Source organism: Bos indicus, chromosome X (genome assembly GCF_029378745.1).
Source record: "Bos indicus isolate NIAB-ARS_2022 breed Sahiwal x Tharparkar chromosome X, NIAB-ARS_B.indTharparkar_mat_pri_1.0, whole genome shotgun sequence".
Taxonomy (NCBI): Eukaryota; Metazoa; Chordata; class Mammalia; order Artiodactyla; family Bovidae; genus Bos; species Bos indicus.
Genome location: NC_091789.1, coordinates 102,299,472 through 102,544,302, shown reverse-complemented (window position 1 = coordinate 102,544,302; position 244,831 = coordinate 102,299,472). Strand labels below are relative to the sequence as shown.

Here is a 244,831-nt window from a genome sequence, read left to right as displayed (position 1 = left end):
GAGAATGGAGAATATATGTATGTACAAAAACTGTTGGGCAGTACTTTATGGTTTATAAAACATGTCATTTTGTAGCCGTGTTATGGTTGTCCTAGTTTTACAGATGAGGAAACAGACTCAGATAAGCCTTCTAGGTTGTCTTGGACCTGGCGTACTCTCACTTACCAGCTCCCTTCTTGGTGAGCCATCGTGTGCAAGGAAAAGCAAGTTATGTATTCTGTGAGCTTTAAATCCTTACAACAACCCTTTGAGGCAGTGTCTCTCAAACTTGTCTACATATTAGAATCTTAAAGATTTAAAAGCCTAGACCACTTCCTCAGATCAAATTATAATCTCTAGTAGTGGGAAATGCTCTGAGAATATACTGTTTTATCCTATTTTACAGATAAAGAAATGGAGGACCAATAAGATGAGTTAATTTCTCCAAGGTTGCAGATAGAAGTAATAGAGCCAGGATATGAACAATCTAGGCAATTGTTCATTAGGCAATCTAGTTCATGAGCCTCTGCTCTTAATCACTACACTATATTTCTTCCCTGCTATTTCCACCAAGGGCCTGAGGAAGGATAGACATGCACTGGAAAAAGGAAATACATTTGATTCTTTGTATCTTTGGAATCTACATCCTCTGATTCAATCAACTGTGGATCAAAAATATTTGAAACAATTCTGGAAAGTTCCAAAAAGCTAACCTTGAATTTTCTGCATCTTGGCAACTATTTACATAGCATTTACATTGTTTTAAGCATTATAAATAATCTAGAGATGATTTAAACTATACAGGAGGATGTGCATAGATTATATGCAAATACTGCACCATTTTATAAAAGGGACTTGAGCATGCACTGCTTTTGATATCTGCAAGGTACCTGTAACCAATCCCCTATGGATACTGAGGGATGACTGTACTTGCACACCTTCAGTTCTAAGGCATCAAATAGAAAAGACAGAGGAACCAGAGATCAAATTGCCAACATCCACTGGATCATTGAAAAAGCAAGAGTTCCAGAAAAACATCTATTTCTGCTTTATTGACTATGCCAAAGCCTTTCACTGTGTGGATCACAATAAATTGTGGAAAATTCTGAAAGAGATGGGAATACCATACCACCTGACCTGCCCCTTGAGAAACCTATATCCAGGTCAGGAAGCAACAGTTAGAACTGGCCATCGAACAACAGACTGGTTCCAAATAGGAAAAGGAGTACGTCAAGGCTGTACATTGTCACCCTGCTTATTTAACTTACATGCAGAGTACATCATGAGAAACGCTGGGCTGGAAGAAGCACAAGCTGGAATCAAGATTGCCGGGAGAAATATCAATAACCTCAGATATGCAGATGACACCACCCTTATGGCAGAAAGTGAAGAGGAACAAAAAAGCCTCTTGATGAAAGTGAAAGAGGAGAGTGAAAAAGTTGTCTTAAAGCTCAACATTTAGAAAACGAAGATCATGGCATCTGGTCCCATCACTTCATGGGAAATAGATGGGGAAACAGTGTCAGACTTTATTTTTTTGGGCTCCAAAATCACTGCAGATGGTGACTGCAGCCATGAAATTAAAAGATGCTTACTCCTTGGAAGGAAAGTTATGACCCACCTAGATAGCATATTCAAAAGCAGAGACATTACTTTGCCAACAAAGGTCCATCTAGTCAAGGCTATGGTTTTTCCTGTGGTCATGTATGGATGTGAGAGTTGGACTGTGAAGAAAGCTGAGTGCCAAAGAATTGATGCTTTTGAACTGTGGTGTTGGAGAAGACTCTTGAGAGTCCCTTGGACTGCAAGGATCCAACCAGTCCATCCTAAAGGAGATCAGTCCTTGGTGTTCATTGGAAGGACTGATGCTGAAGCTGAAACTCCAGTACTTTGGCCACCTCATGCAAAGAGTTGACTCATTCGAAAAGACTCTGATGCTGGGAGAGATTTGGGGTGGGAGGAGAAGGAGACAACAGAGGATGAGATGGCTGGATGGCATCACCGACTTGATGGACATGAGTTTGGGTAAACTCCGGGAATTTGTGATAGACAGGGAGGCCTGGCGTGCTGCGATTCATGGGGTTGCAGAGAGTCAAACACGACTGATCTGAACTGAACTGAGGTTCCCTCCAGCTTCAACCAGAGGGTGCCTGTTTCTGTGTGTATGTTGGGCTATATATGTGCAAATATGGGAGACAAGTGGTCTTATGTTTCCAGGAAGATGCATGTGGCAGGCAAGATAATGGCCCCCCGCAAAGATGAATATATTACCTTATGTGGCAAAAAGGGACTTGGCGATGGTGGTGTGATTAAGTTAAGGAGTTTAAGTTTGGGAGATGATTCTAGATTATCCAGGTGGGCCCAATGTAATTACAAGGGTCTTTAAAAGATCAAAGAGGGTCAGAGAAACAATTGAAGATGCAGTGTTGATGGCTTTGCAGATGAAGAGGACACAAGCCAAGGAATACAGGTGGCCTCTAAAAACTGGGAAAGGCAAGGAAGCAGATTCTCCCCCCAGAACCTCCAGAAGGAACACAGTCCTGCTAACTCTTAAGCTCAATGAAACCCAATTAAAACAAACAGTAAAAAATGGAAATCATCCATACATGAATATGATACCAAAACCAGGAACCATGTGAGGAGGAGAGTACAAACGCAGGAAATGGGAACTGAATTTGAAATGAAGAGACCAGCAACTTAAAGCAACTATATAGATAGATAGATAGATAGATAGTGAAGTCACTCAGTCGTGTCCAACTCTTTGCAACCCCATGGATAGTAGCCAACCAGGCTCCTCTGTCCATGGGATTTTCCAGGGAAGAATACTGGAGTGGGTTGCAATTTCCTTCTCCAGGGGATCTTCCCGACCCAGGGATCGAACCCAGGTCTCCTGCATTGTAGGCAGATGCTTTACTGTCTGAGCCACCAGGGATATATATATATACATACATACATATATATATATATATATATATATGTGTGTGTGTGTGTGTGTGTGTGTGTGTGTGTGTGAAAGTGAAGTCGCTCAGTCATGCCCAACTCTGCGACCCCATGGATAGTAGCCTGCACCAAGCTCCTCTGTTCATGGGATTTTCAAGGCAAGAGTACTGGAGTGGATTGCCATTTCCTTCTCCAGGGAATCTTCCCAATCCAGGGATTGAACCCAGGTCTCTCACATTGTGGACAGACACTTTACCGTCTGAGCCACCAGGGAAGCATATATATATATATAACTGCTATATCAAAACTTCATAGGAAATGGAACCCCCCCCCCCAAAGACTACAATAGATATACACACATGAAAGAAAAAGTAACACAAATACAACACCAAAGATGAGCCAAAAGAGAACAAAACAGGAAGAGAAGAAAAAATGACCTACAAAAACAAACCCTAAACATTTACTGAAATGAAAATAGATGTTGATTTGAAGTGAACTTAAATATTGATATTTATGCTAAATTTAAATGAATTTCATGCTTCAAAAAAGATTCAGACTGACAGAATATATATAAAAAACAAGACCTGTATAAGACACCCACTTCAGATCTAGGAACACATACACTCTGAAAGTAAGAGAATGCAAAAAGATATCCCATGCAAATAGAAATCAAAAGAAAGCTGGAGTAGCAATATTCATATCAGACAAAATAGACTTTAAGATAAAGACTGTTGTTACAAGAGACAAGGAAAGTACGTACGTAGTGATCAAGATATCAATGAAAGAAGAGGGCATAAGAATTATAAATAAATATGTATCCAACACAAGAGCTCCTCAATATATAAGGCAAATCCTAGCAGCCATAATAGGGGAAATTGGCAGTAATACAACAATAATGGGACATTTTAACACTCCACTGACACCAATGAACAAATCATCCAGAAAGAAAATTAATAAGAAAAGACAACCTTGTATGACACATTAGACCAGAGAGACAATTGATATTTATAGGACATTCCATCTGAAAGCAGCAGAATATACTTTCTTCATGAAAGTGCATGTGGAACATTCTCCAGGATAGGTCTCATCTTGGGTAACATATCATGCCTTGGTAAGTTAATTAATTAATTTACTTTTGGCTGTGCTAGGGCTTCTTTGCTGTGCATGGGTTTGTTCTAGTTGTGGCAAGCAGCAGGTCCTCTAGTTTCAGTGTGTGGGCTTCTCGTTGCAGTGGCTTCTCTTGTTGCAGAGCACAAGTTCTAGGCAAGCAGGCTTAGTAGTTTTGGTGGTGCATGGGTTTAGTTGCTCCATGGCATGTGGGATCTTCATGGACCAGGGAACAAACCTGTATCCCCTGCATTGGCAGGTGGATTCTTAACCACTGGACCAACAGGGAAGTTGAAGCACTGGTAAATGTAAGGAAATTGGAATCATATCAAGCATCTTTTCTGACTAGTGTCCTCAGGGATTAGTAATCAATTACAGGGGAAAAAAAGAGGTAAAAAACAAAAGTTCAAGGAGGCCAAACAATAGGTTATTGAACAACCAATGGATCACTGAAGAAATCAAAGAGGAAATTTAAAAATACCTAGAGACATATGACAACCAAAACATTATGATCCAAAACATATGGGAAACAGCAAAAGCAATTCTAAGAAGTTTATAGAAATACAATCTTACCTCAGGAAACAATAAAAATTTCAAATAAAAAAAGCTAACTTTATACCTAAAGCAACTGGATATAGAGAAACAAACAAACCCAAAGTTAGAAGAAAAGAAAACACACATATCAGAGCAGAAACAAAGAAAGCAGAGACAAAGAAAACAAAAGCTAAGATACATGAAACTAAAAGCTGACTCTTTGAGAAGTTAAACAAAATTGATAAACCTTTAGCCAGACTCATCAAGAAAAAAAGGGAGAAAACTCAAATGAGTAAAATTAAAATGAAAAAGTTACAGCTGACACCACAGAAACCAAAGGATCACAAGAGACTACTACAAGGCCAAACAACCTAGAAGAAATGGAGAAATTCTTAGAAAGGTACAAACTTCCAAGACTGAACCAGAAAAAAATTGAATATATAAAACAGACCGTTTACAAGCACTGAAATTGAAAGTGTGAGAAAAAAACTTCCAACCAGCAAAAGTCCAGGAGCAGATGGCTTCACAAGTGAATTCTATCAATCACTTAGAGAAGGATTAACTCCAACCCTTCTGAAACTCTTCCAAATAATTGCAGAAAAAGGAACACCCCCCAAGCTCATTCTATGAGGCTACCTCACCCGGATATGAAAACCAGACCCAGATATTAAAAAAATTACAGGCTAATATCACTGATGAATGGGTGCGACCATCCTCAGCAAAATACTGGTAATCCTAGTCCAATAAGATATTAAAGGGTCACACTCCATGATCAAGTGAGAATCATCCCAGGGATGCAAGGATTCTTCAATATACTCAAATCAATGTGATGCACTACCTTATCAAATTTAAAAACCATGTGATTTTCTCAATAGGCGTAGAAAAAGACTTTTGAGAAAATTCAACATCGATTTATGATAAAACTCTCCAGAAAGTAGGCACATAGAAGGAATCTTCCTCAACATTATAAAGGCTATATATGACAAATCTATGGTCTTCCCAGGTGGTGCAGTGGTAAAGAATCTGCCTGTCACTGCAGGAGATGCAAGATACTCGGGTTTGATCCCTGGGTTGGGAAGATCCACTGGAGAAGGAAATGACCCACTCCAGTATTCTTGCCTGGAAAATTCCATGGACAGAGGAGCCTGGCATGCTACAGTTCATAGCGTTGCAAAGATTTAGATTCAAGTGAGGATATACATACACAGGATAAACCCACAGGTAACATTATTCTCTATGATAAAAAAACCGAAAGCATTTCCTGTAAGATCAGGAATAAGATAAGCATGTCCACTCTTGCCACTTTTGTTCAACATAGTTTTTGAAGTTCTAGCCATGGGAATCAGAGAAGAAATAAAAGGAATCCAAACTGAAAAAGAAGCGAAATTGTTGCTGTTGGCAGATGACATGATACTATATTTAGAAAATCCAGACATGCCACCTGAAAACTACTAGAGCTCATTAATGACCTTAGTAAAGCAATAGCACACAAAATTAAAAGACAGAAATTTCTTGCATTCCTATACACTAGCGATGACAGATCAGAAAGACAAATTAAGGAAACAATCCTATTATCATCACATCAAAAAAGAATAAAATACCAAGGAATAAACCTACCTATGTGCCGGGGACCAGCCCCAGCTGATCCAGGGTATTCGAAGGAGAGACGGCCTAGGCGACTATTTATATGCTAATTAGAGATATAGAGAACAATAGAATGAGGATAGCTCAGTAGGAAAATTCAGTGGAGAAAAGAAGCTGAGTAGCTTGGTTTACGCGGGAGACCAATAAAACTTCAAGACAAGAAGTTTGCACCACTTACGTAGGCCGCAGGCGCCCTCTCGAATAGCGGAAGGTGTCTCACCCTAGACTCTTTCTCGAGTGGGTCTTAGAAGCCCAGGCATGATTAGTAAGCGTGGTGGGTTCCGCGCTCCAGATGGAGACTCAGCTGGAAGTTAAAGGGAAGAATGACATGGGGAGACCAAGCGCTGGTAAACAAGGCCCGTAGCTTTATTTTTAACAGGGGCTTTTATACCCTAAGTTACACATAGAGGATAATAGGGGATGCAAAGTCAGCAGTCTTTGGTTCTTATCAAAAACCAAGGTTTCTTTCCTGCAAATGTATCGTATACAAATGGTTTAGGTGATTTACATCATCTTCTGGCCAGAAGGCCTACTAACATTTTATGACTCTTGACAAGGACTTATCAACAAAGACTTATTTTCTCTAAGAGTAATTATTTCAAGGTTTGGCACCATCTTCCAAAGATAAAATTGCATTCCTATAGGGCGGATGTGTAATGGGTTTACAACAAAGAAAGAATTTATTACCTTAAGGGTCTAAAGTTACTAACACCAAGGCCACTACTTATTTTTTCTACATGCCCACTATTAATTAATACATATTCAAGGATACAATTCAGGGGATGTGAAAACTTGGCAACAAGCATTGACTCATCAATGAAATCCTTTACTAGTTTATTCTGACAGTTTTTAACTCTCTGAGAGGCTCTAAGCTATTTGAATATCTTAAGCTTCCCGTGCCTCTGGAGGCTAGGAGACTGTAAACAATCGTATGCATAGCTGCAGGAGTCCGGGTAAACTTGTCAGGCGAGTTAGAGAGCCATCTGAGGGGTTTGGATTTAAACACTCCTAATTGCCCAGGAACTTTATTAATTGGAGCTGTAAGTTAACTCTTTGACAGAAAGAGAGAGAGATGGTGGTAGGGGACAGCCCCTAGTAAAGTCAGAGGTGAGAGCACAAAGCAATAAAGTAGGCAGACTCTGGTTTTTGGGGGGAAAATGCTCGAGAATATCCGGGGGGACTCCTGAGGCTCGATCCCGCCTTTGCGTATGCCGAGCCTCCTTCCTCATGACCTTTGTCACGAGTGGAATGCCTCACCGGCTCCCCGCACCTATGGAGATCAAAGTCCTGTACTCCAAAAACTATAAGATATTGATGAAAGAAATAAAAGATGACACAAACAGATGGAGAGATATAACATGTTCTTTAATGGGAAGAATCAATATTAACAAAATGATTATACTATCCAAAGCAGTCTACAGATTAAATGCAATCCCTATCAAATTAAGAATGGCATTTCCCCCAGAATTAGAAGAAAAAGTTTACAGCTTGTCTGCCCTCTGGTGGATGAGGATAAAAGGTTGTGTAAGCTTCCTGATGGGAGGATTGGCTGTGGGGAAAACTGAGTCTTGCTCTGGTGGGCAGGGCCATGCTCAGTTCAGTCGCTCAGTTGTGTCCAACTTTTTGTGGCCCCATGGACTGCGGCACACCAGGCTTCCCTGTCCATCACCAACTCCTGGAGCTTGCTCAAACTCATGTCCATCAAGTTAGAGACACCATCCAACCATCTCACCCTGTCACCCCCTTATCCTCTTGCCTTCAATCTTTCCCAGCATCAGGGTCTTTTCCAATGAGTCAGTTCTTCGCATCAGGTGGCCAAAGTAGGGGAGCTTCAGCTTCAGCATGAGTCCTTCAGTGAATATTCAGGAAAGGTTTCCTTGACCAGTGACTGGTTTGATTTCCTTGCTGTCCAAGGGACTCTCAGCCATACTCAGAAAATCTTTAATCCAATTTTCTGCTGATGGGTGGGGCTGTGCTCCCTCCCTGCTAGTTGTTTCACCTGAGGGAACCTAGTCGTGAAGCATAATGTATGTTCTTAGTCACACTTTGAAACCTCATAGACTGTAGCCAAATTTCCCTGTTACTCCAGGTGTTTCTTGACTTCCTACTTTTGCATTCCAGTCCCCAATAATGAAAAGGACATCTTTTTTGGGTGTTAGTTCTAAAAGGTCTTGTAGGTCTTCATATAACCATTCAAATTCAGCTTCTTCAGCATTACTGGTTGGGGCATAGGCTTGGATTACTGTGATATTGAATGGTTTGCCTTGGAAATGAACAGAGATCATTCTGTCATTTTTGAGATTGCATCCAAGTACTGTGTTTGGGACTCTTTTGTTGACCATGATGGCTACTCCATTTCTTTTAAAGGGTTCCTGCTCACAGTAGTGGATGTAATGGTCATCTGAGTTAAATTCACCCATTCCAGTCCATTTTAGTTCACTGATTCCTAGAATGTCGACCTTCACTCTTGCCATCTCCTGTTTGACCACTTCCAATTTAGCTTCATTCATGGACCTAACATTCCAAGTTCCTGACCTCCCTCTTGAGAAATTTGTATGCAGGTCAGGAAGCAACAGTTAGAACTGGACATGGAACAACAGACTGGTTCCAAATAGGAAAAGGAGTACATCAAGGCTGTATATTGTCACCCTGCTTATTTAATTTATATGCAGAGTACATCATGAGAAACGCTGGGCTAGAAGAAGCACAAGCTGGAGTGAAGATTGCCAGGAAAAATATCAATAACCTCAGATATGCAGATGACACCACATTTATGGCAGAACGTGAAGAGGAACTAAAAAGCCTCTTGATAAAGGTGAAAGATGAGAGTGAAAAACTTGGCTTACTCAACATTCAGAAAACGGAGATCATGGCATCCTGTCCCATCACTTCATGGGAAATAGATGGGGAAACAGTGGAAACAGTGTCAGACTTTATTTTTGGGGGGCTCCAAAATCACTGCAGATTGTGACTGCAGCCATGAAATTAAAAGACACTTACTCCTTGGAAGGAAAGTTATGACCAACCTAGATAGTATATTGAAAAGCAGAGACATTACTTTGCCAACAAAGGTCCGTCTAGTCAAGGCTATGGTTTTTCCAGTGGTCATGTATGGATGTGAGAGTTGGACTGTGAAGAAAGCTGAGCGCTGAAGAATTGATGCTTTTGAACTGTGGTGTTGGGGAAGACTCTTGAGAGTCCCTTGGACTGCAAGGAGATCCAATCAGTCCATTCTGAAGGAGATCAGCCCTGGGATTTCTTTGGAAGGAATGATGCTAAAGCTGAAACTCCAGTACTTTGGCCACCTCATGCAAAGAGTTGACTCATTGGAAAAGACTGTGATGCTGGGAGGGATTGGGGGCAGGAGGAGAAGGGACGACAGAGGATGAGATGGCTGGATGGCATCACTGACTCGACGGACGTGAGCCTGAGTGAACTCCGGGAGTTGGTGATGGACAGGGAGGCCTGGTGTGCTGTGATTCATGGGGACGCAAAGAGTCGGACACGACTGAGTGACTGACCTGAACTGAACTGGTGCAATATTGCTCTTTACAGCATCGGACCTTGCTTCTCTCATTAGTCACATCCACAGCTGGGTATTGTTTTTGCTTTGGCTCCATCCCTTCATTCTTTCTGGAGTTATTTCTCCACTGATCTCCAGTAGCATACTGGGCACCTACCGACCTAGGGAGTTCCTCTTTCAGTATCCTATCATTTTGCCTTTTCATACTATTCATGGGGTTCTCAAGGCAAAAATACTGAAGTGGTTTGCCATTCACTTTTCCAATGGACCACATTCTGTCAGACCTCTCCACCATGACCCGCCCGTCTAGAGTGGCCCCACAGGGCATGGTTTAATTTCATTGAGTTACACAATGCTGTGGTCTGTGTGATTAGATTGACTAGTTTTCTGTGATTATGGTTTCAGTGCGTCTGCCCTCTGATGCTCTGTCACAACACCTACCATCTTACTTGGGTTTCTCTTACCTTGGACGTGGGGTATCTCTGCACAGCTGCTCCAGCAAAATGCAGCCGCTGCTCCTTACTTTGGACGAGGGGTATCTCTTCACCACCGCCCCTCCTGACCTTGAACATTGGAGTAGCTCCTCTTGGCCATACTGCGCCTGTGCAGCCACCGCTCCTTGGACATGTGGTAACAGGCAAATTTGGCCTGGGAATACAGAAAGAAGCAGGGCAAAGGCTAATAGAGTTTTGCCAAGAGAATGCACTGGTCATAGCAAAAACCCTCTTCCAACAACACAAGAGAAGACTCTACACATGGACATCACCAGATGCTCAACACCAAAATCAGATTGATTATATTCTTTGCAGCCAAAGATGGAGAAGCTCTATACAGTCAGCAAAAACAAGACCGGGAGCTGACTGTGGCTCAGATCATGAACTCCTTATTGCCAAACTCAGACGTAAATTGAAGAAAGTAGGGAAAACCACTAGACAATTCAGGTATGACCTAAAGCAAATCCCCTATGATTATACAGTGGAAGTGAGAAATAGATTTAAGGGCCTAGACTTGATAGATAGAGTGCCTGATGAACTATGGGTGGAGGTTTGTGACATTGTACAGGAGACAGGAATGAAGACCATCCCCATGGAAAAGAAATGAAAAAAAGCAAAATGGCTGTCTGAGGAGGCCTTACAAATAGCTGTGAAAAGAAGAGAAGCGAAAAGCAAAGGAGAAAAGGAAAGATATAAGCATCTGAATGCAGAGTCCCAAAGAATAGCAAGAAGAGATAAGAAAGCCTTCCTCAGTGATCAATGCAAAGCAATAGCGGAAAACACCAGAATGGGAAAGACTAAGATCTCTTCAAGAAAATTAGAGATACCAAGGGAAGATATCATGCAAAGATGGGCTCAGTAAAGGACAGAAATTGTATGGACCCAGCAAAAGCAGAATATATTAAGAAGAGATGGCAAGAATACACAGAAGAACTATAAAAAAGATCTTCACGACCAAGATAGTTTCAGTGGTGTGATCACTGACCTAGAGCCAGATATCCTGGAATGTGAAGTCAAGTGGGCCTTAGAAAGCATCACTATGAACAAAGCTAGTGGACGTGATGGAATTCCAGTTGAGCTATTTCAAATCCTGAAAGACGATGCTGTGAAAGTGCTGCACTCAATATGCCAGCAAGTTTGGAAAACTCAGCAGTGGCCACAGGATTGGAAAAGGTCAGTTTTCATTCCAATCCCAAAGAAAGGCAATGCCAAAGAATGCTCAAACTACCACACAATTGCACTCATCTCACACACTAGTAAAGTAATGCTCAAAATTCTCCAAGCCAGGCTTCAGCAATACGTGAACCGTGAACTTCCAGATGGTCAAGCTTGTTTTAGGAAAGTCAGAGGAACCAGAGATCAAATTGCCAACATCCGCTGGATCATTGAAAAAGCAAGAGTTCCGGAAAAACATCTATGTCTTCTTTATTGACTATGCCAAAGCCTTTGACTGTGTGGATCACAATAACCTGTGGAAAATTCTGAAAGGGATGGGAATACCATACCACCTGACCTGCCTCTTGAGAAACCTATATCCAGGTCAGGAAGCAACAGTTAGAACTGGCCATCGAACAACAGACTGGTTCCAAATAGGAAAAGGAGTACATCAAGGCTGTACATTGTCACCCTGCTTATTTAACTTACATGCAGAGTACATCATGAGAAACGCTGGACTGGAAGAAGCACAAGCTGGAATCAAGATTGCCAGGAGAAATATCAATAACCTCAGATATGCAGATAACACCACCCTTATGGCAGAAAGTGAAGAGGAACTAAAAAGCCTCTTGAAAGTGAAAGAAGAGAGTGAAAAAGTTGTCTTAAAGCTCAACATTTAGAAAACGAAGATCATGGCATCTGGTCCCATCACTTCATGGGAAATAGATGGGAAACAGTGGAAACTGTGTCAGACTTTATTTTGGGGGGCTCCAAAATCACTGCAGATGGTGACTGCAGCCATGAAATTAAAAGACACTTACTCCTTGGAAGGAAAGTTATGCCCAACCGAGATAGCATATTCAAAAGCAAAGACATTACTTCGCCAACAAAGGTCCATCTAGTCAAGGCTATGGTTTTTCCAGTGGTCATGTATGGATGTGAGAGTTGGACTGTGAAGAAAGCTGAGCACCAAAGAGTTTATGCTTTTAAACTGTGGTGTTGGAGAAGACTCTTGAGAGTCCCTTGGGCTGCAAGGAGATCCAACCAGTCCATTCTAAAGGAGATCAGTCCTTGGTGTTCTTTGGAAGGAGTGATGCTAAAGCTGAAACTCCAGTACTTTGGCCACCTCGTGCAAAGAGTTGACTCATTGGAAAAGACTCTGATGCTGGGAGGGATTGGGGGCAGGAGGAGAAGGGGACGACAGAGGATGAGATGGCTGGATGGCATCACCGACTCGATGGAGATAAGTTTCTGTGAACTCCGGGAGTTGGTGATGAACAGAGGGCCTGGCGTGCTGCAATTCATGGAGTCACAAAGAGTCGGACACAACTGAGCGACTGAACTGACTGACGGACTAGACTGTAGCCTGTCAGGCTCCTCTGTCCATGGGGATTCTCCAGGCAAGAATACTGGAGTGGATTGCCATGCCCTCCTCCAGGGTATCTTCCCAAACCACGGGTCGAACCCAGGTTTCTTGCATTGAAGAATTCTTTACCAACTGAGCCACCAGGGAAACCCAGGTAGGGCTAATGTCCTCCAAAATGACTTATGCCAGCGTGTGCTTCCCAGGACTACTGCTGCCAGGGCTCCTGTCCCCGAGGCAGGCCTCTGCTACCCCACGCCTCTGCAGGAGACCCTCAAACACTCACAAGAAGGCCTGATTCTGTATCCTGTGGGGTTGCTGCTCCTTTCTTTTGGGTCCTGGTGTACACAAGGTTTTGTCTGTGCCCTCCAAGTGTGAAGTCTCTTTTTCCTCTAATCCTGTCGAGGTCCTAATCAAATCCCACTGGCCTTCAAAGTCAGATTCCTTGGAGATTCCCAATCCCTTTTTCAGATTCCCAGCCTAGGAAGCCTGTTGTGGGGCCTAGAAACTTTACAATAGTGCAAGAACTTCTTTGGCATTATTCTCCAGTTTTTGAGTATCCCACTCGGTTGGTATGGGATTTGATTTTATCATGACTATTCCCCTCCTACAATCTCACTGTGGCTTTTCCTTTGTCCTCGTATGTGGTGTGTCTCTCTTTTTTTTTTTTTTTTGGTGGGTTCTAGCATCCTCCTATTGATGGTTTTTCAGCAGCTTGTTGTGATTTTTGTGATCTTGCAGGAAATGAGTCCACGTCCTTTTACCTAGCCATTTTGAACCTTCTCTTCAAAAATTTTACAGTTTGTATGGAAACAGAAAAGACCACAAATAGAGCAAGGTTGAGAAAGAAAAGTAGAGCTGAATAAATCAGGCTTCCTGACTTCAGGCTATACTACAAAGCTGCAGTCATCAAGACAGTATGGTACTGGAACAAAAACAGAAATATAGATCAATGGAACAGGATAGAAAATCCAGGGACAGGCCCACACACCTAATATACAACAAAGGAGGCAGGAATAAACAGTGGACTGTCTCTTCAATAAGTGGTGCTGGGAAAACTGGACAGTTACATGTAAAAGAATGAAATTAGAACACACTCTAACACCATGCACAAAAATAAATTCAAGATGAGGTACTAAATATAAGTCTGGATACTATAAAACTCTTGGAGGAAAACATAGGGAGAATGTTGGCTGACATAAATTGAAGCAAGATCGTTTTTGATCCACCCTATAGAGTAATAAAATAAATAAATGGGACTTAATTAAAATCTTTTGCATAGCAAAGGAAATCATAAAAAAAAAATGAAAAGACAAGCTTCAGAATGGGAGAAAATGTTTGGAAAGAAAGCAACTGACAATTGATTAATTTCCAAAATATACAAACAGCTTATGCAGCCCAATATAAAAAATAAACAACCCAATCAAAAAATGCACAGAAGTTCTAAATAGACATTTCACCAAAGATGACATACAGATGGTCAATAAGCACGTGAAAAGATGATCATCATGCATTATTAGAGAAATGCGAATCAAAACTACAATGAGGTATCATCTCACACTGGTCAGACTAACTATCCTCAAAAATCTATAAACAACACATGCTGAACAGAGTGTGAGGAAAAGGGAACCCTTTTACAGTGTTGGTGGGAATGTAATTGGTATAGCCATTATTGACAACAGTATGGAGGTTTCTTAAAAAATAAAAATAGAGTTACCATCTGATCCAGAAATATCACTGCTGGACATATTTCTGGAGAAAACCATAATTTGAAAAGATACATGCCCTCCAATGTTCATTGCAGCACTACAATAGCCAGGACATGGAAGCAACCTAAATGTCTATCAACAGAGGAATGGATAAAGAAGGTGTGGTACATATATACAATAGAATATTACTCAACCAGTAAAAGGAATGAAATAATGCCATCTGCAGCAACATGGGTGGATCTAGTTGATTGAAATTGTTGGATGGATAGGTTAATGCTTTATTATAAAATTTGACAAATTTCAATAATTATTTCTTCAAATATTTTTCTTTCTCTTTTCTCTCCTTTCATTTGGTACTTTCATTATTATAGTTTGGTGGTTTAATGGTGTCCAATATTTTTCTGAGACTGTTTTTTTTCCATTCTTTATTTTTCTCTGTTCTTTGGATTGCATAACATCTATCAGTTTATTTTCAAGTTTACTTACTCTTCATTGCCAGTTCATATCTATTATATGCATCTATATTTAATTTTGGGAAAATGTACATAACATAAAACTTAACTATTATAACAGTTTTTAACACACAGTTCAGTTGTATCAAGTACATGTACAGTGTGGTAAATCCATCACCACTATATATCTCTAGAAAATGTTCATTGTCTCAAACTGAAACCCCATAACCATTAAGCAATAGCTCCCCAGTATCCTCTCCTCTTAACCCTGGTAACCCCTGTTCTACCCTATATTTTTGTGAGTTTGACTTTTCTAGATACTTCATATGAGTGGAATCATGCAATATTTGTATTTTTGTGTTGGCTTATTTCTCTTATCATGTCTTCAAGATTCAACCATGTTGTACCATGTATCAGAATTTCATTTCTTTTAAGGCTAAATAAGATTTCATTGCATGCATATACCACATTTTGTTTAAACATTTATATATTGAATAACATTTGTATTGTTTCCACCTTTTGGCTTTTTTGAATAATGTTGTGAAGATGAGCACATAAATATCTGTTCAAATCTCTGCTTTCAATTATTTTGGTTATATACTCAGAAATGAATCTGATATATTGTATGGTACTGTATGTTTACTTTTTTGAGGAATAACTATATTGTTTTTCACAGAACCTGTAAATTACTGTTATTTTAACCTTAGAATTTTCATTTTTCATTTCATTTTATTGATGTTCTGATTTTCATGAGACATTGTCATTATTTTTTTACTTCATTTTTATTGTAATTTTTCTTACTGTAATAAAATTCACTTACCAGAAATGTCATCCTTTTAAGATGCATAATTCAATGGATTTTATTATATTCACAAGGTAATGCAAGCATTACCACTATCTAATTCTGGAACATTTTCATAATCCCCAAAGGAAACCTCAGACCTATTAGCAGTCTCTCTCCACTTCTCTCCTTATGCTGCCACAAATCCCTGAAACCGCTAACCTGTTTTCTGTCTTTATAGATTTGCCTATTCTAGATAGTTTACATAAATGAAATTATATATGATGTTTTGTATCTGGCTTCATTCATTTAGGACAATCTTTTCAAGGTTCATACAAATTTTTACATGAATCCTATTTTACTCTTTGGATGAATGAATAGTCCATTTTTACTCTTTGAATGAATGGACTATTCATAAAATTTAAATTTATCTAAAAAATTTATCTAAATGATTAAATTTATCTAATGATTAATTAATGGAAATTTGAGTTTTTAAATACTTTTTGATATTATAAATAATGCTAATATCACTATTCATGTACAAGATTTTGTATGTACATATATTTTTTTTTCTCTTGGAGTGGAATTACTGGATCATATGGCATGTTTACATTTTGAGGAGAATTCCTCAGAATTTTCCATATGTGAGATCAAATCATTTGCAGGCAGAGATAGTTTTACTTCTTACTATTTAAACTGAATAAATTTTATTCATTTTAATGGTCTAATTTCTCTGGATAGAACCTCCAGCAAAATGCTAAACTGAAGTGACAAGAGCTGACTTCCTTGTCTTGTTACTAATTTTAGTGTCAATGCTTTCAGTTTCATGATGAAGTATGATATTAGCTGTTATTGTTATTTTTTATAGATGCCTGAGGAAATCCACTTCTATTCCTAGTGTGTTGCATGTTTTTTTTTTATTTATAATGAAAGGAATTTTGAAAAATGTTATATTTGAATCTATTAAGAGGATCATGTGATTTGTTTCTTTGTTCTATTAATACTGTGCATTACATTGATTGATTTTCATATGGTGAGTCAGCCTTGTATTACTGAGATAAATCTCACTTACTTGTGGTATGTAAATTCTTTTTATATGTTGATGGTTCTGTCTGCTAGTATTTTGTTGAGAAAATTTTTATCTATAATAAGAAAGGATATTTATCCCTAGCTTTCTTTCCTTGTGATTTTTTTTGTCTGATTTTGCTATCATTGTAAGGCTGGCCTCATAGAATGAGTTGGGGGACTGTGGCCTCCTTAGTTTTTTGGAAGAGCTTGTGAATGGCACCAGGTTTAGGAATCTAGGACTCTAGGATGTACAAGACTGACAGGCACAATTTACTAGTAAATCCACATTAACTGTTTAAATATTGAAACACTTCAATGCCAGTAAGTAAATGGTCATGGTCTTTATTCTTCCTAACATTTCCCTGTCCACTCTAGTCTCTCTTTCAGGACTTCTTAGACTTTCCCACAATCAGCAACTAAAAGATTTACACCTGGACTAACAGGCGAGTTTTCATAACCTTGCTCCAGTTCTATGATCAGTTTGCTTCCTGATAGGTTGCTGCCTTGGCCCTTTACAATTTCTAATTATATAATAACCATCCTCCAAATCTGAAGACATTCCAAGTAGGGACATAGAGGCAGGAGTCCAGTGTGGGCCAATGGGGGGAAGGTAACTGTGATTCAGATATGTCCAATTTGCTCATAATTCACTTTAATAACATGCTAAGGCTAAGTAACAGTCCCAATAATATCTGAGGTCATTGATCCAACACCTTCAGTCCAGGCTGGGATTTGCTTAAGAACAGGACACACACACCAATGTTCATAGCAACATTGATTACAATAGCTAAAAGGTGAAAACAGGCCAAGCATCTATCAACAGATGAATGGATAAACAAAATGTGGTGTATACATAGAATATAATATTATTCAGTCATAAAAACAAATGAAGTTCTGATATGTGCTACAATATGAATGAATCTTGAAAATACTGTGGTGATAAAAGTCAAACAGAAAGGGAAACATATTATATGATTCCACTTATATGACATATTTAGAACAGGTAAATTAATACAGACAAAAAAGTAGAATAGAGTTTACCAGAGGCTGAGGGTAAAGGAGAATGAAGAGTTATTGCCTAATTATAGGGTTTCAGTTTGGGGTAATGGACAGTAGTGATTGTTATATACATTGAGAATGTACTTGATTCGAATATTTAGCAATGGTCACAATGGTAAAATTTATATTATATTTTATACTATACATAATTTATCACAATAAAATGACTTTTTAAAGAAGAATGGGGGGAGAGTGGCCAAGATTGTGAAGTAGGGAAACCCTGAGCTCACCTCCTCACATGGTTATCCCCAAACTACAACTGTTTACAGAGAAACTATTGACCAGAAAAACATAAAGATGAGCAGGAAAGGTCTTTTACAACTAAAAATATAAAGAAGGAATCATAATGAGATGGGTAAGAGGGACTGAGATGTGACAAAGTCAAGACACATACCTCAGAGTTGGCAACTCACAATTAGGAGGATAATTACAGTCTCAGTTTCTCCCTAGGGAACGAGCGGTCTGAGTCCCTCATTGGGCTCTCTAGTCCAGGTGTCTTGCACTAAAAAGATGAATCTCTCATATGTTTTGATTTGAAGGTCAATGAAACTTACTTTGGGGATAGTGAGAGGGCTGTGGAAAAGAGAGACTCCATTCTTAAAGAGTGTATATAGAATGTCACACAATCCAGGACTCAGAGAAGCAGTGACTTGAAAGAAGCCTCAGTCAGACCCACTTAGTGATCTTGGAGAGCCTTCTGGGAACAGGATATAACTGGAGCTCATGCTCGGAACATAGACACTGCTGGCAGTAATTTTTGAGAGCTTGTTCTACAACGTGTATTCTTGTGCTGGCAGGCAGTATTTTAGAATCCTCCATTTATCTTAGTGCCAGGGCCTGACTTCACCCATCAGCCTTTCCTCACCAGTATCGGTATGCCTCAGACCAAGCACTGAGTGGAGATGCAGTTCCACCCACTAAGAGGCCTGATGCCTTTGTACCATCTGTATTCACAACATCCCTGGGCCACAGCCTTATCCACCATAAGGGTCAGAACCAAGCTGTGCATACCAGTGCACCAGCAGTAGCCCTGGGACACTCAGGCCACAAGAGTTGGAGATCCTTGGACCCAGCTCTGCCTACCAAGGAGCTAGCATTAGTCCTAGGATCTGGCCTCATGCACCACTGGGTGGGCACCAGCTTCAAGATCCCCTGGGATTCAGCTCCACCCATCAATGAATTTACATCAGTTCTGGGACTTCTGGACCCTGCAAAGTCCCTCCTGGACTCCAGAAACCTCATGACCTGGCTCCATTCACCATAGAGCCAGCGGTAGCCTCAGGACACAGCCCACTCACCATTAGGTGGGCACCACCCCCAAGCCATCCATGGGCCCTGGTCCTTATTTATTGCAGGCCAACACAAACTCTGGCATACCATGGGGCCCTCAGCCAATCACTCTGAGATCCAGCCCCACCAGGGAACTTACACCAGCTTTGGGACACCCTACATCCTGCAGCCAGTTGTGACAGGCTGGCACTAGATCATGGACCCCTATTCCCACAAACGCCCCAGTCCAGAAATTGGATCAACCATCAGTGGACCAGCATTAGCTTCAAGAGCCTCTAGGGCTCTGCATTCAGTGGCCTTGTGACACCCTTCCCCACACACAAGTGATAAGCAGCCTTTATATAAGGTGAGGCTTAGCAACCAACCAGAGTAGCCATGCCCACCAGACTACTCACAGTAGTCTACTCACTACAACAGAAGGACTCATGAAGACCAAATAGGGGACACTCCTAAAGAACATAGTTCTGGTGACTGGGGCAGGGGGACTGGGGGGTATGCTACTGGGATGCATAGGCAGTCTCCTACAAAAAACCACTTGTCTATGTATAGAACAAATGAACATAGTAGGAAGTCACAAAAATGAGATTCTGAGAGACTGGTTTACCAAGGAGGATTTGGATAGGCACAGAAGAAGAGAAAAAATAAATCGTACAACAGAGAGATAGAATAATACTTGAAGAACGTATATTATTCAAGAATAATACTTGAAGACTATTGGCCAGTGGTTTGCTACTTTCCTATGAGATATGTACAGAAATGGAAGTAAGCAGTTAGAAACTTTTCTAGCACCTTGACACTGCCCTGACATCCAAGCTTGTAGTCAGTGGACTTTTCTCATTGGACAAGTCATAGACTAGTTAGGGTACCATCAGACTTAATGGACAGGGTCATGTGTGGCACAAGCTGCATGCCAGGAATATATACTAGGTCTACATCACAACATATTAACACTTTCACGCTTGTGATCAACTATAACCCAACAGTGTATAAAACTCAGAAATCATTTCTTTCTTCAAGAGGCAAATTGTATACTAGAGAATTGTTGAAATCAGTGACTGATAAAAGATGGAAGAGTAGTTTGAAAATAATAGGATGACTTGCTTCACTTTGGATAAAAGGTTTAAATAAATATCCTGAGCTTGTGAAAACTGCTTTAAAAAGCTAATCTTCCTTTCCTATTGACATAGCCTCTGCAAGAATGGTTTCTCTACTATGAGTTTTACCAAATCAAAACCTAAAACACTTTAGGTAGACATTATGCCTTATGAGTAACATGTCATTAGCCCTGTAATTTTTGTAATTTTTTTCTTTTTTTTTTTTTTCCTATGCTATGTTTATTATTGTTTACTGAAATGTCATTTTGTCTGTTGAATCTAATAATAAGAAGTTTGGACTTATATTAAAAAAAAAAAAAAAAACTTGTCTAAGGTAAGAAAACATAACCAACCTACAAAATACATAAAAATAAAACCAGTAAATTGGGAAAAAATGAGATGATAGGGAAATATATTAAAAATGAAGGAAGAAGATAAAACCCTAGGAGAACTAATTTAAGTAGAGATAAGCAATCTAACCAAAAAACAGTTCAAAGTAATGGTTGTAAAGATGTTCAAAGACCTTTGGAGAAGATTTAATAAAGAGTGAGAAATTGAACTTTTTAGTAAAGAGTCAGAAAATAACCAGAGTTGAAGGTATATAACTGAATAGTTGAAATAAAAGGTATGTAGATTAGATGATACAGAGGAACAGATAACCAAACTGGAAGACAAAGTAGTGGAAATCACTGAAGCCGAATAGAAAAAAAAAAAAAAAGGAAAGACATGAGAACTGTTCAATAGACCACTGGGAAAACATAAGGCATATTAACATTCATCTCAAAAGTGTCTCCGAAGGAGAAAAGTGAGAGAAATGTACAGAGAACATATTTGAAGGTATAATAGCTGAAAACTTTCTTAACTTGGGAAAGGAAACAGACACCCAGATCATCTAAGAAACACAAAGGCTCCCAAACAGGATTAACACCAAGACATATTGTCTTTAAAATGGCAAAATTTAAGGAAATAATATTAAAAAACGAGGTAAATGTAACAAATTACATACTGTTCATGGGGTGCTCGAGGCAAAAATATTGAAGTGGTTTGCCATTCCTTTCTCCAGTGGACACATTTTGTCAAAACTCTCCATCATGACCCTCTGTTTTGGGTGGCCCTACATGGCATGGCTCATAGTTTCACTGAGTTAAACAAGGCTGTGATTCAAGTGGTCAGTTTGGTTAGTTTTCTATAATTATGGTTTCCATTCTGTTTTCCCTCTGATGGATAAGAATAAGAGGCCTGTGGAAGCTTCCTGATGGGAGGAACTTGCTGTGGGGGAATCTGGGTCTTGCTCTGATGGGTGTGGCCATGCTCATTAAATCTTTAATCCAACTTTCTGCTGATGAGTGGGGCTGTTTCCTCCCTGTAGTTTGGCCTGAGGCCATACTATGGTAGGGGTAAAAAGCAAGAGAATTCCAGAAAAACATTTACTTTTGCTTAATCAACTATGCTTAAGCATTTGACTGTGTGGATCACAACAAACTGTGGAAAATTCTTCAAGAGATGGGAATACCAGACCACCTTACCTGCCTCCTATGAAATCTGTATGCAGTTCAAGAAGCAACAGTTAGAACCAGACATGGAACAATGGGCTGGTTCCAAATTAGGAAAGGAGTATGCCAAGGCTGTATATTGTCAGCTTGATTATTTCACTTATATGCAGAGTACCTCATGAGAAACGCTGGGATGGATGAAGCACAAGCTGGAATCAAGATTGCCAGGAGAAATATCAATAACCTCAGATATGCAGATGACACCACCCTTATGCCAGAAAGTGAAGAGGAACTACAAAGCCTCTTGATGAAAGTGAAAGAGAAGAGTGAAAACATTGGCTTAAAGCTCAACATTCAGAAAGTGACGGTCATAGCGTCCTGTTTCATCATTTCATGGCAAATAGATGGGGAAACAGTGACGGACTTTATTTTCTTGGGCTCCAAAATCACTGTAGATGGTGACTGCAGCCATGAAATTAAAAGACACTTGCTCCTTGGGAAAAAAAACCTATGACTAACCTAGACAGTATATTAAAAAACAGAGACATTACTTTACCAACAAAGGTTTGTCTAGTCAAAACTATGGTTTATTGTTGGCCCATAAAGAAAGCTGAGCACTGAAGAATTGATGCTTTTGAACTGTAGTGTTGGAGAAGACTCTTTGTTGTTTGTTTTTTGACATAGAAATCATATTACTTGTATTTATACATGTATTGGGCTTCCCAGGTGACACTAGTGGTAAAGTTGGCCTACAATGCAGGAGATGCGGGTTCAATCCCTGAGCTGGGAAGAACCCCTGGAGTGGGCAATGACAACTCACTCCAGTATTGTTTCCTGAAAAATTCCATGGACAGAGGAGCCTGCTGGGCCACAGTTCATGTGGTCCCAGAGTCAAACATTATTGAATCTGCACAAACACAATGCATACAAGTATTGACCATTTCTGGGCCCTTCATTCCTTTTAGGAGATCTGGATTTCCCTTTGGCACTGTTTATATTCTGACTGAAAAACTTCCTTAATATTTCTTGTAGTGAAGTCTATTGTTGAGGGATTCTTTGACTTTTGAATATCTGAAAGTCTTTACTTCACATTTCATTTGGAAGATATTTTTGAGGAGTATTGAAATCTAGGTGTACAATTTTTTTTTGAATCCTTTAAAGATGTTGCTCCACTGTCTTCTGGTTTGCATTGTTTCTATCTAGAAATCCACTGTAAGGTTTACCTTTAGTCCTCTGTACATAACAATTTCTTTTCTCTCTTTGACTGCTATTAATATTTTCTCTTTATCACTGCTTTTGACCAATGAATCATAATGTAGCTTTTAATTGTTATTTTATCCATGATTTTTGTGTTTGAGATTTATTGGATTTTTGAATCTGTGGATTTATGTAGTTCTTATTAAATTTGAGGCTTCCCTGGTGACATAAAAGGCAAAGAATCTTCCTGCAATGTGAGAAACCCAGGTTCATGCCCTGGGTTGGGAAGATCCTGTGGAGAAAGAAGCAGTTACCCACTCTAGTATCCTTGCCTGGAGAATTCCATGGACTGAAGTGGCTAGGGGGCCACAGTCCATGGGGTTTCAAAGAGTCAGAAACAACTGAGCATCTAACACTACTACATTTGTGGAAAATGTGGCCATTATTTCTTTAAATAGTATTTTATATTCTCTTTCTATTTTCTATTTATCCTATCGTACTTTCTGAGAATTTCAGTTATTTATATGTTAGGTGTTGACAGTTTTTTCAAAGCCAACTGATATTCTGTGTATATGTTTTTCAATTCCTTTTTTCCCATTAAAATTAATTTATTTATTTTAACTGGAAGCTAATAACTTTACAATATCATTGTGGTTTTTGCTATACATTGACATGAATCAGACATGGGTGCAAATGTGTCCCCTAATCCTGAAACACCCTCCCACCTCCTTTTCCACTCCATCCTTCTGGGTTGTCCCAGAGTACTAGCTTTGAGTGCCATGCTTCATGCATCAAACTTTGCACTGGTCAGCTATTTTTCATATGGTAATACACATGCTTTAATGTTATTCTCTCAAATCGTCCCAGCCTCGCCTTCTCCCACAGAGTCCAAAAGTCTGTTAATTACATCTGTGTCTCTTTTGCTGCCTTGCATATAGGGTCAGCATTACTATCTTTCTAAATTCCATATATATGTGTTAATATACTGTATTAATGTTTCTCTTTCTGAGTTACTTCATTCTGTATATTAGGTTCCAGTTTCATCCACCTCATTAGAACTTATTCAATGCATTATTTTTTTATAGATGAGTATATATACTATGTACTATGTATATATGCACTATGTATATATACCACAACTTTCTTACCATTTATCTGCTGATGGACATCTATGTTGCTTTCATGACCCAGCACTGTAAACAGCGTTTCAATGAACATTGGGGTACATGTGTCTTTTTCAATTCTGGTTTCCTTGGTGTGTATGTCCAGAAGTGGGACTGCTGGGTCATATGGCAGTTCTATTTCCAGTTTTTTAAGTAATCTCCACACTGCTATCCATAATGGCTGTACTTCTTTGCATTCCTACCAACAGTGTAAGAGGGTTACGTTTTCTCCACACCCTCTCCAGCATTTACTGTTTGTAGACTTTTTGATAGCAGCAATTCTGACTGGCATGAAATGATACCTCACTGTGGTTTTGATTTGCATTTCTCTGATAATGAAGGATGTTGAGCATCACTTCATGTGTTTGTTAGCCATCTGTAGGTCTCTGGAGAAATGTCTGTTTAGTTCTTTGCCCCATTTTTCTGGTATTGGGCTGAATGTGCTGCTTGTTTATTTTGGAGATTAGTTCTTTGTCAGTTGCTCATTTGCAATTATTTTCTCCCATTCTGAAGTCTGCCTTTTCTCTTTGCTTATGGTTTCTTTGTTGTGCAAAAGCTTTTACATTTAATTAGGTCCCATTTGTTTATTTTTGCTTTTATTTCCATTACTCTGGGAGGTGGGTCATAGAGGATGTTGCTGTGATTTATGTCAGAGAGTGTTCTGCCTATGTTTTCCTCTAGGAGTTTTATAGTTTCTGGTCTTACATTTAGATATTTAATCTATTTTGAGTTTACTTTTGTGTATGGTGTTAGAAAGTGTTCAAGTTTCATTCTTTTGCAAGTGGTTGACCAGTTTCCCCAGCACCACTTGTTAAAGAGATTGTCTTTTCTCCATGGCATATTCTTGCCTCCTTTGTCAAAGATAAGGTGTCCATAGGTGCGTGGATTAATTTCTGGGCTTTCTGTTTTGTTCCATTTATCTATATTTCTGTCTTTGTGCCAGTACCATACTATCTTGATGACTGTGGCTTTGTAGTATAGTCTGAAGTCAGGCAGGTTGATTCCTCCAGTTCCATTCTTCTCTCTCAAGATTGCTTTGGCTGTTTGAGGTTTTTTGTATTTCCATACAAATTGTGAAATTATTTTTTCTAGCTCTGTGAAAAATACCATTGGTAGCTTAATAGGGATTGCATTGAATCTATAGATTGCTTTGTGTAGTATACTCATTTTCACTATATTGATTCTTCCGATCCATGAACATAATATATTTCTCCATCTATTTGAGTCATCTTTAATTTCTTTCATCAGTGTTTTATAGTTTTCTTTAATAAGTCTTTTGTTTATTTAGGCAAATTTATTCCTAAGTATTTTATTCTTTGTCTTGCAATGGTGAATAGCACTGTTTCCTTAATTTCTCTTTTTGTTTTTTCATTGTTAATGTATAGGAATGCAAGGGATTTCTGTGTGTTAATTTTATATCCTGAAATTTTACTATATTCCTTGATTAGCTCTAGAAATTTTTTACTGATATCTTTCTGGTATTCTACGTAGAGGATCATGTCATTTGCAAATGGTGTGAGCTTTATTTTGTCTTTTCCAATCTGGATTCCTTTCATTTCTTTCTTTTTTTTTTTTCCTCTCTGATTGCTGTGGCTAAAACTTCCAAAACTATGTTGAATAGTGGTGAGAGTGGGCACACTTGTCTTATTCCTGATTTTAGAGGAAATGCTTTCAATTTTTCACCATTGAGGATAATGTTTGCTGTGGACTTGTAATATATGGCCTTTATTATGTTGAGGTATGTTCTTTCTATGCCTGCTTTCTGTAGGGTTTATATAATAAATGGATGTTGAATTTTGTTAAAGGCTTTCTCTGCATCTATTGAGATAATCATATGGTTTTTATCTTTCAGTTTGTTAATATTAATTGATTTTCAAATATTGAATAATCCTTGCATCCCTGGGATTGAGTCCACTTGGTCATGATGTATGACCTTTTTAATATGTTGTTGGATTCTGTTTGCTAGAATTTTGTCTAGGATTTTTGCATCTATGTCCATCAGTGATATTGGCCTGTTGTTTTCTTTTTTTGTGGCATCTTTGTCCGGTTTTAGAATGAGGGTAATGTTGGCCTCATAGAATGAGTTTGAGGGTTTAACTTCCTCTGCAATTTTCTGGAAGAGTTTGAGTAGATTAGCTGGGTGTTCCATGGATGGAGGAGCCTGGTGGGCTGCAGTCCATGGGGTCACTAAGAGTCGGACATGACTGAGCGACTTCCCTTTCACTTTTCAGTTTTATGCATTGGAGAAGGAAATGGCAACCCACTCCAGTGTTCTTGCCTGGAGAATCCCAGGGACAGGGGAGCCTGGTGGGCTGCCATCTATGGGGTCACACAGAGTCGGACACGATTGAAGCGACTTAGCAGCAGCAGAAGCAGCAGCTGGGTGTTAGCCCTTCTCTAAATTTTTGAATGAATTCACCTGTGAAAACATCTGGTTCTGGGCTTTTTTTTTTTTTTTTTGGAAGATTTTTGATTAGTTTCGATTTCTATGCTTCTTAGGGATCTGTTAAGATTTTCCTTTTCTTCTTGGTTCAGTTTTGGATGGTTATACTTTTCTAAGAATTTGTCTATTTCTTCCAAGTTGTTCATTTTATTGGCATATGATTGCTCATAGTAGTCTCTTATGATCTTTTGTGTTTCTGTGTTGTCTGTTGTTATTTCTCCATTTTCATTTCTAATTTTATTGATTTGTTTCTTCTCCCATTTTTTTCTTGAGGCTGGCTACAGATTTGTCTACTTTATTTATCTTCTCAAAGATTCAGCTTTTAGTTTTGATAATTCTTTCTATAGTTTCCTTCATTTCTTTCTCACTTATTTAGGCTCTATTTTTTATGATTTACTTCCTTCTACTAACTATTGGGTTCTTCTGTTCTTCTTTATCTAGTTGCTTTAGGTGTAAAGTTAGGCTGTTTATTTGATGTTTCTCTTGTTTCTTGAGGTAGGCTTGAATTGCTATGAACCTCCCTCTTAGCACTGCTTTTTTTTTTCTTTTTTTTTAAATTTTATTTTATTTTTAAACTTTACAAATTGTATTAGTTTTGCCAAATATCAAAATGAATCCACCACAGGTATACATGTGTTCCCCATCCTGAACCCTCCTCCCTCTTCCCTCCCCATACCATCCCTCTGGGTCGTCCCAGTGCACTAGCCCCAAGCATCCAGTATCGTGCATCGAACCTGGACTGGCAACTCATTTCATACATGATATTATACATGTTTCAATGCCATTCTCCCAAATCTTCCCACCCTCTCCCTCTCCCACAGAGTCCATAAGACTGTTCTATACATCAGTGTCTCTTTTGCTGTCTCATACACAGGGTTTGGGTTATTGTGTTTTCATTTTCATTTGTTTCTATGCATATTTTTGTTTCCTTTTTGATTTCTTCCATGATCTATTGGCTATTCAGAAGTGTGCTGTTTAACCTCCATATGTTTTAAAAAAATTTTTTTTCCTGAATGTCAATTAGTTGACATCTAATCTTACTGCATTGTGATCAGAAAAGATGCCTGAAATGATTTCAATTTTTAAAAATTCACCAGGGCTAGATTTATGGCTCAGGATGTAATCTATCCTGAAGAATGTTCTGTGTGCACTTGAGAAAAAGCTGAAATCCATTTTTTGGGGGTGTAATAATGCCGGCTGTGATGAACCTCACAGAAGCATGGCCAAGAGGAGCTACCTACCCCACGTCTGAGGTCAGGGGCGGCAGCCGAGAGGAGCTACCCAACGCCTGAGGTCAGTGACGGTGGTGCAGAGGAGCAACCCCACGTCCAAGGAGCAGTGGCTGCACGGACGCAGGTGGGCCAAGAGGAGCCACTCCACATTCAAGGTCAGGAGGGGCAGCAGTGAGGAGATACCCCTCGTCCAAGGTAAGGAGCAGTGGCTGCACTTTGCTGGAGCAGCCATGAAGAAATACACCATATCCAAGGTAAGAGAAACCCAAGTAAGATGGTAAGTGTTGTGAGAGGGCATCAGAGGGCAGACACACTGAAACCATAATCACAGAAAACTAGTCAATCTAATCACACAGACCACAGTCTGATCTAACTCAATGAAACTAAGCCATGCCATGTGGTGCCACTCAAGATGGGTGGGTCATGGTGGAGAGGTCTGACAGAACATGGTCCACTGGAGAAGGGAATGACAAACCACTTCAGTATTTTTGCCTTGAGAACCCCATGAACAGTATGAAAAGGCAAAATGATAGTACACTGAAAGAGGAACTCCCCAGGTCAGTAGGTGCCCAATATGCTACTGGAGATCAATGGAGAAATAACTCCAGAAAGAATGAAGGGATGGAGCCAAAGGAAAAACAATACCCAGTTGTGGATGTGACTGATGAGAGAAGCAAGATCCAATGCTGTAAAGAGCAATATTGCATAGGAACCTGGAATGTTAAGTCCATGAATGAGTGCAAATTGGAAGTGATCAAACAGGGGATGGCAAGGGTGAACATTGACATTCTAGGAATCAGCGAACTCAAATGGACTGTAATGGGTGAATTTAACTCAGATAACCATTATATCTACTACTGTGGGCAGGAATCCCTTAGAAGAAATGGAGTAGCCATCATGGTCAACAAAAAAGTCGAAAATGCAGTACTTGGATGCAATCTCAAAAATGGCAGATGATCTCTGTTCGTTTCCAAGGCAAACCATTCAATATCACAGTAATCCAAGTCTATGCCCCAACCAGTAATACTGAAGAAGATGAAGTTGAATGGTTCTATGAAGATCTCCAAGACCTTTTAGAACTAACACCCAAAAAAGATGTCCTTTTCATTGTAGGGGACTGGAATGCAAACGTAGGAAGTCATGAAACACCTGGAGTAACAGGCAAATTTGGCCTTGGAACATCAAATGAAGCAGGGCAAAGGCTAATAGAGTTTTGCCAAGGGAACGCACTGGTCATAGCAAACACCCTCTTCCAACAACACAAGAGAAGACTCTACACATGGACATCACCAGATGCTCAACACCAAAATCAGATTGATTATATTCTTTGCAGCCAAAGATGGAGAAGCTCTATAGAGTCAGCAAAACCAAGACTGAGAGCTGACTGTGGCTCAGGTCATGAATTTCGTATTGCCAAATTCAGACGTAAATTGAAGAAAGTAGGGAAAACCACTAGACCATTCAGGTATGACCTAAATCAAATCCCTTATGATTATACAGTGGAAGTGAGAAATAGATTTAAGGGACAAAATCTTATAGATAGACTGCCTGATGAACTATGGACGGAGGTTCATGAAATTGTACAGGAGACAGGGGTCAAGACCATCACCATGGAAAAGAAGTGCAAAAAAGCAAAATGGCTGTTTGGGGAGGCCTTACAAATAGCTGTGAAAAGAAGAGAAGTGAAAAGCAAAGGAGAAAAGGAAAGACATAAGCATCTGAATGCAGAGTTCCAAAGAATAGCAAGAAGAGATAAGAAAGCCTTCCTCAGAAATCAATGCAAAGAAATATAGGAAACAACAGAATGGGAAAGACTAAAGATCTCTTCAAGAAAATTAGAGATACCAAGGGAACATTTCATGCAAAGATGGGCTCAAAAAAGGAGAGAAATTCTATGGACCTAAAAGAAGTAGAAGATATTAAGAAGAGGTGGCAAGAATACACAGAAGAAGTGCACAAGAAAGATCTTCATGACTAAGATAATCACGATGGTGTGATCACTCACCTAGAGCCAGACATCCTGGAGTGGGAAGTCAAGTGGGGATTAGAAAGCATCACTACGAACAAAGCTAGTGGAGGTGATGGAATTCCAGTTGAGCTATTTCAAATCCTGAAAGATGATGCTGTGAAATGCTACACTCAATATGCCAGCAAATTTGGAAAACTCAGCAGTGGCCACAGGACTGGAAAACGTCAGTTTTCATTCCAATCCCAAAGAAAGGCAGTGCCAAAGAATGCACAAACTACCGCACAGTTGCACTCATCTCACACGCTAGTAAAGTACTGCTCAAAATTCTCCAAGCCATGCTTCAGCAATACATGAACCATGAACTTCCTGATGTTCAAGAAGGTTTTAGAAAAGGCAGAGGAACCAGAGATCAAATTGCCAACATCCGCTGGATCATCAAAAAAGCAAGAGAGTTCCAGAAAAACATCTATGTCTGCTTTATTGACTATGCCAAAGCCTTTGACTGTGTGGATCACAATAACCTGTGGGAAATTCTGAAAGAGATGGGAATACTAGACCACCTGACCTGCCTCTTGAGAAACCTGTATGCAGGTCAGGAAGCAACAGTTAGAACTGGACATGGAACAACAGACTGGTTCCAAATAGGAAAAGGAGTACGTCAAGGCTGTATATTGTCACCCTGCTTATTTAACTTCTATGCAGAGTACATCATGAGAAACGCTGGGCTGGAAGAAGCACAGGCTGGAATCAAGATTGCCAGGAGAAATATCAGTATCCTCAGATATGCAGATGACAGTACCCTTATGGCAGAAAGTGAAGAGGAACTAAAAAGCCTCTTGATGAAGGTGAAAGAGGAGAGTGAAAAAGTTGGCTTAAAGCTCAACATTCAGAAAACTAAGATCATGGCATCTGGCCCCATCACTTCATGGGAACTAGATGGGGAAACAGTGGAAACAGTGTCAGACTTTATTTTTTGGGGGGCTCCAAAATCACTACGGATGGTGACTGCAGCCATGAAATTAAAAGACGCTTACTCCTTGGAAGGAAAGTTATGACCAACCTAGATAGCATATTGAAAAGCAGAGATATTACTTTGCCAGCAGAGGTCCGTCTAGTCAAGGCTATGGTTTTTCCAGTGGTCATGTATGGATGTGAGAGTTGGACTGTGAAGAAAGCTGAGTGCCGAAGAATTGATGCTTTTAAACTGTGGTGTTGGAGAAGACTCTTGAGAGTCCCTTGGGCTGCAAGGAGACCCAACCAGTCCATTCTAAAGGAGATCAGTCCTTGGTGTTCTTTGGAAGGAGTGATGCTAAAGCTGAAATTCCAGTACTTTGGCCACCTCATGCGAAGAGTTGACTCATTGGAAAAACTCTGATGCTGGGTGGGATTGGGGGCAGGAGGAGAAGGGGACAACAGAGGATGAGATGGCTGGATGGCATTACAGACTCGATGTACGTGATTTTGAGTGAGCTCCGGGAGTTGGTGATGCACAGGGAGGCCTGGCGTGCTGCAATTCATGGGGTCGAAAAGAGTTAGACACCACTGAGAGACTGAACTGAACTGAACTGAATACCCTATAGATATCAGTGAATACTAACTCGTCCACTGTATCACTTAAAGCTTGCGTTTTCTTGCTCATTTTCTGTTTGGTTGATCTTCCCATAGGTATGAGTGGAGTATTAAAGTCCCCCCACTGTTACTGTGTTACTGCTTACTTCCCCTTTCATACTTGTTAGCATTTGGCAATGGCAACCCACTCCAGTACTCTTGCCTGGAACATCCCATGGACGGAGGAGCCTGGTAGGTTGCAGTCCATGGGGTGGCTAAGAGTTGGACACGACTGAGCGACTTCGCTTTCACTTTTCACTTTCATGCATTGGAGAAGGAAATGGCAACCCACTCCACTGATCTTGCCTTGAGAATCCCAGGGACGGGGGAGCCTGGTAGGCTGCCATCTATGGGATCGCACAGAGTCGGACATGACTGAAGCGACTTAGCAGCAGCAGAAACATTTGCCTTTGTCTTACATATTGTTGTTGCCTAGTTGCTAAGTCACTTCAGTCATATATATATATATATATATATATATATATATATATATATATATATATATATATATTGTTTTATCTTCTTCTTGGATTGATCCTTGGATCATTATGTAGTATCCTTCCTTGTTTCTTTTCAAAGTCTTTATTTCAAAGTTTATTTTATCTGACATGAGTATTGCTACTCCTTCTTTCTTTTGGTCTTCATTTTCATGAAATATCTATTTCCTGGCCTTCACTTTCAGTCTGTATGTGTCCCTAGGTTTCAAGTGGGTCTCTTGTAGACAGCATATATAAGCGTCTTATTTTTGCATCTATTTGGCCAGTCTTTGTCTTTTGGTTGGACCATTTTACCCATTTAAATTTGAGGTAATTATTAATAAGTATGATCTCATTACCATTTACTTTGTTGGTTTGGGTTAGTTTTTATAAACCTTTTCTGTGTTTCTTGTCTAGAAAAGATCTTTAAGCATTTGTTGAAGAGCTTGTTTGGTGGTGCTGAATTCTCTCAATTTTTACTTCTCTGTAATATTTTTGATTTCTTCTTCATATCTGAATGAGATTCTTGTTGAGTAGAGTTTTCTTGGTTGTAGTTTCTTCTCTTTCATCACTTTAACAATGTCCTGACATTCCCTCCTTGTCTGAAGTGATTCTACTAAAGATCAGCTGTTATCCATATGCCGATCTCCTAGTGTGTTATTTGTTGCTTTTCCCTTGGTACTTTTAATATTTGCTCTTTGCATTTAATTTTTGTTATTTTGATTAACATGTGACTTGGGGTGTTTTACCTTGAGTTTATCCTGTTTGCAACTCTCTGGGATTCTTGGACTTGGATAGCTATTTCCCTTCCTCATTTTAGGGAAGTTTAGGACTATTATCCCCTCAAGTATTTTCTCATGCCCTTTCTTTTTGTCTTCTTCCTCTGGGACACCTATGATTCGAATGTTGTGGCATTTAACATTGTCTCAGAGATCTCTGATGTTTTCCTCATTTTTTTTTTTGAACCTTCTTATTTTTTTTCCCTCTCTGCTTCATTTATTTCCACTATTCTATCTTCCACCTCACTTATCCTCCATTCTGCCTCAGTTATTATATTGTTGGTTTCCTCCAGAGTGCTTCTCATCTCAGCTATTACATTATTCATTATTGATTTGTTCTTCTTTATTTCTTATAGGTCCTTGTTAAACATTTCTTGCATCTTCTCAATCCTTGTCTCTAGTCTATTTATCTGTAACTCCATTTTGTTTTAAAAATTTTGAATCATCTTTATTATCATTATTGTGAATTCCTTTCCAGGTAGACTCCCTATCTCCTCCTCTTTTGTTTCGATTAGTGGGTTTTTATCATGTTCCTTCACCTGCTGAATATTTGTCTCTCCTTTCATTTTGTTTAGATTGCTGTGTTTGGGGTGCCCTTTTTGCAGGCTGGAAGTTCATGGTTCCTTTTAATTGTGGATGGGGTTGGACCAGTGGCTTGTCAAGGTTTCCTGGTTGTGGGAGCTTGCATCTATCTGTGTTTTGGTGGGTGAAGCTGAGTCTCTTCTCTATGGAGTGCAATGAAGTGTCCAGTAGTGAGTTTTGGGATGTCTATAGGTTTGGCATGGCTTTGGGCAGCCCGTCTTTTAATGTTCAGAGTTGTGTTCCTCTTTTGCTGGAGAAATAGCGTGGTGTGTCTTGCACTCGATCTTGTTGGCTCTTGCATGGAGCTTGGTTTCAGTGTAGGTATGAGGAATTTTGGATGAACCCTTGTCTATTATTTTTCCCTGGAGCCATGAGTTCTCTGACGTTCTAATGTTCTGGAGTTAAGCCTCCTCCCTCTGGCTTTCAGTTCTTCTCTTACAGTAGCCTCAAGACTTCTCCATCCATACAGCACAGAAAATAGAATCCTTAGGTTAATGATGAAACAATTTTCCACATCCAGGAACACTCAAAGAGATTCACAGTTATATAGAGAAAAGAAGAGGGAGGAAGGAGACATATGTGACCAGGAGGAGAAAAGGAAGTTAAACGGGGAGAGAGCAACCTCGCCCATAATAAAATCCTTAAGTGGTCTTTTTATCTAGGCTCACTTGTTCATTTGTGCTGTGGGGAGGGAGGGACACTGCAAACAAATACCACTGGCATGTGTGGGGAGTGTTCACTGTGGATGGACCACACTGGGTTTGCTGCAACCCAAGGTGTGTGTACTTCCCAAGTCCACACTGCTGAGGCTTCAGGGTGCTCTGCAAGGGCACTGTTCCAAGTGTACCTTAGCTTTTGTGCATTTCCCAGGTCTAAGTCGCTCATGTTCTCATGTGCTCCACACGGGCACAGACCCAGATGAGCTGTGCATTTTGTCCCCTCCCAGGTCCAAGTAGCTCAAATGAGTGGGTGCTTGGTGAACACAGTGTCTCAGATAGGACATGCATCTTATGCACCTCCCTGGTTCCAGCCATTTGGTTTCCCTGGTGTCCCATGAGAGCACAGTCCCAGGTATGCTGAGTGTCTCCTCTGGGGAGCTGATCTCAGTCTGTGACACTCCTGGCAGATGTGAACCCTCCTTGATTCCAGGAGGATGTGGTTAGCAACTGAGAGCCTACTCACAGTTTGGTGGAAGATGCGATCTCTGGGTCTGAGATTGTAGTAGCCCCTTGCCTTCTGGCTCTGGCTGTCACATATCTGCCTCTCTGTCTCCAGGGAGGGAGGGCCCTATATGGCAGCTGACTTGCTCTATTTTGGCACTCGCTCAATGCTTTGTTCTGTGAGCATGCCAGGTGTCACCAGGCAGCATTAGAGCCTTTCATGAGAAAGGTCTTCTTCTTCTTCTTTTTTTTTTGGTCTCTCTGGCAAACCCACGGTTTGGGTTGCTATTTCACATTAGCTCCCTCAGATTGTTCTCAGGGCATTCAGGCCCATCCTTACTATAAGGACCAATGGTGCAGCCCATGCCTTCCTGCCCAGTTCCCACTTGCTGGTAGCAGACACAAGCCAATTCTGTGCCACTTCTCCATCTCCACCTCATCTTATTCCTCCACCATCTTGGGACCACCCCTGAGAGTAAATATTTTAAGTTCTCATGATAAAAAATAAAATTAACTATAGGCTTCCCCAATGGCTCAGCAGTTTAGAATCCACCTGCAATGCATTCCATGGTTCATTCCATGGATTGGGAAGATCTCCTGGAGAAGGAAATGGCAACCCTCTCTAGTATCCTTGCCTGGGAAATCCAATGGACAGAGGAGTCTATGAGGTTGCAAAAGAGTCAGACACAACTTAGCAACTAAACAATAACAAATAGGTGTAATTGTTGTTATCTAGATTTATTTTCATTTTGCAGTTACCAAATGTCAAATCATTGTGTTGCACACTTTAAGCTAATATATTGTTTTGTATCAATTACACCTCAATAAGAAGTTAAATTCATGTAAATTAGATGTAAATCTATATGGATCACTTTGAAGTCCAATCATATATGTGGACGGTGTTCTCTGGGAATTAAAAGTGGTGTTGGTGTGATTATGTGTTTTCAATGAATGGGGTCCTGAGAGGAAAGAACTATACTTGTTTATTTCCTATGCTCATTCCCCATATGTGCTAAGTTGCTTCAGTCGTGTCCAACTCTGTGCGACCCCATAGACGGCAGCCCACCAGGCTCCCCTGTCCCTGGGATTCCCCAGGCAAGAACATGGGAGTGGGTTGCCATTTCCTTCTCCAGTGCATGAAAGTGAAAAGTGAAAGTGAAGTCGCTCAGTCGTGTCTGACTCTTAGCGACCCAATGGACTGCAGCCCATCAGGCTCTTCCGTCCATGGGATTTTCCAGGCAAGAGTACTGGAGTGTGGTGCCATTGCCTTTTCTGATTCCCCATATCAGGTTGGCTAAATTGTTTAACGCAAACTTCATTAATTACTTGAGGATCACAGTGTTAGGCAGCAAATTCCAGAACATGCTTCAGGCCATAATGAATCAATTTCTATTTGACAGATGTGGAGTAGATTAGGAATATGAACTGAGATATAGTTCAGCAGTGTAAAAGGAGGCAGTCTAGAGTGAGAAAGGTAAGTAAGGATCAAATAAAATTGAAGGGAAGAAAGTTGCAATAGCTCTTATAATTTGCTTAGGCAATTGAGGTGACTGTAGTGGGTTTCTCCCCCCCTCATCACTCATCTTAGGGAAAGAATAGGCTGTGAACCTCCGTAAGGGTCTTTGTGGTCATGTGGGGGCTTTGAGTGCTTAGAAGGTCACCACTGGGGAGCAGAGTGGAACAGGGAAAACCATGTATTCAGGCTGTCTTATGATTGGTTCTTTGAGCAGGTGCCTGTGAGCATTCCCTGGGTTGTTCCATCTGCTGCTTTATGTTGAGGAAAGAGGCTTTTTGGCATCTCAGACCCATCTCTGAGGATAAGCTGGACACTGTTTGATCTGATTGGGTAGAAGGGGTGTGATGGCAACATAGGTCTTTGTGTTTGAGTGTTGGCTATTTGATTCCTTGAGGAGAACAACAAGCTGTGATGATAAAAGTGTCACAGAATGAGATCTGCTCTCCAGAGGAGACACTCGGCATACCTGGGACTGTGCTCTCATGGGACACCAGGGAAACCAAGTGGCTGGAACCAGGGAGGTGCATAAGATGCATGTCCTATCTGAGACACTGTGTTCACCAAGCACCCACTCATTTGAGCTACTTGGACTTGGGAGGGGACAAAATGCACAGCTCATCTGGGTCTGTGACCATGTGGAGCACCTGAGAACATGAGCGACTTAAACCTGGGAAATGCACAAAAGCTAAGGTGCGCTTGGAACAGTGCTCTTGCAGAGCAACCTGAAACCTCAGCAGTGTGGACCTGGAAAGTGCACACCACCTTGGGCTGCAGCAAACCCAGTGTAGTCCATCCACAGTGAACATTCCCCACACATGCCAGTGGTATTTGTTTGCAGTGTCCCTCCCTCCCCACGGCACAACTGAACAAGTGAGCCTAGATAAAAAGAGCACTTAAGGATTTGATTATGGGCGAGGTTGCTCTCTCCCCGTTTAACTCTCCCTTTTCTCCTCCTGGTCACATATGTCTCCTTCCTCCCTCTTCTTTTCTCTATATAACTCTGTGAATCTCTTTGAGTGTTCTGGATGTGGCTGTACTACTTTGCATTCCCAACCAACAGTGTAAGAGGTTGTTTGTTTGTTTGTTTGTTTTTTTCTGTACCCTCTCCAGCATTTACTGTTTGTAAACTTTTTGATAGCAGCCATTCTGACCAGCATGGCATGGCACCTCATGGTGGGTTTGATTTGCATTTCTCTGATAATGAGTGATGTTGAGCATCTTTTTATGTGTTTATTACCATCTGTATGTCTTCTTTGGATATATATCTGTTTAGTTCTTTGGCGCATATTTTGATTGGGTCATTTATTTTTCTGGAATTGAGCTGCAGGAGTTGCTTATATATTTTTGATATTAATTCTTTGTCAGTTGCTTCATTTGCTATTAGTTTCTCCAATTCTGAAGGCTGTCTTTTCACCTTGCATAGAGTTTCCTTTGTTGTGCAAAAACTTTTAAGTTCAATTAGGTCCCATTTTTTTTTATTTTTGCTTTTATTTCTATTACTCTGGGAGATGGGTCACAGAGGATCCTGCTATGATTTATGTTAGAGAGTGTTTTGCCTATGTTTTCCTCTAGGAGTTTTATAGTTTCTGTTCTTACATTTAGATCTTTAATCCATTTGGAGTTTATTTTTGTGTATGGTGTTAGAAAGTGTTCAAGTTTCATTCTTTTACAAGTGGTTGACCAGTTTTCCAAGCACCACTTCTTAAAGAGATTGTCTTTTCTTTTCTCCATTGTATATTCTTGCCACCTTTGTCAAAGATAAGGTGTCCATAGGTGCATGGATTTATCTCTGGGCCTTCTATTTTCTTCCATTCATCTATGTTTATGGCTTTGTGCCAGTACCATACTGTCTTGATGACTGTTGCTTTGTAGTAGAGCCTGAAGTTAGGCAGGGTGATTCCTCCAGTTCCATTCTTCTTTCTCAAGATTGCTTTGGCTATTCAAGGTTTTTTGTATTTCCATACAAATTCTGAAATAATTTGTTCTAGTTCTGTGAAAAATACCATTGGTAGCTTGATAGGGATTGCATTGAATCTATAGATTGCTTTGTGTAGTATACTCATTATCACTATATTGATTCTTCCGATCCATGAACATGGTCTATTTCTCCATTTTTTTGTGTTCTCTTTGATTTCTTTCATCAGTGTTTTATAGTTTTATATACATAGGTCTTTTGTTTCTTTGCTGCTGCTGCGTCACTTTAGTTGTGTCTGACTCTGTGCAACCCCATAGACGGCAGCCCACCAGGCTCCCCGGTCCTTGGAATTCTCCAAGCAAGAACACTGGAGTGGGTTGCCATTTCCTTCTCCATATGCAGGTCAGGAAGCAACAGTTAGAACTGGCCGTGGAACAACAGACTGGTTCCAAATAGGAAAAAGAGTATGTCAAGGCTGTATACTGTCACCATGCTTATTTAACGTATATGCAGAGTACATCATGGGAAACGCTGGGCTGGAAGAAGCACAAGCTGGAATCAAGATTGCCAGGAGAAACAATAACCTCAGATATGCAGATGACACCACCCTTATGGCAGAAAGTGAAGAGGAACTAAAAAACCTCTTGATGAAAGTGAAAGAGGAGAGTGAAATGTTTGGCATAAAGCTCAACATTCAGAAAACGAAGATTATGGCATCTGGTCCCATCACTTCATGGGAAATAGATGGGGAAACAGTGGAAACTGTGTCAGACTTTATTTTTTTGGGCTCCAAAATCACTGTAGATGGTGACTGCTGCCATGAAATTAAAAGACGCTTACTCCTTGGAAGGAAAGTTATGATCAACCGAGATAGCATATTCAAAAGCAGAGATATTACTTTGCCAACAAAGGTCCATCTAGTCAAGGCTATGGTTTTTCCAGTGGTCATGTATGGATGTGAGAATTGGACTGTGAAGAAAGCTGAGTGCAGAAGAATTGATGCTTTTGAAGTGTGGTGTTGAAGAAGACTCTTGAGAGTCCCTTGGACTGCAAGGAGATCCAACCAGTCCATTCTGAAGGAGATCAGTCCTGGGTGTTCTTTGGAAGGAATTATGCTGATGCTGAAACTCCAGTGCTTTGGCCACCTCATGCGAAGAGTTGTCTCATTGGAAAAGACTCTGATGCTGGGAGGGATTGGGGGCAGGAGGAGAAGGGGACGACAGAGGATGAGATGGCTGGATGGCATCACCGACTTAATGGACATGAGTTTGAGTAAACTGTGGGAGTTGGTGATGGACAGGGAGGCCTGGCGTGCTGCGATTCATGGGGTTGCAAAGAGTTGGACATGACTGAGCGACTGAATTTAACTGAACTGAACTGAGTCCTAAATATTTTACTCTTTTCATTGCAATGGTGAACGGGATTGTTCCCTTAATTTCTCTTTCTTTTTTCTCATTGTTAGTGTATAGGAATGCAAAGGATTTCTGTTAACTTTATATCCTGCAATTTTACTATATTCATTGATTAGCTCTAGTAATTTTCCGGTGGATTCTTTAGAGTTTTCTATGTAGAGGATCGTGTCATCTGCAAACAGTGAAAGTTTTACTTCTTCTTTTACAGTCTGGATTCCTTTTGTTTCTTTTTCTTCTCAGATTGCTGTGGCTAAAACTTCCAGAACTATGTTGAATAGTAGTGGTGAGAGTGGGCATCTTGTCTTGTTCCTGACTTTAGGGGAAATGCTTTCGATTTTTCACCATCGAGGATAATGTTTGCTGTGGGTTAATCATATATTACTTTTATTAGGTTGAGGTATGTTCCCTCTATTCCTGCTTTCTGGAAGGGTTTTTTTTTTTTTTATCATAAATGGATATTGAATTTTGTTAAAGGCTTTCTCTGTATCTATTGAGATAATCATATGGTTTTTATCTTTCAATTTGTTAATGTGGTGTATCACATTGATTTGAAAATATTGAAGAATCCTTGCATCCCTGGGAAAAAGCCCACTTGGTCATTATGTATGACCCTTTTAATATGTTGTTGGATTCTGTTTGCTAGAATCTTGTTGAGGATTTTTGCATCTATGTTCATCAGTGATATTGACCTGTAGTTTTATTTTTTTGTGGCATCTTTGCCTGGTTTTGGTATTAGGGTGATGCTGGCCTCATAGAGTGAGTTTGGCAGTTTACCTTCTTCTGCAATTTTCGGGAAGAGTTTGAGTAGGATAGGTGTTAACTCTTCTCTAAATTTTTGGTAGAATTCATCTGTGAAACCTTCTGGTCCTGGGCTTTTGTTTGTTGGAAGATTTCTGATTACAGTTTCCATTTTTTGAATGCTGAGCAACTTCCACAAAACAACTTCTGAACCACTGGCAGAGGATACCAGGCACCAAGAAAGGCAGCCCATTCTCTTCAAAAGGAAGTAGGACAAAAGATGAAAGAAAAAAAGAGAGAAAAAAGAGTTAGGGATGGAGACTTGTCCTGGGGAGGGAGTAGTGAAGGAGGAGAAGTTTCCAAACAGCAGGAAACCCTCTCACCAGCAGGTATGTGGGAGCTTTGGAATCTCAGAGGGCAACATAACCAGAAGGGGGAAAAAAAAAAACCCACAGAGTACACACCTAACCAAAACTCTCAGCAGAGAAGTAGCCCAGACACTTGCGTCTGTCACAAGTGAGTAGGGGCTGAAAGGGAGGCACGGGTTGCATGCTTAGAGTAAGGACTGAGCCTGAGTGCCCTGTGGACAATCTGAAGGAGTTAATGTGAGATAGAAACACAAACTGTGGGATAACCAGAAAGAGGAGAGAGAGAGAGAACTTTCCCATGAAAAGCTCTAACTAAGGCACAGCCTGGTCTGCTCACAGGACAAAGGATTGAGTGAATACCAAAGGTGAGCTAGCCAGCTGTGGACCAGCCCATCCTCCCACTGGAGGCAGAGAGGCAGGCCTGTGACAACCAGAGCCAGAAGGCAAGGGACAATCTTGGCCCCACAGATGGCATCCTTCACCAGACTGTGAGCAGGGTCCCAGTTGCTAAGCAAGTCTTCCTAGGATCCTGGATGGGGAGCACATGTACACCAACGGCTGATTCATATCAATGTATGGCAAAAACCACTACAATATTGTAAAATAATTAGCTTCCAATTAAAATAAATTAATTATCAGATCAGATCAGATCAGTCACTCAGTCATGTCCGATAAAAAATAAAAATTAAAAAAGAAAGCAAAAAAATATCTAAACCACCAGGGAAGCCCATAGTTACTTGTAGTAGCTTCTTATTATCTTTTCTATTTCTATGGTGTCCATGGTAGCTTCTCTTATTTCTTTTTTAACTTTACTGACTTGATTCTTCTCTCTTCTTTTATTTATAAGTTTGGCTAAAGTTTTAAGAACCACTATTATTTTTATTGATCTTTGCTATTGTTTTTTTGTCTCTATTTTATTTATTTCTTCTTTGGTCTTTATTATTTCTTCCTACTACTAACATTAGATTTTATTTATTCTTTCTCTGGTTTGTTTAGGGTAAGGTTAGGTTAAACCTAACCTTAAAAAATTGGATTAAAATTTTACCGAGCATGGCCCTGCCCACCAGAGCAAGACCGTTTTACCCATAGCCAGTCCCTCTCACCAGGAAGCTTCCACAAGTCTCTTATCCTCATCCATCATAGGGCAGACAGAATGAAAACCACAATCACAGAAAACAAACCAAACTGATCACATGGATCACAATCTTGTGTAACTCAGTGAAACTATGAGCCATGCTGCTTAGGGCCACCCAAGACAGATGGGTCATGGAGAGTTCTGACAAAATGTGGCCCACTGGAGAAGGGAATGGCAAACCACTTCAGCATTCTAGCCTTGAGAACCTCATGAACAGTATGAAAAGACAAAAAGATATGACACTGAAAGATGAACTCCCCAGGTCAAGTAGGTGTCCAATATGTTACTGGAAAAGAGCAGGAAAATAGCTCCAGAAGGAATGAAGAAGCCAAAGAGGAAACAATTCCCAGTAGTGGATGTGTCTGATGGAGAAAGTTAAGTCCAATGCTATAAAAAATAATATTACATAGGAATCATGAACAATATTGCATAGGAATCTGGAAGTTAGGGCTTCCCCCATAGCTCAGTCGGTAAAGAGTCTGCCTGCAATGCAATGCAGGATACCTGGGTTCAATTTCTAGTCCAGGAAGATCCCCTGGAGAAGGAAATGGCAACCCGTTCCAGTATTTTTGCATGGAAAATCCCGTGAACAAAGGAGCCTTGCAGGCTACAGTCTATGGGGTTGCAAGATTCAGACAGGACTGAGGACTAAGCACAAACTTGAATGTGAAGTCAAGGTAAATTGGAAGTGTTAAAACAGGAGATGACAAGAGTGAGCATCCACATTTAAGGAACCAGTGATCTGGAATGGGTGAATTGAATACATGTGACTATTATATCTGCTATTGTATGCAAGAATCCCTTAGAAGAAATGGAATAGACTCATAGTCAACAAGAGTAAAAAATGCAGTACCTGGGTGCAGCTTCAAAAATGACAGAATGATTTCTGTTCATTTCCAATGCAAACCATTCAATATCACAGTAATCAAAATCTATGCCCCAACCCCTAATGCCAAAGAGATGGCGTGAATGGTTATATGAAGACCTACATGACCTTCTAGAACTAACATAAAAAAATGTCTTTTTTATCATAGAGGACTAGAATGTAAAAGTAGACAGTCAAGAGATACCTGGAGTAACAAGCAAATTTGGTCTTAGAGGACAAAATAAAGCTGGGCAAAGATTATCAGAGTTTTGCCAAGAGAATGCACTAAGCATAGCAATCACTGTCTTCCAACAACACAAAAGAAGACTCTACACATGGACATCACCAGATGGTCAAAACTGAAACAAGACTGATTATATTATTTGTGGTCGAAGATGGAGCAGCTCTATACAGTCAACAAAAACAAGACCAGGAGCTGACTGTAGCTTAGATCATGAACTCCTTATTGCCAAATTCAGACTTAAATTGAAGAAAGTAGGGAAACCACTAGACCATTCAGGTATGACCTAAATCATACCCTTTACAAGTATACAGTGGAAGTGACAAATAGATTCAAGGGATTAGATATGATAGAGTGCCTGAAGAACTAGAGACGAGGTTAATGATACTGTACAGGAAGTGGTGATCAGAACCATCCCCCAAAAAACGAAATGCAAAAAGGCAAAATAGTTGTCTGAGGAGGCCTTACAAAGAGCCGAGGAAAGAAGAGAAGCTAAAGGCAAAGGAGATAAGCAAAGATATACCCATTTAAATGCAGAGTTCCAAAGAATACCAAGGAGAAATAAGAAAGTCTTCCTAAGTGAACAATGCAAAGAAATAGAGGAAAATAATAGAATGTGAAACACTAGAGACCTTTTCAAGAAAATTCGAGATACCAAGGGAACATTTCAGGCAAAGATGGGCACAATAAAGGACAGAAATGGTATGAACCTAATGGAAGCAGAAGAATTTAAGAAGAGGTGGCAAGAATACATGGAAGGACTCTATAAAGGAGATCTTAATAACCTGGATAACCAGGATGGTGTGATCACTCACCTAGAGCCAGAAACCTGGAATGTGAGTCAATGGGCCTTCACTACAACAAAGCTAGTGGAGGTGATGGAATTCCAGCTGAGTTTTTTCAAATCCTAAAGGATGATGTTGTTAAAGTGCTGCACTCAATATACCAGCAAATTTGGAGAACTCAGCAGTGGCAACAGAACGGGAAAAGACCGGTTTTCATTCCAATCCCAAAGAAAGGCAATGCCAAAGAATGCTCAAAGTACTGCACATTGAACTCTTTTCACATGCTAGCAAAGTTTTGTTCAAAATTCTCCAAGCCAGGCTTCAATAGTACATGAACCAAGATATTGCAGATGTTCAAGCTGGATTTAGAAAAGGCAGAGGAACTAGATACCAAATTGCCAACATCTGTTGGATCATAGAAAAGACAAGAGAGTTCCAGAAAAAAAAAAAATCTACTTCTCCTTCATTGACTATGCTAAAGCCTTTGACTATGTGGATCACAACAAACTGTGGAAAATTCTTAAAGAAATGGGAATACTAGACCACCTGACCTGCCTTGTGAGAAACCTGTGTGCAGGTCAAGAAGGAATAGTTAGAACCAAACATGGAACAACAGACTGGTTCCAAATTGGGAAAGGAATACGACAAGGCTATATATTGTCACCCTGGTATTTAACTTAAATGCAGAGTACATCATACGAAATGCCTGCTGGATGAAGCAGAAGCTGGGATCAAAATTGCTGGGACAAATATTAATAACATAAGATATGCAGATGACACTACCCTTATGGCAGAAAGTGAAGAAGAACTAAAGAGCCTCTTGATGAAATTGAAAGAGGAGAGTGAAAAAGCTGGCTTAAAACTCAACATTCAAAAAATGAAGATCATGGCATCTGATCCCATCATTTCATGTCAAATAGATTGGGAGACAATGGAAACAGTGACAGACTTGATTTTCTTGGGGTCCAAAATCACTGTAGATGGTGACTGCAGCCATGAAATTAAAACATGCTTGCTCCTTGGAAGAAAAGCTATGACAAACCTAGACAATATATTAAAAAGCAGAGACATAAATTTGCCACCAAAGGTCTGTATAGTCAAAGCTATGTTTTTTCCAGTAGTCATGTATAGATGTGAGAGTTTGAGCACAAAGAGTTCCGAACCCCAAAGAACTGATGCTTTTGAGCTGTGGTTTTAGAGAAGGCTCTGGAGAGTTCCTTGACTTGCCAGGATATCAAACCAGTCAATCCTAAATGAAATCAGTCCTGAATATTCATTGGAAGGACTGATGCTGAAGCTGAAGATCCAAAACTTTGGCCAGGTGAAGTGAAGAGCTGACTCATTAGAAAAGACCCTGGGGGAGGAGCCAAGATGGCGGAGGAGTAGGACGGGGAGAACACTTTCTCCCCCACAAATTCATCAAAAGAGCATTTAAACGTCGAGTAAATTCCACAAAACAACTTCTGAATGCTGGCAGAGGACATCAGGCACCCAGAAAAGCAACCCAACTCTTCGAAAGGAGGTAGGAAAAAATATTAAAAACAAAAAAAAAAGAGACAAAAGAGGGAGGGACGGAGTTCCGTCCCGGGAAGGGAATCTTAAAAAGAGAGAAGTTTCCAAACATCAGGAAACCTTCTCACTGCCGAATCTGTGCCGAGCTTTGGAAGCACAGAGGGCAACATAACAGGGAGAAAAAATAAATAAACAATTTAAAACTCGCAGATTGCGAGCCCTACGGTAACTCCCCCAGCAGAGAAGCAGCGCAGACGCCTGCATCCGCCATTAGCAAACCGGGGCTGGGCAGGGAGGCGCGGCGTGGGCTGCATCGCTGAGAGTAAGAATCTGGCCTGAATACCCTGAGCGCTATCTGAGCGAAATAATTTGGGCTAGCAAACCAGACTGTGGGATACCTACCACGCGAAAAGCCAGCCCTAACCTAAGACCGCCAGGCCCGCGCACGGAACAAAGGACTGAACAGAGATAGCCGGCTGCAGACCTTCCCCCTCCGGTGACAGGCAGCCAGACCCGGAAGGGGGCAATCGCAGCCCCAGAGAGACATTATATATAAAATTGTAAGCAGGCTTCTTTGCTAACTAAAACTTCTTGGGGGTCTGGACGGTCAACATCTGCCTGAGAAGGTGCGCCGGTTTTACATCCAGATAACCGAGTGGCGGGGAGGCGATAAGTCGCAGCATTGGCGCTCGCCTGGGAAGAGCAAATTGGCGCTCGGACCTGGGAAGAGCACAAAACGCAGGCCCAACTGAGTCTGCGCCTCTGAGGACTACCCGAGTGCCTGAACCTGAGCGGCTTGGACCTGGGAGGTGCATGCAGTCCAGGGCCAGCCTCGGATTGTTCCCGGCGGAACAACCTAGAGTCCGAGCAGTGTGGACAGGGAGGCTACACGCGCTGTGAGCAGGGGCAGACCCAGGGTGGCTGAGGCACTGCGAGCCCACGCCAGTGTTATTTGTTTGCAGCATCCCTCCCTCCCTCCCCACAGCCCGACTGAACAAGTAAGCCTAAAAAAAAAAAAAAAAAAAAAGTGTCCTCCACCGTGCCCTTTGAGTCAGGGCGGAAACCAGATACTGAAGAGACTAGCAAACAGAAGAAGATATAACAGAGGGAAACGCCTTGGAAGCTACAGGCAATAGATCAAAACCCTGTGGTTATTACGGACTACATAGGAAGGGGCCTATAGATCTTGAGAAATATAAATCTGACCAAGGAACTAGCCAAAAATGAACTGAACCCACAACACCCACAAAAAAAAACACAAAAAAGTCCTAGATATATTTTTATTATTTTTACGATCATTCTTTCTTTTTTTTTTTTTTAATTAAAAAAAAAAAAATTTTAAGTCCTCTATTGTTCCTTTAATTTTCACTTTTATAACCTATTACTTTGCAAAAAAAAAAAAAAGACCCTATTTTTTTCTTCTTCAGCAAACTTCATATATATATATATTTTATAATTTTTTGACCTTGTTTTTTTTGTTTGTTTGTTTTTGTTTTTTTTCTTCTTTTCTTTAACATTGTATTTTTGAAATTCCAAACTCTACTCTAGATTTTTAATTTTCGCTTTTTGGTATATCTTATCAATTTTGTACCTATAGTTTTTTTTTATAATTTCTGTGACTTTTTTTTTTTTTTCTTTCTTCTTCTCTGTTTCTTTCTCTTCTTCTTTTATATAACATTGTATATCTGAAATTCCAAACTTTACTCTAGATTTTTAATTTATGCTTTTTGGTATTTGATATCAATTTTGTACCTGTATTTTCTGTATAATTTTTGTGACATTGTTCGTATTTGCTTGTTTGTTTTCTCTCTTTATTTTTCTTCTTCTTCTTTTTTTTTTTTTTTTTTTTTTAACATTGTATTTTTGAAATTCCAAACTCTACTCTAGATTTTTAATTTTTGCTTTCTGGTATTAGTTATCAATTTTGTACCTGTACTTTCTTTATAATTTTCGCGACCTTGTTTGTTTTTGTTTGTTCGTTTTTTCTCTCTTTCTTTTCCTTCTTCTTTTCTTTAACATCGTATTTTTGAAATTCCAAACTCTACTCTAGATTTTTAATTTTCACTTTCTGGTATTAGTTATTAATTTTGTACCTGTACTTTCTTTATAATTTTCGCGACCTTGTTTGTTTTTGTTTGTTCGTTCTTTCTCTCTTTCTTTTCCTTCTTCTTTTCTTTAACATCGTATTTTTGAAATTCCAAACTCTACTCTAGATTTTTAATTTTTGCTTTTATGTATTTGTTACCAATTTTGTACCTTTAAGGACCCAATCTTCAGGACCCATTTTTCACTAGGGAGTGAGATTACTGGCTTGACTGCTCTCTCTCCCTTTGGACCCTCCTTTTTCTCCACCAGGTCGCCTGTGTCTCCTCCCTAACCCCTCTTTACTCTACCCAACTCTGTGAATTTCTGTGTGTTCCAGACGGTGGAGAACACTTAGGGAACTGATTACTGGCTGGATCTGTCTCCCTCCTTTTCATTCCCCCCTTTTATCCTTCTGGCCACCTCTGTTACCTTCCTCCTTCTTCTCTTCTCTGTATAACCCCGTGAACATCTCTGAGTGGTCCAGTTGTGGAGTGCACATAAGGAAGTGACTACTGGCTAGCCCACTCTCTCCATTATTGATTCACCTCATCTCATTTGGGTCACCTCTAACTCCCTCTTCCCTCTTCTCTTCTCCATGTAACCCTGTGAACCTCTCTGAGTGACCCTCACTGTAGAGAAACTTATCATCTTTAATGTAGATGTTTTATCAATGGTGCTGTATAGAAGGAGAAGTTTTGAAACTACTGTAAAAATAAGACCGATAATCGGAAGCAGGAGACTTAAGTCCAAACCCTGACTCCAGGGAACTCCTGACTCCAAGGAACATTCATTCACAGGAGCTCATCAAATGCCTCCATACCGACACTGAAACCAAGCACCACACAAGGGCCAATAAGTTCCAGGGCAAGACATACCAAGCAAATTCTCCAGCAACAAAGGAACACAGCCCTGAGCTTCAAGATACAGGCTGCCCAAAGTCACCCCAAAACTATAGACATCTCATAACTCATTAGTGGACATTTCATTGCACTCCAGAGAGAAGAAATACAGCTCCACCCACCAGAATATCGACACAAGCTTCCCTAACCAGGAAACCTTGACAAGCCACCTGTACAAACCCACACACAGCGAGGAAACACCACAATAAAGAGAACTCCACAAACTGCCAGAATACAGAAAGGACACCCCAAACTCAGCAATTTAAACAAGATGAAGAGACAGAGGAATACTCAGCAGATAAAGGAACAGGATAAATGCCCACCAAACCAAACAAAAGAGGAAGAGATAGGGAATCTACCTGATAAAGAATTCCGAATAATGATAGTGAAATTGATCCAAAATCTTGAAACTAAAATGGAATCACAGATAAATAGCCTGGAGACAAGGATTGAGAAGATGCAAGAAAGGTTTAACAAGGACCTAGAAGAAATAAAAAAGAGTCAATATATAATGAATAATGCAATAAGTGAAATTAAAAACACTCTGGAGGCAACAAATAGTAGAATAACAGAGGCAGAAGACAGGATTAGTGAATTAGAAGATAGAATGGTAGAAATAAATGACTCAGAGAGGATAAAAGAAAAACGAATTAAAAGAAATGAGGACAATCTCAGAGACCTCCAGGACAATATTAAACGCTACAACATTCGAATCATAGGGGTTCCAGAAGAAGAAGACAAAAAGAAAGACCATGAGAAAATACTTGAGGAGATAATAGTGGAAAACTTCCCTAAAATGGGGAAGGAAATAATCACCCAAGTCCAAGAAACCCAGAGAGTACCAAACAGGATAAACCCAAGGAGAAACACCCCAAGACACATATTAATCAAATTAACAAAGATCAAACACAAAGAACAAATATTAAAAGCAGCAAGGGAAAAACAACAAATAACACACAAGGGAATTCCCATAAGGATAACAGCTGATCTTTCAATAGAAACTCTTCAAGCCAGGAGGGAATGGCAAGACATACTTAAAATGATGAAAGAAAATAACCTACAGCCCAGATTATTGTACCCAGCAAGGATCTCATTCAAGTATGAAGGAGAAATCAAAAGCTTTTCAGACAAGCAAAAGCTGAGAGAATTCTGCACCACCAAACCAGCTCTCCAACAAATACTAAAGGATATTCTCTAGACAGGAAACACAAAAACGGTGTATAAACTCGAACCCAAAACAATAAAGTAAATGGCAACGGGAACATACTTATCAGTAATTACCTTAAACGTAAATGGGTTGAATGCCCCAACCAAAAGACAAAGACTGGCTGAATGGATACAAAAACAAGACCCCTACATATGTTGTCTACAAGAGACCCACCTCAAAACAGGGGACACATACAGACTGAAAGTGAAGGGCTGGAAAAAGATTTTTCATGCAAATAGGGACCAAAAGAAAGCAGGAGTAGCAATACTCATATCAGATAAAATAGACTTTAAAACAAAGGCTGTGAAAAGAGACAAAGAAGGTCACTACATAATGATCAAAGGATCAATCCAAGAAGAAGATATAACAATTATAAATATATATGCACCCAACACGGGAGCACCACAGTACGTAAGACAAATGCTAACAAGTATGAAAGGAGAAATTAACAATAACACAATAATAGTGGGAGACTTTAATACCCCACTTACACCTATGGATAGATCAACTAAACAGAAAATTAACAAGGAAACACAAACTTTAAACGATACAATAGACCAGTTAGACCTAATTGATATCTATAGGTCATTTCATCCCAAAACAATGAATTTCACCTTTTTCTCAAGCGCACATGGAACCTTCTCCAGGATAGATCACATCCTGGGCCATAAAGCTAGCCTTAGTAAATTCAAAAAGATAGAAATCATTCCAAGCATTTTTTCTGACCACAATGCAGTAAGATTAGATCTCAATTACAGGAGAAAAACTATTAAAAATTCCAACATATGGAGGCTGAACAACACGCTGCTGAATAACCAACAAATCACAGAAGAAATCAAAAAAGAAATCAAAATTTGCATAGAAACGAATGAAAATGAAAACACAACAACCCAAAACCTGTGGGACACGGTAAAAGCAGTCCTAAGGGGAAAGTTCATAGCAATACAGGCACACCTCAAGAAACAAGAAAAAAGTCAAATAAATAACCTAACTCTACACCTAAAGCAACTAGAAAAGGAAGAAATGAAGAACCCCAGGGTTAGTAGAAGGAAAGAAATCTTAAAAATTAGAGCAGAAATAAATGCAAAAGAAACAAAAGAGACCATAGCAAAAATCAACAAAACCAAAAGCTGGTTCTTTGAAAGGATAAATAAAATTGACAAACCATTAGCCAGACTCATCAAGAAACAAAGGGAGAAAAATCAAATCAACAAAATTAGAAACGAAAATGGAGAGATCACAACAGACAACACAGAAATACAAAGGATCATAAGAGACTACTATCAACAATTATATGCCAATAAAATGGACAACGTGGAAGAAATGGACAAATTCTTAGAAAAGTACAACTTTCCAAAACTGGACCAGGAAGAAATAGAAAATCTTAACAGACCCATCACAAGCATGGAAATTGAAACTGTAATCAAAAATCTTCCAGCAAACAAAAGCCCCGGTCCAGACAGCTTCACAGCTGAATTCTACCAAAAATTTAGAGAAGAGCTAACACCTATCCTGCTCAAACTCTTCCAGAAAATTGCAGAGGAAGGTAAACTTCCAAACTCATTCTATGAGGCCACCATCACCCTAATACCAAAACCTGACAAAGATCCCACAAAAAAAGAAAACTACAGGCCAATATCACTGATGAACATAGATGCAAAAATCCTTAACAAAATTCTAGCAATCAGAATCCAACAACACATTAAAAAGATCATACACCATGATCAAGTGGGCTTTATCCCAGGGATGCAAGGATTCTTCAATATCCGCAAATCAATCAATGTAATACACCACATTAACAAATTGAAAAATAAAAACCATATGATTATCTCAATAGATGCAGAGAAAGCCTTTGACAAAATTCAACATCCATTTATGATAAAAACTCTCCAGAAAGCAGGAATAGAAGGAACATACCTCAACATAATAAAAGCTATATATGACAAACCCACTGCAAACATTATCCTCAATGGTGAAAAATTGAAAGCATTTCCTCTAAAGTCAGGAACAAGACAAGGGTGCCCACTTTCACCATTACTATTCAACATAGTTTTGGAAGTTTTGGCCACAGCAATCAGAGCAGAAAAAGAAATAAAAGGAATCCAAATTGGAAAAGAAGAAGTAAAACTCTCACTATTTGCAGATGACATGATCCTCTACATAGAAAACCCTAAAGAGTCCACCAGAAAATTACTAGAAATAATCAATGACTACAGTAAAGTTGCAGGATATAAAATCAACACACAGAAATCCCTTGCATTCCTATACACTAATAATGAGAAAACAGAAAGAGAAATTAAGGAAACAATTCCATTCACCATTGCAACAGAAAGAATAAAATACTTAGGAATATATCTACCTAAAGAAACTAAAGACCTATATATAGAAAACTATAAAACACTGGTGAAAGAAATCAAAGAGGACACTAATAGATGGAGAAATATACCATGTTCATGGATTGGAAGAATCAATATAGTGAAAATGAGTATACTACCCAAAGCAATTTATAGATTCAACGCAATCCCTATCAAGCTACCAACAGTATTCTTCACAGAGCTAGAACAAATAATTTCACAATTTGTATGGAAATACAAAAAACCTCGAATAGCCAAAGCGATCTTGAGAAAGAAGAATGGAACTGGAGGAATCAACCTACCTGACTTCAGGCTCTACTACAAAGCCACAGTTATCAAGACAGTATGGTACTGGCACAAAGACAGAAATATTGATCAATGGAATAAAATAGAAAGCCCAGAGATAAATCCACGCACATATGGACACCTTATCTTCGACAAAGGAGGCAAGAATATACAATGGATTAAAGACAATCTCTTTAACAAGTGGTGCTGGGAAATCTGGTCAACCACTTGTAAAAGAATGAAACTGGACCACTTTCTAACACCATACACAAAAATAAACTCAAAATGGATTAAAGATCTAAACGTAAGACCAGAAACTATAAAACTCCTAGAGGAGAACATAGGCAAAACACTCTCCGACATACATCACAGCAGGATCCTCTATGACCCACCTCCCAGAATATTGGAAATAAAAGCAAAAATAAACAAATGGGACCTAATTAACCTTAAAAGCTTCTGCACATCAAAGGAAACTATTAGCAAGGTGAAAAGACAGCCTTCAGAATGGGAGAAAATAATAGCAAATGAAGCAACCGACAAACAACTAATCTCAAAAATATACAAGCAACTCCTACAGCTCAACTCCAGAAAAATAAACGACCCAATCAAAAAATGGGCCAAAGAACTAAATAGACATTTCTCCAAAGAAGACATACAGATGGCTAACAAACACATGAAAAGATGCTCAACATCACTCATTATCAGAGAAATGCAAATCAAAACCACTATGAGGTACCATTTCATACCAGTCAGAATGGCTGCGATCCAAAAGTCTACAAATAATAAATGCTGGAGAGGGTGTGGAGAAAAGGGAACCCTCTTACACTGTTGGTGGGAATGCAAACTAGTACAGCCACTATGGAGAACAGTGTGGAGATTCCTTAAAAAACTGGAAATAGAACTGCCTTATGATCCAGCAACCCCACTGCTGGGCATACACACTGAGGAAACCAGAAGGGAAAGAGACACGTGTACCCCAATGTTCATCGCAGCACTGTTTATAATAGCCAAGACATGGAAGCAACCTAGATGTCCATCAGCAGATGAATGGATAAGAAAGCTGTGGTACATATACACAATGGAGTATTACTCAGCCATTAAAAAGAATACATTTGAATCAGTTCTAATGAGGTGGATGAAACTGGAGCCTATTATACAGAGTGAAGTAAGCCAGAAGGAAAAACATAAATACAGTATTCTAACGCATATATATGGAATTTAGAAAGATGGTAACAATAACCCTGTGTACGAGACAGCAAAAGAGACACTGATGTATAGAACAGTCTTATGGACTCTGTGGGAGAGGGAGAGGGTGGGAAGATTTGGGAGAATGACATTGTAACATGTAAAATATCATGTAAGAAACGAGTTGCCAGTCCAGCTTCGATGCACGATACTGGATGCTTGGGGCTGGTGCACTGGGACGACCCAGAGGGATGGTATGGGGAGGGAGGAGGGAGGAGGGTTCAGGATGGGGAACACATGTATACCTGTGGTGGATTCACTTTGATGTTTGGCAAAACTAATACAATTATGTAAAGTTTAAAAATAAAATAAAATTAAAAAAAAAAAAAAAAAGAAAAGACCCTGAAGCTGGGAAAGACTGAAGTCAGGAGGAGAAGTGGATGACTGAAGGTGAGTTAGTTGGATGGAATCACTGACTCAATGGACACAAGTTTGAACAAGCTCCAGGAGATAGTGAAGGACAGGGAAGCCTGGTGTGTTGCAGTCCATGGGGTTTCAAAGACCAGACTCGACTGAGTGACTGAACAACTACAGGGGTTAGGTTGTTTCTTTTAGGGTCAGGTTGTTTCCTGAGTTAAGATTGTATTACTATAATCTTCCCTTTTAGAACTGCTTTTGTTGAATCATATAGGTTTCAGATTGTTGTGATTTCATTTTCATTTTTACCTTGGTATTTTTAAAAAATTTCCTCTTTGATTTCTTTGGTGATCCATTGGTTGTTCAGCAGCATAGTGCTTAGTCTCCACACATTCATGTATGTTATACTCTTTTTCTTTTATTTTTAATCTCATAACACTGTGATCAGAAAAAATGTATAATATGATTTCAATTTTCTTAAATTACTGATATTTGCCTTGTGGTCAAGCATATGGTAAACTCTTGAGAATCTTATGTGTGCTTTTATAAAAAAAAAATGTATTTTGCTGCTTTTGAATGGAATGCTCTATAAGTGTTAATTAAGTCTTTCTGGTCCAATGTGTCATTTAAGGCCTGTGTTTCCTTATTGATTGTCTGGATGATCTGTCCATTGATTAAAGTAGGTTGTTAAAGTCCCCCACTAATATTGTGTGTGTAGGAAGTATCACTATGAGCAAAGCTAGTGGAGGTGATGGAATTCCAATTGAGCTATTTCAAATCCTAAAAGATGATGCTGTGAAAGTGTTGCACTCAATATGCTAGCAAATTTGGAAAACTCATCAGTGGCCACAGTACTGGAAAAAGTCAGTTTTCATTCCAGTCTCAAAGAAAAGCAATGCCAAAGAATGCTCAAACTACCACAAAGTTGCACTCATCTCTCACACATTAGTAAAGTAATGCTCAAAATTCTCCAAGCCAGGCTTCAACAGTACATGAAACATGAACTTCCAGGTATTCAAGCTGGTTTTAGAAAAGGCAGAAGAATCAGAGATCAAATTGCCAACATCCATTGAATTATCAAAAAAGCAAGAGAGTTCCAGAAATACATCTAATTCTGCTTTATTGACTATGCCAAAGTCTTTGAGTGGATCACCACAAACTGTGGAAAATTCTGAAAGAGATGGGAATAGCAGACCACCTGACATGCCTCTTTAGAAACCTGTATGCAGGTCAGGAAGCAACAGTTAGAATTGGACATGGAACAATAGACTGGTTTCAAATAGGAAAAGGAGTATGTCAAGGCTGTACATTGTCACCCTGCTAATTGAACTTATACGCAGAGTATATCATGAGAAACGCTAAGCTGGAGGAAGCACAAGCTGGAATCAAGATAGCTGGGAGAAATGTCAATAACCTCAGATATGCAGATAACACCACTCTTATGGCAGAAATTGAAGAAGAACTAAAGAGCCTCTTGATGACAGTGAAAGAGCAGAGTGAAAATGTTGGCTTAAAGCTCAACATTCAGGAAACTAAGATCATGGCATCTGGTCCCATCACTTCATGGCAAATAGATGTGGAAACAGTGTCAGACTTTATTTTTCTGGGCTCCAAAATCACTGCAGATGGTGACTGCAGCCATGAAATTAAAAGACGCTTACTCTTTGGAAGGAAAGTTATGACCAACCTAGACAGCATATTCAGAGAAGACGATAGCACCCCACTCCAGTACTCTTGCCTGGAAAATCCCATGAGTGGAGGACCCTGGTGGGCTGCAGTCCACGGGGTTGCTAAGAGTCAGACACAACTGAGCGACTTCCCTTTCACTTTTCACTTTCATGCATTGAAGAAGGAAATGGCAACCCACTCCAGTGTTCTTGCCTGGAGAATCCCAGGGACAGGGGAGCCTGGCGGGATGCCGTCTACAGGGTCACACAGAGTTGGACCTGACTGAAGTGACTTAGCAGCAGCAGCAGCAGCAGCAGCAGACAGCATTTATTAAAAAGCAGAGACATTACTTTGCCAACAAAGGTCCATCTAGTCAAGGCTATGTTTTTCCGTTAGTTATGTATGGATGTGAGAGTTGGACTATAAAGAAAACTGACCACGGAATATTTGATGGTTTTCAACTGTGATGTTGGAAAGGACTCTTGAGAGTTCCTTGAACTGTAAGGAGACCCAACCAGTCCATCCTAAAGGAAATCAGTCCTGAATATTCATTGGAAGGACTGATGTTGAAACTGAAACTCCAATACTTTGGCCACCTGATGTGAAGAACTGACTCATTAGGAAAGACACTGATGTTGGGAAAGATTGAAGGCAAGAGGAGAAGGGGATGACAGAGGATGAGATGGTTAGATGGCATCACCTACTCAATGGATCAGAGAAGGCAATGGCACCCCACTCCAGTACTCTTGCCTGGAAAATCCCATGGATGGAGGAGCCTGGTAGGCTGTAGTCCATGGGGTCGTCACTAAGAGTCAGACACGACTGAGCGACTTCACTTTCACTCTTCAGTTTCATGCATTGGAGAAGGAAATGGCAACCCACTCCAGTGTTCTTGCCTGGAGAATCCCAGGGACGGGGGAGCCTGGTGGGCTGCCATCTATGGGGTCGCACAGAGTCGACTCAATGGATATGAGTTTGAGCAATCTCTGGGAGTTGGTGATGGACAGGGAGGCCTGATGTGCTGCAGTCCATGGGGTCACAAAGACTCAGACATGACTGAATATTGTGTTACTGTCAACCTCTTCCTTTATGGCTATTAGTATTTGTTTTATATATTGAGCTGCTTCTGCGTTGTATGCATATATATTTATAACTGCCATAGATTCTTGAATTGATCCCTTGATCATTATGCAGTGTCCTTATTTTTCTGTTATAGCAGCCTTTATTTTAAAGTCTATTTTGTCTGATATGAAGATTGTTACTCCAGCTTTCTCTTGATTTCCTTTTGTATGGAATACCTTTTTCTATCCCCTCCTCCCCTTTATCTATTACCATGAAAGTGAAAGTGAAGTCACTCAGTCGTGTCCGACTCTTTGTGACCCCGTGGACCATAGCCCACCAGGCTCCTCCACCCATGGGATTCTCCAGGCAAGAATACTAGAGTGGGTTGCCATTTCCTTCTCCAGGTGATCTTCCCAACCCAGGGATCAAAGCCAGGTCTCCCGCATTGCAGGCAGAGGCTTTAACCTCTGAGCCACCAGGGAAGCCCATCCATTACCATACTCAGCTATTAAACTCTACTAATTATAGATTGATTTCTCTATTGTTTTCAACAGGTCTCTGGGACATACATTTTTCTGAGAACTAGTCCTATCAAATTCTGGCTCTTTTGAAGAGAGGTGGCTAAGGTCATCGTTTGATGTTTGTTCTGTCAAAACTCTTGTCTAGCACTCTGGAACAGAGCTTGGGGACAATGGCAAGCTTTTTTTCTGAGTGGGTGCTGAGTTCACTGTGATGTTGAATGGCAGTCACCTATGACCCTCTTAGATTGTTGTCCTGCTTGGCATGAGAACTCTACCTTATGAAATGGATAAAGGACATCTACAGTCACAGATCTAGGGCCCAAGCATTCTCAGCACACTGCATTCAAAGTATAGCCTTTGTTCCATGAGAAAAAGATGGATAGATGAATGAAGTCCCATTTCTTGACTCAGTTGGTACTTAGCCTCAGCAACATGTAGCTGGAGACAGGATGAGAAACACTGACATCCTGCTACCCCCAGGAAGACAGCCCTCTTCCTGGGAACTGGGGAGAGAGGGAGCCCTGCTTTTTTGGCTGCAGTTGTATAGTGTAGTCTCCACCTGGTTATGTTGGAAGAGAGAAGGGAGAGACTGGTTGTATAGTCTAGATTTGTCTTTTACAGAGAATTTTTATAGATTTTCTTAAATGAATTTTTAAAAGTTTTCTATGTGCCTTTAGGCTATTTACAGAGATTTTAAATGGTTGCCTTCTCATATTTTTATCAGTTACAATTGGGTGCAAGTTGGTGGAACTCCTCACATTAATATGCTAGAAATCAACCTCTTAAACTTGCCATATATTTTTTCTAATTTAAATAACATGTCTTGTTATCTTTCCATGTGTATATAACTCTACTGCAATATTTATAATAACTGTGCAATACTAATTTTATGGATATCCCATAAACATTTTATATTCTTATATGGATATGGTGGATATGTTTATATCCATAAACATTATGGATAATGTTTACCCAATTCCACACCGGTGTATATTTAGACTTTTTTTTCAAAATTGTTGGTATCAAAATTTGCATTTCAATGAATATTCGATTACATAAGTATATACACTTTCACACATTAATTGTTGTTTTCTTAGGTTAAACTCCAAGAAGAGAAAATAATGAGATGAAATTGCACTTCCTTTTCAGATTATTATGTTAATTCATATATTTTTTTCCTACATAGATTGACCTGAATGTTTGGCTTGGGTTTAAACGAGCTCACTCCTTCATGGATCACAGCCTTGTTCAGGTGAAGGGGATTGCATAAGTCAATGAAGCTATGAACCATGCCAAGAAGGGCCACCCAAGATGGCTAAGTGATAGTGGAGAGTTCTGACAAAGCGTGATCCACTGGAGGAGGGAATGACAAACGACTCTAGTATACTTGCTGTGAGAACCCCAGGAACTGTATAAAAAGGCAAAAGATATGACACAGAAAGATGAACTGCCATGTGTCCAGTATGCTACTGGGGAAGAGCAGAGCACAACTATTAATAGATCCAGAAAGAATGAAGTAAAGTGGAAATGATGCTCACTTGTGGATGTGTCTGGTAATGAAAGCAAAATCCAATGCTGTAAATAAGAATATTGCATAGGAAACTGAAATGTTGGGTCCATGAACCAAGGTAAAGTGGACGTGGTCAAGCAGGAGATGGCAGGAGCAAATATTGATGTCTTAGGAATCAGTGAACCAAACTGTGTAGGAATGGGTGAATTTAATTCAGATAATGGTTATATCTACTACTGTGAGCAAGAATCCCATAGAAGAAAAGAAGTAGCCATCATAATCAACAAAAGAGTCTGAAATGCAGTACTTGTGTGCAATCTCAAAAATGACAGAATGAACCTGGTTCATTTCCAGGACAAACCATTCAACATCACAGTAATCCAAGTCTATGCCCCAACCAGCAATGCTAAAGAAGATGAAGTTTATCAGCTCTATAAAGACCTAGAAGACCTCCTAGAACTAACACCAAAATAGATCTTATTCATCACAGGGAATTAGAACACAAAAGTAGTTAAGTCAAGAGATATCTAGGTAACAGATATGCTTGGCTTTGGAGTACAAAATGAAGCAGGGTAAAGGCTAACAGAATTCTGCCAAAAGAATGCTCTGGTCATAGGAAACAACCCTTTTCAACAACACAGGAAACTTCTTTACAAATGGACATCACCAAATGGTCAGTACTGAAATCAGATTGATTACATTCTTTGTAGCCAAAGATGGAGAAGCTGTTCACATTCGGCAAAAACAAGACCTGGAGCTGACTGTGTCTCAGATCATCAGCTCCTCGTAGCAAAATAAGGCTTAAACTAAAGAAAGCAGGGAAAACCACTAGCCTGTCAGGTATGACTTAAATCAAATCCCCTATGAATATAAAGTGGAAGTGATGAATAGATTCAAGGTATTAGAGCTAGTAAACAGAGTGCCTACAGAACTATGGGCAGAGGTTTGTAATATTGTGTGGGAGGCAGTGAACAAAACCATTCCAAGGAAAAAGAAATACAAGAAGTCAGAGTGGTTGTCTGAGGAGGCCTTTCAAATGGCTGAGGAAAGAAGAGAAAGGTAAAGGTACACCCAACTAAATGCAGAGCTTCAGAAAATAGCAAGGAGAGACAGAAGGCCTTCTTCAAAGAACAATGCAAAGAAATGGAGGAAAACAGCATACTGGGAAAGAGCTCTCAAGAAAATTGGAAATATCAAAGAAATATTTCATCCAAAGATGGGCACAATAAAGGATAGAAATGGTAAAGACCTACTAGAAGCAGAAGAGATCAAGAAGAGATGGCAAGAATAAACAGAAGAACTCTAGAAAAATGATCCTAATGACCTGGATAACCATGATGGTGTGGTCACTCACCCAGAGACAGACATTCTAGAATGTGAAGTAAAGTGGGCCTTAGGAAGCACTGCTGCCAATAAAGGTAGTGAAGGTGATGGAATTCCACCAGAGCTATTTAAAATCCTAAAGGATGATGCTATTAAAGTGCTTCACTCTGCACTATCAGCGAATTTGGAAAACCCAGCAGTGGCCACAGGACTGGAAAAGGTCAATCTTCATCCTAATTTCCAAGAATGGCAGTACTAAGGAATATTCAAACCACAAGACAGTTGCACTCGTCTCCCGTGCTAGTAAGGCTATGCTCAAAATCCATCGAGCTAGGCTTCAGCATTATGTGAACGGAGAACTTCCAGATATTAAAGCTTTTAGACAAGACAGAGGAACTAGAGATCAAATTGCAAACATTTGCTGAATCACGAGAAAACAAGGGAATTCCAGACAAATATCTACCTTCGTTTCATTAACTACACTGAAGCCTTTGATTGTGTGGAGTATGACAAACTGGAAAACACTTAAAGAGATAGGAATACCAGACCATCTTATCTGTCTCCTAAGAAACCAGTATGAGGGTCAAGAAGCAACAGTTAGAACCTTATATGGAACAACTGACTGGTTCAGGATTGAGAAAGGAGTATGAATAGGCTGTTTATTGTCACCCTGTTTACTTAATTTATATGCAGAGCACATCATGCGAAATGCCAGGCTGGATGAGTTACAGGCTGGAACCAAGATTGCCAGGAGAAATATTAACAGCCTCAGATATATGGATGATACCAATCTAATGGGAGAAAGCAAAGAGGAACTAAAGAACCTGTTGATGAAGGAGGAGATTGAAAAAGCCGGCTCAAAACTCAATATTAAAAAAAAAAAAAAACTAAGATCATGACATCCGGTCCTATCACTTCATGGCAAATAGAAGGGGGAAAGGTGGAAGCAGTGACAGATTTCCTTTTCTTGGTCTTTGAAATCACTGTGGATGGTGACTGCAGCCACGAACTTAGAAGATTTCTTCTTGTCAGGAAAAATATGACAAATCTGGACAATGTATTAAAAAGCAAAGACATCACTTTGCCAACAAAAGTCTGTATATTTAAGGCTATCATCTTTCCAGTACTCATGTTCAGATGTAAGAGCTGGACTGTAAAGAAGGCAGAGCAGAATGGATGCTTTTGTACTGTGGTGGTGTAGAAAACTTGTGAGAATCCCTTGGATAGCAAGGAGATCAAACCAGTCAATCTTAAAGAAAATCAACCATGAATATTCATTGGAAGCACTGATGCTGAAGCTGAGGTTCCAGTACTTTGGCCACCTAATGCAAGGAGCCAACTCATCGGAAAATACCCCCATGCTGGAGAAGACTGAAGGCAGAAGGAGAAGAAGGTGACAAAGAAGGTGATTCAGTCCTATTTTTATACTCCCCCCCCCCCAAAAAAAAAGAAGGTGATTCAATGGACATGAACTTGGGCAAACTGGGAGATGGTAAGGGACAGGGAATCCTGGTGTGCTGCAGTCCATGGGGTCATGAAAAGTCAGACACGACTTGGTGACTGAACAACAACAACAAAAATGACTTCAAGTTCTTGATGATGTTGACAAGCAGCCTATGAAGTGTGTTTTCTACAAGGTACTCTACCTTTTATATGCTCTCCTGGTTGATCTCTCAAAATCATTCAGTATTTTCTTAAAAGTGAAGATTACCCATCTCACCCCCAGCTTACCTGTGTTTATGTGTGTGCTAAGTTGCTTCAGTGGTGTCTGACTCTTTGTGACTCTATGAACTGTAGTCTGCCAGCCAGGCTCCTATGTCCAGGCAAGAATACTGGAGTGGGTTGCCATGCCCTCCTCCAGGGAATCTTCCCAACCCAGGGGTCAAACCTGTATCTCTTGAGTCTTCTGCATTGGCAGGTGGGTTCCTTACCAGTAGCGCCACTTGGGAAGTCCCGCTTACCTGTGAGGGGAGTTCAAATAATGTAAAAATAAGTAAAATTTGATTTGAGACATTGGTTAAGGGTTGGAGTCTGGGGTTAGGCAGAGTAGGTTCAAATCACATGTCAAATACTTATTAGCTATGTAATAGTGGGCAAGATCTTAATGTCCTTGTGCTCCAATTTATTCATTCAAAAAAGTAGAGATGATATCTATCTTTCTAACTTTTAAGTAGGTTAGGTGGATTTTATGGACCAATGTAAGTACAGTGAAGGAGAATTGTCTAGTACATAAGAAGTATTCACTAACTGATACATTATTGATTATATTTTTTTCTTAATAAATGAATAGAATGGATCATATTCCAAAAAACATTCGATTTGTTAGAGTGTCTTGTGTTCCAATCCTAAGGAGGTTTGTGAGAGCCTTATTTCACTGAAGTATTTCATTGAAGTATTGTTTGAATTACGTTTTCTTTCTTGTTTTGTTCCTGCTCTGATGTAAAGGAAATCTCTGAATGAAGTGAATTATGAAATCAGTGGCTTTATAATCACTCTTGCTTGTTATTCATAAGACAAGTCACACTCCAGTTTATATGGAGCATTAGCACCTTTCTATAAGTTCTCTAGCCAATTAATTTTCTTTTTATAGTTTTATTTATTTATTTATTTATACTTTACAATATTGTATTGGTTTTGCCATACATCACATGAATCCGCCATGGGTGTACATGTGTTTGCCATCCTGAATCCCCCTCCCACCTCCCTCCCCATCCCATCCCTCTAGGTCATCCCAGTGCACCAGCCCCAAGCACCCTGTGTCATGCATTGAACCTGGACTGGCGATTCATTTCACATGTGATAATTTACATGTTTCAATGCCATTCTCCCATATCATCCCACCCTCGTGCTCTCCCGCAGAGTCCAAAAGACTGTTCTATATATCTATGTCTCTTTTGTGGTCTCTCATACAGGGTTATCATCACCATCTTTCTAAATTCCATATATATGCGTTATTATACTGTATTGGTGTTTTTCTTTCTGGTTTACTTCACTCTGTATAATAGGCTTCAGTTTCACAACTGAGTGACTGAACTGAACTGAAGGAGTTGCTTAAATGCTCAGAGTGGTGTCTAACAGGTAGAAAGCATTCAGCAAAGCTCACTGTCATGCCTTCTCACTCAGCAGAATGGAGAACTCTTGTTGGAGAACTCAGAATAACACATTCAAGGAGGTTCAGGAACGTGCTCCAATACCAAGCTGTGTGCACAGATATTAGATATAAGGTAAGGGTAACCCCTCGAGTGAGATAAGACATTTAATCAAAGCTGTTTTCACTGTGTGCTAGGTCCTGAGAGGAATGCAGGGATGAAAAAAAGCCTTCTGTTGTCCTGAAGCTTTCAGATAGGCCACCAGAGGGAGATGTCAAGAAAGGAGCACCTCTTTGTGATAATTAAGAGGTAGTAGGAGATAAAACTGGAGAAGGCAGTGGCACCCCACTCCAGTACTCTTGCCTGGAAAATCCCATGTATGGAGAAGCCTGGAAGCCTGCAGTCCATGGGGTCGCTAAAAGTCGGACACAACTGAGCGACTTCACTTTCACTTGCATGCACTGGAGAAGGAAATGGCAACCCACTCCCATGTTCTTGCCTGGGGAATCCCAGGGACGGGGGAGCCTGCTGGGCTGCCGTCTATGGGGTTGCACAGAGTCGGACACGACTGAAGTGACTTAGCAGTAGCAGTAGGAGATAAAACAACAGACTGGTTCCAAATAGGAAAAGAAGTACGTCAAGGCTGTATATTGTCACCCTGCTTATTTAATTTATATGCAGAGTACATCATGAGAAATGCTGGACTGGAAGAAACACAAGCTGGAATCAAGATTGCCAGGAGAAATATCAATAACCTCAGATATGCAGATGACACCACTCTTATGGCAGAAAGTGAAGAGGAACTCAAAAGCCTCTTGATGAAAGTGAAAGTGGAGAGTGAAAAAGTTGGCTTAAAGCTCAACATTCAGAAAACGAAGATCATGGCATCCGGTCCCATCACTTCATGGGAAATAGATGGGGAAACAGTGGAAACAGTGTCAGACTTTATTTTTCTGGGCTCCAAAATCACTGCAGATGGTGACTGCTGCCATGAAATTAAAAGACACTTACTCCTTGGAAGGAAAGTTATGACCAACCTAAATAGCATATTCAAAAGCAGAGACATTACTTTGCCAACAAAGTTTCGTCTAGTCAAGGCTATCGTTTTTCCAGTGGTCAGGTATGGATGTGAGAGTTGGACTTCGAAGAAAGCTGAGTGCCGAAGAATTGATGCTTTTGAACTGTGGTGTTGAAGAAGACTCTTGAGAGTCCCTTGGACTTCAAGGAGATCCAATCAGTCCATTCTGAAGGAGATCAGCCCTGGGATTTCTTTGGAAGGAATGATGCTAAAGCTGAAACTCCAGTACTTTGGCCACCTCATGCGAAAAGTTGACTCATTGGAAAAGACTCTGATGCTGGGAGGGATTGGGGATAAGAGGAGAAGGGGACGACAGAGGATGAGATGGCTGGATGGCATCACTGGCTCGATGGACGTGAGTCTCAGTGAACTCCGGGAGTTGGTGATGGACAGGGATTCCTGGTGTGCTGCGATTCATGGGGTCGCAAAGAGTCGGACATGACTGAGTGACAGATCTGATCTGATCTGAGGAGACAAAATTGCAAAACTAAGCTGGGATCAGATTCTAGAGTGGAGATTTATATGTAATGTTAAGTCTGAAATGACCAGTTCTTTGAGAATCAACTTCCAAGTTCAATAAAGGGATTAAATACCCTGGCGAATGACTTTGCCTTCTGAGGAAGCACCTTTGAGTTCCCAGAAGCACAGATTCACCATTTACAGGATGATGTCTGTTTGTGGTCTGCTACTTCCAGAATTTCAGTCAGTCCAGGGCTCATACTGTGATTTCAAATTCAGTCAGATTCTTGGAGAGGAGTCATAGTTCTCAAAAGAAACCCATGCTTTTTTTTTTTTTTCTTTTCCAAGTACAATGGAAAGAAGTTTTCTCTTTCAGGGATTGCCAATCGTTTCCTCCTGATGCAGTTATCTGCTTCATTTGGAGGAATAGGATAGTGTGATAGAATCCCAAAAAGGTTAAGTAATTTGCTTCAGATCACATAAGTAGACAGTTTAGTCAGGATGACAGATTTATAGACAAATAGTTGGAGATGACCTCAAAGATCTGTTCATTCAATCTGCCCACCACACCCATTTAAGCCTTGAATCACTTCTACTGCACCCCACTACAAATGTTTTCTTGTATTTCCTCTATACTTTCAATGAAAGAGAGCTTGCTTCTTTCTGAGACAGACCAATCCATCTCTGAACAACTCTACCATTAGATATTTATTTCTTCTGTTAAGCTAAACTTTATCTCCCTGTGGCTTTCACTCATAGCCCTTAGCTTTATCACCTGGTACCATCCAGAGCCCATCTGCTCCCTCCTCCCCTGATAGTCCTTTAAAGACTTAAAGACAGAGAACATGTCTTCCTAATCTGTTCTCCACAAACTAAATAGATTTTTTTTCCTTCAAAAGTATGTCATGGTTCTTATTAGAAGCCCCTTACCCAGACTGTTTAATCCCTTTTGGACATAATCTGGTTTTCCCATGTTACTACAAAATCTCCTTACACTGAATCCTCTCACACTAAAAATCTATACCTATTAATATTTAGTTTGGTGGGAAGAGATTTTAAAGTAAGGAGACCTAAGTTTTAGCCTCATCTCTATCACTTCATTACTGGGTAATTTCAGGTGGACTCCTTCTCTTCTCTACTCTTCTCCAGTTATACAAACAAACAAAAAGGAATAGACAGTATGAATTGTGAATACTCTCCAAGCTCGAAAATTCCTTGAATCTAAGACAAAAGAGTAGACTCAGATGGAGAATGAAGACCTGGCTTTATGGTAGGAATGCCTGAGCAGAATAACTTTTCTCTTGTGCTCCAGTAAACCCCTTTATCTCCAAGTGGTTTGGAAATATGGAAAATGCTGGCCTGTGACTGTTTCAAAGACCTGGAATCCCAGTCTGTGGGCTTAAAGGCTGGGTGATGGCTAAAAATACAGAGCTGAAACTCCCAGATAAAAAGCCAAAGCAACCTGGAACATTCTAGATGAGGGCCTTCTTGGGCCATTCTAAAGAAGAAAAAGATTTATGGGAATGGATGGGGACTCAAACTGCAGTCTTCCATAGCCCAAAATGCTTATTTATGGGAGCCTAGATCCAGCCCCAGAGCCTTAACATGTCCATTACACGTTAAAATGCTAAGAAATTCAGCCTCCAGGCTTGACCTTTTTGGATGATCAGTTCTACCTCTGGGTTTTTTTTTTTTTTTTTTTTTTTTTTCTGTCTAAGCTCCTGGTATGGTAGAATGGCTCCATTAGAATGGAGCCCTGAGAAACTCCAAATGGCTGAATGCTTTTGCCCAACATGGCATAAAAATACCCCTCTCAGACTTCTGGTCCAGAGAAGATGGCATAGATCAGACAAGATGACATTCTCTCTGCTTTTCCCTCCTAAGGAAAACTACAAGCCCTAGAAATAATGACAAGAGGCAAGAAAGGAGAGCCCTGGAAGGTAGTAAGAAAAGGCTAACTGGTTTGAAACCCTAGACTTCGAGGAATATCCCAGGGGCAGGATGTCTTACACTCATAAACTTGACAACAATACAAATAGACAATTCTTTGAAAGCCACAAGCTACTGAAACTCACCCAAATGAAATAGGTAATCTGAATAGTCTTACAATCATTAAAGACATGTATTAAAATCTTTAGAAAAATAAACTGCTTGGACTAGGATGTTTCACTCAAGAATTCTACCAAACATTTAGACTAGGATGTTTCACTCAAGAATTCTACCAAACATTTACAGTATAATTAACATCAACTCATACTTCCCAATTCCAGGAGTTAGGAGAGGGAAGGACAGCAAGATAGAGGTGGCTATAAAAGGGTAACAGAAGGAATCTATGGTGCTAAAATGGTAATATAATATATCCTTGTGGTGATGGAACAGTTCTGTGACTTAACTGTGGTGTTGGTCACACAAACCTACATGTGATAAAATTATTTGAGGCTGGATACACGTAACACACAGAAACACACACAATGATTACAAATAAAATTGGGAAATAAAAATATGATCTGTGAGTTACATCAATGTCAATATCTTTGTTGTGATATTATCCTATAGTTTTGTAAAATGTTGCCATTAGGAAAAACAGGGAAAAGTCTACAAGGAATCTGTATTATTTCTTACAACTACATGTGAATCCACAATTACCACAATACAAATTTCAAATTAAAAAACTTTCTCCTCCTTGAGCCAATGGAGTAGAACAACAACCATGACCCTGTTCTACTCTGTGCATTGCTTTTCTTCAAAGAGCAATGGAAGTAGCTCAACTGAAAGTGAAATTTAGCCCCTTCTCGTCTCATTGCACGTCTTTGAATAAGCCTCCTTCTGTCCCTTTCTGAGTCCTGTGCTCTCCTTTGATAATAGTAATAACATTTAACATATGCATAACTCTTCATGGTCTACGGAATTCTGTTATCTCATTTGAGCTTCATTCTGAAAGGTCGATAACGTTTTCTTAATGGGTATGAGTAAACTGAAGCTCAGAGAGGTTAAATAACTTGTTCAAGGTCACATAGCTAGTCCGAGGCAGACTAGAAGACAGCTCTTTCTAACTCTGCTGCTTCATCTGCTAAGTCACTTCAGTCGTGTCCGACTCTGTGCAACCCCAAAGACGGCAGCCCACCAGGCTCCCCCATCCCTGGGATTCTTCATTCAAGAACACTGGAGTGGGTTGCCATTTCCTTCTCCGATGAATGAAAGTGAAAGTGAAGTCACTCAGTCGTGTCCGACCCTCAGCGACCCCATGGACTGCAGGCTTCCAGGCTCCTCCGTCCATGGGATTTTCCAGGCAAGAGTACTGGAATGGGTTGCCATTGCCTTCTCTGCTTTCTAACTCTAAAAACTACGTTTTCCCTTCTACACTACACTATCAAGTTTTGTCATGCATCTATACTTTCATTCATTCATCCAACAAACCTTCATTGGGAAGCCTTCTCTATGTCAAGCCTTTTGGTGGGCCACAGAGTTAGGGAGATAAGATATGGACCTTGCTTTTAAAGACCCTACACTCCACTGGGAGGGGCTCCATTCTAAGCAGATTCTTCCTGCCCCTCAGGTTGGGATCTCTTCTGCCCGTGAGGGTTCTGGAGGCTTGAATGCCACCTATACCAAAGTCTCCTTGGGAGTCAGCCCTTGGTACCCCTGCCTGACATGAAAGTCCACCAATGCTGGCCAGGGCTGAGTGCTAAAGTGTAGAGTTGGGAGAACTGATCTGGGGAGAAGAACACTGTTGGCTCTGCTGATACAGCAGGTGGGACCGGAGGTAGGGGATGTGTGGGCCAGGAATGCCCCCTAGAGGAAGCATGATCTGCCTGGAAATTTGCCACTGTGGCAAGGCATAAGGAGGGTAGGGCTCCCACCACTCCCATATGCCAACTTCTGCCTCCACAGACTGGAGGGACTCCACAGACTGGAGGGACTCCCACCAGATTGAGTTGTCACAGTTGGTTACAACTGACTGACAGTTCCTGCTACCACAGGCAACTCATGCATGCCCCAGTCTGAATGAATAAGTGTGCTCCAAGCAGGGGTTGCTTTTTTCCCTCTTGCCTGGGCAGGGAACAAACACCTGAGGGTGGTGCACATTCAGAGGTGGGGTCAAAATCAAAGCTGGGCCCCAGGGGCAGTGAAACTAAGGAAGAACAAAAATATTTCCATGTATCTGCACAAGTCATGGGTCAAATCCCTGAGATCAGCTTGGTAAATCCTGTGTCTGTGGAATACCTGAATAAACCTGACCCTGTTCTACTCTGTGCATTGCTTTTTTTTAAAGAGCAATGGAAGGAGCTCAACTGAAAGTCACGTGATTCTAAATTTAGCTCCTTCCCATCTCACTGAAAGTCTTTGAGTAAGCCTCCTTTTGTTACCACAATTGAGACTGGTCTACCATTTGCAGCAATGAAATTAGGAGACAAATACTTGTAGGAATTGGGCCAGGCCAGTCTAAGCTGACCCCACAGTGTTGACAGCAGCTCCCAAGATCTACCTAGAGGTACTGGAAGGCCTCCTGGGGAGGCAGAGATTGGTTCTTGATCACTATGGGAGCAAGCACACTCTCACCAGAGGCCCCAGGAAAATATTCTTAATTTTTTTTTTGGTTTAATTTTGTTCAGTTATTGGTATTGTTACTTTCATTAACTTTTATCTTTTATTTTTATTATGTTTAATAAATATTTATTTTGTTTATGAATTTATTACTTTAATAAATAATAAGTTGACTATAACTTAAAAAAACATGGGACAAAAATAGGCAAAATTGAGCTTAATTTTAACCGACCACTTCCTACCCATGTCTGGCCATGTCCCTTATTTTTCTTTTTTTTTAATTTATTTATTTTTTATTTTTAATTGTAGGACAATTGCCTTACAAAGTTGTGTTGGTTTCTGCCATACAACAACATGAATCAGCTGTAAGTATTTATAGGTACCCTCGGTCTTGAATCTCTCTCCCACTCTGCACCCTATCCTACCCTTCTAGAGTATCACAGAGCACCAGGTTGAGTTCCCTTTTTATGAAGCAACTTCCTACTACCTGTATTTTACATATGGTAATCTATATGTTTCAATGCTACTCTCCCAATTAATCTCACCCTCTCCTTCCCCCAAATATATTTGTCTCTATTCCTGTCTGGGTCTCTATTCCTGCCCTGAAAATAGATTCATCAGTACACTTTCCTAGATTCTCTCTCTCTCTCTCTCTCTCTCTATCTATATATATATATATATATATATGTATTAATATATAATATTTGTTTTTCTCCTTCTGAATTACTTCACTCTGTATAAGAGGCTCTAGGTTCATTCACCTCACTACAACTGACTCAAATGTGTTCCTTTCTATGGCTACATAACATTCCATTGTATATATGTACCACAGCTTCTTTATCCATCCATCTGTTGATGGACATCTAGGTTGCTTCTATGTCCTAGCTATTGTAAATAGTGTTGTAATGAACATTGGGAGTACATGTGTTTTTTAGAATTTGTTTTTCTCAGGGCATATGCCCAGTAGTAGGATTGCTGGGTCATATGCTAATTTTATTCCTACTTTTTAAGGGATCTCCATACTGTTCTCACTAGTGGCTGTATCAATTTACATTCCCACCAGCAATGGAAGAAGGTTTGCGTTTCTCTACATCCTCTCTAGCATTTATTATTTGTAGATTTTTTGATGATGACCATTCTGACTAGTGTGAAATGATACCTCAATGTAGTTTTAATTTGCATTTCTCTAATAATGAGTGATGTTGAGCATGTTTTTATGTGTTTATTAGCCATCTGTATGTCTTCTTTGTATTATATGAATGTTTGTTTAGGTCCTCTGTCCATTTTTTGATTAGGTTGTTTTTCTGATATTGACCTGCTTGAATAGCTTGTATATTATGTAGATTAATCCTTTGTCAGCTGCTTCATTTGTAATTATTTTCTTCCATTCTGAGGGCTGTCTTCTCATCTTGTTTATAGTTTCCTTTGCTGTGCAAAAGCTTTTAAGCTTGATTAGGTACCATTCATTTCTTTTTGTTTATATTTCCATTATTCTAGGAGATGGGTCAAAGAAGGTCTTGATGCAATTTGTGTCAAAGGGTGTTCTAAGTTTTCCTCTATCAGTTTTATAGTTTTGGGCATTAAATTTAGGTCTTTAATCCTTTCTAATTTATTTTCGTGTTTGGTGTTAGGAAGTGTTCTAATTCCATTCATTTACAGGTAGCTGTTTACTTTTCCTAGCACCAATTATTGAAGAGATTGTCTTTTCTCCATTGTATATTCTTGCATTCTTTTCCAGAGATATGGTACCAATAGATGAATGGTTTTATCTAAGAGTTTTTTTATCTTGTTCCATTGATCTGTTTCTGTACCAATACCATACTGTCTTTATTATTGTATCTTTGTAGTATAGTTTAAAGTCATGGAGGTTAATTCCTGAAGCTCCATATTTCTTTCTCAAGAAAGCTTTGGCTAATTGGGGTCTTTTATGCTTCCATACAAATTGGAATATCTTTGGTTCTAGTTTTGTGAAAATTCCAGTAGTAATTTGACTACTGCATTGACTCTGTGGCTTCCCTGGTGGCTCAGACGGTAAAGCTTGCAATGTGGGAGACCCGGGTTCGATTCCTGGGTTCGGAAGATCCTCTGGAGAAGGAAACGGCAATCCACTCTAGCACTCTTGCATGGAAAATCCCATGGACCGAGGAGCCTGATAGGCTACAGTCCATGGGGTCGCAAAGAGTCGGACACATTGACTCTGTAGATTGCTTTGGGTAGTATCGTCATTTTTAGATTATTGATTCTTCTAATCCAAGAATGTGATATATTTATAGTTTTTGTCTTTGATTTCTTTCATCAGTCTCTTGTAGTTTCCTGCATACAGGTATTTTGTCTCCTTAGATTGGTTTATTTCTATGTATTTTATACTTTTGTGGCAATGGTGAATGGGATTGTTTCCTTGATTTCTATTTTTTTCCCATTTTTATTGTATAGAAAGGCAAGATATTTCTCTGTTTATTTTGTATCCTGTGACTACTAAATCCATTGATTAGATTTAGTAATTTTCTGATGATATCTTAATTTTCAATGTATAATATTGGGATTCCCAGGTTGTCATTGGTAAAGAATATGCCTATCAATGAAGGAGCTGCAGTATATGTGCATTCAATTCCTGGATTGACACGATTCCCTGAAGAAGGAAATGGCAACCCACTCCGGTATTCTTGCCAGGATAATCCCATGGGCAGAAGAGTCTGGTGGGCTACAGTCCACAGGTTCGCAAAGAGTCACACACGACTGAGCAACTAAGCATACACACATGTGCATGCAAAAATTTATAGTATCACATCACCTGAAAACAGTGAGAGTTTTACTTCTTTCCCAATCTGGATTTCTTTTATCTCCTTTTCTTCTCTAGGACAACTAAAGCTATGTTGAATAATAATAATGAGAGTGGGCACCCTTGGCTTGTTCCTGATCTTAGAGGAAATGCTATCAATTTTTTACCATTGAGAATAATGTTTGCTGTGGATTTGTCATATACAGCCTATATTACGATGAGGTAGGTTCCTTCTATACCCATATTCTGAGGAGTTTTTTCATAAATGGATGTTGAATTTTGTCAAAAGCTTTCTCTGCATCCATTCAATGGATTATATGGTGTTTATCTTTCAATTTGTTAATATGGTCCATCACATTGATTGATTTGTATGTATTGAAGAATCATTACATCACTGGGATAAACCTCACTTGATTATGGTGTGAGATCCTTCTAATGCATTGTTGGATTATGTTTGCAAGAATTTTGTTGAGGATTTGCATCTATATTTGTTGGTGATATTGGTATGTAATTTTGTTTTTTGTGCAATCTTTATCTGGTTTTGGTATCAGGGTGATGGCCTCATAGAATGAGTTTTGAAGTGTTCCTTCATCTACAATTTTTTGAAAGAGTCTTAGAAGGATAGGCATTCAGTTTAATTCAGTCACTCAGTCAAGTCTGACTCTTTGCGACCCCATGGACTGCAGCATGCCAGGCTTCCCTGTCCATCACCAACTCCCGAAGCTTACTCAAACTCATATCCATCAAGTCAGTGATACCATCCAACCATCTCACTGTCTGTCAGCCCCTTCTCCTTCTGCTTTCAATCTTTTCCAGCATCAGGGTCTTTTCTAGTGAGTCAGTTCTTTGCATCAGGTGGCCAAATTACTGGAATTTCAGCTTCACCATCAGTCCTTCCAATGAATATTCAGGACTGATTTCCTTTAGAATGGGCTGGTTGGATCTCTTTGCAATCCAAGGGACTCTCAAAATTCTTCTCCAACACCACAGTTCAAGATCATCAATTTTTTGGAACTCAGTTTTTTTTATAGTCCAACTCTCACATCCATACATGACTACTAGAAAAACCAGAGCTTTGACTAGACAGACCTTTGTTGGCAAAGTAATATCTCTGCTTTCTAATATGCTGTCTAGGTTGATCATAGCTTTCCTTCCAAGGAGCAAGCATCTTTTAATTTCATGGCTGCAGTCACCATCTGCAGTGATTTTGGAGCTCTCAAAAATAAAATCTTTCATTGCTTCCATTGTTTCCCCATCTATTTGCCATGAAGTGATTGGATCGGATGCCATGATCTTAGTTTTCTGACAGGCATTAGCTCTTCTCTAAATGTTTGATAGAATTCCCCTGGGAACCCATCTGTCCCTGGGCTATTGTTTTACAGGAGTTTTTTTTTTTTTTTTTTTTAATCACAGTTTCAATTTAAGTGCATGTAATTGACTTGTTCATAATTTCTCTTTCTTCCTGGTTCAATTTTGGGAGATTGAACTTTTCTAAGAATCTATTTTTTTTCATGTTGTCCATTTTATTGTTTTATACTTGGTCAAAATCGTCTCATGATTCTTTGTATTTCTGCATTGTCTGTTGTAAACTCTCATTTTTCATGACCAATTTTATTGATTTGATTCTTCTCCATTTTTTTTTTTCTTGGTAAGTCTGGCTAAAAGTTTGTCAATTTTGTTTATTTTCTCAAAGAACCTGCTTTCAATTTTATTAATCTTTAATATTATTTCCTTCATTTCATTTTAATTTATTTCTGCTCTGATGTTTATGATTTCTTTCATCCTGCTAACTTTTATTTTTTGTTTGTTTGTTTTGTTTTTCTTTTTCCAGTTGTTTTAGGAGTAAAGTTAGGTTGTCTATTTGATGTTTTTCTTGTTTCTTGGGGTAGGATTGTATTGCTATAAACTCCCTCTTAGAACTGCATTTGCTGCATCCCACAGGTTTTGAGTTGTCCTGTTTTCATTGTCATTTTGTTCTAGAAATTTTTTTATTTCCCTTTTGACTTCTTCAGCAAACTGTTAATTATTTAGAAACATAATTTTTTAAATCTCCACGTGTTTGTACAGTGTTTTTCCTATAATTGATATATAGTCTCGTAACATTGTGGTCAGAAATGATGCTTGATATGATTTCATTTTTCTTAAATTTACTGAGGTTTGATTTGTGACCCGTGATGTGGTCTATCCTCGAGAATGTTCCATGTGCATTTGAGCAGAAGGTGTACATGTCTGCATTTGGATGGAATGTCCTGAAGATATCAATTAGAACCATCTGGCCTAATGTGTCATTGAAGGCTTGTGTTTCCTTATTGATTTTATGTTTTGATGATCTGTCCATTGATGTGAGTGAGGTGTGTGAGGTGCTATTATTGTGTTACTGTCAGTTTAGCCTTCTCTCTGTGTTAGTATTTATCTTATGTATTGAGCTGCTCCTATGTTGGGTGCATAGATATCTACAATTGTTATATCTTCCTTTTGGATTGATCCCTTGATTATTATGTAGTGTCCTTCCTTATCTCTTGCAATATTCTTTATTTTAAGGTCTATTTTGTCAGATATGAGGATTGCTACTCTGGATTTCTTTTGATTTCTACTTGCATGAAGTATCTTTTTCCATCCTCTAAGTTTCAGTCTGTATGTGTCTCTAGGTCTGAAGGCACCATATATTTGGGTCTTGTTTTTGCATCCATTAAGCCAGTCTGAATCTTTCGGTTGGAGCATTTAACCCATTTTCATTTAAAGTAATTGTTGATATATATGTTTTTATTGGCATTTTCTTAATTATTTTGGGTTGTTTTTATAAGTCTTTTCCTTCTCTTGTGTTTCCTGTTTAAATAAGTCCCTTTAACATTTGTTGTGATGCTGGTTTGGTAGTACTAAATTTTCTTAACTTTTGCTTCTCTGTAAAGCTTTTGATTTCTCCATGAGTTTTGAATGAGATCCTTGCCAGGTAGAATAATCTTGATTGTAGATTTTTCCTTTTCAATACTTTAAATATATCGTGCCATTCCCTTCTGGCCTGCAGAGTTTCTTCTGAAAGATCAGCTGTTAATTGTATGGGGTTTCCCTTATATGTTACTTGTTGTTTTTCCCTTACTGCCTTTTAATATTCTTTCTTTGTATTTAGTCTTTGTTAGTTTGGTTAGTATGTATCTAGCTGTGTTTCTCCTTGGGTTTATCCTGTATGAGATTGTCTGTGCTTCGTGAAATTGACTGACTGTCTCCTTTCCAATGTTGGAGAAATTTTTGACTATAATCTCTTCAAAATTTTTCTCAAACTCTTCTTTTTATATTCTTCTTCTGGACTCTTATAATTTCAATGGTGGTGCATTTAATATTGTCCCAGAAGTTTCCAAGACTATACTCAGTTACTTCCATTCTTTTTCCTTTATTCTGCTCATCAACAGTTATTTCCATCTTTCTAACTTCCAGCTCATTTATCTGTTCTTCTGCTTCAGATATTATGCTATTGATTCCTTTTAGAGTATTTTTAATTTCAGTGATTGTGTTGTCTCTGTTTGTTTATTCTTTATTTCTTCTAGGTTTTTGTTAAATGTGTTAATTGATTCTTGCATTTTCTCCATTCTGTTTTTGGGGTTTTGGATCATCTTTATAATCATTCCTCTGAATTGTTTTTAAGACAATTTGCTTATTTCTTTTTTTGTTTATTTGGTTTTGTGTTTCTTCCTTCATTTGCACAGAATGTCTCTGCATTTTCTTTTTTATTAACTTACTGTGTTTGAGGTTTCCTTTTCCCAGGCTTTGAGGTTGAATTCCTTTTTCCTTTTGGTTTCTACACTTGGTGGGTAAGGTTGGTCTAATTGTGTAGGCTTCATGTTCAATGTGACTTGTGCTTGTGTTCGGGTGGAAGGACATGAGTTTTTGCTTTTATTTATTTTTTCCTCTGATGGGTGGGGCTTTGTGAGGTGGTAATCCTATCTGCTGACGACTGGATCTGTGTTTTTGTCTTGCTGTTGTTTGGGCAAGGTGTCCTGCACAGATTTCTGCTGGCAGTTGGGGATGCTGGGTCTTATACACAGGTGGAAGTATTTGTGGGAGTTCTTACTGATTCATACTCCCTGGGGTTAGTAATTCTCTGGCAATCTAGTGTCTTGGTGTCAGTGGTCACACTTCAAAGGCTCAGGGCCTAATTTATGGCCAGGGAATACAGATTTCACAGGTTGTTTGTTATCGCATTAAAGGAGATTAAAACAAACACACAAAAGCAAAAAACAAGAATTAAAAGGGGGCGACCCAGACAAATGGCAAATACAAAATAAATCAAATAATAACAAAAATAATGGAATATACACATACACATATAAACCCATAAACAAAACTGAAATAGCCCCCCTCAAGAAAATAAAGTTCAAGAGATTAACCTGGCAAGTAAAGGAAACCAAAAATAATATCAACCTTTTACAACAAAACTAAAGTATAAACTGGAATACAAAACCAAAGCAAGGTGCCAACTGGGGAAGAAAGCAATGAAAACAAAATAAACTAACCAATATGGTGAGAAAAAGAATAGAAAAGCATAGTTAAAAGAGGTAGATAAAGATTTATATATATTAGAGCAACTACAACAGGAAAATAACAATAAGAAAGGCAAACAAAAGAATAAATGTAGTAAAATAATAAAAAATAAACTTTTAAATTTTGTAAAAATAAAAAAAGAAAAGAAAAATATATGCCACAGAACTGCAAAAGGCCGCTGTAGAGGAGAAAGATATAAAATAATTAAAAATTATGATTAAAAAATTATCAGAAGTTTAAATGAATTTAATAGTACTAATAAAATCAACAAATATAGCAACAGTGGGGGGAAAAAGAAAAAATCAAGAAACAACTGCAGAATAAGTCAAAATATAAGAATAATAAATATATTTTTTTGAATCTCAGCTGTCAGTATCTTTTCCCTCTTTGTGAGTCACAGTCCACCTCTCCTCCCTAGGATGCCCTCTGATACTGGACTGGTCTCCAGACCTGCTGTGGTGGCAGCTCAGACTCTAATCTTGTCTTACTCCTGTGTGTTCTTGCCTCCAATGTCCACCTCCAGGTGCCAGAGCCAGTCATTTTCTTTTGTGGGAGCTTTCATTGTCTTTTTATACATCCCATAGGACACAGAGTCAGCCCAGTTGATCATCTGGGTTTAACCTGCCACTTGTATAGCTGGTGGGAAGCATTTGGGTCCTATTCCTTAGCCACACTGTCCCTGTGTTTCAACTGTGGTTTTATCTCCACCTCTGTATGTGAGTCATCCACAGGGCTTTGCTCCTAAGTCTGCCCTGGAGGACCTGGGTCTGCCTCAATGAGGACCCAGGTGGCACAGTTGCTTGGATCACAAGGGCCTCAGCACCACCAGGTACTCAGGAGCCAGCAGCTAGAGCAGCATGAAATGTGATACCCTTGGTTTTTTTTCTAGCTTTTGGCAGCTCTGCCCCAGCAAGTGTTGAGTATAGAGGTGGCACAGCTGCTTGGATCACAGGGACACTGGAAGCACCAAATGTGTAGGGATACTGACTGCCTCAACAGTAGGAGCTATGGCCCAGTCAGAGTCTTTTTCTAGCCTCTGGCAGCTGGTGATTGAGGGGCTCTTTGGCTGGCCCTTCTTTTTTGCTTGGCCTGATCAGGCACTTAAAAGGCCCTCCTGGCTGGAGTCCTTCTCTATTGTTTGGCCCATCAGAGGCTTAAAGGGCCAGCCTGTCTGGGGTCTTTCTCTATTGTTCAGTTGCTGGTGCTGGTATGTGGGAGAGAGAGGCTACAGTGTTGGCTTCCTGCCCTGTACATGACTCAACAGTATCACTTTGCCTTCATGGCTGCCTGGTTTTCCTACACAGTCATTTCCAACCATGATCTCCTCCTTCATGTCCCCTTGGGGCATCTCCCTGCAGCCAACAGCAGACCTCACCCTGGGATTTGCTCTCCAGTCCCTACACTCCAGCTCCCAGCTGCTGTGCTTTCTAGGGGACTTGCATCTCTGTCCACAGTATGTATGATTGTAGCAAAGACTGTCTCTGTGATTCTCATTTCAACAAGACTGTCACTGATCAGCTGCTTCACTGCCCAACAGCCTCAAATGCTTCTCCTCTGCCCCAAATATTTTCCTTGATGTAGGGATCTGACCCCTGCTTCAGTTCCCCCACTCCCCAGGTGCAGGTCCAGTCCTTCTCACTCTCCTTCCACCCCCTCCCCCACACTTCCTTCATCTTACCAAGTTCTTCCTGGTTCTATATATTCATTTCAGGTACTCTTTCCTGCTCCTAGCTGGTGTTCTGCAAGATCTTATGTGTCTGAAGGTGTACTAGTGTTGTATCCATGGAGAGATATGCTCAATATCCATCTATCCTCTGTCATCTCGTTCTCTGGAATACCTTTTTCCATCCTCTCTCTTCTGATCTGTATGTGTCTCTAGGTCTGAAATTAGTCTCTTATAGACAGCATATACATAGGACTTGCTTTTGTATCCACTCAGTCATTCCATATATTTTGGTTGGAATATTTAATTCATTGAATTTAAAAGTAATTAGTGATATGTGTTTCATATTGACATCTTCTTAATTGTTTTGGAGTTGTGTTTGTAGGTGTTTTCCTCCTCCTTCTGTAGCATTTGTTGTAAAACTGGTTTGGTTATGCTGAATTCTCTTAATTTTTGTCTGAAAAGCTTTTGATTTCTTTATTAATTTTGAATGAGATCCTTGCTGGGTAGAGTAATCTTGATTGTAGGTTTTTCCCTTTCAATATTTTAGGGATATCCTGCCACTACCTACTGACCTAGAAATTTTGTGCTGAAAGATCAGGTGTTAATATTGTGATTACCTTGTATGTTAATTGACGTTTCCCCCTTGCTTCTGTTAATGCTTTATGCTTTTAATTTTGATTAGTTTAATTACTATGTGTCTTGGTGTGTCTCTCTTTGGATTTATCCTGTATGGGACTCTGCGCTTCTTAGACTTGATTATTTCCTTTTCCATATTAGGTGGGCTTTTTACTATAATCTCTTCAAAACTTCTCAGACCTTTCTTATTCTCTTCTTCTGAGACTCCTAAAAGTTGAATGTTGGTGTATTTAACATTGTCCCAGGTTTCTCTGAGACTATCCTCAGTTCTTTCCATTGTTTTCCCTTTATTCTGGTTTTCAGAAGTTATTTCCACTAGTCAAAAAGCAAGAGAGTTCCAGAAAAACATCTATTTCTGCTTTATTGACTATGCCAAAGCCTTTGACTGTGTGGATCACAATAAACTGTGGAAAATTCTGAAAGAGATGGGAATACCAGAACACCTGACCTGCCTCTTGACCATCCCCTGCGAAGAGTTGACTCATTGGAAAAGACTCTGATGCTGGGAGGGATTGGGGGCAAGAGGAGAAGGGGACGACAGAGGATGAGATGGCTGGATGGCATCACTGACTCGATGGACGTGAGTCTCAGTGAACTCCGGGAGTTGGTGATGGACAGGGAGGCCTGGCGTGCTGTGATTCATGGGGTCGCAAAGAGTCGGACACGACTGAGTGACTGATCTGATCTGACCTGATCTGATCTTCTTGCTAACATTTATTCTTCTGCCTCAGTTATTCTACTATTGATTCCTTCTCGAGTATTTTTTGTATAGTTCTTCTGTGTGTTCTTGACACATCTTCTTAAAATCTTCTGCTTCTGTTAGGTCCATACCATTTCTGTCTTTTGTTGTGCCTATATTGGCATGATATGTTCCTTTGGTATCTCTAATTTTCTTGAAGAGATCTCTAGTCTTTCCCATTCTGTTGTTTTCCTCTATTTCTTTGCATTGATCACTGAGGAAAGTTTTCTTATCTCTCCTTGCTATTCTTTGGAACTTTGCATTCAGATGGATATATGTTTCCTTTTCCCTTTGTATTTTGCCTCTATTCTTTTCTCAGCTATTTGCAAAGCCTCCTTAGACAATCAATTTGCCTTTTTGCATTTTTTTCCCTTGGGGGTGGTTTTGATCACAGCCTCCTGTACAATGTTGTGAACCTCCATCCATAGTTCTTCAGCCACTCTGTCTATCAGATCTAATCCCTTGAAGCTGTCATTTCCACTGTATAATCATAAGGGATTTGATTTAGGCCATACCTGCCTGAATGGTCTTGTGGTTTTCCCTACTATCTTCAATTTAAGTCTGAATTTTGTAATACAAAGATCATGATCTGAGCCACAGTCAGCTCCCGGTCTTGGTTTTTCTGACTGTATAGAGCTTCTTCATCTTTTGCTGCAAAGAATATGATCAATCTGATTTTGGTATTGACCATCTGGAGATGTCCACGTGTAAAGTCATCTCTTGTGTTGTTGGAAGAGGGTGTTTGCTATAACCAGTGCATTCTCTTGGAAAAACTGTGTAAACCTTTGCCCTGCTTCATTCTGTACTTTAAGGCCAAATTTGCCTGTTACTCCAGGTATCTCTTGACTTCCTACTTTTGCATTTGAGTCCCCATGATGAAAAGGACATCTTTTTTTTGGTGTTAGTTCTAGAACCTCTTGTAAGTCTTCATAGAACTGCTTAACTCAAGCTTCTTTGGTATTGGTGGTTGAAGCATAGAATTGGATTACTGTGATATCAAATGTTTTGCCTTGGAAATGACCAGAGATCATTCTGTAATTTTTGAGATTGCACCCAAGTACTGCATTTTGGACTCTTTTGTTGACCATGAGGGCCACTCCATTTCTTCTAAGGGATTCTTGCCCACGGTAGAAGACATAATGTGCATCCGAATTAAATTCACCCATTCTGGTCCATTTTAATTCACTGATTCCTAAAATGTCAGTGTTCACTCTTGCCATCTCCTGTTTTACCACTTCCAATTTACCTTGATTCATGGACCTAACATTCCAGGTTCCTATGCAATATTAGGCTTCCCACACAATAGTAAAGTAATGCTCAAAATTCTCCAAGCCAGGCTTCAGCAATATGTGAACCGTGAACTTCCTGATGTTCAAGCTGGTTTTAGAAAAGGCAAAGGAACCAGAGATCAAATTGCCAACATCCACTGGATCATGGAAAAAGCAAGAGAGTTCCAGAAAAACATCTATTTCTGCTTTATTGACTATGCCAAAGCCTTTGACTGTGTGGATCACAATAAACTGTGGAAAATTCTGAAAGAGATGGGAATACCAGAACACCTGACCTGCCTCTTGAGAAATTTGTATGTAGGTCAGGAAGCAACAATTAGAACTGGACATGGAACAACAGACTGGTTCCAGATAGGAAAAGGAGTTCGTCAAGGCTTTATATTGTCACCCTGTTTATTTAACTTCTATGCAGAGTACATCATGAGAAACGCTGGACTGGAAGAAGCACAAGCTGGAATCAAGATTGCCGGGAGAAATATCAATAACTTCAAATATGCAAATGACACCACTCTTATGGCAGAAAGTGAAGAGGAACTCAAAAGCCTCTTGATGAAAGTGAAAGTGGAGAGTGAAAAAGTTGGCTTAAAGCTCAACATTCAGAAAACGAAGATCATGGTATCCGGTCCCACCACTTCATGGGAAATAGATGGAGAAACAGTGGAAACAGTGTCAGACTTTATTTTTCTCGGCTTCAAAATCACTACAGATAGTGACTGCAGCCATGAAATTAAAAGACGCTTACTCCTTGGAAGGAAAGTTATGACCATCCTAGATAGCATATTCAAAAGCAGAGACATTACTTTGCCAACAAAGTTTCGTCTAGTCAAGGCTATGGTTTTTTCCTGTGGTCATGTATGGATGTGAGAGTTGGACTGTGAAGAAGGCTGAGCACCGAAGAATTGTTGCTTTTGAACTGTGGTGTTGGAGAAGACTCTTGAGAGTCCCTTGGACTGCAAGGAGATCCAACCTGTCCATTCTGAAGGAGATCAGCCCTGGGATTTCTTTGGAAGAAATGATGCTGACGCTGAAACTCCAGTACTTTGGCCACCTCACGCGAAGAGTTGATTCATTGGAAAAGACCTTGATGCTGGGAGGGATTGGGGGCAGGAGGAGAAGGGGACGACAGAGGATGAGATGGCTGGATGGCATCACTGACTCGATGGACATGAGTCTCAGTGAACTCCGGGAGTTGGTGATGGACAGGAGTCCTGGTGTGCTGCGATTCATGTGGTCACAAAGAGTCGGACATGACTGAGTGACTGATCTGATCTTATTTGATCTGGTGGCTCAGATAGTAAAGCGTCTGCCTGCAATGTGGGAGACCTGTGTTCCATCCCTGGGTTGGGAAGATCCTCTGGAGAAGGAAATGGCGACCCACTCCAGTACTCTTGCCTGGAAAATACCATGGACAGAGGAGCCTGGTAGGCTACAGTCCATAATCAGACATGAGTGAGTGATTTCACTTCACTTCATGCAATATTAGTCTTTACAACATCAGACCTTACTTCCATCACCAGTCACATCCACAACTGGGTGTTGTTTTTGCTTTGGCTCCATCTCTTCATTCTTTCTGGAGTTGTTTCTCCACTCTTCTCCCGTAGCATATTTGGCACCTACTGACCTGGGGAGTTCATCTTTTAGTGCCCTATCTTTTTGCCTTTTCATACTGTTTAAGGGGTTTCTCAAAGCAAAAATACTGAAGTGGTTTGCCATTCCCTTCTCCAGTGGACCACACTTTGCCCAAACTCTCCACCATGGCCAATCCATCTTGAGTGGGCCTACGTGGCATGGCTCATAGTTTCATTGAGTTAGACAAGGCTGTGATCAGTTTGGTTAGCTCTCTGTAATTGTGGTTTTCATTATGTCTGCCCTCTGATGGATAAGGATAAGAGGCTTGTGGAAGTTTCTTGATGGGAGGGACAGGCTGTGGGAAATCTGGGTCTTGCTCTGTGGACGAATCCAGGTCTTGCATGTGTATGTGCACAGACATGTCAGACTCTTTGCAACCCCATGGACTGTAGCCCTCTAGGCTCTTCTCTCCATGGAATTTTCCGGGCAAGAATACTGGAGTGGGTTACCATTTCCTACTTCAGGGGATTTTCCTGACCCAGGGATCAAATTTGCTTCTCCTGCATTGGAAGCAGAATTCTTTACTACTGAGACACCTGGGAAACCCTCCACTTTCTGATACTTAGGGCTAATATTCAGGAAATTCAAAGTTATATCATCTCTTAAATATTGAAGTGTTTCTATACCAGCTGGTAAATAGTCACTACCCTAAGTTCCCTACATATCCCTTACTGCACTAATCCCTCACCTGGAACACCTAATCCTTCCTAGGATATAGCAACTAAAGGGGTAATGTTTCTTGAACCTTGTTTTAACATCACAAACCTATATTTATTCAGATATTTGGGGGGCCATTGCCATACATTTTATTAAATATTTTGAATATTACTCCTATCTGTGCCCAATGTTTTATGATATAACTGACTACTCGTGATCCTGACATGTTCCTAGCTATCTTGCTTCTATAACAGGCCTTAACTTCTCTAAGTTTTTTCATTCAAATATTAGTCTTGGGGTTCAAGATTTTATAGCCTATATAAGAAATTCTAGGGAAGTGAGGGGGTTTGAGAATCTGATGGTCCACATGCTGTCTATAAAAATCATACTATACCCAATTATAAAGCCGTCCAAAGATTATCCAGGTGAGATTTTAGAAAATTAGAAGTCGGCTTTACTATCAGATGGATCAATTTGAGTGTAGACTTTGTTACATACTAACTGTATGACCTTTGATGTGTCACTCAATTTTGTGAATCTTAGTTACCTTGTCTATAAAACTGAGGCAATGTTATTGTAATAGGGTCATTATATGAAACACCTTAACTGGTCCAACAAATATTGAGGTCCTTTTCTGTGGTAGGAATTGCTCCAGCCCTTGCTCCTCAAAGTGTGGTTCATATTGATGTTATTGACATCATGGAACACCAATCTCACCACCTAATCAGAATATTTATTTTTACAAAAATATCAATGGACATTAAAGTTTGAGAAGCACTACTCTAGATAGACCACATTCCTGAAATATACACATATTATGCAATATACAAATATTATCATTTCTAGAGAAAAAATCTGTTTGAAGGAGAAGACATTTTTGATTTTGATCTCCTGGAATTGTAGAGTTAGAATAAAAATGAAGGTCAGAGAGCCCTGAAAAGTAGAAGTCACCATTCAGATGTCTGCTGGGGCTAAGCAGGAGCTACAAGGTAGGTTCTATGTCCCTAAAAGAGAGCAGCTGCACCCAGCTCCAGTCGACTATTGCAAGGTGGAAATGTTAGCCAAGGGATTCTAAACCTTCTGATTTTTCAAGAGAAACTAGAAAGCCAGAGGTTCACACAGAAGGGAACAAATTCTTTCAGGTGGATCCCATTCATTGACTTCTACCTAGAGCTCTCTATTGTCATGATATTCAATGCATGGTCTGTAGACCAGCAGTATCTGTACCACCTAAGAGCTTTTTAGAAATTCTGAAATTTTAGGCCCCATTTCAGACCTTCTGAATCAGAATCCAAATTTAAAGATCACCAGGTGATTTGTACACACAAAAAAGTCTGAGATGCATGATTTAGTTGCTGGGAATATAATAGTATACAAATATTTTGTTCTCATAGATGTTACATACTAGTAGGACAAGATATACAATAGAAATGAAAAATGATTAGTAAACAAGAGTAGTTTCAATGGTGATATATATTATGAAGAAAGTAAAATGTCCAGGATGGCTTCTTTACTTGCATGGATGGTATTTAATCTGGGGCCATAGATAAACTAAAATGACTCAAAATAGGATGGCTAGACACACTGGCATCACAGGTCTCTCTTTTTCTGTGACTTCTCCACATGACTAGCATGGGCCTCTTCATAGCATGGTGATCTTAGGGTTATCAGCCATCTTAACATAGTGGTTAGCTTCACCTAAAATAAGCATTCCAATAGGCCAGTGTGACAACTCATTAGTTAAACAGATACTGAGGAACTACTCTGCAAAGCACTGTCCCATACACTTGTTATAAATATTCTGATACAACCTCACAAGTTACGTAGCATCACTTCTGTCGCATTCTACTAGTTGCAAGGAAGGTATAGGACCATCCCAGATTTAAAGAGATGAGATATACAAGAATAAGAATAATGAAGGAGTGTATTCCTTGGGGAATCATGTTTGGAGAATAACTACCACAAGAGATAATATTTGAGCTGAGACCTGAATGGAGCAAAGTTGCCAACCATGCAAAATTCTGAGCAAAAAGCACTTCAGGTAGAAGAAATTGCCTGCAAAGGCACTGGGACAGAAGCAAGTTTAAAATTTTCAAGAGATGTAAAAAGGACATTGTTATTATAGCAAAGTGTATGAAGGAGAGTGTCATAGAAAACAAAACTGGAGAGGTAGGCAAGAAACATATTATCATAGGTGAGAAGTTCAGAGTTTACATTAATCACAATGGGAAGAATTGGAGTTTTTGAAGCATGCTATGCTAAGTCACTTCAGTCGTGTCCAACTCTGTGTGACCCCATAGACGGCAGCCCACCAGGCTCCCCCGTCCCTGGGATTCTCCAGGCAAGAACACTGGAGTCGGCTGCCATTTCCTTCTCCAATGCAGGAAAGTGAAAAGTGAAAGTGAAGTTGCTCAGTCATGTCCGATTCTTAGCGACCCCATGGACTGCAGCCTACCAGGCTCCTCCGTCCATGGGATTTTCCAGGCAAGAGTACTGGAGTGGGGTGCCACTGCCTTCTCCGTTTTGAAGCATGGAAGTATTAAAAGATAAACTGAGGCATATTACAAACTTTGAGTTTATTTGAGCAAAACTTAGTTGGAATTAGGCAGGACTGGACTGAAAATGGTTAAGAGTGCTCCACCAACAGGAACTAAAGGAAAGACTTTTATAGAGAAGAGGCAGGCATAAGTAAAGAAAAACAGAACTTCGCTATAGTTTAAGCAGTTGCATTACATGACTATTTGCGATGTATTGTCCTTAGGTTTCAGTTTGTTATCCTTGAGGATATCCTTACAGGCTTAGGCTTTGGTCTGTTTACACAGATTCCTAAGTCACTCAAACTACTGCAGTCTAATGGCTTTCTTTCTTTCTTTTTTTTCACTCATTGAGGTTATCTTTTTTCTTTTTAAACTTATATTTAATTGGAGGATAATTGCTTTATAATGCTTTCTTAAAATTAATTTATATTAATTGGACAATTATTAATTTACAATATTTGATGTTTTTTTCCATACATCGACATGAATCAGCCATAGGTGTATTTGTGATTCTCCATCCTGAACCTCCCCCCTCCACCTCCCTCCCCACTCTATCCTTCTGGGTTGTCCCAGAGCACTGGCTTTGAGTGCTTTGCTTCACACATGGAACTTGCACTGGTCATATAATTTACATATGGTAATACACATGTTTCAATGCTATTCTCTCAAATCATCCCACCCTCGCCTTCTCGCACAACCCAAAAGTCTGTTCTTTACATCTGTGCTGTCTCACATATAAGGTCATCATTACTATCATTCTAATTTCCATATATATGTGTTAATATACTGTATTTGTGTTTTTCTTTCTGACTTACTTCACTCTGTAAAATAGGCTCCAGTTTCATCCACCTCATTAGAACTGATTCAAATGCATTCTATTTAATGGCTGAGTAATATTCCGTCGTGTATATGTACCACCGCTTACTTATCCATTCCTGTGTCGATGGACATCTAGGTTGCTTCCATCTCCTGTCTATTGTAAACAGCACTGTGATGAACATTGGGGTATATGTGTCCCTTTCAATTCTGTTTTCCTTGGTGTGTATGCCCAGCAGTGGTATTGCTGTGTCATATGGCAGTTCTATTTCCAGTTTTTTAAGTAATCTCCACACTGTTCTCCATAGTGGCTGTACTAGTTTGCATTTCCACCAACAGTGTACGAGGGTTCCCTTTTATCCACACCCTCTCCAGCATTTATTGTTTGTAGACTTTTTGATACCAGCCATTCTGACTGGCATGAGATGGTACCTCATTGTGGGTTTGATTTGCATTTCTCTGATAATGAATGATGTTGAGCATCTTTTCATATGCTTGTTAGCCATATGTATATCTTCTTTGCAGAAATGTCTGGTTAGTTCTTTGGCCCATTTTTTGATTGGGTCGTTTATTTTTCTGGAATTGAGCTGCAGGAGTTGCTTGTATATTTTAGAGATTAATTCCTTGTCAGTTGATTCATTTGCTATTATTTACTCCCATTCTGAAGCCTATCTTTTCACCTTGCTTATAGTTTCCTTCGTTGTGCAGAAGCTTTTAACTTTAATTAGGTCCAATTTGTTTATTTTTGCTTTTATTTCCATTACTCTGGGAGGTGGGTCATAGAGGATCCTGCTGTGGTTTATGTCAGGAGTGTTTTGTCTGTTTTCCTCTAGCAGTTTTATCATTTCTGGTCTGACATTTATATCTTTAATCCATTTTGAGTTTATTTTTGTGTATGGTGTTAGAAAGTGTTCTAGTTTCATTCTTTTACAGGTGGCTGACCACTTTTCCCAGCACCAGTTGTTAAAGAGATGATTTTTTCTCCATTGTATATTCTTGCTTTCTTTGTCAAAGATAAGGTGTCCATAGGTGTGTGGATTTAATTCTGGGATTTCTATTTTGTTCCATTGATCTATTTTTTTTTTGGTCTTTGTGCCAGTACCATACTGTCTTGATGATTATAGCTTTGTAGTATAGTCTGAAGTCAGGCAGGTTGATTCTTCCAGTTCCATTCTTCTTTTTCAAGATTGCTTTTGCTATTCAAAGTTTTTTGTATTTCCATACAAATTGTGAAGTTATATATTCTAGTTCTCTGAAAAATACAGTTGGTATCTTGATAGGGATTGCATTGAATCTATGGATTGCTTTGGGAGGTATACTCATTTTCACTATATTGATTCTTCCACTCCATGAACATGGTATATATCTCCATCTATTTGTGTCATCTTTGATTTCTTTTATCACTGTTCTATAGTTTTCTTTATATAGGTCTTTTGTTTCTTTAAGTAGATTTATTCCTAAGTATTTTATTCCATGTACCGCAATGGTGAATGGAATTGTTTCCTGAATTCTGCTTTCTGTTTTCTTATTGTTAGTGTATAGGAATGCAAAGGATTTCTTGCCGGGGTCCAGCCCCAGTGGATCCAGGGAATTCGAAGCGGGGACGGTGTCGGCGAGGATCAGGAAACAATTGCTTAATTAAATGTTAATTAAGGATATAAAGAGTAATAGAATGAGGATAGCTCAGTGAGGAAATTCAGTGGAGAGAAGAGGCTGAATAATTCAGCCAGAAGGTAAGAGAAAGAACGACATGGTGAGACCAAGTTTCGGTGAACAAGGCCCGCACTTTATTTTCCAAAGTAGTTTTTATACCTTAAGTTATGCATAGAGGATAATGGGGGAAGGGGTAGAGTCATGCAGTAAGCCAGGCTTTCTTCCTGCAAACTTATCATATGCAAAAGTTTAGGTGATTTGCATCATCTTCTGGCCCGGAGGCCTTTTTCTCTAAAGGTGATTATTCTAAAGTCAGGCGCCAGCCTCCAAAAAGCATTAGATAAAGTTGCATTCCTACAGAGCAAAGGTGTGGTGGGCTATAACAAGAAAAAGAATTAACTCAAGGGTCCCAGGTTACAAACATTAAAGCTAATATTTACACCAATTATATTAATCAATACACTGCCAGGGACACAGCAGGTAAGGGATATGGAGACTTAGCAGCAAACATTGGCCCAACAAGTGAAAAACCCTTCACCAATACAATTTCTAATCAATCTTTTAACTGCTCAAAGGAATCTGTATTTAGACAGTTTAGAACATCTCATGCCTCTCACAATTTGGAGGCTCTGAGCAATCACATGTGGCCGGAAAAACCTATTCAGGCAGGCTAGAGGACTTCCAAGGGAGTTTGTAGGTTGAAACACTGTCACACCCAGGAATTATTAACTGGAGCTGTAAGCTAACCCTTTTTTCAGAGAGGTAGTGGGGGACAGCCCCCCGTAAAGTCAGAGGTGTAGGTGAAAGCACAAAGCAGAAAGTAGGCAGACTCTGGTTTTGGGGGTAGATTGCTCGAGAATTTCCAGGGAGACTCCTGAGGCTTGATCCCACCTTTGCGTATGCCAAGCCTCCTTCCTCATGACCTTTGCCAGGGGCGGAGCTCGCTCCCCGCATCTCCCCCTTTTTTATTTCTTAAAACAGCCAGATGCAGCTCAGTCGCGAGCTTTTGAATGTTCTGCCGAAGAATCCTGACAATACAAGGAAGAATGATTATGAGAAGCAAAATTAGAACTAAAGATATTAGACAGAATGTTTTTTCCAGAAGTAAAGTTAGAGAAGGTGTGAAATAAGTCATTAGCTGCTCCAGTGGCGGTAAAATCCAGTCGAGAGTGTTCCAGGGTCTGTATTTGATTATGAACTTTCCCTAAGTCCAGGCCAATGTCAGAGCTGTTGCAAACACCTGATATATGTTTTTTGATTTTTTCCCATTCATAATCTGTCTCGTTTACCTTTAAAGATGTCACGCATATCCACCGGTAATCAGCGTGGCAAGACAGAGCCATTTTCACTTTTAAAGCCTGTAACTCAGTCCCAATATGCATTATTGCCTCTTCTAAGGCATCTACTCTCATCTCCAATTTTCTATCTATAACTTTCTGTGTTGCTAGAGTTAAAGAAACATTTTTAGACATGGTATCAACATATTGGGCAGTATGCACTTGTTGAGTCAATGATATTGCTGCCACAGTAACAGAAGCAATTGCTGCTATTAAAGCTGATATTCCTAAAATAAGTAAGCCCACAAATCGTCACGATCGCATTAAATCCTGAAGTCTTTGTAATACAGCAAGACTATAGTTATATCAATAAGTGGTTACATCATAAGATAAGGTGGACATTGTAACACTACAAAGGAGCAAACATTATATTGAGGGTTTAAACAAGATGAGAGCATGCATTGTTCACAAGTCACTGCATTGGGTCCACCAGTGAAAAGTCACATGTACATTAAGTTTTCCAGAATCATTGGTAAAGAGAAAAACATAAGGAGAGGGTAGACAAGCCAAAACAGAATAAGTAGAATTATTTTCTGGTTGGAGTTCGCACTGCAGCAGCCCCGTCGGTCTCTCCGGGATCTCGATGTTTATTTTGCCTCCCCTTCAGGCGGGCTCCTCTTTTGTGATCGAAGCAATGGGGGAACTTGATGTCTGGGAGACTGCAACATGGCAAATCAGCCTGTCCCGGATGTAAATTGGAAAATGTGCATCCTGTGGAAAAATACAAGCACATCCTCGACCGCTAGTTAATAATGGGTCAGGACCCTTCCATTGTCCTGTGAGGAGGTCCTTCCATTTAACTAATGGTTTTGCATTTAATTGCTCCAGGCACCAATGACGAAGCATTGCAGTAGTTCCAGCCAGATCAGTGTTTAGAATATTTATTACAAAAAGAGCAAATATTTATTACGAAAAGAGCATGTTGCAAGATTTGATGGGGACAGCTATACTTAAACTCCCCTTCTTTTAGTTTTTGAATTTGGATTTTTATTTTTTATTTTTTTTTTCACTTTTTTATTTTTTATTTTTTTTTATAAATATTTTTATCCACCACAGGTATACATGTGTTCCCCATCCTGAACCCTCCTCCCTCCTCCCTCCCCATACCATCCCTCTGGGTTGTCCCAGTGCACCAGCCCCAAGCATCCAGTATCGTGCATTGAACCTGGACTGGCATCTCGTTTCATACATGATATTTTACATGTTTCAATGCCATTACTCCATATTCATTTCTAATTTTGTTGACTTGATTCTTCTCCCTTTGTTTCTTGAGGAGTCTGGCTAATGTTTTTTCTATTTTATTTATCTTCTCAAAGAACTAGCTTTTAGCTTTGTTGATTTTTGCTATGGTCTCCTTTGTTTATTTCTGCCCTAATTTTTATGATTTCTTTCCTTCTACTAAACCTGGGGTGCTTAATTTCTTCCTTTTCTAGTTGCTTTACATGTAAAGTTAGGTTATTTCTTTGACTTTTCTCTTGTTTCTTGAGGTAAGCTTGTATTGCTTTGAACCTTCCCTTTAGCACTGCTTTTACTCCACCCCATAGATTTTGTGTTGTGTTTTCATTTTCATTCATTTCTATGCATATTTTGGTTTCTTTTTTGACTTTTGTGGTTTGTTGGTTATTCAGAAGCATGTTCTTTAGCCTCCATATGTTTGTATTTTTAATAGTTTTTCCTGTAATTGACATCTAATCTGACCGAAATGTGATCAGAAAAGATGCTTGGAATGACTTCAATGCTTTTTTAATTTACCAAGGCTAGATTTGTGGCCCAGGATGTGATCTATCCTGGAGAAGTTTCCATGTGAACTTTAGAAAAAGATGAAATTCATTGTTTTGGGGTGAAATGTCCTATAGATATCAATTAGATCTAAATGGTCCATTGTATCATTTAAAGTTTGTGTTTCCTTGCTAATTTTCTGTTTAGTTGATCTATCCATAGGTGTGAGTGGGGTATTAAAGTCCTCCACTATTTTTGTGTTACTGATAATTTCCCCTTTTATACTTGTTAGCATTTGCCTTACATATTGAGGTGCTCCTAAGTTGGGTGCATATATATCTATAATTGTTATATCTTCTTCTTGGATTGATCCTTTGATCGTTATGTAGTGTCCTTCTTTGTCTCTTTTCACAAACTTTATTTCAAAGTCTATTTTATCTGATATGAGCGTTGCTACTTCTGCTTTCTTTTGGTCTCCATTTGTGTAAAATATCTTTTTCCAGCCCTTCATTTTCAGTCTGTATGTGTCCCGTTTTGAGGTGGTTCTCTTGTAGATAACATATACAGGGGTCTTGTTTTTGTATCCATTCAGCCAGTCTTTATCTTTTGGCTGGGGCATCAACCCATTTACATTTAAGGTAATTATCGGTAAGTATGATCCCGTTGCCATTTACTTTGTTGTTCTGGGTTCGAGTTTTTAAACCTTTTTTGTATTTCCTGTCTAGAGAAGATCCTTCAGTACTTGTTGAAGAGCTGGTTTGGTGGTGCTGAATTCTCTCAACTTTTGCTTGTCTGTAAAGCTTTTGATTTCTCCTTCATATTTGAATAAGATCCTTGCTGGGTACAGTAATCTGGGTTGTAGGTTTTTCTCTTTCATCACTTTAAGTATGTCCTGCCATTCCTTTCTGGCCTGAAGAGTTTCTATTGAAAGATCAGCTGTTATCCTTATGGGAATCCCCTTGTGTTATTTGTTGCTTTTCCTTTGCTGCTTTTAATATTTGCTCTGTGTTTGATATTCGTTAATTTGATTAATATGTATCTTGAGGTATTTTGCCTTGGGTTTATCCTGTTTGGGACTCTCTAAGTTTCTTGGACTTGGGTGGCTATTTCCTTCTTCATTTTAGGGAAGTTGTCAACTATTATGTCCTCAAGTATTTTCTCATGGCCTTTCTTTTTGTCTTCTTCTTCTGAGACTCCTATGGTTTGAATTTTGGGATGTTTGACATTGTCTCAGAGGTCTCTGATGTTGTCCTCATTTTTTAAAATTCTTTTTTCTTTTTTCCTCTCTGCTTCATTTATTTCTACCATTCTATGTTCCACCTCACTTATCCTATCTTCTGCCTCAGTTATTCTACTCTTGGTTCTGTCCAGAGGGTTTTTTTTTTTTTTTTGATCTCAGTTATTGTATTATTTATTATTGATTGACTCTTTTTTATTTCTTCTAGATCCTTGTTAAACACTTCTTGCATCTTCTCAATCCTTGTCACCAGACTATTTATCTGTAACTCCATTTTGCTTTCAAGATTTTGGATCATTTTTACTATCATTATTTTGAATTCTTTTTCAGGTAAACTCCCTATCTCCTCCTCTTTTGTTTGGTTTGGTAGGCAGTTATCATGTTCCTTTACCTGATGAATATTTCTCTGCCTTTTCATCTTGTTTATATTGCTGTGTTTTGGTGGCCTTTCTGTATGCTGGTTCTTTGTGGTTCCTATTTATTGTGGAGGTTGCTCCCTGTGGGTGGGGTTGGACGAGTGGCTTGTCAAGGTTTCCTGGTTAGGGAAGCTTACGTTGACATTCTGGTGGGAGGAGCTGGATCTCTTCTCTGGAGTGCAGTGAAGTGTCCAGTAGTGGGTTTTGAGGTGTCCATGGGTTTGATGTGACTTTTGGCTGCCTGTACTTTAATGCTCAGGTTTATGTTCCGGCATTGTTGGAGAATTAGCTCGATATGTCTTGCTCTGAAACTTGTTGGTTCTTAAGTGGAGCTTGGTTTCAGTGTAGCTATGGAGCCTTTTGGATGAGCTCTCATCAATTAATGTTACCTGGAGTCAGGAGTATTCTGGAGTTCTCAAGTTTGGGATTTAAGCCTCTTGCCTCTGGATTTCAGTCTTATTTTTACAGTAGCCTTAAGACTTCTCCATCCATACAGCACCTATGATAAAACATCTAGGTTAATGGCAAAAAGATTCTCTACAGTGCGGGACACCCAGAAAGGTTCACAGAGTTACATGGGGAAGAGAAGAGGGAGGAGGGAGATCAAGGTCACCAGGAGGAGAAGACAGGGAATCAAGCAGGGAGAGAGCAATCTAGCCAATAATCAATTCTTTATATGCTCTCCACCATCTGGAACACTCAGAGAGGTTCACGGAGCTACATAGAGAAGAAAAGAGGGAGGAAGGAAATAGAGGTGACCAGGAGGAGAAGAGGGGGAGTCAAAAGGAGAGAAACAGATCTAGCCAGTAATCAGTTCCCTAAGTGTTCTCCACAGCCCAGAACACCCAAAGAGATTCACAGAGTTGTGTAGAGAAGAGAAGGGGGATGGAGGAGATAGAGGTGACCTGGGAGAGAAAAAGGAGAGTCAACAGGGGGAGAGAGCAATCAAGCTAGTAATCACACTCCTACGTAAAAATGGATACTAAAGATTGGATTCTTAAAGGTGCAAAATTGATAACAAAAAACAAAAAGCAAAGATTAAAAATCTAGATTAGAGGTTAGACTCTCAAAAATACTATATTAAAAATACAAAACAAAATCAATCACAAAATTATAAAAAATATATATGTGAAATTTGCTTTAAAAATAGGGTCTTTTTTTGCAAGGTAATAGTAGGTTATAAAAATGAAAATTAAAGGAGTAATAAGGAATTTAAAAATTAAAAAATGATAATAGTAAAATATATCTTAGAATTTCTCTGGAGCTGTTGAGGGCAGTGTGGTGCCAGTTTAGTTTCAGATAGTTCCTTGTTCCAGCTTATACTTCTTCTCAAGGTCTATAGGCCCCTTCTAGTATAGTCAGTGCTAACTGCAGGGTTTTAATCTGTTGCACCTGTCACTTCCAGAGCAGTTCCCTCTTCTTTGTTTATTTTGACTTCCTCTGTTTCCAAGTCTCTTCAGTGTCTAATTTCCGCCCTGACACAAGGGGGCGAAGGTGGTCACTTATTTAGGCTAACTTGTTTAGTTGTACTGTGGGGAGGGAGAAACACTGCAAACAAATATCACTGGCATGTGTGGGGAGTTCTCGCAGTGTCTCGGCCACACTGGGTTTGCCCCACACTCTCAGTATGTGTGCTTTCCCAGTCTACACTGCCCAGGCTTCAGACTGTTCTGCAGCGGAACTGTCTAAAGTGGGCCCTGGGTTGGGTGTACTTCCCAGTCCTAAGCCACTCAGGTTCAGGTTCTCAGGTACCCCACAAAGGCACAGACTCGGTTGGGCCTGCTTTTTGTGCCCTTCCAAGGTCCAAGCAGCTCAGGCGACCAGGTGCTTGGCGAGCACACTCCCAATTTGGTGGTGCATCTTATCACCTCCCCAGTCCCAGGCACTTGGTTTCCTGGGTGCACCACAAGAGCACTGTCTCAGGTATGCCGTGTGTCTCCTTTGGAGGGCTGATCTCTGATTGCCACCATCCTGGTGGATGTCAACTGTCCAGGATCCCAGGAAGACTGGTTAGTAACTGGGAGCCTACTCACAGTTTGGTGGAGGATGCCATCTCTGGGGCCAAGATTGCCTCTCACCTTCTGGCTCTGGCTGCAGCCTGCCTGCCTCTCTGCCTCCAGTGGGGGAAGGGGCTCATCTGCATTCGGCTAGCTCTCCTCTGGTGTTCGCTCAATCCTTTGTTCTGTGAGCAGGCCAGGCTGTTGTGGGAAAGTTCTCTCTCTCTTTTTTTTCTTTTTTCCTCTGGCTATCGCAGTTTGGGTTGCTATCTCACCTTAGCTCCCTCAGATTGTTCTCAGGGCATTCAGGCCTGGTCCCCACCCTAAGTATGCAGCCTAGACCTCCCTGTTCAGCCCCCATTCAGCTCACTGCTGGCAGACTCCAGCGTCTGGGCTACCTCTCCGCTGAGAGTTTCGGCTAGGCGTGTAATCTGTGGGTTTGTTTGTTTGTTTGTTTTTTCCTCCCGGTTATGTTGCCCTTGGAGATTCCAAAACTCTCCACAAACCTGCCGGTGAGAGGGTTTCCTGGTGTTTGGAAACTTCTCCTCTTTCATGACTCCCTCCCCAGACCAGGTCTCTGTCCCTAACTCTTTTGTCTCTCTTTTTATCTTTCATATTTTGTCCTTCCTCCTTTTGAAGAGAATGGGTTGCCTTTCTGGGTGCTTGGTATTCTCTGCCAGGGTTCAGAAGTTGTATTGTGGAATTTGCTCAGCACTCAAATGTTCTTTCCATGAATTTGTGGGGGAGAAAGTGGTCTCCCCGTCCTATTCCTCTGCCATCTTAGGTCCGCCCCCTGATTTGCATTTTTTAAATTTTTTAAATTAAATTTAATTTAATTTAATTTAATTTTTTTCCCCATGCCTTAAGGTAATTTATTTTTTTAATTTTATTTTATTTTTAAACTTTACATAATTGTATTAGTTTTGCCAAATATCAAAATGAATCCATCACAGGTATACATGTGCTCCCCATCCTGAACCCTCCTCCCTCCTCCCTCCCCATACCATCCCTCTGGGTCGTCCCAGTGCACTAGCCCCAAGCATCCAGTATCGTGCATTGAACCTGGACTGGCATCTCGTTTCATACATGATATTTTACATGTTTCAATGCCATTGTCCCAAATCTTCCCATCCTCTCCCTCTCCCACAGAGTCCATAAGACTGTTCCATACATCAGGGTCACTTTTGCTTTCTCATACAAAGGGTTATTGTTATCATCTTTCTAAATTCCATATATCTGCGTTAGTATACTGTATTGGTGTTTTTCCTTCTGGCTTGCTTCACTCTGTATAATAGGCTCCAGTTTCATCCACCTCATTAGAACTGATTCAAATGTATTCTTTTTAATGGCTGAGTAATACTCCATTGTGTATATGTACCACAGCTTTCTTATCCATTCATCTGCTGATGGACATCTAGGTTGCTTCCATGTCCTGGCTATTATAAACAGTGCTGCGATGAACATTGGGGTACACGTGTCTCTTTCCCTTCTGGTTTCCTCAGTGTGTATGCCCAGCAGTGGGATTGCTGGATCATAAGGCAGTTCTATTTCCAGTTTTTAAAGGAATCTCCACACTGTTCTCCATAGTGGCTGTACTAGTTTGCATTCCCACCAACAGTGTAAGAGGGTTCCCTTTTCTCCACACCCTCTCCAGCATTTATTATTTGTAGACTTTTGGATCCCAGCCATTCTGACTGGTGTGAAATGGTACCTCGTAGTGGTCTTGATTTGCATTTCTCTGATAATGAGTGATGTTGAGCATCTTTTCATGTGTTTGTTAGCCATCTGTATGTCTTCTTTGGAGAAATGTCTATTTAGTTCTTTGGCCCATTTTTTGATTGGGTCATTTATTTTTCTGGAGTTGAGCTGGAGGAGTTGCTTGTATGTTTTTGAGATTAGTTGTTTGTCAGTTGCTTCATTTGCTATTATTTTCTCCCATTCTGAAGGCTGTCTTTTCACCTTGCTGATAGTTTCCTTTGATGTGCAGAAGCTTTTAAGAACTCTCCAGAAAGCAGGAATAGAAGGAACATACCTCAACATAATAAAAGCTATATATGACAAACCCACAGCAAACATTATCCTCAATGGTGAAAAACTGAAAGCATTTCCCCTAAAGTCAGGAACAAGACAAGGGTGCCCACTTTCACCATTACTATTCAACATAGTTTTGGAAGTTTTGGCCACAGCAGTCAGAGCAGAAAAAGAAATAAAAGGAATCCAAATTGGAAAAGAAGAAGTAAAAGTCTCACTATTTGCAGATGACATGATCCTCTACATAGAAAACCCTAAAGACTCCACCAGAAAATTACTAGAACTAATCAATGACTATAGTAAAGTTGCAGGATATAAAATCAACACACAGAAATCCCTTGCATTCCTATACACTAATAATGAGAAAACAGAAAGAGAAATTAAGGAAACAATTCCATTCACCATTGCAACAAAAAGAATAAAATACTTAGGAATATATCTCTGTAAAGAAACTAAAGACCTATATATAGAAAACTATAAAACACTGGTGAAAGAAATCAAAGAGGACACTAATAGATGGAGAAATATACCATGTTCATGGATTGGAAGAATCAATATAGTGAAAATGAGTATACTACCCAAAGCAATCTATAGATTCAATGCAATCCCTATCAAGCTACCAACAGTATTCTTCACAGAGCTAGAACAAATAATTTCACAATTTGTATGGAAATACAAAAAACCTCGAATAGCCAAAGCGATCTTGAGAAAGAAGAATAGAACTGGAGGAATCAACCTACCTGACTTCAGGCTCTACTACAAAGCCACAGTTATCAAGACAGTATGGTACTGGCACAAAGACAGAAATATAGATCAATGGAACAAAATAGAAAGCCCAGAGATAAATCCACACACGTATGGACACCTTATCTTTGACAAAGGAGGCAAGAATATACAATGGAGAAAAGACAATCTCTTTAACAAGTGGTGCTGGGAAAACTGGTCAACCACTTGTAAAAGAATGAAACTAGAACACTTTCTAACACCATACACAAAAATAAACTCAAAATGGATTAAAGATCTAAACATAAGACCAGAAACTATAAAACTCCTAGAGAAGAACATAGGCAAAACACTCTCTGACATACATCACAGCAGGATCCTCTATGACCCACCTCCCAGAATATCGGAAATAAAAGCAAAAATAAACAAATGGGACCTAATTTAATTTTATTTTTTAACTTTACAATATTGTATTGGTTTTACCATATATCAACATGAATCCGCCACAGGTATACACGTGCTCCCCATCCTGAACCCTCCTCCCTCCTCCCTCCCCGTACCATCCCTCTGGATTTGCATTTTTAAATAATGAGCAATGATTAGCATCTTTTCATGTGTTTGTTAGCCATCTGTATGTGTTCTTTAGATAAATGTCTGTTTAGGTCTTTTTACTGCTTGTTGATTGGGTTTTTTTTTTTTTTTTCTTTCTGGCATTCAATTGTATGAGCTGCTTGTGTATTTTGGAATTTAATCCTTTGTCAGTTGTTTCATTTGCTATTATTTTCTCCCATTCTGAGGGCTTTTTACCTTTTTTATAAAAGGTAAAAGGGCTTTTTACCTTTTACCTTCCTTGCTGTGAAAAAGCTTTTAAGTTTAATCAGGTCCCACTTGTTTACTTTTGTTTTTATTTCCATTACTCTAGGCGGTGGGTCATAAAGGATTTTGCTTTGATTTATCTCATCGAGTGTTCTGCCTATGTTTTCCTCTAAGAGTTTTATAGTTTCTCATCTTACATTTAGGTCTTTAATGCATTTTGAGCTTATCTTTGTGTATGATATTAGGAAATGTTCCAATTTCATTCTTTTACATGTAGCTGTCCAGTTTTCCCAGCACCATTTATTGAAGAATCTGTCTTTGCCCCATTGTATATTGTTGCCTCCTTTGTCAACAATAAGGCACCCATAGGCACATGGGTTTATTTCTGGGCTTTCTATCTTGTTCCATTGATCTATATTTCTGTTTTTGTGCCAGTGCTATACACTCTTGATGTCTGTGGCTTTGTAGTATAATCTGAATCAGGAAGGTTGATTCTTCCAGCTTCATTCTTCTTTCTCAAGATTGATTTGACTATTCAAGATCTTTTGTGTTTCCATATGAATTGTGAAATATTTTTTCTAATTCTGTGAAAAATGCCATTGGTAATTTTCAGGGATCACATTGAATCTGTAGATTGCCTTTGGTAGCAGAGTCATTTTCAAAATATTGATTCTTCCTACCAAGGAACACTGAATATCTCTCCATCTGTTTACGTCATCTGTGATTTCTTTCATTAGTGTCTTATGATTTTATCTGTACAGTTCTTTTGTCTCCTTAGGTAAGTTTATTCCTAGATATTTAATTCTTTTTGTTGTAATGGTGAATGGGATTCATTCCTTAATTTCTCTTTGTCATTTTTCATTGTTAATATATAGAAATGCAGTTGATTTCTGTGTATTGGTTTTCTATCCTACAACTCTGCTAAATTCACTGATTAGCTCTAATAATTTTCTGATAGCATCTTTAGAGTTTTCTATGTATAATACCATGTCATCTGAAAATAGTGAGAGCTTTACTTCTTCTTTTCTGATATGGATTCTTTTTATTTATTTATTTCTTCTCTGATTGGTGTAGCTAGGACTTTCAGAACTATATTGATTAACAGTGATGAAAGTGGACACCCTTGTCTTGTTCCTGATCTTAGGGGGCACGCTTTCAATTTTTTCACCATTGAGAATAATGTTTTCTGTGGGCTTCTCATACATGGCCTTTAGTATGTTGAGGTAGGTTCCTTCTATGCCCATTTTTGAAGTTTTACTCATAAATAGGTGCTGAATTTTGTCAAAGGCTTTTTCTGCATCTATTGAGATGATCATATGATTTTTATCTTTCAATTTGTTAATATGGTGTATCACATTGTTTGATTTATATATATTGAAGAATCTTTGCATTCCTGGTATAAACTCAACTTGATCATGGTGTATGAGCTTTTTGATGTGTTGCTGAGTTCTATTTGCTAACATTTTTTGAGGATTTTTTCATCTAGGTTCATCAGTGATATTAGCCTGTAGTTTTCTTTTTTCTGTTGTCTTTGTCTGGTTTTGGTTTCAGGGTGATGGTGATATCATAGAATGTGTTTGGAAGTGTTCCTTGTTCAATGACCTTAAGGCATTCTTCTGCTTTTAGATGCTTCTCTTTGATAACTGACTTTTTCTGTTTGTATTTCTTGACCTTAGGCATAGACTTAGGGATCTGCTACTGTTATTCTCTAAATGTTCTTTCTTTTTGTGTCTTGCATCTCTATCACTTTATGTGTGTTTCTGTCTCTAAGAGAGATCTCCCCTCTCTGCTGAGACTCCCACATATCCTCAGGTGGTACCAAGCTATAAACATTTATACATTTCTTATAAATACTTACAAAATACTAAGGTTATTTTTCCAAAAGTCAAATTTTTAAAAATGCAAGATTTGCATTCAGTTAGTAGATAGAGGCTGTATACTAAAGTACTATCCATGCTATCTTGCTTTTAATTTCAGCATTTGGGGCCTCTTACCTCTTGCTTTCACCCCTTGTCCCAGTATGTTATCCCAGGTTAACCTTTATCTTGTCAAGTACAAATTGACACTGGCAATGGGCACTTGCCCTCAACTTCTATAAGGATTAACTGATGTGCTGATGAAGCTCCTGACATTCAATACCCCTGAAAGGAGTTCAGCATGGAGAACAGAAATTGAGGCAGGAAACAGAAGGCCCCCCACCCCCCAGTAAAGCAATTGGAGATTCATTCCTTATGGACCAAAACTCTGAATAGCAGGATAATTATGAGAGGAGGCTAGGCCCTGCTCAGACCACATATTTCTTGTTCTTGACATCAGGAGACCTCCTTGACCACACATACACAGAAAGGCTCTTTGGAAGCCAAAGGGGAATTATGTCAAGGGATGTTCTACCCAGATGCCTTTTCAGTAAAATCCACCCTGGCTAAGAGATGCATGCACACAGATGAGAGGTCCTGATGTGAAATGAAAATTTCTCCTGCCATATTAATAAATAAGAAATGTCATAGCCATCAGCGATTTCTGGTCTCCAAATGTGAATTAGGGCTCCCAAAATTGTGATCCAGCAAATGCTGCCACCACTACCACCTCATGGTGATTGCTGAGGAGCTGGGGTGATGCAAGAAGCAGGGTGAACAAGGAAACAGGTTTGGCCCCAGATAGCTGAGGTGCATATGACAAGAATGAATTTAGTGAGCCCAGACTTGTATCTTCCTATACATAGAATGCTACATTCCTTAACTTGATACTCGATCTTTGATGTTCAGACTGCCTGCCCCCTCTGTTACAAACTAACTTGACTCCCTCTCCTTCCTCTTTGGAGCAGTTTTCTGGGCTCAGAGTCCTAAACATTCCCAACAAATAAAATAACTCTCTAATTTCAGGTTGTGACTATATTTTTTAGTTAACACTGAGATATACCAAATATGGACTGTGACTCAGGCAAATCAAAATGATTGGCCAAATGAAACAAAGAAGATATGCTCCATAGAAGTAATTGAAACTGCTGCAAGGGCACAACTCAGTGACTTTCTCTCACTGAATTCACCCATGTACTTATCCACATGTACTGTACTTTTTTTCCTCTTATTAAGTACTTTACTATCTTCACTACTTTCTATTATAGTGGAAATTCTTTTCTGCAAAGCCAAAGGGCCAGGGCCTTTGTCACTGACCCCTGGTCTAGTGGCTAGGATGTGGTGCTTTCATGGCTGCAACCCAGCCCAATCTCTGGCTGGCAACCCAAGCACCTCTCCAAGCCATTGCAGGCTGAGGCCACAGGAGATCAAATGAGGTACTCTGTGCTCCAGTAAACTGTCAGGATGGGTCTTTCAGCTCAGTTCAGTTGCTCAGTCATGTCCGACTCTTTGCGACCTCATGAATCACAGCATGCCAGGCCTTCCTGTCCATCACCAACTCCCGGAGTTCACTCAGACTCACGTCCATCGAGTCGGTGATGCCATCCAGCCATCTCATCCTCTATTGTCCCCTTTTCCTCCTGCCCCCAATCCCTCCCAGCATCAGAGTCTTTTCCAAAGAGTTTACCCTTTGCATGAGGTGGCCAAAGTACTGGAGTTTCAGCTTTAGCATCATTCCTTCCAAAGAAATTCCAGGGCTGATCTCCTTCAGAATGGATGGGTCTTTAGCTAGTTAGATATTTTCAGGAGCTGAGTTTATGAGCCAGGTTATTGTATCTCCTCATATCTAGAAAAGCACTAAAATTCTTCATGGTGACACTGTTCCTTGGGATTAATAAAGTTTCATGAGACTAGTAGAAACCTTCTGGAAAAATATGTGCTTGTTTGCATGTATTCCCTTTTCACCAAAATCACACATGTACTGACCTTTCCGCCTACCTCTTTGGAGAAGTTTGTCAGAGCTATCTGAGGTACTATCTCCCAGGCTGAAGTCCTCATTTTGCCTCAAATAAAACTTAACTCGCAATTCTCACATTATATGTTTTTTTAATGTTGGCAATATCTTGGTTTAAGCTGCTCCCCCCGCTACTAACACCATCCTCTTTTCATTTCATTGCACCTATGCGAGTATTTGGAGGATTAATTTGAAGTCCTGTGTTCTCCAGAAAGCATTCCAGGATACTGAAAAACATGATTGCAGTTAGCATGGAATCTTAGAATGTCTTTTAACTGGTCATTTAGAATTCAGAGATAGATATCTTTTCAATTCTATCTTAACTTTTATCAAGAGCAGATACACTTCTCTGGTGGTAGTCACATAGTTTTAGCACAACACTTAGATATACATTCTAGTGAACTGTTTTTCCAAATCTAAGCAAATACCTGTTTGACAACAGGTAAAATTACTTGAATCTGGAATGAATGATGTCAGCCCACAAGGTAGACTTTAGCTGGTGAAACAAAAATCAACAAAGCCAAAAGCTGGTTCTTTGAAAGGATAAATAAAATTGACAAACCATTAGCCAGACTCATCAAGAAACAAAAGGAGAAAGTCAGATCAATAAAATTAGAAATGAAAAAAAAAAATTAGAAATGAAAATGGAGAGATCACAACAGACAACACAGAAATACAAAGGATCATAAGAGACTACTATCAGCAATTATATGCCAATAAAATGGACAACATGGAAGAAATGGACAAATTCTTAGAAAAGTACAACTTTCCAAAACTGAACCAGGAAGAAATAGAAAATCTCAACAGACCCATCACAAGCATGGAAATTTAAACTGTAATCAGAAATCTTCCAGCAAACAAAAGCCCAGGTCCAGACAGCTTCACAGCTGAATTCTAAGAAAAATTTAGAGAAGAGCTAACACCTATCCTACTCAAACTTTTTCAGAAAGTTGCAGAGGAAGGTAAACTTCCAAACTCATTCTATGCGGCCACCATCATCCTAATACCAAAACCTGACAAAGATACCACAAAAAAAGAAAACTACAGGCCAATATCACTGATGAACATAGATGCAAAAATCCTTAACAAAAGTCTAGCAATCAGAATCCAACAACACATTAATAAGGTCATACACCATGACCAAGTGGGCTTTATCCCAGGGATGCAAGGATTCTTCAGTATCCACAAATCAATCAATGTAATACACCACATCAACAAATTGAAAAATAAAAGACATATGATGATCTCAATAGATGCAGAGAAAGCCTTTGACAAAATTCAACATCCATTTATGATAAAAACTCTCCAGAAAGCAGGAATAGAAGGAACATACCTCAACATAATAAAAGCTATATATGACAAACTCACAGCAAACATTATCCTCAAGGGTGAAAAATTGAAAGCATTTCCCCTAAAGTCAGGAACAAAACAAGGGTGCCCACTTTCACCACTACTATTCAACATAGTTTTGGAAGTTTTGGCCACAGCAATCAGAGCAGAAAAAGAAATAAAAGGAATCCAAATTGGAAAAGAAGAAGTAAAACTCTCACTGTTTGCAGATGACATGATCCTCTACATAGAAAATCCTAAAGGCTCCACCAGAAAATTACCAGAGCTAATCAATGAATATAATAAAGTTGCAGGATATAAAATCAACACACAGAAATCCCTTGTATTCCTATACACTAATATGAGAAAATAGAAAGAGAAATTAAGGAAACAATTCCATTCACCATTGCAACAAAAAGAATAAAATACTTAGGAATATATCTACCTAAAGAAACTAAAGATATATATATATATATATATATATATATATATATATATATATATATATAACTATAAAACACTGGTGAAAGAAATCAAAGAGGACACTAATAGATAGAGAAATATACCATGTTCATGGATCGGAAGAATCAATATAGTGAAAATGAATATACTACCCAAAGGAATCTATAGATTCAATGCAATCCTTATCAAGCTACCAACGGTATTCTTCACAGAGCTAGAACAAATAATTTCGCAATTTGTATGGAAACACGAAAAACCTAGAATAACCAAAGTAATCTTGAGAAAGAAGAATGGAACTGGAGGAATCAACCTGCCTGACTTCAGGCTCTACTACAAAGCCACAGTCATTAAGACAGTATGGTACTGGCACAAAGACAGAAATATCAATCAATGGAGCAAAGTAGAAAGCCCAGAGATAAATCCACGCACCTATGGACACCTTATCTTTGACGAAGGAGGCAAGAATATACAATGGAGAAAAGACAATCTCTTTAACAAGTGGTGCTGGGAAAACTGGTCAACCACTTGTAAAAGAATGAAACTGGAACACTTTCTAACAGCATACACAAAAATAAACTCAAAATGGATTAAAGATCTAAACATAAGATCAGAAACTATAAAACTCTTAGAGGAGAACATAGGCAAAACACTCTCTGACATAAATCACAGCAGGATCCTCTATGACCCACCTCCCAGAGTAATGGAAATAAAAGCAAAAATAAACAAATGGGATCTAATTAAAATTAAAGGTTCTGTACAACAAAAGAAACTATAAGCAAGGTGAAAAGACAACCTTCAGAATGGGAGAAAATAATAGCAAATGAAGCAACTGACAAACAACTAATCTCAAAAATATACAAACAACTCCTGCAGCTCAATTCCAAAAAAATAAACGACTCAATCAAAAAATGGGCCAAAGAACTAAATAGACATTTCTCCAAAGAAGACATACAGATGGCTAACAAACACACGAAAAGATGCTCAACATCACTCATTATCAGAGAAATGCAAATCTAAACCACAATGAGGTACCATTTCATGCCAGTCAGAACGGCTGTGATCCAAAAGTCTACAGTACTTTGGCCACATCATGCAAAGAGTTGACTTATTGGAAAAGACTCTGACGCTGGGAGGGATTGGGGGCAGGAGGAGAAGGGGACGACAGAGGTTGAGATGGCTGGATGGCATCGCTGACTCGATGGATGTGAGTCTGAGTGAACTCTGGGAGTTGGTGATGGACAGGGAGGCCTGGCATGCTGCTATTCATGGGGTCACAAAGAGTTGGACACGACTTAGCAACTGAACTGAACTGCAAATTCTACAAGCAATAAATGCTGGAGAGGATGTGGAGAAAAGGGAACCCTCTTACACGGTTGGTGGGAATGAAAACTAGTACAGCCACTATGGAGAACAGTGTGGAGATTCCTTAAAAAACTGGAAATAGAACTGCCATACGACCCAGCAATCCCACTGTTGGGCATACACACTGAGGAAACCAGAATTGAAAGAGACACGTGTACCCAATGTTCATTGCCGCACTGTTTATAATAGCCAGGATATGGAAGAAATCTAGATGTCCATCAGCAGATGAATGGATAAGAAAGCTGTGGTACATATACACAGTGGAGTATTACTCAGCCATTAAAAAGGATACATTTGAATCAGTTCTAATGAGGTGGATGAAACTGGAGCCTATTATACAGAGTGAAGCAAGCCAGAAGGAAAAACACCAATACAGTATACTAACACATAAATATGGAATTTAGAAAGATGGTAATGATAACCCTGTATGCAAGACAGCAAAACAGACACAAATGTATAGAGCAGTCTTTTGGACTCTGTGGGAGGTGGAGGCGGGGGATGAATTGGGAGAATGGCATTGAAACATGTATAATATCATATAAGAAACGAATCACCAGTCCAGGTTTGATGCATGATACATGATGCTTGGGGCTGGTGCACTGGGATGACCCAGAGGGATGGTATGGGGAGTGAGGTGGGAGGGGGGTTCAGGATTGGGAACACGTGTACACCCGTGGTGGATTCATGTTGATGTATGGCAAATCCAATATTGTAAAGTAATTAGCCTCTAATTAAAATAAATAAATTTAAAAAAAATCCCCACTAAAAAAAAAATTGAATCAATGGTCAATTAAATAATCAATTGCCTTATCAGGTAATCATCTCATGTTTATCAGAATATTAGCAAATCTGTTACAGTAGGCAGGTAGCTAGATATGAGCAGAGAAAGGGCGTCAGGGGACAGGTAGCAAGAAACCATGCATCTTGTAAACAACAGGGATCCATGGGCAGACAGAAGTAGGAACCTCCATATTGACAAGAAACCATACATTTTGGGTGATAAGTGTCCTAGAAGAAAGTCAGGAATCTCCTGTGTCAGAATGTAATCTGTTGTTCATTATACTCTCATTACAATAAAATTAGCCTTGCAGATAAGAAGTACCTACCAATTGTGCACCAACACAGGGAAGCCTGGTGGGCTACAGTCCATGGGGCACAAAGAGCTGGAAACAACTCAGTGACTGAGCATATACACAGGCTCACACAATCAGCCTACCAAAGAAACCCAGGGCAGCTACTCTCTGTCTGCCTGTTCTCCCTCTGAGAGCATATTTTTGCTTAAATAAATCCTCACTTTACTTTCTTGACTTCACTGTCTGGTCTCTAAGTTATTTCTGTGACAGGGCAAGAACCTAAAATTCACTGGAACAGATTGAGCTATGGTATTGAGTACTATGTGCCAAGTACTGAACTGGGAAATGTCACATACCCTTTTCATATAACTTTCACAACAGCCCTGAGAATAATTTCCCACTTACAGGATGAGATAATCCTTAAGACTTCCATACAAAATCATTGTTACATGCCAGAGCACTTCCCATGGAGGAGGGTCTCACCAAGGATCAATCTTTGATTAGAAATATCCAAAGCAGGGCAGAGTTGAATTTTCTGTATAGTGCCAGAGCTTTGTGCCCTTTTCTACCAAAAGGTCTACAGACTTAGTCAGTGCCTTATTATAAATTAGGACAAAGATAGGTAGGGAATCTTAGGGTAATCTCTTTAATGTGAAATCAGTAAAAGGGCTTGGGTTTTTAACAAAAGTGTTTTATAGTCAATTAGCTACCTATACCTTTATATATAAGAATATATACTATATATATCTATATGCGTGTTAGTCACTCAGTCATGTCTGACTCTGCAACCCCATGGACTGTAGTTCACCAGGATCCTCTGTCCATGGAATTCTCCAGGTAAGAATACTGAAGTGGATTACCATTCCCTTCTCCAGGGGATCTTCCCAACCCAGGGATCGAACCCAGGTCTCCTGCATTACAGGCAGATTCTTTACTCTCTGAGCCACCAGAGAAGAAACCAGCGAGGTCATATACATCTATATTTACATCTATATACATATTTACAGCTATATCTATATAGAGATGAGGATCCTTAAATATGAGGTTCATGTCCTTTGACTCTATATTTTCACTTCTAGGATTCTATCATAAGGAAGTAATCTGACAAAGATGTATGTACCAGAATATTCATTGCTGCAGAGGTTATATTTTTGCCAATTCAGCAGACTGGGGACTGGAGATAGAAATTCAGTTATAAAAAATAAAGTTATTTTTCCTACTTACACACATTTATGGATTTACTGAAATTCATGCTTGAATAAGTACTTGATAGATTTATAAATTGATATATAGATATCTATATCTAGATATCTATAGAGATGAATGTTTATAATGGGCCACGTTAAATGTTCCAGGGAATGTCTAAATAAGTATGATATAGCTATAAGAGATGCTATTTAACCATTAAAAGTCATGACTTTAAAGAATATTTAGTAAGATGGGAAAATGTCACTTTTTTGGTGTTAAGTGAATAAAAGAAGACAAAACACAGTTATGAAGCTTATAATCCCAATTAAGAAAATCAACCATTGCACACACACAGGAAAAAGGTAAAAAATGTCTTTAAAAAGTTAGCTGTGTTTACTTCTTGATTCTAAAATTGTGGATTTTTTTCCTCTGCATATATTTAATTCTCCACACTTTTAAAGTTTTCTATTCTGAACATGTTTTACTTTTATAATAACAAAGAAAAAGTGTTTTGCAAAAAAGAAGGTTTGTATGTGTATGTTTCCTTGGGAGTGGGGATAGAAGAACACCAATGGGAGATAAGGAAAATAAATGGTACTTTCAGCTAGGGGGACAAGGAGCTAGAAGAGAAGGAATGCAGTCAAGGTTAGGATAGCCTATTGAAAGATGGGTTTCGCTATTTAGAAGAATTGTTCTCCTTTGTTGGTGTTCAGAAGGAAATTAGAACCTGAAGTGTCTGTATTGGAAGCAAAAGTTCTGTGTTGATATGTTCTATAATGGTGGGAGTTGGAGGAGAGGGGTCATGTGCAAAGCAGTAGCAGTGGGAAGTAAAGTGAAGGAGTCTCAATTCAACCTTAGAGCAGGAATTTGGTTTTAGTCCTTCCACTCCCACTCCCAATCCCATGGCCCTGCAATAGACCTGACACAGAATAAACTGCTCAGTGTTTCAGTGTTTTTTGACTGGACTTCTGAGTGGCAGAGATCGAGGCCCTTCTACCTAAAGATTTCCATCTAGGCTTTTCTTTTACATCACTGACTTCTTTTGTTTTAAGGGAGCCTGCATCTTTATAAAGGCAAATTCAGTGGCTATCATAATTTATTTTTCAGCTTATTTTTTATTATATAAATATTATATATTTATTATAGACAAATGAAAAAATACAGGTAAGCAAATCCACAGAAGATGTAAAATAAAACTATCTAAATTTCCACCACCGCCACAACCACATAAAGATAACTGTGTAAACATTTCAGTGTACATCCTTCCAGACATTTTTCTCTGTGTATATTTACCCTTATAATTCAATTATGTGTTTTGTAACCATGTCTTTCCACTTAACAATTTAACACAAACCACTTTTCAGGTTATTTTTATTTTGGGATCTTTAAAAAAATTTTTTTTAGCTACTCACATAATATTTTAATGTATTGTTCTTTCAAAAATTTAAGTATATAAAATTTACAGGTAAGATTAATATCTTATTTAATCAGCAGTCCCATCTTATCTTAGTCTTGGTCCCCTCCCCCACCCCTCAGAAATAACCACTATTATCATAGTATGTATATCTTCTTACAGGTGGTTCTCTAAAGATTTATGTGTAAGACATTATTTTGGTGATATACATGGTGTTTATTATCAACATAAGTTGTGACATACTGTACATATTAGTCTGCAATTTACTTTTTTCACTCAAAATCATGACTTCAATATCTAAACACATCTCATTTCATTAAGCTGATGTGTGGTATCATGTAGTAGAGATGCACCATTGTTTATTCAACTATGTCACTTATTGATGTAAGTTTAAGTTGTTTTCAATCTTTCACTGTTACAAACAGCACTGAAATAAATATGCTTGGCAAGACTCCTTGTGCACATGTGTACAAATGTTCCTTTAGGATAGATATGAGGAGAGTAATTAGTATGTCATGGGATGCATAGCCCTCAGCTTCAATAATTAACACATGGCCAAACTTGTTTCATTTATACTCCACTTCCCCATATATATTAGATTATTTTAAAGTGAATTATATAATTTGGATGCCTATTTTAACATTTAGTGTATGTTGAAAAATCCCTTCCAAAATGACTGAACCAATTTAGATTCTCATTAGCAGTGCATGAGATTATTTTCAACAAGTTTGCCAAACTTGAAATTATCAAACTTTATTTTTTGGTGATTAGAAGTAGTATTTTATTATTGTTTTAATTTGCATTTCCCTGATTAGTAGTAAAATTGCCCAATTTCAAGTTATCATATGAAATATCTTTTCATATATTTGTTGGTGTATTTAATGTTGTCCTAGAGGACTCTTGAACTATCATCATTTCTTACATTTTTTTCTTTTTTAAAAATTACTTATTTTTAATTGATTGATGATTGCTTTATAATATTGATTTGATTTCTGTTATACATCAGCATGAATTAACCATCTGTGTACACTCTTTTTTAAAATTCTGTTCCACTGCAGTGATTTCTTCCATTTTGTCTTCCAGCTTGTTCTTCATTTATTTTTATTTTATTTTTTTAGCTATCATTCCTTTTAGGATATTTTTCATTTTAGTTATGGTATTCTGCAACTATCTTTGTTTGTTCCTTATGTCTTCTAGCCCTTTGTTCGGAGAAGGCAATGGCACCCCACTCCAGTACTCTTGCCTGGAGAATTCCATGGATGGAGGAGTCCATTGGGCTGCCATCTACGGGGTCACACAGAGTTGGACACAACTGACACGACTTAGCAGCAGCAGCAGCAGCCCTTTGTTAAACATTTCTCATATCTTCTCAGTCTGTGTATCCATCTTTTTCCAAGATCTTGAATCATCTTTATTATAATCACTCTGAATTCTTTTTCAGGTAGATTGCCTATCTCTACTTCACTTAGATATTCTTCTGGGGTATTATCTTATTCCTTCATCCATAACATATTCCTCTGCTGTCTCATTTTGTCTAACTTTCTGAGTTTTCAGTCCCAAGCTTCAGGATAATAGTTCCTCTTGCATCTGGTGTCTTCACTCCAGTGGATGAGACTGGTCTAAGAGGCTTGTGCAGGCCTCCTGGTTGGGAGGGACTGGTGCCTTCCCATTGGTGAGTGTAACTGGGTCTTTTCCCTCTGGTGGGAAGAGCCATGTCAAGTGGTGTTTAGAGAAAGCTGTGGGCTCAGGAAAACTTTAAGTAGCCTGTCTGATGATGAGTGGGGCTATATCCCTGCCCTGTTGATTGTTTGGCCTGAAGCACCCCAGCACTGGAGCTTAATGTCTAGTGTTAGTTGCTCAGTCATGCCTGACTCTTTGTGACCCCAGGGACTGTAGCCTGCCAGGTTTCTCTGTACATGAGATTCTTCAGGCAAGAATACTGGAGTGGGTTGCCATTTCCTTCTCCAGTGGATCTCCCTGACACAGGGATTGAATCAGGTCTCCTGCATTGCAAGCAGATTCTTTACTATATGAGCCACCAGGGAAGCCCTCAGCACTGGAACCTATAGGCTATTGGGTGGGACCAGGTCTAGGAATCAAAATGGCAGCCTCCAGGATAGCTCATGGCAGCAAGTACTCTCCAGTATCTCTGCCACCAGTGTCCTGGTCCCTTCAGTGAGCCACAGCTATCCCTACTCCCTAGGAAATCCTTCAAGTTCACCATGTAGGTCTGGCCAAGGATTTTACGAAGTCACTACTTTTCCCCTGGGTTTCAGTACACATGAGACATTGTGTGCACTCTCTGAGAGTGGAGTTTCTACTTGCCCAGTCCTGTTGAATTCCTGCTACCAAGCTTCACTGACCTTCAAAACCAAATGCTCTGGAAGCCCTTCCTCTTGATTTCAGACTCCCAGGTTGGGAAGCCTGATGTGGGGCTTAGAACTAATTCCTGTGGGAGAACTTCTGCAATAAGGTTCTTTTCCAGGTTGTGGGTCACCCACCCGGTGGGTATAAGATTTGACTGTTTCACAAATGAACCTCTCCTACCATCTCATTGTGGCTTCTTCTTTGTCTCTGAAAGAAGAATATCATTTTTGGTAGGTTCAAATATTTTTTGCTGAAGGTTGTTTTGCAGGTAGTTGTGATTTTGATGTTTTTGTGAGATAACGTGAGCTCAGGTTTTTCTACTCTACCATCTTGTCCTCAGACCTGGTGTCCCAAACTAGAACAGCACCATCCTGTTGATCATGGGTCTTCATGGGGTGCAGCCAAGACTGATCTTGATACCAAGGTCACAGTCTTGGAGAGGCATCCATCCTCAGGTCCAAGCCATAGCAGCCCCAGCAGATCTTCTATATATTCTATATATTTAACAAACACTTGTTTTTCCCTTTCTGTGAAATATCTATTCAAACCCTTTGTTGATATTTCCATTTGGATTTCTCTTTTTTTAAATCACATTTAAGGTTTATATATAAAACACCACTGAATAAATACTTAATGTGTTAGCATTTTGAATGTTAAGAGACAAGTGAACTTTTCTTAGCATCTGTTGATTCTTTTTTTCAACTATTTCAGCTACTTTTTGAGAGCCTGTTATCTTTCAGTCTCTAGAATATATAATGTTGAACAAAAGAGGACATGGGAGCCTGGTCTTCTGTAGTCCATGGAGTTGCAAAGAGTTGAACAGGACTTAGTGGCTGAACGGCAACAACAAAAGAGATAATTCCTGCCCCCATGAAAATTATGATTAGTTAAATGGGATAGATAAATATTAATTAAATGACCATACATGCACTCATGGTAAGTTGCTTCAGCTGTGTCCGACTTTTTGCAACCCCATGGATCATAGTCTGCCAGGCTCCTCTGTCGATGTGCTTGTGTGCTTAGTTACTCAGTCATGTCTGACTCTTTGAGATCCCATGGACTGTAGTTCACCAGGCTCCTCTGTCCATGGGGATTCTCCAGGCAAGAATACTGGAGTGGGTTGCCATTCCCTTCTCCAGGGGATCTTCACAACCCAGGGATCAAACCCAGGTCTCCTGCATTGCAGGCCGATTCTTTACCATCTGAGCCATGAGGGAAGCTCTGTCTATATATATATTGTTGCTGTTCCCTAAGTCATTGTCTGACTCTTTGCAACCCCATGGACTGCAGCATGCCAGACTTCCCTGTCCTTCACCATCTCCCAGAGTTTGCTCAAATTCATGTCCATTGAGTCAGTGATGCCATCCATCTGTCGTCCCCTTCTCCTCCTGCTTTCAATGTTTCCCAGCATCAGGGTCTTTTCCAATGAGTCAGCTCTTAGCATCAGTTGGCCAAAGTATTGGAGCTTCAGCTTCAGCATCTGTCCTTTCAATAAATATTTAGGGTTGATTTCCTTTAGGATTGACTGGTTTGATTTCTTTGCTTTCCAAGGGACTCTCAAAAGTCTTCTCCATCACAATTCAAAAGTATCAGTTCTTTGGCACTCAGCCTTCTTTATGGTCCAACTCTCATGTCCATACATGACTACTGGAAAAATCATATCTTGACTATATGGACCTTTATATAAATAGTTACAAATAATTATAAGTTCTATGAAAGAAAAGTACCTTGACTAAAAGGATTGAGGAATCCAAGCTGGTGGGCCACTGGATAGGCTGCAATAGAGAAATGATGAGTAGTAGTGCTCCCATTCAAGCAGCCAGGACCAATTGGAAAGGATCTCTCATCCCCTAAAGGCTATTCAGTCTGCTTGAAAAGTATTGCTTTTTGAAATATAGTTAACTATAAAAGCACTGCTGCTGCTGCTAAGTCGTGTCAATTATGTCTGACTCTGTGCGACCCCATGGACTGCAGCCCACCAGGCTCCTCTGTTCATGGGATTCTCCAGGCAAGAACACTGGAGTGGGTTGCCATTGCCTTCTCCGATAAAAGCCCTGGCTGAATAGATAATCTAGCACTTAATTATTAATCTTTGGTCAAAAATGAGGCAAAGACTATCCTCTGTATCCCCAGGACAAGTCCACTACCAAAATCCTTCTAGGAAAACCAGCAGAAATAGATGATAGGTAGATCAAGTATTTTCTGAAGAAACTAGGGAAACTATGAATTCCTACTTGTGGGAATCCAGTAGGACTGTGCACTCCATTATAGCATTATCAACATGAGCAAGACCAATAACAGTAGCAACATCAAAACTCAGAGCAATAGCAAGAATATCCAGATCCATGAAAACAAGTGCAACAATATAAACAAGAACAACATTAATCACATCAACAGGCAGTGTAAGGACAGAGAATAATAAGAACACCTCAGACTTTTTTGTACTTATTCTTTCAAGAAGACAGTAAGATCACGCTTAAGGATGCTTGCCTCTTCTGTATGCTCTGCAGTAAGAAACCACCTTCAGCCTCAAGAAACATGGAATGGAGGACTAAGTGTGGCCCCAGAGTGTGATCCATCAAACTCCAATGATCCATTTGAGGGACACCATCAACTCTGAGAAAAACCACAATCCTGAACAAGAAATACTCCTAACAGTTATATGAGCAAGTCCAAAAAGTTTGGAAAAGTAGTCCATTTTATCTGACCTATGTGCCCACATTTCCACCCTTTTGGTTTACTGAGAAACCCATCTAGGCTTGGGACCTAGGAAAGTCTTCCTAACACACAAAACAGTTTGTGTTATGGTAGGTGGCAGTGGACTAAATAGTTCTTATTTATGAAGTTTTATAACAAAATAGAATGATCTTTAGTTGAATTAACTCATGCCTTTAAAACCCAAAAGCTTAAGAAGCTGATGAATGTAAGACTTCAAATTCTCCAGGACTTATGGCTCTCTGGCTGATGAAAGTTATATGATATGGCTTGAAGTTAGTCTGTGATCAGGGCTTGGCTATAGTGAGCTTGGAGGTTAGGGATGCTCCAGGGGAATGTTTAAACCAGTAGCTACTTCAGGGAAATATTGGGGCCTCAACTGTCTCAGTTTGTCAGTGTACCTCTCAGAGCATGGTGCCCATAAGGGAAAACATTCAGTGGTCTGAGGAGTGTTAAGTAGAACAAGACTGCCACCTCCCTTGTTCTGGACACTGTATTTTTGTAAATACAGCCAAAGCAGCTTTAGTTTTTGGCCACCACATTTCACAATTGATGCACACTGAGCTCACTGTCCACTGAAATCTCAAAGCTGTATTACACATGCTGTTTCTAAACCACGTCTCCTCAGTGGCCCTTAGTGGATAGTGCCAGTAGCACATCAACACATTCATTTGTTTTTATCTCCTCTTTCTCTAGCCTCTGTGGAGACAATTCCCCTCAACCTCCTCCCTGTTGTCACAACACAACAGAAACTTCAGCCAAATTACACATAATTGAATAGGTTACGGTTTTCTATATACCAAATTCCATTTCTGCTGCATCTTCCTCATCACTAGACTTGGAACACAACCTGTTCTCTTGATTGAGACTTGGGACATGTTCAGTTTACTTTCATACCAGTAGTTTGTGTCCAAATTATTTTTTAGGCTCAATTCTTTCTGCAAAAGGCTAAGCTCATATGTTTCTTGCTGATTATATTTGGTTCATTTTCCAAACAGAATCAAATTTGGTCTAATCTGGCCTCTATATGAACAAGTAGAGGATGTGGAGTTGGAAGGAGGATGTGATCTTTGTGAGATATGGCACAGCTTCAGGATGACTGTCCAAAATTCAACTACTCCAGATTTAAAAATAATCAGCTCTTACATATCATTTCATTTAGTCATTATAAGAGTCCAGGAAGATACATGTTGCCACCTGTTTATTGATGAAAAAGCCAAGGTTTAGAGAGATTAAAAGTTGTGTTTAAGAGTTACATAACTAGTTATGAGCAGAGCTGAACACAGAAACTCTCTTAACTAAAAATGCAGGGATCTTCTACCTTTCCATTTGGCTTTATCTAAAAGCTGATGGTATCTCCAACCTATGCTACTCTTGCCATGACTATCCTGTATCTGACTATTTCTGGGGACCTCACAGATGGGGACAAAATATGCCAGTGACAAAATCGCTTGGTACCTTGACCAGACTTGAAGTAGAAAATACAGGAAACTGGATTCATTGCTTGGGTGATGCTGCTGATGAGGTGACCTGGTCATAGTGGTTAAAAGAGGAAGTGGCAGACTACTAAGAAGAACTTCCTTTTCCAGGGACTCATAATGTCATGAGGAAGGCATCAGTGGACAGTGGACACAAAAAATAAAATAAAATCAGTCTCTGCAGATTAGTTTTCTAGGGTTGCCGTAATAACACAGACTGGGTGACTGAAAAAAAAAAAGTTTTTTTCTTACAACTCAGAAAGCTAGAACTTTAAGATGTCAGCAGATTTGTTTTTTCCTGAGGCCTCTCTCTTGGCTTAGAGGTGGCTACCTTCTCACTGTCCTCACATGGTCTTTACTCCACATGTACACATTCCTGGTGTCTCTTTTAGTGTCTAAATTTCCTCTTCTTATAAGGACACCAGTCAGATTGTATTAGGGCCCATATTAATGACCAAATTTTAAGTTAATTGCCTCATTAAAAGCCTTATATGCAAATACAATTATCACATTCTGAGATGGTGTGAGTTCAACATATGAATTTTTGAAGGACACAACTCAGCCCTTGACATTATACTCTGTTTTTCAGAGCTTGGACTGAATCTAGTTCTCCTTTTAGTTTTCAATAAATAGAGAACAGCTACATAAAGTGACACATAAATAGGATATTCTTGAGAAGAAGGATGTGTGGTGAGAGGAGTCGAGATATTGATTGTCATTTAATATCTGTATCTATTACCCCAGGTTCCAAATATTTCACTCCAGGCCTAGAATTTCAAGGTTTCTTGGCAATCCCTCATTGTTCTCTTGCTGGCACAATCTTATTTTCCTTGCTGAACTCTTTTCCCTTTTTTGGCTAATATTTGATCCTTTGAGAAAGTTTGGGCTCTTGGCTTTCTGGAAATAAGTATACAAAATTAAAATTTGGTCTATATTTATAGACCTTTGATCCACAAATGGACATTCTATCTTTAGGCAGTGATAATCATAAATGTGGTAGACATAGATTTCAGATTTTCCAGCATAGTTTAAGATCTAAAACTCTGGTCTTATTGCTCTCATAATTACATGTTCATTTGTTAGACTGTTTGAATCTGCATTCAGAAAATATACTTCAAAGAGTTGCTAAATAAATTTTTGTATTCCCTTCAATAAGTTTCCATTATTTGGGGAGCAGATTCTAAACTCAGCATAACATTCTAGGTCCCCAGTGATGTGGAACTGCACATCTATTCAGTTTCATCTCCTGCCATTCCTCAACATAAATTCTGTCATAAAACCACACAGAATTTTAATCACTCCAAATTACCTGTTTTATATATATGTCTGCACATGTATTTTAGGATGCTTTTCTAGAATGCCTATGATGCCCTTCTTTCTACCACTATCTATAAACTTCCTGCTATCATCTTATTTATCTTTCTAGTCTCATTTAAATTATTTTCTGTGAAACTGCTTCTGCCCTCCTCAGAAAGTTTATCACTCATGTTTTGCCATTGTAGTTTATACATACTAAATTACTTATTATATCATATATACTATAGTATAGCTCATACATATTATATTACATGTAAAAACTATGCTATATATCGTAGTGATGAGCACTTTGGTCTAATTGAGTCAGTTTATTTGGCTATCTTTCTCACTAGACAGGTACCTGACTCAGAGTAAGTACTCATGTGTTTGTTAAATTAGTGAATAAAAAAATATGAAAAGGACATTGCCAAGGATGTGTGTCTCTGCTTTCCCACCCTCCAACATGATCAATATGATTTTTGTGATTAAGATAGTGATATGGAAGTGAGGTAGAACTAGGAATAGCTAAACTTAGGCTTTTAACCTGTTTACCAGTTATGGGATCTGCTCTGATCTAAGCTGTATTACCAGTGTTGGGCCCTAAGAAGACCAATCCAAGTTGTCAGATTAACCTAAACTCCAAAAGGTTGAGAAGAAAGCAGGATGGCCTGACAGATATGTTCCCTGACAGACCAGGTGTCATGCTGAGGGGTTCAGAAAACCTGATTCCTCCTACCTCCATCTCCTGAGGCCCCCAACCCAGGGTCCTTAAAACTCTGAGAAACCAGAATATTGCCACAGTAGTGGGGAAATATTAGCATGGAAATTGCCACACATAGGCTTTGGGGAGGTTAGGGTGGAGGAAGAATGGTACAGAGGGACTGATGCAAAAGCCAACTGCCATTCTTGAGCAACTGAGGAGGTATGGGTTAGAAGTCCAGACTGTTGTTTCTGGGACTTCCTTTTCACAATGACTCTGCAATGAGTAACCGCTGGGGAGGCAGTTACAGAGGCCACCTCAGGCAAAGCCTGGACTAGGGGTGGTGACTGATAAGCCACCCACTTTTGAGTTCCCACCCCATCCTACTTTCCTCTTTCACACCTATTATTACATCAGATCTGACAAAAGTCCTGCAATGTATGCAAGGCAAAGATTATGACCTTTGTTTTACATTTGAGGATGTTGCCATTGGTGTTTATATATACTGTATTACTTATTATATTATACATACTCTAATATAGCTTATACATATTGAATTAATGAGGACCAGAGAAGTGGTCCATTAAGTAGCCTCTTTCCCTATTAAACTGCTAAACTACACTCACCTAGGAGAAGGTGATGGCACCCCACTCCAGTACTCTTGCCTGGAAAATCCCATGGATGGAGGAGCCTGGTGGGCTACAGTCCATGGGGTCACGAGGAGTCAGACACAACTGAGAGACTTCCCTTTCACTTTTCACTTTCATGCATTGGAGAAGGAAATGGCAACCCACTCCAGTGTTCTTGCCTGGAGAATCCCAGGGATGGGGGAGCCTGGTGGGTTGCCATCTATGGGGTCACACAGAGTCAGACATGACTGAAGTGACTTAGCAAGCAAGCACACTCACCTAATGGTTCCTCCATCCAAGACCTTGAGCTCTGCTCTTGCTGGAGCCTTTTGTCTATCCAACTTAATAGCTCTTTGGAATTTCCTGCCTTCAAAATCTCCAATTCAGCATAACCATAACACTAACACCAGTAATGTCAACTTCTTTCATCTTGACTTATGTTGTGTCAGGGACAACAGTCATTTATTCACCAAGTATTATTTGATATCTCCTACCATATGCCAGAAAACACCCTCTTCCAACAACACAAGAGATGGCTCTATACATGGATGTCACCAGGTGGTCAATAGCAAAATCAGATTGATTATATTCTTTGCAGACAAAGATGGAGAAGTTCTATATGGTCAGCAAAAACGACAAGGAGCTGGCTGTGGCTCAGATCATGAACTCCTTATTGCCAAATTCAGACATAAATTGAAGAAAGTAGAGAAAATCACTAGGCCATTTAGGTATGACCTAAATCAAATTCCTTACAATTATACAGTGGAAGTGACAAATACATCCAAGGGATTAAATATGATAGAGTGCCTGAAGAACTATGGACAGAGATTTGTAACATTGTGCAGGAAGCAGTGATCAAAACCATCCCCAAGAAGAAGAAATGCAAAATGACAAAATCGTTGTCTGAGAAAGCTTTACAAGTAGCTGAGGAAAGAAGAGAAATGAAAGACAAAGGAGAAAAGGAAAGATATATCCATCTGAATGCAGAGTTTCAAAGAAGAGCAAGGAGAGATAAGGAAGCCCTCCTAAGTGATCAGTGCAAAGAAATAGAGGAAAACATTAGGATGAGAAAGACTAGAGATCTCCTCAAGAAAATTAGAGATACCAAGAGAATAATTCATGCCATGATGGGCACAATGAAGGGCAGAAATAATATGGACCTAACATAAGCAGAAGATTATAAGAAGGGGTGGCAAGAATAAACAGAAAAACTATACAAAAAAGATCTTAAATACCCAGATAACCATGACATACTTAGAGCCAGACATCCTGGAGTGTGAATTCAAGTGGGCCTTAGAAAGTATCACTATGAACAAAGCTACTGGAGGTGATGGAACTCCAGTTGAGCTATTTCCAATCCTAAAAGATGAGGCTGTTAAAGTGTTTCACTCAATATGCCAGGAAATTTGGAAAACTCAGCAGTGGCCACAAGACTGGAAAAAGTCAGTTTTCTTACAGTTGCCCTCATTTCACATACTAGCAAGATAATGCTTAAAATCCTCCAAGTTAGCCTTCAAAAGGATGTGAACCAAGAACTTCCAGATATTCAAGCTGGACTCAGAAAAGGCAGAGGAACCAGAGATCAAATTGCCAACGTATACTGGATCATAGAAAAAGCAAGAGAATTCCAGAAAAACATCTACTTCTTCATTGACTACATTAAAGCCTTTGACTGTGTGGATCACAACAAACTGTTGAAAATTCTTCAAGAGATGGGAATACCAGACCACCTTACCTGCTTCCTGAGAAAAATGTATGCATGTCAAGAAGTAACAGTTAGAACCGGACATGGAGCAATGGACTGGTTCCAAACTGGGAAAGGAGCACATAAAGGCTGTATATTGTCACCCTGCTTATTTAACTTATTATATGCAGAGTACATTATGTAAAATGCTGGGAAGGATAAAGCACAAGCTGGAGTCAAGACTGCCGGGAGAAATTTCAATAACCTCAGGTATGCAGACAACACCACCCTTATAGCAGAAAGTGAGGAGGAACTAAAGAGCTTCTTGGTTAAAGTGAAAGAAGAGACTGAAAACGCTGTCTTAAAGTTCAACATTCAAAAAACTAAGATAATGGCTTCCAGTCTCATCACTTCATGGCAAATAGACGGGGAAACAATGGAAACAGAGACATACTTTATTTTCTTGGGCTCCAAAATCACTGAAGAAGGTGACTGCAGTCATGAAATTAAAAGATGCTTGCTCCTTTAAGAAAAGCTTTGACCAACCTTGGAGAAGGCAATCGCACCCCAGTCCAGTACTCTTGCCTGGAAAATCCCATGGATGGAGGAGCCTGGTAGACTGCAGTCCATGGGGTTGCGAGGAGTCGGACACGACTGAAGAAACTTAGCAGTAGCATGACCAACCAGGATATTAAAAAGCAGAGACATAACTTAACTGACAAAGGTCCGTCTAGTCAAAGCTATGATTTTTCCAGTAGTCAAGTATGGATGTGAGAGTTGGACCATAAAGAAAGTTGAACGCCAAAGAATTTATGTTTTTGAACTGTGGTGTTGGAGAAGACTCTTGAGAGTCCCTTGGACTGCAAGGAGATCCAACCAGTCCATCCTAAAGGAAATCAGTCCTGAATATTCATTGGAAAGACTGGTGCTGAAGCTGAAGCTCCAATACTTTGGCCACCTGATGTGAAGAATGGACTCATTTGAAAAGACCCTGGTGCTGGGAAAGATTGAAGGCAGGAGAAGGGAACGACAGAGGACGAGATGGTTGGATGGCATCACTCATGCGAAGGACATGAGTTTGAGCAAGCTTCGGGAGTTGGTGATAGACAGGGAAGCCTGACGTTCTTCAGTCTATGGAGTCACAAAGTGTCGGGCACAACTGAGTGACTGAGCTGACTGACATATGCCAGGACTTTCCTGGTGGCTCAGTCAGTAAAGAATCTGCCTGCAATGCTAGAGACCTGGGTTTGATCCCTATGTTGGGAAGATCCTCTGCAAAGGGGTATGGCAAACCACTCCAGTATTGTTGCCTGGAGAATCCTCATGGACAAAGGAGCCTGGTAACATGCAGTCTATGTGGTCACAAATAGTTGGACACAACTGTGTGACTAAGCACACACGCCATATGCCAGGTACTAAGCACTAGTTAATATATTAGTGAATAAAACACAGTTTCCTTTTTATTACAGAGCTTACAGTCACAAAATGCAGTATCCCAAACCAGGGAGGTTATCAACAGTAAGCATGTAAATTGACCAAATATTAAATTATTCCAAATCAGTCACCTAGAGCCAGACATACTGGAGTGTGAAGTCAAGGGGACCTTAGGAAGCATTACTATGAACAAAGCTAGTAGGGGTAATTGAAATCCAGCTGAACTATTTCAAATGCTAAAGATGATGCTGTTAAAGTGCTGCACTCAATATGCCAGCAAATTTGGAAAACAGTGGCCACAGGACTGGAAAAGTCAATTTTCATTTTAATCTCAAAGAAGGGCAATGCCAAAGAATGTTCAAACTACCACACAATTGCACTCATTTCACATGCTAACAAAGTAATGCTTAAAATCCTCCAAGCTAGGCTTCAACACTGTGTGAACCAAGAAATTTCAGATGCACAAGCTGAATTTACAAAAGACAGGGAAACCAGAGATCAAATTTCCAACATCTGTTGGATCATAGAAAAAGCAAGAGAATTCCAGAAAAACATCTACTTCTGCTTCATTGACTATGCTAAAGCCTTTGACTGTGTGGTTCACAACAAACAGTTGAAAATTCTTCAAAAGGTGGGAATCCCAGACTACCTCACCTGCCTCCTGTGAAACCTATATTCAAGTCAAGAAGCAACAGTTAGAGCTGGATATGAAACAATGGACTGGTTCCAAATTTGGAAAGGGATACGTCAAGGCTGTATATTGTCACCCTGCTTATTTAACTTATATGCAGAGTACATCATGCAAAGTGTTGGGCTGGATGAAGCACAGGCTGGAATCAAGATTGCTGGAAGAAATATCAATAACCGCAGATATGCAGATGACCCTACCCTTATGGTAGAAAGTGAAGAGGAACCAAAAAGCCTTTTGATGAAGGTGAAAGAGGAGAGTGGAAAAAGGTGGCTTAAGACTCAACATTCAAAAAACGAATATCATGGCTTCCAGTCCCATCACTTCGTGGAAAATAGATGGGAAACAATGAAAACAGTGAGAGACTTTATTTTGGGGGATCCAAAATCACTGCAGATGGTGATTGCAATCAGGAAATTAAAAGACACTTGCTTCTTGGAAGAAAAGCTATGACAAACATAGACAGTGTATTGAAAAGCAAAGAAATTACTTTGCCTACAAAGGTCCATATAGTCAAAACTATGGTTTTTCCAATAGTCATATATGGATATAAGAGCTGGACCATAAATAAAGTTGAGCACTGAAGAATTGGTGTCTTCAAACTGTGATGCTGATGAAGAGTCTTAAGAGTCTCTTGGACAGCAAGAGTTCAAACTAGTCAATCCGAAAGGCAATCAACTCTGAATATTCATTGGAAGAACTGATGCTGGAGCTGAAGTTCCAATATTTTTTCCACCTCATGTGAAGAGCCCACCCTGATGCTGGGAAAGATTGAAGGCATAAGAAGATGGGGATGACAGAAGATGATATAGTTGGATGGCATCATCCACTCAATGGACATGAATTTGAGCAAACTCAGGGAGATGGTGGTAGAGAGAGAAGGCTGGCATGCTGCAGTCCATGGTGTTGCAAAGAGCTGGACATGAATGAGCAACTGAATAACAACAGCAACAGCAACAACTGTGAAGGAAGGGCTTTCTAAATGGTTCTAGTGGTAAAGAACCCTCCTGTCAATGCAGGAGAGACAGGAGATGCCAGTTTGATCCCTGAGTGGGGAAGATCTCCTGGAGAAGGGCATGGCAAGGCACTCCAGTATTCCTGCCTGGAGAATCAAATGGAAAGAGGAACCATGCAGGCTACAGTCCATAGTGTCAGAAAAAATCAGACAGGAGTGAAGCAATTTAGCATGCATGCAGACACTATGAAGGAAATCAGTAGGATTTTTAAGGTGTGAGAGCAAAAGCATAAGAACAGTTACTTTAGCTTGGATTGGAAGGGAGAACATTCCATGAAGAGGCTATTTCAAGTTAAGACCTTAGAGCCAGAGGTGTATATAGTCCATCTGACTAGGGTTAATAGCCATCTGGAGGCAAAATAATATGCAGGAATGACACTGGATGCAACCCGAGGAATCCCTTTTAAGTGGCACAGAAAGGAACTGGCATTTGCTAAGTGTCTATTATGTGCCAGGCAGGAGCTAATCTCTTTCCCATATGATTTTTTAAAAAATTTTGTTCAGTCTCAGTATTCTCATCTGTATAAAAAGGAAGTGAAGATATTTGTCCTCTAAAGGCTCTTAAAGATTGGAGATATTAACTAGTCCATGATGCCATCTTTTTGTTAGAAAGTGAAGCCTGTGGATATGGATCACTTTTGCCTCAGCTTGTCCGATGGATAAGTACATCATTCTTTAACTCTAGGTCTGATCAACTTGGGCTGAGACAGTCTTATATAAACTAAAATCTAAAAGGGCACTTCAGACTCTTGACACTGCCCAGGAAGAATATGTGCATGGGGGAACTCCAACTTGGATGCAGAGGGAGGAAGTCATCTGTGAGCCCATTTACAGTATGGTTTTACCTTTGGATGATAGCAAAGCTTTTTGTAGCGTCAGATGTTTCCAGGAAGAGAAAAAACTGCAGTTCAATGTTTTGTGTAGATAAAACTTATTCTGGTTGCGGCAGACTTATTGGAAGAAGGTTAGGTATTAAGTCCAAAATCTTAATGCTTTCATGAAAAGAGATCTGATGAAAATTTCAAATCTATTTTCATTTCTTTTCTATAGCTCTCTTTTCTTCTTTCTCCTCCTCTGCTTTTGCCTCCTCCTCCTCCTCCCCCTCATCCTTCTTCTTCTCCTCCTTCCCTCCTCCCCCTCCCCCTCCCCCTCTTCTTCTGTCTGGAAGTCAAATACCCAATTATAACCTCAGTCTCCATTTTACATTAGCACTGGTCCTAATATCTGTCCCAACTCCCAGCTTGAGGGAGAGGATAGAAGAAGATAAAGGAGAAGAGAGAAGAAAAAAGGAAAAAGAAAAAAGGATGAGAAGATGGGAGAGGAATGAGTAGAAATAAAAAAAAAGTAGAGGAGTGCAGGGGAAAGAAGGAGAGGATAACTTCTTCTCTTTGACTAGTATGTCCACCAATTCTGTCTCATCATGAGAATAACTTCAATGAAGCCTAGGGTTTTCCCCATGAAATAGTATTTCATCTTAATAACAATGGGCTTCCCTGGTGGTAAAGAATCTGCCTGCAATACAGGAGACTTGCAGGAGACATAGGTTCATTCCCTGGATCGGGAAGATCCCCTGAAGAAGGAAATGGCAATGCACTCCAGTATTCTTGCCTGGAAAATCCCACAAATACAGGAGACTTCCAGGCTACAGTCCATGGGTCCATGCATTGCAAAAGAGTCAGACATGACTGAGTGACTGAGCAACAAACTTGATAACAATGCAACACTTTGGTTACAAATTTCTCAAATCAATAACCTCAACAGAAATAAAGTACATCTGAAAATTATTTCTTCCAGAGTCCCTTGAACTCACTCCAATTTCTATCATAGGAGAGGGTGTATCTCTTTGTGCATATGAATATGGGCAAAGTGAGATCCTTTTCCTCTTTCCCTCTGCCCAAAGGGAAAATCTCTGCTCCTCTGAGATTTTGCCCAGTAAAATCAGCATGTAATAGATCACAGTAAAATCAGCATGTAATAGATTACATGGAAAAGTCTTTAAGGGGAGAGAGGCCCTCACTAATCCATGTAGGAAAGAACAGTGCCTAACAGAAATCAGAAACCTAACTAAGGTGGAATCTTAAGAAGTCTGAAAAGTGAAAGTTGTTCAGTCGTGTCCTACACTTTGTGACCCCATGGACCCCATTCAGTCCATGGAATTCTCCATACCAGAATGCTAGAGTGGGTATCCTTTCCCTTCTCCATGGGATCTTCCCAACCCTGGGATCAAACCCAGGTCTCCTTCATTGCAGGTGGATTCTTTACCAGCTGAGCTACAAGAGAAGCCCAAAAACTGCTGGAGTGGTTAGCCTATCCCTTTTCCAGCAAATCTTCCCAACTCAGGAATTGAACAGGGGTCTCCTGCATTACAGGTGGATTCTTTACAAACTGAGCTATCAGGGAAGCCCTAAGAGGTCTGATGGGATATTAAAAAGAGGATCAGGGTTACTCATTTCTTTTCTCTGTCCCTTAGACATTACTATGGATAAAATGACCACTTTCAGCTCTTGATTCTGTTTTTTTTTTTTTTTTTTCCCCCCAGTGTTCATACAGAATTTCCACTTACCCCTCTGGGTTATTTCTGCAGATGAGTTAATCTTGTTGACGATGGAAAAAATCAGCTATTTGGGGATTATATTTGCTCTAGAATTAAAAAATATAACAAACAAGCAAACACAAACCCCTTGTTAATACATCCATTCTCTGTGAGTTTGGTTTGCATGAGATAGTTACAGACTATAGTCAGATCAACTCCAGATGTTTTCTCGAAAATGGTGTTTAGAGGTCAGGCAAAACTGAACCTTATGCCCCAAGATGAGAGATCTCTGCTTGAGAAGTGTATGTGGCTGTTCTCTTGCTCTCTGTACATCCCCAGCTTGACCACTGCCTGCTTTACCTACACCCTACTCATATGATTGACCTTCCTATATACTTGCCCCAGGTCCAAGCTAGTGATTATTCTTATCAAAGGGGCAGTGAGGGATGTGCCCCTATTCTAGTTTCCCTGGTAAATGATGAGCGAACCCGACATAAATTCCCCCTATAACTGGCCATCTCTCCTCCCCACTAGGAGTGAGCCTGAGACTCTGACCTGCCTACCTTCCACTCCACATGGTGGGGTGCTGCTCCACCACCTTACTTCAGACATGTAAGATCCTTCATCTATTAAGCCATTAATGTCTCTGTCGTTGACTCTGGGCTCTTTCTTTCGTCTTGAAACTGAACAAGCACAGAGGCTTGTAGGCCTGTGGAGTGTAATCTAACAAGAAGAAAGACCTTATCCTTGGAGAGCATTTTTACCTCATTCTATAATGTCAAGAAACCAATTTATTTATTTTGAAGATAAGGAAAATGGAGCCCAGAGAGGGTAAGAATCTTGCCCAAGTGGGTCAATGACACAGCCAGGATCTAGGTTTAGGTCATAACCTTGTTCTACATAGGCTCTTGTCCTATTACAGTCTATGTCTGCATTCTGTAATCTCTCTCTTACCCTGTAAATAAGAATCAGGAGTTCTGTGAAATCTCAGAAAAGTAATCATTGAGTCAATTGAACCTAGTTACTTTTCTATTAAGTGGCCAAGAGAGAGAAATCTATTTATAGATTTTCTCCTTTTATCTTTATATGATAGATCTTTTCCTTCTCCTCTCCACTAGGGTTTCCTTTTCTTTTGGATTTTAATTTCCTTATCTTCCTTACTTAAGGTGACAGAAATGTAACCCTGATTGTAACTTTGTTCATTTCTTTTCAAATTTTCTATCAGTATGTTCATAGAAAGAAAGTAGAGATTTGCAAGAAAACCCAATAGCTGTACAATTTTATCTTCACCTTGAGCCAGAATATGATTCTAGGTCTTTCATTAAGAGCCTACTGTGTGCTAGGTGTGGAGCCTATGAAAAGAGATAACCCTGCTATCTGAAGAGATTTTTGACTGGGGTAGGATTGGAGTTGGCAACTGAACCTGTGTGGAAAGGATCTTTCAATAGGTATTTTAATCAGATTTAACAAGAATTCACAGAAAGTCTGCTTCATGCAGACTTACCCTAAGGTTCTGGGAATCCCAAAGCAAATAAACCAAGGTCCCTGCCTGATTTCATCCTAGGTATGTTAACAGATAACTTAAATGCAATGTAATCAGGCAATAACTGCAAGATCAAACCAGTCAATCCTAAAGGAAAACAACCATTAATATTCTTTGGAAGGACTGATGCTGAGGTTGAAGCTCCAATACCATGGCCACAAGATGCAAAGAGATTACTCATTGGAAAAAACCCTGATGCTGGGAAAGTTTGAAGGCAAAAGGAAAAGAGGCAGCAGACAAACTCTGGGAGATAATGAAGGACAGGAGAGTCTGGTGTAATGCAGTTCATGGGGTTGCAAAGAGTCAGACATGATTTAGTGACTGAACAAAAATATGTAGTGTAGGACACTTTGTCTATGAAGCTAAGAGTGGTTTCCTAAAGATGATAATTGAGCTGAGCCTGAAGAACAAACACAAGGCCACCTTTCAGGATATATGTGAGGGGGCCAGGAAACTTTCCACATCTATAGAGAGGCATATAGACAGGTCAGAGATGTACTACTAGAGTATAAGGGATGTGATGTTGTAGTTAGAATACAGAATAGGTGGATAAGGATGAAGACATAGGTTGTGGACAAGTTGTGAAGGGTCCTGGCTAACTGGTTGAGTAATTTTCAACTTTCAGCTTCAGGCAATGGAGAGCCACTGATCCTTTTTAAGCACTAGAGTAAAAGACCATCCTGACGATAAATTCCAAACTTTAAAGAGAAACACATCATTGACTGAAAATAAGCATCATATTCATATGTATATTTTCATTTTCATCTTAATCATTAAGAACAAGATTATCCTCCCCCTTAAACAGGCACTATGGGAGCTAACCTCATTACTAGGTAACATTTCCTAAATAGTAACTTATTTTGTGCCTCAAACTGAGGATATAGAAATTATCCAAGAGACTCTTGTCCTTGAGGGAACTCCAGGCTATAATGAGAGAAAGTCAGGGGTATGAAATGTCATGATGAAAAGAAGTGTTCTAATGAGTATTAATAAAAATTTATAATTGTAGTCAAAGATGACTGATCTCTCTATCTCGGATTCCCTTTCATAGGGATGTGGATTCCCTTCAGGATTATTAAAAGGTTTGAGGTATAGGGTCAGGGATATGAGGACTTTGACATTCAGGGGGATATGCTCAGTATTCAATTGAATCTACGGATGTGAGTCTGAGTGAACTCCGGGAGTTGGTGATGGACAGGGAGGCCTGGTGTGCTGCGATTCATGGGGTCACAAAGAGTCGGACATGACTGAGCAACTGAACTGAACTGAATATGGAAGTGGGGGGCGGATATAGAGTGAACAAGCTGTAGACACAAGCACATACACACAGAGAAAGATACAGCACTCAAGAAAACAGTTAACATGTAATAAGGAGCAGGAAAAGAAAAGAATTCATAAAGAAAACCAAAAAGAGTGGTCAGGAAGATAAACAAATCAGAGAAAAGTAGGCACGCCAATTCAACTACTCTCATTGAATACTACTCTGGATTGGGTGCTGTGTTAGGCAGTAGGGAAACAAATGAAGAGGACAGTTCCTGCCATAAGCTATGATCTTCTGGCAGAAAGTTGATTTTTATATCTCATCTGAACCATGCTTGTGTGACTTTGATGACAGAATTCATTTTGAAGAGGGAGGTTAACTTATAAACCACAGGAATTTGAGAAAAAAGGAATGGATGACAGCATCATCAATTGCAGAGACAATGAAGGGAATGGGAGCTGGTAGGGAGGCTTTTGGTTTTGTTGAGAAAGAATTCATGCTAATTTGGTGACATCAGATAACAGGGTCAGTGCAGAGATGGGGACAGAAAAGAAAAAGCTTAAGTTATGGTGAATAAGGAAGAAAAAAAATGAGACAATTTTTAAAAACTACTTAAACTTTGTGTAAAATGAAGAATGATGAGGTGAGCATTTTTTAAAAGTTGACTGTGATCAACATATGAAACACCAAATAGAATGACATCTGAGAAGAGGCCATTGGGTTGGTAAGCTTTGTGTAAGCAGAGCCAGTGGAGTAATGGAAGCAGGTGAAGTGAGAGTGGCCTTAACCTGAGTTCAGAAACCACTTTGTTTGGCTTAGGAGTAAAAGTGGGAGGTTCAAAATGGCATAAGAAGTTGGAGGCTTGCAACACAGGGACACATATTTGGAGGAGAAGTAGGATAAGGGGAGAGGAAGTTGACTTAAACCACAACAGGCATGGTTCAGATGAGATGAGAGGATCAACTTCCTGCCAGTGGAGCATAGCTCATGGCAAGAGAAGTGAGAGAAACTCTATATTTCCAATCCCCTCCCCAAATTTATAAATAATTCTCCCTATACTTTGCAATAAAAATTGTTACTATCCAGCCTGGAGGCAGTGGAAGTTACAGAAGTTACTAAAATGACTCTTTCAAGTGGCATTTGGTATAGAAGAAAGTAAGAGAATTGCTCAGCTGCTACTGAATGACTTGACATGAATCATTTTGAGCACTCTGAATTTCATTTTTCTCATTTGTAGAAAAGGAAGAACAACTCCTACCTTCTAGAATGATTGTGAAGGTTACTTGAGAGGATGTGCATAAAAGCATCCAGCACAGCGCCTGAGACATAACAGCCATTAGCCAACTGTTAGCTCCCTTCCCCCACTTCCTTTGTTTCCCTAGTCCTATCAACACAATGCTGGAGTCTCCAGATGTTGCTCCCCCTTTCTTCTCCCTATTTATACTTAATAGATAATGAAAATATGAGAAAACCTGTGGATGCTGGGAATCCATGCCACAATGTACAAGAGCTGAGGATGTCTTGGATAGAGTCAAACTATCCAGAGGAGCCCACAGAGCACCCCTCAACCTACCTCCTTTACCAAGCACTGAGTCAAACCAGGCAGCTTTCCAAGATGTCTGATAGCATCAGTGGGTCAGAGAAGTGGGCCTAACTAGTAGTTAGAGACTCTTAGGCTTCTGAATAGGTCTTTGCCTGTCAGACAGATGGCATTTGCTTTACACTACTAAAAGTAACAGAAGATCCCCCTACAAGTCTCAGGGAGACTCAGGTTCAGCCTCAGGTTCAGCCTCAAAGGGTCTTAGAGTAAAGTCTCAAAACAGGTCTAGAGAAATCCCCAGCCACATGAAAAATGTCATCCTTCACATTCATAGTATCATTTTACAGTTTAGAAAACTTATTTCACATGTTAGGTTAGGATTTATGTGTATATGTTTGTGTTTAATATAAATATTGTTTATAATAAAATTTTAAATTATATAATAAATACATATAGTAAAGAATACAATATATACACAAAATAATTAATTTTAATGTATATGTGTATATTAAACAAGGACTTCCCAGGGGGCTCAGTGGTAAAAGAATCCTCCTGCCAATGCAGTAGACACAAGAGCTGCCAGTTTGATCCCTGGGTCAGGAAGATCCCCTAGTGGAGGAAATGGCACTCCATTCCAGTATTCTTGCCTGGAGAATCTCCTGGACAGAGGAGTCTGGCAGGCTACAGTCCACAGGGTTGCAAAGAGTCAGATATGACTGAACAGCTGAACACATACACACATATATATTAAATAAACAAAACCCAGAGAACTTTACTTAGTCTAGGTCATCCTCGAGATCTCAGTTTTAGACAGTTTGGAAGGAAGACTTACCTAAACTCATGCAAAATTAGATTTACTATTATTTTCTCTTATAAGGCTCTATATTTATCCTACATAAATCTTGATTTTTTATTGTAAGATTGTTTGGTGAGTGCCTATTTCTCTCACTAGAGCAAGAAATCTGGGAGTGTAGTGTCCTGGTCAATTGTATTATCTTTGATATCTCTATCACTCAGAGCATTTGAAAAATTCATAAATGAGAAAAGAGGGTTCTTGAAAACCATCTGTGCTTAGTTGCTCAGCCATGCCAGACTTTTTGTGACCCTGTGAACTGTAGCCCACCAGGCTCCTCTGTTCATGGGAATTCTCCAAGCAAGAATACTAGAGTGGGTTGCCATGCCCTCCTCCAGGGGATCGTCCCAACCCAGGGATCAAACCCAGGTCTCCAGCATGGCAGGCAGATTCTTTACTGACTGAGCCACCATGAAAGCCCTGAAGATAATCTAGTCTGCCAAATTTATAAACAAGAGCAAAGAAGGGAATTCCCTAAGTTCATACTATAAGCCATGGCATAGTTGAGCCTGGAACTCAGCTCTGCTGCCACTGTGTCCAGGACTTTCTTCAATGAATCTTTAATCTTGATTAATTAAGATCCCAGGTCATTAGGAACCAAGGTCAAGGGATGGTCAAGGCACTCAGTATTTACATGTCACCTCATTTTCAGGCCTATACAACATTAATCATTATTTTTCATTAACAAATATTTATTGAACGTTTACTATAAGCAAAGCACTAGAGTTATAGCTGTGAATAAGTTAAAATCACTGCCCTCCTGGAGTTTGGTAGAAGACACATACAATGAACAAAAACATGAAATGTTAGAAGGAAGGTCAAAAGACAAATGCTAAACTATTGACATTTGCAATTCTTATTACATACAAAGGGAGAAATCTAATATATAAAGAACTCTCAATCACAGGAAAAATAAATCAGCAACTTTATAGAAAAGTGGATATTACAGAGATGGTTCTTGACCTCATGGAACTTGTAATGTACTGGGAGAAACCCCTTTTCTCAAAGGTTAGGGAGAGTGGCTGGACTGCATGGTTTTAAGAGACCAAAGGAGATGGTGAGCTTTGAGTAGCCCTTCTCATGCTTTCTTAGGTGCACAGCTAATAAGAGTCTAAATCTCAGCTCTGTCACTTACTAAATATGTGACTCTAAGGGAAATTGCTTAATTTTTTTGAGCTTCTGTGTCTTCATTTTGTGAACAGGGAATAATTCTAATCCTACAAGTTTATTGAGAGGAGTGATAAAATAGATGTGAGAGTATGAAGTATATAATAAGCACTCAACAATACTTTTTTCCTTTCCATTTCCCACATCTCATTCTGCCTAGAACTGAGAATAGAGGAGCAGTGCCTTTTCTTCCATGAATATTTATCTTCTTTTTCTTCTTAACTTGTAATGTCTGGCCTTGAAGGAATTCTCAGCTATGTCATTCTGCTGAGTCCCATGAAGTACCTATTTATTAGTTTCATTTTGAGATGGGGAAATGCATAGTCAGAAACATTAGTAGTTTACCTACAGCTGTAAAGTGGCAAACTGAAGTTCAAATTCAGGTCTTTGAACTACAAACTCAATGCTCTTGTCACTATAATATAAGGCCTTAGGTGACAATCTTCAATGTCTGCCACCAATCAAGTGCCCACTTTTAGCATCTTTGTTGTCACTTAATCTAACTGTAACACTATTAGCAAGAGACATTTGACCATCTACATTATAACACCTTCTTAGGGGTTAGAAAAGTTCAGGATATTCATTGGAGATTCTGAACTACCTGTTATACTAATTGCTGACACTCCTTAGATAAGCCTGTGGAAACTAACATGCCAATACGGGACAGGAACATTAACGAAAAAAGTTCATTCATCGTGATTATTAGCTGTGGTGTAAGCACAAAGGTTTGGCCTAAATTCTTTTTTTGTCCACAAAAATGCACCATTCTTGCCCTTTGTTTAGTCAGAGGAAACACTAGGAAGATGAAAATGGGGTGAACATGGTTTGCATGCCAAGTCAGTGATACCAGGGGCACCCATCTCAGTCTGAATTTAGAGATTATATATTTTAAAGAAATGCAATTTCATTCCTTCCAAATATATGCAATGGGCTATGACAAGTTTTTCCTCCTTCCTTCCTTCACTGTCCACAACTGTTGCCTATGGGGTTTACCTTTAGGTGAACCATTGTAGGAGTATTTGGCTAGTTTCTTCAGTTAGTTCTGTCATAAATGGAAGCTTCTGAAGAACTCTGATTGGTGGTAAGGTATCATCACAATAATGTAAAGTAATTATTGACCAATTAAATAAATTTTAAAAAGAAGAAGTGAAGAGTACAACCAACTTGCTTTTCTAAGTCTTAAACAACTCTCTAGAACTCCTATCTTATTTACTCTTTTTGACTGCACTGCGTGACTTGTGGAGTCTTAGTTTCCTTTTCAGGCATCGAACCTGCACCCTAGTCAGTGAAAGCATGCAGTCCTAACCACCAAACCACCAGGGAATTCCCATTCACACATATAATTTTTTCTTTCCAAGAAACTAAGCAAAGGTCAGCTCAGACCCTCTAATAGTCATAAATTGGAAATTAATTGAGATTTTTCTGGATATGACTACCCTTGTAGACTGAGATGATAACTGACTTGAGTTTGCTGTTTGTTAACCAGAGCCATATTAAATATTTTTGTATATTGCTTTAAAAATCTAACCCTTCATAAATTGTTGCATAGCCTTTGGGCAAATGACACGACCTCCTTGAACTTCAGCTCTTCATATGTCATATGAGGTTAATTTTAGTATCTTCCTCATAAGGTTGTTGTGAGGATATTGCATAAACTAATACATACAAAGGGCTTTAGACAGTGCCTGGCACTTAGTAAATTTTCTTGGTAAGTACAAGGCCTTTGCCTTGTTTCTCCCAGAACACGTTTGATGAGTTGGACAGGCTTTGGGGCTGCTCTTATTCTAGTATATCTATAGATATTCAAAGATATTCTTGGGCTATATTTACCCTGTTATATCAGTGGTCCCTCCATTCATACAAGCTCACCATGCTCTTTTTTACCTCTGCAATTTTACTTTTGTTCTTCTTTCTGCCTGGAATGTCCTTTTCTGACTATTAATCTTAATTATCTTTCAAGGCTGTTTTTAAATGCTGCCACTTCTGTGAAGTCTCCAAGCAGTTGGAATTAATTTTTCTTTCCACACCCTTGACTCCAGAGTTGCTTGTATTGAAGATGAAAGAGTATTGAACTACCTGCACCTTCTCTGGTTTCTCATGTCTCATTGGATAAATTTCAAACTCTCAACAGTATACAAGGGCTTCTTCAGTTTGATCTCTTTACTTCTCTTACATTGCTTTGAGCTATTCTTTCCTTTCCTTACTCTATTCTAGACCACATCAACCTCCTTATCTTCTTGGAATATGCCACATATTTTCCCACTTTAGAGATTTTACATAAGCTGTTTCTTCTGTCTAGAATAGCTTTTCACAATTATTTGCTTGGCTCATTCCTTCTTATTCTTCAGTCTCATTTCAAAATTTACTTCCTCTGAGGGGTTTTCTCGACCTATCCAAGCCTTGTGGATTAGGTTCCCTGTGTCCTAACTTTCTGAGATTCCCCCTTTCTTGTCATATTTACCTGTAACTATTTGTTCAATGACTATTTTTCACCACATTGAAAGTGCCAAGAAGGGAGGCATCTTATGTGTCTTGTTCTCTGTACTCCGAGTGCCTCACATCATGCCTGATATTAAAAAAAAAAAAAAAAAAATTGTTGAGTGAATGCATCTATTCCAGCCTCGTTTTAGATATGGCTCATAGAGGGAGAGGGTTTTACTCAAAGTCACATAAAGAATCAGTGGCAGAGAAGACTGTAGTCTATGTCTCCTGACTTCAGGTGCAGTGCTCTTTTCCTTATATTCACTCCACTATAGTACTTGTTCTTCGTATTAATCTGGGTCCTAGGATAGGCTGTAAATTCCTTGAGAGCAGGGACTACATCTTGTACTTTTGCTGTCCAATTGTGGTAGCTACTAGCTACATGTGGTGATTGAATATTGTCATGAACTGTAGGTTTAAAATACACACAACATTTTAGAGTGTAGAATACCTCATTAAAACATGTTTTCATTGCTTACTGGTTAGGAAAACGTCTTGGATGCATTGGGTTAAATAAAATATACTATCAAAATTGCTTTCATCTATTTATTTTTTCAAATTTCTAATGTGGTTATTAGAAAATTTTTGGCTTATGTTACATTTCTATTAGATGTATACTACTGCTCTGTTGTGTGTGTGTGTGTGTGTGTGTGTGTGTATATATATATATATATATATATATATATATATATATATATATGTATTTTCCCCTTGGTACCACCTATAGAGCTTCGCAGCTGATAAGTACTCGACACACACATGTTGAATAAACTTGAGCTATAGTTGGTATATTAATTACTGCCATGTTGCTTGTTACTCTCACTGGGTTTTGGGGAACCTCACAGTGAACCATCTGCCCTCAAGCTTATGAGTACATGAAATTCTTCGATCTTGGCCTGAGGGTGCCCTATGCATTGCATCAGTCTTTGGGTTTCCTTTTGCAGGAAGCCCCAGTGCAATCATATACACAACAATCACCAAAGTTGAGGTGGAGTGTGTGGACACTGGCTTCTTGCACAGGAAGTGGCCTTAGCATTGCAATTGTTCCTGGGGCCTTTTCTTGACAGGCTTCCTATAGTGGGTGGGGGTAAATGAGCAGGGAGTTGAACTCAGTGTTGAGAGGGGCTTCTCATTTCTTTTATGGGGGTGAGGTAGGCTAAGGAATGTGGGGATCTTGGGCTCCTTCATTTGATTATGCACTGATGCATTCACTTATTCAACTCACAGTTATAGAGCAACTATTTCATTCTTGGTCCTGTGAAGAAAGGAAGGGATCAGGCACAGTCTCTATTTAGCAGTTTTTGGTCTGGCAAAGAGGCAGGCAAAGCCAGGAGCAATTAATTTTGTCAAGAGTGGGTGGTCACAGAAGGCTTTCCAAGGACAGTAATCATCATTACTTTCTCTATCCATCTTTAAAAATATAGGTTTTTACCTATTTTTTTTATCTTTTTTTTATTTTATTTTATTTTTAAACTTTACATAATTGTATTAGTTTTGCCAAATATCGAAATGAATCTTTATCCTTCTTTTTCTAAGAACCTTTCTAATCACCACCACCTTCTTACTCTCTGCCCTGGAAGAATCATGGCTTTCTCACTCTTCTGATAGCATTTTGTACCTTCATCAAATCACTTGTCTCACACTGTAGAAATATTTATTTCCTTGGATGTATGCCTACATCCCTCTCCTCTTTAGCTTGAGAATTCCTTGATATGATGTGGTGGCTGGTGCTCAAACAAGCTGTGCATGATTTTTCAAAGACATAATTAATCAGTTTCAGAGATGGATCTATAACCCAGGGGCTATAACACAGTATCTAAGACATAAGAATTCTGACTCAAAATTTAGTGTTTTTTATTTTTTCATTTCAACACTGAGTGAATAAATGAATGCATCTACAGTGTGAGACTCTAGCACCTTCTGCCTGCTCCCTTTATCCACCTCACTTCCCCCATATCTTGTCTCATAAGTACAGTCAAGCCAAAGAACATCCAAAGTGAAAGAATTCTATGTCTTTTGGTTGGACAACAGACCTAAAGGAAAAGTCCCTTTTGTGTATTGCTGCAAATTTGGCCCTTCCCAGCATGCTTTGTGTTTATGAGGTAAAAAGAGGCTCTGATTTACTGTAGTTCAGACCTTTTGCACAGTAGGCATGAGTTGTAGATCCTCCTGACTCTAAACACTCTTTTTTCACGGACCTACTATGAAGCTCAAATTTGCCATCATGCAGAGTACATCATATGGAATTACAGGCTGGATGAATCTAAAGCTGAAATCAAGATTGCTGGGAGAAATATCAACAACCTCAGACATGTAGATGATATCACGCTAATATTAGAAAGTGAAGAGGAACCAAAGAGCATCTTGATGAGGGTGAAAGCGGAGAGTGAAAAAGTTGGCTTAAAACTCAACATTCAAAAAACTAACATTATGGCATCCAGTCCTATCACTTCATGGCAAATATAAGGGATAAAAGTGGAAGCAGTGACAGATTTTATTTTCTTAGCCTCCAAAATTACTGTGGATGGTGACTACAACCAGGAAATTAAAAGACATTTTCTCCTTGGAAAGAAAGCTATAACAAACCTAGACAGCATTAAAAAGCAGAGACAACTCTTTGCCAACAAAGGTCTGTATAGTCAAAGCTCTGGTTTTCCCAGTAGTCATGTATGGAAGTGAGAGTTGGACCATAAAGAAGGTTGAATACTGAAGAATTGATGCTTTCAAATTGTGGTGCTGGAGAAGACTCTCTAGAGTCCCTTGGGCATCAAGGAGATCAAACCAGTCAATAGTAAAGAAAATCAACCCTGAATATTCATTGGAAAGGCTGATGCTGAAGCTGACACTCTAATACTTTGACCACCTGATGTGAAGAGCTGACTCCTTGGAAAAGTCTCTGATGGGAAAGAATGAAGGCAAAAGAAGAGGGGGACAGTAGAGGATGAGATGGTTAGATAGCATCACTGACTCAATGGACATGAATCTGAGCAAACTACAAGAGATAGTGAAGGGCAGGAAAGCCTGTCATGCTGCAGTTCATCGGACAGAAAAGAGTCAAACATGAGTTAGCAACTCAGTAACAACAATTGCTACTTTAATTGAAGATGTTGTTTCCAGAGGGTCCCTGTTAAAAATCTAGGAGAGTACCTTAACTGATAAATGAGAAAAAAAAAAATAAAATAAAAGTGGGTAGCTGAAATTACTCAATCTCTAGGATATAAGAAGAGAGGAAGGGTCCCTCCCTAGGACAGTGCTCAAGGGACAACCCTGACTCCACCCCAAGTTTTAGTAAGAAACAACAACAACAACAACAAAAAAGGAACTGAATCTTTCTAGAAGATAGATCTGGGGAAACTAGTCTCAAGGACTAAGTCAATAAATTATTCTGGTAGAAGAAAGTTTTCTACAGAGCAGTGTGAATGTGAGTGAATCCCTATTCAAGCTATCCCCTACAGCCTCTAAGCCCTGCATATGCAGAGAAGACCATAGTGAGAGAGTGGCAGTGATGGAAGGGTTAAAAAGTAACCAGGGAATATTTGAGTTGGAGAGGCCACCAAGATCATCTAGTTCAATCTCTGTTGGCTAAATGGGAAAGTAAGATTAAGGGAGGGAATAGAGCTGACAGATCTGGGAGTAGGACACAAAACTCCTGGCTCCCAGGATGTTTTTTTTTTTTTTTCTCTTGAACCTGAATTTATACTACTGTATGTGTCTTGGATAGATTATTCACTGAGTCTTGAGTACTGCAAAGAGTCCTATTTCTGCTCTATAGACTAAGGACTGAGACTTGGGCATTGCAATCATTGACAGTGATCATGCAAATATAGCCTGAAAGCATAGTAGGAATTGCCTCTATGACATGCCATCTGCCATGTCATCAGGTTTCATGATGTAGTGCCTGCATAATGGGAATTCAGTCTTCCTGGCTGTGAATGGAAACTGCCCAAGGATTGCAAACAACAGGATCTAGGAAATCATTTACTTTCTTATATCTGTCATGTTCCTCATGAATCCTGAAGGTCATAGTTGAATTTAAGGGTCTGGCATTATCTTTTCCTTCTTAAGGTCAATTACTTTCTTTGTAATCAAAATGAGAGAGTAGAAAAAGCCTAATATTTGGAATCAGAAAGACCTGAGCACAAATTCTGCCTTCTCAATTATTTCCCAGTTTTGTTTCTTTAGAAAAGCCACTTTACTTCTATGTGTCTCAGTTTCTTCACCTATAAATAGGAAAAATGATAGTACCATACTAAATGGTTGTTGATTAAATAACACATGTAAAACACGTAATAAAAGCATTATGCAAAACATATAATAAATGCTTTGTAGGTATGACATTTCTTTTTTCATTCTGTCTTAAGTTCCCTAGATGCCAGAATGCAACCTGTGGGCAGAACTGTGCTACCAAGGCCAGCTTCAAAGGTATGTGATCTGTAAAGTTTCACAGGTCTTCATGCTTAAAAAAGACCCCAAATTTAGCTTAATGTTCTGCTGTCACCATCTTGATTTTCTTTTCTTTTTTTTTTTACAAGGATCCCTTCATTTTGTACCTGTAAATTTACTCCTGTAAATTATATTTTGTGCCAATGGACTTAAAATGAATGTTTTAGGAACAGGAAACATTCCGACAGGATGAGAGAACACATGAATTTGGAGTTGACAGAAATAGATTCAAGTTCTATGTATGCCACTATTTTGCTTTTTTATATCAGGCATTTCCTTTTATCCTTGAGAAGATCAGTTTCTAAATTTTGACAATTTTTGTTTGACAATGTCTTAGCTTTGACATTTCAGGACTCTTTCAATAATTCTAAGGAAACCTCTCTGGCCATAGGCAGAACCTAGGGCAGCCAGAGCTCTCTACTTCAACTTTATGAAGCTTGGGGAATTAGTTCCTGGTGGAGTTCAGTGGCAGTGGGCAAGGGCATAGCAGTGGGGACTGTTGCTGCAGTAGGAGACCCTTTCACAACGGCACTGTTTTGTCATTTTGCACTCAGATTTCCGTTGGCTAACCTCAGCCTTATCTTCCTCATTTCTGTTTCCTCTTGAAGACACCAAAGGCCCTTCAAAACATAGGACCTTCCTGCTCAAAGCATAAAGCCCAGTTCCCTTTGACTTCTGCAGGATGGCGCATCACCAGGGAACCTATGCCTCCTACAAGATGAAGGCACCAATTCAGTAACAGGTATAGTATCCACTTGCCCTCTCTGTTTGGGTTCCCAAACTAGGGCAGTGTCTATGGCTACTAAAGGTGGCTTGGATCTACTCATCTCATTCTCTTTGGACACTTATGAATCCTGGATCAAGGGTGGGGGAGAAGAAGGGTCCCATTGGTCCCCTTCTGTCCTGAATCCTAAAATGGTAATAACAGACAGTTTAGGAGACAGTCAAATGGGAGTGGAAAGTTCTCTGGAACCAGAAGTCAGGATATTTGAATAGCAGTTCTGGTTTTGCTGTTTACCCATTATGTATCTTTGAACAAGTCCTTTCTCTATTCTAGGACATATATTTTTGGCCTTTTCTGCAAAAAATGGGAGGGGAAAGATTAGATGAATTGTATCCAGAGACTCTTTTAATTTTTATATTTCTTATTTTGAAGGTTGTCAGCCCTCTGTTGAGAAGGGATGTGAAAGTGATGCTGAGTAAATATCTCTGGGTGAGGCTGAGCAGGGGGTTTAACTATGCCTAAAAAAAAAAAAAAAAAATCCATACTGCTCCCAGTGTGAGGATGCACAACTGGGTCAGTTGCAGGGCAAGTCTTACTACTTGGTATATTAGACCTCCCAGGGCAGGCAGAGAACAGATGATATTTTATGTAGTGTAACAGACCAAGAGAAAAGCTTTCAGTGTCCCTCAATACCGCTCCATGTAGATATCCACCTCTTCTTCCTATGGGTTTGGCTAGCTTTTCTCAGCTAAACTTGCTTTCATTATACTCTATGGGAGAGGCATGGACTAGAACATCAAAAGTGGAAATAAAACCAGTGTAGTTTCAGCTCAACTACTGACTCCATTAATACTGGGACGAAATGGTCTATAAGGCTCTTAAGTTTCATGTACTAAAAAAGAATCTTTAACCTCTTCAAATCTCTCTTCCTTTTTGATGAAGTCAGAAAGGGTGTTCAGAAGGCTGTGGGCACATCCAGTTTATCCAGGTCTTCTCACAAAAGCTGGTAGTCAATAACACTGATAATAGAAGAAAGGCATCAGTACAGTTCTCTCTCTCTGGCCACCCTGAACTCAAACTGTATTAATCAGCTTCCTTGGCTGGCTTCTCCAGGGACCGAGCTAAGGTGTCCGTGAACTCCTATATGAAAGGCTCTGGAAAGGTCACCAGACCCTTTTACAACAATTTTGCCAGGTAAGTTTTCTTGTTACCATTTCCAGGGGAGACAACTGAAGCTCAAAGGACAACTGAAACCTAAGGGAAAACTTTCCCAAAGCCACGGTTGGCTAATCGGTGCCCACAGCAACATTAGAAAAGTCTGTATAAAAGTTTGTCTTTGTTCTAAATCAGACAAAGTTTGTCTGATTCTTTCCACTATGGCCTATCTGGTGATCATGATTGTTGCTTTGGCTGAAAAAGCCACACTTCTGGGTCACTTGGAATGGATTGGATAGGTAGAGAGGGAAATGATTGGATAGGTAGAGAGGCAGAGGGTGGAAAATACTGTTTAGAGCTTTAAGTTTGAAGTTCCTCTCAGATATCAAATTGGAGGAGCATGTCACCCCTTTGAGGCTTCTTGGTGGTGCTAGTGGTAAAGAACCTGCCTGCCAATGCAGGAGACATGAAATGCAGGTTCAAACCATGGGGTGGGATGATCCCCTGGAGGAGGGCATGGCAACCCACTCCAGTATTATTGCCTGGAAAATCCCATGGACAGAGGAGCCTGGTGAGTTACAGTCCACAGGATTGCAAAGAGTCAGATTCAACTGAAGCAACATAGCACGCATGCACACACATCACCCCCTTACCAACATATATTCAACTGAAAGAGTTAAGGTTTATTTATTTTTTACAAAAATACACTCTGCTGCTTCATTGACAGAGAAGTCCCTCTGCCTTGTCTTATCTAGGATAAGGCCTTCTCACCTCATGGGGCAGTTTTATATTCTTTGGAATGTTTGCAATTTTCATGCCAGTATTTAATATAAGCCAGTTACTTTCTCATATATCAACTATCACACTTGGGGAGGGGAAGAATTTGACACAGACAACCCGGAACTTTTAGGAACAGGATTTGGGCATTGCTAAGGGAATTCTCTCAGAAGTTCCAGGCATGCATGATCATGCTCCTGGTAGCTTCTTTATTTTTCACATGACTGCATTGAATGATCCCAGTAACTGACTGCCAAGTCCACTGCCAACAATACTTACACCCATTTTGTGGATGTGGAAAACTAGAGTTCAAAGAGATGGAATGATTTATCCAAGATTTCTCAACTACTTAATAGAAGAGCCAGAATTCATGCCCAAGCTTAGCCTAAAAGCCTTTGTTCACAGTCATAACACTGTAAGAACATAACGTACTGAGTAGCACACATAGCACACATAGCATAGAACACTGTGTGAACTGTGAGAACACTGTGAGAACCATAGGAAGGTGAGACATGGACATTAACTCTGGGACCTGGTCTTTTCCTGCACAGAGAACCTCACTGTAGCTAAGGACCCCTAGAAATGCCATAGCTATAGGACTCAGGCCTGAGAACCCCCCAACTGGGCATTGGGACTTCACCTGCAGTATCAACTGGGCCTTCCACATATACCATAAAGATCCTTCTTCTTGTTAAAAGCCTTATTGCCTATTTCATTCACTTCCTTATTTTGATGATTCACCTAGTCCCTACAGCCTCTGCAGTTTCCCTGGTGCTCAGGGTGTGACTCCTTTCTCTCTCTTTCCCTCCAAGGTCACATCTTCCAGGATGATCTCGCCTCCCCACTGAAGCCCCTGGCCCAGCCTCCTGCAGTGCCATGCTCCGTGTATTTGACAAGCTGAGTTGGACACTCCATGTAGTAGTGTCAGTTTGTCAAATACCCCAAGTGTGGCATATGCCTAGCAGCTCCAGGCCGAGACACTTGAGATACAACAGAAGAGAGACAGTTGGATACAAGAACACTCAGCAAATACCAACTAAATTCTCAGAAGTTATTTTTGGTGACTTTGAGGGAAATAAACCATTATACATGAAGGTGTGGGGGAAAAATGAAGCAGCTCTGCTACACACAGTGGGAGCCCTAGGGGGACACAATAGTCTTGAAAAGGCATTTGGGCATTTTCAAGGGATGTAAACGTTCTTTGATTCATACTTTCTTCCTTCACACTCCCCTCCCAGAGTCACATAGCAAGGACATCAGGACTTAGGAACCCAATTTCTTGACACTTTATCTTGACTTCTAAACACACTCTGACCTTACTTATCTCTCTCCTTTTCCTCATGCTGTTTCTCCTTCTGGGAATACCTTCTTTATTTCTCTCTTCTCAACTAATTCTTTCCCATAATTCCTGGCCCAGCCAAAGTCCAGCATCTCCAAAGACTTGAAAGTTAACTTATATTCTTTCCTGCTTCATTCTTCAACACACTCCTTGCCTGGGTGCTTGTATGTACCCATTTATCTCTTACTGGCCAATGGTACCTTTTGAATTGTTAGTGAACTTATTTCTTTTTTTTTTGGTTTGTCTTGTTTATTATTATTATTTTTTTTAATGGCCGAATTCTCAACAACAACCTTGAAGGAGTTCTTAAACAAATTCAAGCTTTTCTGACACTCAATAATGGATATATTCTAAAGTCATATATTTTGGACAAAGTTTTCTAACAATATTTCAAATATTTCGTAATTTCTTTTTTAAATTTAAATTTATTTATTTTAATTAGAGGCTAATTACTTTACAATATTGTGTTGGTTTTGCCATACATCAACATGAATCCTAAGGGAAGTATTTTTTTAGTTCCCCACTAGATTGTGAACTCCTAGAGAACAATATTCTTTCCGTGATTGCTCTCTCCCCATTCCATCCCTACTCTAACCTCAGCACAGTGCTCTAGTTACAGAAAATACTTAATAAATTCTTATTGATAGAAAAATTTTCCACTAGTACCTTAACTTTGGACCTTTGGGTCAAATGCTACCCAGGAACTTTGTGAAAAACCAATTTTGGTAACTACAATGCTATAGGGTGTGTGAGGTAACTGCCAACATGGAGGGTTTTATCCCTGAGAAATAGGGTCAAGAGTCAGAGGATGAGAGCAAAAAAGTAGACTCAGAGAGCAAGTAAGTTTTGGAATTACTTGATAGCAAAAAGTTATATAGATACTTTATTGGAGGATTTTTCAGAGACTTTAATATTGAAATATTGCTTTGGAAATCTCCGAGAGAGAGCCATAGAGTGAAACATTTCCCATGCTTATCTGATTATGGAATTTTTTTCTGTGGTCCATTTCCTGGGTCTTGAATTTCATGGAACAAAATTTGAGAAACTACCTTAGAGGAACTTTATATTTTTCATCTTTTCTGGAGATCTTGTCTTTTTACCAAACAGCTACTTGCCTAAGACAGGTCCAATGTTATTGCATCATTTTTGTTTACTCTATACTGTATATTTGGACTAGGTCTATACTTAGGACTTTCTTACTGACTTATTTTATATGTAAAAAATTATCAGGTTTTGGACAGAGATGATCTCTGGAAGTTTCCTGCTGTAATATATATATGATCCTAGGTCTGTAATTTTATCTTTTGTGTGACATTTAATCAACTTGTAGCATCCATGTTAACTGGCATCATTAAAATAATTTAAATGTTTGCTTTCAATTTTTTCTACTCTGGAACAATTTATGTAGCAACAAAAAAATGCATACAGGCCCTGGTGATGGAAGTACTCCTTGATTCATTACTTTCATTCCTATAAAACAAAGGGCTCCTTGCTCACTTTTGTGTATAATTTTGACTTTTGTAATCAGTGTATGGGGGGCAGCTGTTGGTTAAATCTGAAATGACCTTGGAGTTGCATTGTAATCAAAAGTGGTGCATATCAGCTTCCATAGAGGGTGAAGAAGTTGATTTGACATGAATTACCTGAGGAAAAGTTGAACTTGCCCAGAGCAGGTCTTCACTGAGGAGAATGATTTAAAAAGTACATTGCATGCACACATATTCAGAAAGATAAACACACACACACACACACACACACACACACACACTCAGACTCCTAGTATCTATTCTGCTTGAGAAGAAAGACTTCCATGCTGTGACCTTTACCCCACATTATAAGAAGGGGTCAGGAGATAAAGATGACCTATGAAAAGTATAACTTTTCCAAAGATGTTATGAATCTAGGAAGTAAAAATCTCTGAGGGTGATGCATCTATAATTTGGAAAGAAGGAGAGCTCTTTATCTGTCGACCCACAGTCCCTGAGACAGAAGAAAGACTCCTTTTTTTATGGTTTCCAATTAACCTGGGTAGAGTCACCCAGGTGGAGCTGGAAGGATGATTAAGAGAAGAATAGAAGGCAGTTGAGTACTCTTTTACCAAAGGTTTATTGTGTTTCAGTGAGCTCACTGCTGAAATGAAGTAAGGATAGCATGGATGCAAGGGAAGAAAAAACAAAAAAGAAAAGGTTCTATCCATACTCCCAGGGCCTCAATCATCTCAACTAGTCTTACTTTAATCACTCTTGGTAGGTACTTGAGAGAGGACCAATATGACCAATGTTGTTATTATGCTTAGATATTTATTGAGCATCAAAAGAATACTAGAGCACTAGGCTCATAGTACAGGAGCAGATCTGAACCCTGGTCTGTTTCATGATAATCTTGATTCAGAGTTATCTGGCACTAGGGAAAGGGAAGTGACCTGAACCTAACTCATCCTCTGAGCTGGCAGAGCTGAGCCTCTCTCTGGTCGTTCAGTGGTAAGAGGACAAAGTTGAGTGGCATCTGGAGGCATGGTGACCAAGTCCTAGTGCTACGGGCACTTTTTTCTGATGTTTGGAGAAAAGCAATGGAAGCTGTAGGCAGGACAACTAGAAGGGTCTAGGGCATGGCCCAGCAGCAGGCTTGCTTGAGGTACATATGGCAACTTCTTAGGCAAAACCAATTACTCTTAGGAACCCCATTGTTGGCAAGGAAGACATGTTGGACTAACCAGGAAGAAACAGCAGGGAAAGGGGCCATGTAGAATTCCTGGGCTGAATAGGCAATTATGTCAATAGACATCACCTCAGTAGGACATTTTTAGCAGACATTCTTGACCTTGGTGGCTAGAAGCTCATAATCCAGGGAATCTGTATGCAGCAGATGAGCATAGTCACTGTTGATCTGGGTGATGATCTGGTACTCCTGGCCCAGGCAAGGCTCGTCAGAGTAGTCATTGCCCAGAGTCTGGGAAGCTGGCTCTTCATCGGAGCAGCCACTTGTGAAGAGGGCCACCCTCATTGTTTCACCAGAGTCACTGGCCTCCCTGGCATGAAACCTGTGGTCCAAGAGCCCACCACCCATGAGAAGAAACTTGAATCTGGTACCTTGGTTTCCCACTTTTCTGCCCCAATTATTGACAACTGACCATCAGGCACCTGCCACCCAAGGATTCTTGGAACAGAGGTCTAATGGACTTGGGTTATTTTGTGTGTTCACTGGGTCAGGACAGTACCACAGGAGGTGCTTCTGAGAGGGAAGAAAGTTGTGCCCTGACCTTGAAGGCCTCTGGGCTTAATATTGGGTCTGTACCAAACCCCCTTGCCTCTATGCCAATAATCAACAAACTTGAGGACAAGGAACAGGTCAGAAGATAGAAGATGAGAAGCTATCTTACCTGGCCACTTCATAGACATGATCTAGAAAAAAAAAAAAAGAAGAATCCAGTCAGAAGTCTCCATAGGGAATGGGTAAGGGCCAAATGCAAGTCCTTGTGAAAATAAAAGGGAAGAAGAGACAGAAAGGGGGAATCACAATATGTCTCAGCCTTCCAACAAATAGAAGCTGTTAGGAAGGTGGGTTGAAATACAGATTTACCTGTTTTTCAACAGATGCAGATTTATCTGGGAAAGGAAGAGGAAGCACACTTGATCACTGTCATCTTTGGCACAGTCTGACTCTGGACATTGGGCTAGAGCTTGGTGTGATGGGGGATGGACACTGGAACTGGATCCACTCTCCACCCAGGAGTCTTGCCAAATATCCTTCAGGGAGTCTTTATGAAAAACTTGGCAGCCATTCAGACCCCAGACAAAAGGGCCTGAATTATCAGTCTGATGCCCGAGACTATAGCTTGAGTCATTCTCAAGTGCATTTATCCCCATCCTGCAACCAGGAAGGATCTTGGAATAAATCACCATTGCCCCCTAGTGTCTGTGGAGAAGAAGTATCTACATTCCACGTAGGCTTAAAAGCTCTCTAAGTGAGTAAGTGAAGTCGCTCAGTTGTGTTCGACTCTTTGCAACCCCATGGACTGTAGCCTACCAGGCTTCTCTGCTCATGAGATTCTCCAGGCAAGAATCCTGGAGTGGGTTGCCATTTCCTTCTCCAGGGCATCTTCCCAACCCAGGGATCAAACCCAGTTCTCCCGCATTGCAGGAAGACACTTTAACCTCTGAGCCACCAGGGAAGCTCTATAGCCTGGTACAAAGATGGATGTACTGCCCTCTAGGTGCTTGTAATCTTTCAGAGATGCAACTGGAAATGTAAGCATTAAACCACAACAAAGCAAAAACAGAATGCTGCAGGTCTTTTGTTTGGTGATAAAGCCTTAAATTTCCATGTCTTACCTCCCTGATTGGCTCTGCAGCTTTCATACTGTAGGATCTTTTTCATTTTTATATGCCTAGTGCATGGTACATAGTAGGTACTCAGAAGCTACATGTTAAATTGAGATGATGCCCTGAGGCTGTCTCCCTTATACAGAGATAGTATGCAGGAATTCTGGAAAGGCAATCTAGGGAGGAAAAAGTATAAAGACATGAGGTGTGTCACCTATTTGCCTGTTTGACTTCAGTGACTTGGAATGAAATTAGGTCTAAGAGAATGGTGGGGGTTGACAAGATAGGCCAGAGCCACATTACAGAGGGCCTTCAATGGGATGCTACATTTTGACCTCTGTCCTCTGAGTCATGGGGAGCCCTGGACTGTTTTTGAAAGGGAAATAATCTAGTATTGTTACAGTTTATACTTAGTCTTATTGAGACTATAATGAATGTTTTCCTTTTAGTACACCTAGGATTTGTGGCAAATTAAGATATCTCCACTTCCAAGTTTAGCTTCACGGATCATAGCCACGGTAATTGGCCAAGACAAGAGTTTTTACTTCAAACCCAGGACAAGGAGAAACCCAAGGCTTCCTCCTCTTTTTGGGTTGGAGAGACCTATGGTAGAAATCAGACTATTAGGGAGTAGGAGCTACTTCAAAGGAAGAGACACATAAATGCTAGTTAAAATGACTAGTGCAAAAGGAATTGAGATGTAGTTAGGCTTTACTTAGAAGTAAACATTAAGAGTCTCTTTTTCTTCTGTTGGCAAACAGATGTTAAATGACCCTGACAACTACAGTGTAATCATGTCACTGCCTGGCTTAAATTTTTTAAGTGATTTTTAATGCAAGGCTTAGAGAAGAAATTCCAAATTCCTTAACCTGTCATCCAAGACTTTCTAGAATCAGGAATGAACTTATCTTTTCCTTTGTATTTCTCTATTGCTTGGCTACATGAATTTTCTCTATTGATGACTCCACTCATATTTATCTTTTACAATTTCACCCCTTTATTCATGTAATTTCTTGTATTTGTAGAATATTGTCCCCTATCAATGGCTTTCATCCTCCAAGGCATGGTCTAAGTCCTGCCTCCTCCTGAAAGCCCTTGATAATTATTCTACCCCTAACTGATTCTCCTATCCTTTGGATCTTTTTAGCATTGATTATCTTCTCCAAGCTTTGAGTTCACAACCTTTATAGCTAGGTATTGTTATTGATAAACTCCATGACTCTACCTTGATTCCATTAATTAAACTGTAAATAACTTGAAGCAATAATTGTTACTTCTCCTTCTCTTGCATCCTCATTAAAAATCCACTATGTAGATGCTGTGCCAGGTTGAGTAAAAAGATTTGTGAATTAACTTTCATATGTTGTACTCTTATTGCATGTCTGTCTCCATGGATTTCCTATCCTCACTTTCAGGATAGGCTGGGGACCCTTTGAAGTGCCTAACATAGTGCTTGATGCAGAGTTTATGCTGGGGTTTCTTTGGAAGGAATGATGCTAAAGCTGAAACTCCAGTACTTTGGCCACCTCATGCGAAGAGTTGACTCATTGGAAAAGACTCTGATGCTGGGAGGGATTGGGGGCAAGAGGAGAAGGGGACGACAGAGGATGAGATGGCTGGATGGCATCACTGACTCGATGGACGTGAGTCTGAGTGAACTCCGGGAGTTGGTGATGGACAGGGAGGCCTGGTGTGCTGCGATTCATGGGGTCACAAAGAGTCGGACACGACTGAGTGACTGATCTGATCTGATCTGTACTGCTGAATGAAAGAATAAGCAAAAGCCACCCATTCATATTCATCACTCACCCTGTTGGGATGTCTTCCTGCAGACCATGATATAAGTCATGGTGATGAACACTATACAGCACAAGGAGATGATGAGAATTATGGCAAAGATAGACAGGCCTTTTCCTAGGGGGCAAAACAAGACCAAGTGGTATCTGGTTGAAAACAGTCCAGAAACAGAGACTCCAAGGATCAGTCTAGACTAGCTCACAGTTCTTTCTTTTCCATCTTCTCCTAACTTATTTAGCTAGCCAGAGAGACAAACAAAACCCTGGATCCATGAAAAAGACTTGAAAGAAGCTAGAGACTCCATGTACATGCAAGTTATTTCAGGTCCACTCATTGATGGCTGATTGGCCTGGACATTTGAACCAGTACTCCATGCTTTCCATGGGGCCAAGACAAGAGGTTTCTCACATTTTCTTAGGAGAAAGTGCTTCCCAGCTTCACAAAAATACTACCGTATTGAGATTATGATCAATTACTTCTCTGTCCAAGTATTCAGGTTTCTTAATCCTCAAAACATATTTCCACTGTCTCCTGGGTTACCTATCTAAATCATGAAGGAAACCCCTGGACTAGGCTTCTGGTCCTGGGTCTGTTATTTATTTGCTGTATGACTGTAGTAGGCAGAATAAGGGTCCTCCAAAGATGCTCATATTCATATCCCCAGTATGTTAGTTTACATTGTAGGGAAGAATTAAGATTGCAGATATATTTAAGATTGTTAATTCATTGACTTTGAAGTGGGGAGATTATCTTGAAATATCTGGGTGGGCTCAATGGAATCTCAAGGGTCTCCCCAAAGTGGAAGAAGGAAACAGAAGAGGGGATGATAGTGAGATATTTGAAGATACTACATTGCTAGTTTTGAAACTGGTGGAAGGCAATCAGAAGCCAAAGAAAGAAGGTAACCTCTAGGAACTGAAAGGAGGACAAAGAAACTGATTATCCCCAGTATCCAAAAATAACACAGCCCAATTATACCTTGATTTTAGCCCAGTATGTCAGACTTCTGATGTCCAGAAGTATAGGATAATACATTTGTGTTATTTTAAAGTGCTAAGTATGGGGTACTTTTTCAGTAGTCCTAGAAGGCTAAATACATAGAAGTCATAGAAGAATAAATACAGTGACTTTAATCAGATTTTTTTACTAATACCTTAGTTTCCCCATAAGTTCAATGAAAATATTGGATGATGTCTAATGCACTTGTAGCTATAATATTCTGAATCTAGGGAGTGAGGTCAGGGGATATGGATGGAGAGGGAAAGGAATCCCAGTGTCCTTAGGATTTACTGCTGCAACTGACTTTGTTTTCTCTAGATCCCAAAATATTATATCTTAGACATCTGGTATTTGTGGTCTTTAGAGCTCTGATTGGAGTTGAGAGAACCTAAGCTATAAAATGATACAGATCAAGGGAAGGTTCCTCATTGGAGAGAGTAAAGTTGTAAAATAATTAATAGAGGATGTAGGGCATAAACTCCAAATCTTAGAGTATCCAGTCTTCCAAAAGTTATTTTCCCATCTTCTCAAATCAACTGTCTTAAGAAGTATCTTCTAGCTCCCCTTCTTCTATGGATATTGCCATAGGAGAGACATGGAACTATGGAAGTCTTCAAGCCAAAAGTGACAACACAGAAATGGAACACAAAACAAGCTTAAGCTGTGACCTGAGACAACCAAGAAACTCTGCAACCAGGAGGGCAGAAGTACAGAGGCATTAAGAAGTCCACCATCAATGACACACAACCAGAGGGTAAGACCAGGAGTGATAGTCATTGAACTATTATGTACTTATCAATCAAAACAGATACCTACTGTAGACCTGGAGTCTTAGAGGTCTCCAGGCATCAACACTTTTGTTGCCGGACCATGGGGGTGGTCTAGAGAGTTCTGAGGGATGGGCCAAGGCAGCCAAGGTGATAATGGGAAACAGTGGTTAAGAGAAACATCTAGCATCAACTAGTATTGTTGATAAAATAAAATGATATAAAATATAAGTATTTCATTGTTTTAATAATCAATGTATTCAAACCACTGCATACCAGCTATTAGCTCCAGGTGAAAACCCAAAGAACTTATATTTGGGGTTTGCATCTCTGAGACTTTGACTTAGGGATCCTTGAAACTTTGAAGGAATCAGAAATCAGCTACAAGCTGCTTGGTGACCTCTGAAGAATAACTCAAGTAATGAAGCCTTGCCACTACCCTTACCTGGTCCAATGCCTGTCTCCCTGGGAGAGATGGCTGAAATCATAGTCCAATTCCAATTCTTACATAGAATGTTTAGGAAGTACATTATCATGCCAAAAGAGAAATAAGAACAAAGATATCACTACCCTTAAACCCATTCTGACTTTGAACATCCCTATATCTGTATCTTTCCCTATCCTTTCTCCATTCTATCCATCTCATCTGTCTCTAGGACCTTTGATCATAGCCTGGAACATAGGAGGTAACAGTTTGCAGAGTAGAATGGCATAGAATAGTGTGTATAGTGGAAACTTTTTGTTGCAAAGTTAAGAGCCAAAAAGGAAGAATAGAAGTGTTAACATTTCCCTTACCTGGTCCAGCACTTGTCTTTCCAATATCACCATCCATTTCAGTTATTCTGCCCCAGGATATATTCACTGTGTATGCTGCTATAACAACAGGATTATTAGGGTCAGAGATCTCTCTTCCAGATAGGAAATTTCAAGATGGAGGGTGGCTACAAAGATTGCAGTTCTTCTATGGGTATCTGTGCTAAGATTTCCAGAATTCCTGGCCATGTCATTGACCACTATTATTGGGTTAGCCAAAAAGTTCATTTGGGTTTTTCCATAATATCTTACAGAAAAACTTGATTGAACTTTTTGGCCAATTCAATACAATAATGTGATAGCTTATTTTATTTTTTTACTGTTGGTGGGAAGAAGGCCCATAGAGGAGAGAAAATATACCTGAAGTCCCATAGCAATTCAGACTAGGAGCAGAGCAGAAGTCAGTTTTCTTTTTCCACTTTTCCTATAGGGTTATTCAAATTCTCTCCTTCTTTTTGCCTCAGACATTTTTACAGAGAAAAAAAAATTATATATATATATATATATATATATATATATATATATATATATGATTCACTTCTTCATGACCCTTAGGTCTTTTTATTTCCATGTCTTTATTACCATGTTCCTTCTGAAGAACCCAGTGACCTCTTATGACCTGTCTAATGGCATTGAGCCTCCTCCCTTGGCTTCCATGACACCATTTCAGACCTTCCCTATTCCCACAGAACCCCAGTAAAACTCACCTTCCAAGGGGGTTTGCATGGTTGGAAGTGACTTAGTCTTGGTCTCAAGTGGCTTTGAGGAATCTGCAAGGAAAAGGGAGTCCATTCAAGGGCCCTGGCACCCCTGAGTGAACAGTTGAATGTTTTAGGAAAAAATGGGAAATAAGTAATGGCCAGTCAGATACTTAATTAATCTGGATGGGGAAAATATTTTGTTTTGACTAACTTCCAGTTGAAATTTAGCTACTTATTCTCTTGAGAGGGTCTTAGAAGTATTACAAAGAAGGTGGCTGTAGTGAGTTAGTAAAGATAATAGAGTAATAACCTCCAAACACTTACTTCTTCACAAAAGCAGTGAAATGACTGACAATTTTTTTTTAACTTTTTTTTCTTTAAGATTTTGGAAAAATAGCCAAAGATTTGAATCAACCCGGGTAGCATTTATGGAAGAAAAACACTCCAATCTTGTTAAGTACAGCAAGTATTGTTGCATTTTAATTTACCCCAGCTTTATTACCCTGTCCCAGGCCAGTAGTAGCCTTGAAAATAAGCCTTGTTCAAGGTGCTAGACTGAACAGAACAGATTTAATTCCCCCCAAAATTGTCATTATTTGACTTCTGTGGCAGTTCCCTGAAAGACCTGATTCAAAAGGCTTATCTTCATTGATCATCTAGTGTTAAAACTCTTGCTAGGGAAGGGGTGTATTTGTCAGACAGATGCCTGGAGCATTAAACAACAACTAAGGTAAACAAGAGACTTGCCAAAAAGCTTTAAAAAAAAAGTAATTAAAAGTTCAGAGACTTTGAAAATCTCTGACACATTCATGAAATCTGGAAAGCCAAGACATGAATAGTATTGTGTGCATGCTCAGGAAAGACATGAGAATGTCATATGTTCTTATCTCTGACTAGCCTTGAGGCTCTGCATTAGCAGGAAATGAAGGCTACAGCATAGTTATAAACTTCCTGGGTAAGCATTGAAAACAGTTAAACAAGCAACAGAACCCTTGGAGTTTTATTGATTCCAACTATTTAAAGAAATATCTGTCCAATAAATATTTGACCACAAAATTGATCAGAGACTTAAGTGGCAATCCATGACAAAGAATAAAAGAGACTACATAGAATTAGCTCAGACAGTTATTGAACAAATAAATAGCAATTAATACAGAAAGCAGCAACAAAAGCAAGCCCTGGAGAGAGACAGAGACTCAGAATTCTAAATTTGTCACACTATATTATTTAAAAAGTCAAATTTTCAACAAAATATGAGACATGCAAAGAAACTAGAAAGTATGGAGCTTCTGGTTAAAGATGGCAGAGTAGAGCACCATCTCCTTCTGCGAGAAAACCAAAATTGAAACTAGCTATTGAACAATCATCAACAGGAGAATGTTGCAACCTACCAAAATAAGACACCCCACATCCAAAGACAAAGAAGCCATAGCAAGATAGGAGGAGGGGTACAATCACAATAAAATCAAATCCCTTTCCCACCGGGTGGGTGACCCACAATCTGGAGAAAAATCATACCAAAGAAGTTTTCCCACTGTTGTTAAGGTTCTGAACCCCATGTCAGGCTCCCCAGCCTGGGGACCCAACAAACAGACTGGGAATATACAGGGAATCTGACCTTGAAGGCCAGCAGTATTTGATCATAGGACTTCCACAGGACTGGGAGAAACAGAAACTCCAGTCTTAGAGGGCACAAACAAAAGCTTGTGTGCACTAAGCCTCAGAGGAAGGGAGCAGTGAGACCACAGGAGACTGAATCAAAACTACTTGCTAGTGTTGGAGGGTCTCCTGTGGAGGCATGTGTCTGCAGGGGATTACCACAGGGATGGGGACACTGGCAACATCAGTCTGGGAAGGTCCCCCTTGGTGTAAATCCTCTTGGGTTGCCATTAGCCAGACCACAGAACCTGTAGACCCAAGGGCTGGGTCACCTCTGGCCAAAAAACTACCAGGAAGGGAGTGCAACACCACTCATCAGCAGATAATTGGATTAAAACTTTACTGAGCAAGGCTCTGCCCACCAGAGCAAGACCCAGTTTTTCCCACCACCAGTCCCTCCCATCAGGAGGCTTACACAAGCCTCTTATAATCCTCCATCAGAGGGCAAACAGAGAAGAGAGAAGAGGCACAGTCTGACGGTGACCAAATTACAGAAAGTTAATCATCATGAAAAAAAATAGAAAGTTATGTCCCAGATGAAGGAACAAGATAAAACCCCAGAAAAACAGCTAAATGAAGTGGAGATAGGCAAACTTTCAGGAAAATAATTCAGAGTAATGATAGTGAAGATGATTCAGGATCTCAGGAAAAGAATGGAGGCAAAGATTGAGAAGATGCAAGAAATGTTTACCAAAGACCTACAAGAACTGAAGAACAAACAGGTGAATAATACACTAGAAGAAATCCATAGCAGAATAACTGAGGCAGAAGAACAGATAACTGACCTGGAGGACAGAAAGGTGAAAATCACTGCAGGAGAACAGAATATAGAGAAAAGAATGAAAAGAAATGAAGATAGACAGACAAAAAAAATAAATAAATAAAAGATATTTGCAATGTCAAGCCATAATGGGAACATGATTAGCCTAATAATATAAAATAATTACATACAACTCAGGGGGGAGGATCAAGCAGAGTGATAAGTGGAAGTACATACATGCACATATTTTCATCTACTCAGCCAGTCTATGTCTTTTGTTTGGTGCATTTAATTCATTTGCATTTAAGTGCAAAACTACAGTTTTCGTGTTTTAGGTTCATTTTCTGTAGATAGATCTTTTCCTTCTTTTGCTTCCTGCTTGGAGAAGTTCCTTTAGCATTTGTTGTAAAGTTGGTTTGGTGGTGATGAACTCTCTTAACTTTTGCTTGTCTGGAAAGCTTTTGATTACTCCATCAAATCTTAAGGAGAGAGTCTTGCTGGGTAGAGTATTCAGTTTTTCCCACCACCAGTCCCTCCCATCAGGAGGCTTGCACAACTGTAAATAATATGTATATATATTTTAGAAAACTTGAACTTTTGCCTAACTAAAAAAATGTGTGAGTTTGATTCCACTTATTTGATTTAGTATGAATAGAATGTTAGATTTGTAATTTAAGAAAATAGATAGGCAAGAAGCAGCAAAGGTTTACTATGTAGCAGAGGGAAATATAGTCAATATCTTATATTACCCTATAATGGAAAATAATTTCAAAGATAATATATGAATATATGCATAACTGAATCACACAAAATTTCTACATTTTGAAATTTAGTATTGTTTACCAGTTTTTCTAAATGTCCTATGGACATCTAATAGCAACATAAGAGATATAAAATTTTAAATACATTTTGTAGGATATAAAATTAATGTAAATGTATATAAATAGAAATCAATTGTATTTAAATTATTGACATCATCAAGATGCTCCTATTCTTATTTTTTTCTGCATTTGATAAAATATTCTCAGAGAAATGTTAATATGTCTCACTATGATTATATATTTTTTCTTTTCCCTTATATTTCTTCTGAGATTTTTGCTTTATGTATTTTTGTTTCTTTTCTGTTAGGTACCTCATGGTTTATGATATCTATCTTTGTGAATTGTACTTATCTTTAAAAATATTCATCTTTGTTTAATTTAAAAATAAATAAATTTATAAATTAAAAAAAATAAACTAGAAAATATAGTCCATAAACTTATTTTAAAAAGCAATGAATAGAAACTTTCTCTGAGGAAGTACAGATACTGGACTCATTAGAAAAAAATACTTTAAATCAACTAAATTTGTTATTAAAAAAAAAAGAAACAAATCAAAGGAAACTATGTCCAAAAAACTAAAATAATGAGGGCAATTCAAACCAAGTTGTTCTGTCACTCAGTTGTGTCTGACTCTTTGTAAACCCATGGGCTGCAGCACACCAAATTTCCCTGTCCTTCACTATCTCCCAGGGTTTGCTCAAATTCATGTCCATTGAGTCAGTGATGCTATCTAACCATCTCATCTGTTGAAATGCTCTTCTTTTCTCTTCAAATTTTCCCCAGCATCAGGGTCTTTTCCAATGAGTTTGCTCTTTGTATCAGATAGCCAAAGTACTAGAGCTTCAGCGTCAGTCCTTCCAATGAATATTCCCATTACTTTAAGAATTTTCCACACTTTGTGGTGATGCACACAGTCAAAGGCTTTAGTGTAGTCAATGAAGCAGAAGTAGATATTTTCATGGAATTCCTTTGCTTTCTCTGTGATCCAACAAATGTTGGCAGTTTGATCTCTGGTTACTCTGCCTTTTCTAAACCCAGCTTGTGCATCTGGATATTATCAATTCAAGTACTGCTGAAGTCTAGCTTGAAGGATTTTGAGCATAACCTTACTAGTATGTGAAATGAGTGCAACTGTATGGTAGTTTGAACATTCTTTGTTATTGCCCTTCTTTGGGATTGGAATGAAAACTGGCCTTTCCTGTCCTGTGGCCACTGCTGAGTTTTCTATATTTGCTGACATATTGAGTGCAGAACTTTTACAGCATCATCTTTTAGGATTTTAAATAACTCAGCTAGAATCCCATCATATTCATTAGCTGTGTCTGTGGTCATGTTCTTAAGGCGACTTGACTTCACACTCCAGAATGTCTGGCTCTAGGTGAGTGACCACACCATCATAGTTATCTGGGTCATTAAGACCTCTTTTGTAGAGTTCTGCCACTTCTTAATTTATTCTGCTTCTGTTAACTTCCTACCGTTTATGTCATATATCATGCCAAACCTTGCAAGAAATGTTCCTTTGATCTCTCTGATTTTCTTGAAGAAATCTTAAGTCTTTCCCATTCTACTGTCATCTTATACTTCTTTGCATTGTTCTTAAGAAGACCTTCTTATGTCTCCGTGCTATTCTCTGGAACTCTGCATTCAGCTGGGTATATCTTTCCCTGTATCCCATGCCTTTCAGTTCTCTTCTTCCCTCAGCTATTTGGAAAGCCTCCTCAGACAAACATTTTGCCTTCTTGCATTTTTTTTTCTTTGGGATAGTTTTGGTTACATCTTCCTGTGCAATGTTACAAACTTCAAACCAAGTAGAAAATGTCAGTAAACAAAAATTATAAAACAGGAAAAAACTAGAAATCCTGGAGATGAAAGATACAACAACTGAACAAAATGCATGCATGCTAAGTTGCTTCAGTCATGTATGATGCTTTGCAATCTTATGGACTGTGGCCTGCCAGGTTCTTCCCTCCATGAGGTTTTCCATGCAAGAATACTGGAGTGGGTAAGCATGCCCTCCTTCAGGGGCTCTTCCTGATCCAGTAATCAAACTGGCATCTCTTATGTTTCCTGCATTAACAGTTGGGTTCTTTACCACTTCTGACATCTGAGAGGCCCCAACTGAAAGAATAAAACCCACTAAAAAGAAGAATTCACTAAAACAGATTTAAACAGGCATAATAAAGAATGAGTAAAACTGGTGTCAATTGAAATTAGCAGATTAGAGAAACAGAAAGGAAAGTGAATGAAGAAAAATGACCAGCACCTCAGAGAACTGCAGGTCATCTTCAAGTGTACCAATATACACATAATGGAAGTTACAGAAGAGGATAGAAAAGCACAAACAAAATATTTTAAAATGCTATGTAATGTCAAAAAATTTTTGACATTTTTATTTTTATTGACATTTTTATTTTTATTACTTTTTTATTCCTGTTTAGTTGTGTCTGACTCTTTGCAATCCCATTGACTGCAGCTCCATCTGACTCTTTGCAACCCCATTGACTTTAGCACACAAGGCTTCCCTGTTCTTCACTATCTCCCTGAGCTTGCTAAAACTCATGTCCATTAAGTCCATGATGTCATCCAAACATCCCATCCTCTGTCAGCCCTTTCTCCTCCTGCTCTCAACCTTTCTCAGCATCAGGGTCTTTTCCAATGAGTCTTCTTGGCCAAAGTATTGGAGCTTCAGCTTCAGCACCAGTCCTTCCAATGAATATTTGGGACGAATTTCCTTTGGGATTGAATGGTTTGATCTCCTTGCTGTTTAAAGAATTCTCAAGAGTCTTTTACAACACAATAGTTCAAAAGCATCAATTCTTCAGTGCTCAGTCTTCTTTATGGTCCAACTCTCATATTTGTACATGACTATTGGAAAGCTTTTTAGCTTTGACTAAAAAGACTTTTGTAGGCAAAGTAATGTCTCTGCTTTTTAATACACTGTTTGGGTTTGTCAGAGCTTTCCTTCAAAGGAGAGAATGTCTTAATTTCATGACAGCAGTCACCATCCACAGTGATTTTGAAGCCTGAGAAAATAAAATCTGTCACTGTTTCCATTGCTTGCCCATCTATTTGCCATGAAGTAGTGGGACTGGATGTCATGATTTTCATTTTTTTTTAAATACTGAGTTTTAAGCTAGCTCTGTCACTCTCCTCTTTAATCTTCATCAAGAGGCTCTTTATTTCCTGTTTGGTTTCTGGCATTAGGGTGATATTGCTTGCATATTTGAGGTTGTTGATATTTCTCCTGGCAATCTTGATTTCAGTTTGTTATTCATCCAGCCTGGCATTTCACATGATGTACTCTGCATAGAAGTTAAATAAATACACATATAATGTGTTAAAATGCAGATACAACACTATACTTACAAAGGTGATACCACTGTAATGGCAGAAAGCAAAGAGGGACTAAAAAGCCTCTTGATGAAGATGAAAGAGAAGAATGAAAAAGCTGGCTTAATACTCATCATTCAAAGAACAAAGATCATGGCATCTGGTCCCATACTTCATGGCAATTAGAAAGGAAAAAAAGAGAAGCAGTTGCAGCTTTCATTTTCTTGGGTTCCAAAATTACTGGTGATGATGACTGCAGCCATGAAATTAAAAGACACTAGCTCCTTGGAAGGAAAGCTATGACAAACCTAGAGAACATATTAAAAAGTAGAGACTCCAGTTTGCCGACAAAGTTCTGTACAGTCAAAACTATTGTTTTTCCCGTAGTCATGTACAAATATGAAAGTTGAACCATAAAGAATGCTGAGCACTGAAAAATTGATGCTTTCAAATTGTGATACTGGAGAAGACTCTTGAGAGTCCCTAGGACTGCAAGGTGATAAAACCAGTCAATCTGAAAGGAAATCAGCTCTGAATATTCATTGGAATGACTGACGCTTAAATTGAAGCTCCAATACTTTGCCCACCCCATGTGAAAAGATGACTCATTGGAAAGACTCAGATGCTGGGAAAGATTGAAGGCAAAAAGAGAAGCGAGTGGCTGAGGGTGAGATGGTTAGATAGCACCACCGATCCGATGGACATGAGTTTGAGCAAACTCCACGTGATAGTGAAGGACCGGGGAGACTGGTATTACGCAGTTCATGGGGTCTCATCGCAAAGGTTCAGACATGACTTAGCAAGTGAACAACAACATAGCACTATTATTTTCCATCTGTCTCCTAAAACAAAAGAAGCAAAAATAAACAAATGGGACCTAATTAAATCCTTTTGTACAGCAAAACAAACAAACAAAAATCAATGAAACAAAAGACTGCTTACTGAATGAGAGAAAATATTTGCAACTAAGAATGATAAAGTGTTAATGCCTAAAATATAGAGAGCTCATATAACTCAATATAACAACAAAAAAATAACTTGATTTGAAAATGGTCAATTCAGTTCAGTCGCTCAGTCAAGTCTGACTCTGTGCAACCTCATAGACTGCAGCAAGCCAGGCCTCCCTGTCAATCACCAATCCCTGGAGTTCACTCAAACTCATGTACTCTGTGTCCGTGATGCCATCCAATCATCTCATCTTCTGTCGTCCCCTTCTCCTTCCACCTTCAATCTCTCCCAGCATCAGGGTCTTTTCATATGAGTCAGTTCTTCACATAAGGTGGCCAAAGGATTGGAGTTTCAGCTTCAGGATCAGTCCTTCCAATGAATATTCAGGACTGATTTCCTATAGGATGGACTGGTTGGAACTCCTTGAAGTCCAAGGGATTCTCAAGAGTCTTCTTCAACATCACAGTTCAAAAGCATCAGTTATTCGGTGATCAGCTCTTTGTAGTCAAACTTCCGTATCCATACATGTCTACTGGAAAAACCGTAGCTTTGACTAGATGGAACTTTGTTGGCAAAGTAATGTCTCTGCTTTTTTTTTTTTTTTTTTGTCTCTGCTTTTTAATATGCTGTCTAGGTTGGTCATAACTTTTCTTCCAAAGAGAAAGTGGGACATATATTCATTTGAATGTAGAGTTCCAAAGAATAGCAGGGAGAGAAAAGAAAGCCTTTCTCAGTGATCAGTTCAAAGAAATAGAGGAAAACAATAGAATGGGAAAGACTAGAGGTCTCTTAAAGATTGCTGGGAGAAATATCAATAGCCTCAGATATGCAGATGACACCACCCTTATGGCAGAAAGTGAAGAGGAATTAAATAGCCTCTTGATGAAAGTGAAAGTGGAGAGTGAAAAAGTTGGCTTAAAGCTCAACATTCAGAAAACGAAGATCATGGCATCCAGTCCCATCACTTCACGGGAAATAGATGGGGAAACAGTGGAAACAGTGTCAGACTTTATTTTTCTGGTCTCCAAAATCACTGCAGATTGTGACTGCAGCCATGAAATTAAAAGACGCTTACTCCTTGGAAGGAAAGTTATGACCAACCTAAATAGCATATTCAAAAGCAGAGACATTACTTGGCCAACAAAGGTTCATCTAGTCAAGGCTATGGTTTTTCCTGTGGTCATGTATGGATGTGAGAGTTGGACTGTGAAGAAGGCTGAGCACCGAAGAATTGATGCTTTTGAACTGTGGTGTTGAAGAAGACTCTTGAGAGTCCCTTGGACTGCAAGGAGATCCAACCAGTCCATTCTGAAGGAGATCAGCCCTGGGATTTCTTTGGAAGGAATGATGCTAAAGCTGAAACTCCAGTACTTTGGCCACCTCATGTGAAGAGTTGACTCATTGGAAAAGACGCTGATGCTGGGAGGGATTGGGGGCAAGAGGAGAAGGGGACGACAGAGGATGAGATGGCTGGATGGCATCACTGACTCGATGGACGTGAGTCTCAGTGAACTCCGGGAGTTGGTGATGGACAGGGAGGCCTGGCGTGCTGCGATTCATGGGGTCGCAAAGAGTCGGACACAACTGAGCGACTGATCTGATCTGATCTGATCTGATGCTTCTTAAGGCCCACTTGACTTCACATTCCAGGATGTCTGGCTGTAGGTGAGTGATCACACCATCGTGATTATCTGGGACGTGAAGATCTTTTTTGTATAGGTGTTGTGTGCCTACTTGCCACCTCTTCTTAATATCTTCTGCTTCTGTTATGTCCATACCATTTCTGTCCTTTTTGTGCCCATCTTTGTATGAAATGTTCCCTTGGTAATGTTAATTTTCTTGAAGAGACCTTTAGTCTTTCCCATTCTATTGTTTTCCTCTATTTCTTTGAACTGATCACTGAGAAAGGCTTTCTTTTCTCTCCCTGCTATTCTTTGGAACTCTACATTCAAATGAGTATATGTCCCATTTTCTCCTTTGCCTTTAACTTCTTTTCACAGCTATTTGTAAGGCCTCCTCAGACAACGGTTTTGCCTTTGTGTATTTCTTTTCCTTGGGGTTGGTCTTGATCACTGCCTCCTGTACAATTTCATGAATCTCCGTCCATAGTTCTTCAGGCACTCCGTCTAACAGATCTAGTCCATTGAACCTATTTGCCACTTCCACTGTATAATCGTAAGGGATTTGATTTAGGTCATAACTGAATGGTCTAATGGCTTTTTCTACTTTCTTCAATGTAAGTCTGAATTTGTCAATAAAGAGTGCATGGTCTTAGCTTTTTTTTTTTTGTCTCTGCTTTTTAATATGCTGTCTAGGTTGGTCATAACTTTTCTTCCAAAGAGAAAGTGTCTTTTAATTTCATGGTTGCAGTCACCATCGGCAGTGATTTTGGAGCCCACAAAAATAAAGTTTCTCACTGTTTCAACTGTTGCAGAATCTGTTTGCCATGAAGTGATGGGACCAGATGCCATGATCTTCGTTTTCTGAATGTTGAGCTTTAAGCCAACTTTTTCACTCTCCTCTTTCACTTTCATCGAAAGGCTCTTAGTCCTTCACTTTCTGCCATATGGGTGGTGCCATCTGCATATCAGAGCTCATTGATATTCTACTGGCAATCTTGACCCCAGCTTGGGCTTCATCCAGCCCAGCGTTTCTCATGATCTACTCTGCATATGTTAAATGAACAGGGTGACAATATACAGCCTTGATGTACTCCTTTCCCGATTTGGAACCAGTCTGTTGTTCCATGTTCTGTTCTAACTGTTGCTTCCTGACCTGCATACAAAATTAACATTACCACCCATATGGCTTTATTTTTGTGGGCTCCAAAATCACTGCCGATGGTGACTGCAACATTTTCTCCTTTGCCTTTAACTTCTTTTCACAGCTATTTGTAAGGCCTCCTCAGACAACGGTTTTGCCTTTGTGTATTTCTTTTCCTTGGGGTTGGTCTTGATCACTGCCTCCTGTACAATTTCATGAATCTCCGTCCATAGTTCTTCAGGCACTCCGTCTAGCAGATCTAGTCCATTGAACCTATTTGCCACTTCCACTGTATAATCGTAAGGGATTTGATTTAGGTCATAACTGAATGGTCTAATGGCTTTTTCTACTTTCTTCAATGTAAGTCTGAATTTGTCAATAAAGAGTGCATGGTCTTAGCCACAGTAAACTCCTGGTCTTATTTTTGCTGACTGTATAGAACTTCTCCATCTTTAGCTGCAAAGAATATAATCAATCTGATTTTGGTATTGACCATCTGGTGATGTCCACTTGTAGAGTCTTCTCTTGTGTTGTTGGAAGAGAGTGTTTGCTATGACCAGTGCATTCTCTTGGCAAAACTCTATTAGCCTTTTCCCTGCTTCATTCTGCCCTCCAAGGCCAAATTTGCCTGTTACTCCAGGTATGTCTTGACTTCCTACTTTTGCATTCCAGTCCCCTATAAAGAAAAGGACATCTTTTTTGGGTATTAGTTCTAGAAGGTCTTGTAAGTCTTCATAGATCCCTTCAACTTCAGCTTCTTCAGCATTACTGGTCAGAGCATAGACTTGGATTTCTGTGACATTGAATGATTTGCCTTGGAAATGAAAAGAGATCGTTCTGTCATTTTTGAGATTGCTTCCAAGTACTGTATTTCAGACTCTTTTGTTGACTATCATCACTACTCCATTTCTTCTAAGGGATTCTTGCCCACAGTAGTAGATATAATGGTCATCTGAGTTAAATTCACCCATTCCAGTCCATTTTAGTTTGCTGATTCTAGGTGAAAAAACAGCTTTCAGAATGGGAGGAAATAATAGGAAATGAAGCAACAGACAAAGAATTAATCTCAAAAATATACAAGCAACTCCTACAGCTCAATTCCAGAAAAACAAAAGACCCAATCAAAAAGTGGGCCGAAGAACTAAACAGACATTTCTCAAGAAAAGACATACAGATGGCTAACAAACACATGAAAAGATGCTCATCACTCATTATCAGATAAATGCAAATAAAAACCACAATGAGGTACCATTTCATGCCAGTCAGAATGGCTGCTATCTTTGGGTTCAAGTCTACAAGCAATAAATTCTGGAGAGGGTGTGGAGAAAAGGGAGCCCTCTTACACTGTTGGTGGGAATGCAAACTAGTACAGCCATTATGGAGAACAGTGAGGAGATTCCTTAAAAAAAAAACTCAAAATAGAACCACCATATGACCCACCAATCCCACTGCTGGCATACACACTGAGGAAACCAGAATCGAAAGCGACTTGTGTACCCCAATGTTCATCACAGCCCTGTTTATAATAGCCAGGACATGGAAGCAACCTAGATGTCCATCAGCAGATGAATGGCTAAGAAAGTTGTGGTACATATACACAATGGAGTATTACTCAGCCATTAAAAAGAATACATTTGAATCAGTTCTAATGAGGTGGATGAAACTGGAGCCTATTATACAGAGTGAAGTAAGCCAGAAGGAAAAACACCAATACAGTATACTAATGCATATATATGGAATTTAGAAAGAAGGTAATGATAACCCTGTATGTGAGACAGCAAAAGAGACACAGATGTATAGAACAGTCTTTTGGACTCTGTGGGAGAGGGTGAGGGTGGGATTATATGGGAGAATGGCATTGAAACATGTAAAATATCATATGTGAAATGAATCGCCAGTCCAGGTTTAATGCATGATACAGGGTGCTCAGGGCTTGTGCACTGGGATGACCCAGAGGGATGGGATGGGGAGGGAGGAGGGAAGAGGTTCAGGATGGGGAACACATGTACACTCATGGAGGATTCAAGTTAATGTATGGCAAAACCAATACAATATTGTAAAGTAAAATAAATAAATTAATTAAATAAAAGAAATGTCAGTGCTCACTCTTGCCATCTCCTGTTTGACCACTGCCAGTTGGCCTTGATTCATGGATCTAACATTCCAAGTTCCTCTGCAATATTGCTCTTTACAGCATCAGACTTTACTTCCATCACCAGTCATATCCACAACTGGGTGCTGTTTTCGCTTTGGCTCCATTTCTTCATTCTTTCTGGAGTTGTTTCTCCACTATTCTCCTGTAGCACATTGGCACCTACCTACTGAGTTAATCTTTCAGTGTCCTGTCTTTTTGCCTTTTCATACTGTTCATGGGTTTCTCAAGGAAAGAATACTAGTGGTTTTCCATTTCAGAAGATCTGAAAGGTCATTTCTTTCCAAAGAAGTGTACAGATGACTAACAGTCCCATGAAAAGTTGCTCAGCATCTTTAATCATCTAAGAAATGGAAATTAGAAGCACAATTTGATATCACTTCACACCTATCAGAATGGGTATTCTCAAGAAGATCACAAATAGCAAGTGTTGATGATGGTATGGAGAAAGGGGCACTGTAGCACACTTTTTAAGGGAATGTAAAAGTGTTACAGCCACTGTGGAAAACTGCATGGATGTTTCTCAAAAAAACTAAAAATAAAACTATCATATGACTCAACAATTCCACTCCTGGGCATTTATTTGAAAAAAAGAAAAATCGCACTCCAATTTTTATTGCAGCACCATTTATGATTGGCAAGATATGGAAAGACCCTAAATGACCATCATCAGATAAATGGATTAAAGAATATGTGAATGGGGAGAGGAAAGGGCAAGAAGGGGTAGATAATTAAGAGTTACAAGCTATTATGTATAAAATGAATAAGCTACAAGGATACATGGTAGAACCCCAAATATATAGCCACTATTTCATAGCAACTGTAAAGGGAGTATAACCTTTAAATTTTGTGAATCACGACATTGTACACCCACCAGAAGCTTAATATTGTACACCAACCATACCACAATAAAATCAATGCAAAAATCCTAAATAAAATATTAGCAACCATAAAAAAAAATCAGTAGCTGATTTCTTATTGAAAACAATGGAGGTCATGAGGCAGAGGGCTTACATATTCAAAGTATGTGCATGCTAAGTTGCTTCAGTTGTGTCCAGTTTTTTGCCATCCTGTGGACAGTAGCTCACCAGGCTTTTCTGTCCATGGGAGTCTACAGGCAGAAATACTGAAGTGGGTTGCAATGCTCTCCTCCAGGAAATCTTCCCAACCCAGAGATCTAACTCTCATCTCTTATGTCTCCTGAATTGGCAGGCAGGTTTTTTTTTTTTTTTTTTACCACTAGTGCCAACTGAGAAGCCCCATTCAAAGTACATATTATATCAATCAATAGTTCTATATTTAGCAAAATTGTCCTTCAAAAATGAAGCAGAATTAAAACATTCCAAGACAATGGGGAGAATGTGTCACCAGCAAATTTGTACTGTGGGAAATCCTGAAGGGATTCTTCAGGGTGAAATGTAAGGACAGTGAATGGTAACTTGAATCAAAGCTAAGAAATAAAGCACAAATAAAGGTAATTTATCTAACTAAACGTAGAAAGAGTATAAATGTATTTTTTGTTGTAACCCCTTTTTTCTATCTGATTTAAAAGACAAATACAGGAGCAATAATTAAAAGCCTATGCTGATATGGTTATAATACATAAAGATGTAATTTGTTATAATAACAGCATAAAGAGGGAGAATGGAATTATCTAGAAAAAAGTTGTATATGCTATTGAAATTAAGTTAGCAAGAATTCAAACTAGATTGTATTAAATTAAGAATTAATAGTAATCCCCATGACAACCACCAAGAAAGTTACAAAATATATATGGGAGAAACAACAAAAGGAATTGCATAGTTCACTATATTATATCTATTTAATACCCAAAACAGAAGTAATGAAGGAATAAAAGAATGAGAAAAGACAAGATATATAGCACATTGGCAAACATAAACCCTATCTTATCAGCACTTACATTAAACATAAACAGATTAAATTATCAAATTTAAAGGCAGAGATTCACAGAATGGATAAGGAACATAATTCAACTAAAAGCTATGTATATTTAGGATTCAAAAGACACAAGTGATTTGTTATTAAAAGAATGAAAAAAATATACCATGTAAACAGTAAACAAAACAGAGCCAGAGTACCTATACTACTATCAAACAAAATATACTTAGCAGCAAAAAATTGTTATTAGAGACAAAGAATCACATTTTATAATTATGAAAGGATCAGTCAATCAATGACACTACAATTATAAACATGTATGCTCTTAACAACAAAGCCCCCCAAAACATGAATCAAACAGTGAGTGCATTTTAAGGAGAAGTAGTTGATTAAAAAGTAACAGCTTGAGATTTAAATACTACATTTTCAACTGTGGATAGAATACCTAGCTGAAAGATCAGCAAGGACATCAAAGACTTGAAAAATACTGTTAACCAATGGACCCAAAGACATGTACAGGACACTCCACAATACAACAGCAGAATACACATCCTGTTTAAGTGCACATGGAACATTATCCAGAATATACCATATATGTTAAGCCATAAAATAAGTCTCAATAAATTTGAAGCAATTGTAATAATGTACCATAATACAATAAAATTAGAAAAAAAATAGCAGAAGGAAATTAGGGAGATGCAAACATATGTAAAAGTCAAACATTTCTAAGTAATCAATGGGTTAAATAAGAAATCATTAAGAAATTAGAAAATACTTGCAAATTATTGAAGATAAAAACACAGCATATCAAAACTTATTGGACACAGTGAAAATAGTATTTTGGTACTACTTAGGTACTATAGCTAATAGTACTTAGCTATAAATACCTACACCAAAAAATTAAAAAAAATTCTGATTAATAACTTAATCTTTCACCTTAAAAAGAAAATTAAAAATAGAAGAGAAAACTAAGCAGAAAATAAGCATATTGAAGAAATCAAATATTTAGCAGAGATAAATGAAACAGAAAATTGAGATAAATGAAATAGAAAATTGAAATAAATAAAATCAACAAAACCAAAGTTTGATTATTGAAAAAGATCAACATAATTGGCAAGCCTTTAGCAAGACCAAACTAAAAAGAAAGAAAGAAGGCTCAAATTATTAAAATCTTTGATGAAAATGGAGACATATCTACTAACTTTATAGAAGTAAAAAGAATGACAAGAGAATACTATGAATAACTGTATGACAATGGATTAACTAAGACACAAACAGTAAATTCCTAGAAATTCACAATCTACTGAAACTGAGTACAGAAGAAATATTAAATCAAAAAAGACAGATTTTTAATGAGTGAAAAGATTGGATTGCTAATCAAACAACTTTATATAAAGTAAAGATTAAGCCCAGGTGTGGTTTCACTGGTGAATTCTATAAACCTCCCCCCCCCCTTTTTTTTTAAATAATGCCAACTCTTCACAAATTCTTTCAAAAAATGGGTATGGTAGCACCTCCTAGCTCAGTATATGAGATCATTTTTATCATTCACTTGGAATTGTATAATGACATAAAAACAAAAGAAAACTAAGAACCAATATTCTTTATGAATATAGATGCAAAACTCCATAACAAAATACTAGCAAACCAAATCTAGCAGCATATTAAAAGGATTCTGTACCATGATCAATTTATCCCAGGAATGCAAGATTGCTTCAGCATTTGAAAATGAGTCAAGATAATACACTCTCTTAATAAAATAAAGAAGGCAAGAAATACACAATCATTTCAATAGACACAGAACATGACTTGACACGATTCAATACCTTTTGATTATAAAAGCACTCAAAAAGCTAGGAATAAGGAAATGTTCTCAACCCAAGCAACATTTACCAAAATAAAGGCATCTGTCATCATATTTAATGTTGAAAGAAAGAATATTTTCTTGTAAGATCACAAAGAAGGCAATGATTCCCATTCTTGCCATGCTTTTTTCACCACTGAACCGTGGGTACTAGCCAGAGAAATTGTGCCAGAATAACAAATAAAAGGCATCTAAATTGGAAAGAAAGGAATAAAATTATTTCTACTTTTAGATGACAAAATCGTATATACAAAAACCTAAAGAATCCACAAAACAATGATTAGAGCAAATAAATGTTTAGCAAAATTGTAGGATATAAGATCAATATACAAATATCAGTTGTACTTCTGTACCCTAGCAATGAACAACCCAAAAATAAAATTAAGGAAAGAATTTTGAAAATAAAAAGGTACCCAAATTGGAAAGGAAGAAGTAAAATTCTCACTATTTGAAAAGAGACATGATACTGTATAAAGATAGTCCTAAAGACCACCAAAAATTTTTAAAATTAATAAATGAATTCAGTAAAATAATAAAATATAAAATCAATATACAGAAATGTGTGGTATTTTTATATAACTCTCAGAAAGATAAGTGAAGAAAATAATCCAATTTATAATTGTATCAAAATTAAAATACTTAGTAATATATTTAGCCAAGATGTTAAAAGACATGTACAATGAAAACTGTAAGACACTGACAAAAGAAATTGAAAACACAACTAAATAAGGAGATACCCCATTTTTCTGGATCAGAAAAATTAATGTTTTTAAAATATCTATACTACTCAAAATAATCTACAGATTAAATACTATCCTTGTCCAAATTCCAATGGTACATTTCAAAGAACTGAAACAATTCTAAAATTTATGTGGGGGGAGGAGCCAAGATGGCGGAGGAGTAGGATGGGGAGAACACTTTCTCCCCCACAAATTCATCAAAAGAGCATTTAAACGTCGAGTAAATTCCACAAAACAACTTCTGAATGCCGGCAGAGGACATCAGGCACCCAGAAAAGCAACCCAACTCTTCGAAAGGAGGTAGGAAAAAATATTAAAAACAACAAAAAAAAAAGAGACAAAAGAGGGAGGGATGGAGTTCCGTCCCGGGAAGGGAATCTTAAAAAGAGAGAAGTTTCCAAACACCAGGAAACCTTCTCACTGCCGAATCTGTGCTGAGCTTTGGAAGCACAGAGGGCAACATAACAGGGAGAAAAAATAAATAAACAATTAAAACTCGCAGATTGCGAGCCCTACGGTAACTCCCCCAGTGGAGAAGCAGCGCAGACGCCTGCATCCACCATTAGCAAGCCGGGGCTGGGCAGGGAGGCGCGGCGTGGGCTGCATCGCTGAGAGTAAGAATCTGGCCTGAATACCCTGAGCGCTATCTGAGCGAAATAATTTGGGCTAGCAAACCAGACTGTGGGATATCTACCACGCGAAAAGCCAGCCCTAACCTAAGACCGCCAGGCCCGCGCACGGAACAAAGGACTGAACAGAGATAGCCGGCTGCAGACCTTCCCCCTCCGGTGACAGGCAGCCAGAGCCGGAAGGGGGCAATCGCAGCCCCAGAGAGACATTATCTATAAAACTGTAAGCAGGCTTCTTTGCTAACTAAAACTTCTTGGGGGTCTGGACGGTCAACATCTGCCTGAGAAGGTGCACCGGTTTTACACCCAGATAACCGAGTGGCGGGGAGGCAATAAGTCGCAGCATTGGCGCTCGCCAAACACCTCATCACCTGAGCTGCTCGGACCTGGGAAGAGCACAAAACGCAGGCCCAACTGAGTCTGCGCCTCTGAGGACTACCCGAGTGCCTGAACCTGAGCGGCTTGGACCTGGGAGGTGCATGCAGCCCAGGGCCGGCCTCGGATTGTTCCCAGCGGAACAACCTCGAGTCCGAGTAGTGTGGACAGGGAGGCTACACGCGCCGTGAGCGGGGGCAGACCCAGGGTGGCTGAGGCACTGAGAGCCCACGCCAGTGTTATTTGTTTGCAGCATCCCTCCCTCCCTCCCCACAGCGCGACTGAACAAGTGAGCCTAAAAAAAAAAAAAAAAGTTTCCCCCACCGTCCCCTTTGTGTCAGGGCGGTAACCAGACACTGAAGAGACCAGCAAACAGAAGAAGCTATAACAGAGGGAAACGCCTTGGAAGCTACAGGCAATAGATCAAAACCCTGTGGTTACTACGAACTACATAGGAAGGGACCTATAGATCTTGAGAAATATAAATCTGACCAAGGAACTAGCCAAAAATGAACTGAACCCACAACACCCACAAAAAAAAAAAAAAAAAAAAGTCCTAGATATATTTTTATTATTTTTACGATCATTCTTTCTTTCTTTCTTTTTTTTTAATTAAAAAATTTTTTTTTAAGTCCTCTATTGTTCCTTTAATTTTCACTTTTATAACCTATTACTTTGCAAAAAAAAAAAAATACCCTATTTTTTTCTTCTTCAGCAAACTTCATATATATATATTTTATAATTTTTTGACCTTGTTTTTTTTTGTTTTTTTTTGTTTTTGTTTTTTTCTTCTTTTCTTTAACATTGTATTTTTGAAATTCCAAACTCTACTCTAGATTTTTAATTTTCGCTTTTTGGTATATGTTATCAATTTTGTACCTATAGTTTTTTTTATATAATTTCTGTGACTTTTTTTTTTCTTCTTCTCTGTTTCTTTCTCTTCTTTTATATAACATTGTATATCTGAAATTTCAAACTTTACTCTAGATTTTTAATTTATGCTTTTTGGTATTTGATATCAATTTTGTACCTGTATTTTCTTTATAATTTTTGTGACATTGTTCGTATTTGTTTGTTTGTTTTCTCTCTTTATTTTTCTTCTTCTTCTTCTTTTTTTTTTTAACATTGTATTTTTGAAATTCCAAACTCTACTCTAGATTTTTAATTTTCGCTTTTTGGTATATGTTATCAATTTTGTACCTATAGTTTTTTTTATATAATTTCTGTGACTTTTTTTTTTCTTCTTCTCTGTTTCTTTCTCTTCTTCTTTTATATAACATTGTATATCTGAAATTTCAAACTTTACTCTAGATTTTTAATTTATGCTTTTTGGTATTTGATATCAATTTTGTACCTGTATTTTCTTTATAATTTTTGTGACATTGTTCGTATTTGTTTGTTTGTTTTCTCTCTTTATTTTTCTTCTTCTTCTTCTTTTTTTTTTTAACATTGTATTTTTGAAATTCCAAACTCTACTCTAGATTTTTAATTTTTGCTTTCTGGTACTAGTTATCAATTTTGTACCTGTACTTTCTTTATAATTTTCGCGACCTTGTTTGTTTTTGTTTGTTCGTTTTTTCTCTCTTTTCCTTCTTCTTTTCTTTAACATCGTATTTTTGAAATTCCAAACTCTACTCTAGATTTTTAATTTTTGCTTTTATGTATTTGTTACCAATTTTGTACCTTTAAGGACCCAATCTTCAGGACCCATTTTTCACTAGGGAGTGAGATTACTGGCTTGACTGCTCTCTCTCCCTTTGGACTCTCCTTTTTCTCCACCAGGTCGCCTGTGTCTCCTCCCTAACCCCTCTCTACTCTACCCAACTCTGAATTTCTGTGTGTTCCAGACGGTGGAGAACACTTAGGGAACTGATTACTGGCTGGATCTGTCTCCCTCCTTTTCATTCCCCCCTTTTATCCTTCTGGCCACCTCTGTTACCTTCCTCTTTCTTCTCTTCTCTGTATAACCCCGTGAACATCTCTGAGTGGTCCAGTTGTGGAGTGCACATAAGGAAGTGACTACTGGCTAGCCCACTCTCTCCACTCTTGATTCACCTCATCTCATTTGGGTTACCTCTAACTCCCTCCTCCCTCTTCTCTTCTCCATGTAACCCTGTGAACCTCTCTGAGTGACCCTCACTGTAGAGAAACTTTTCATCTTTAATGTAGACATTTTATCAATGGTGCTGTATAGAAGGAGAAGTTTTGAAACTACTGTAAAAATAAGACCAATAACCGGAAGCAGGAGACTTAAGTCCAAACCCTGACTCCAGGGAACTCCTGACTCCAAGGAACATTAATTGACAGGAGCTCATCAAATGCCTCCATACCGACACTGAAACCAAGCACCACACAAGGGCCAATAAGTTCCAGGGCAAGACATACCAAGCAAATTCTCCAGCAACAAAGGAACACAGCCCTGAGCTTCAAGATACAGGCTGCCCAAAGTCACCCCAAAACTATAGACATCTCATAACTCATTACTGGACATTTCATTGCACTCCAGAGAGAAGAAATACAGCTCCACCCACCAGAACACCGACACAAGCTTCCCTAACCAGGAAACCTTGACAAGCCACCTGTACAAACCCACACACAGTGAGGAAACGCCACAATAAAGAGAACTCCACAAACTGCCAGAATACAGAAAGGACACCCCAAACTCAGCAATTTAAACAAGATGAAGAGACAGAGGAATACCCAGCAGATAAAGGAACAGAATAAATGCCCACCAAACCAAATAAAAGAGGAAGAGATAGGGAATCTACCTGATAAAGAATTCCGAATAATGATAGTGAATTTGATCCAAAATCTTGAAACTAAAATGGAATCACAGATAAATAGCCTGGAGACAAGGATTGAGAAGATGCAAGAAAGGTTTAACAAGGACCTAGAAGAAATAAAAAAGAGTCAATATATAATGAATAATGCAATAAGTGAAATTAAAAACACTCTGAAGGCAACAAATAGTAGAATAACAGAGGCAGAAGACAGGATTAGTGAATTAGAAGATAGAATGGTAGAAATAAATGAATCAGAGAGGATAAAAGAAAAACGAATTAAAAGAAATGAGGACAATCTCAGAGACCTCCAGGACAATATTAAGCGCTACAACATTCGAATCATAGGGGTTCCAGAAGAAGAAGACAAAAAGAAAGACCATGAGAAAATACTTGAGGAGATAATAGTGGAAAACTTCCCTAAAATGGGGAAGGAAATAATCACCCAAGTACAAGAAACCCAGAGAGTCCCAAACAGGATAAACCCAAGGTGAAACACCCCAAGACACATATTAATCAAATGAACAAAGATCAAACACAAAGAACAAATATTAAAAGCAGCAAGGGAAAAACAACAAATAACACACAAGGGAATTCCCATAAGGATAACAGCTGATCTTTCAATAGAAACTCTTCAAGCCAGGAGGGAATGGCAAGACATACTTAAAGTGATGAAAGAAAATAACCTACAGCCCAGATTATTGTACCCAGCAAGGATCTCATTCAAGTATGAAGGAGAAATCAAAAGCTTTTCAGAGAAGCAAAAGCTGAGAGAATTATGCACCACCAAACCAGCTCTCCAACAAATACTAAAGGATATTCTCTAGACAGGAAACACAAAAACGGTGTATAAACTCGAACCCAAAACAATAAAGTAAATGGCAACGGGATCATACTTATCAGTAATTACCTTAAACGTAAATGGGTTGAATGCCCCAACCAAAAGACAAAGACTGGCTGAATGGATACAAAAACAAGACCCCTACATATGTTGTCTACAAGAGACCCACCTCAAAACAGGGGACACATACAGACTGAAATTGAAGGGCTGGAAAAAGATTTTCCATGCAAATAGGGACCAAAAGAAAGCAGGAGTAGCAATACTCATATCATATAAAATAGACTTTAAAACAAAGGCTGTGAAAAGAGACAAAGATGGTCACTACGTAATGATCAAAGGATCAATCCAAGAAGAAGATATAACAATTATAAATATATATGCACCCAACACGGGAGCACCACAGTATGTAAGACAAATGCTAACAAGTATGAAAGGAGAAATTAACAATAACACAATAATAGTGGGAGACTTTAATACCACACTCACACCTATGGATAGATCAACTAAACAGAAAATTAACAAGGAAACACAAACTTTAAACGATACAATAGACCAGTTAGACCTAATTGATATCTATAGGACATTTCATCCCAAAACAATGAATTTCACCTTTTTCTCAAGCGCACATGGAACCTTCTCCAGGATAGATCACATCCTGGGCCATAAAGCTAGCCTTGGTAAGTTCAAAAAAATAGAAATCATTCCAAGCATTTTTTCTGACCACAGTGCAGTAAGATTAGATCTCAATTACAGGAGAAAAACTATTAAAAATTTCAACATATGGAGGATGAACAACACGCTGCTGAATAACCAACAAATCACAGAAGAAATCAAAAAAGAAATCAAAATTTGCATAGAAACGAATGAAAATGAAAACACAACAACCCAAAACCTGTGGGACACGGTAAAAGCAGTCCTAAGGGGAAAGTTCATAGAAATACAGGCACACCTCAAGAAACAAGAAAAAAGTCAAATAAATAACCTAACTCTACGCCTAAAGCAACTAGAAAAGGAAGAAATGAAGAACCCCAGGGTTAGTAGCAGGAAAGAAATCTTAAAAATTAGAGCAGAAATAAATGCAAAAGAAACAAAAGAGACCATAGCAAAAATCAACAAAGCCAAAAGCTGGTTCTTTGAAAGGATAAATAAAATTGACAAACCATTAGCCAGACTCATCAAGAAACAAAGGGAGAAAAATCAAATCAACAAAATTAGAAACGAAAATGGAGAGATCACAACAGACAACACAGAAATACAAAGGATCATAAGAGACTACTATCAACAATTATATGCCAATAAAATGGACAACGTGGAAGAAATGGACAAATTCTTAGAAAAGTACAACTTTCCAAAACTGGACCAGGAAGAAATAGAAAATCTTAACAGACCCATCACAAGCATGGGAATTGAAACTGTAATCAAAAATCTTCCAGCAAACAAAAGCCCCGGTCCAGACGGCTTCACAGCTGAATTCTACCAAAAATTTAGAGAAGAGCTAACACCTATCCTGCTCAAACTCTTCCAGAAAATTGCAGAGGAAGGTAAACTTCCAAACTCATTCTATGAGGCCACCATCACCCTAATACCAAAACCTGACAAAGATGCCATAAAAAAAGAAAACTACAGGCCAATATCACTGATGAACATAGATGCAAAAATCCTTAACAAAATTCTAGCAATCAGAGTCCAACAACACATTAAAAAGATCATACACCATGATCAAATGGGCTTTATCCCAGGGATGCAAGGATTCTTCAATATCCACAAATCAATCAATGTAATACACCACATTAACAAACTGAAAAATAAAAACCATATGATTTTCTCAATAGATGCAGAGAAAGCCTTTGACAAAATTCAACATCCATTTATGACAAAAACTCTCCAGAAAGCAGGAATAGAAGGAACATACCTCAACATAATAAAAGCTATATATGACAAACCCACAGCAAACATTATCCTCAATGGTGAAAAATTGAAAGCATTTCCTCTAAAGTCAGGAACAAGACAAGGGTGCCCACTTTCACCATTACTATTCAACATAGTTTTGGAAGTTTTGGCCACAGCAATCAGAGCAGAAAAAGAAATAAAAGGAATCCAAATTGGAAAAGAAGAAGTAAAACTCTCACTGTTTGCAGATGACATGATCCTCTACATAGAAAACCCTAAAGATTCCACCAGAAAATTACTAGAAATAATCAATGACTATAGTAAAGTTGCAGGATATAAAATCAACAAACAGAAATCCCTTGCATTCCTATACACTAATAATGAGAAAACAGAAAGAGAAATTAAGGAAACAATTCCATTCACCATTGCAATGGAAAGAATAAAATACTTAGGAATATATCTACCTAAAGAAACTAAAGACCTATATATAGAAAACTATAAAACTCTGGTGAAAGAAATCAAAGAGGACACTAATAGATGGAGAAATATACCATGTTCATGGATTGGAAGAATCAATATAGTGAAAATGAGTATACTACCCAAAGCAATTTATAGATTCAACGCAATCCCTATCAAGCTACCAACAGTATTCTTCACAGAGCTAGAAAAAATAATTTCACAATTTGTATGGAAATACAAAAAACCTCGAATAGCCAAAGCGATCTTGAGAAAGAAGAATGGAACTGGAGGAATCAACCTACCTGACTTCAGGCTCTACTACAAAGCCACAGTTATCAAGACAGTATGGTACTGGCACAAAGACAGAAATATTGATCAATGGAATAAAATAGAAAGCCTAGAGATAAATCCACGCACCTATGGACACCTTATCTTTGACAAAGGAAGCAAGAATATACAATGGATTAAAGACAATCTCTTTAACAAGTGGTGCTGGGAAATCTGGTCAACCACTTGTAAAAGAATGAAACTGGACCACTTTCTAACACCATACACAAAAATAAACTCAAAATGGATTAAAGATCTAAACGTAAGAGCAGAAACTATAAAACTCCTAGAGGAGAACATAGGCAAAACACTCTCCGACATACATCACAACAGGATCCTCTATGACCCACCTCCCAGAATATTGGAAATAAAAGCAAAAATAAACAAATGGGACCTAATTAACCTTAAAAGCTTCTGCACATCAAAGGAAACTATTAGCAAGGTGAAAAGACAGCCTTCAGAATGGGAGAAAATAATAGCAAATGAAGCAACCGACAAACAACTAATCTCAAAAATATACAAGCAACTCCTACAGCTCAACTCCAGAAAAATAAACGACCCAATCAAAAAATGGGCCAAGGACTAAATAGACATTTCTCCAAAGAAGACATACAGATGGCTAACAAACACATGAAAAGATGCTCAACATCACTCATTATCAGAGAAATGCAAATCAAGACCACTATGAGGTACCATTTCACACCAGTCAGAATGGCTGCAATCCAAAAGTCTACAAATAATAAATGCTGGAGAGGGTGTGGAGAAAAGGGAACCCTCTTACACTGTTGGTGGGAATGCAAACTAGTACAGCCACTATGGAGAACAGTGTGGAGATTCCTTTAAAAACTGGAAATAGAACTGCCTTATGATCCAGCAACCCCACTGCTGGGCATACACACTGAGGAAACCAGAAGGGAAAGAGACACGTGTACCCCAATGTTCATCGCAGCACTGTTTATAATCGCCAAGACATGGAAGCAACCTAGATGTCCATCAGCAGATGAATGGATAAGAAAGCTGTGGTACATATACACAATGGAGTATTACTCAGCCATTAAAAAGAATACATTTGAATCAGTTCTAATGAGGTGGATGAAACTGGAGCCTATTATACAGAGTGAAGTAAGCCAGAAGGAAAAACATAAATACAGTATACTAATGCAGATATATGGAATTTAGAAAGATGGTGACAATAACCCTGTGTACGAGACAGCAAAAGACACTGATGTATAGAAGTCTTATGGACTCTGTGGGAGAGGGAGAGGGTGGGAAGATTTGGGAGAATGACATTGAAACATGTAAAATATCATGTAGGAAACGAGTTGCCAGTCCAGGTTCGATGCACGATGCTGGATGCTTGGGGCTGGTGCACTGGGACAGCCCAGAGGGATGGTATGGGGAGGGAGGAGGAAGGAGGGTTCGGGATGGGGAACACATGTATACCTGTGGCGGATTCATTTTGATATTTGGCAAAACTAATACAATTATGTAAAGTTTAAAAATAAAATAAAATTAGAAAAAAAAATTTATGTGGAACCACAAAAAAATGCAGAATAACCTAAAATAATCTTGAGAAAGAAGAATAAAGCTGGAGGCATCATGTTCTCTGATTTTAAACTATACTTCAAAACTATAGTAATCAAAACAGTATGATACTGGCACAAGAACAGACACACAGATCAATGAAACAAAACTGAGAGCCTAGAAATAAGCTCACACTTACATGGACAATTAATTTATGACAAAGGAGCAAAGATGTGAATAGAGAGGAGGAGCAAAGATGTGAAATTGGAGATTTGGAAGTAAGTGATGACTCCAGTTTACAAAGTTATATTGGGGTAAATAAGGAGGGACAGATAATAAAAACTACCTGTTTTAGTAGGTCGGTAGTGGCCACAGCCGAGAGATGGTGTGGCAGATGTAAAGTTTTATTTAATGACACATATGTTGAAATGAAAGTGTTAGTCACTCAGTCGTGTCCAACTCTTTGTAACCCCATGGATTGTAGCCAGCCAGGTTCCTCTGTCCATGGGATTTTCCAGGCAAGAATACTGGAGTGGGTTCCAATGCCCTCTTTCAGGGGATCTTCCCAACCCAGGGATTGAACCCAGGTCTCTCTGTCAGATTCTTTACCATCTGAGCCACTGTGGATGTTATTTACATATATATGTACATTAGGCTTGCATAATACACCCCACTCCAGTACTCTTGCCTGGAAAATCCCATGGACGGAGGAGCCTGGTAAGCTGCAGTCCATGGGGTCGCAAAGAGTCGGACACGACTGAGCGACTTCACTTTCACTTTTCACTTTCCTGCATTGGAGAAGGAAATGGCAGCCCACTCCAGTGTTCTTGCCTGGAGAATCCCAGGGACGGGGGCGGGGGAGCCTCGTGGGCTGCCGTCTCTGGGGTCGCACAGAGTTGGACACGACTGGAGCAACTTAGCAGCATATATATATATATTATATATATGGCTATATATTATATATATATATATATATATATATATATATATATATATATATATTAGGCTTAGGTAGAGGATAATGGATGAAGCATGGAGTTAGAGTAGTTGAGGTTAAGAGCTGAGGTAAAGGATTTTTCTGTGGAGAAAAAGATATATCTTACACTGAGCCAAGAGGGAATGAACAAGGGAATGTCGAAGCAGAGAGGGTGCTTGATAGAGTTCACATCTGATGGTGGGGATCTGGGTCTTCTCAAGTTAAGGAGAAGGTGACCTCATCTTCTGGGAGCAGGGCTGAAACATGAAATAAGTCAGAAATTGTTCTGAATAGCTGCTATAAGGAATAGGACATAGATAAGCAAATTGATTGACAAACAGCATAGGGACAGGCAGTAGATGACACAGAGTATGAAACTAAAGTGGGGCCAATGCATCTCTGTACTTTTTCCAGAATTGGGGAATAACACAGAGTGTGAAGTGTATGTAGGACAGAGATGAATCAGGTGACCAGACTTAAGGAACTATGTTGAGGTGGAAGAGAAGGCAGGTAGAGGAAGCCAAGAGAAAGTAACTTGGATCAGAGAGCAGGAAAGGATGTAACTTCTCTGGGCCTCAATTTCCTTATCCGTCAGTAGAGGTCAGTTGTGAGCACTGCCTAACAGTTTTATTGTCTGTCAACATGGACTGGAAAAGGAATAGGCAGGCTGATTGGTTGTGAGCAAGGTCATGCTCAAATGGGCTAGAAACACACTTATAGAAAGATGAGAATGTTCAACTTGTCTCTTTATGAAGCACACTTTTTTTTTTTTTTGCTTTCTGGCCATGTCTTTCTCTGCTTGACCAGATTGTCATCTCTCAAATAACTGGACCAGTGTCCATAAATTTCTTTCAGGATGAGACTCCCCTTATTCCTTCCTAAACTAACAGACCAAAACTTACAGCACACACATCCTCACTACATCTAAACTTTGGCAAACAAATCCCTTCAGGCCAAACAGGAGTCTCAAACCAATATCAACCACCTAATGGGAAGTAGATGGAGAAACAGTGGAAGCAGTGTCAGATTTTATTTTTTTGGCCTCCAAAATCACTGCAGATGGTGATTGCAGCCAGGAAATTAAAAGATGCTTACTCCTTGCAAGGAAAGTTATGACCAACCTAGATAGCATATTCAAAAGCAGAGACATTACTTTGCCAACAAAGGTCCATCTAGTCAAGGCTATGGTTTTTCCAGTGGTCATGTATGGATGTGAGAGTTGGACTGTGAAGAAAGCGGAGCACCAAAGAATTGATGCTTTTGAACTGTGGTGTTGGAGAAGACTCTTGAGAGTCCCTTGGACTGCAAGGAGATTCAACCATTCCATTCTAAAGATCAGTCCTGGGTGTTCATTGGAAAGTGAAAGTGAACTCGCTCAGTCATGTCTGACTCTTTGCAACCCCATGGACTGTAGCCCACCAGGCTCCTCTGTTCATGGGATTCTCCAGGCAAGAATACTGGAGTGGGTTGCCATTTCCTTCGCCAGGGGCTCTTCCCACCCCAGGGATCGAACCTGGGTCTCCCGCACTGTAGGCAGACGCTTTAACCTCTGAGCTACCAGGGAAACTCATTGGAAGGACTGATGCTAAAGCTGAAACTCCAATATTTTGGCCACCTCATGCGAAGAGTTGACTCATTGGAAAAGACTCTGATGCTGGGAGGAATTGGGGGCAAGAGGAGAAGGGGTCAACAGAGGATGAGATAGCTGGATGGCATCACTGACTCAATGGACATGAGTCTGAGTAAACTCTGGGAATTGGTGATGGACAGGGAGGCCTGGCATGCTGCAGTTCATGGGGTCACAAAGAGTCAGACACGACTGAGCGACTGAACTGAACTGAACCCAAGTGGAAGGAGACAGTTTGCTTACTTTTGTTACACAGAGATATCCTCTGAGGATAATAATTTTCAGGAGACTCTGAGGGTAATCTCCTAAAGGAAGTTAGCCCTCAACTTGTTTTGGGAAATAAAAACCATCTTGGAATAAGTATCTTCCCTTCCAAGGAGATTTCTTTAAGGGCAACAAGATTCATTTGGCCATATCAGTGCTGGGCTGTTCATTTAAATTCCAGTCTACAATCATTATGTACACAGTTTGCAGTGTTTCCAAATAATTCTGTAATAAACATTCAGACCTTGATTAGACTTCAACCAGAATTTGCATTTGGCTTTAGGGAAAAAGAGGGGAGATTTAAAGAAACTGTGCAGAGATCTGGGCTTTATTTCATAAAGCAAAACTGAACAATCAACCAACAAAATAAAAATAACAGCAAAAAAAAAAAAAAAATCGAAGCACAACAAAAACAAACCAATAAAAAGTATCCCAAAGGGTGCCCAGAAACTGGTGTAGGTTCAATCACGAGAGGCAATCAGACATAGTGGGAGAACATGAAACCTGAGTACAAATCCTGCCTTGAACTTCCAAACAGTAAGCCCCTGGACAAGTAGATTTCCCTTTCTGATGTGTAGTTTCTTCTTCTGTAAAATAAGGGTAATGATAGCTATCTCATGAGATAATTGTGAGATTCAATGAGAAAACATGTGCCAACTTCTTGTGCATTGTATATGGCAAAAAAGGGTACTTAGTAACTATTACTTTTCCCTTTACCATCTTCATCTACTTAACCTACAACACGACAGGAAATGTCTCCAGTGTTATTGTGCCAGTCCAGAATTTTTCCTTAGTAATTGAACAACCAAGGACTCCCTCCCCACTCTGCCCAATTGATTTTCTCTGGGATGAGGGCATTATGTTGATATATGTCTCTGGAGCAAGGTAGTCCACTGAGATTCTCATCAAGAAAGAATGTTGCTCACCTTTGACCACAAATTTCACAGTGTGACTGTGCTGCTCAGAGCCTAACCAGCCCTTGACAGTACAGAAATAGGAACCCGAGTCATCTACCACTGCAGACTTCAAAAGTAAGATACTGAAGATTCCTACTTTGATGGGTACTTGGTTGTTAGTCTATTCCTTGTATCAAACATAATTAATGGGGGGAGATCCCCAAGCCTGGCATTGAAGGCTAATCCTCATTCCTTTGGGTACTGTGAAGCCATAGCCACTGCCAGTCATCACTGTGGGTTTAGAAACAGATACTGCAAAGGGAAGACAAAAGAGGAGGCTCTGGGAAGTTACAAGGATATGAAAACACAAGGCTGTCACCCATGTTGAGTCTAGGCTTATAAATATCTCTGCAAAGGGAAAAAAAGGGCTGCTGATGTGGGGAACAAAAGGGAATAAGATGACTTAAATAAAAATAATTTCCTTGGAAAGAATAAGTATCATTTTGTATTATTTGGGGATGTGTGCTATCTGTAGTTTAAAAAATAAACTGACTAAAACAAAGCCCAAACAGCTTTTTTGTTTTGGTTTCGTTTTTCATTTTGCTTTGTTTGCTTGTTTTTGTTCAGATTTTTTGGTTTATCTGAAGTTTTGGATGACCAGGGGTCAGATTTTTGTAAAATTGTCAAGCCAGCTAAGCTTATTTTTACTAATCCATGCATACTCTTCCCCAGAGTTTCTCTGCCAACACTTTTACATTCTCTGATAACCTGATCAGATATACTTATTTTTATGAGTTTTAAGAGAGTCCAAGGGTACAATCAGGCTGTGGGTGCTGGAATTTCTGGAACATGTGAAGGGGTAGAGATTTGAAGGCCAGAAAGCCTTCCCAACATTTATTAAATTCTGCCACGAGAGTGATAACCCTGAGAATATCCTGTTCACTACCTCTGATTAGCACATATAACTGAAGAGAGACTATGTAGAGGTAAACTAAGGTCTCTGGGTTTCTTAGGACTTTCTAGGATTGCAGTCCTTTATTGGGTCTTTGCTTACCAGTACTTTCTTAACGCCCATAGTGACTCACGTTTCTGGACTCGGAGTTCAACGATTTTATCTCTCACAACTTGGTTGCCATCAGGAGTCTGCCAAGTGACTTCACATGTGTAGTGGCTCCGGTCATCCATCTCCAGGGTATTCAGTTGGAGGGACACATCTCCTGGAACCTCATGATTTACATGCAGGCGGCCCCGGTACTTTGCTTGCTGAATATGGTCTCCAGAGGGGTCACGTAGAAAAATGGTGACTGAGTCAGATCCACGTTCTACCAGCCACTTTACTAAGACTTGTGTATACCCTTGCAGAGGACCATAGGTACAGGGAATATTTACATCCCCTTTCCAAGGCCCAGTAACACTCTCAGGCACTTCCAGGATGGGATGTCCTGAAGAGGAGGGAACAGAAGAAGGGAGAAGACACAGATGGTACACTCATCTGAGAGCTAAGATGGCAGTGGCAGGCTTCAAGAGGTTTCTGAGAAACACACCCTTAACTCATACGTTCAGATTTCCCATGGTCTTTTCTTCTCTGCCAGCTCTCTCATCAATCAGAACCAGTCCTTAGAAGGAAAGCCCTAAAGTTTTTTGTTTTTGTTTGTTTGTTTGTTTAGCACTTGTGAGTTTCAAGTTCTTTTCCTATCACTTCCTTGCTTTGAAGTGATCCTGTGTAAGTCAATTTACACCATGTTGGACCTATTTTTTTCATATATTATATAGAAATTCTGAGGGGAATGATCTCTAAGGATCCTACAAACTCTAATATTCTGTAAATCCATGGAAAAAACCTCTTTCAACATTTTCCAAAAGAAGTATGGGAGCAAATGCTGAGCAATTGGGTCTGAGCTATTTTACTGCATGTAATTATGCACTTGGAGAAATGTGGTGGCTTCAGGTTTCAGAAAGAAAAGACTATCTACCCTGCTTATTCCTCACTGCTCCCTGAGAAAGGCTCAGTGATTGGCTCCTTGCACTAAAATTATTTTCTGGAAGGGAAGAAAGAGGCAGGCAAAGGACAATTCTCAGGGTGGAAACTTGTATAAGATGCATTTCTGTTTAGCAAAATCATCAGCTATTGTTAAATGTTGAAAACATGCAATTTGTAAGCTTGATATTTTTTCTGATTTCTATCCTTTCTTTATCTTCCTTTTTGTTTCTCTGAGTTCTCAGCAAAAGTACATTGGAAAATTTCATCCTGAGGAGGAATGGAGAGGAAAATATCTGGAAGGGAAAAGGTTCTGAGTATAATTCTAGAGCTGACTGGTAGGAATGGTGATAGGGCCAAAGGGTGATTATTTCTTGGCTTGCTGAGAAAGGAAACTAAGGGGGAAAAGTTGGGGATGTTGAGAGAGATACCACCTTCCATCAACAATTTCCATCCATAAGCTCATATCTTGAGAATTTTATGTTTTATTTAACTGGAGTCAGGAACCAGGGATTGTATTTAGATATGATTTTATTCTCTCTTAGGAGAGGTAGTTTCAAAGTGTAGAAAGTAAAAGAGTTAGTCGCTCAGTTATATCTGACTCTTTTCAACTCCATGGAGTGTAGCCCACCACAATCCTCTGTCCATAGAATTCTCCAGATAAGGATCCTGGAGTGGGTAGCCATTCCCTTTTCCAGGGGATGCTCCTGACCCAGGGATCAAACCCAAGTCTCCTGCATTGCAGATAGATTCTTTACCATCTGAGCCACCAGGGAAACCCTTATCAAATAAAAGATTTTTATATAGCCTAAGATTCCCAGGCTTTAATCAAACAGATGAAAGATAGAGTGGGGGCATGTGTTCTAGCTCTCAGAATGCATTGCCAAATACCAGGGCTTCTGTCAATGGGAATGCTAAAGTCTAGCCTTTGGCCTGTGCCCTCAACAGAGACTCTAGTACATCTCCTTTACAACCTGCTGGGACCTATCGAGTTATGAACAGGTAATAGGTCATCCCTTGGTTGTAGGGAAACTAGAGAGGACACTTGAGCAACAAGGCAGCTTGGCAGCCAATGTGAAATGTAAGTCAAATTAAGAAATACTCATCACTTTCCTGGAAATTTGGGTAGGGGAAAATCTATTTCAGGAAATTCCCAACACTTGGGGAGACACTTTGCCCATTATGGATCCTTGCAAACCACCAAATGGTGAGGTACTTGGTGCAACAGGGTTTGAAGTACCAGGCAGGGTGGAATTTGGAGGCTTCCAGTATGGCATAGCTAGAAGGGCTTTTAGAATCCACCTAGACACATTCCCTCATGGTACATATGGACAAGCTGAGGCTCAGTGAAAGAAAGATGCTTACTCAAAGTCATACAGAAAGTAAGGGCACAGCCAGGCCTGGAGGACTAGAATGAAGTCTTTCAGATGCCACACTGCCTCCATACTTTTTAACCTGATTAATCTACCAGCCACAACTGAAACCAGAACCTTCTTATCTGGATCTATTTGATATGGTTTAACAGTGGCATCTGGTCCCATCACTTCATGGGAAATAGATGGGGAAACAGTGGAAACAGTGTCAGACTTTATTTTGGGGGGCTCCAAAATCACTGCAGATGGTGACTGCAGCCATGAAATTAAAAGACACTTACTCCTTGGAAGAAAAGTTATGAGCAACCTAGATAGCATATTCAAAAGCAGAGACATTACTTTGCCAACAAAGTCCCATCTAGTCAAGGCTATGGTTTTTTCCAGTGGTCATGTATGGATGTAAGAGTTGGACTGTGAAGAAAGCTGAGCACTGAAGAATTGATGATTTGAACTGTGGTGTTGGAGAAGACTCTTGAGAGTCCCTTGGACTGCAAGGAGATCCAACCAGTCCATTCTGAAGGAGATCAGCCCTGGGATTTCTTTGGAAGGAATGATGCTAAGGCTGAAACTCCAGTACTTTGGCCACCTCATACGAAGAGTTGACTCATTGGAAAAGACTCTGATGCTGGGAGGGATTGGGGGCAGGAGGAGAAGGGGATGACAGAGGATGAGATGGCTGGATGGCATCACTGACTCAATGGACGTGAGTCTGAGTGAACTCCAGGAGTTGGTGATGGACAGGGAAGCCTGGCGTGCTGCGATTCATGGGTTTGCAAAAAGTCAGACACGACTGAGTGACTGAACTGAACTGAACTGAACAGTGCTATCCTAGGACTGGAAAATATCCTCTTGACAGCCTAAAAAATAATTCTCTCATCTGCCAACTGCTTTCTGAGAAATCTTTCCCAGAACTTCAGAGCTTAGCTCTCCTCCCTCAGGAGACTGAATATTATTCAACTATTTCATCCCTTCAGAAGAAAGAAAAGGGCTGGGCATTGACTCAAAGGGCTTTGTTGGAAAGTGTTTTGACTTGAGAAAGAAGGGCTAGTACTGAGGCCCACACTATTCCTGGGACCTGGACTTTAAAAAGTAAAGAGATCTGTGGCTTGTGTGATGATCCTAAGCAAGGAAAGGCCGGGTTTGGGTGGTTATGAGATCCATTATGGGCTCCATTTAAACTTTTCATCCTCATATCATCAAACAGGCAATCACATCTTCTGATGACCCTGAACATCTGTGTCTGGCCTCTCTCCCCCTATTATAATGCCCACTCAATAGAGGATTAGTTTACATAATAGATATTTGAAAAAATTTTATAGTGTTTATAAAATGCAAATGTTAGGATTTATTTTTATTATTTAAACATATGTCTTAAATCGAGAGACTTTTTAGAAGTGAAGCCACAGTCCTCCAGAGCTTTCCACCTGGCAGGGTGTTTTGAGATCAGTCAAACTGATCTCCTCACTATACAAATGAGCTGGGGACACTGAGATTAAGGGAGAAGGAAAGTGTTATCGGCCAGTTTGTTCCCAGTCTCAGGTCTGTGGTGTTAGACTCTCTACACAAATGATAGACCTACTTCTAGGTCTAAATAACCTCCACAGGCTGTGGAGGGAACAACACACACACACACACACACACACACACACACATGTGATTTAAATTTAACATTTGCAAAATGGTCCTCTGAGCTCCAGTCCTGTCTCTTTAATTCCCAACTCAAATCAACTGATTTGGAGAAAGTAGAGAGGTGCACTCTAAAATGTATTAGAGAGTGAAAATATTGGAGTTGTAGAAAGAACAATAATTTTTAGGAGCATTAACTCTGTTGCTGATGCTCTGTGACCTGGAAAAAATTATTTTCCTTCTTTGGTGACTTAATTCAGTGTCTCTTCTAACTCTGAGGTTCTAGAATTTGATGGATGACAGAGCCCCAGGACAAGGTGATTTAATCTGAGTCAGTTATGGAAAGTTGGATTCTTTCTAACAACATAAATAGCACCAAGTTAGCACTCATCTCGTCTCTCCCTCTAAGGATATGGAATAAGCAGGGACGAATCAAGGATCCTTTTACCTTATCGTGAGTTTCACTTAGCTATTACTCAGGCTTAGTTTCTTAAAGGGAGAAGGGAATGGCAACCCAAGGCAGTATTCTTGTCAAGAGAATCCCATGGACAGAGGAGCCCGGAGGGCTGCTGTCCATGGAATCGCAGAGTCGGGAACGACTGAAGCAACTTAGCATGCATTGGAGAGGGAAATGGCAACCCCCTCCAGTATTCTTGCCTGGATAATCCCATGGACTGAGGAGTTTGGCGGGCTGTTGTCCATGGGGTCACACAGAGTCAAGCACAACTGAAGTGACTTAGCATGCATGCATGTATTGGAGAGGAAAATGACAACCCACTCCAGTATCCTGGAGAATCCCAGGTACAGAGGAGTCTGGTGGGCTGCCATCTATGGGGTCACACAGAGTCAGACATGACTGAAGTGTCTTAGCAGCAGCAGCATCAGTTTCCTAAAAGGCTATTTCAGTTCTCAAGGGTATAAATGACGATACAGTAGGATTTCAGAAAATAATGCTGCTATGAGATAGTCAATCCTCTTTTGGTATATAAGTCCAGCATTAAATTGGACAAATTACCCCAGACAAATTGGGCCATGTCCACAGGGAAGTGAGTCATCCTAGGAAATGATAAGAAATCAAGTCTTGTGAAGAACAGTTGAAGGAGCTAAAGCTGTTTAACTTGGAGAAAAGATGAATCAAAGGAACATTGTTTCTGTCCACAGCATTCTAAAGACCTGTCACAACATTGAGAAGATATATTTTTTGTGTCTCCAAGAAACAGGGCTGGGATCCTTTGATAGAAGCCACAAAGGAATTGATTTAGTTCAACACAAGGAAGTTAGGAACCTTTTTAGTGTCCCTGAGATACAACAAATACTAGAAAATAATGTGTATGTTTTACAGGGGAGGATCCTTTCCAGCTTCTACCCAAACTTATCTCCTGGCTTCTTCAATAACCTTCAACCACTTCCCTCCCTTCTGCCCAAAGCTGATAGAATCTGGATCATTGGCTGAGAACAATCACTCATTTAGCAGGAGTAGGCTTTCCTCAGTAGGCATTCAATCCCACCTCTCCCCACTCCCCCATTTTTGCCTGTGCCAAAAGTGGCAGCCAGGCCCCCTTTTGCTACTTTACCATAGATGACCACCAGTAGGTGGCTCAGGAGCAGCAGGCCCAGTAAGAGCCCCATCACAGCCAGAGCCACTTCTGTCCTTTCTTCTAGCCTCCTGATATTAAAAAGATGAACTCCTGATGGCTTCCAGAGTCTGCGCTTGCTTACTTCCCTTTCTTCCTTATATCTCTCACACGGACTCCAAGTCTCATCTAACATTCCCCTTCCTTCCCTATTTCAGTACAAGTCACATGAGCACCCCCTCCCTACCCTGCCTGGGGTTGGAGTTTTAACTGTGAGTGAAGCAATTCTTCCCCTTGCTAAAGTATTGCCTTGACTTTCCCTGGAGCCAATAGGAGTTTCTGGCCTTTGATTTCCCAAGCTGTGTTTATTTTGTGTTTCCTCAACAAGATGAGGTTGAGGAATAACTTTGGGATGAGTGTGCTCCCTCCACTATGGAAGTATTTTCCTTCCTGGTGTGCCCAGGTAGAATAGATCAACTTTGCTGGACTATGCAATATTCAGCAGTCTTACTGTTAACCCGTGTCTATTCAGTCTATGCAAATAAACAAAGGGTTGGAGATGGGTGTCTATGGGCCTCAGAATGCAGGAGATTAAGTTTGTGAAAGATATTTTTATATATCAGTGTTTAAATAATTTGTAAGCCCATGAATAATGCTGTTATGGGGGAATATACCCCCACATCTCCTATAGGGAAAGCTTTCTCTGATAGCTCTGCCTCTTTGGTGGTAAGGGTAAAGTTTCCATTACTGCTCACAAGGAATCTTTTATTTATTTGTTTAGTTGGAAAGTTAGGTCTGGCATTCAGTGTACTTGCCAATTGATTTGACAGTGGTATGCTCTATTAGATTGACCTTTTAAATGGTTTTACACTGATACATACACCTGACCCGTAAGAGTTATATTAAGCCTTATGAGAAGCTTAATTACTTCTCTTCATAAGCCTCAGGGTGACTTTTAAGTCCACCAGAAGTCTAACTCTAGGTTTGGCACTGCTAACAGTTCACTAATCTTTGAAAATATAAACACTTCCAAGAGGAAAAATACACCCAACAAATTCACACTGCAGTGGGTCTCCAAAGAGAGACATCATCTCCTCCACTCCTGTGTGTAACCACCTCTAGTGCCTGTCAAGGAGTGGTTACATACAAATGAGTTGAGGCTGGACAAGGGCTAAGAGGCGACTCTAGCATTTCAGATTCTGCCATTATCACATGGGATTCTCTCAAGTCCCTCTGGCTTCCAAATTCAGTCTCCCTTGTATGGCTGTCCCTTGCTTTTTGGTCACTTCATTTAGTCTACCTCACTGGAACTTTTAGTCATTCTTTCCCATCAGGTCATCACTCAGGGAACCCTGAACTTTGGAAAACCCTCCTTTTGTATTTTCCAACCAACATCCTACTACCATCACCACCATTCACACACACACACACACACACACACACACACCTCTTCACCTAGACAGTCTTTGCCTGATGAAGAGCTGGAACCCCATGCCCCCTTGGACTGGTGTCAATTTCTGTCTGGCCTGGTGATTGCATTATTGAACTGCCTCTTGCCTCTTGTTATGATCTCCTAGATCTGAACATAAATAAAGGTCCTCAAGAGCATGCACAACATTTCTCTGGGGAAGACTTACAGTCCTGAAGTAGGTTCAGTAACTCTGTTGAGAAAGAAGAACATTGAAGGGAAAGTTAGAAATTCCATTGAAGGTGAAGTTAGAAATCCTAGAGACAGACCTGACTCTGCATCTTTCTGAGACTTTAAACAAGTTAAATCTCTCTGTACCTCAACTTCCCCAGTTGTAACATGAGCACCGCTAAACTTGATATTTGTATCTTTTCTGATATTTAAAAATCAAACTATAATATACTTAGAATAACAAGTATAACAATGACAGCTACTATTTCTTAATCATTTGCTTTTCCAGGCACTGTACTAAGCACTTAGTGCAGATTATTTCATTTGGTATCTACAATCTCCTAGGTAGGTATTATGGTATTATTGTACTCACGCTTGTGTCTCTTTTGTCACTCTATTCTTCCTTATGCTATTATTCTTTTTCTTTCTAGAACTTGTCACTACTTGGCAGATTGTACATTTACTGGTTTATTTGTTTGCTGTCTGTCCTCCACTCTAGAATGTAAACACTATGAAGACATGTTTGATACGATATCCCCAGTGCCTAGAACAGTGACTAACATATAATAGATACTCAAAAGATTTTTCATGAATGAATTGCACAAGTCACCATTTTAAAAATGAGACGGAAGCCCAAAATACTGAAATCAGTTACCTGTATAGAGCTACCTAGACAAGATTCAAATGAATATCTGTATATCTCCAAAAATGATATTGTTAAGCACAGTGTGTATGAGTACCTTGGGTTTGACTGAGCTGGAAGGAAGCAGTGGTGCAAAAAGGAAATTCACACAGGTCTTGCTCAAGAACATGCATACATACAAACCCATAAACCCATAAATATCATATACAAACATAGATGAATATACATAAGGACAAATACATATATACATGTGTAAATATGTGTGTGTGCTAAGCTGTTTCATTTGTGGCCAACGCTTTGTGGAACTATGGTCTGTAGCCCACCAAACTTCTCTGTCCATGGGGATTCTCCAGACAAGAATACTGAAGTGGGTTGCCATGCCCTCCTTTAGGGGATCTTCCTGACCCAGGGATCAAACTGGCAACTCTTAGGTTTCCTGCATTGGCAGACAGATTCTTTAGCACTAGTACCACATCAATTCACTTCAGTTCAGTCGCTCAGTCTTGTCCAACTCTTTGAGACCCCATGGATTGCAGCACACCAGACCACCCTGTCTATCACCAACTCCTGGGGTTTACTCAAACTCATGTCCATGAGTTGGTGATGCCATCCAATCATCTCATCTTCTGTCGTCCCTTTCTCCTTCCACCTTCAAACTTTGCCAGCATCAGGGTCTTTTCAAATGAGTCAACTCTTCGCATCAGGTGGCCAAAGTACTGGAGTTTCATCCCTCTCGTGAATGGACTTTCAAATTAATCCCAATTCATTTCACTAAGGTGTTTGATTACTGACTTATGTCAGGTCTGTCTTAGGTTCCTTATATTGATTATGTCCCTTATTTAACCCTTAAACCTTAAGGTTATGAGGAAGGTACTGCTGCTGCTGCTGCTGCTAAGTTGCTTCAGCCGTGTCCGACTCTGTGCGACCCCATAGACAGCAGCCCACCAGGCTCCCCCATCCCTGGGATTCTCCAGGGAAGAACACTGGAGTGGGTTGCCATTTCCTTCTCCAATGCATGAAAGTGGAAAGTGAAAGTGAAGTCGCTCAGTCGTGTCCAACTCTAGGGATCCCATGGACTGCAGCCCACCAGGCTCTTCCGTCCATGGAATTTTCCAGGCAAGAATACTGGAGTGGGGTGCCATTGCCTTCTCCAGAGGAAGATACTAATTTTATTCATATTTTACAGGTGATCAGGGTAATATATCTACATTATGGAATGTAGATGGCTTTCTTGAGGCTTTATACCTAATTTTAATCAGAGTTGGGAATTGAACCTATGCAGTCTGTAGTCAGAGTCCGTATTTTGAGTTACTCCTATCAATACTGTATCTTGTACTATGAGGTTTTTTTTAAGTTTATTTATTTTTAACTGAAAGATAATTGCTTTACAATATTGTGTTGATTTCTGCTGTATTTTAACATGAATCAGGCATAGGTGTACATATGTATCCTCCCTCTTGAATCTATATAATTCTGGGCCCAGCCAAGCTCCTGGTATGTACCAGATGCTTAGTGTCTGATAGGTTTAACAAAATTGAACTTAGAAGGTGCTATAACTAAGAGTTTAAAATATCATAAAGTCATAGCAGAGTGAATAATTAAATTCCCAAAAGATTATGAAAACTTTTGAGCAGAATGTGTTGACATTTGAAATGAACTTTGAAGATGTGATGGATCTTCTATAAGAAGAATTGGGGAGAATGGTGGTTTCTTCAAGCTCAAGTTCAGGGTGGAACAGGGCCACTTTTGCATGGATGGATGACTTCCTCTTAAGCACTTATACCCTTGACTAACATGCTAGATTTTGGCCTTCACATATGAGAAGCTATTTTGCCTTCAGACAGGATTTGACCTATGACACATCAAAAGCTACATAATTGCACACCATGTGATAACATTTCTACTGTGCCAAGCATAAGTTTACATTCCCCAAACACACATCATCTGGAGGATTTTAAGAAAATATCTGTACCCATATTAGTAGGTAGAAACAAATAAGTCATTATTAAAATTTCATTAACAAATAGTACAATATACAGAGTCAGTAGATAGATTTAGTTGTTGCCTAGGACTGGGAGATAGGGTAAGGGATAAGGAGCGACTGCTAATAGGTAAAGTTTTCTTTTGGGAGTTATGAAATATTCTAAAATTGATTAAGATCATGATTATACTACTCGGTGAATATATTAAAATGATTAAATTGTATACTCTGAATACGTAAACTTTATAGTTTGTAAAATATATATCAATAAAGCTGTAAAAAAGTTCATTACAGTTTTGGAGAAATTTTTAAAGGTTTAGGAAAAAATTTATAATCTAATATTAAGCAATGAAGTGTAGTATGAAACTATACATGTTATGATCTTAATTAGATTAAATATATGATGTACTTGCTTATAATACTTCAAAAAAAACTTTAAAGTTTTTTTAAAAATTTTCCCATTTTTCCCAATGATCATATATTTTCTTTAATAATTTCTTTTTGTAATTATATTAAGTGGAAAATAAGCATCAAATATTAATATGTGCTTTTAGTTGGCAGGCTTAAATAAGTTTTCTTTTGTACTTGTTACTCTTCATAATTTTCTGAAATTAAAATACATTATTTTAATAAACAGATTTAAAAAGCATTTTAAAAAACTGTAAGATATCCATTGTATATAATAATATATACCAATAAAAAAAAATTATTTGAGTTACAGCAGCTTTAAAGGTGGAGCCATTGTCACTCTGAACTTTAGAGTTTAAGGTTCTGCTCATATCATTAGAAGTCAGTACAGTAAGTTTTCACCCATTAGTAAACTTAAGAGCTTCAGGCACTAGCAAACCAATAGAAGCTACAGGCTTTAGGTGAGGCCCTTGGGGTTGTGTCATCACCCCCAAGGCCATACCTTTTTTTCAGTAACAAATAGATTAAATTCTAACCCTGTGGGTGCTTAAAGCAGGAGCTTATAAGAGAGCAGCTTGAAGAGTCTTAAAAGCCTTTTGAGTCTCTCATGACAAAACCAGCTTATCAGTCTTGGCCTGCTGAGTTTCAGTTAGAAGTGTATATAAAAGCGAGAGAAGTTCCCCATAATCTGGAATCCAAATACAGCAATAGACTATAAAGTCCAATAATCCTATTAGTAGTCTTGAAGTCATAGGTAGAGGATTATTTAGTATAGGCTTAACTCTAGAAAACATCCTTCAAATCAATGACTGAAAAATATTTGGTTCATTCAGGACTTTCAGACAGTAAAGTATAAGGATTAGGCACTTATTATTCATATATCTTGAACAAGTCTCCACTTAGCATTTGACTTTTTTATAGCCAAAGTAGGAGTGTTGCATGGACTGTTACAGGGAATTAATAGCCCTTGTGCTTTTAAATTTTCAATGATTGGAGAAAGAAATGGCAACCCACTCCAGTATTCATGCCTGGAAAATCCCATGGACCATGGAGCCTAGTGTGCTACAGTCCATGGGATTGCAAAGAGTCGGACATGACTGAGCGACTTCACTTCTTCATATACTCTATACCCAGAGGGATGGTATGGGGAGGGAGGAGGGAGGAGGGTTCGGGATGGGGAACACATGTATACCTGTGGCGGATTCATTTTGATATTTGGCAAAACTAATACAATTATGTAAAGTTTAAAAATAAAATAAAATTGGAAGAATAAAAAAAAAATTTTGTTAACTGATTTTTAAATAAAACTTATGAATAACGCAAAAACAAAACAAAACAAAAAAAAAATTTTCAATGATGAGTTTTAACCCTTCCTAAACCTTGGGCTTTAGTGGATACTGCTTTTGATGTGGAAATAGGTGAGGGTTTTTGAACTTGATAACCACAGGAACAGCATTTTGTGCTCGACCCATAGTTTTTCCATCAGTTGACGCTCTAGGATTTACATTTTGTTCAATTAATGGGAGAAAGAGTAGGCTCCATATTCATGAAGACAGAGGCCTAAACCTTGCTCAGTATATCCCTCCACAGAAGGAGTGAGGGAGACTCTGGCAAGATGAGAAACTCGTGAGAAAACAGCACAGAGTCCAAGTTGCAGCTTAGAGGAAAACTGAAATAATAATGTTTGGCTTATCCAAACAGCCCAATTACGGTAGTGTGTCAGGAGAAAAGTGGACCAGGGGCTTCACTGAGGGCAGAAAAGGTTGCTCCAGTGTCCAAAAGGAAATCGACTGATTGCTTCTTCCCCCACAGTTATTAATACCCAGGGTTCCTCAGGTGTAATTAGGATTGTAGCTTGTGTCCAGACACCCAGCCAGCTTTAGTCCTGATTTCCTTGAGAGTCCGACCCCTGGGGCCTATGCTCAGCTATGTTTTTTCCAGTAGTTATGTATGGATGTGAGAGTTGGACCATAAAGAAAGCTGAGGGCTGAAGAATTGATGGTTTTGAACTGTGGTGTTGGAGAAGACTCTTGAGAGTCCCTTGGACTGCAAGGAGATCCAACCAGTCAATCCTAAAGGAAATCAGTCCTGAATATTCATTGGAAGGACTGATGCTAAAGCTGAAGCTCCAATACTTCGGCCGCCTGATGTGAAGAACTGACTCCTTGGAAAAGACCCTGATGTTGGGAAAGATTGAAGGCAGGAGGAGAAGGTGATGACAAAGGATGAGATGGTCGGTTGGCATCACTGACTCGATCAACATGAGTTTAAGCAAACTTCAGGAGCTGGTGATAGACAGAGAAGCTTGACATGCTGCAATCCATGGGGTTGCAAAATGTTGGACATAACTGAGCAATTGAACTGATATGAACCAATGAGAATTTTAGCAATCGTTAGATGACAAATTCACAAGAAGTAATACATTTGGCTAGCTAACACATGGAAATATGCTAAACCTCACCTGTAATAGACAGAAGATAAAAGCAGTTGTTATTGTCCATTGTTGGTGGAGGTGTGGGGAAAGATGCAGTCTCCCATGAGGATGGCCAGAGTGTAGATGTGTGCCACCATTTTGGAAGACAATATGGGCAATATCTATCAGTATTAAATAAGCATATTTACTGAGCTATTGAATTTTTAAAATTAATTTTAAGACATCATTGTACAGAAACATTTAGACATGATACAATGAAATACAAAAAGGATATTTATTGCATCATTCCTTAAAAAGGGAAAATTAGAAGGAGCAAATCAATATAGAAGTGAATATGTCCATTGATACAAACTATAATTTAGAATTATTTAAATAATTTAATATAATTTAAATAAATTGCAGTTTATCAATATAATAAAGAATACATGAGGAAAGGGGGAGATAAAGATATCTCCACATAGCAGTGTTTAATACTTAATAATGGACACAATGCTTATTTGCTCATATTTACACTTCTAAAGCAAATATCTAGGGATCTAAATTTCAAATAACAAAAGTATACTATTCACACACTCCGCTGAACACAGGGTAGGTAAGGCTCAAGCTAAGAGGTTGGAAGACGATTCAAGGAACCGTAGGAAATGCAGAGACATTTATCCTCTCCTGGCTGGCATGGCAGCCATAACACAGCCTCTTTCCTTGCTGATGCAGCAGCTGTAGCAGCAGTCATAACATAAGCATAATGTAGCTATTGTGTAACCTCACATAACATAACCATGGTGTCACTCTAATGTAGCTCTAATGCAGCAGCAAAACCTTCCCAGATGGTGCCCATATAAGTGTACCACACAAAGTAGCCCATGTATAAGTGTACTGCACAAAGAAGCCCACGACCAAGTGAGTACCTTGTGATGCACGTGTGCAGTGCTATATGTGATCTCAGCTGTTACAAAGTCATTGTTTACAGAACATGGGGCTAGAGGGTGTGAGAATGTGGGGAAAGAGAGCCTGACTGATGCTATCTTGTTAATTTCTCCCCACCTAATAGCTAAAAAAATAATAAAATGAAAGGGGTCCACCTATAGGCACAGATACAGAAAGGTCTACAATATATTTTTAACTGAATAAAGAGCAAATTTTAAAAGAGAATGTATGAGTTCTTTTATGTATTACATATATGTATATACATGGGGGGCAAATTTTAAACTGTAATCTATAGGGTGGATTTACAGGAGACTTTCACTTTATATGAAGGAGGAGGATTGAGTTTTAATCCTAGATATTCTACTTACTAAGGCCTAGGACCTTATGCAAATCACTTCATCTCTCTAAGATCAGTTTTCTCATATGTAATAGAGAGCTAAAATTTGTGCATATTTCATAAGGCTGTGTTGAAGATAAAATGGAAATGCATATAAATGCTCAATAAATATCAGCTATTTCTGCTTTGTATTATTCTGATTTTTAATAATTTCATGCATTGTTGCTGATATCAGAGAAAATGGTGAAGAAAAAAATAGACAACCTACATTCATATAATGGTTTGGTGGCTTTATCAGAGTAGCCAGTAAAGTCAGTAGAAATATAAAATCCTCCCTATGAGGAAGAGTATCTGGTAACCTACAAAAGTGCATACTAGATGGAAAAGCCTTAGATCTATATTCTTAAGGATTATTGGAAACTGAAGTATTTTTACATCATTATCCAAACTCTATCTGTTGTTATTATCACTCTATATGATACAGAGCCTCTTAAATTTAGTATCTTGGTCAGGGTCAAACATAGTGGAACCAGGAATCTAAACCTGTTCTTTGTGCCTCCAAGTTTGTGCTGTTTCATATCATATAACACTGTCCAGATTAGTTCAAGTGGAGAGCAAGTAAACTTTCCCTGGTGTATCCCCTTAGTCCCTTGCACAGCCATCAACTTTCACACACCAAGACTATTTCTTTGCTTTAGGGACTAGAAGGTGGAAGTAGAACTCCCTATGTTCTGTTTTGGGACATTTCTCAACTGAGCCAAGCATGTGTCCTACTAGGTCATGGGCTTTCACTGACCACAGAAGTTGAGAACTCTTGAGCAAATCAGTTTATTCTGTCTCACTGGTTTGAAAGCAAAGCAGAAATAGCAAAAGCTGACAAAGCTCAGCTGGAGCACAGATGTTGAAATGGACAAAAATAACATGCCCTCATGAACATGATCAACAGAAATGTTCTAAACAATTATTTTCCAATGCTTATACTTAATATTTTATCCCTAATCTTAGAGGTAGCAGGTACTCTTCCTTTTTCTTTCCTCTGCTTTTCCAGGTGCCTCATTGTGTTGCTCTCACCCTTTTATCCTTATGGTCAAATTTGTTATTGAGGTTCTGTGTAGCTCACTGTTGGACTCTTAACAGTTTCTCCTCATGGACATAGCTATTTCAAATTTATGTTTAAATCTACAAGAAAAAACTTTTTACTATCTTTTCTCAGTCTGCAAAGCTCCTCACCAATTTCTCCTCCTCATCTGGCTTTTATTATTCAAGTCCTTAAATATAAATTTAATTATTGCACATATTCGAGCAGAAGGCAGGTGTTGGACACTCAGTCATGTCGACTCTTTGCAACCCCATGGACTATAGTCTGCCAAGCTCCTAGGTCCATAGAATTCGCCAGGCAAGAATACTAGAGTGGGTTGCCATTCCCTTTTCCAGGGTATTTTCCCAACCCAGGGATTGAACCAGGATCTCTTTGTCTCCTACATTGACAGGTAGATTCTAAATTTTATTATGTGCTAGAATGTGAACTCCCTGAGGCAGGGATACTGTGTATTATATTTACTGATTTCATAAGTTCCTAAAATAGAAACACTCAGGGTTAATAAATATTTGTTGAGTGAGTAAATGTTTGAATATTCTAAGATCTTGTTCATTCTCTTCCTGGTTCAAACATGAATCAAACCTGTATCTAAAGCATTTATTGTTGTTTAGTCACTAAGTCCGGAGAAGGCAATGGCACCTCAGTCCAGTACTCTTGCCTGGAAAATCCCATGGATGGAGGAGCCTGGTAGGCTGTAGTCCATGGGGTCGCTAAGAGTCAGACACGATTGAGCGACTTCCGTTTCACTTTTCACTTTCATGCATTGGAGAAGGAAATGGCAACCCACTCCAGTGTTCTTGCCTGGAGAATCCCAGGGTCGGGGGAGCCTGGTGGGCTTCTGTCTATGGGGTCACACAGAGTAGGACACGACTGAGGCAACTTAGCAGCAGCAGCAGCAGCAGTCACTAAGTCATGTCTGACTCTTTTGTGATCCCATGTATTGTAGCCTGCCAGATTCCTCTGTTCATGGGATTTCCCAGGCAAGAATACTGGAGTGGCTTGGCATTTCCTTCCTGAGTTGATCTTTCTGACCCAGGAACTGAAACTGGGTCTCTTGCATCTCCTGCATTGGCAAGTGGATTCTTTAGCACTGAGCCACCAGGGAAGCCCACAGAGGCTATATATTCTAAGGAATAAGACTCTATATTTTTCTCAAAAACTATTCACTGCTGGATTTTGTTCTCCTGTCCATGTACTCATTCAGTTCTTGAGTACCTACCATGTGCCTGAACCTAAGCTGGTGACAGAATTACAAAAGTGAGTAAAAAGTATTCATATTTTCAGGAAACAGAGAATATAAAATAAGACATAGACACAAAGACCAACTAGAGGTCTAGTTCAGTTCAGTTGCTCAGTCGTGTCAAACTCTTTGTGACCCCATGAATTGCAGCACACCAGGCTTCCCTGTCCACCACCAAATCCCAGGACTTGCTCAAACTCATGTCCATCAAATCAGTGATGACATCTAACCATCTCATCCTCCATCATCCCCTTCTTCTCCTGCCTTCAGTCTTTCCTAGCATCAGGGTCTTTTCAAATGAGTCAGTTCTTCACATCAGGTAGCCAAAATATTGGAGCTTCAGCTTCAGTATGAGTCCTTCCAATGAATATTCAGGACTGATTTCTTTTAGGATTGACTGGTTTGATCTCCTTGCAGTCCAAGGGACTCTCAAGAGTCTTCTCCAACACCACAGTTCAAAAAATCAATTCTTTGGTGCTCAGCTTTATTTATGGTCCAACTCTTACATCTGTACATGACTACTGGAAAAACCATAGCTTTGACTATATGGACTTTTTTCAACAAAGTAATATCTCTGCTTTTTAATATACTGTCTAGGTTTGTTGTAGCTTTTCTTCCATGCAGCAAGTGTATTTTAATTTCATGGCTGCAGTCACCATCTGCAGTGATTTTGGAGCCCAAGAAAATAAAGTCTGTCACTGTTTCCATTGTTTACCCATCTATTTGCCATGAAGTGATGGGACTGGATATCAAGATCTTAGTTTTCTGAATGTTTGGTTTTAATGCAGCTTTTTCACTCTCCTCTTTCAATTTCATCAAGTGGCTCTTTAGTTCCTCTTCACTCTCTGACAAAAGGATGGTGTTATCTGCATATCTGAGGTTATTGCTATTTCTCTCGGCAATTTTGATTCCATCTTATGCTTCATTGGACCCACATTTTGCATAATGTACTCGTATATAAGTTAAATAAGCAGGGTGACAATATACAGCCTTGACGTAATCCTTTCCCAATTTGTAACCAGTCCGTTGCTCCACGTCCGGTTGTAACTGTTGCTTCTTGACCTGCATACAGATTTCTCAGGAGGCAGGTAAGGTGTTCTGGTATTTCCATGTCATGAAGAATTTTCCACAGTTTGTTGTGATCTACACAGTCAAAGACTTTAGCGTAAAGAAGTAGATGTTTTTCCGGAATTCACTTGCTTTTCCTATGTGACAACGGATGTTGGTAATTTGAGCTCTGGTTCTTCTACTTTTTCTAAATTCAGCTTGAACATCTGGAAATTCTCAGTTCATGTAATGTTGAAACCTACCTTGGAGAATATTGAGCATTATTTTGCTAGCATGTGAGATGAGTGGAATAGTGAGGTAGTCTGTACATTCTTTGGCTTTGCCTTTCTTTGGAATTGCAGTGAAAACTGACCTTTTCCAGTCCTGTGGCCACTGCTGAGTTTTCCAAATTTTCTGGCATAATGAGTGCAGCACTTTTACACCATCATCTTTTAGGATTTGAAATAGCCCAACTGGAATCCCATCACCTCCACTAGCTTTGTTTGTAATGATGCTTCCTAAGGCCCACTTGACTTTGCACTCCAGGATGTTTGGCTTTAGGTGAGTGATCACACCATGGTAGTTATCTGGGTCATTAAGATCTTTTTTGTATAGTTCTTCTGTGTACTGCCACCTTTTCTTAATATATTCTGCTTCTGTTAGGTCCATAGTGTTTCTCTCCTTTATTGTGCACATTTTTGCCTGAAATGTTCCCTTGGCATCTCTACTTTTCTTGAATATATCGCTAGTCTTTCCCATTTTATTTTTTTCCTCTGTTTCCTTGCATTGATCACTTAGGAAGGCTTTCTTAACACTCCTTGCTATTCTTTGGAACTCTGCATTCAGATGGATTTATCTTTCGTTTTCTCGTTTGCCTTTTGCTTTTCTTTTCTCAGCTATTTGTAAGCCCTCCTCAAACAACCATTTTACCTTTTTGCATTTTGTTTTCTCGTTTTTGATCAAAACCTCCTGTAAAATGTTTTGAACCTCCATCCATAGTTCTTCAAGCACTCTATCAGATATAATCCCTTGAATTTTTTTGTCACTTCCAGTGTATAATCATAAGGGATTTAACTTAGATTGTACCTGTATGATCTAGTGGTTTTCCCTACTTTCTTCAATTTAAGTCTCAATTTGGTAATAAGGAGTTCATGATCTGAGTCATAGTTAGCTCCTGGTCTTTTTCTTTTTTTGCTGACTGTATAGAGCTTCTCCATCTTTTGCTGCAAAGAATATAATAAATCTGATTTCAGTATTGACCATCTGGCTATATTCATGTGTAGAGTCGTCTCTTGTCTTGTTGGAAGGGGTTTTTTGCTATGACCAGTGCATTCACTTGAAAAACTCTGCCATCTTTTGACCTGCATCATTTTGTACTCCAAGGCCAAGCTTTCCTGTTACTCTAGATATCTCTTGACTTCCTACTTCTGCATGCCAGTCCCCTGTGATGAAAAAGACATGTTTATTTTTTGGTGTTAGTTCTAGAAGGGTTTGTAGGTCCTCATACAATTGTTCAAGTTCAGTTTCTTCAGCATTAGTGATTGGGGCATAGACTTGGATAACTGCAATACTGAATAGTTTTCCTTGGAAACGTACAGAGATCATCCTGTCATTTTTGAGACTGCACCCAAGTACTGCATTTCAGGCTCTTTTGTTGACTATGAGGGCCACTCCATTTCTTCTAAGGGATGGAAATGGGTAAATTTAATTTAGATGACCATTATGTCTACTACTGTGGGCAAGAATCCCTTATAAGAAATGGAGTACCCCTCATAGTCAAAAGAAGAGTCTGAAATGCAGTACTTGACTGTAGTCTCAAAAATGACAGGGTGATCTATGTTCATTTTCAAGGAAAACCATTCAATATCAAAGCAATTCAAATCTATGTCCCAACCACTAATGCTGAAGTTGGAGAAGGGAATGGAAAACCACTTCAGTATTCTTGCCTTGAGAACCTCATGCATAGTATGAAGAGACTATATATATATATATTTGACATTGAAAGATGAACTCCCCAGGTCAGTAGGTGCCCAACATGCTACTGGAGAAGAATGGAGAATTAATTCCAGAAAGAATTAAGGGATGGAGCCAAAGGGAGAACAATGCCCAATTGTGGATGTGACTGACGATGTATGTAAAATCTGATGCTGTAAAGAAAAAATATTGCATAGGAACACGGAATATAAGGTCCACGAATCGAGGTAAATTGGAAGTCTTCAAACAAGAGATGTCAAGAGTGAACACTGACTTTTTAAAAATCAGTGAACTAAAATGGACTAGACTTTTAGGCTGCATGCATACTAGCACCATGTTATATATACTCAGACTAGTCTGAGAGCGGAAAAGTGGAGAGATCACTTTTAATTCTGTCCATTAATATCACCTTTAAATCCAGTACAGGATATGTTTTGTATGGCAGCTTAAACCAACTAAATATTAACAGAAAAATGGATTAAAGATCTAAAAGTAAGACCAGAAACTATAAAACTCCTAGAGGAGAACATAGGCAAAACACTCTCTGACATACATCACAGCAGGATCCTCTATGACCCACCTCCCAGAATATTGTAAATAAAAGCAAAATAAAAAATTGGGACCTAATTAACCTTAAAAGCTTCTGCACATCAAAGGAAACTATTAGCAAGGTGAAAAGGCAGCCTTCAGAATGGGAGAAAATAATAGCAAATGAAGTGACTGACAAACAACTAATCTCAAAAATATACAAGCAACTCCTATAGCTCAACTCCAGAAAAATAAATGACCCAATCAAAAAATGGGCCAAAGAACTAAATAGACATTTCTCCAAAGAAGACATACAGATGGCTAACAAACACATGAAAAGATGCTCAACATCACTCATTATCAGAGAAATGCAAATCAAGACCACTATGAGGTACCATTTCACACCAGTCAGAATGGCTGCGATCCAAAAGTCTACAAATAATAAATGCTGGAGAGGGTGTGGAGAAAAGGGAACCCTCTTACACTGTTGGTGGGAATGCAAACTAGTACAGCCACTATGGAGAACAGTGTGGAGATTCCTTTAAAAACTGGAAATAGAACTGCCTTATGATCCAGCAATCCCACTGCTGGGCATACACACTGAGGAAACCAGAAGGGAAAGAGACACGTGTACCCCAATGTTCATCACAGCACTGTTTATAATAGCCAGGACATGGAAGCAACCTAGATGCCCATCAGCAGATGAATGGATAAGAAAGCTGTGGTACATATACACAATGGAGTATTACTCAGCCATTAAAAAGAATACATTTGAATCAGTTCTAATGAGGTGGATGAAACTGGAGCCTATTATACAGAGTGAAGTAAGCCAGAAGGAAAAACATAAATACAGTATACTAATGCAGATATATGGAATTTAGAAAGAGGGTAACAATAACCCTGTGTACGAGACAGCAAAAGAGACACTGATGTACAGAACAGTCTTATGGAGTTTGTGGGAGAGGGAGAGGGTGGGAAGATTTGGGAGAATGGCATTGAAACATGTAAAATATCATGTATGAAACGAGACGCCAGTCCAGGTTCAATGCACGATACTGGATGCTTGGGGCTAGTGCACTGGGACGACCCAGAGGGATGGTATGGGGAGGGAGGAGGGAGGAGGGTTCAGGATGGGGAACACATGTATACCTGTGGTGGATTCATTTTCATATTTGGCAAAACTAATACAATTATGTAAAGTTTAAAAATAAAATAAAATTTTAAAAAAAAGAAAAAAAAAGAAAAATAGGTAGGTGCCATTAGCATAAATTTCCATGACTAACTAAAATGTCCCCTTCCCTTAATACTCCTCCCAGACTTTTGTTCTCTATAATATAAAATCCCAGTTCTATTTACCTTGTTTCATAGGTCATTATCTCATGACCTCAGCACTTTCTTAAGGTTATTATCAGAATTTCTTCTTAGGGACTATTCCAGTAACTATGATAGTCAACCTCATGACTGAGAAGTTGGGAAATTAAAGGATTCTCATTGGTGCTGCCCGAGATGGAGAAATGCCCTTGATGACCTAATAGTGAAATTAGTCTTGCATTCTCATAGATCATCAAGCAACTGGGATGATGTAGCAACAAGGTGGGGTTGAGAGACAGATGTAGCAAGTGAAAGAAACTACAAAGATAGAATTAAACAGAGTCACCAGAATGCATGGAGTTCAAGAGGTCACCATCCTCACTTGCACTTCCTTGATTGGCTTTTTCACTGTCACCTAAAGGAAAAGTGCTTATATTAAATTTATTATTATGTTACTTTGTAAAGCAGTTCCTGGCTGGTACTACTGAAGATGATTTACAAACAGATCTAAAAGCCCAGCTACCTGTGGCAAAGCTGGGTCAATGGAACTATATACCACTGCTGCATCACATAAGTGTCCAACAGTAGTACCATAGTACTACAACAGCAGATGCTGCTTTATTCAATATACATGGACCACCTAGCTCAAACACAGCTGTTGCCCATCTTGACTTTCAAAGCTGTTACAAGGAAATAGAGCTTTACAGTTAATCATACTTCTATTTGTTTGTCTCCCTTTAATTTTTATTATCTCTCAAAATGACAGTTATATCAATATAATAACTGAGATATGAAAAAGACATTGTAAATAGCAATTTATTTTCCCAAAAACTTGATAAATATTTTATATCTTTCAGGTATTAGGAAGAAGTATTTGTGTATACTTCTCATACTATTTGGGGACACATAGCCATGTTGCTGTGGTTGAAAACGCTTCAAGGGTTAAATTGGTTCTAATTACTCAGGGTAAATTCCAAACTTTATAGATTCAGAAAGTTACTCTTATCAACTTTGATGAATGATATAAAATTAATCAAATACATAAAGCAGAGTTTTTCAGTGTGGTTATATCTCAGAATCACCGGGGGGGGGGGGGCGGTTAAAATACCAGTGCCCAGATATTACCTCGGAGAAGGCAATGGCAACCCACTCCAGTACTCTTGCCTGGAAAATCCCATGGATGGAGGAGCCTGGTAGGCTGCAGTCCATTGGGGTCGTTAAGAGTCGGACACGACAGAGTGACCTCAGTTTCACTTTTCACTTTCATGCACTGGAGAAGGAAATGGCAACCCACTCCAGTGTCCTTGCTTTTCGAGTCCCAGGGACAGGGGAGCCTGGTGGGCTGCTGTCTATGGGGTCGCACAGAGTCAGAGACGACTGAAGTGACTTAGCAGCAGCAGCAGGAGCAGCAATTACCTCAGAGAAGTTAAATTGGAGTCTTTTGACATGAGTCTCAGACACCAGTAGTTTGTAAACTTCCCAGCTGATTCCAATATGCCTCCAAGTTTGAGAACCATTGCATTAGAGAGCGGAGAAGGCAATGGCACCCCACTCCAGTACTCTTGCCTGGAAAATCCCATGGACGGAGGAGCCTGGTAGGCTGCAGTCCATGGGGTCACTAAGAGTCTGACACGACTGAGCGACTTCACTTTCACTTTTCACTTTTATGCATTGGAGAAGAAAATGGCAACCCACTCCAGTGTTCTTGCCTGGAGAATCCCAGGGACGGGGGAGCCTGGTGGGCTGCTGTCTATGGGGTCACACAGAGTCGGACATGATTGAAGTGACCTAGCAGTAGCAGCAGCAGCATTAGAAAGACCACTGTGTAAATCCGAATGTCATTTGAGTTACTGTGATGACAGTAAGATACAACCAGGGATTACCATTTCTTCTTTCTTCCCCCTTTTTGGTATGGACATTAATAAATACTACCCTGAGAAATCAAGCTAAGTACTATCCTTCATGGGCATGTGATCAAAGTGTAGAATCAGGATCTCACCAGTTGTGGGATGAATTTTATAATTTGGGAAAGTACATACATAAAATAAAAGGTAAGGTGAGATCCTGGAATTAGATAACAGATAACACATATCCTTCTATATCAGCAAGCCTTAGAACTACTATTACATAATACTATCCTATATGTAAAGGGTACAACCATATCAATTCTTTGGTAAGTTTCCTACTCTATAATTTCCTATTGTAATTTATTTGTTTAATGTAAACCAATGTGACTTAAAATTTTATTTTAGCAAGCTCATTTCCTTTTCAATTTGTTGGAATACATATGCCATAAAACAAGCAATAACTGCACTTACCATGATAAGATAAAAATAATTAGAACAGGAAACTTCTTGGAGTATTTAGATTGAGTCTTCACAGCAGTGTGAAAGAAATACAATTTTTTTAAATAAATGAGTATTGAATGATAGAAAAATGAAAGGAAGTAAAATGGCTAAAAGCATTTCAATCACAGAAACAAAGGCAGAATCCTTGCCCAGTATGCAGATATATTCCACAATGAAATAGCCTCTTGCTTTATTTCAAGCACTTTCTCCAGGCACATTTCTCAATTCTAAGTGGAATGATCCAGACTGAGCATCCGATTTTATTGGATGTTTAGGCAATTATTGTCACAAGACCTTATGGTCCTGTCCAAGCACTATGAGATGGTTCTCTGCTCAACATAGAGCTTGTTCGATGGCTTATTCATTTAGGCACTCAAAATACTTATTGAGAGCCTACTGTGTTCTAGGTCCTGGGGAGAGTGGAGAAAACAAGATAAAGTCCCTGCTCTTAGAGCATACAGTGTAGTGAGGAGGGCTAAACAAGAAACATGTAAGCAAATAGAATGGCTGTCCTTTTAACTATCATCAAAGCTTGTATAGAGGGAACATATTTCAAAATAATAATAATTATTATAAAAAAACCATTTATGACAAATCTACAGCTAACATCATACTCAATGGTGAAAAACTAAAAATCTTTCCTCTAAAATCAGGAACAAGACAAGAAGGCTCTCTTGCCACTTCCATTTAACATAGTATTAGAAGTCCTAACCATAGCAATCAGACATGAAAAAGAAGTAAAATGTATCCAAATTGGAAGGGAAGAAGTTAAACTGTCACTTTGAATATGACATGATACTATATATAGAAATCCCTAAAATCTCCACCAAAAATTATAGGAACTAATAATAAATAAATTCTGTAAAGTTGTAGGTTGCAATATTAATATGCAGAAATATATTGCTTTTGTATATGTTAGCGATGAAATATTGGAAAGTGAAAGCAAAAAATCCGGTTTAAAACTGCTTCATAAATAATAAAATACTTAGGAATAAACTTATCCAAGTGAAAGAACACTATAAAAAAGAAAACACTAACGAAGGAAATCAAAGATGATACAAATAAATGGAAAGATATCACACATTTTAGGACTGAAAGATTTAATATTGTTAACATGGACATATTACCCAAAGCAATATACAGATTTAATGCAATCTTTATCTAAATACCCATGATATTTTTCATGGAACTAGAACAAATATTCCCAATATTAATATATAATCACACAAAAAACACAATATGCTAAAGCACTAAAGAAAAATAAAAGATAAAATCTGGCAATATCATGTTCCCAGATTTCAGAGTATGGCACAAATCCTCACTAATCAAAACAGCATGGCATTGACACAAAAATAGACACATAGATCAATGGAAAAGATTAGAGAGTCCAGAAATAAAGCCATGCATCATGGTCAATTAATCTATGACAAAAGAGGCAAGAATATACAATAGAGAAAATACAGTTTCTTCAGTAAGTGTTACTGGAAAAACTGGACAGCTAAATGAAAAAGAATGACATTAGGACATTCTTTAACACCGTACACAAAAATAAACTCAAAATTGATTAAAAGCCTAAATGTAAGACCAGAAACCATAAAAATCTAAAAGAGATCAGAAACAGAAGAGCCCTTGACATAAATTATAAAATGATTTTTTGAATCTGTGACCTAAAGCAAAGATATATAATCAAAATTAAACAAATGGGGCATAATTAAACCTAAAATCTTTAACACAGCAAAGGAAACCATTGACAAAAAGATAACCTACTGAATGAAACAAAATATTTGCAAATGATATATTCAATATCCAAAATATATAAACAATCTATAACATTCAATATCAAAAAGCAAACAGCCCAATTAAAAATGGGCAGAAGACCTGATAAACATTTTTCCAAAGAAGACACTCAATTGGCTAAGAGCCATATTAAAATATGCTCAACATCACTAACCATTACAGAAATGAAAATCAAAACCAGAATGAGATGCGATCTTACAGCTATCAGGCTATCATCAAAAAGTATACAAATAATAAATATTGGTAAGGATGGGGATAAAAAGAAATGCTTATATGCTGTTAGTGATAATGTGAATTGGTGCATTTACTTCATAAAACCATATGGAAGTTTCTTTTAAAAAGCTTAAAATAGAAATACCATATTATCCAGCAATTCCACTCCTGGGTATACATCAGGGAAAAAAAAAAAAAAACATTAATTCAGAAAGATACAATGTTTATAGCAGCATTATTTACAATGGTGAAGATACAGAAGTAATCTAAACATTGAGATGAATGAGCAAAGAAAATTATATATATGTGTGTGTGTGTGTGTGTGTGTGTGTATAAAACCCGGTCATATGTATTATCCAGTCATATGTGTGATTAGTGTGACTCCCCTAATGGACTAGGCTCCAAGAAGGCTGAGGTTCTGCCTTGCTTACCACTATATCCCCAGGTCTTGATACAGAGTAAGCAGTCAATAAAAATTTGTTAAATGAAAAGACTCATAGCAATAGAAAAGAAAGTGGTGGTTAACAGCTTTTAATCAGTGAGCTTTACTACTTTGTTCATCCTACTCTGTTTTTAATCAATATTTCCATCTTTTCATATTATTTTTTAAAATCGTGCTCACAAAAATAGTTCTAATTGCCCCAGGAAACCCTGGAATTATACAACTCATTTGCTATAAATAAGATCAAACTACATAGATTTGTTAATTATTTAGAAAATTGCCATACTTCGTGGTATTTAAAGTTTCTATTCTAGAAAATAATAAGATGTTTGGAAGAATGTTGGGAAACTAAAAAATAAACTTTGCTATCAGTTCCACTCTGACTTTGATGTAGTCTGTATCTTTTCTGTGTGGCCTGAATTTCTTTCTAGATATTAAATCTTGAGAGCCCCAAGAATAGTATGAAAAGGCAAAAATATATGACACTGAAATATGAAGCCCCCAGATGAATAGGTGTCCGACATGCTACCGGGGAAGAGCAGAAAATGAGTTACACAAGGAATGAAGAAGCTGAGTCAAAGTGGAAACAGCATCCAGTTGTGGGTGTGTCTGGTGGTAAGACTAAAGTCCGATGCTATAAAGAAAAATTCTGCATAGGAACCTGGAATATTAGGTCCCTGAATCAAGGTAAATTGGAAGTATTCAAACAGGAGATGACAAGAGTGAACATTTTAGGAATCAGTGAACTAAAATAGAAGGGAATGGGCAAATTTAATTTAGGTGGTCAATATATTTACTACTGTGGCCAAGAATCCCTTAGAAGAAATGGAGTAGCTCTCATAATCAACAAGAGTTTGAAACGCAGTACGTGGGTGCAATCTCAAAAATGACAGAATGATTTCAGCTTGTTTCCAAGACAAACATAAACATCACACTAATCCAAGTCTTTGCCACTAATGCTGAAGAAGATGAAGCTAAACAGTTTTTTGAATACCTACAAGACCTTCTAGAACTAACACCCCCCCCCCCAAAAATGTGTCCTTTTCATCACAGGGAACTGAAATGCAAAAGTAGGAAGTCAAGAGATACATGGAGTAACAGGCAAGTTTGGCCTTGGAGTACAAAATGAAGCAGGGCAAAGGCTAACAGAGTTTGGCCAAGATAATTCACTGGTCATAGCAAAAACCCTCTTCCAACAACACAAGAGATGACTCTACACTTGGACATCACCAGATGGTCAATACATAAATCAGATTGATTATATTCTTTACAGCTGAAGATGGAGAAGCTCTATCCAGTTAGCAACAACAAGGCTGGGAGCTGACTGTGGCTCATATCATGAGCTTCGTGTTGCAAAGTCCAGACTTAAATTGAAGACAGTAGGGAAAACCACTAAGCCATTCAGGTATAACCTAAATCAAATCCCTTGTGATTATACAGTGGAAGTGACAAATAAAGGGATTAGATATGATAGTGTGCCTAAAGAACTATGGACTAACATTGTACAGGATGTGGTGACCAAAACCATCCCCAAGAAAAGTAAGTGCAAGAAGGGAAAATGGTTGTCTGAGGGGGCCTTACAAATAGCTGAGAAAAGAAGAGAAGCAAAAGGCAAATGAGAAAAGGAAAGATATATCCATCTGAATGCAGAGTTCCAAAGAATAGCAAGGAGAGACAAGAAAGCCTTCCTAGGTGATCAATGGAAAGAAATAGAGGAAAACAATAGAATGGGCAAGCCTAATGTTCTCTTCAAGAAAGTGAGAGATACCAAGGAAACACTTCATGTAAAGATGGGCACAATAAAAGATAGAAAAATTAAGGGTATAACAGAAGCAGAAGATATTAAAAAGAGGTGGCAAGAATACACAAAAAAACTATACAAAAAAATTCTCAATGACCCAGATAACCTCAGTGGTGTGATCACTCACCTAGAGCCAGACATACTTGAGTGTGAATTCAAATGGGCCTTAGGAAGCATTACTATGAACAAAGCTAGTAGAGGTGATGGAATTCCAGCTGAGCTATTTATAACCCTTATAGATGATACTGTTAAAGTGCTGCACTAAATATGCCAGCAAATTTGGAAAATTCAGCAGTGGCCACAGGACTGGAAAAGGTCAATTTTCATTCCAATCCCAAAGAAGGGCAATGACAAAAAATGTTCAAACTACCATACAACTGTGCTCATTTCACTTACTAGTAAGATGATGCTCAAACCCTCTGAGTTATTCTTCAATAATACATGAATCAATAATTTCAAGATGCACAAACTTGGTTTGGAAAAGGCAAAGACACAAGAGACCAAATTGCCAATATCAATTGGATCATAGAAAAAGCAAGGACATTCCAGAAAAACATCTACTTCTGCTTCACTGACTACACTATAATCTTTGACTCTGTAGATCATGACAAAGTTTGGAAAACACTTAAAGAACTGGGAATGCCAGAACACCTAACCTGCCTCCTGAGAAACCTTTATGCAGGTCAAGAAGCAATAGTTAGAACTGGACATAGAACAACAGAATGGTTCAAAATTGGGAAAGGAGTACTTAAAGGGTGTATATTGTCACCCTGCTTCTTTAACTTCTGTGCAGAGTACAACATGTGAAGTGCCAAGACTGCTGGGAGAAATATCAATAACCTCAGATATGCAGAGGACACCACCCTCATTGAAGAAAGTGAAGAACTAAAGATCCTCTTGATGACAGTGAAAGAGGAGAGTGAAAAAGCTAGCTTAAAACACAACAGTCAAAAAACTAAGATCATGACATCCCGTACCATCACTTCATGGCAAATAGATGGGGAAAAAAATGGAAACAGTGGCAGACTTCATTTTCTTGGGTTCAGAAATCACTGCGGAGTGTGGCTGCAGCCATGACATTAAAAGATGCTTGCTCCTTGAAAGAAAAGCTATGACAAACTTAGATGGCATATTAAAAAGCAGAGATATCACTTTTCTGACCAAGGTTCATATTGTCAAAGCTCTGGTTTTTCCAGTAGTCTTGTATGGATGTGAGAGTTGGACCAAAAAAATAAGCTGAGTGGTGAAGAATTGATGCTTTTGAGCTATGGTATTGAAGAAGACTCTTGAGAGTCTCTTGAACAGCAAGGATATCAAACCAGTCAATCCTAAAGGATATCCATCCTGAATATTCATTGGAACTACTGATGCTGCAGCTGAAGCTCCAATATTTTGGCCACATAATGTGAAGAGCTGACTCATTGGAAGAGACTACAATACTGGGAAATATTGAGAACAGGAGAAGAGGGCAACGGAGAATGAGATGATTGGATGGCATCATCAACACAGTGGACATGAGTTTTCAAACTCGAGGAGTAAATGAAGGACAGAGATGACTGGTGTGCTGTAGTCCATGGAATCATAAAGAACCAGACCTGAACTGAACAACTGAACAACAACAACAACTGAACAGTGAAGTACCAAGAGATAACAATTTTAACTACATTTTATAATTACTGTAGTTAAGAGATAATAGAAAAAAACATTAGATAGCCAAAGATAAAGGGACCCTTGTCTATTTTCCAGCATTATTTCTACAAAAGAATTTCTTGGGGAAGGAGCCAAGATGGCGGAGCAGTAGGATGGGGAGAACACTTTCTCCCCCACAAATTTATCAAAAGAGCATTTAAACGTCGAGTAAATTCCACAAAACAACTACTGAATGCCGGCAGAGGACATCAGGCACCCAGAAAAGCAAACCAACGCTTCTAAAGGAGGTAGGAAAAAATATAAAGGACAAAAAGGGAGACAAAAGAGGGAGGGATGGAGCTCCGTCCTGGAAGGGAGTCTTAAAAAGAGAGAAGTTTCCAAACACCAGGAAACCTTCTCACTGCCGAATCTGTGCTGAGCTTTGGAAGCACAGAGGGCAACATAACACGGAGAAAAAATAAATAAACAATTAAAACTTGCAGATTGCGAGCCCTACGGTAACTCCCCCAGTGGAGAGGCAGTGCAGACGCCTGCACACGCCATTGGCAAGCAGGGGCTGGGCAGGGAGGCGCGGCACGGGCTGCATCGCTCAGAGTAAGATTCTGGCCTGAATACCCTGAGCACTATCTGAGCAAAATAATTTGGGCTAGCAAACCAGGCTGTGGGATATCTACCACATGAAAAGCCAGCCCCAACCTAAGACACGGCCAGACCCGTGCACGAAACAAAGGACAGAACAGAGATAGCCGGCTGCAGACCTTCCCCCTCGGGGGACAGGCAGCCAGAGCCGGAAGGGGGCAATCGCAGCCCCAGAGAGACATTATCTATAAAACTGTAAGCAGGCTTCTTTGTTAACTAAAACTTCTTGGGGGTCTGGATGGTCAACACTTGCCTGAGAAGGTGCGCCAGTCTTACACCCAGATAACCGAGTGGCGGGGAGGCGATAAGTCGCAGCATTGGCGCTCGCCAAACACCACATTACCTGAGCTGCTCGGACCTGGGAAGAGCACAAAACGCAGGCCCAACTGAGTTTGCACCTCTGATGACTACCAGAGTGCCTGAACCTGAGCGGCTTGGACCTGGGAGGTGCATGCAGCCCAGGGCCGGCCTTGGATTGTTCCCGGCGGAACAACCTAGAGCCTGAGCAGTGTGGGCAGGGAGGCTACACGCGCCATGAGCAGGGGCAGACCCAGTGTGGCTGAGGCACTGCCAGCGCATGCCAATGTTATTTGTTTGCAGCATCCCTCCCTCCCTCCCCACAGCGCGACTGAACAAGTGAGCCTAAAAAAAAAAAAAAAAAGTTTCCCCCACCGTCCCCTTTGTGTCAGGGCGGTAACCAGACACTGAAGAGACCAGCAAACAGAAGAAGCTATAACAGCTACAGGCAATAGATTAAAACCCTGTGGTTACTACCGACTACATAGGAAGGGGCCTATAGATCTTGAGAAATATAAGTCAGACCAAGGAACTAGCCAAAAATGAACTGAACCCACAATACTCACAATAAAACCAGAAAAAGTCCTAGATATATTTTTTACTATTTTTACGATCATTCTTTCTTTCTTTCTTTCTTTTTTTTTTTTAATTTTTAGGGGAAAAAAAATTTTTTTTAAGTCCTCTATTGTTCCTTTAATTTTCACTTTTATAACCTATTACTTCGCAAAAAAAAGACCCTATTTTTTTTCTTCTTCAGCAAACTTCATATATATATATATATTTTATAATTTTTTGACCTTGTTTTTTTTTTTCTTCTTCTTTTCTTTAACATTGTATTTTTGAAATTCCAAACTCTACTCTAGTTTTTTAATTTTAGCTTTTTGGTATATGTTATCAATTTTGTACCTATAGTTTTTTTTATAATATCTGTGACTTTTTTTTTTTTTCTGTTTCTTTCTCTTCTTCTTTTATATAACATTGTATATCTGAAATTCCAAACTCTACTCTAGATTTTTAATTTATGCTTTTTGGTATTTGATATTAATTTTGTACCTGTATTTTCTTTATAATTTTTGCGACATTGTTTGTTTTTGTTTGTTTGTTTGTTTTCTCTCTTTATCTCTCTTCTTCATTTTTTTTAATATTGTATTTTTGAAATTCCAAACTCTACTCTAGATTTTTAATTTTTGCTTTTTGGTATTAGTTATCAATTTTGTACCTGTATTTTCTTTATAATTTTCACGACCTTGTTTGTTTTTCTTTGTTCGTTTTTTCTCTCTTTCTTTTCCTTCTTCTTTTCTTTAACATCGTATTTTTTAAATTCCAAACTCTACTCTAGATTTTTAATTTTTGCTTTTATGTATTTGTTACCAATTTTGTACCTTTAAGAACCCAATCCTCAGGACCCATTTTTCACTACGGAGCGAGATTACTGACTTGACTGCTCTCCCTCCCTCTGGACTCTCCTTTTTCTCCACCAGATCGCCTGTGTCTCCTCCCTAACCCCTCTCTACTCTACCCAACTCTGTGAGTTTCTGTGTGTTCCAGATGGTGGAGAACACTTAGGGAACTGATTACTGGCTGGATCTGTCTCCCTCCTTTTCATTCCCCCCTTTTATCCTTCTGGCCACCTCTGTCTCCTTCCTCCTTCTTCTCTTCTCTGTATAACTCCGTGAACATCTCTGAGTGGTCCAGTTGTGGAGTGCACATAAGGAAGTGACTACTGGCTACCCCACTGTCTCCACTATTGATTCCACCTCATCTCATTTGGGTTACCTCTAACTCCCTCCTCCCTCTTCTCTTCTCCATGTAACGCTGTGAACCTCTCTGAGTGACCCTCACAGTAGAGAAACTTTTCATCTTTAATGTAGATGTTTTATCAATGGTGCTGTATAGAAGGATAAGTTTTGAAACTACTGTAAAAATAAGACCAATAACTGGAAGCAGGAGGCTTAAGTCCAAACCCTGACTCCAGGGAACTCCTGACTCCAAGGAACATTAATAGACAGGAGCTCACCAAACGCCTCCATACCGACACTGAAACCAAGCACCACACAAGGGCCAACAAGTTCCAGGGCAACACATACCAAGCAAATTCTCCAGCAACAAAGGAACACAGCCCTGAGCTTCAAGATACAAGCTGCCCAAAGTCACCCCCAAAACAAAGACATCTCATAACTCATTACTGGACATTTCATTGCACTCCAGAGAGAAGAAATACAGCTCCACCCACCAGAACACCGACAGAAGCTTCCCTAACCAGGAAACCTTGACAAGCCACCTGTACAAACCCACACACAGCGAGGAAAAGCCACAATAAAGAGAACTCCACAAACTGCCAGAATACAGAAAGGACACCCCAAACTCAGCAATTTACAAGATGAAGAGACAGAGGAATACCCAGCAGATAAAGGAACAGGATAAATGCCCACCAAACCAAACGAAAGAGGAAGAGTTGGGAATCTACCTGATAAAGAATTCTGAATAATGATACTGAAATTGATCCAAAATCTTTAAATTAAAATGGAATCACAGATAAATGGCCTGGAGACAAGTATTGAGAAGATGCAAGAAAGGTTTAACAAGGACCTAGAAGAAATAAAAAAGAGTCAATATATAATGAATAATGCAATAAATGAGATAAAAAACACTCTGGAGGCAACAAATAGTAGAATAACAGAGTCAGAAGATAGGATTAGTGAATTAGAAGATAGAATGGTAGAAATAAATGAATCAGAGAGGATAAAAGAAAAACGAATTAAAAGAAATGAGGACAATCTCAGAGACCTCCAGGACAATATTAAACGCTACAACATTCGAATCATAGGGGTTCCAGAAGAAGACAAAAAGAAAGACCATGAGAAAATACTTGAGGAGATAATAGTGGAAAACTTCCCTAAACTGGGGAAGGAAATAATCACCCAAGTCCAAGAAACCCAGAGAATCCAAAACAGGATAAACCCAAGGCGAAACACCCCAAGACACATATTAATCAAATTAACAAAGATCAAACACAAAGAACAAATATTAAAAGCAGCAAGGGAAAAACAACAAATAACACACAAGGGAATTCCCATAAGGAAAACAGCTGATCTTTCAATAGAAACTCTTCAAGCCAGGAGGAAATGGCAAGACATAGTTAAAATGATGAAAGAAAATAACCTACAGCCCAGATTATTGTACCCAGCAAGGATTTCATCCAAGTATGAAGGAGAAATCAAAAGCTTTTCAGACAAGCAAAAGCTGAGAGAATTCTGCACCACCAAACCAGCTCTCCAACAAATACTAAAGGATATTCTCTAGACAGGAAACACAAAAACAGTGTATAAAATCGAACCCAAAACAATAAAGTAAATGGCAATGGGATCATACTTATCAGTAATTACCTTAAACGTAAATGGGTTGAATGCCCCAACCAAAAGACAAAGACTGGCTGAATGGATACAAAAACAAGACCCCTACATATGTTGTCTACAAGAGACCCACCTCAAAATAGGGGACACATACAGACTGAAAGTCAAGGGCTGGAAAAAGATTTTCCATGCAAATAGGGACCAAAAGAAAGCAGGAGTAGCAATACTCATATCATATAAAATAGACTTTAAAACAAAGGCTGTGAAAAGAGACAAAGATGGTCACTACATAATGATCAAAGGATCAATCCAAGAAGAAGATATAACAATTATAAATATATATGCACCCAACACGGGAGCACCACAGTATGTAAGACAAATGCTAACAAGTATGAAAGGAGAAATTAACAATAACACAATAATAGTGGGAGACTTTAATACCCCATTCACACCTATGGATAGATCAACTAAACAGAAAATTAACAAGGAAACACAAACTTTAAATGATACAATAGACCATTTAGACCTAATTGATATCTATAGGACATTTCATCCCAAAACAATGAATTTCACCTTTTTCTCAAGCGCACATGGAACCTTCTCCAGGATAGATCACATCCTGGGCCATAAAGCTAGCTTTGGTAAATTCAAAAAAATAGAAATCATTCCAAGCATCTTTTCTGACCACAATGCAGTAAGATTAGATCTCAATTACAGGAGAAAAACTATTAAAAATTTCAACATATGGAGGCTGAACAACACGCTGCTGAATAACCAACAAATCACAGAAGAAATCAAAAAAGAAATCAAAATTTGCATAGAAACGAATGAAAATGAAAACACAACAACCCAAAACCTGTGGGACACGGTAAAAGCAGTCCTAAGGGGAAAGTTCATAGAAATACAGGCACACCTCAAGAAACAAGAAAAAAGTCAAATAAATAACCTAACTCTACACCTAAAGTAACTAGAAAAGGAAGAAATGAAGAACCCCAGGGTTAGTAGAAGGAAAGAAATCTTAAAAATTAGAGCAGGAATAAATGCAAAAGAAACAAAAGAGACCATAGCAAAAATCAACAAAGCCAAAAGCTGGTTCTTTGAAAGGATAAATAAAATTGAGAAACCATTAGCCAGACTCATCAAGAAACAAAGGGAGAAAAATCAAATCAATAAAATTAGAAATGAAAATGGAGAGATCACAACAGACAACACAGAAATACAAAGGATCGTAGGAGACTACTATCAACAATTATAGGCCAATAAAATGGACAACGTGGAAGAAGTGGACAAATTCTTAGAAAAATACAACTTTCCAAAACTCGACCAGGAAGAAATAGAAAATCTTAACAGACCCATCACAAGCACGGAAATTGAAACTGTAATCAAAAATCTTCCAGCAAACAAAAGCCCAGGTCCAGACGGCTTCACAGCTGAATTCTACCAAAAATTTAGAGAAGAGCTAACACCTATCCTGCTCAAACTCTTCCAGAAAATTGCAGAGGAAGGTAAACTTCCAAACTCATTCTACGAGGCCACCATCACCCTAATACCAAAACCTGACAAAGATCCCACAAAAAAAGAAAACAAGGGCCAATATCACTGATGAACATAGATGCAAAAATCCTTAACAAAATTCTAGCAATCAGAGTCCAACAACACATTAAAAAGATCATACACCATGACCAAGTGGGCTTTATCCCAGGGATGCAAGGATTCTTCAATATCTGCAAATCAATCAATGTAATAAACCACATTAACAAATTGAAAAATAAAAATCATATGATTATCTCAATAGATGCAGAGAAAGCCTTTGACAAAATTCAACACCCATTTATGATAAAAACTCTCCAGAAAGCAGGAATAGAAGGAACATACCTCAACATAATAAAAGCTATATATGACAAACCCACAGCAAACATTATCCTCAATGGTGAAAAATTGAAAGCATTTCTTCTAAAGTCAGGAACAAGACAAGGGTGCCCACTTTCACCATTACTATTCAACATAGTTTTGGAAGTTCTGGCCACAGCAATCAGAGCAGAAAAAAAATAAAAGGAATCCAACTTGGAAAAGAAGAAGTAAAACTCTCACTATTTGCAGATGACATGATCCTCTACATAGAAAACCCTAAAGACTCCACCAGAAAATTACTAGAACTAATCAATAACTATAGTAAAGTTGCAGGATATAAAATCAACACACAGAAATCCCTTGCATTCCTATACACTAATAATGAGAAAACAGAAAGAGAAATTAAGGAAACAATTCCATTCACCATTGCAATGGAAAGAATAAAATACTTAGGAATATATCTACCTAAAGAAACTAAAGACCTATATATAGAAAACTATAAAACACTGGTGAAAGAAATCAAAGAGGACACTAATAGATGGAGAAATATACCATGTTCATGGATTGTAAGAATCAATATAGTGAAAATGAGTATACTACCCAAAGCAATTTATAGATTCAATGCAATCCCTATCAAGCTACCAACAGTATTCTTCACAGAGCTAGAACAAATAATTTCACAATTTGTATGGAAATACAAAAAACCTCGAATAGCCAAAGCGATCCTGAGAAAGAAGAATATAACTGGAGGAATCAACCTACCTGACTTCAGACTCTACTACAAAGCCACAGTTATGAAGACAGTATGGTACTGGCACAAAGACAGAAATATAGATCAATGGAACAAAATAGAAAGTCCAGAGATAAATCCACGCACATATGGACACCTTATCTTTGACAAAGGAGGCAAGAATATACAATGGATTAAAGACAATCTCTTTAACAAGTGGTGCTGGGAAATCTGGTCAACCACTTGTAAAAGAATGAAACTAGAACACTTTCTAACACCATACACAAAAACAAACTCAAAATGGATTAAAGATCTAAATGTAAGACCAGAAACTATAAAATTCCTAGAGGAGAACATAGACACTCTCTGACATACATCACAGCAGGATCCTCTATGACCCACCTCCCAGAATATTGGAAATAAAAGCAAAAATAAACAAATGGGACCTAATTAACCTTAAAAGCTTCTGCACATCAAAGGAAACTATTAGCAAGGTGAAAAGACAGCCTTCAGAATGGGAGAAAATAATAGCAAATGAAGCAACTGACAAACAAGTAATCTCAAAAATATACACGCAACTCCTACAGCTCAACTCCAGAAAAATAAATGACCCAATCAAAAAATGGGCCAAAGAACTAAATAGGCATTTCTCCAAAGAAGACATACAGATGGCTAACAAACACATGAAAAGATGCTCAACATCACTCACTAACAGAAAAATGCAAATCAAAACCTCTATGAGGTACCATTTCACACCAGTCAGAATGGCTGCGATCCAAAAGTCTACAAATAATAAATGCTGGAGAGAGTGTGGAGAAAAGGGAACCCTCTTACACTGTTGGTGGGAGTGCAAACTAGTACAGCCACTATGGAGAACAGTGTGGAGATTCCTTAAAAAACTGGAAATAGAACTGCCTTATAATCCAGCAATCCCACTGCTGGGCATACACACTGAGGAAACCAGAAGGGAAAGAGACACACGTACCCCAATGTTCATTGCAGCACTGTTTATAATAGCCAGGACATGGAAGCAACCTAGATGCCCATCAGCAGATGAATGGATAAGAAAGCTGTGGTACATATACACAATGGAGTATTACTCAGCCATTAAAAAGAATACATTTGAATCAGTTCTAATGAGGTTGATGAAACTGGAGCCTATTATACAGAGTGAAGTAAGCCAGAAGGAAAAACACCAATACAGTATACTAACGCAGATATATGGAATTTAGAAAGATGGTAACAATAACCCTGTGTACGAGACAGCAAGAGAGACAGTGTTGTATAGAACAGTCTTATGGACTCTGTGGGAGAGGGAGAGGGTGGGAAGATTTGAGAGAATGGCATTGAAACATGTAAAATATCATGTATGAAACGAGATGCCAGTCCAGGTTCGATGCACGATACTGGATGCTTGGGGCTAGTGCACTGGGACGACCCAGAGGGATGGTATGGGGAGGGAGGAGGGAGGAGGGTTCAGGATGGGGAACACATGTATACCTGTGGTGGATTCATTTTGATATTTGGCAATACTAATACAATCATGTAAAATTTAAAAATTACATAAAATTAAAAAAAAAAGAAAAAAAAGACAAAATTTGACAAAAAAAAAAAGAATTTCTTGGAAATCATGCAAAGTAATAGTGCATCCCTTTGATAATATTGCTTACATTACTTTGCTGTCAGATCAGAAACATCATATTTTCTGTTAAGTTTACGTAGCAGTTTTCAGGGTTCTTTCATATAGATTTTTCATTTGATAGTCACAAGAACTTATGAAGCAAGAAAAGTAAGTTATTATCTTTTGTTTACACAAGAGTAAACTCAAGTTTAAAGAATTTGAATGATTTTCCCAGAGTCATCTAAACAGTCCTAAGACCAAAACATAAGTTTTCTAATCCTTCTACAAACATGCTTTCATATTTTTTTTTCAATTAACTCCATGTGGACTTATCCTTCCTTAATTTTTCATTAAACCTAATATCTAGATAGAAAGAAAAAGCACTGGCATATTTAACAACCAATCTTTAGAGATGATGTTAATACATTGACTGATTAACAAAACTGAGGGGAAGATATTTCCATTTATTTTCTAAAGATTATAGTTTTCTTCGCTAACTGTTCTTTAGATAGGAGGGAGAAAAATCAATTGATGGTGCAGTAAGAATCAACTGTATGATGTAGGCCCAAGTGTTTGAACTAATATCTACCCATATTTATCTGCCAAGACAGAAATTAATATAGAAAATATCAAATTTGAACCTGAATTTTTGAACCCTAATATTAAGGCTCATCAAACATATCTAGTCTGTCTGGCAGAAAGAAAACTTCTTTCAAGTCATCTTGGCTAAATAATACAGCAAGAACCAATGGATATCAGAGTTTATTTAGTTTCATTAATTATTGGTCAATGACCAAAAAAATAGTTTGCATCTAGAGATCTTCCTGTGCTTCCCTGGTGGCTCAGATGGTAACGAATCTGCTGGCAATGAAGGAGACCAGGGTTCGATCCGTGTTGGGAAGATCCCCTGGAGATGGAAATGACTACCCACTCCAGTATTCTTGCCTGGAGCATTCCATGGACAGAGGAGCCTGGTGGGCTATAGTCCATGGGGTCACAAAGAGTCAGACATAACTGACTCACACACACAAACACAGATCTTTCCTAGCTGAAGAAATACAATTGTGGGGAAAGCAAGGTTTTTATTTATTTATTTATTTATTTAATAGCAGCAACAATAAGACCTTCTTAAACTAAAAAAAGAAACCTGTAAGAGCAGCATTAAAGACAATTATCTTCCAGGAATTAAGTTTCCTTGCTATTCCCAGGAAGTTGAGGAAGAACTTAACAAATGTAATTTTCAGTTATAATTATGACCTTTCATTACTTAACTCTGTCTGGTTGAAATGGATTTTTTTTTGGTATAGCTTAAATTTGGTTACTTATTCAATATTTGTGCAGTAATGTATTTAACATTTAGATATTTAACCATGACACAGTCTAAAATGCACAGATTTACCCTTTATCATACATTCTCATTAAAATACCCCAAAATTATAAAACATGAGGTAGGTAGCCTTGGACATGATGCAATGTTAAAAAATTAAGCAGGTTAGTGTGGCAATACTAGCAATTAAGCTATATTTATATGTGTGTGTGTGTGTCGGTATATACCTATACACATATATATTATTTTTTTCTGACTGACAAAATACTTTAAAAAATACTTCCATAATTATGCTCTGCAGTCTCCTTAGCTACACATGGCAAATACTCAAGAAATTTCTGTTATTCAACATTGTATTAGAATAAAAGTCCATTGAATTAGACATATTTTCAGGTTTTGATCATAAAGACAGAGGGAGAATAAAATTCATCTTTGTATAATTCATAAAGTAAGCAATTAATGAAAGCAATGGTTTACTTAGGAAAAATTGTCAATTAATTTGATCAATAGCCATTTGCAAAGAATTTCTACTTCACTATCTATCTCTTATGTATCTTGTATGTGCATCAAAGTAACAAAATATTTTTAAAAAACTAATTTAAATTGGACTTTTTGGTAATTAGTCAATATTAAGGCAGAAGAGAAAAAGTATGTGTAAGGCAGTGGGAGGATATATATGGTGTGCTTTAAGTCATCCTGTTTTATTTAGTTAACTGAAAAGTTTTCTTGCTAACAACCAGCTATCATGGTGATCTTCAGTATGGGTACAATTCACGTTCTTGCAGCTGGGTGGTATATAAAAATCAATAAAATAATTAGAGGAATGAATCTTACAGTTATTTCTGCCTTTACATCCCTATTGAATAAAGTTTCAGTTTCATTAATCATCAAAGTGGGAAGCTCAGGACTGACTGACTGAAGAAAAAAAAAGAATTATAAACAAGATTTTCTAAATACAGTAACTCTGGGAGTTGATGATGGACAGGGAGGCCTGGCATACTGCGATTCATGGGGTCACAAAGAGTCGGACAAGACTGAGCTACTGAACTGAACTGAACTGAACTGAAGTTCCAAACCTTTAGTTATGGGGAAAACTAACTTACACAATAGCGAAGAATAATATGACAAGAAGAGGACTTTACATAAATGAAAACCTGCTATTAAATAATCACAATTCTGCACAATGGCTACCTTTATTATTTTGTTATAATATATATGTTATATATACAATATATATGTTATAATATAAGTTATTAAAGAAAGTAAAAACACCACATAATATCAAATAAGTTTTGATAATAGTATTGGGGAAGAGAGACTATAATAGCTTCTTTATTTTCCTGTTTAGAAAATCAAAACACAAACATCATATAAAATAAATCACTGAAAAAGCCAAGATAAGAATTAAAATATTCTTGAATCTCAGGCCTAATATTATCCTTAGTGTCAATTTTCATATTTCATTCTCTATTTTTGTTAAAGCACCTTCATAATGCAATAAAATATTAAAAATTAATTGATATGCTTATCTCATTGATATGATCAAGATCATAATTCATTTTCTCTCTGGTAGCAAAGACTTTCAGAGAAGGCAATGGCACCCCACTCCAGTACTCTTGCCTGGAAAATCCCATGGATGGAGGAGCCTGGTAGGCTGCAGTTCATGGGGTCGCTAAGAGTCGGACATGACTGAGCGACTTCACTTTCACTTTTCACTTTCATGCATTGGAGAAGGAAATGGCAATCTGCTCTAGTGTTCCTGCCTGGAAAATCCCAGGGACAGTGGAGCCTGGTGGGCTGCCGTCTATGGGGTCGCACAGAGTTGGACATGACTGAAGTGACTTAGCAGCAGCAGCAGCAGGAGCAGCAGCAAAGACTTTTTCTTCACCACTTTAGATCCACTACATTACATAAGCATCTCATCCCTTAAATGACAAGTGGAGGAGTGAGGAGCCAACAAGTTCTGTTGGCAAGAAAAATGGAAAAAAATAATAATCTAACAGCCAGGAGACACATAACCTCAAGATGAATATGAGAGTCAGTCTTTGATAAACTACCCCAAATGTAATACATTTAACAGATAGTGTCATCCTTAATCAAGAAACCACAAACCATATGGCATTTTCTAGTTACATATATTTTACTTCCTGACAATAAAGCCTAGTGTTATTCATAAGATTTCAGTGCATAATTCATTGGTTATAATCCAGGCAGAGTAAGCCTCTTTCAAGTATCTAACCATTGTATGTAAACTGAAGAATCCTAGAAAAGAAGGTTTGAAGAAAAAAAAAAAAAAAAAAAAAACATAGTCTGGATTAGATCCTAGGAATCCTATATGAATTGCTCTTCAACCCAGGGAAGCTTTCAGCACAAAGGATGTGCTTTTGTTCATGTGGTGTCAGGCAAGACAATAAAATCATTCCAAAATATCTCTTATCAGAACACAATGAGGTACAAGGGACTGCAACATTGTAGTTGGCTAATCCAAACAATTTTTAGGGTCTTCCTGTCTATGAGAATCTACACAAAAGCAATTTTGGATTTAAGATGACTGTATTCCTCCCAGGGAACCACATTCAGTCTTAATCTCATCACTAGATGGGAATGTCAAGTTTTGCAGGAAGAAGACATATATCAGGTGTCAGTAAACAAAAAAGTTGCATATTTTGACTTTACTCTATAACACAGCTATTGACTTTAATTTATGGTTCCATTCATTAGGAAAAATCAGGTGCTTTGAAGGTCATTTATGATATTACTGACAACCACTACTATTAATCCTTATTTCAAGAGGCTCAGATGCCAGTAGATTTTTACAGCCCAGTAACAAAGGAAGCCTTTGGCCTTTCCCATAACATTTTCAATCTAACAGAATGTGAAATCAGCTTTGGTGGATATCTAACTCTGGCATTTAATGTTAAAATTACTCAGGATAATCATAACTGATGGTTGCTATGATCATTTAAGGTTCTGAGAAGCTTCAGCTCCCTGAAATATAAAGATTACTTCAGTAACTATATTAGTTCATTTTGATACCGATCCAAGGGCATGGTCTGCAGTGAAGTTTGGGATCAGGTTGAGACAGTTCACAGGGTTCCTTTTTGGATGTGTTTTTCAGGAAGATGTTTATGTGAAAAGATCTATCAAGACTCAAATCTGACATTTTTATCTTTGGGAGTGGGCAAGAAAAACAAGGAATAGTATAAATATAAAATGATAAAGCATGTAAACAGAAAAATGTAAATGCTGCTGATGAAGGTGAAACTAAGGCAAAGTCCCTTCCTCCACATGCCACTCAGGGTTTTCATGGGTACAGATTTGCTGATTATAGTGCCTTTGTGGCTCCAATTTAGTAATATTTCTGCTGAAGCACACAAACCCTCCTAGTTTCAGGAAATGATGACATCTTTCTCTCTCTCTCTTTCCCCCCACCCCCCTGCAGTTCTGTGCCAACTGGAGGTTTCCCTCTACTTAAAGAGCTTACTTTTGGCTCTCATTTTCAGAAGACCACAGAGGGAGAATAAAGGCAAGTATTTGTGGTCTATGAGAATGATAACGTTTGGGAGTGAAGGTGTAAGGAAAATATTTCCTTAATCATGTTTTGCTCTCCTCTCTATAATATTACCCTCTGGGCTAACTGGTAATTTTCTAATCCCAGAGGAATAAGCATCTGAAAATCAACATCCAGATTTCTTCAGAAACACAAGTCATACATCAGAGCTAATTCCTGGTTTAAGACACTAAGCATAATTTAATTTTTTTCTCTTAAAAGTTTGGTTGGAAAGGTTTCAAAGAGAGTGTAAGTTCAATATTCAACTTAACAACAATAAGTATAGCATAAATTATGCTACCTTCAGCTAGATTTGGAGGTCACTAGCTGTAGATTTGGATTTCCAAGTCCCCATCACTATTCTAAGTAATGTTCCTGGGCTCCTTAGAAAGAAAAAGGAAATAATGGGTGGAGGGACTCCTCAAGGACTCTGTAAGCTACTGTTGATATATCTTACCTTTCCCCTATCCAAAATAATTTCAAGGCAATAAAAATACTTAAAAAGTACACATTTTTCTCAAAAACAAGTGGAGAACCCTCTAGATTAGAGAAGGAAGAGATTATATGTCTGTCCATTATAGTGTTACACTGAGTGTCTGATTTGTCTTCTATCAAAATGTGGGAGAAGGCAAGGGTGGGATGATTTGAGAGAATAGCATTGAAACAAGTATTTTATCATATGTGAAATAGATCACCAGTCCAGGTTCAATGCATGAGACAGGGTGCTCAGGGCTGGTGGACTGGGATGACCCTGAGGGATGGGATGGGGAGGGAGGTGGGAGGGGGGTTCAGGATGGGGAACACATGTACACCCATGGCTGATTTATGTCAATATATGGAAAACCACTACAATATTGTAAAGTAATTAGCCTCCAATTAAAATAAATAAATTAAAAAAAAAAGATTGGATCATTGTCCTGAGAAGGAGATGACACTAACTCCAAAGAAATATCTTTACTGTCCAAAGAATTCTTTTGTCGTTAGTTCTTGGAAACCTGGCATGATCAAATACTAACCAATGGCCAGGGAATCTTTGCTCATAGGTATTTCCTGAATTGACATTTCAGTCTTTTCTAAGAAATATCAACACAGGAAAATATTAATTCAAAATGTTTCCCAGACTTCAAATTATATAGGCTGTTGCATACCTAACAGTCAAATAGCATAAGAAGATTTAAAACACTTAGGTCAAATAACCTAAATATGCCAACAACCTCTTCCTTTACTTATTATATAATACAATGTTTAAACATTCTGCCCTTTTTATCACCTTAATTTAATGAAAAAAATCAAACCTCAAATGGTTGTAATAAAAAAGACAGACAATAACAAATATTGACAATGAATGTGGAAAGGAAAGCCCTCACATATTTCTGGTAGAAATAAATGTGAAATGATATATATATATATATATAACCACTTTGGAAAACAATTTGGTGGTTTCTATAAGTTGAACATAATTTGCCATATGATTTAGCAATTCCACTCTTACGTGTTTACCCAAAGATTTACATGTGAATGTTCTTTGAAGTGCTATTCATAATAGCAAAAAACTGGAAAACAACTTATCTCCATCAACTGATGAATGGGTGAATAAATGGTGGTATATCCACACAATGCAATATTACTTGAGAATAAAAACAGAATTATTGATCCACACATGATATATCTAATAATATGGATGACTGGATAATGTTAGAGGTCTATTTTTAATTTTTTGAGGAATTACCACACTGTTTTCCATAGTGGCTATACCAATTTATAGGCCCACCAACAGTGTAGAAGGATTCCCTTTTCTTCACATCCTTTCCAATCCTTGTTATTTGTTGTGTTTTTGGTAATAGTCACTCTGACAGGTGTAATGTGATAGCTTATTATGGTTTTGACTTGCATTTCTCTGATTGTTAGTGATGCTGAGCACTTTTTCATGTTACTATTGGCCATATGTCTGTGTTCTTTTGGAAAATGTCTATTCAGATCTCCTGTACATTTTAAAAATTTATTTTTTTTTAATTTAATTTAATTTAATTTTTTAACTTTACAATATTGTATTGGTTTTGCCATATATCAACATGAATTTATTTTTTTTTTTTAACTGAAGGATAATTGCTTTACAGAATTTTGTTGTTTTCTGTCAAACATCAACATGAATCAGCATAGGTATACATATGTCCCCTCCTTCCCATCTCCCTCTGCATCCCATCCCTCTATATTGAAACAGCCCCTGTTTGAGTTCCCTGAGTACTACAGCAAATTTCCATTGGCTATCTATTTTACATACAGTAATATAAGTTTCCATGTTACTCTCTCCATACATCTTACCATCTCCTCCCCGCAACCCCCATGTCCATAAGACTGTTCTCTATGTCTGTTTCTCCATTCAGTAGGTCAGTTCAGTTGTCCAGTCATGTCTGACTAATTGTCACCCCATGAACTGCAGAATGCCAGGCTTCCCTGTCCTTCACTAGCTCCCTGAGTTTGCTCAAACTCATGCCCATTGAGTCTTTTTTGTATAGTTCTTCTGTGTATTCTTGCCACATCTTCTTAATATCTTCTGCTTCTGTTAGGTTCATACTGTTTCCATCCTTTATTGTGCACATTTTTCCATGAAATGTTCCCTTGGTATCTCTAATTTTCTTGAAGAGATCTCTAGTCATTCCCATTCTATTGTTTTCCTCTATTTCTTTGTGCTGATCACTTAGGAAGGCTTTCTTATATCTCCTTGCTATTCTTCAGAACTCTGCATTCAGATGGATATATCTTTCTTTTTATCCTTTGCCTTTGGCTTCTCTTCTTTTCTTACCTATTTGTAAGGCCTCCTCAGACAATCGTTTTTCCGTTTTGCATTTCTTCTTGGGGATTATTTTGATCACCACTTCCTGTACAAAGTTACAAACCTCCATCCATAGTTCTTCAGGCACTCTATCAGATCTAATCCCTTGAATCTATTGTCACTTCCACTGTATAATCATAAGGGATTTGATTTATGTTATCTGAATAGTGTAGTGGTTTCTCCATTGCTGCCCTGCAAATAAAGTAACTTGTACCATCTTTCTAGATTCCATATGTATGTGTTAGTATATGATATTTAACTTTCTTCTTCTGACTTGCTTCACTCTGTATAATAGCCTCTGGGTTCATCCACCTCATTAGAACTGACCCAAACACATTCCTTTTTATGGCTGAGTAATATTCCATTATGAATACACACATAAAATGGAATATAACTCAACAACAAAAAGGAATAAATATATATACACACACCACAGCTTCTTTGTCCATTCATCTGTCAATGGACATCTAGGTTGCTTCCATGATATACCTATTGTAAATAGTGCTGTAATGAACATTGGGGTATATATGTCTTTTTCAGCTTTGATTTCCTTAGGGTATAAGCCTAGGAATGAGATTGCTGGGTCATAGGTTGGTTTTCTTCCTAGCTTTATTGTTTTTTTAAGGAATTTCCATACCATCTTCCACTGTGGCTGTATCAATTTCAATCCCACCAATAGTGTAACAAGATTCCCTTTACTCCACACCCTCTCCAGCATTTATTGTTTGTAGACTTTTTGATGATGGCTATTCTGTCCAGTGTGATGTGGTTTGTGGTTATGTATCTCATTGTTGTTTTGATTTGCTTTTCTCTACTAATAAGCGATGTTGAGCTTATTTCATGTGTTTGCTAGCCATTCGTATGTCTTCTTTGGAGAAATGTCTGTTTAGGTCTTTTCCTCACTTTTTGATTGAATCGTTTGCTTTCTGATACTGAGTTGTATGAGCTGCTTGTATATTTTGGAAATTAATCCTTTGTCAGTTGTTTCATTTGCTATTATTTTCTCCCATTCTGGGAGTTGTCTTTTCACCTTGTTTATAATTTTCTTTGCTGTGTAAAAGCTTTTAAGTTTAATTAGGTCCCACTTGTTTATTTATTTATTTTTTCATTTCCATTACTTTAGGAGGTAGGTCATAGAGGAAATACCCTGGACAGTTTTAATTGAGTTATTCAACATTTTGATGTTGAGTTGTGTGACTTATTTATATATCTGTTTATTTATTTATATATCTGTGTACTTATTTACATATCTGACTTATTTATATATCTTTATATGTTGGGTATTAATCCCTTATCAAATATATTGTATACAAATATCCTCTTCCATTCATCAAATGGTCTTTTACTTTTGTTGGTAGTATTTTTGCTGTCCAAGTGCTTTTTAATTTGATGTAGTCCCCTTTGTTTATTTTTTTCTGTGATTATTACTTTTTATTTTTTATAACTTTTTTGCTAATTTTTTAAATTTATTTTTTAATTGGGGGAAAATTGCTTTACGATGTCATGTTGGTTTCTATCATACAACAGTGCAATTCAGTCATAATTATATATAAACACCCTCTCTCTTGAGTGGAAGTTTGCTTTATAACACAAGGAGCCAAGCCTGGTGCTTTGTGATGCCCCTTTGTTTAACCTTATGTTTGTTTCTTTTGCCTTGAAACCAAGAAGTATCCTGTGGGACCTTCCCAGGGTCAGATATTCTATGTCCCCTGCCAGTCATTTGTAGAAAAGCTTTAGCCTCCTAGGCCTTGCCTGAGTTTCAAACAGAAAATTTAGTCAGAAAAGTGAGAAACCGAAGAAACTAAGGAAAGTAGTAAACCATGACAAAATAATAATAGTTCAGCTGTAAAACAAAGTCAAGTACCTTTAGTTCCTCCTCAAGGGCTATAAATAATATCCTGAGCCATATTTTTGAGTTGTTCTACATGTACTACAACCCCAACGGATGGAAGAAATTAACTGCATGCTAACCACAAGCTTGTAGAGCCCATAACAGTTGGAACCAGAAGGTTGATGATTAAGATCCTGATACATCATGGTTTGCCTCACTGATGACCAATGAGATGAAATTCCATGAGCTGATCATACACTCTGCAAGCCCCACTCCTAATGTTGCCTTAAAATCCCTTCTATAAGCCATGGGGGATTTCAGATCTTTTGAACATTAGATTCCTGTACTCCTTGCTTTGGAGCCTTGCAATAAGCGTTGTACTTTACTTTACCACAACCTGGTATCAGTAGATTGAGAGCATTGGGCAAGTGTCCCCAAATTCAGTTTGGTAATAGACTGAGGAGGTATCTCAAAATATATTGATAAGACTGATGTCAAAGAACATATGCCTGTTTTCTTCTAAAAGTTTTGTGGTTTCAGGTCTTATAATTGTCTTTAATCTATTTTTAAATTATTTTGTTTCATGATGTGAGTATATAGTATAGCTTGATTCTTTTACACTTAACTGTCCACTTATCAAAGAAGCTGCCTTTTCCTTATTGTGTATTCTTGCTTCTTCTGACATAGAATAACTGCCCCTATAAATGTGGGCTTATTTGTGAGCTCTCTATTCTCTTCTATTGATCTATGTGTTTGTTTTGTGTCAATGGGATACTGTTTTTTTTTTTTTCCCAGTTATTTAAATAAAGATTCATTTTTACTCTTTTATTGAGATATAATTGATGCACAATATTATGATTATACACTGGAAGTGAGAAATAGATTCAAGGGACTAGATCTGATAGATAGAGTGCCTGATGAACTATGGACTGAGGTTCGTGACATTGTACAGGAGACAGGGATCAAGACCATCCCCATGGAAAAGAAATGCAAAAAAGCAAAATGGATGTCTGGGGAGGCCTTACAAATAGCTGTGAAAAGAAGAGAAGCAAAAAGCAAAGGAGAAAAGGAAAGATATAAGCATCTGAACGCAGAGTTCCAAAGAAAGCAAGAAGAGATAAGAAAGCCTTCTTCAGCGATCAGTGCAAAGAAATAGAGGAAAACAACAGAATGGGAAAGACTAGACATCTCTTCAAGAAAATTAGAGATACCAAGGGAACATTTCATGCAAAGATGGGCTCGATAAAGGACAGAAATGGTATGGACCTAACAGAAGCAGAAGATATTAAGAAGAGATGACAAGAATACACAGAAGAATTATACAAAAAAGATCTTCACGACCCAGATAATCACGATGGTGTGATCACTCACCTGGAGCCAGACATCCTGGAATGTGAAGTCAAGTGGGCCTTAGAAAGCATCACTACGAACAAAGCTAGTGGAGGTGATGGAATTCCAGTTGAGCTACTTCAAATCCTGAAAGATGATGCTGTGAAAGTGTTGCACTCAATATGCCAGCGAATTTGGAAAACTCAGCAGTGACCACAGGACTGGAAAAGGTCAGTTTTCATTCCAATCCCAAAGAAAGGCAATGCCAAAGACTGTTCAAACTACTGCACAATTGCACTCATCTCACATGCGAGTAAAGTAATGCTCAAAATTCTCCAAGCCAGGCTTCAGCAATACATGAACCATGAACTTCCAGAAGTTCAAGCTGGTTTTAGAAAAGGCAGAGGAATCAGAGATCAAATTGCCAACATCCACTAGATCATGGAAAAAGCAAGAGAGTTCCAGAAAACATCTATTTCTGCTTTATTGACTATGCCAAAGGCTTTGACTGTGTGGATCACAATAAACTGTGGAAAATTCTGAAAGAGATGGGAATACCAGACCACCTGATCTGCCTCTTGAGAAATTTGTATGCAGGTCAGGAAGCAAGAGTTAGAACTAGACATGGAACAACAGACTGGTTCCAAATAGGAAAAGGAGTACGTCAAGGCTGTATATTTAACCCTGCTTATTTAACTTCTATGCAGAGTACATCATGAGAAACGCTGGACTGGAAGAAACACAAGCTGGAATCAAGATTGCTGGGAGAAATATCAATAACCTCAGATATGCAGATGACACCACCCTTATGGCAGAAAGTTAAGAGGAACTAAAAAGCCTCTTGATGAAGGTGAAAGAGGAGAGTGAAAAAGTTGGTTTAAAACTCAACATTCAGAAAACAAAGATCATGGCATCTGGTCCCATCACTTTATGGGAAATAGATGGGGAAACAGTGGAAATCGTGTCAGACTTTATTTTGGGGGGCTTCAAAATCACTGTAGATGGTGATTTTGATTTTGCAGCCATGAAATTAAAAGACGCTTACTCCTTGGAAGGAAAGTTATGACCAACCTAGATAGCATATTGAAAAGCAGAGACATTACTTTGCCAACAAAAATCTGTCTAGTCAAGGCTATGGTTTTTCCTTTGGTCATGTGTGGATGTGAGAGTTGGACTGTGAAGAAAGCTGAGCGCCGAAGAATTGATGCTTTTGAACTGTGGTGTTGGAGAAGACTCTTGAGAGTCCCTTGGACTGCAAGGAGATCCAACCAGTCCATTCTGAAGGAGATCAGCCCTGGGATTTCTTTGGAAGGAATGACGCTAAAGCTGAAACTCCAGTACTTTGGCCACCTCATACGAAGAGTTGACTCATTGGAAAAGACTCTGATGCTGGGAGGGATTGGGGACAGGAGGAGAAGGGGACGACAGAGAATGAGATGGCTGGATGGCATCAGTGACTCGATGGACGTGAGTCTGGGTGAACTCCGGGAGTTGGTGATGGACTGGGAGGCCTGGTGTGCTGCGATTCATGGGATTGCAAAGAGTCGGACATGACTGAGTGACTGAACTGAACTGAATAATGAGCAAAGTTGAGCATCTTTTCATGTCTTTATTAGACATCTCTGTGTCCTCTATGGAGAAATATCTGTTTAGGTCTTCTGCCTATTTTTTGTTGTTGTTGGACTGTTTGTTTATCTTATATTGAGCTGTATGAGCTGCTTATATATTTTGGAGATTAATCCATTGCCAGTTGTTTCCTTTGCAATTATTTTCTCCCATTCTGAGGGTTATTTTAATTTTATTTATTATTTCCTTGGCTGTGCAAGAGCTTTTAAGTTTAATTAGGTCCCATTTGTTTATTTTCATTACTCTAGGAGGTGTTTCAATGCACATCTTACTGTGATTATGTCAGAGTGCCCTGCCTATATTTTCTTCTAAGAGCTTATGCTGTATGATCCTTTTAATGCATTGTTGAATTCAGTTTTCTGATATTTAATTGAGAAATTTGACACCAATGTCCATCAATGATATTGGCCTATAGTTTTCTTTTTTTATTATTATTATATCTTTGCCTGGTTTTGGTATCGGGGTGATGATTGCCTCATAGAATGAGTTTAGAGTGTTCCTTTCTCTGTAATATTTTGGAATGTTTTAAGAAGCACAGATGTTAACTCTCCTCTAAATATTTGGTAGAACTCATTGTGAATGCACCTGGTCCTTGTTTGTTGTTTATTGTGCTTTTTAAAAATTACTATTTCAATTTAATTACTGGTAATTGATCTATTAATATTTTCTACTTGTTCTTGGTTTAGTCTTGGAAGATTGTACGTTTCTATGAACTTCCTAATTTTTTCCAGGTTGTCCTTATTGACATATAGTTGTTCATAGTAGCTTCTTCTAACCCTTCTATTTCTATGGTATCTGCTGTAAGTTTTCCTTCTTCATTTCTGATTTTATTAGTTTTGGCTATCTCTGTTATTTTTTGTTGAATCTGGCTACGAGTTTATCTACTTTGTTTATTTTTTCAAAGAACCAATGTTTAGCTTTACTGGTGTTTTGTTTTGTTTTACACTTCCTATATTATTTATTTTTGTTCTGATCTTTGTGATTATATGCCTTACATTAGCTTTCAGGTTTACTTGTTCTTTTTCTAGTGCATTTAGGTGAAAGGTCACTTTGTAAATTTGAGATTTCTTTGGTTTCCTGAGATAGTTGTGTATTACTATAAATTTCCTTCTTAGAACAGCTTTTGTTGAGTTCTATAGATTTGGGATCATTGAGTTCTTGTTCAATCTCTCATGAGGTACTTTTAAAGTTCCTTCTTGATTTCTTTAGTCATCCATTGGTTGTTGTTTTTTTTTTTTTTCCTTGTAGTTGATTTCTAGTCTCATAGCTTCATGGTTGGAAAAGATGCTTGTATCATCTTAATTTTCATACATTATCTGAGACTTGTTTTGTGGCTTAACATATACTATATACTGAAGAATGTTCCATGTGTACATGGAAAAAATATGCATCTTGCTGCTTTTGAATGAATTTTTCTATTCATAGCTCTTAAGTTCATTTGCTCTGATGTAACCTTTAAGGCCAAGATTTCCTTATTGATCTGTCTGGACGGTCTGTTGAGGTTAGTAGGCTGTTAACGTCCCGTACTATTACTGTAACTGCCAATATACACATTTATGTTTCTTAATATTTGGTATATTTATTTAGGTGCTCCTGTGCTGGGTGCATATATGTTTACAGTTCTTATATCTTCTTTTAGGATTGATGTCTTTGTCATTATGAAATGTCTTTCTTTGTTTCCTATTGCAACCTTGGTTTTAAGTTCTACTTTGTCTGAAATAAGAATTGCTACCCTGTCTTTCTTTTCATTTTCATATGCACAAAATAGCTTTTTGCATCTCCCATATTCAATCTGTGTTAATTTAGTAGATAGTATATATATTTCTCTTGGATTTATATCCATTTACACAGTCCCAACCATTTAATCCTCTGACTCCCCCTCCTCCTCCTGCCCACAATCTTTCCCAACATTGGGGTATTTTCCAATGAGTTGGCTCTTCGCACCAGATTGCCAAAGCATTGGAACTTCAGTTTCAGCATCAGTCCTTCCAATGAATATTCAGGGTTGATTTCCTTTAGGAGAGACTGGTTTGATCTCCTTGCTGTCCAAGGGACTCTCAAGAGTCTTCTCCAGCACCACAGTTCAAAAACATCATTTCTTCAGTGCTCAGCCTTCTTTATGGTCCACCTCTCACATCCATATATGACTACTGTAAAAACCATAGCTTTGCATATATAGACCTTTGTCAGCAAAGTGATGTCTCTGCTTTTTAATACAGTCTAGGTTTGTCATAGCTATTCTTCCAAAGAACAAGTGTCTTTTAATTTTGTGGCTACAGACACCATCTGCAGTGATTTTGGAGCCCAAGAAAATGAAATTTCACAGTGTTTCCACTTTTTCCACTTCTGTTTTGCCATGAAATGATAAGACCAGATGCCATGATCTTTGTTTTTTGAATTTTGAGTTTTAAGCCAGCTTTTTCACTTTCCTCTTTCGTCTTCACCAAGAAATTCTTTAGTTCCTCTTCACTTTCTGCCATTAAAGTGGTATTGTCTGCATATCTGAGATTGTTGATATTTCTCCCAGCAAACTTGATTTCAGCTTGTGAGTTATCCAGCCCAGCATTTTGTATGAGGTACTCTGCATAGAAGTTAAATAAGCAGAGTGTCAATATACAACCTTGAAATACTCCTTTCCCAATTTTGAACCCATCTGTTGTTCCATGTCCAGCTCTAACCATTGCTTCTTGTCCTGCATACAGGTTTCTAAAGAGTCAGGTAAGGTGGTCTGTTATTCCCATCTCTTTAAGAATATTTCACAGTTTGTTGTGATCTACACAAAGGCTTTAGCATTTCTTTAATAATTAGTGATGTTAATCAACTTTTTACTTGCTTTTTGGCCTGGGTTTATATCTTTACTTTCTATACTGTTTCATTGATCCATATTTCTGTTTTTCTCCAAGTGCCATACTGTTTTGATGACTGTACAATCTGAATTCAAGGAGCCTGACTCCTCCAGTTCTGTTTTTGTTTCTCAGGAATACTTTGGTTATTCAAGGCCTTTGTATCTCCATATAAATTGTAAAAAGTTTTGTTCTAATTCTGTAATAAAAATACCATTGGTAATTTGACAGAGATTGCATTGAATCTGTAGATTGCTTTGTGTAGCATTGTTATTTTGACAATACTTATTTCTTCCAATCCAACAACATGGCATATTTCTCCAGTGACATGCATCTTTGATTTCTTTTATCATTGTCTCATAGTTTTCTAAGTATAGGCCTCCTTAGGTAGGTTTATTCCTAGGTATTTTATTCTTTGATGCAATTGTAAATGGGGTTATTTCTTTAATTTCTCCATCTGATCTTTCATAGCAAATGGGAATGAAAGTGACTTCTGTGTATTAATTTTCATTGATAAGCTCTAGTAGTTTTCTGATAGGATCTTTAGGATTTTCTATGTATAGTACCATGTCACTTACAGATAGTGACAGTTTTACTTCTTTTCCTAATTATATTCCTTTTTGCTTTCTTGGTGGCTCAGCCACTAAATAATCCATCCACAATGCGTGAGACCTGGGTTCAATCCTTGGGTTGGGAAGATCACCTGGAGAAGGGAACGGCTACCCCCCAGTACTCTGGCCTGGAGAATTCCATGGTCAGTATAGTCCATGGCGTCACAAAGAGTCAGAAACAACTGACTTTCTCCCTTTCACTTTCTCTCTGATTGCCATGGCTGCTGCTGCTGCTGCTGCTGCTGAGTCACTTCAGTCGTGTCCAACTCTGTGCGACCCCATAGACGGCAGCCCACCAGGCTCCCCCATCCCTGGGATTCTCCAGGCAAGAACACTGGAGTGGGTTGCCATTTCCTTCTCCAATGCATGAAAGTGAAAAGTCAAAGTGAAGTCCCTCAGTCGTGTCTGATTCTTAGCGACCCCATGGACTGCAGCCTACCAGGCTCCTCCATCCATGGGATTTTCCAGGCAAGACTACTGGAGTGGGGTGCCACTGCCTTCTCCGGATTGCCATGGCAAGGACTTCCAAAACCATGTTGAATTATAATGAGGGGGGTGGATATCCTTGTCTTGTTCCTGATCTTAAAGAAATGCTTTCAGTTTCTTATCACTTTCGCTATGCTGAGATACATTCCCTCTATGCCCATTTTATGGAGAAATTTTATCATAAGTTGGTGTTGAATTATTGTCAAAAGCTATTTCTGAATTATTAAGATGATCATACGGTTTTTATAGTTCAGTTTGTTAATGTGGTGCATGTGTGTTAAGTTGCTTTAGTCATGTCTAACTCTATGATACCTTATGGGCTGCAGCCAACTAGGCTCTCTGTCCATGGCATTCTCCAAGAATATTGGAGTGGGTTGCCATGCCTTCCTTCAGGGGATCTTCCCAACCTAAGGATTGAACCCATGTCTCTTATGTCTCCTACATTGGCAGGCAGGTTCTTGACCACTAGCACCACCTGGGAACCCCAATGTGGGGCATAACATTGATTAATTTATGTATACTGAAGAAACATTACATCACTGGGATAAATCCCACTTGAGCATGGTGTGTGATACTCTTAATGTGCTGTTGGATTTTTTTTGGTAGTATTTTGTAGAGATTTTTTTGTATCTATATTCATCAGTGATATTGGCCTGTAATTTATTTCTAATATTTTAGTCTGGTTATGGTATCAGAGTGATGGTGGTGTCATAGAATGTGCTTGGAGTGTTCCCTCTTTGGCAATATTTTGAAAGAGTATCAGCAGACTATGTGTTAATTCTTCCTCAACTGTTTGATAGAATTTGCCTCTGAAGCCATCTAGTTCTGGACTTCTGTTAGTTAAGAGTTTTTACATCGTAGCTTCAATTTCAGTACTTGTGATTAGTCTGTTCATATCTTCTATTAATATTTCTTCCTATTGTAGTCTTGAAAGTTTATACCTCTAAGATTTTGCTCATTTCTTATAGATGTTCATTTTATTGGTGTAGGGTGGCTTGTAGTAAACTTTTATGATGCTTTGCATTTCTGTGGTGTCCATGGTTACTTCTTCTCATATCTAATTTTATTGATTTGAGCCCTCTCATTTTTTGTCTTGATGAGTCTGGCTAAAGATTTGCCAATTTTGTTTATCTTCTCTAAAACCAGCTTTTAGACTCATGATATTTGATATTGTTTTCTTCATTCTATTTCATTTATTTCTGCTCTGACTTTTATAATCTCTTTCAATCTACTACTTTATGGTTTTGTTTGTTCTTCTTTCTTTAGTTGATTTAGGTATAAGGTTAGGTTATTTTTTTGATATTGTTTTGTTCCCTGAGTAAGATTGTGTTGCTATAAACTTAACTATTAAAACTGCTTTTGCTGCATCCCATAGGTTCTGGTTTGTCATATTTTCATTGTCATTTGTCTTTAGTATTTTTTATTTCCTTTTTGGTTTCTTCAGTGATCCATTGGTTGTTCTACATACTTCCCCTGTAATTATTTCTAATCTCATATCATTTTTGGAAAAGATGCTTGATATCCTATCAGTTTTCTTAAATTTACTGAGACTTGATTAGTGACCTAAGATATGATCTTTTCTGGAGAATGTTCCATGTACAGTTGAGAAGGAAGTTTATCTTGCTAGTTACTGTTGGAATGTCCAATAAATAACATTTAAGTTATTCTGGTCTAATGTTATAATTTAAAGCTTACATTTCTTATCAATTTTGTGTCTGGATGATCTGTCCATTGGTATAAGAGGGGTGTTAATATCTCCCACTATTATCGTGTTACTGTCAATTTCCTATTATATACCTGTTAGCATTTGACTTATACATTGAGATGCTGTTATGCTGGGTACATATATATTTGCAATTGTTATATCTTCTTTATGGTTTGATCCTTTGATCACCATATAGTATCCTTCCTTGTCTCTTATAATAATTTTTATTTTAAATTGTACTTTGTCCGATATGAGTGTTGCTAGTTCAGCTTTCTTTTGATTTCCGTTGGCATGGAATACCTTTTTCCATCGCTTCACTTTCAGTGTATGTGTCCCTAGGTCTGAAGTGAGTCCTTTATTGACAGCATATGTGTGTGTGTGTATATATATATATATATATATATATATATATATATATATATATCTTGTTTTTATATAAATTCAGCCAGTCTGTGTATTTTTGTTGGAGGATTTAATCCACTTAAATTTAAGATAATTATTGATATCTATTTTCCTAGTGCCATTTTCTTAATTATTTTCAGTTTGTTTTTGTAGGTTTTTTTTTTTTTAACTTCCTCTTTTTTCGTCTTCTCTTGCAGTTAAAAATCATTTTTTGGTGGTGTGTTTGGCTTTCCTTTTCTTTTGAGTGTTTGTTTATATTGTAGTTGTGTGTTTCCTGTTCCCATGAGGTTTATATAGTAATATATATGCATGCTAATTTGCTTCAGTTGTGGCAGACACTTTGCAACCCTATGGGCTGTAGCCCTCCAGGCCCTTCTGTCTGGGATTCTCCGGGTAAGAATACTGGAATGGGTTGCTGTGCCCTCCTCAATAGTATATATATGGTATATATGACAGTTTTAAGTTTCTGGTCTCTTAATTTCAGGTGCAGTTACTATTTGCTCCATTTGTATTCCTCATGGTTGCAAGTTTTGATATTATATTTATTATTGGATTGTTTCCTATTTTTTCTGTTTATTTGCTTTTACCAGTGAGCTTCTCATTTGAGGCTTTCTTGTTTTCTAGTGTCACCTCCTTTTCTCCTTCCAAGAGAAGCTCCTTTGTCATTTGTTTTAAAGCTGGTTTGGTGGTGCTAAATTTTATTAGCATTTGTTTGTCTGTAAAACTTTTTATTTCTGAATAAACCCTGCTGAATAAGCTTTTCTTTTTGTAGATTTTTTTCTTTCATCCCTTTAAATATATCCTGCCACTCCCTTCTGTCCTGCAGAGTTTTTGCTGAAAAACCAATTGATTATTCTATGGGGATTCGCTTATATGTTACTTTTTTTTTTTTTTTTTTTTTAGTGCTTTTAATATTTTTACATTTTATTTAATTGTTAGTTTGATTAATATGTTTATTGATAGGTTCTTCCTTGTCTCTATCCTATATGCTTCCTGGATGTGAGTGAATATTTCCTTTCCTATATTAGGAAAGCTTTTCACTAGAATCTCTTCATGTACCTTCTCGGTCCCTTTCTCTTCTTCATTAAGAACTGGTTTAATTTGAATCTTGGTGCCTTTATAGTTCCCCTCAGTTCATTCCACTCTTTCTTTATTCTGTTCTGTGTCTGTGATTTCCAACACTCTATCATCTAGCTCACTTATCGATTCTTCTGCCTCACTTATTCTGCTACTGATTCCTTCTAGCATATTTTTTATTTCAGGTATTGTGTTGTTTATTACTGTTTGTTTTTTTAGTTCTTCAGGTTTTTGTTAAATATTTCTTGTATTTTCTTAATCTGTCCCTCCATTCTTTTTCCAAAATCTTAAATTATCTTTACTATCATTATTCTGAACTCTTTTTCAATTAAAGAGTCTATCTCCTCTTATTATGGTTATTCTTGTAGGCTTTTATTTTGCTTCTTCATCTGCCACGTTTATCTGTCATTTCATTTGGTTTAAGTTACTATGTTTGTGGTCTCCTTTTCACAGGTTGTTATTGTTGTTCAGTTGCCAAGTCATGTCCAACTCTTTGAGACCCCACGGAATACAGCATGCCAGACTTCCCTGTCTTTCACTGTCTCCTTCAGATTGCTAAAATTCATGTCCATTGAGTTGGTGATACTGAGAGAGTGAATTCCTAGCCAGGTTGTTAAGAAGTCCAGGGGTCCCCGAGGAGAGAAGGGTCTGGGGTTCTCAAGGAAGATATAGGGGTCTGGAATTCTCAGGGAGGAAGAAAGGACAAACGTCTTTTTTTTTTTTTTTTTTTTCCTTTCCATTTCTTAGTCTTAGTCACAAAAACTTTATTTTATGTTTTTTACTTTAATCCCAGAACTGATGATTACACAACAAAGAACTCAGTTGAAACACTGTATTAAGGATTATGTAACAACAATGTATCCTACTTGAGGACAGTTTGTCCTTCCTGACTTACTAATCCTGTTATCGTAAAATGTATATTATGGGAGTGGGTCTGGTAAGATCTTTCTATTGTTAAGTTCTAACACTGTTACCTTAAAATGTCAATTGTGGGAGTGGGTCTGCTAAAATTTTTACAATCTTGAGACATTCTTTTGATTTATTGTAATAATTAATTGGAGTTTCAGCTTCAGCATCATTCCTTCCAAAGAACACCCAGGACTGATCTCCTTCAGAATGGACTGGTTGGATCTCCTTGCAGTCCAAGGGACTCTCAAGAGTCTTCTCCAACACCACAGTTCAAAAGCATCAATTCTTCAGCGCTCAGCTTTCTTCACAGTCCAACTCTCACATCCATACATGACTACTGGAAAAACCATAACCTTGACTAGACGGACCTTTGTTGGCAAAGTCATGTCTCTGCTGTTGAATATTCTATCTAGGTTTGTCATAACTTTCCTTCCAAGGAGTAAGCGTCTTTTAATTTCATGGCTGCAATCAATATCTGCAATGAGTTTGGAGCCCACAAAAATGAAGCTTGACACTGTTTCCCCATCTATTTCCCATGATGTGACGGGACCAAATGCCATGATCTTTGTTTTCTGAATGTTGAGCTTTAAGCCAACTTTTTCACTCTCCTCTTTCCCTTTCATCAAGAGGCTTTTTAGTTCCTATTCACTTTCTGCCACAAAGGTGGTGTCATCTGCATATCTGAGGTTATTGATATTTCTCCTGGCAATCTTGATTCTGGCTTGTGATTCTTCCAGCCCAGCGTTTCTCATGATGTACTCTGCAAATAAGTTAAATAAACAGGGTGACAAAATATAGCCTTGACATACTCCTTTTCCTATTTGGAACCAGTCTGTTGTCCCATGTCCAGTTCTTTTTTTTTTTAATATACATTTATTTATTTTAATTGGAGGCTAACTACTTTACACTATTGTATTGCTTTTGCCATACATCAACATGAATCCTCCACAGGTGTATGCATGTTCCCCATCCTGAACTCCACTCCCATGTCTGTCCCAATACCATCCCTCTGGGTCACCCCAGTGCACCAGCCCCAAGCATCCTGTATCATGCATTGAACCTGGACTGGTGATTCATTTCATATATGATATTACACATATCATATATGCCATTCTCCCAAATCATCCCACCCTCGCCTCTCCCACAGAGTCCAAAAGACTGTTCTATACATCTATGTCTCTTTTGCTGTCTCACATACAGGGTTATTGTTACCATCTTTCTAAATTCCATATATATGCATTAGTATACTATAGTGGTGTTTTTCTTTCTGGCTCACTTCACTCTGTATTATAGGCTCCAGTTTCATCCACCTCATTAGAATTGATTCAAATGTATTCTTTTTAATGGCTGAGTAATATTCTATTGTGTATATATACCACAGCTTTCTTATCCATTCATCTGCTTTTGGACATCTAGGTTGCTTCCATGTCCTGGCTATTATAAACAGTGCTGCTGTGAACATTGGGGTACACGTGTCTCTTTCAATTATGGTTTCCTCAGTGTATATGCCCAGCAGTGGGATTGCTGGGTCATAAGGCAGTTCTATTTCCAGTTTTTTAAGGAATCTCCACACTGTTCTCCATAGTGGCTGTACTAGTTTGCATTCCCACCAACAGTGTAAGAGGGCTCCCTTTTCTCCACACCCTGTCCAGCATTTATTGCTTGTAGACTTTTGGATCGCAGCCATTCTGACTGGTGTGAAATGGTACCTCATTGTGGTTTTGACTTGCATTTCTCTGATAATGACTGATGTTGAGCATCTTTTCATGTGTTTGTTAGCCATCTGTATGTCTTCTTTGGAGAAATGTCTGTTTATTTCTTTGGCCCATTTTTTGATTGGGTCGTTTAATTTTCTGGAGTTGAGCTGCAGGAGTTGCTTGTATATTTTTGAGATTAGTTGTTTGTCCGTTGCTTCATTTGCTATTATTTTCTCCCATTCTGAAGGTGGTCTTTTCACCTTGCTTAGAGTTTCCTTTGTTGTGCAGAAGCTTTTAATTTTAATTAGGTCCCATTTGTTTATTTTTGCTTTTATTTCCAATATTTTTGGAGATGGGTCATAGAGGATCCTGCTGTGATTTATGTCAGAGAGTGTTTTGCCTATGTTCTCCTCTAGGAGTTTTATAGTTTCTGGTCTTACGTTTAGATCTTTAATCCATTTTGAGTTTACTTTTGTGTATGGTGTTAGAAAGTGATCTAATTTAATTCTTTTACAAGTGGTTGACCAGTTTTCCCAGCACCACTTGTTTTCTCCATGGTATATTCTTGCCTCCTTTGTCAAAGATAAGGTGTCCATAGGTGCGTGGATTTATCTCTGGGCTTTCTATTTTGTTCCACTGATCTATATTTCTGGGTTTGTGCCAGTACCATACCATCTTGATGACTGTGGCTTTGTAGTACAGCCTGAAGTCAAGCAGGTTGATTCCTCCAGTTCCATTCTTCTTTCTCAATAATGCTTTGGCTATTCGAGGTTTTTTGCATTTCCATACAAATTGTGAAATTATTTGTTCTAGCTCTGTGAAAAATACCATTGGTAGTTTGATAAGGATTGCATTGAATCTATAGATTGCTTTGTGTAGTATACTCATTTTCACTATATTGATTTTTCCAGTCCATGAACACGGTATATTTCTCCATCTATTAGTGTCCTTTTTGATTTCTTCCACCAGTGTTTTATAGTTTTCTATATATAGGTTTTTAGTTTCTTTAGGTCCATGTCCAGTTCAAACTGTTGCTTCCTGACTTGCATACAGGTTTCTCGAGAGGCAGGTCAGGTGGTCTTGTATTCCCATCTCTTTCAGAATTTTCCACAGTTTATTGTGATCCACACAGTCAAAGGCTTTGGCATAGTCAATAAAGCAGAAATAGATGTTTTTCTGGAACTCTCTTGCTTTTTCCATGATCCAGTGGATGTTGGCAATTTGATCTCTGGTTCCTCTGCCTTTTCTAAAACCAGCTTGCATATCTGGAATTACACGGTTCACGTATTGCTGAAGCCTGGCTTGGAGAATTTTGAGCATTACTTTACTACCATGTGAGATGAGTGCTGGGAGGTATTGGGGGAAGGAGGAGAAGGGGATGACAGAGGATGAGATGGCTGGCTGGCATCACCAACTTGATGGACATGAGTTTGAGTGAACTCCAGGAGTTGGTGATGGACAGGGAGGCCTGGTGTGCTGTAATTCATGGGGTCACAAAAAGTCAGACATTACTGAGCAACTGAACTGAAGTGAGCTGAATAACTAATTAAAAAAGTATATAACTCCCTTGCTTAGACTAATGAGGGGGGCATTCCCCATCCCACTTCTGGTGTCTATGTCAGAAGCATTCTCTGTCCCTTTTCACTTTGATAAAACTCTGCTATACAAAAGCTCTTGAGTGATAAAGCCTGGTCCCTGGTCCCAAAATTAAATCTTCTTCTTCAGAGATCAGAAATCTGACACCATTCACCATAAGCTGTCATCTTGGAGGCTCGCCTGGGATCTTCAGGACAAGGTAAGAACCCTCAGAGCTCTAGTCTCTCTGCTTTCTCAGTATACACTTTTTCTGCTTTACTTTAATAACTCTTCAGTGAGCTTGTGTAAATGAATGATACACGGTGCATGAAGGAAGTGATGAGCCCTGCTCTGTGGTTTTGAAGTGCCTTGTAATGACTGAAGGCTGCCCTCAAAAGGGGAGCCTTGTCGGTGGTTTATACCAACCAGCCAATGCCAAGAGACACCCAAGGTCCCTGCGAGGGGAGCAACCAGAAATCGGAGAAGCATGTGAACTGAACTGTCCTTTCTCAGTCACCTTTTCCTGGTCTCTTTGACCATTTCATGATTGCATGGGAAATTAGAACTACTGATCTAATATGGTGGATCATATGCTTTCAATGGACTTGTGATTCATGCTGTTACTATGTACTTTTACTTAGACTCCAAGGAACCCAGACTTGCTAGTCTTAGGAACCCAGACTTGCTAGAAGTGTGTTTAGAAACTAAGCAGAACTAGTGAGTCCTTGCCATAGCTGTGCCTCCAAACTATATGGATGGAAGTGCTGCTAGTGAGCATGACGTTTCTAAGAACATAGGTCAGGCAGGAATTCCAGTTTGGGAGTACAATGGGCTTTTTCCTTTAGTAGTACTAGCTCTTAGTGGACTAGATAAAGCTCTCCAGTGGCTTACTGATGTGGCAATGATTCATTCACTTCTACTTTGGTCAGGACTCTACTTAGGAATGTGAATGGGCACATGGAAGATGGATGCCCCCCCGCTAGTAGTACTAGCTTGGGGAACATTCCAGGAAACTACTCTGGCAAATCAAACAAAGGTCGTGGTGGTA

The 244,831-nt window shown here is 38.9% G+C and overlaps 1 protein-coding gene and 1 long non-coding RNA gene across 10 annotated transcripts; one reads left to right on the top strand and one right to left on the bottom strand.

Annotated features, from left to right (window-relative positions):
• Positions 1-87,454: 87,454 nt before the first annotated feature.
• Positions 87,455-187,846, bottom strand: VSIG4 (V-set and immunoglobulin domain containing 4). Of its 9 annotated transcripts, none has more exons than XM_070784097.1 (8): positions 187,676-187,846; positions 182,210-182,566; positions 151,607-151,669; positions 150,882-150,959; positions 148,333-148,437; positions 145,781-145,806; positions 145,581-145,673; positions 87,455-92,613 (listed from the first exon to the last, which is right to left on the bottom strand). In XM_070784097.1, exons 1-7 carry the CDS (start codon positions 187,728-187,730, stop codon positions 145,590-145,592), a joined length of 768 nt encoding a protein of 255 aa, XP_070640198.1. In that variant the 5' UTR covers positions 187,731-187,846; the 3' UTR covers positions 87,455-92,613; positions 145,581-145,589. The 9 variants fall into 9 exon arrangements, with proteins under 9 accessions (XP_070640198.1, XP_070640201.1, XP_070640200.1 ...); XM_070784098.1 differs by lacking the exon at positions 87,455-92,613 and adding an exon at positions 138,270-139,949; XM_070784096.1 differs by lacking the exon at positions 87,455-92,613 and adding an exon at positions 145,103-145,241.
• On the top strand, positions 139,930-143,580 carry LOC139181195 (uncharacterized). The gene is made up of 2 exons (XR_011565259.1): positions 139,930-140,124; positions 141,675-143,580. It is a non-coding gene; the product is annotated as an uncharacterized lncRNA (long non-coding RNA).
• Positions 187,847-244,831: the final 56,985 nt, after the last annotated feature.

Excerpts from the sequence above, each read along its gene's own strand:
- VSIG4 (XM_019956354.2), bottom strand. The coding sequence starts at position 187,730 with ATGGGGCTCTTACTGGGCCTGCTGCTCCTGAGCCACCTACTGGTGGTC. Across the intron at positions 150,960-151,606 it reads CATGCAAACCCCCTTGGAAG|CAGCATACACAGTGAATATA; the intron begins GTGAGTTTTACT and ends CTGTTGTTATAG. Across the intron at positions 145,242-145,580 it reads CATGTCTATGAAGTGGCCAG|GTTTCATGCCAGGGAGGCCA; the intron begins GTAAGATAGCTT and ends CTTGGACCACAG.